Source organism: Sceloporus occidentalis, unplaced genomic scaffold (assembly GCF_023333645.1).
Source record: "Sceloporus occidentalis isolate IW3139 unplaced genomic scaffold, rSceOcc1.0.p SCAF_2, whole genome shotgun sequence".
NCBI lineage: Eukaryota > Metazoa > Chordata > Lepidosauria > Squamata > Phrynosomatidae > Sceloporus > Sceloporus occidentalis.
In genome coordinates, this window is record NW_028316982.1 from 59,397,328 (window position 1) to 59,614,486 (window position 217,159).

At 43.2% G+C, this 217,159-nt stretch overlaps 10 protein-coding genes across 19 annotated transcripts; 5 read left to right on the forward strand and 5 right to left on the reverse strand.

Moving 5' to 3' along the window:
* Window positions 1-8,035: 8,035 nt before the first annotated feature.
* Window positions 8,036-20,609, forward strand: MORN4 (MORN repeat containing 4). Its single transcript, XM_089509653.1, has 5 exons — window positions 8,036-8,093; window positions 16,493-16,590; window positions 17,464-17,578; window positions 17,996-18,105; window positions 18,394-20,609. Exons 2-5 carry the CDS (start codon window positions 16,524-16,526, stop codon window positions 18,540-18,542), a joined length of 441 nt encoding a protein of 146 aa, XP_089365779.1. The 5' UTR covers window positions 8,036-8,093; window positions 16,493-16,523; the 3' UTR covers window positions 18,543-20,609.
* A 786-nt stretch (window positions 20,610-21,395) lies between these two features.
* On the reverse strand, window positions 21,396-35,152 carry HOGA1 (4-hydroxy-2-oxoglutarate aldolase 1). The gene is made up of 7 exons (XM_089507796.1): window positions 34,924-35,152; window positions 30,953-31,081; window positions 29,989-30,116; window positions 28,541-28,675; window positions 25,472-25,568; window positions 24,901-25,034; window positions 21,396-21,651 (listed from the first exon to the last, which is right to left on the reverse strand). The coding sequence occupies exons 1-7, from the start codon at window positions 35,150-35,152 to the stop codon at window positions 21,502-21,504; spliced, it is 1,002 nt and encodes a 333-aa protein (XP_089363922.1). The 3' UTR covers window positions 21,396-21,501.
* Window positions 35,153-39,233: 4,081 nt separating this feature from the next.
* On the reverse strand, window positions 39,234-51,697 carry ANKRD2 (ankyrin repeat domain 2). The gene is made up of 9 exons (XM_089509654.1): window positions 51,415-51,697; window positions 49,182-49,301; window positions 45,420-45,563; window positions 44,895-45,002; window positions 43,172-43,270; window positions 42,789-42,887; window positions 42,280-42,378; window positions 40,378-40,476; window positions 39,234-39,635 (listed from the first exon to the last, which is right to left on the reverse strand). Exons 1-9 carry the CDS (start codon window positions 51,499-51,501, stop codon window positions 39,537-39,539), a joined length of 954 nt encoding a protein of 317 aa, XP_089365780.1. The 5' UTR covers window positions 51,502-51,697; the 3' UTR covers window positions 39,234-39,536.
* A 4,890-nt stretch (window positions 51,698-56,587) lies between these two features.
* Window positions 56,588-83,315, reverse strand: UBTD1 (ubiquitin domain containing 1). Of its 2 annotated transcripts, none has more exons than XM_089509655.1 (3): window positions 82,988-83,315; window positions 60,881-61,108; window positions 56,588-57,801 (listed from the first exon to the last, which is right to left on the reverse strand). In XM_089509655.1, exons 1-3 carry the CDS (start codon window positions 83,055-83,057, stop codon window positions 57,416-57,418), a joined length of 684 nt encoding a protein of 227 aa, XP_089365781.1. In that variant the 5' UTR covers window positions 83,058-83,315; the 3' UTR covers window positions 56,588-57,415. The 2 variants fall into 2 exon arrangements, with proteins under 2 accessions (XP_089365781.1, XP_089365782.1); XM_089509656.1 differs by lacking the exon at window positions 82,988-83,315 and adding an exon at window positions 78,492-78,573 and having other exon boundaries at window positions 56,597-57,801.
* Window positions 83,316-89,798: 6,483 nt separating this feature from the next.
* MMS19 (MMS19 cytosolic iron-sulfur assembly component) lies at window positions 89,799-117,554 on the forward strand. Of its 3 annotated transcripts, none has more exons than XM_089509657.1 (31): window positions 89,799-89,907; window positions 96,104-96,152; window positions 96,952-97,052; window positions 98,244-98,329; window positions 101,452-101,526; window positions 102,497-102,566; window positions 102,654-102,782; window positions 103,151-103,212; window positions 103,397-103,483; window positions 104,117-104,191; window positions 104,935-105,012; window positions 105,344-105,482; window positions 106,760-106,914; window positions 107,142-107,220; window positions 108,750-108,875; window positions 109,175-109,256; window positions 110,743-110,840; window positions 111,149-111,286; window positions 112,330-112,485; window positions 113,075-113,174; window positions 113,378-113,480; window positions 113,583-113,660; window positions 113,813-113,939; window positions 114,102-114,202; window positions 114,276-114,332; window positions 114,426-114,612; window positions 116,067-116,149; window positions 116,265-116,429; window positions 116,541-116,600; window positions 116,740-116,840; window positions 117,245-117,554. In XM_089509657.1, exons 1-31 carry the CDS (start codon window positions 89,811-89,813, stop codon window positions 117,270-117,272), a joined length of 3,072 nt encoding a protein of 1,023 aa, XP_089365783.1. In that variant the 5' UTR covers window positions 89,799-89,810; the 3' UTR covers window positions 117,273-117,554. The 3 variants fall into 3 exon arrangements, with proteins under 3 accessions (XP_089365783.1, XP_089365784.1, XP_089365785.1); XM_089509658.1 differs by having other exon boundaries at window positions 111,155-111,286; XM_089509659.1 differs by lacking the exons at window positions 116,265-116,429; window positions 116,541-116,600; window positions 116,740-116,840; window positions 117,245-117,554 and adding an exon at window positions 115,533-115,636 and having other exon boundaries at window positions 116,067-116,152.
* Window positions 117,555-119,228: 1,674 nt separating this feature from the next.
* On the reverse strand, window positions 119,229-131,812 carry ZDHHC16 (zDHHC palmitoyltransferase 16). 3 transcript variants are annotated; one of them, XM_089509660.1, is made up of 11 exons: window positions 131,711-131,812; window positions 127,499-127,751; window positions 125,912-126,106; window positions 125,547-125,638; window positions 122,471-122,499; window positions 121,826-121,959; window positions 121,603-121,650; window positions 121,014-121,099; window positions 120,648-120,768; window positions 120,013-120,083; window positions 119,229-119,752 (listed from the first exon to the last, which is right to left on the reverse strand). In XM_089509660.1, the coding sequence occupies exons 2-11, from the start codon at window positions 127,733-127,735 to the stop codon at window positions 119,638-119,640; spliced, it is 1,128 nt and encodes a 375-aa protein (XP_089365786.1). In that variant the 5' UTR covers window positions 127,736-127,751; window positions 131,711-131,812; the 3' UTR covers window positions 119,229-119,637. The 3 variants fall into 3 exon arrangements, with proteins under 3 accessions (XP_089365786.1, XP_089365787.1, XP_089365788.1); XM_089509662.1 differs by having other exon boundaries at window positions 119,718-119,752; window positions 119,983-120,083; XM_089509661.1 differs by lacking the exon at window positions 121,603-121,650.
* A 26-nt stretch (window positions 131,813-131,838) lies between these two features.
* On the forward strand, window positions 131,839-140,090 carry EXOSC1 (exosome component 1). 3 transcript variants are annotated; one of them, XM_089509667.1, is made up of 8 exons: window positions 131,930-132,038; window positions 136,239-136,354; window positions 136,615-136,689; window positions 138,074-138,162; window positions 138,435-138,468; window positions 139,001-139,051; window positions 139,148-139,232; window positions 139,737-140,090. In XM_089509667.1, exons 1-8 carry the CDS (start codon window positions 132,011-132,013, stop codon window positions 139,841-139,843), a joined length of 585 nt encoding a protein of 194 aa, XP_089365793.1. In that variant the 5' UTR covers window positions 131,930-132,010; the 3' UTR covers window positions 139,844-140,090. The 3 variants fall into 3 exon arrangements, with proteins under 3 accessions (XP_089365792.1, XP_089365793.1, XP_089365791.1); XM_089509665.1 differs by having other exon boundaries at window positions 131,981-132,075; XM_089509666.1 differs by lacking the exons at window positions 139,001-139,051; window positions 139,148-139,232; window positions 139,737-140,090 and adding an exon at window positions 138,792-138,992 and having other exon boundaries at window positions 131,839-132,075.
* Window positions 140,091-143,663: 3,573 nt separating this feature from the next.
* PGAM1 (phosphoglycerate mutase 1) lies at window positions 143,664-149,917 on the reverse strand. Its single transcript, XM_089509663.1, has 4 exons — window positions 149,672-149,917; window positions 146,216-146,490; window positions 144,795-144,975; window positions 143,664-144,651 (listed from the first exon to the last, which is right to left on the reverse strand). The coding sequence occupies exons 1-4, from the start codon at window positions 149,826-149,828 to the stop codon at window positions 144,482-144,484; spliced, it is 783 nt and encodes a 260-aa protein (XP_089365789.1). The 5' UTR covers window positions 149,829-149,917; the 3' UTR covers window positions 143,664-144,481.
* A 9,805-nt stretch (window positions 149,918-159,722) lies between these two features.
* On the forward strand, window positions 159,723-184,321 carry LOC149318425 (RRP12-like protein). The gene is made up of 34 exons (XM_089509668.1): window positions 159,723-159,931; window positions 160,485-160,726; window positions 162,740-162,823; window positions 163,404-163,480; window positions 163,921-164,026; window positions 164,498-164,614; window positions 164,981-165,119; window positions 166,773-166,900; window positions 167,149-167,247; window positions 167,335-167,426; window positions 167,515-167,626; window positions 167,837-167,937; window positions 168,057-168,171; window positions 169,067-169,209; window positions 169,955-170,076; window positions 170,530-170,594; window positions 170,718-170,880; window positions 171,299-171,453; window positions 171,534-171,601; window positions 172,018-172,111; window positions 172,844-173,002; window positions 173,162-173,242; window positions 174,829-174,934; window positions 176,942-177,049; window positions 177,432-177,589; window positions 177,945-178,036; window positions 179,140-179,298; window positions 179,466-179,635; window positions 179,748-179,864; window positions 181,043-181,092; window positions 181,351-181,429; window positions 181,851-181,918; window positions 183,286-183,368; window positions 183,703-184,321. The coding sequence occupies exons 1-34, from the start codon at window positions 159,793-159,795 to the stop codon at window positions 183,803-183,805; spliced, it is 3,894 nt and encodes a 1,297-aa protein (XP_089365794.1). The 5' UTR covers window positions 159,723-159,792; the 3' UTR covers window positions 183,806-184,321.
* Window positions 184,322-187,021: 2,700 nt separating this feature from the next.
* LOC149318426 (rho GTPase-activating protein 19-like) lies at window positions 187,022-216,832 on the forward strand. Of its 3 annotated transcripts, none has more exons than XM_089509670.1 (13): window positions 187,022-187,153; window positions 195,482-195,602; window positions 200,783-201,048; window positions 204,565-204,645; window positions 205,070-205,279; window positions 206,377-206,603; window positions 206,801-206,887; window positions 208,323-208,388; window positions 208,892-209,068; window positions 209,913-210,011; window positions 210,892-210,999; window positions 212,667-212,747; window positions 213,750-216,832. In XM_089509670.1, the coding sequence occupies exons 2-13, from the start codon at window positions 195,574-195,576 to the stop codon at window positions 213,804-213,806; spliced, it is 1,488 nt and encodes a 495-aa protein (XP_089365796.1). In that variant the 5' UTR covers window positions 187,022-187,153; window positions 195,482-195,573; the 3' UTR covers window positions 213,807-216,832. The 3 variants fall into 3 exon arrangements, with proteins under 3 accessions (XP_089365796.1, XP_089365795.1, XP_089365797.1); XM_089509671.1 differs by lacking the exon at window positions 187,022-187,153 and adding an exon at window positions 194,532-194,647; XM_089509669.1 differs by lacking the exon at window positions 195,482-195,602.
* The last annotated feature ends 327 nt before the right edge of the window (window positions 216,833-217,159 follow it).

Genomic DNA, 217,159 nt, shown 5'->3' on the forward strand with positions numbered 1-217,159 from the left:
GTTCATTTGAGATGTGGTGCTGGAGAAGAGTGCTGAGGATCCCATGGACGGCCAAAAAGACAAACAAATGGGTCCTAGAACAGATCAGGCCAGAAATCTCCTTGAAAGCCAGATGGATGGCTCAATCAGGGGGGCCACAGGCATGGATCATGCGGAGGATAGGGGTCTTTTGGAGGTGTCTCATCCACAGGGTTTCCATGAGTGGGAATCTTGAGGGCAGCCAATGGCAAACAACAGATTCCAATAATATAAAATACTAACATGCAATAAACACAATGCAGAAAACAGCAAATTAGTCCATACAGATAATAAAATATACTAAAGATAAAAAGAATTAATCAGAAATTCCAAAAGTTTCAGAAAACAACATTTTCAGTTTGGATTTATAAACCACAAGGGAAGGAATAGTCCACAAGTTTACAGGGAGGCAATTCCAGAAGTAAGGAGGAAAAGGAGGAAGAAGCTGAATCGTCTCATTAAATATCTCTTAGCAACCCATCCCTCTAAAAGAAACATCACACATCTCTACTATCTGCACCGCTTGTCAATGTGTAAAAGGATCTTGTAGCACCTTTCAAACAAAGTGGGGGAAAAAGAAGCTGGTATCCTGAGCTTTGGTAGAGTTGAGCCTGCTTCCTCAGATGTAAAGGGTGGGGTGGCGAGTCCAAAAACAGACCTATATAAACTGGTTGTGTGTGGGAATGTCATTTGAAATTCAAAGCTGTGGGTATGGAGATGAGGTGGTAAGTTCAGTTTTAACAATGGTTGCTGGGGGACAAAGAGAAGAGGAAAGACCTTGCCTAAAGCCAAGAATGAGTATTACAATGCAGTGCTGGAACCAGAGAGGATACTAACACCACTACAGTGCTACCTCGGGTTACGAATTTAATTCGTTCCGCGGCGCCGTTCGTAACCCGATAAATTTCGCAACCCGAAAAGGTGCTGGAAAGCCGCTGGAAAGCCGCTAGCCGCGCTTCCGATTTGAATTTCGCGCCGAAACGCGCCGAAATGATTTTCGTAACCCGAAAAATCTTTCGTTACCCGGAACAGTTTTTTTAAATCTAACTTTTTCGTACCCCGGAAATTTCGTAACGCGGTCAATTCATATCCCGGGGTACCACTGTATGTCTTTAGATTCCACACTGCTTGTTGCTACATTGTCTCTGATGGACAACACAACTACATTCCACTGCTAACCAAAATCCAGTAGAGTAGCTGTGTTAGCTTGTAATGACAGCATACACAATGGCTCTTGAACACACTGTGCATGTAGTCAAGAAAATCCCCCTCCCCAGAAAAGCCAAGCACAAAGTCATTTATGTTTTACAGCTCATTAAGCACTCATCACAATGCAATTTCTTTGTTGGGACCTAGTGGACTGCAGAATAAAAGGACTCTGAGCCTTGGGTTCTATCCAAGTTCTTGTTTCTGAGCATTCTCCAGGCAAACCACCCACTTTCATGGGAAATATGCATGCTGGAGAAAGGTCAAAAAGGCTGGTGATGAATGGGTAAGCCTTCCCCTTTGGCTTCTTGACCTGCTGAACCTCTAGGTCATGGGCTGCAAGCATCTGACCCGCATCATTTATTCTGAAGATGGGAGACTGGAGTGGCAGGGTGGGTCATTCTCTAAAGATCATATTCAGACATTCAGAAATTAATAGGGCTGAGTGAGGAAGCTGATGGGGAGTGAGATAAGCTCCAGCCCCATTTTCCAGTGTAAATGCTTCCCTCTTGAAGAGGTATTACTTGGATAGGTGTATAGGTTTGGGATTCTCTTTGAAGCATTAGCTTGTAACCTGTGCAGTGTCCACCTTGATACCCTCACTTTAGGTTAATAACTGTTTCCACCTGCAAAACTCTGAGGATATGAAATGCAGCATGGCTTCACAAAGACGCCAACAGTGAATATTATTTCTTAGTGAAAAGTGAAGTCAGGTTTCTCAGTAAAAATAGGACAAAGCAGGACATACAACATTCATCTAATTCTAGTCTTACATTTAAAATATAGGGAAAACAAAGACATCCACCAAGGATTCTTCAATATTCAGATGAAATCCTCTCTTAAAACAGGGTAGGAGAAATCCATCATAGAATCATGGTGTTGGAAGAGACTGCAAGGGCCATCCAGTCAAACCCCCTGCCATGCAGTAAATCTTAATCAAAGCATACCCGACAGATGGCCATCCAGCCTCTGTTTGAAGACCTCTAAGGAAGGAGACTCCACTACACTTCGAGGGAGTGTGTTCCACTGTCGAACAGCCCTTACTGTCAGAAGGTTCCTCCTAATGTTAAGGTGGAATCTCTTTTCTTGTAGTTTCCATCCATTGCTCTGGGTCCTGGTCTCTGGAGCATCAGAAAACAAGCTTGCTCCCTCCTCAATATGACATCCCTTCAAATATTTAAACAGGGCTATCATATCACCACTTAACCTTCTCTTCTCCAGGCTAAACATCCCCAGCTTCCTTAGTCGTTCCTCATAGGACATGGTTTCCAGACCCTTCACCATTTTAGTCACCCTCCTTTGGACACGCTCCAGTTTCTCAACATCCTTTTTAAATTGTGGTGCCCAGAACTGGACACAATATTCCAGGTGGGGCCTGACCAAAGCAGAATAGAGTGGCACTATTACTTCCCTTGATCTAGACACTATACTTCTATTGATGCATGCAGCCTAAAACTGCATTGGCCTTTTTAGCTGCCATGTTCAACTTGTGGTCTACTTGGACTCCCAGATCCCTTTCATATGTAGTTTCATTCAGCCAGGTGTCCCCCATCCTATTTCTGTTCATTTCATTTTTCCGCCCTAAATGCAGTACCTTACACTTCTCTGTGTTGAAATTTATTTTGTTAGCTTTGGCCCAGCTTTCTAATAAGGTCATTTTGAATTTTGATCCTGTCCTCTGGATTATTACCTATTCCTCCTAATTTGGGGTCATCTTTGATAAGTGTGCCCCCAATTCTGTCATCCAAGTCATTGATAAAGATGTTGAATAGCACTGGGCCCAGGACAGAGCCCTGTGGGACCCCACTGGTCACTTCTCTCCAGGATGAAAAGGAGCCGATGTTGAGAACCCTTTGGCTTCAGCTGGTCAACCAATTACAAATCCATGTAACAGTTACATTGTCTAGCCCACATTTTACAAGCTTGTTTGCAAGAATCTCATGGGGAACCCTGTCAAAAGCCTTACTGAAATCAAGATATACTATATCCACAGCATTCCCTTCCTCTACCAAGCTGGTAACTTTATCAAAGAAAGAGATCAGATTTGTCTGGCATGACATCTTTCTCTGAAATCCATGTTGACTTTTTGTGATTATGGCATTGCCTTCTAGATGTTCACAGACTCTCTGTTTAATGATCTGCTCTTTTTACTGTTCTTTTTATCATTGGAATGCTTTCATATTCTTAGGTACTTTTCTGACTTCAATACTGCTTGCAATAAATTGATTTTATAACAGTAGAAGGTTAGGGCATATACTGTCTTTTTTGCCTTCTTTATTTTTTGCTCTATGTGAGTAATAGAGCAATTAAGAGAAAGAATGGTGGTTTGTAGAGCTGAACTTTGGAGTAAGTTTAAGAAGAAAGATGGTATTGTACAGATATCCTCCCTCTTTTCTGCATGGAACTCAAGGCATTATGCATAGAGGTTCCAGTTATAGTTTCCTACCCAATTACTAATCAGACCACAAGAAGTTTAAATTAAAGAAAGTGACTGTATCATGTGCTGTCAAATCACATTCTGGGTTTTAGCCAAGTATGGAAATCAAATCCTTGTCTGGCTGTACAAAGAAAAATAAGAGATATAGAGTGGGAAAATATATTTTATTCTAACAAATTAGGAAGATGTAGCTGTATGTAAAGGTTAAGGTCCAGAGAGCTGCTCATAAGGCAATTATTCCAATTATTTATATCCATTTACTTATTTTATTTTATTCTTTAGGACAGCTAAAGGGCAGTAGCCGTTATGACACTAGCTACTAAGTACTGAACACATAACTCATGAGAAAATACCTTATTTTTAATGGAATATAAAGTAAAATACCCCAAAGTGATATAACATCTGCAAAAACAGTAGAATGGAGTACATGCACAGAAAGTGTTACAAATACAGTCATCCCTCCATATTTGCAGATTTGATTATTCACGGATTTCATTAATATGTTCTCTCTAGGACTGTCTAGATCCTCCAATGCAACTCTGTGGTCAACTTTAACTAAAATCCATATCTGCATAGTATGATTGATCTGGGCCCTTTTGCTCATCCTTCCATTACTGCCTATTCCACATATTATACATACAGAAGTGGTCAGTTGCCAGGCAGTTTGACATCTTATATTGCTAATGCTACGTTGATAAGAAGCAGATGAGGTCTGGATTTTGATCTCTCACTGTGGATATCTGCCTGGCATCTGTATGTAATATGATACTTCAGGTTTTCCAGTAGTAATAAGATCTCAGGCTTCTCCAGTGCCAGCAACCCTAGTAAATTTCCTTTTGTGCGGTTGGTGGGTTGTGGCCAAACGTTAGATCATATCATGACTAAAGGTGGGCAATGTCAGCATCATTTTCATTTTTGTTTTGTTTGAAGATTTTTACATGGGGAAAAAAAAGAGAAGGAAGAAATTAAACATATACAACGGTTTTGGATAGGCATATTAGTCTGTTGCAGTAAAGGCAGATACCTTTGGTAAAGTGGGCTATCGTCCATGAAAGGTTATAGCAAATAAAACTGATTAGATTTCGGAGTGTCACAACTCTTGCTTGTTTGTACTGTCCTTAGCAGGCTATTAAATACAAATTCTGCAACAGTTGAAGTGGGACCTCCTGAAAATATGAGACCTTTACTCCTTATCCTTTTAACTTGTTTTATTCCATTATTTAAAACCCCTAATTCTTTTTCCAGATTGCATCAAAACTGTATGAATTTAGAATGCAATGCTACTTTGCTTCAGTAGTAAGAGCTCTGGTTTATTGTTACTCTGCTCCTAGTAGGAGATTTAAGGTTCCATTTCAATAATTCAGTCAAGGGTATCTGATTGGTACAACCATCATCCTGTATTGGGAGATTTTCTGACACAGTCCAATTAGGATTATGTAAAATTGAGCAATGGCCAAAGATTAAAAACATATTTGTTTAATTAAAAACATAATTCTTTATTATGTCACCAAGCTCTCTTTGGGATGGCAGTCTCAGGACCCCAACAGACAGGCCAAAGAAATGAATTTTCTTGATCAGGAAGCAGCTTAATTCCAAAGCCAGATATATGATAGAGGGAACCTTTTGTTCTTGCAAATCAGATATTTTATGCAGTTAGTTTGTGGTTACAATAATGTACACATAATTCAGACCTATAATTGGTTACAAGATAACAGTTTCAACTCTTCCTGCTTCTACTTGACATGAGTAAACTTATTTGGTAGCTCTAATCCACACCTTGGACAACTGTTTGGGTCAACTTGACATCTTCTTGATGTCTCCATCCTATTTTCACAATGTCCTTGTTTTATTATTGGTCCAACACATCAACTTCTACAACTGCCACCCATCAAAGGCTTCCCTTTCTGTCTTTTAGCTTAAACCAGTCTCTTGGTCAAGCTGACCTATATTCCATCCCAAAACTAGGACATCTCATATCTTTCTACTTTGAGCTAGCAAGCTCAGCAAATTATCTCTTGTTCAGGACTTGCCTTTGAAGCTTCTGGCAACTACCTAGTTCCAAAAATTCAAGGTTGCTGTGAGCTATTTTGAACAAAGCTGTCTGCGGAGTTTATCAGACAAGGGAAATTGGAAGTATAATCCAATGGCAATGTGAACGCAATCATTGGGTTTAACGTTATTGCATGCTAGATGACCACATGCAATTTCGGGCAATGGGAAGTCAGTCGGAATGCAATCATGGGGTTTCATGTTATTGCGTAATAGACCACCACACGCAATTTCAGGCAATGGCAAGCTATTTTCGGGCAATGGGAAGTCAGTTCGAATGCAATTCAAATTCACGTAAATTCACTGAACTAGTGAATTCACGTGAATGCGTTCTGGCCCCACTTTCTTTTCATTCGAAATTAAAAGAAATTCCTCCTGTGTGATAAAGTCCTGAGAAAGAGTCACAAAGATCTAAGCTGTGTTAGGCCATAGAAAATGACTTCTTCATGCTCAATTTTAAGTATCCTCTTTCACAATTACAATGCATAAACACTGACTTGCACATTGCGCATCTGAGGAGGTAGACTTAAGTCTACGAAAGCTCATGCTGCCAACTTCTTTCTTTCAGTTAGTCTCAAAGGTGCTACAAGATCTTTCTACTATCACATTTGTTGTTGTGTGACTTCAAATTGTTTCCAATTTATAGTGGCCCTATGATGAACCTATCACAGGGTTTTCTTGGCAACATTTATTCAGAGTGAGCTTTGCTCTGAGGCCAGGTGAGAATAGTCCAAAACACACTGCAGCAATAATCCAGTTTGAGACCTCTTTTAACTGCCCTGGCTCACATGGGACCGCCATATGGGAAGCCTCAAAGAATGATATAATCTTTTCTCCTTTTCTTCTTCTAACAAGGGGAACAGAGTGTGCACAATAACTATCTCTGTGTAGTTTGTAAGAACCATCTAAAATCTTCTACCTTCTCTACGAAGTTTGTGCAGAATTAACTTTTTACATGGGGTGTGTGTGTAATGTGTGTATTTAAAAAAAAAACCCATACCTCTCCTTCTATCCTGAAGGCTCATCTAAAAGCTAACCTCTTGATTCTATTTCCACTAGCTTCATGCACACGCACATGCGCGCTGCACACACACACACACACACACACACATATATATATATACACACAGTCCTCCCTACATTGACTATCTGCGGGAGGCAAACGGAGGAGGTTAAAATGGGGTGCATGCCACAGGGGCTCACCTCCATGCAAGCCAATAGTGCTTGAATATGCACAATTTTCCATTTTTGTGCACTGGGCGGTAGTCCGGAACGGATCCCTGCGAAAACACAGGGAGGACTGTAGGACTGTATATACACTCTTCCCTCCATACTTGCGGCTTTGACATTTGCGGCTTTGATTATTCACAGATTTTATTAATATGTTCTCTCTAGGAATCTCTAGGTCCTCCAGTGCAACTTTATGGTCAACTTTAACCAAAAGTCACACTGAAGGACCTAGATTCTAGAGCTTCTTAGAGAGAACATGCCATTATGCATTTGTAGCTCCTCCAGTGCAACTCTATGGTTAATGTTGGGCAGATGTTGACCACAGAGTTGCACTGGAGGACCTAGAAATTCCTAGAGAGCTGTTCTCTCAGGTAAAAACATAGTGTTTTTGTTATTTGCGTTTTTTCCACATTCATGGGGTCCTGTGCCCCTAACCCTAGCAAATGTGAAGGGATGAGTGTGTGTGTATATACACACACACACACACACACATATACATCTATATATGTATACATATACATATATATGTGTGTGTGTGTAAATGTATAGATGTATGTGTGTGTGTATATACACACATATATACATCTATCATCTCTACATCTATATATGTGTGTGTATATAGATAGCTGTATAGATGGTGTGTGTAAATGTGTGTGTGTGTGTGTCTATATATACACATATATATGTATAAATATGTATTTGTGTGTTGAAACCAAATATCCACCATTTCTCTCAACCTTCATATTCTGAGGACTACAACAGAAATCCCTCCAAGGAAGGAAAGAAGGAAACATAACAAGGCTTCTCAATATGGCAGCCATTTGACTGTGAAGGGAAGAAGAGGGGGGGAAAGAAGTACCCTCCTTGCCCTTCAAAAACATGGCCGCTTGGTAGGGAAATAAAAGCCTCCCTGCCCTTGACAAAGATGGCGGCTGAGGCACGTGAGGAGGGGAGCGGGAAGGCCGGGCAATGGAGAGCCGCGTTACTAGCGGTTGCCGTGGCAACAGCCAATGAGGTGAGGGGATGGTTCCAGGTGGGCGGTGGCTGGGGAGGTGGGCGTGCGGGAGAAAGAGGAGGCGTCCATGGGGGCATTGCTGCTGCTGCTGAGGGACTGGGGCTGATGGTGGGAGCGGCTCAGAAGCTCGGAGCCCAGGTGAGGGGAGGATGAGGGCGCCCTGAGGGGAAACGTGGCCTCGTGGGGCGCCCAGGAGGGTGGGCCGGTGGGCGGTGAGCCATGGCTTTGGGGCGGAGGGATGTAGGGTTTGAAAGGGGCAGGAGGGCAAGGGAAGCCCGGGGGGCGGCGAGGACAGGGATGCTGGATTCCGAGGCTGTGGGCGATCAGGTGTCTCTCAACCCCAAAGGAGGACAGACGAGGAGAATGATGGAGGACGGCGGGGCGATAAAGGAGAGCTCTAGAAACACTCGTATTTAAAAAAGCCCATGCTTCCTAAGCCATGCTCAGAATGGAGGACGCTTTGGAATATTTGGTTGAAGTGGAGGACGCGTCCTGGAAAAGGAGGACGTCTGGGCAGCAGCAGCAGCAGCAGGTGACCGGGTTATGAGGTGTCATCACAACCTCAAAGGAGGACCAGGAGGGCAGTCAAGAAGAACGGAGGACATGTCAGGAAAAACACAACCAAGAGACGCTCCTGTAAAACCCATGCTCCCTAAGCCATGCTCATTTGGGCATTCCTCCTGGAGAGAAGGGCTGCAATGGAGGGTGCGTCCTGGGAAAGGAGGGCCTCAGTCTGGGAGAGGAGCCCCACTCTCAGGGTGGCCAGAAGACGTCCTCCTTTTCCTGGACACGCCCTCCATCCAAGCCTTCTCGCCGCCAGGAGGAATCCCAAAATGCCCTCCGTCTTGATCATGGTTAATAAGCATGGCTTTATATTTTAATGAGTGTTTTTAGCTTTTGTCTTGTTTTCTCTCCAGGAGAAATCCCAAAATGTCCTCCACTTTGAGCCTGACTAAGAAGCATGGGTTTATATTTTTATGAGTGCTTTTAGCTTTTGTTTGGTCGTGTCCTACATTTCTCTCGAAGGCTCTACATTTTGTGGTGCCTTGTGCTCCTTTGCGGTAGTTGTGTGCTTATGGCGACTCTAAGGTTTCTGACATTTCAGACTTAAGGTGACCCTATCATGGGTTTTCCTTGGGAAGATTTGTCCAGAGGAGGTTTGCCATTGCTTTTCCCTGAGGTTGAGAGAGTGTGACTTGCCCAAGATTTGGGTTTCTTGGCTGAGCTGGGAATCGAAGCCTGGTCTCAGAGTCAGAGTCCGGCACCCAAACCGCTGGCTCTCTAGGACATCATTCTCATCATTCGAAATTCATCTGAGGAAATACACTTAACGTATATACTCAACCATACGTTGACTTCATGTGTAAGACGAGGGCAGGTTTTGAAATCAAAATTAAGGATTTTGATATGACCTGTGGATAGGTCAAGGGTAAAATTTAGGGGCATGTAACAAATGATCTTAAGGATGAAGCAATGGAAGACAATGCCAAAGCACTTACAAAATTCCAGTAAGCGTTAACTGTTTGTGCTCATAGTAAAAGCTGGATGGGTGAGAGAATAAAGAGGGGTCAGTGCTTCCAGGAAAGAATACGCTTTTGCCTTTCACCAGGACATGGTTCCTTTTTAAATAGGAGTTAAAGTACAGTATTTACAGTTCGTGGAGAGATCTTGTAGCGACTAAGTGAAAGAAAGAAAGAAATTGGCAGCATGAGCTTTTGTAGACTCCAGTCTACTATGACCAGTGGATGCATCGACTCAGGCTTTGGGGAATTTCTAGACTTATTCATGACTATATACAGTAAGTCTACGAAAGCTCATACTGCCAACGTCTTTCTCTCAGTTAGTCTCAAAGGTGCTGCAAGATCTCTCTACATACTGATTTTACAGACTAACACGGCTATATCTTTGAATTCTATTACTGTATTATTATTATTATTATTATTATTATTTACTTATATCCTGCCTTTCTCCCAATTTAGGGACTCGAGGTGGTGCATAGCCAATTTAAAACAAAATTTAAAAGACATCTGGTCACCCTGCACACACCCTCAGTGTGGTTGGAGCACTGAGGGGGAATGGTTTACAGACAAGGGATAGCTAAGGGGTGTGCTGGGGTTGTGTGAAAGGCTATCGCTCTTCTGGCACTGAACCACAAGCACTGGCTTTTTTGCTGATGGAGCCACACCGCTATAATGTGCTTTCAACCCCACCCCACCGCCTGATAAGGGGGTCTTGGTGGCAGTGCCTCTGCTGGTGGCAGGGTGGGTGAGAAGCTGCTCTGTACGCTGCTGTGGATGCTCTGCTTCAGCGCTCTTCTTGTCATTGCTTCCAGGGAAGCAACCGTCATTGTTATTATAGGGTACTTCCTGGTGGATGAAGGCAAGGCAATTGGGTCTCCTTCTGCGGATGGATCTCTTTATCTGGCATTTTGCTTATTAATGGCAAGATTTTCATTTTTGTTCACCTATAGAAGACAAGACAGATTGGACATGTATTTTTCCTAGTGCCATTTCTTCTGTCCCCGCTTCTTCTGCTTTGCTCTTTGTGCCACACAAACTACAGTTCCCAGAATTCCATAGCATTGTGCCGTGGCAATTAAGGTGTTGTCAGACTGGATTATTTCTGTAGTGCATATGCAGCCTTGGCTGTTTGTGGTGAAACAAATGGAGACTCTTTTTTTTTTGATGGGCAACAAACTTTGTACTTCTGCGCCTTCATCTGTCTCATAGACTTGTTTTGTGTTACATATGCTACTGTTTGACTGTGAGCCTGAGATTCTGGGTTCAGGCCATGGTGTTTGGGCTGCTAATTTTCCCTTCTGTTCATCCCTTTTAACCAATCATTGCTGTTCTGTCTTTCAATGTAGACTTTAACAATGGGTCTGCCATGCTTTCTTTCCAGTACTGAGCAATTAACACACAAAGGGAAAGTTCAAACATAATATGGAAACCACGTCACCTTCATGGTTCATATCCATATGATTATTCCTCAGGAGCTCCTGTATCTCTGACCAGCACACTAATCTAAGACGCAAAATTACTATTGTTATAAACAAGCAGCCTGTGCTCGTTTTGTTGTTGTGGTGTGCCTTTGTTTTCAATTTATAGCAACCGTTAAGTAAAAAATGACTTGGAGGCACATAACAACAATAAAAGGCAAACCTGTCACAGCCTCTTTTTGGAAAGATATCTTTACAGATGGTATGTAGGCTTAGAGAATGTGACTTACCCAAGGTCACCCAGTGGGTTTCCGTGGGATTTTAACCTTGGTCTCTAAAGTTGTAGTCCCGTGCTCAAGCCAATACACCACATTGGCTCCCTTGTGCATTACAAAGTCTAGCAAAGCCTTTTATTGTGTAGATCATGAAAAACTATGGATCACGCTTAATGGATGTGCCACAACATTTGATTGTCCTGATATTTAACCTGTACTTCAAGACAAGAGACAAGTATTAGGACAGAATATGAAGAAATAGAATGGTTTCCAGTTGGCTGGGGGGTTAGACAAGGTTTATCACCCTAAGTGTTTAACTTGTATGTTATCATACATAAAGCAGAATTAGACTCAGAAGAAGGAGGCATGAAAATTGGAAGAAAGAATACTCTAATTCCACCCAAACATTATGAAGAACTTTGTTACTGTAAGTGCTGTTCAGCAGTAGAATGGATTGCTTCAGAGGATGGTAGACTCCATCTCTGGACATGATAACCTCTATGGTCCTTTCCAACCCTTAAGATTCTGTGATTTTATGATCAACAATTTAAAATATGCAGATGACACCATTCTACTAACAGAAAAAAGCAAACTTGGAATGATTACTGAAGAAAGTCAAGGAAGAAAGTGCAAAAGGAGGTTTACAGCTAAACAGTAAGAAAACAAAAATAATGACCACAGTCTACTCTCCCAAGTAAAGAGCTGAAAATCCAGAATGTTAAGCAGGGGATGAGAGCCAGTGTAACAGTGGTTTTAGTGTTGGACTGTGGTTCTGGAGACCAGGGTTTGCATCCCTGCTCAGTCATGAAATCCTCTAGGTGACCTTGGGCAAGTCACATTTGGCTTCAGAGAAAGACAGTGGCAAATATTTTCTGAACAAATGTTGCAAAGAAAACCCCATGATAGGTTCACTTTAGGGCTGGAAGAATTGAAGGCACACAACAAAAACAACAAATAGGGGATCCTACATATAGAGATGGTAATTGTTTTAGGAACTGTAAAAAAATATGTATTTCTGCATACAGAAATTTGTGTTTCTGCAGATGTCTATATGTGCATAGCACCTAAAATGTGCATAAATATATAGTACAAAGACAAGTAGACATTTTGCAGCTCTGACTCTGCATTGAAAATAGGAGGGGTGAAAGATGCACTGCCTAAATGAGCTCTATCACATGCATGCTGTGGTCCCTAACTCTGGTAACCAACAAGAAGAGGGCTCCTGGGGCTGTGGTTGGTAATTCAGTGAAAATATCAGCCTAACAAAAGTGTAAATTTCAGGGTGGTAATTGTAAAGAAAGGAAACTAAGACTGCCAATATTATAATGGTTTTGTATTAATCTCTAGTGCCAAGTTCAATTCAAACCAAAGTCTAGAGGTAGAGAAGAAGCTGTAGAAAAAGAAGTTAGATCAGTTCTCCAGCGAGGAAAGGCTGCAGTGTTTGTGTCTTGTAAGGTTACAGAAAATGATGAGAGCAAGGCCATGATACAAGTCTATGAAGTGTTGGGTATAAAGTGGTCATGATATTTTTCTCTTATAATACTAGAACTTGGGTCATGCTGTGAGAGGAAATGTTGGGAGATTCAGGAAGGATAAAGTAAAGTGTTTTACACAATTAAACGGTTGAATTTGCTGTCAAAAGAGGTACTGATGAGCACTTCATGAAATGTAAGGCTATCAAAGTCATGATATTACCTCTAGCACCAGTGCTGTCAATATTAATTGCTGGGACACATGAGTGGCAGGGTCCCAATGTACACTTGACATCCCAAAGCCATCTTGTAGTTTGTCACTGTGGGAAAATAATGCTGGACCAGAGGGGACTTTACTGTGATTCATCGTGGCTTTTATGTACCTTAGAAAAGTACCAGCAAGTTGTGTCCACAGTTAATCCAGCTGGGCTTCATGCATTAATTTTTTATGGATGTAGAGCTCTTTGTCTCAGGCTGCATTTGAGTCCAGTCTGGTGAAATAAAACCAACAAGCAATAGCAACCTGATCTGTAAGGATTTAATTTCCTGTAAAAGGAATGGATATACTTGTCTAGTGGAGGCAGGAAATTGCTCTGTGTATCACTGGCATGGGGAAATAGGACAAAAATCTGCAGTGCGAGGTCAGCCCAGAGAGGCATGGCATATTAAGGCTGCCATGACCATAGCCTTGTATGTTTGAGAGAGGATCCCATGTGGGAGAAAGCATTGCACAGCCCATGCTGGAGGGATTTGTTCCTATATATCATGCATGTAATGTAATGATTACACTGTCTTACTAGAACTGGAAGGAGACCTAGGTTCATATCTGTCTCAACTACAAACTGTATTTTGGTAGTTTTGGGCTATTCGTGCTCTCTCCATTTAACCTGATAGGATTGTTGTATGGATAAAATGAAGAAAGAATATTGTTTGTTATTCTGAGATCTTCTAAGAAAATACAGGATAAAACACCAAACACAACATTTCCTTATGTTGTGGGGAAGGGAGTTAAGAGAAAGCTCTCTGCTGATCAGAAGTCACTACCTTGCAATATTCCAACACAGTCTGTTCAAAGCAAGCATTGCCAAATCTGATGCTTTGGCCATGAGACTCAGGACATGCTGAAAAGCATTGTTACATTTTCATCACTTTCCATACTCTAGAGCTGCTACTGTTGGTGCTGGAATTCACACACTAACAGTTTTGCTATTCCTTGAATTGCTTTTGCTGCAAACATGTCAGGTGAATGATGCCCGTGCAGTATTCAGTTAGCACAAGGGTGGGAATCATATGTCCTTCCAAGTTTTGTGGAACTGCAACTCTTAGTCTTCCACAACATTGGCTGTGCTGGCTAGGGCTAGTAAGGCTTGCAGTCCAGCAGGCCTGCTTGAATCCAATCCTTGGTTTAATGCTTGGAACACTGGAGAGGACTGAAGAAGAAGACCCACAGCTTACAGACCACTATTTTTTTTAGTGTGTGTTGCAAGTGTAGATCCCTTTTTAGGTGCTCTTGGAAAAACGACTCTCACTCAATCTGAGGTTTGTTCAAATGTATCAAAGAGAAGCATTTATATCCTGCCTTCCTGTCACATGCAGTTTAGGAAATTCCAAAATGCTGCTGTGACTTCATGCTTCATGGGACGATAGCATATGATAGCAGCATAACATTGGCATTTGCTTTGGTAATTGGTGGAATAAATGGAAGTATTTTTCTGTAAGAGACCTTTCACTGATTTTTAAAATGAGAATATATGCGCTGATGAACCAAAGCACCACAGGAGTGTTTATTTTGGATCCTTTAAACATTTCAAGGATCTTTTCTCTTATTCTGAGTATTTTAAGATTTTAAAAAAATCAAAGAACAACAGAAGCATTAAACAAAAACATAAGTATAGACATCATTTGCATTTTGAAGTACTGAATTTATATGCATGTCTTTGGCACCCTCCATAAATGCAGTACAGGCCAGAATGAGAAAGCTGCAGGACAACAAAAAAGCCTGAGGTTTAGAGGAGAAGCAAACAGATTTGATGCTTCTGAGATCTACATAGTTTTCACTACCCCAAATTCCATGAAGCAGAGACTATTGCGAAATATATACATTTGGACTTATAGAATTCTGAACCTAAGAATTTCTGTTGAATCCTAGAACTTGAATGGAGCTCAAGAGGGATACGCGTATAAATATTTCAGTCCCCACCATCTTGCCTGCCTGAAATACTTAACAGTGATGCTTCATGTATATATGTGCATTCAAGTCACCGATGTGACATTTTGTTGTAGGACCCACATATATAAACCCATTCTTTGACTTATTTCTCTCTAGCCTTTTCTACTTTTACTAAAAGAAAGTAGGAAGGTGGTGTGTGGATTAGACCAAGAGTCCATCTAGTACAGTGGGCCCCAAACTATGACCTTTAAGAGATTTTTGGCTTCATCTTACATCACTGTCTTTTATCTTATTTTATTGTATTGTATTCTCTGTATTTTTATTGCTGTAACCCGCCCGGATTCCTTGTGATTGGGCGGGCTATAAATAAATCATTATTATTGTTGCTGTATTATTATCTCCCAGAAGCCTCAGCCATGTTGGCCAATAGTCTGGGATTCCGGGGGCTGAAGTCCAAAATCCTTTAAAGAGCACAGTTTTGGGGACCACTGATCTAGCATATTCTCTCATGCAAGTCACTAAAGCTTTTGGTATATTTGACATAGTGATTAATAGGATTAACAATATTAATATATACCTTCATCAGCCATTCATTAATATACGGTAGTGATTGGAATGGGAAAAACACCATTGTCCTTCCCTGATTTGGAGCTAAGCTCTGTTTGCTATCTGTATCATCTTGTGTGTTTAGGTTAGTTAGATATCCCCAGCTATTAGTATTCTAATTACTCCAGTTTTAGTAATTTTGGTTTCTGTTAGTGGAGTGTTCATTGAAGTTGCAAATGGAAAGCTGTGATGCATAACCGAGAACAGCATGATTTTACTATGTCTCTGTGCAGCCCCAGATTAGATAGATGGATGGATGGATAGATAGATAGATAGATAGATAGATAGATAGATAGATAGATAGAGCAAGCTCAGAGAGATGTGGAGGACTGTAATCATGTGCATATTGCACATGCCGCAGAAAAACACATCTAGTTTGAGCTAGCCCTACCATTAAGCAGACTGAGGAAGCCTTAAAATGGCAGCAAACTCATAGTTAGGTACAGTTGGCCACAGCTTGAAAATATTCAAAAAAAGTATAAATTTCAAGTATCAAAGCTTGATTTTTCCATTTTATATAAGGGACACCATTTTGCTATGCCATTGTATTTAATGGGACTTGAGCATACACGGCCTTGAGCATACACTGCCAAACTGCACTGGATAACAAGGGTCCACTGTACTATGGTATTATTGTGTTCTTCTTGTCAGGAAGGGGGCTTCAAGTGCCAAAATAACTTGGCTGGCTTGCACTGTTGTGCATCTTGACTTGATTGAATGGGGTAGAAGAGTTATTTGCTATTTGTCTCAGGCCACAAAATGTTTTAACCTCATTCTTTCCTGGTAAATATGATTTCTCTACCTCCAGTGGTGCATTGAGGTTAAAGATGCCAAAGACTCTGGCCCATTCATTGCACTACTCAATTAAACTGCTTTATTCATTTCAGTGTGGGTGGTGAGCCAGCTTAGTGGGGAAAGGCTTATTCTGCTGTGTGAACTGAGCTCCCCCAAAGTCCTGCTTTAAGGGCACCACAGCCTGCTATCCTCATGTGCTGCACCTCTTCCTAGCTTCTCAAGTGCTCCTGTAACCCTTTCTTGTCTTGTGCTGCTCTCATTCTCCTGCCCCTCTGTTGCAGCTGCTGTCCTGCCTTCTTGAATGCTGGTGCCATGACCCTGACCAAGGGCTCCTTCACCTACTCCAGTGGGGAGGAATATTGTGGGGAGTGGAAGGAAGGTGAGTGAGGCTGGGCAAATTGAGAGTGCTTCCCCCCCATTAGCCGTGCTAGAGGAGACCATGTCTCTTCTTGCCAGAATGCACATAACCTTTTTCCCCAATGCACCTTCTGGGGTACAAAGAGACAACAAAGCTAATGAGTGGTAATTTCCTCCCAGTCCAGCACACCTGGAGGGCACTGGATTGTGCAAGGCTGGGCTAGAAACTCCTGATTGAAGTGCATCAACCTCACCACAGTGTGCTCTTCTGCTGCTTCCCTTTTTGCTTTGTTTTTTTGTTTTGTTTTTTTGAGAAATGTGGGATGTAAATTCAATAAATAAATAATTCTATAACAACCCTGTCTTGCCTGTTGTGAAGAAGAGCAGTCCCACAAGGTTGGGTAGCCAAGGCTACATAGCAACTCTTTCTTTGTTTTATACATACAAAAGAAGGCAAGCAGGCTTTTGTTTAAAAGGTGCTGTCTGCCTTGGTTCCCATCTTCCTGGCTCCTGTATTCCCCCACCCCACCCCCTTTGTGTTTGTGTTTGGTGTTGGAAAGCAAAAGCTCTTCTCCGGGGATGTGCATTGCAGTATCTGAGGTCCTTTGCCAGCTGCACAGCCAAACTGATAATTCTGGTCTTGTTCTGTGTATGCCTGTATTGTGAGCTCCAGCATGCTTGCCAAGGAATGGTAGGTGAGAGGAACAAGCAGTGGCAAAAGGGTGTCCAGTCTTGCTCTGCACATCAGATTAGCCAGCATGGCCTGTATCACCATCCATTTCCTGCTCCTTTTGCAGTTAAACAGGTCACCATAGATCCTGTTGGTTTGTAGCTTACTGTGGCCTCCTTTCTGATATCTGACACAAGAGCAATACAGCTTGTTCTCTCTGATTAGGGCGTCGGCATGGTGTTGGGCAGTTGACATTTGCTGACGGCAGCATTTACCTGGGACACTTTGAGAATGGTCTCTTCAATGGCTGTGGGGTGCTCACATTTGCAGATGGCTCCAGGTGGGTACAGGGCTGTGGGCACAGTGGCACTGCTCTGGGGTAATATAGAGAGTGCATGTGCATGACCTTAATGACTCTAGGAAAATTAGAATACAATATACTCAATATAGGTTGCCTCTGCTGTGTCACTGAATTTGAAGAATGCCTATGCCTTGCTAGTCCCTGCATGAAGATTTTTTAATATAAGCATGCTTATGTGGCTTGGAGCAATAAGCAACCACATCTTTCTATTTCCTTCTGTGCTGTTCCTCTACTCAGGTCCTCTGTAACCACAAGGGTTAGTCCAGCTCCATTTTAAAGGATTTTCCAGTGATGTCTTTTTCTGTCCAGAACAATATACTCAACCTGTTATTCCAAAAAGTTTCTGCTTATAGGTCATAGTTCCTCATCTTGACAACAATCCTGTTATTGATGCAGGTATGAAGGAGAATTTGTGCAGGGAAAGTTTAATGGTGTTGGAGTCTTCACACGCTATGACAACATGATCTTCGAGGGAGAATTCAAGAGTGGACGTGTTGATGGCTTTGGTAAGTGCTGAAAATTTCTTCATTAGCAACAATAACATTCTTCTAAGATCAAATTTATTTTAGGAGTTGTAGTGCAATGTGGAATGAGCATAAGGGAGGACTTTGACATATTCCATCCCCCAAAGTACCTCATAGACTGATCTTTCTACCAGTGCCCAAATGCGATTTACAAATCTCCATTCCCAGCTGTGTGTATTATCTTGCTTTTTGCTACTCTGCTTGCTTACTCTTCTGCCTTCCTGGAGCCATCAGCGATGCCAAGCAATGATATTTTATTTTCTTCCACAGGGCTTCTTACTTTTCCTGATGGCTCCCATGGGATCCCTCGTAATGAAGGTTTCTTTGAGAACAATAAACTCTTGCGACGGGAGAAGTGCCAGGCGGTGGTCCAGCGTGCACAAAGTGCCTCCAAGTTGGCACATGTTCTCACAGCATGATGGTGCAATTTCAAAAGCACCCTCTGCCTCAGGACTCTTCCATATACTGCAGCCTAACCTGTAGTTTGGCAGGAATGTGGCATGCAGGTGTCACAGAGACTGATACCATCTCTAGGAGGCAGATGATCCCAATTCAACCCTACTCAGTTGGGCAGCCTGTCTAGGGCATTTCCTTCAACAGCTTGTTCTCCATGCTGTGAACAGGTCCCAGACCTCAGTGGTCAAGCTGTTGTCACTTGCTAGACCAATTCTGTCGCTCCTGAGGCATTGGCATTCCCTTTGTCAGGGACATTGTCTGTGGGACAGTCTGCTAATGCATGGGAAGCAGTGTTCCTACCTTTGGGAGAGGGAGCAATCATTTGTGTACACTGAGAATTCACAAGGATATACCTGTTCCAACCTTAACACTAATGCAGCTGGAAGACTGGGAAATTTGCTTAGTTTATCTTCAGTGGTCAAAAGAGGAGTTGCAACTTGCATTTAATACAGCTTCCTGTCCCTTTCTGTGGCCATAAGCCTCTTCTTCTCCTGGCTGCATGAGGTTCAGCTTTCCTTTCTCTGTCCAAATAAAATAAATTGATGATGATGATATTAGAGAATTGAGATAGAGATCAGAATTCTGCATCTTTTGAATGTGCCTTTCCCCAGGTTTATGAATCAGCATCAGGAAGGAGGCCTGGACTGTCAATTCTAATGCCCTTTAAACGCCAGAGTACACCTGAAATCTCTTTCCACTCTTCATTATAGCTGTCTTGTGCTCTCTCTAGTTTGGGCCACTCTCACTGTGAATTTTCGGGTTATTCCTTGGATGAAAGTTAACTATTTCCCAGCTGTCATCCCTTATTTAGGGTCTACACTACTTGACTTTGCCTCTAGAGCTGTTGCATGGCATCCATGCACCACAGTGCCACATAAGCAGGGTTGTGCATATCTTGAACTTCAGAAACCAATATTCTGCACCAAGCAAAGCTGAATCCAACAGACTGTATCAGCTGTATGAACAAAACAGGAGGCATATACTTACCTGTGTATGTTGTGTATTTTCTTTGGTTCCTAGTCATGTGAGGGTGAGAACCAAATGGTTTTGCAACACTAAAGTGCTATTGTTTATTGCTAGTGCCATAAGACCTATACAGCTCCCCAATCCTTCATTTGGCTTCTGAGATTTTAGGAGGTATTGTATAAACATTTCCTATTCTTCCTTTGCTGTCTTAATTACTAGAAATTTACATTAAAATGAATAATTCTTTTTTTTTAAGTCTCAGGATGTTGATATCTGCATCCAGTTCTGTATAATACCTTCACAGAGCAATGTCATATGCACAGCCCTATGTATACATAAAACAAGTGGTGACTTTCCCTATTTCACTCACTAGGTCCAAAGAGGTAGCTGCTCCCAGATATAATAATGCTATGTTATCTCTTTACAAGCAGTTTGATATACAATAAATGAACTGTGGAACCTATCACTACAGTATGGAGATTTTAGGGCATCCTTGATACTAGAGCTTGGGAAAGTTCCTTGTGTGGATGATAGCTCCTATAATCCTCAGCTACCATGGCCAGTAACCACATGGGCTGCAGAATTTGAAGAGTTGTTCAGAAAAGTAACTCTTCTAATCTTTGCCTAATATATTAATACAAGTTAACCTGGAGCAGTGATGTGAGTGCAAGGTGCAGCTCCAGGCTAAAAATATCTTGGAAATGGCAGGCTGGGATAGCAGGAGGAGCTGCTCATTGTTGCACGGGCATAGCAAATGAGACTGAAAGTAAGCATTGGTATGGGGGATTGAGTTGGGAATGAGTGGTTATTGAGGAGCTACTCTGTTTCTGCCCAACTACTTTGTGTTCCTGTGCATTAAAATTAAACATGGGATTGTTTTGAGACTGGGGGTGTGTGCTTAGGCAAGCATTGACCTGCATAGTATGTGTCCTCAAGTGCCATGCTGGAGCCTGTGTAACCAGCCCACCTCCACATTGAATGTTTGCATGTCAATGCCACCCTCGTGCCTTTGTGTCTCTGCCCATGTAAGGGCCTTGGCCAAATAAAGATTTGCTGAATCTCTGCTTCTGTGTCTTTTTTCACCTCATTGGAAGTACTGTATGTAGCAAAAATTGCTGTGTAGAAACTAGATGTAAGGAGTTGATAAACTATACAGCCAGAACTTCCTTCACACCCATTAAACAAATTTTAACTATAAAATAAGCATTATTTAAATATAAAATAAGCCTTAAATATAGGACTGTACCTTATAGCAATTAGTATTTGGGCATTGATGTCTCTCACTGCCTGCTACATGATCCTACACAGTCCCTTTTGGGGAACAGCAGATTTCAAATATAAAGAGGCAAAGTCTACATAGTGAAAGGAATTCTGAGTTGCCAACTCTCTATGGCCTGTTCCGCACGGGCGTAAAGTTAGGAAAGGGCATGCTTTATGCACGCCCCTAACCCTAGTACGTCCTGGAGACATACAAAATGGCGGTGCCCGTTCTACACGGGCGCCACCATCTTGACGTCGTGGACGCCTAGCGTCCGCACATCATGTGGCACTCATGACATCACGAGTGCACCAGTGGCGCCTTGCGGCATCATTAGAGCACCGCAACAAGAAGCACCATTTTGGGGCTTCTTTTTTGCGGCGTGGAGGAGCCTTGCAGTTTGGCTGCTGAGGCTCCTCCGCGCAGCAAATGAAGGCGCAGGCAGAAGACCCGTTTTGGGCGGTCTGTAACGCGCCTGTGAAGCATACCATTTACTCCTTTGATGTTCCGTTCTAGAGTTTTCTTTCTCCTGTTTGCTATTTTAATATTTAGTTTTCAAGTAAATCACGACAACGAAAGAGCTGTAGGTTGAATGACTTGTATTTCAGTAAGTGTAAAAACTTTCCTGCCCAACTAGGCAGGAAAAAGTCTACTGGCTATTTCAGGATTCAAGTTATTGCTTGAAACAGCATTGTCTTTTAGAGCCAGCCATTGGAGCTGAAATCCTGACGCAGTGCTGTCACTTGTGTCTCACTTAAAGGGAGCAAGGGGGCACGGCAGAATCCCCCATGGTAACCAAACCATTCCATGGCCTGCTTGAGGCCTGGGACTCCAAATTTTTGAGTCACCTGTGGGAATAGAAAAAAGTAGGAGTGTGAAAATGACCATTTGAGCAACATTGTAGAATACACAAGTGCTAACCTCCTTTTCCATACAAGCATTCAGTTCCAGGCTTAAAGAATCTGTAAGTAACTGAAATTTTGCATCATCTAGGAGAGTCTTTTCCAGCCTGCCACCTTCCAGATGGAATGTGCTACAACCCTCATCCCTAGTCAGCAACAACATTAGAACAGCTGATTGGGAATGATGGGAGTTGAAGTGCAGCACATCTGGAAGGCAGCAGTTGGGTAAGGATGATCAATCCCTGGAACTACCGGTATCCAGGAAACTAAATAGGAAGGTGTCAAGACAAAGGATTCCTTTTTGATCCTTGTGAAACTCAGGCAAAGAAGTCATGTTGTACATTATACTAAACTTGAATATTTTAAGTCACATTTTCAAGTTCTTGTGTAACTGACTGATCCTTGTGTAGACTACATGAATGTATAAGATCTAGAACTAATAAAGACCCCTACCAGCCCAATAGTGTAAGAAACAGACTGATTTCAGATCAAGCCAATCATCTGTGTAACTTGGCTCTGTTCTGTTTTCACTGGCTGCTGCTCTCATACATCTTGGGATTCTTTCTTATAATAATAATAATAAAATAATTTTTTTATTTCTATCCTGCTTTTTGCCACGCAATCAAAGTGGCATACAAGTAGTTAAAATACATCCATATATACCTAATGGCCCCCTTAAAACGAGATTAAACAATATAAGATTAAAAACTACATATTAAAATCTGAATAATCCACATAATAGTCATCATGGGCAGAGTTTGAAAGATGGGAGTTTTATTCGTGGCCGAGTATTCTATTCCAGGAAGGCCTGCCGGAAGAGATCCGTTTTAATGGCTTTTTAAAAGCTCTCTAGATTGGTAATTTGACGGCTCCCGTTTGGCAGGCCATTCCATAAATTGGGAGCGGCTGCAGAAAATGTCCTCTGGGACGTCGCCGTCAACCTGGTCTTTAAAGGCTGTAGTAAATTCCTTCCAGAGGACCTGAGTGTACGGGGCGGATTGTATGGAAGCAGGAGATCCCTTAGATAGGTTGGGCCCAAGCCATGTAGGGCTTTAAAGGTGATAACCAACACCTTGTACTGTGCCCGGAAAGTAATAGGCAGCCAGTGGAGTGACTTCAATATTGGTGTTATATGGTCACTCCTTGCTGTTCCTGTGATCAATCTGGCTGCCATTTTCTGTACCAATTGGAGTTTCCGGACTAGGCACAAGTGTAGCCCCATGTAGAGCGCATTGCAAAAATCAAGTCTGGAGGTTACCAGCGCATGTACTACAGTTTCGAGGTCACCCTGTTCCAGGAAAGGGCGCAGCTGGCGTATCAGCCAAAGCTGATAGCAGGCACTCTTGACCGTCGCATTCACCTGATTCCTCATCTGAAGCGACGGGTCAAGAAGCACCCTCAGACTGCGAACACAGTCCTTTGAGGAGAGTGTGAGCCTAGGACTGGAGGTTGCAGCCCAACACCTGGTTTGGGGGTCCCTACCGTAAGTACCTCTGTTTTGTCTGTATTCAACTTGAGCTTGTTTTCCCTCATCCAATTCATTACTGCCTGAAGACACTGGTTGAGGGAGAGATGCCATCTGTCGTCGCTGATGACCGGGACATGGAGAAATATATTTGGGTGTCATCAGCACACTGATGACACCCAAATATATTTCTCCATGTCCCGGTCATCAGCGACAACGACAGATGGCATCTCTTGTTGATACTTCATGGGATGTAAACTGGGGCACTGGATACATGACTCAGAAATGTGCTCTAGCACTAACCTACGGTAAAAAGGTAAAAGTAAAGGTAGTCCCTTGACATAAATATCTAATTATAGCTGACTATAGGGGTGGATGCTTATCTCCATTACTAAGCTGAAGACCCAGCATTGTTCAAGGGCTGCTCTGGTAGTCATGTGGCCAGCATGACTGCACCAAACACTATTACCTTCCCATGTAGTGGTACCTATTTATTTGAATTTGCATGTTTTCAAACTGCTAGGTTGGCAGAAGCTGGGACTAGTGACAGGATCTCATCCCATCATACAGTACTTGGGCCTTGCACTGCCAACCTTCCGACCTTAAGATCGTCCGAACTGATGTCTTAACCACTAAGTCACCCAACCTATGGTATCTCCCTGTTAATAGGAATGCAGAGAAGTGCCCACTCAGACAAGCAGTGTCTACTGTGGTCAGCATATTCTTAAGGCAAGTAGCAGAAGGAAGTCAGCACTGGAATTGCATGCCCTGGATACTTTCATGTAAATATTAAATGGCACAGAAATTAACCTACCATTTATTTATTTATTTGCATTTACCAGCTGCAAATCATGCTTTTCCCTAGATTTTGAAAACTGCAATGCAGATAAGCAAAGGAAACATGGTGTATTTTCCCAGTATGGTATTAATGGCTTAGGTACTGATATTTACAGAATGGGAACGGGAAGGGTTCAGAGCTGATTGTTGGGTCAGTGGTGTAAGTGGATAGAGGCCAGACAAACCTGCAGACAATCATTAGACACAATTGCTTGGTCATGCTGCTGACCTGATATGAAGATGTATGTAATCTCTGGTTTCATGGAGGATGGTTTTCTCAAGGGGAGAGAGAGGATAAGACTGGAAAATAAAATATCCCCAAAATATTCAGATACACCTATGGTCCAGACCAGGGGTAGGCAACCTGCGGCCCGCGGGCCAGATGCGGCCCAGCGAGGCCTTGGGACCGGCCCCAGCCTGGTCCTGCTGCCGATTGCAGCCGGGGCCTTTGGCCTCTCGCGCGCAGGGGCAAGGGGGGCAATTGTCTATAGAAGCCTAAGAAACATGCATTTATATTAACATTTTTGAAAAAAAATCATCAAATTTTTTCGCGTGTCCTCCACCTTTTTAAAAAAAGTGTCCACCATTTGAAAATTTTGTCCTACATTTGTCCCAGTTTATTTATTTATTTAATTTTTTAAAAAAATTACTTAATTATTTATTTTTTGGCTTCGGCCGCCCCAGTTGTCTGAGGGACAGCAACCCGGCCCCCAGCTCAAAAAGGTTGTCTACCCCTGGTCCAGACCCTGTACAAGAACATTTTATCTTGGGCTAGTGGATTTCCACAGAAATGTGGTCTCTTTCCTAGTCCGGTCTTTCCTCTCTGTAGCTTGGCAATAAAGCTGGTGTGCTCCCTCCCTATCCTGTACTTTCCCCCATCATGTGGCTCTTACTGCAATGTTTGGTTCAATGAGCCGATGCTGCAGTTCACGGGCCTCATCCCAACTTCCAGCATGACACAGCTGCTCCAGCTGACATACACGAGTGCCAAGTACATTGGCAAGAGCACAAATTCCTCCAGCAGCACCTGGAACAGGAAACAGAGTAAACAGAGAATAGCACCTAGACAGTGAAACAATCATCCATGCATTTCTGCTCCATCACCAGTCCCATAATTCTTTCTCACTTCACTCCTTCCAAATTCGTGGAGTTTGCTTGACATAACAGTTTGGAAAAGTTAAATTTTGGACTACAACTCTCAGAAATGCCCAGCCAGCTTGTCCAGTGCAGAGAAATACTGTAACTTCTAATCTCCAATACCAAATGTGATTCCCTATTGTTAGCATCTCATTCCCTGCTTTCTAGATATTCTACTGAAGGTATATTATAGGGAGCCATACTGGCAAATACTTCTGGTATCTCTTTTCAGACTGTTACAACAACTTCCCCACTCTTCTCTGTGCCCCAAAATATCAAGATACACTCACAGAACTGTCCCCATGTGAAGGTCCTTCCATCACCTACCTACAATATAGCTGGCCAGCAGAAAACCAGCTGATCCTGCCAGTACTTGAAAGTCCTCATTCTGGGTCTTGTGGACAAGGAGTCCCACACGGGTGATCTGCCAAGAGATGAGATGGTGAGTGAGATGGCATCTTCTTTTCTTTCTTTCTTTTATTAACACTTGTCATTCTCATGCACATATAGGGACAACATAATACATAACATACTGTACTTAATAACAATACAGAACACAATACATAATGTAAGACAATACATACTCCTGATTAACTTAGTTAACTAAAATAACCATAAAACACAAATTGACTTCCTGAACTCTAACTTGGCATGGTTTTTAACAGCCTGTCTCAATTATCAACCTATCTCAATTTTCCACTTATAAACAAAAACAAAGTCCCCACACACACACTTTATCTATCTTAAAAAGTAGAATTTCTATGGTTTTAATAATGCTTTATAGTTGCTTTAAGACAACTTTCTCCCTCCCCCCATCCTTTTTGTAAAAAAAATAATCAAGGGCTCACAGTCCCTTTTATGTTTCTCCCAGAAATTCTAGTGAGATAGCATCTTAATGGGCACCAGAAGTGGCCATTGGCAGTGGACACTAGACACTCACTAAGATGAGTACATATACCAAAAGCACTAATGGACACAAGGCTGGTCTCCTGGAAATACTGATCTGGCATTGCCCATCCATGCTTCCTTTTTAATACATAAAGCAGCCTTCTCCAAAGTAAATCCTTCCACACTTTATGTCTCCAGCTCCCATAAATCTTGACAACATGGCCTGGGGTAAGGAACAATTGAAATTGCAACTGATAACATAAGGGATTAAAGTTAGGAAAGTCTTATGTAAAAGAGGGTTTTTTCCAATTATGCAGATTTCCTTGACACTACACCAGACAGGTTGTGATATTTAAATGAAAAACATTCTTTTTTTCTTCTTCTTTTTAACAGCATATAATACCATTATCAGGGAAGAAGAAAGAGTGGGATGGGTGGCTTGCAAATCTAAATGATAATAGTTTACATGATCTGTTCACTTTGTATGTTCTTCAAGGCAACACTTATCTGGGAGTCCCCTCCCCCATGCAGTTTAGCAGCTCAGCTTCTGGGAAAATAGAATAGTATTTTGATGAGCCTGAACAGACAGGCTAAAATAAAGCTGCTTCAGGTCACTTTGGAGACATGCTGTTTAAATGAAACACGCATCTTAAGAGGCCCAAAACTCCACCAAAGCGCATTCCAGCCCTTAGGACTGGAGCATGGCTTTGGCATGGCTTCCAGCCTCTTAGGATGCATGCATCATTTAAATAGGATAGCTCCACAGTGACCCAAATAAGCAGCTTTATTTTGGCCTGTCTGTTTGGGCCCATAATTTTCCAAAAGAGCCCTGAAGACCAACTGGGCACACTAGCTAGAAAATCTGGTTTTAGATGGAAAAGTAATGTTTCCAAACTCTGGCAGAAGCCACAGCCAATTTCTGCTCACATATCTCCAGATGGATTTGTTGGATTAAAGCAAATCCAGCTCCTTTACTGAAACTCCACATTTATATAGCCCTGTTAGAAGAACTGAACCTAGTCTGACACTTGAAAGTGTCAATCTATTAAAGGTTAGAGATTAAGGTACTGCACCACAGATAGTAGAATGGTGCACAGAAAGCTAACTTTTACTTTCCAGGACATTTATATCCTGACAAGGAAAGTAAAGTGGCATACATTGAGATTATTGCATTTTATTGTAACCTGCCATGTAAATTAGACCGAGAAATGGCTCAGGATTACCCAATGAGCTTCAAGGCAACTGGGAATTTGAAGCCAGCTTGAAAATATTACTTTCTTGAATTACAACTTTGAGAATCTTCCAGTTATCACAATGATAACTGATATACCTGGGAATGAGTTATATCTACTGCATGGTCAAGTTTGCCAACTGGAAGCAAGACTATGTTAGGTAGCTCCACTGCCAACACTACACACATCCTGGTTTCATGAATGCTCTGCATTTACAACTGTAGACACTTCTGCATGGACAAAGCCCCTTTTCTACAGATGTCCATGAATCAAAGACAGATGAGTCAAAGACAGATACACACAATGCCAGGGTGGAGCTGCCCAGCTTTGCCCTGTTTCCAACCCATATATTTGACTCAGAGCTTGAAAATATCACTTTTTTTGGATTGTAATTTCCAGAATTTCTCCAGCAGGGGCAATGGCCGAGCTGATTGGAACCTGCTGAGTAACGTTTTCCAGCTCTGGTTTGACTAAATAGGAAATGTAACATCTACACAGACATCCATTGTGAGCTTTATTGCAATATCTCCTTCCCCCCCCCCCTTCTTCTTCTTCTAGTTTGCTTCATGAGCCCTAATCTAGCAGTGTGGGAAACGTACTATCTGCAATGAAAAAGAATTTTCAAGCTGCAGAAAACTGTTATGTTAAAGCAGGGGTAGGCAACCTTTTTGAACCGGGGGCCAGGTTGCTGTCCCTCAGAAAACTGGGGGGCTGAAGCCAAAAAAATAAATAATTAAATAATTTTAACCCCCCCCCCCAAAATTAAATAAATAAATAAACCGGGACAAATGTAGGACAAAATTTTCAAATGGAGGACACTTTTAAAAAAAAAGGGAGGACACGCAAAAAATTTTGCTGATTTTAAAAAAAATGTTAATATAAATGCATGTTTCTGAGGCTTCTATAGACAATTGCTCCCCTTGCCCGCTGCTTGCCCCCCCCTTGCCCGCCTCCTCCTGATAGGCCACAGGCCCCACACCCTCACGCGAGAGGCCAAAGGCTCCAGCGGCAATCGGCGGCAGGACCAGGCTGGGGCCGGTCCCAAGGCCTTGACGGGCCGCATCCGGCCCGCGTGCCACAGGTTGCCTACCCCTGTGTAAAAGCTAATATTTTAACACAAAGGAAATTTTGGCAGGCTTCCAAAACCTCACATGACATGTAGCACTTAGGAAAACATGAACAAGTCCCTCAAATTCAGATTCTCATCAGCATCCCAAGCTTCAATTACACCCTCCTCCCTCTGCAGTATCACCTTTGCTCAGCATCCAGGACTTACATTGCCACCACTGTCCTTGATTCCCACAATGTTGGGGTGCTGTGCTAGGGTGAGCACTGCATCAATGGGCAGTTCCAGGCCTGTGTTGGCTGGGACACTATAGAGTATCACAGGGATTGGAGAGGCATCAGCCACCTGGGGAACCAAAAGCAACAGCACATGTGGGCATGCAAAGAAACAACCTGCACATTTGGAATGATGTTCTCCTGCAACAAGTTACCCTTTAGCAAGCCCTATCAAAGAGGAGGAGTCCCTCTTACACACATACACACAATGAAGGAGCCAGCAAGTTTTATTCTCGACTTATCCACAGCCAGGTCAAGGAAAAATCCATAAATTTAGCCCCAAAACCTGCCCTCGACTTATACTTGAGGTCAACTTATAGTCGAGTATATAGATATGTTTAACTGACATCACGAATTCCTGAGGTTTCTGGAGAGCAAGATTTACCATGGGGAAGGAAGACAAAATAATTTGGGGTGGGGTGTCCTGGGACATTCTGGGGCTACATGTGAACCAGAAGCCACACGTTTCCCACCCCTACTGGGGTAAGACAGTGTTATAGATATGTTGCACTCTGGTTGCATCAATTTCCCCAAAATAGAGGGTACACAAGGACCTGTAGCTCTAACATGGCTGCCACTATGTGTGCCCTCTCGCATTTTGGTATCGTTTCTTCCCATCAGTGCAAGGTGTTCCATAAGGCTTTCCTCCTCCTTACTTTATCCTCACAGCAATCCTATGAGGTAGGTCAAATTACCAAGAGGGACTGACCCAAGGCCACCCAGTGGGTTCCATAGCTCAATGAGAATTTGAATTTCCATCTTGCAAGTTCCAACACAGCTCTCTAATGATTCAAGAATGACCCCCTCTAACTATAGAATTAATAATCAAAAGTTCAATTTTCTTCAGGGGAGAAATGGCTAAGCAGGAGCAGGGCCCTGAAAAAGCAAGTAAATTTTATTCATTTTGATTTAAGAGTCTGGCAGATACACTGGGGGGGGGGGGGGGGGGATATTCCATAGGGTCCTCAACCCTGCAAAGGAATCATGGTATGAATAAACAAAAAGAGAAAAAACATCGTCAGTAATATACATCTAAAATTCCAGGTAATTAAGAGGCCAAATGCATTTTTCTCCACTCCCACATTCCTGTTTCCCCAAATTCAACTTTCTGTTTAATCCCCAGTCTCAGAATAAATGAAGCTATATTTTAAGATAAGCAGGGCTTGGGACCAGTAATACTTGCTGAGTAATTGCAATTGCTTTCACAATCAGAAACCTTTATTAGCTGCACTTCTTTGTTTGAAATCTGAAGATACAGTCAACATCAATGAAACTATAACAGTTTCTCCACCACTATTTCAGGCATCATCCATCCCCACAAACTGCCTCAATCCCAGCATTTTCCCATGTTGAAGAGGAAGTTGTCCCGACCCCATTCTTCACCTGTGTGTAATGATGGATCAAGGCTGCACTGGTCATGCTTCCCCGGAAGTAGAAAGGAGTTACCACAAGGGCAGCATCAGCACCCCTGTCAGCCATTTGCGCCGTCATCTCAATGGTGTTTTGAGTTGCTAAGGGGAAAAGGGTGAGTGGGAAAAAATTACCTGAGATAAAATGACCCCAGAAAGATCAAGGTTTTCTGAGGCCTATGGAAACAAAAGATAGGCCTTAATTCAGAGCCTCTAGGACTGGGGTGAGGGACCCTTTTCAACTGGGGACTGCATCCCAATTTGGAAGAATCTCAGGAGACAGGGCTAAATGTGCTGAGACCCCAAGCTACTTCAAATTTAAGGGACTCTTGGGTCCTGCAATGTCAGAAAGGTAAGATAAGTAAAATAATAAAACAAAGTGGAAGGAGCCATATGTAGTTTCACCTATATTCTGACCAAGCATACAAAGCACGGTTCAATTCTGTGTGTGTCTATTCAGGAGAAAAGCCAGTACAAGTGTTTATGGGCTGCAAAGTACAGTTCAACTCATGTAAGAGCTTCCTCAGGCTTATATGGCCTCTTATCTTGAATCTTTAATCAAGTTCACGTAAACAGTCTTGCAAGCCAGAGGTTCCCCTGCTCTTGCTGTATCAGCTAAAGACAGAAACTGGAATTCAGAAAGGGCCCACAGAAGTATTTGCAGTAGGGTCAATTTCCAAGCATAAAACCTTCCATCAGGATGTACGTGGTAGTCAGAAGCTGATGTATTTCAGAGTTTGGAAAGTTATTATGAGAAGCATGAATGTAATGGCATGTGAAGCCATTAATAACTGAGTAATGAGAGGATGGTGCTCTGGAATCCAGAGTATCATCTTACCTTGGTTCAAATATGGGTGGCTCCAACATATCATTGTATTCTTTAACTGAAAAAGGAGCTTCTGTGAGCTCTTCACCAAGTCATTTTCCATACTACTCACATTCACATCCAGTCCCAGCAAGTAGGAGATTTTCCTTGGGCATTGTTTGACGCACCAGACTCACTACTTCCAGACGTTCCTGTTGTGTCAAGTAGGGAGCTTCTCCATTGGAACCCTGCACCACAAAACCTGACAAAAAATAGTTACTTTTTGGGTGCACATTTTGGTTTCCACCATTGCACAGAACCAGTAGATGTTATGGGTTAATTTCAGTTATTTACATGTTACTTTTAAAGTCATCAAAGTGATTTACTTGCTCAAACAGCCAAGGATAAAATCAAAGAAAAATATTAGCATAATTTAAAGGTAAAACTGATTCAGGCAAATGCAATAGATGAAAACAGCTGGAGAAACCAATTAAGTAGCAGCCAGTGGAACTAGCAGCCCAGCAGGAGCCTATGTTGACCAATCAGTCTCGATGAATAAAATGTCTTAAACCGGCATCTAAACAATGATTAAAGCAGCTCTTAAATCTGTTTCAGGAGAGTATTCCATCTACCATCAGTAGAAAGGCCCTCTTCTCCCCAGCTGCTATGCACAATACTTTGGAAGTGTGAAGGGCCTATGGAGCTGATCTTTAAAATATCATGAATACCACATAGAGAGAAGCAGTCTCTTATGTATTCTGATTCCAGGCTCGTTATGGCTTTAAAGCAGGGACTGGGAATGCATGGCCCTACAGATGTTGCTGAATTACAACTCCCATAGCCAATAGTGAGAGTGAGGGCTGGTGTGACTTCCAATCTAACAACATCTGGATAATAATAGGTTCTCTACTCTTGCTTTCAAGTACAATATCTATATGGTATATTGTGACTGGAAAAATGTTTTCTACTCTTGCTTTAAAGTACAATATATATGTGTTGTATTGTGACTGGAAATAAGTAGTATTCAGACGAGTTTGAAAAACAAACAATGGCCTGTTACAGACAGCCAAAATAAAGCTGCTTCGAGTCACAGTGGAGGTATGGTATTTCAATGATGCATGCATCCTAAAAGTCCAGAAGCCACACCAAAGCCATGCTCCAGTCTGGAGCGTGGCTTTGGTGTGACTTCTGGACTCTTAGGATGCATGCATCATTGAAATACCATACCTCCACTGTGACTCGAAGCAGCTTTATTTTGGCTGTCTGTAACAGGCCAAAGAATCATTCTCACAATAGCACAGACCAGTCTAGCTGCCATACACTGAACCTTTGCAAGTTTTTAAGTAGTCTTCAAGGACGGTTCCACATATAACACATTAAAGTGGCCTAATATATTACAAGAGTATGGATGACTGTGGCCAGGCTGATCTCACAGTGGATACAGCCACCGAAGTGGCCAAAGAGGAAATCCTACTCCACATTAATATCTCTATAATATATTGTATCTAGTTCAGATATGGAAGCATTATATCCTTGCCGGCTAGAATACAACAGAATACCTGGGGATGTGGGGGATGAGGAAAAGGATGTGTCTTGGGTCGAGTTGCCATATTTTTTCCTACAGCTGCACTCCTATGCCTTTAGCAGCTGCAAGGCAAGTAGAATTCAAAAGACAAGCCAGACTACAAAAACTGTGGCAGGGAACTGTAACTTGTTGAATTTCTTCTTTACATGCATGTATACATTTACTAACAATGTATGAACCTTGCCAAGAAAATGCAGGACTCTTTAGAGATAGTTGTGTGGTGGTGAAACTGAGAACGTTCAGAAATAATACATGAGCATGTACAATTGATGGAGTATGGCAGCCAGCTATAGGTAAAGCAGAGTATGTATCAATACGAGATCGTCTATTGGTTAAGACAGGACAAGACCTGCTTTTACATAGTCGGGCAGCAACCTGGAGAGCAGATGATATCATAAAAAGGCAGGGAATTGTTTGTTCTTAATTTATTATTATCATATTTTAACTGCCAAGGAGTGTGAGGTTTAAGAGTTTCTTACTCAGGGCCAAAACAACTTGGTTAGTTCAGGAAAACAATCTGTTGCTCATCCACAGGCAGTAAAATGTCTTGGGCTAGCCTTGGTAGGTGAATATTATTGGGAGGGGAAGGAAAAAATGCCATGTAATGCTACTTTCTCCTCTACTTCTATCTCAGGCAGGTTTTTAAAGTCCAGGCAAGCAGCCATGTGTATCCTTGAAGAGGGAGTAATAGTTACCAATTCAGCTGAACACCCCCTTCCTACATTCCTGAAACAGGTCAGCAACTGCAAGGGCCAACCAAGGGAAGCAGCTTCCTTTTGCTTACTCCTGATTTGTTATAAGTCACTTAAGTTATAGCCCCTCCATGCCATCTTAACTAAGAAGAGAAACAGCAAAATGCAGGCCTGTGACTAACATCTTCAATTTTTTTCTCCTGTTTGGTTTGTAACACTGTGCCTAATGAAGAAACCAGTGAAGCTTTGAAAGCTTGCAACATGTATGTTGTGCACTTTGGTTGGCCAACAAAGGTATCACTGTCTGGTGGATTTTTGATTGGACAAGTTATAGGTATCAGAGAAAGAAAGAAAAGTTAGCTCTGAAAAATGTTTAGCCACGACTTGTGTGTGTGCCTTCTCTTTCCAGCTGCCTAGTGATAATGTGCCTACTGCCAAAGATTTAATTTAATAGCTGAAGAGTTGTCTATTGTTCCTGCGCTTTTAATAGTTTTATGGCAAAAATTAAAAAGGCAAGTTCTGTACTAGCCAACAGCTCTTAAAGACAAAGAGCGAAACTGGAAACTGTCTTAAGACCACTCTTGTTCATATAGACTCACAGTGGCTATCTAGGGTTTTAGGGAGTTTTTCCAGGCTCCCTGAAACATGAGATCCAACACAAAGTCAGAACTATTGTTGTGGTGGGGAAGAACATAGGAGGTCGACTAAAATGGTGAAGGGTCTGGAAACCATGCCCTAAGAGGAGAAACCTACGGAGCTGCGTGTGTTTAGCCTGGAGAAGACAAGGTTAAGAGGTGATATGATAGCCCTGTTTAAGTACTTAGAGTCCTATTGAGGATGGATCCAGAGCAATGGATGCAAACTACAGGAAAAGAGATGCCACCTCAACATTAAAAGGAACTTCCTGACAGTAAATGCTGTTTGACAGGAGAATATGCTGCCTTGGATTGTGGTGGATTCTCCTTCTTTGGAGGCCTTGAAACAGAGGCTGGATGGTCATCTGTTGGGGATGCTTTGGTTGTGAGTTCCTGCATGGAGAGCCCTTGGGGTCTCTCCCAACTCAATGATTCTACGATAAAGACAACAGAGGATTACACAAAAGATTTACACCAATGGCCTATGGTCCATCAAAGAGGACCTGAAGTTGCAACTGCAGCTCCCACTTCCACTCCCTAGAAGATTACAGATCTCTACTAGAGGTGGCCAAAGAGGAAAAAATAGTAGAAAGGAGATGTTGCATTCAGTTGATTATTGATAAGCTAAAATATAATTGAATCACACTTACATCTGAAGAGGAAATTTTAACTATTTTCTTTATATTAGCTTGCCATTGGAGTTAAAAGCTGGACTGAGCACTGCGCCAGAATGAAGCTGTATTTATTCACAGACACAAACCCTTTCTCCTTGTCTTGAGTTTAGGGCCGAAGGGAATCGCTGCAGGGATGTGTGAAACCCCCATTTCTCACCCTGCCCATGCAAAGCCTTTCTCCTGCTCTCTCTCTGTCTGTCTGTCTTCCCCTTCTGCTGCCCTGTCCTGAAACCTTCCCTTTGGCTTGGCTGGCGGAGTCCCACATGGGTCCTAGCCAAAGAGTTCCGGCATTCAGTTTGGAGACTGGGGAAAAGGAAAAGAACAATCGGTGTCATTTCAGTGGAGAAGATCTGGATGCAAGAACAGACAAAGAAAAGGAGCCAGCCGCTTCCAAGATGCCATTACTACCAGATTTCTACCTGAAGTGCCCCCAGAGGAGGAGGAGGAGGAGGAGGAGGAGGAGGAGGAGGCCTCCTTTCCTCCCTCCTTTCCTTCTTATCTTCCTCCCTCTCTCCTACCTCTGAAGGGGATCCTCTCATAGAGGCGGAGGTTCTCCTCCAGGCGCCCGTAGTCGAGCCCTCCTTGGGGGGTGAAGGGGGTGGCCAGCGGCGGGTAGATGCCCCTCAGCTCCAGCCTCCGGGGTCTCTGGGGGGCAGAGCCAGGAGCCCCAGAGGCCAGACTCCTCCCCCAGAGCAAGGCCGGGCCTCTGGGGCAAAGCGGGGCCAGCACCCTGAATGCCCCGGCCATTGCCCTTCTAGGCAGCAGCAGCAGCAGCAGCCGCCGCCGCCTTTATGGAGGGGGCTGAGAGGGAGAGGCAGAGGCCAGCCCCCGGCGGGGCAAGGTCCAAGGTCCAGGGGAGGCCGGCCGGCCGGCAAGCCCCCCCCCCCAGAGCCCCACAGCTGGCCTCCAGCCAGGGCCCCTCCAGGAGGAGCAGGCACCGGGAAAAGGTGGAGGGCCGGAGGACATGGAAGCTCCAAACCCTCCGGAGCAATCTCCAGCCGGGCTTAGATGGGAAGTCACTTCCATTTACATCTACATTCACTTAAATGGGAATTCTCTTCTAGGTAAATTCACTTACATTTACATTCACCTCAGTTAAAGATGAACTCAGTTTAATTCGCCTAAATGTGAATTCACTTCAATGCAAATTGATTTAAATCCACTTAAATGTAAATTCACTTAAATTCACTTAAATGTAAATTAATGCTGCTTAGTGATGCTCAAAATGGCAGACATTTTGATGTTTTTTTCCTGGACAGAAGGTTGAAATGGAGGACATAAACAAAAGCTAAAAATCACTCTTAGAAATGTAAATTCATGCTTCTTAGTCCTTCTCAAAATGGAAGACATTGTGGAATTCCTCCTGGACAGAAGGTTGAAATGGAGGACATGTCCTGGAAAAGGAGGGCATCTGCTCACCCTGAACTCACCCAAAGGCCTCTGAGGAAGTAGCTACGGTCTAGAAAAGCTCCTGCTACCAACCTCTTCCTTTCAACTACTGTAGTCTAAAAGGTGCTGCAAGATCCCTTCACATCTCATTTTTTCTAGACTAACACCCCTATATGTCTGAATTCTTTCTGCTTGTTGCACATTTCTGGCTCTGGCATTGCTTGAGACACTTTTCACATCCATACATGCATTCATGCACACATACACTCCCAAGACCCCTTTTGCAAGCTCCTACAATTTAGTAGTTACTGCTTTTTAATTGACATTGTTAGCAAACTTCAGTGTGGGATGCAGCATCCCCTTTTAGATATATATATATATATATATATATATATATATATATATATATTGTCCTGTCTATGCCTTCCTAGATTTTTTCCCTTATGCTAATGCTGGAATATTTGTTGTTAACTGCCTTCTAATCGACTTAAATTATGGTGACCCTGTGTGAATGAGAGAACCCCAAGTCCCCCATCAGCAACTGCCCTGCTCAGGTCTTGCAGGCTCAGAACTCTGGCTTCCTTGATTGAGTCCATCCATCTGTAATCCTCTTTTCCTATTGCTTCACACATTACCAAGCATTATTGTCTTTGCTTGTGAGTCATGCCTTCTCATGCTATGACCAAAATATGACAGCCTCAGACAGCTGCTGGAATATAACAGCTCTCATATTGTTATAGCAAGTTCCCCTTTGACCCATTAGCCTCTCAGTCTTATGTAGCTATATCATGGAGTTTATTTGTAGGTTGAAAGGTGCAGAGCTCGAGACTACAGTATTTAAAGTAGGAACAGGCAACTTGTGGCTGTCCAAATGTAGGAATACTGTGTCCATGACTCCTTATTGCTGCCTAAGCTGGCTAGGATTGGTGGGACCAACACCCTCTGAAGGGACACAAGTTGTCTGGGCACCACAATTCAAAAAGGACATGGAGAAACTGGAGCATGCCCAAAGGAGGGTGACTAAAATGGTAAAGGGTCTGGAAACCATGCCCTATGAGGAACGCCTTAGGGAGCTGGGGATGTTTAGCCTGGAGAAGAGAAGGTTTAGAGGTGATATGATAGCCCTGTTTAAATATTTGAAGGGATGCCATATTGAGGAGGGAGCAAGCTTGTTTTCTGCTGCTCCAGAGACTAGGACCCGGAACAATGGATGCAAAGAGCAGAAAAAGAGATTCCACCTCAACATTAGGAGGAACTTTCTGACAGTAAGGGCTGTTCGATAGTGGAACACACTTCCTCAGAGTGTGGTGGAGTCTCCTTCCTTAGAGGTCTTCAAACAGAGGCTGGATGGACATCTGTTGGGGGTGCTTTGATTTGGATTTCCTGCATGGCAGGGGTTTGGACTGGATGGCCCTTGCGGTCTCATCCAACTCTATGATTCTATGATTCTAGATTCAATAATATACATACAGTAGTCCCTTGGTATCCACAGGGTTTGGTTCCAGGCCCCCCATTGATACTACAGTGTGGATTCTCAAGTCGCATTAAATGCCATAGTGTAGTAAAATGGTGTCCCTTATAGCAAAATCAAGGTTTCCTTCTTGGATTTTTTTTTTAGTATTTTCAAGGCATGAATGGTTGAATACGTGGATAAGGAATCCATGGATATGGAGGGCCAATTGTATATTTTTAAACAAGCCTCTCCCAGCTTTAAACAGTTTATTTTGGATCTTTTCGTCTTGTTTAAGCTCAGAAAAAAAACCCAAGCAAATGAACTAGTGTGCCATAGGTGTCCCTTGCAATATAGTGTTAGAGGAGGAAGACTAAAGAAAGTTTCAGAGGGGAAACACAGAGAGGCTTGCCTAAGAAAAACTGAGTCTCAACCTGCCACCATGTTAAACTCCATGTTGGAAATCATTAGGTCAAAAATCAAACGTAGAACTGCCACTGTCACACTGCCCTTGTACAAGTCCTTGTACAAGTGACCATACATGCAATACTGTGTACAGTTCTGGTCACTGCACTTCAAAAAGGATGTTATAGAGCTGGAAATAAACAACCAAAATCATCAAGAAGATAGAGCAATTCCTTTATGAGGAAAGGTTACAGTGTTTGGGGCTGTTTAGTTTGGTGAAAGGTGAAACATGATAGAAATATTTAACATTTATGCATAGTGTCGAGAACATGGAGACATCCTATGAAACTGAAGGATGAGCATTAATGAAGATAGATAATGTCAAGTATTTCACACAGTGCGTTATGGCTGTTACAAACTATGGAGTTTGTTGCCATAAGATGTAGGGAAGGCTGTCAGTTTGAAGAATTTTAAAAGAGGATTAGACAAATTAATGTAAGATAAACCCATCAATGGCCATTAGTCATCATGGCTATATTTAGGTCTATATTACTTTCTGTATCAGAGGCAGCATACTTCTCAGTACCAGTTGCTAGGGAACATGAGCAGTATGGCGCTATTACCCACATGTCCTGCTTGTGAGCTTCCCATAGGCATCTAGCTGACTACTGTGGGAACAAAATGGTGGATTGGATAGACTTTTGGTATGACATAGCACAACAATGATGTTCTTATGGCATGTACCAGAATGTTGTTAAGTGAATAGAATTACTGTATGTTGAATAGTCGATCAGCCTTCTATTTTGCTAAGCCAGTTGCTGAATTGTCCACCGAGATCCTCATATTGGCTGTGAATGGGAATATGCTTCATGAGCTGAAGGAGAACGCCTGTGTGCCATAGCATAATCTTCTCAAATGGATGCACTCTTTCGCCAGCATAGCCTTGTCACAAACAGCTTGAGGAGAAGGGCTAGAGGGCAGATTAATTATTGTCTTCTCTGAGCCTGGTGTGCTTCAGTTGGTTCTCTTACCCTTTGTTCCAGGAATTGCTTTTACTTTGTAGTGAAAAGTTACCAAAGTGGGTTAATCTCTGATCACTGGATTGTGGATCTCATCACTTTTGTATGGGTGGAAATCCCAGCCACTTGGAGGTCAGGAACTTTGTTGCCCCTCAACCTGTGAACCTTCACAGGGAAAGGTACTTTCCCGTTATGAAATCTCCAGCGGGTTTCTTGAGCCTTTGTCCCCGTACATAGTAGCCCAGTGTTCATCAGATAATTTGAAATCATAGCATATCTGGAGCTGTTTAGCTTCACAAACAACATTTGGAAAAATGGAACTTGGAAAAATACATTTTGGGGTTACAACTTTCACTGGCCATACTGACTGGGGGATTCTGGCAGGTGTAATGCAAAAGGTACTTTATCCAAGCTTGAATTATTGAGCTATCTGAATTATATGCAGTTGAAGCACATGGGCATTACCTATGGTTCAACTCTGTTTCATTCAGTGTATATAAGATAGATTCACTTTAGGGTCACCATAAGCCAGAAATGACTTAAAAGGCACATAGCAACAGCAATGTAAGATTAGCACTTGTTTATTGGACAAGGCTCTGGTATTTTTAACAGCTGTGTGACAGACAGAAATTTCACACGTACAACTGCAATGAAGAAAGCTCCAACTGTTGAACTTCTTAGCATTAGACAGCAGTTAAAGGCCAAGGTGCAACATTGTGGCTACACAAGGAAAACAGTGGATAGACTTCCAAGTGATATTTCATTTGCTTATTTCTTTATTGGGTTTTAATGACACAGCTTCTTTAAGTCTAGAACCATTCTTGCTTGGAGTTCTGTCTCCCTTCCCTTCCTTCTTTCCATTTGTGTCTTATTCTGGCATTTCTTTTGTATTTGGCTCTTGTTTCTCCAGCACTTCCCGTGTGTCTGTCTGCCATAGTTGTACAAGATCTGTTGGAGTCTTGCCAGCCTGTGGCAGAAGAGGCAGAAAGAAGAAAGATCAATAGCCTCATGCAATTGAATTTCAGTTTCTAACCAACAACTTAAAAGTGACATGGGGGAGCTTCCCTATCTCAGAACCTCATAGAATCATAGAGTTGGAAGAGACCTCAAGGGCCATCCAGTCCAACCAGCTGCCATGCAGGAACACAGAATCAAAGCACCCAAAACAGATGAGCATCCAACCTCTGATTATAAACCTCCAAAGAAGGAGACTCCACCACTCTCCAAGGGAGTGTGTTCCACTGTCGAACAGCTCTTACAGTCAGGACATTCTTCCTAATGTTGAGGTGGAATCTCTTTTCCTGTAAATTTGAATCCATTGCTTCAGGTCCTATTTTCTGGGGCAGCAGAAAATAAGCTTGCTCCTTTCTCAATATGACATCCCTTCAAATATTTAAACAGGGCCATCATATCTCCTCTTAACCTTCTCTTCTCCAAGTTAAACATACCCAGCCCCCTAAATCGCTTCTCATAGGGGATGGTTTCCAGACCCTTCACCATTTTGGTTGCCCTCTTCTGGACACACTCCAGCTTATTAACATCCTTTTTTAATTGTGGTGCTTCTGAAACGCCAGTGACTCAACAGAGCTCAGAAAAATTAAATTTGGGGACTGGAATTTCCAAACTACCCCAGCCAGCATGGTCTCTCTGATCGGGAAGGATATTGGATAACAGTCTGAATGCTCATGGCACAAAATGGCAACACTCACCACGTTTTTGGCCATCATGTTTGCCCCATGCAGAATCAACATCTTAATGATCTTGTAGCGATTTAGGCGGACAGCATCATGGAGGGCACTCTCTCCTTCCTGCAACAATCATGACAACACTATTGCATGTAGGGCAAAGACACACAGGCAGCAAGTATATACAGCTCATAATGTTGATCAAAGAATAGAAAATATTATAGCAATCAGCTAAGCACAAACTGGTTAAGATCTCTTTCAAGCGGGGTGTGTGTGTGTGTGTGTGTGTGTGCGCGCGCGTATACATGTGTCAAAACAGTCTGCATGTATTGAATAGAGCTTTGTGGGCAGAGACCAGCTGGAGAGCTAAAGACAATGGATGGTAGCAAACGCCACCAAATAATAAAGCAGGCCTGTTGAACTGAGTCCTTCTCCTTGTCACTGATTACTCATCTTTAAGGGTAGAATAATTAGCTCCAGGAACATATTGTCTTCTGGAAATTGTTCGACTACAGCTCCCATCATCCTTCACCATTGGCTATGCTAGCTTGAACAGATGAGAGCTGTCATTTATTATATGGAGAGACACACATACCCTAGCTACCAGATATCAAATGTAAATAGAAGCTTGTGCATCCCTGGCTAGAAACTACTAAGGAAATAGAGTTGGAAGCAGTTGGAAATGAGGACCATTTGGTCCTTCATAGAGAAAAAAGGAAAAATTATTAGGACTAGAATTCCACCAACTGAAGTCAGTTAAGCACTCACATGGCACAGCAGTTACAGTGTTGTGTGGGAGATCCATCATGTTAGAATCATTCAGACATAGGAGTGTGGGTGCTGTTTGTTATCACTCACTGCTGTAGAGAATATTAGAGGTGATCTTTCCCTGGGGCTGAAAAATGGGACTCTAAAGAATCTAGTCTAGCATTGTAACAGGGAAGGCTTCAGTAGTTCCAGTGAATGCTTCACTGATGAAGAGATTACTGCTAGTAGATTAAACTTTGAAGGGAACTACAGTTTGGAAAAACTAAAAGAAATTGCTTTTTGATGGAGGATGGCCAGTGGCTGGTCCTATAATGTGAATACTGTGGTGATGGTGGTGGGGTGTTCCTTGCTGCTCCATCATCAGCAGATCTCTGTAGCATTCACTCCTGAGATTTCAAATCACATTCTTTGTAGTTTTGTTTCCCAGGATTGTTGTCTTCTTTGGGCAGAAACATCCTGACACATCTCCCAACTAGCAATGTCATCACTGCCATTAAAGCTACTTAATAACCCACTCAGCTGGTGAGGTGCAGCTTAGCCACTCTCCAGACATGAAAGGTGTCAGCCCCACTTTCACTGATCATACTCACCATTTTGCACATTAATAAACTTTTCCTATAGAATTCATTTTGATTTAAGGACTGATTGGCAAAACTAAAGTGGTGTAGTAGTTAGAACTGGGTTGGGACATGGAAGATCCACCTTGTAGTCCTCACTGAGTTTTGCAATGCTCTGGATGATGTTGAGCTAGTCTCTGTCTCTCTCAGACTGACCTACACAAGGTTGTTGTGAGGATAAAAGTGGGATTCGGGAAAGCTGAATTTGAGCTCATTAGAAGAAAGGCAACTTATAAATACAAGTAATTAATAAGAGATAAGGCTTTTTAAATGCAACATTACTATACCATGATATCAAACTGATGTTTTCCTTCACTTTGCTTCTTTTGTATATGGGTGTCCCCTCTTTCTGGAGAGAGCCTCATCTGCTTACATATTCCATATTACACTGGTATCCTGTCCTTGCTCCAAGAAGCTCAGAGCAGCATGGTTCCTATGCAGTCCTGTGTGCTATTGTTATTACCTGGCTCACAGGACTAGAGTGAGATGATCTACCTATGGTACAGCAAACAGACATGTAAGCACAAAAGGCAGCTCTTACCCGGTCACAGGAATTGACATCCACCCCATTGTTTATCAGATACTCCACAATGTCAATCATGCCAGTCCGGGTCGCCACATGTAGAGGGGTGCTGAGAAGCTGAGTTTGAGCATGTGGCAAATAGACATGAAGAGGGGAGCAAAAAAAAGGAGACACATGATTGCACATTAGTTCCAGCAGCAGCACCCACATACCCCACTATGTGCTTTGTACCCAAGAAGGCACTGATATTACCCCAGAACTGGAGCTTGGAAAAGTTATTTTTGAGGACTAGATAAGGTAGTTAGGAGCTGTGGTCCAAAAAAGTAATTTCTCTGAACTCCGGCCAAAACAGCACATCTTCCAAGCCATCCATCACAATGCCTTCAAGTCCCAGAAAATATGTTTCTGCCCACTCCTTTTAAACAAATACCCTTCAAATATAGCTTATCAAACTTTCTTCTCCATTAACAGTCTATTTTAATTTCCCCAACTGCACCAAATCTTGAACCCTACACATCTCAACTTACCTTGTCCTTCACATTGAGATTAGCTCCTTTTTCCTGCAAAAGCTTCACCACCTCCAAATGTCCACCTCGGCAGGCCCAGTGCATAGCTGTGGAGTCCAGCTGCCAGCAAGTAGCAAACATCAATCAGGAGAAAATAACTTCTTCACTCTGTCCTTATTTTCATCCCCATCCCTCTTTGGGGTCACCCCTTTCAGTTTCATGCAACTGCCAGCCCCCATAAACCTAACAGGAAAGTCCCAAGCCAATGGTACATTTGGAACACCAGCTAAATCCATCCCTTCTGCCATCAAAAATAAATGGATGGTAGTGGAACAGGAGACAGAGATATGGGCATTATGGTGACAAGAGTAGATAATAGAATGGTGTAATGAGGGATATCTTACTCTATCTCTGAAGTCAACAGTGGCACCTTGAGCCAAGAGCTTTTCTGCAATCTCCACATGCCCCTCAAGTGAGGCACGGTGCAAAGCTGTCCGGCGGAACTAAATGTGAGAAAGAATGGCAGTCTTCAGTAAGAGAGTGGTTCAAGGCCCTACAAAAGATGGCTGCTTCTCTCTTTCCATGTCTTTGTTAAGACCAAACTTTCCCTGGCTGCCCATGACCAATTCAGTGCTTATTAACATTTGCTGATCTAAGCACAACTGTACTACTTCTTCCATTGCAGTCACAGCTGTGGGGAACTTCAAGTCCCCTAGCCTCTGGACTTCACTGGGTTATGCCCAAGAACAACTGATGAGGAATGCGGCCATATCCTATATCTGTGTCATAGGTTATGTCATTCTTTAACTGAGTATGATGAGACATATAATGATTCACAGCTTTAAGTTCTGCAGGTGTTCAAAGAGACCATCTGCCTGATCCTATTGCATTTTTATTTTGTTACAGCATCTCCTACTAAAAAAGAAATGCTGCTTTCCCCAATTCCAAACAACCCATCCCAATATTGAGTGTGTGCCCCAAAGGTCCTCCAAATGTTTTCCCATCAGCTCCAGCCAAAATGGCCCTTCCTATTTATTTGTTTGTTTGTTTAAATATTTATATCCTGCTACATCATGAGCTCTTAGAGTGTTATACAAGTAAAATCAATTTAAGTGATTACATTCCAATAAATAAAAATTAAACAAATTAAAAACATAATTAAACAATTTTGCAAGTTAAAAACAAGTCTAAAGGCATGTAAGCCATGTACTAAGACATTTTTGGAATAGGTCAATTAGGTCTCAAAAGCTTTAATAAATAGTCTTATTTTTACTTGGTGTGGAAATAAAGCAAGCATTGGGACCAATTAGGCCACCAAGAGAGAACTGGGGCACCACAATCAGAAAAGCTCTGTTTTGTGTCCTTCCACAACTATATTGCTCCCAGTGGTGGAACAGAGAGAAAAGCCCCTCAGTAGACCTCAGTCTTTGGTTAGGTGTATACAGGGAGAGGTACTCCCTTGAGTATCAAATTCTCAAGCCTTTTAGGACTTTAAAAGTCATAACCATATTGGTCAATGGTAACTAAACCAAAGCTTTATTTTTCATTGGGTTTGTCCAAATCTGGAGTGGGCAAACTGTAATCTTTCAGATGTCATTGGACTACAGTTCCCAACATCGTTTGTAATTGGCAATGATATCTAGGGCTGCTGGGCACTGCAGTCCAAGAACATGTAGAAGACTGCAGTTTGACCATTAAGTTGTCCAGTACCCAACAGCTTCATGTCATTTGCATAGTACATGATCACAGTACATGATTCATTCACAGAGTCAGAACTGACAGCTATTCAGAATTCTGCTATTTGAATATTAAAGATATCTTTTGCTTCCTGCTGCCCAAATTCTACATTCTTCTCGAACATGAACACTCCCCTAATTGTGGAGCCATCACCTGCCCAGTGAACCAGCATTCAAATTCAGACTCCTACCATCCAATGGCCTCCATGTATGTTGGGCTACAAACTCCATCATTCCTGGCTAGCATAACAGCTGTCTGTATTGGCTTGGCATGATGGGAGCTGTTACCCAGTACATCTGGAGGCTGTCAGGCTGGAGGCAACTGTTCTAATTTGTAGCTTCATGGAAAGGAGAATGTCAACCATGGAAAAGCACTACACTTTTGTGTTACCTCGTCACAGGTGTCTGGAGAGCCACCATCTGCCAGGAACTTCTCCATCACATGCAGCTTGCCCTGCACAGCAGCTTTCAAGAAGTCCTCTTCTGCCACAGGGCCAGTCTGTACAGAAGGTTTAGTGTTTCAGTAGTTATTGTAAAAGCACAGAAGGCATGGCAGAAATTTCTGAATGGTTCTACAAGCATATCACATCTTGAGGAAGAGCATAGTTAGTCCTAATTCACCATCCAAAAGCAGGCCATTTCTTGCAAGGAAGAGGATGTACATTCAGAGAGGCATTCAACCTCTGAGAAGGCACTGCATGACCCTCCAGATGCTGCACTGCAACTCACAGTCATTGTGATAAACATAGCTAATAGTGAGGAATATGGGTAGTTGCTGTTCAATAACATCTGAAGGGCCCCTCATTTCCCATCCATCTACTGGTCCTTGGTTCTGTTGCTCAAGAACCCACAGGTTATCTTGAACTCTGCCCCCTGTTTCTCTCTTTTCATTCTCCCTCTTTAGAATTTCTCTTACAATTTCCTCTGGTTCAGGCTCTGGTTTCTTTTCCTCTTTCTTCTTTCTAGGCTTTTTGCGTAATTCAAAGAGGTACTGGGTGCCACCAACTTCAATGATTTCCCGTCTTAGGTCCAAAGAACTCTTCCGCACTCTTTCATGTCCCTGTAGGAAAGCAAGGGTTTGTTTACAGAATTCTTTTGATTATGATTTCCAGAAAAGCTAGAGATTTCACACAACATCGCACAAAAGCCACGATCAAAGTGGTCACAAAGAAGCATTAACACGCATCTTTTTACTTTCGGGATTTCAGCAACAATGCATTTCTGATATCGTGAAATATTTGTGCAATTGCATGTAATAATCACTCACGCAATTACTCGCCATTTTCGCTTTATTTGCAGGATGCTTTAAATGCATTTTAATCCCTTTTTAATGCCAAAATTAGCCCTTGTGTGATACACTCCTAAAAGTGACAAACAGAGTGACACTGGTGGAGGGTCAGAGACAACAGCAGTGGCATCATAACTAAGGCTTGTTAGTGCAAATGAAGGCAGTGGTAAACCACTCCTGAAACCTTCTGCCTTGAAACCCCTATGATGAGACAAGGCTGCTGGACAAAAATATATAAAAAAATTAAACAAAGATGTCAGAAGAGAATGAGATACAAACAAACAAAAAAGCACGATGATAATGACACTGAAGCGTCAACATATGTAAAATACTAATAGTGCAGAAAGGGTGCCCTCTTTTCATTTCCCCTTAAAGATACCCACCATCATGTTCTGAAGGAGGACTTTTGAATTAAAAGGCTATTGTTGCCTTTGTTTACTCTCCTCTTTCAAATTGACACTGAGATGAGGTATGCAGAATCTTGCTGACTCAGTTTGGCATCTCCTCTTTCACTCTGAAAGAAGCAATCTCATTCTAACAGGCTACTTCTTTGAAAACTATCTCATCTCATTCGCATGCCTCTTTGGAAGATCTTAGAAGAGGAAAGAGGCGGGAAGATGGAGAGTGTTGTAGGACCCCAAACAAGATTTTCCTACAGGGCTAAGGATAAAACAGAGAGAAGCAAGAGAAGCAGGGCTCCTACACAAAAATCTCTAGACTCAGCCCTAAAACTTATTTTCAGTGCCATGGCTTAACCTTGGATCATCCTAATAAATCAAGAGGGAATATTTTTGGGCACATGCAGAGTACATTTATCTCCAAATCCAGGAAACATACTCAGCGTAGCTGTGTTGGCCATGCAACAAAACACAACAAAAGAAACTCTGCTAGAACATGGCCACATAGCCCGAAAAACCCACAAAAAACTATAAAACTCTTATTACCTAACCAAAATTCAGAAAATACATCATGTAAACTTTCAATGCTTCACTGGCTTCTCCTTCAGGTAAAGATGTTAAAGACCATAGAGAAGAAGAAAAGTGATTATGTTAGAGTGAAAGGCATATATTTTGTCTCAGATGTCACTTCTGTTGTCAGTTGAGACATCAATGAAGGAGGATATCAATGAAATCAGAGGCCACTCTTCTTCTTGGCCATGTTGGGACTGGGAACAAAAGGCCAAGGTGTCCCTGTTCTGTGTTAAGCTGATTGCCCCTTTCTATGTCAGAGAACATTGAATTTCACAAGAAGTCCCTTTACTGTTATATCTGGAAAAACTTTCACATATACAGCTCCTGACACCCAGTATGGTATAGTGGTTTTAGCTTTGGACTATAATTCTGGAGACACACACAGTTCAAATTCCCACTCAGCCATGGAACTACCTTGAGTCGGGCAAGGGGTAAACCCCCTTGACCTTGGGCAAGTCACATATTCTCAGCCTCCGAGGAAGGCAAAAGCAAACTTTCTCTGAACAAATCTTGCCAAGAAAACCCTGTGCTTGAGTTACCATAAATCAGAAATGAATTGAAGACACACAACAGCAATAATATAGCACCTATTTCCCCCCCAGATCTAACAGTACAGGGACTTCTTGAGAAAATCCCTCCAGACCATTTTATCTAACAACAGACGTAACATCTGAGGCAAAATGTAGGTTTCTGACCCTAACATCTCCAGTGTTGTTCTCCTGTATAATTTTTAACATCTTCGCCTGATGAAGCTAGTGAAGCTTTGAGAGCTTGCATGATATATTTTCTGCATTTTGGTTGGTCAACAAAGTTATCACACTTTTGTGGATTTTGGATTTTGTTTTGATTTTGCATTTATCTTGTCACTTATTAGAGACAGACTACAGCATTAGGGTTTCTAGATAGGTCTCAGCTCTAGCCCTGTAACTGTAGAATTAATTATTGCCAGCACTGGCCCTGGCATAAGGCAGAGTGAAACAGATGCCTCTAATGATGAGTAACACTGGTATATACCACTGATATAAACCAGAGCATTGTTTTTTTCCCCTGCACCAGCACTTTATCTAATAACTTTACTATTATATAGTGACCTCACTAACTTACTCTTATGTAGAGGCATCCTATATTGATTTCTTCATTTTAGTACCACATTAAAAATTATCTGTGATGTACCAAACTGCATGCAGTACAAGCCAGCATTATAAATCTGGTTTTACCTGTCTTGAAATTACAAAAATGGTGGAAGGGGAATGAGGGTGGTGGTATCAAAGCATCTGGTAGGCCACAGTATGTGGCATGTTGCCTGACTTCAGTTTGATAGGCCACTTTTTGTGCAAGGATGATATAGAGATTTTTGCTGCTTTTATTGGTGCAAATACTATGTTGGGACGTTAAGAGTTCCAGGTCCAGAATTACTGGGGGCAGTGTGAGGCATGAAAGAAACCAGGGAAGGGAGGCTGAAGTCCGCCTAGTTATTATTTTAAAGATGTCCAAATAAGCTGGTGTTAGAATGAGGGATTTAATATCTAAGTGGCATTAACTACAGTCCTAGGTGCCCCGGCTTGGGAATGGAATAGGAGGTATCCAAACAGATGGCTAAAAGTGGAATTGTACTAAGTGGCATTATTCATTTGGCAGTGAACTAATTCTTTGGAATAAGAGATCATTAACACTTATCTTTGGGTCAAATTAGAGGAAAAGATATTAAAGGAACAAACCTCAAAATGACGTGCCAATTCTGAGCAATTTTCCAGTTTTGAGGGAACTGAGGTGGTGGATTACCACAAACAAAACTGCTTTCTGTTTGCAGCAGATGGACTCAGTGTGTTTCATACCCAGGTGAGCATCAATGGAACCCTCATATATGAGGATCAGGGAGTAATAGCGCCATTCACATGCTTGGCCACTAGATGTCAGGAAAAGGTACTTGCATAACTTGAAGGCACACACACACACACAATCTAGAGTGCAGTGTGTGTGCTGGCACTCAGTTACCAGGGATTACCTGTTGCTATTTTTATTTCCTCCCAGGAGTTACAGGTCTTTCCTTCCACCTTATCCTCACAACAACCTTGTGTCAGTGGTTATACTGAGCATGTATGACTAGCACAGAGTCACCCAGTTTGCTGGATCTGTGTCAGCCCCAGTCTTCAATGTTAATCACTAAAGCATACTGGCTGTGTATTGATCTGCTCCTGTCAGTGACAGATGAGGCAGCAGAAAGGGTGTTAGTATGAAGTTACTGATAATATCATGGAAGAGAAATCAGGGTGCTTAGAACAGATGCTTGTGCCAAATAGATTCTGAATGCTACCCCAAGGGTTATAGTAATTTATAGGTCCACCGCTGCCAAGATGCCTATGTCCAACAGAATAGAAAGCAAGAGCCACAATGAGAGCCCAAGCCCAGCTGCTCTCACCTTAAGTCCTTCAATGCCTTTGTGAGTGGGTCCTTGCCGCTTCTCATCCTCCAGAAGTGGGGTGTCCATCCTTGCCACTTCTGGGGGGTTTACACTTGCAGGGGAAGAGGCATCATGTTTCTGGGTAAAACAAACAGAAAATGGTAAAATACTAAAGACCCATATGCCCAGCCTTTGTCTGTTTTCTTTCCTTGGTTATTGAAAGAGGCAGATGGCATATTTCTTTCCAAATGTATTAAGAATCTCAACCATTTTTCTCTCTTGCATGTAGCAGGTAGGTATTCGAATGGCTTTACTAGATATGGCAGCCAGATTGGTGACAGGGAGTTCCAAATTTGATTCTATTACACCTATCTTAAAATCCCTACACTGGCTGCCCATTAGCTTCTGGGCACAGTATAAGGTGTTGCTTATTACCTATAAAGCCCTGCATGGCTTGGGACCAGCTTACATGAGGGAATGCCTCCTCCCATACAATCCTTCCCGCACTCTCAGATCCTCTGGGAAGAACCTACTGCAGTTAGAGAGAACTAGACTGAAGACAACTTCCCAGAGGACATTCTCTGTTGCCGCTCCGAAAATCTGGAATGGCCTGCCGGATGAGATCCGCCATCTAACATCTTTGGAGGCCTTTAAGAAGCCAATAAGAACAGATCTCTTCCGGCAGGCCTTCCCAAACTGATCTCCTCAGAATTTCCCCTCCATTTGTTTAGCAGTACCCACCAGACTTTGATCTCGTTTTATTTTATTAACCATTTTATTGGGAATTATTTTTAATAGTATTTTAGGGTGGGAGGGAGATTGATAGTCATGTTTGATTTTATTGTTTTTGTTTGTTGTTACCCACCTTGATCCAATAGAGGGAGAGGTGGGATACAAATAATAATAATAATAATAATAATAATAATAATAATAATAATCCATTCATTATCTATTCCAATCTCTCATGGTCTCAAGAGTTTGGGGGCAAGTTTAGTTTGATTCTTTTTTCTTCTTCCTATTCTTCCAATGGTCCCTGGTGGGTGTAACCCTTAAACTGCCTACGGTACCCATGCTTTGGGATGAGTTTTTGCAGGATGACAGGTACAGCTGCATCAGCCTTATTCATATCATACATAACTTGAACATTCAAAATAGCAGAGAGATTCTCTTCTGTTTACAGTCACCCTTCCGTTTTCGCATTCCAGAACACACACACCCTGAAAATGGAAATTTGCATACATTCAAGCTCCATTGGCCATTTTAGATAATGGGGCTCACTCCTCCATGAATAATTGAGACCACAGACTTGAAGGGGCGATGGGGGGGGGGGCGACTATATTTCTTTTTTCAAAGTTACATAGTAAAGAATTTGGAGGACAGAAACTGGCTTACCCTTTAAAATCTGCAGCCTCAATATAACAGATGACTGCCCACAGGTCACCTTCCTAAACTGACCCTCTTCTTTGGCAAGAATATTGGATCACTTTTAGAAAGTTATTCTCACTTTAGGAAAGTTACTTTTTGGACTGCATCTCCCAGAACTCCATCGCAATCATATTCAGTAGCCATGCTGGCTGCAAATTCTAGGAGTTGTAACCAAAAAAGTTATTGTTCCTAGGCTCTGACATTTTTAATGGGTCAAAATTTCCTATTCCTGGAGTTCCAATAATCCTATAAGCACTATGTGGTATAGCCTGGGCTAATCCCCACCCCCCAAAATAGAGGCATCACTAGGGGATATGGGAGGTGTAGACGGCACCAGGTGACACCCTCAAGGGGGGGTGACACCACTGCTGCCCAAACATCTGCCTTTGGGGAGAAACAGACAGCGCTGTTCCTCTGCATTGCTTTAAAATGCTGAAGAGATGGTGTGAATGAGATGAGGCTCAGTGGGAGGAGCAAGAAGAGGCCCCAGGTTTTAAAAATATATATTATCCAATTTTCACTATAAGCACATGGAATAATGTACATGTAAATACATTTAGGCTGTGCATATGATATTATAATTTAAAGATATGATTTTAATTTTACTAGTAGTTTATGTTACAACAATTGCCATTACATTCAGTGATATGTGGAAATTACGATTTACAAATAACATTAGTACAAAAAACATTCCTAAGGGTTCCTGATAGTCTAGCATGGGAGGAGGTTAAGAGGGGTGACACCATGAGTTACTGCACTGGGTGACGCCAATCCTAGTGATGCCACTGTCCCCAAACCAGCCTCATTTGAGAGCCTGGAGACCTACCTTCTGTTCCTCTTCCAGCGCCAGCTTTTGGTCAATCAGTTCTGTTGCCCATTTCACTCCCTGGTCCATATCCATCTTCGTTGTCATGTCTTAGAGTTGAGAGTTCTCCTGGACACTTTCCAAATTCTGGCTCAGCAGCCTTCCCAGTTTTTATGCACTGGATCTGCTCTTTTCCTTTTGAAGCCACTGCTATATAGACCTAACATGTGTCCTGCCCCAAATGACAACAGTGCTCTGCTCCCACCCCACTAGGCGCTTTTGTCATGAGCTCAGCCTGTCACATTCCCTTCTTGTTCAACTGCCCACAGGTCACCTTCCTAAACTGACCAATTAAGATATGCCTCCTCCCAATAGGGAGTGCACACACAGTTTCCCTCTACTACTCCCCTGGGAGATGGGATGTTGGCAGAACCTCATTCATGCCATATAGGATTATGTCCCTGTCTTGGTCAGACTGGGGACAGGAATTGTGGCTCTATGCCTAGCTGCACGTCTCCAAAGTTGTCCTATGAGTCATTAGCACTCCTGGTAGGTTTTGTCAGTCATACAGACATCTTAGATACTCCAAAGTATAGCTTGAAAAAAGTGTTTCTAGTGGACTATAACTCCCAAGAATGCTCCAGCCAGGCAAACAGCCATACTAACTGGAGGATTCTGAGAATTGGTTGTTGCTGTTGTTGTTGCATGCCTTCAATCTCTTCCGACTTATGGTGATATTAGATAAACTTATCATGGGATCATGGAATTTTCTTGCAAGATTTGGTCAGAGGAGGTTTGCCATTACCTCTTCCTGAGGCTGAGAGCATGCAACTTGTCCAGTGGGTTTCATAGCTGAGCTGGGATTCAAACCCTAGTCTCCAGAATCGTAGCCCAACTACACCATACTCAAACCACTACACCATACTGGCTCTCAAAACAATTTTTCCAAGCTCTTCTCCATGAGAATATTTATACACTTCTTCCAAAGAGACTGTGCCAACACAATGTTGCCAGGATTGACGCAAGACATTTTGCTGTCTAAAGCAAGGGACAAGCTGACATCCATGCCCATTCTATGTTGAGAAGGTAAGCAGACTAGCTGCTGAATCCTGAACACTGATGAAAGAACAGTGCCTTCCACCCCACCTATGGACAGCAAGTTAGTCTAGGAAGCATGTGTGAAGTCATAAGGCATGCACAACTCAGTCCTTCCTTGCCACCACTCCCTGTCTCTTTGACACACAGCCTAAGGCAGTTACCTCAGATCTGCTTCATGATAGAGCCAGGGCCTAGAAATATGACAACACCAGTGGCGTCTACACATGATGTCACCCAGTACGCAGGAAGTTGCTGGGCAGCCATAAGGGCACATTTGGCTTTCTCCTTTGCCATGGTGGCAGTCTCCTCCTGAGAAGGCTGTGGCCACCACAGCAAAGGTGAGAGGGTCACACTTGCCCCTTTTCATCCTGCAGTGGGAGGAGGACCTGACCGGCTGTCACTCCTCTTCTGGGGTGTCATCCAATGGGGGCAACACTCCTTGCACTCCCCTTGTGACACCATTGACAATCACAGTGGGTCTGTTTAGAGCTGTAGCTTCTGAAATAAGGGGCCCAAACAGACAGGTCAAAATAAAGCTGCTTCAGGTCACTTTGGAGGTATGTTGTTTAAATGATACATGTATCCTAAGAGGCTGGAAGCTGTGCCAAAGCCATGCTCCAGTCCTAAGGACTGGAGCGCAACTTTGGCGCAGCTTCAGGCCTCTTAAGATGCATGTGTCATTTAAACAGCATACCTCTAAAGTGAGATGAAGCAGCTTTATTTTGGTCTGTCTGTTCGGGCCCAAGGACATCACTTAAAGTTCGATTCAAACATAAAAACAAAGGACACTTATTCTCTGAAAATTCTGGAATCATTAACAGCCTCTTTGCACAAGGATCACTTGGAAACCTTATTTTAAAACCCCTTTGTGGCTTGGCTTAGGTATCACAGCTAAATCCCACGGGAAAAGATGTAAAACATGAGGATACTAGAGTGACTTTTCAAAAATTTTGCTTGTCACTGTGGGTGCCACATGCTCCAGTAGGGGCTATTCAGGTGGGCACCCATCCAAGCACCTCGGTTCTGCCAGGAAACAACTTGCCAACATGCCAAGTAGCTAACTTAGGCATAGAGCCTGGAACAGTAAGCCTGGGATGGTATGAATCACACTAGGTGAAGTGGGGGCAGGTGGGAGGACACCAGGAAAGTTTGAGTTGGGAACTATTTACAGTGATGGACGCATCACTTGGGCCTGGAGCCCCCAATTTTATTGTGAGAGCAATACTACTTAAGACATTCCCAAAAGCTCTGGGATGCTGCTTTGTACAAAGGGGTAGAATTAAATCCGTTTTCCTATTTAATGATGTGGGTTTCCTTCCAAGTCTGGAAGGCAGACTCCCTAGGGATACAGGCCAGAATGAGCTACAAGAGACAAACAAAACTCTCTGTTTGGGGATGGGTTAGGGCAGAGGCCAATGTATCAAAATTTATCTTGGTCCATAGTACAATGGGCCTCAGATCCATTGTAAGTATTGGTTACTCTGGGTTTGAGTTTGGATATTTTTTGCTCATTTTTCAGTGGGGTACTTATACCCTTTTAGAAATTCTACTGGCTTCTCTACTCCAGGGTTTATTTAATCCTTTATTTCTTCACAGTAGTGTCTTTTGGTAATTGGAAGTGGGATATAATTTATTTAATGTATTTAGTTATATTTTACACATATAGATTTTCTGTGGCAGAACCCTTTAGTTTTGTTTTTTGTTCTTACACCTCAGATCCATTGATCATCTTTTTGTGACTGGAAGGTTTCATGACACATGGCAATGGACTTGATTCCAAGCCAAGCTGTATCATTACTCAGTTTCCACTTGTGCAAACAAAGCAACTTTGCATATTACATAGATCACATAAGATTTTTTAAAAGTTAGCTATGCAAATTCCATAAATTACGCCCTTTCGTAACCCTAGCATGTACCTACTACGTACTTTTTGCCCGTGCAGAACGGGCCACAGTAGTTCAGGAAGATCTGGCTACTCTAAATGAATTCAAGGGCCAGATGAACTATATCCAAGAATATTAAAAGAATTGGCAGAAGTAATCTCAGAACCACCAAGAATAATCTTTGAGAATTCTTGGAAAACAGGAGAAGTCCCAGAAGGCTGGAGAACAGCAAATGTTGTACCCATTTTCAAAATAGGAAAAAAGACAACCCAAACAATTACCACCTAGTCATCCTGACATCAATACCAGGAAAAATTCTAGAGCAGATCATGAAATGGTATATAAGCATTTAGAAAGGAATGTCATAGTCACTAATAGTCACCATGGGTTTCTCAAAAAAATAAGTAATGCCAGACTAATCTTAGGTCATTTATTGACAGAGATACAATCTTGGTAGATGAAGAGAATACTGTGGATGTAGCATATCTTGATTTGAGTAAGGCCTTTGACAAGGTCCTCCATGATATTTTTGCAAAAAGCTAATAAAATGTGCCCTAGACAATGCTACTATTAGGTGGATTTGTAATTGGTTGATCAACCGAAACCAAAGGGTTCTCATCAATAACTCTTCATCCTGAAGTGACCAGTGGGGTACCACAGGGTTCTGTTCTGGACCCAGTGCTATTCAATATCTTTATCAATGATTTAGATGATAGAATAGATGGCATGTTTATTCAATTTGCAGATGACACCAGATTAGGAGGGATAGCTAATACTCCAGAGGACAGGATCAAAATTCAAAATGACTTTAACATATTAGAAAGCTGGACCAAATGAATGTCAGCAGTGAAAAATGTAAGGTACTACACTTGGGCAGTAAAAATGAAATGCACAGATATAGGATGAGTGATACCTGACTTGACAGCAGTGCACGCAATCTTAGGAGTCTTTAGTAGACCACAAGTTGAACATGAATCAGCAGTGTGATGCGCAGCTAGAAAAGCCAATATGACCCTAGGTAGCATAAATAATATGTCTATATGGAGAGAAGTAATAGTGCCACTTTATTCTGCTTTGGTCAGAATTCACCTGGAATATTGTGTGCTATGATTGTGTACTTCTGCATGTCAAAAGCGTTGGACTGGATAGCCCTTGTGGTCTCTTCCAACTCTGTTATTCTATGAAGTGGTAAATGAATGTTAGTTAGTCACTTACATGTAGATACAGATCATACACCTTGTATGGGAAATATAAAAATTGGCTATACATGTGTATATACACTTTTTATCTGAGCTCCAAGATAGGTTAAATGGAGGCCAAGACCACACTTTCCATTCAGAAGCAGCATACATGCTATGACAGCCTGTGAACAGATGTTCATATTTGACCTTCCATCAAGTAGTTGATTTATTCTGCCAAAAGCAGACAAATTTATCTATGTGATAGGCCTACCCTTGTCCATCCCACTTTTGTGTGCTCTGCATGTGAGCAATGTACTTGCGTAATACATGAAAAATCATACCCACTTGCTGGGTGCATTCTCATGCACTTTTTTTTAATATAGAAAAAGATGTTATAGCCTCAATATTACTATAGATTATACCATTCAAAGCTTGCCAAATGTATTGTATTCCTCTTATATCAAGAATCTCTATATTGGATGTGTCCAGAAAATCTGGACTAATCCAGACATTTCAACAAAAACATGGGTTCCCAACCTATGCTTTATTATAATACTATTGTAAGGGCTAAGAAAGTGAATTATCCATAATTGCCAATTGATTCTTCCCTGCAAATGAAAGTGAGCTAGTTGAGCAGAAGTGAACTGGAAGGAGATGAGATGCAGGGGAGATTGGTGAGTGTGGAAGGAGATAGGTAAGTCCTTCTTCCCATGTTCACTTCCCACTTGCTCCTATGTGTGTCACATCAGCCTTTTCTTTCCCTATTGCTCTAGCAAATATGGGGTTATAACCACAAATTTATTCAGGTAACTTCGAGTTTTGCCTTGAAAGCTAACCTTGATCTACACTGGAGATTTATCGTCTTGACTGGTCTGCTGAATAAGAAATTGATCACTTATCATTTGAACTGCTTGGGCATTGTATTACAAATGCCATCTTGATTACTATTTTTGAGTCATATATCTAATTTAAGAGGCACCAGATTACCTATTCTTTCCTACTAAATAATTCAGAGTTTGCCAAAGCTCAAAAAGCAGAATCAGATCCCAGATGAATCAGAGGCACAAGTAGTTGGAAAAGACTTTATTGATAAATTACACTAATACCTACTCCATACAACCCATCCTCCATATTCCCCATATCACACTTTATCTGGATGTGGATCCAAGATGAGCATTCCTCTTACTGGCTCATCAAAAGTGATTGTGCAAATAGGACCAACCTCAGCATTACCTGAGGCCTACAAATGGGGGACCAGCATTGGCAGGATGTTTGACAGCATATTCTGGCCCCAGGCCTGGAGTGGTTCCTCGTATGAGGGACACTTTGGTCGCAAGCTTCCTATAAAAGCTCCTCAGTGCCAAATGTGGCAATCTTTTTATGCTCAGTCCCTGAAAGGGATAATACCCAATCCATCATACAGGCTTAAAGCCCCAGTGCAGGATTTTCCACCTGGCCTAGAGCTAAGTGGCAGAGGAAGAAGGCATGTGTTTCGGTACCAGCCGAGCCCAGAGCCTGGAAATTGTTTGGGACAGTGGAGAAGGAATGTCAGATCCTTTGGGGTCATGAGAGGTGTTTTTAAAAATGGCCCAAAGGACCATCAAAAGAAAAAAAATATGGGGAAAACCCACTTTGATAACCATCCAATCTGGGCTGGCTAAACAGCCTGCTGCCTCATGTCTGTGTCCTCCTGCAAGTGAGCCTAGGCAACCTCTCATGGGCCACCCACTATGAAATCTTCCAGCTTGGTTCAGTGGAATACCATCTGCTTCCTCCCCAAACAAGAACAGCTTCCTGTGATCACAGGCTCCAGCTCAGTCTCTGGATTGCAGACTGGGGCCCATGCCAACTGCCTCTAGCTCAGTTCCTCGGTGCAAGTGGTTGATTGATGATGACTTGAATGACAAAGTCCTTCTGGATCTTGGTCTCCTGCAAACGGGTTCGGTCTGTCAGAAGTTTGCCAGAGAAGAACCAGCGCTGCCAGGCTGGCTCCAGTCCTTCCTGGGCATAGAGCTGCTTTTTGAGCTGCCCAATTGTGTCAGTCATGCTGGCACTCAGGCGCAGGTCCTTGCCTGTGGAGAGGCGCACTTTGAGGGGGAACTCACGCCGGGTGTTGGGTGCTGGCTCTGGGGGCTCTACACCCTCCTCCTCGCTCCGCTCCATAATGAGGTTGACAGGGGGTGCCAAGCAGTAAACAGGGAGCTGGTAGCGGTTGCCTAGTTCATCGTAGCACTCAGTCAGGGAGCCTGCAATAGAATTAAGACACCAGTAGGGGGCATGAAAGGCAAAATATATATTCCCCAAATCTATTTTGGGGAATCTAAGATCGTTAAAGTGTAAACTTTCTACTCCGCCCCCCCAAACTTGGTCTTATTTCTGATGCCCCTCAGATCTGATTGTAGATTCCTAGACCCAGAACTCAGAAATGTTACTTTTTGGACTACAACTCCCAAAATCCCCAGGGCTGTAATCCAAAAAGTAGCTTTTCCAAGTGCTGCCTAGACCTCTTCCAGGTAGAGGACTCCATCCTAGGACCTCTTCAAGGTGTCTACATAGTCCTTAAAACTAGATACACATGCCAGAAGCCATGCTGCTGTGCAAGGCCTTCTTTTCCTTTTTCACTGTGATGTACCAGAAAGGAGGTTGCCTAATTCGAAATTCTATTACCATTTGGTGTTTTAGAGGAGAATGCAAAAATGGCTAGACTAGTGTGTAGCAGCAATCCCTACTTGTCCATGTGTCCCTAGGAACTCTCCAGTGTTATGCTGCTTTGCAGGAGAAGGGAAACAGAGCAAAGGTGAACAATCTTGTCCATCTATGGAAGCCATGCTTAATCTACCCTTAGGCTAAGCAATGACTATCTAACAGAGATGAGATGAAGTGGTGTTTTTGTATTTTCTGTGCAAGCTGATGTGGCACAAACAAATCTGTTTGCTCAGGTCCTTGTGAACTTGTACCTTTGTTCTAGAAACAAATGTGTACAGAGCCCCGTGAAGGGGTCAAACAACTCTAGAATCCTGGAAGTACCAGATGTAATGTACTTCGTATATTTTGGGACAGCAAACATTTTTATCATAGTGGGTACAGGGCATGTAGCACAGAGGCCAGTACTGGCTTTCTGGTGCATTTACCTCTATAAATGTAATAGTAAACACAGATTTGTTCAGTACAGTGGTACCCCGGGATACGAATTCACCGCGTTACGAAATTTCCGGGGTACGAAAAAGTTACATTGGAAAAAACTGTTCCGGGTTACGAAGGATTTTTCGGGTTACGAAATTAATTTCGGCGCGAAATTCAAATCGGAAGCCGCGGCTAGCGGCTTCCCAGCGCCTTTTCGGGTTGCGAAATGTATCGGGTTACGAACGGCGCCGCGGAACGAATTAAATTCGTAACCCGAGGTAGCACTGTATATATAATCACACTTTTATTTGTGAAGTCAAAAGCTTTCATGGCCGGCATCCATAGTTTTTTGTGGGTTTTTCGGGCTATATGGCCATATTCTAGAACATGGCCACATAGCCCAAAAAACCCACAAAAAACTATGGATGCCGACCACAAAAGCCTTCGACTTCACATTGGAAAACTCTACGGGGAGAAACTGTTCCAAGACACCCGGAGACTGGAAAAAGTCTGGACCAGGAAAGCACATCTACTCTGCTCGCTAACTTTCCTGCTACGCTGTAGAGACACAGATACCATAGCACAATTTCTCACAGCAAAAAGAACCTTCAAATCACCACAGGTCAATCACATCTACAACAGGATGGAACATTATCTGTTACAGGAGAGAATACACACCACCCGCAAAGAAAAATCTTTTCTAGAACATGGCCACATAGCTTGAAAAACCCACAAAAAACTACACTTTTATTTGGTGGTAGTGAAAGGGGCTGACTGGAGCAATCAGGAACTTCCTGATAGTAAGAGCTGTTCAACAGTGGAACAAACTCCCTCAGACTGTAGTGGAGTCTCCTTCCTTAGAGGACTTTAAACAGAGGCTGGATGGCCATCGGTCGGGATGCTTTGATGGACTGCCTGGCTCTTGTGGTCTCTTCCAACTCTGATTCTATGATTCTATATCCTAACACTCCTACCTGCTTAGAGATGCTTGTTCTACACTCACAATACAGTGGGCCCTTGGTATACATGGGGCATCCGTTCTGGAACCCCCCCCCCCCCGCGTATACCAAAATCTGCGTATGCTCATGTTCCATTGTCCACACGCCGCCATTGGGGACAAAAGTCCCTCCCCTCCCTCCCTCCCTCCCTGCCTCCCTCCCTCTTTCTTTCCCTACTTACCTTGTTGGATGCTGCTGCCTCGTCACCGTCGCCGACCCGGGAAAGGCTGGGTGGTGGTGTTGGAGGCCAAAAGGCCTCCAGCCCGCCACCCGGCCCTTCCCTGGTGGTGGCAGTGAGGAGGAAGCTTGGCCTCGTCCTCCACTGCCTTGTCCTCCTCGCCGCCACTTCACAAGGTCCAGGTAGCGGCCTGGAGGCCTCTTGGCCTCCAACTCCACCACCCGGCCTTTTTGCGACGGCGGCAAGGAGGCCAAGGTCACGTGGAGGCCGGTAGGTAGTGCTGGAGGCATTGAAGACCTCTGGAGCTACTGCTTTGCCTCCTCTCCACCCGGCCTTTCCACGACAGCTAGGAGGCAGAGCAGCAGCTCCAGAGGCCTTCAAGGCCTCCAGCAATGCCTCCCGGTCTCCTCGTGGCCTCAGCTTCTGCCGCCGCCGCGGGAAAAGCCGGGTGCTGGAGTTGGAGGCCAAGAGGCCTCCAGGCCGCCACCCGGAACTTCTGCAGCAGCAGCAGCGAGGAGGATGAGGCAGAGGAGGACGAAGCCAAGCTTCATCCTCGCCACCACCGCCGCCGCAAAAAGGCCAGGTGAGTTGGAGGCCAAGAAGCCTCCAGCCCACCATCCGGCCCTTCCACAGTGGTAGTGGCGGTGGTGTGGAAGCTGCGGCTGTGGGGAGACCATGCTGGAGGGTAAGCTTCGGCCCCCTCTCCACCACTGCCACTGCCGCCGCCAGGTGGCCGGGCTGGAAGCCTCTTGGCCTCCAACACCACCCCCCCGGCCTTTCCTGTGGTTGCGGTGGCGACCGACAAGGTAAGCAGGGAAGGAAAGAGGGAGGAAGGGAAAGAGGAGAAGGAAATTGCCTCCGCACGTGCTGCCATTGGGGACAACTTCTGGGTTTGCCATCCGCGGATGCTCAAATCCGTGGATGGCAAATCCGCATATAAGTACAGGGAAGAGTTTCTGCTATAAAGACGGGCAGAGCAGAAAATTTTAACCCTCTGATCATTCTGCTTCCACATCCCACACATACCATGGGGCAAGGTAACTCCAGCACCATCAATGATGGCTTGTGCTAGCCCATGATCATTTGATTCCACTGCATAGGCTGCAGCCTTGAGTGCATCCCAGATCTCCTTGCGGCCCTCAAAGGCAGGTGCTGTGTCCCAGAACTCATCCCGCTTGCTCCTTAGCTGTCCGTCCGTCATAGGGTAATCACTCTTCCACTTGGGGCGATCTTTTTTCAGGGGCTCATTACGACCTGTATAGGGAAAGAAACTTGAAGTAGAGCCTTAAAGATAGAAATTTTATTTTTCTGGGTCCGGCCTTTTCCATTTACAACCACTGCTTCAGCTTTTCACAACCATGCTCTGACAAAATACGCGTGTCTTCTGCAGTGAGTGATCCCTTCCCTTCCTCCCAAGGTTATCTGACATATTGCCTGATTGGATGTATGAGCTTTCTTGCACCCACACTATCCCAAGTAATATTTATAGCTCAAGAGAATTAGTTAAGGAATAAGCCACAGAGTTGTAGCCTGGTGGGCTGAAAGGCATTAGGTGAATGGACCATTGCAAGGGAGTATCTAAAGAGATATTATAAGTCAATTCAGTTGCATTCTCTACTTAGTCATGACACTGGTTCCAGGTGACTTATTCATGCCTTGCTTTTTTACCTTTAGATCCAAATGCTTACCTTCAGTGATGCACATGAGTATTTCTTAAAATACACAATGTATAAAGGATATGTTTACATTCTCTCTTCTCCTTCTATCCCCACCCCTGCATGCACACTCTTTCTGGAAAAGTGATCCTTCTACATTTCTGAAGCGTCTCTATGGTCTTTTCAATGTCCCACTCTGAATAACCCCATTTTTTCTCTTTCTCAGGTCTGTATAAATCCATCTTATCTTTGTTTTGGTACTACACAAACTTATCTGGTTTTCCTATTAAAGCAGGGAGCTACACAAATGAGTAGGAAATTCTCTTTAGGGGAAAAAAACAGCTCAGATTTAAACTAAGAAGAGGCATCAAGTGCAACATTACTCTTAAATGCCAAGATGAACTTAAGTGCCTCCATTCTGAGTATATAAAATTTGAAATTACATAAAACACAATGACAAACAAACTAAATGTTCTTTAGGCTCTTAATGTACTGGAGATCTGTGCTAAGAACATAAATCAATAAAATGTAATAGGATATTTATATAAAGTGTTAACACAGGAAAGAATGCATAAATATATAAGAAACAAATAATTTAAGACTAGCCACTACTAGCTGTTATGATCTGGCAAATGGTACCTGCTTTAAGAGCATAATTCATAGGAAAGAGACAAAGATCTGTGCTCTAAAGCATGAGATGAGCACTGTTAATCCAAACCTCTGAAACACTGCATAATAATATAACTTCTCTCATGACAGATTATTCTGCTAAGGCCCTGCAACACAAAAATGTGGTCTGGTGTGGTTTTATTTATGTTTATTTATTATTTTATTTTTAGATTTGTTTCCTGGTTTCTGGCCAGTCACCAAAGTAACTCACAATGTGCATTAAGTTCAATTTAACACCAAAGCCTTATAATGTGACAATTAAAAGAACTCAGGAGGGATTGAAGGTAGGGGTCAGGGACAGTGAAAAGAATAATACACTGAAAAACTGAATTTTAAAATGGTGATGGGAACAAAAACACAGAGGGAATGAGAAAATAGTCGCTACAAAGAGGGAAAGCAGTTTTTGTGACCTGACTTTGCCTGCCGCCTCTTTTCTGCATGGCAGTTGATGCTCATGACCAGTGTCACTGTGGCAAGAGAGAGGCTAGTCCAAGCTAATTTACACATGATATGGTGCTCTCTTCATTTGCTTCCCTCTCCTTTCTATCTTATACACAGCAGTTGTTACTACATGATTGCTACAGTGAGAAAAGGCCTCTCATAGTTGTTAAAAAAAACGCACTATCCAAGCCTAGATTCTGGATCTGAAAACAGGGACCCAGAGAAACAAAGGTGGAGTGGAGTGGGGAGGAGAGAGAAAGGAGCACCTGATTTAAAGAGCACCAGATTTGAGGTGAGGTCTGGGCAAAAGGCTTCAACAAGCATTTCCATAACATCTGCATCTATATGACTGCTTTGAAAAGTTACTTATTAAGACTACAATTCCCACTATCTCCATTGCAGGCTGGCTGGGAGATTATGTGACTTGTAATCCAAGGAGTAATTCCCAAAAATTCCAATCAATATGTACAAGGAGGACCAATCAGGACAAGAATAAAATGTTCAGCACAATGTAAGATGTAAAGGACTGGGGTTGCTTTATATATTCTTCAGTGTTGTTTGGCCATAGTCAAACAGATGTCATTCTTGTAATTGGCACAAAGGTTCTGCAGGGAATAGACCTTAGATACAATCCAAAGGCACCAGGTCCCATCTGATCTCGGATGCTTGGGAAACTGCCAAAAACCACTAGGTGCTGTTCGCTGTATTTCATAGGAAGGGCCTCGCAAAACTACCTTGGGATATTATTTGCTTAAGAAAACCCTGTGAAATTCATGGTTGATAGGCTAACTGAAGGAATATACACACATTCAAAATCCAAAGGTAAGCCTGACAGGCATTTTGAGGTTTTTGAGGCTAGTAGTTTTTGAGGCTACTAAATGCATTATTTGGAAGCACATGAGAGGAGGGACACAGCATTTTCACCCACCCCCAGCTGTGACCCCAATAAATACCACCCACATAATTTTTGGGAAAGAGCATTCCTATTGGCACCAAGAGGAGGTTTTCCTCCAAGACAAACAGTATTGTAGTTGTGATTTTAATCTGGGATTGTGCTGGAGCAGGAAGTGTTAAATCTTCGCTTCATGCTGTGGTTCCAGGGAAAACTGGTTGCTTTGTTTTTGTTGTGTGCTTTCAAGTACTTTCTTACTAATGGTGAACCTAAGACAATATTACCACGGGCTTTTCTTGGCAAGATTTGTTCAGGCAGGGGTTGCCTTTGCCTTTGTTTGAGGCTGAGAGTGTGCCTTGCCCAAGATCACCCAGTGGGTTTCCATGGCTGAGCAAGGATTCAAACCTGGTCTCCAACAATCAAAACACTACCCCACACTGGCTCTCAGAGTCTCTTTGTGCCTGCTGATAAAGAAAACATACTCTAATGTGGTTACAAGTCATGCATTTAGCATCATGTGTAGCTTGGCCCTCCAGCCTTGGAGATTAGTGTGGAAAATAGCAATAAGGACAGTGGGTTGACTTGACTATCAGACAGCATTCTATGCTTCTTAAATTCACAAGCCAACATCAGAATATTTCTGTTTGCCTAGAATTTCACTGTGATTTCCTAGAAATGCTCATTCTGTAGGAAACAACAAAGTGTAGTGCAGATGGGTAACATGAAGGAAGGAGATATTTTGATCTGGCCCAGCCATTAACATCCCCAACTAGATACAGTTAATGGAAATACTAACAGGATATAAGCAATTAGCCAACTGTAATCTCTGGAGTACATGAAATGGCAGGGAAGCACTGACTGGAGAAGTAGCTGCAGCTTAATGGGATTTACGAGACAGAACCTTGTTCCCCCACAATATGCAAGAAACACAGAGCAGCACATACAGCAAGTTTTGCTTACAAAGATCAACTTGCTTGTCTGAAACAGGGTGGAAAAGTCATATATTGCTGGGGCCAATGGCTACATCCCAGTAACAAATGACAGTCACCAACCCAAGGAGAAAAACTGTGAAACAGAAAATATACGCATTCCCTTCTTAGGACATCACGGAAGAAATCCTGTTGGTGCCTTGCAACAGTGGCTGGATTTCTTCCAGGGTTCCACATCAGTGGCAGAGGAGGATAGACAAAATCTGCCAACTCTAGCAGCCTATTTCTCCCAAGCCTTCTTTCACAGCCCCTGTGCTCATAGCCCTTTTCCTCCTGCCACTGCCTCCTAGGAAGGTGTAGTGTACCAACAGGATTTTGGTTCATAATTCCCTTGCAATATTCATAAGACCACAAAGCTGTTGGGACTCAGTAAAAGGAGACAGGTAGTCTCTCTCTTTCTCTGTCTCTCTCTCTCATATGTGTGCACATAGACACACATCCTTAGGGATAGGAAGTCCAGTCAGCAATTCGTGAAGACAGAAACTGCTTCATGGAGCCCACTGGGACAAAGGCAGATACTAACTCCCACCTCCTGTCTCATTCTCAGCTGAATCCTTCCCCCTCCCGCAACAGTATCTGTCATCATCACTCCTGGGTTACCAGGAAATACATTTTATGAAACAGCTGCTCATGGGTTGTGGGATCACCATTTTTTCCAGCAGAAGAGATCATAAACACTAATTGTTTCAGAAAATCAATGCAATACTGTTCAACTCTTCTCTAGCAACAACCTCTCCTTGGTACTTGTAGGGGTTGGAGGAGAAGTTGTACAATGACGGCAGTGTATATTCTGCACCCAGAAGGTCTCACTTTGGTGACTCAAATACATTGTGGAAATCACGCAGATGCTTACATCTTCTTATTGTTCAGATTTTTTTCTGCTTCCAAGATTCAAGCATGCTAATAAATCATTTTTTAAAAAAATTATCAGTGACAATTTTGGAGAATCAAAAGCAGGAGGAGTGGAGAAATGGGAACAGCTGGGTAGAAGCCAAGTGATAGTCCATGATAAGAAAGGATTACAAAGCCTTTACCATTTGGGTGTCTTGCACAACCCCCTCTGTCTTCTAGGAATTCACCCAGTTCTGCCAACATATTCAAGCTTTTGTTCAGCCACAAATGTGTTGTTTTTAAAATGAAAGCAGCAGACAATTTGGGGGTACCAAATTCTATGGCTGATTCCATGAGTACAAGATGGAGCCACAGAAAGAATAAACCTTCTCCAGACAGTTACTGCCCTCACATCCCCATGTTAATTGCCTTTTCATCCACTACAAAATCCCTCTATAAATTCAGTGAGGGGGGCAGGTTTGCTGGGCCTCTTCTGTGGTCCCCTGGATGTCCTGGTGCATTGCTCAGCTCTCTCTGGGAAAAAGCAGGAGAGGGCTGGCTTCCTGAGCTGACCCTGCCCAGGCTGGCTCTGCAAAAGGGATTTAGCTTCAAGTCAGCTGTATAAGGAGCTTGTGCTTCAGGTTTAAAGCTAATTAGGGTGGTAGATGGAGAGAAAAGCCAGGGGCAAGACATGTTCTCAGAAAGAGAGAGAACAAAGCTAAAAAACCAAGATATAAACAAAGGCCCAAACCCAGTTCCACCTGCCCTTCCTCAGACCTGGAAAGTGATCATTTCCTCACAGGGGGGCAAAACTTGCTAGCCCGTATGAACTGAAGAGTACTTGTGCTGGTCTGTAAGAAAAAACAAAATGCAAACCCCAAAGGCAGGCAACATCTTTATTAGAATTACCTAAAAAGGAGATAGCACATGGGATTTCTCCCACTCTTAACTTTTTGAACCATCTAGCTTGATGAAGAATTCTGGACAACTCAAAAGCTTCCACATTCTTGTGGAATTTTACTTAGCTCTAATTAAGATATTGACTGCTGGTGAGTTTTGGATTTGTGTAGCCCTTATGGGTTTTATGCCTGCCCTGACTAGAAAGGGGGAATGACCATCCTGATGTTATTACCATATATCTGTGGTCCCCAAACTGTGCTCTTTAAGGAATTCTGGACTTCAGCTCCAAGAATCCCACAGACTATTGGCCAACATGGCCGAGGCTTCTGGGAGCTGAAATCCAAAATCTCTTAAGGGCACAGTTTGGGGACCAATGCCATGCATCACTTACAGTCTTGCATTAAAGTTGAAATGTCAGCCACAGAGGATAGCAATGGCAAACCCCTTCTGAAGAAATCTGCCAAGAAAACCCATGATAGGGTCGTCACAAATTGGAAATGACTTAAAGGCACACAACAACAAATCAATCGTGAGAAAATAGACAATGCCCCCAGACCAATTTAAAATCAGTAATGTCCCATTCTTTGGTTGCCAGACTTTGGAATAAGGGGTACTGGAGCAGGCACGGCCCAATTAACTGAAACCCAGGTATAAGGAGACCCTGTCCCACCAGTTTCTTCTGATGTAGAATCAAGGGAAATAATTTCCACTCACACTATAAAATCAGAATGTATTTTGGCCACTTGCCATCCACAGAAAGCTGCTGGCATTAACAAGCCATAGGCAGACTCTCTTACCTTTTTCCTCCCTGCCCCCCCCCCCCCCCCATTACTTTAAGCTTCTCAACTAGATTAGCTCCGGAACAATTGGGTTGGTGGTGGGCAGGAGAAAGAGGCAGCAGCTACCTTGATAGACATGAAATGCCATTAATTTGACTCCAGGCAACTCAGCAGAGAGGAAATGGCCTTTGATTGAAGAGATACAAGTACGATTGTCAGATGAGGGCAAGCCCCCACTTGACAACACTGCGCCAGCTTGTGTGTATCTGCCAACGAAGTACCAATTAGGAGCAGCTCAAGTTATGCTGGGTGCCACTTTAAAAGCTTGGAAGCAGGGAGTGAATGTGCAGCAATGGTCACTGTGCCCTAGACGTATCTGTCAGCACTGCATATGCTCCTGCAAGTCTCCAGTTCTTAAAGCAGGGGAGAGGAGCTGCTATTTTGGGGGCTACTTTCCCTAGAAAGTAACTTATATGACAGAGGTGCATGCTTGTAGCCTCACAGAGGATTAGAGAGAAACTGAATATCAAAGGCAGTGGCTATTTGTCTGCTAATGGAATTCAAAGTTTATTTCCTGGATTTTTAAGAATCTCCTAGTACCCACTCAGCCAGAAGAAGGACAGGCCTGCCTGCCTAAACACCCTTCCATACCATCTAAACTGAGGAAAACAACTACAACATCTTGACAAAATGCAGGCCTATGACTAACACTATAAACTCCCCCCTTCTTTCTCCTGTATGATTTTAACACCTTTATCTGATGAAGAAGCCAGTGGATCTTTGAAAGCTTGCAACATTATGCATTTTGGTTGGCCCTATAAAGGTATAACTTTTTTGTGGATTCTGGATGATACTGTATGCTTCCAGTGGTAGGGTTAAAGCCAGAGGCGAGTGAAGCCAGACTTAAAGCAATCCAGTAGCCCCATGAAGGGTCTTCATAATAATGGTTATATTATAATTATGGCTATATAAAAAGGTATCTGCCTTTTTTGATTCAAGCAACTCACCAAGTTAGCTGCTAGGAAGCACAACAATTTACTGCCAATTCAACTTTAGCTTTTATGGAATAAATGCTTCACTCTGAGCTAAAGTCCATCACAACGCAACACAGACAGTAATAAATATCAATCACCAGTCTAGAATTTGGAAAAACCACTTTTCTGGAGAGCAACTGTGAGACTCTCCCAGGCGTGGAAAAATGACTGCTTTCAACTTTTAAATCCATGACCAAGAAAGAAGGAAGGAGTTAAGCAGTGAACAGCAGACACTACCAAGCCACCTATCCTAGGGTCACAAGTGCTAAGGATGCTGCTGCTAAAATTGGTTAGCCAGCCTGCCAGAATACAGCTTCTAGTCATCTTGTTAGGCCTCAGTGAAGTATGAGTGGATTAATTTTACTGTACTGTATATTTATTATGAGATATCTAGCCTGTTTGTATGATGGTTAGCAACTGTTACTGAATTATCTAGGAATGTTTTTGGATTTGATTTTATTATATACATTCTTTTGATTGTGCTGTATGTAAATTTGTATAGTATGTAACTTTGCCATGGAAAAACAGCAAACAAATAACAAAGGCAGGATGACAATGATAATCTTGCTCTGCTGCATTTGTTCCTTATCTGTTATACAACCCTTGTCCCTTAACAATCCCATAACAGGCCATCATGAAACTCTCATGCATGACTGTTGCAGGGAAGCAGGAATGAGAAATGCACTTTCATCACCAGACTTGAGAAGCCATGAGAGAAGGATATAGCTTCAGGTGGACTGTCCCACAAGCAGAGTGGGACAAAAGGGTACATGGCTCCTACACCCTTAAGCATCACAAATAAAAGCAAATTTCATCAGGTATTTCTTATCAGGGAACCCACATATACTGAAATTTCATCTTCTGTACATTTATTAATGGTGTAGAAGTTTCTCTTCTTTTGCCTCTGTTCACACTTAACCAATGTAAGAGTGGGGAAATACAGGCCATTCTGTTATAATCTAGATGGCTTCACTGACTGGCACTGGCTTGTCCAAGAATTCAGACAGAAGTCTTTCCCAACCACTCCCAGGGATATGCATTTTTATATGTCAAGCACTGATCCTTGAGCTATAGGTCAGTTTATTTCACTGCCCTGTGACCAGTTTTCATTTCCATAGTGAACCTGTTTATTTTTCATCAGCAAGTCTCAAAGTAAATAAACCCCATAACCAAAGCAAGATTATGTGGCACAGGCCACCTAACAACTCATGCTAGGTGGATTTTCACATTTGTGCCATGCTTGTCTGAGCCAGCACCCTACCCTACCTCTCTCTTTTGCTCTAGCTTAAGTAAGGAAGCATTCTGCAAACCAACTGTCTACCTCTCCAGGGAACAATGGGTCATACTTTCCTCCTGTTGTATCAAGATAAAGTGAAGTTTCAGATCCCTTCAATATCTCTGCTTCTTTGTTTCTCAGAAACATAATACTTTGCTCCAAAACTGGAAACAGATCCTCAGAGGCATTATTATTATTATTATTATTAACCTTTATTTATAAAGCGCTGTAAATTTACACAGGCAGCATATGTATTGTGTCTGCAACATGCTAGAACAGAAGTAAGTAACACCTCAAAGCTGTTTGTTATGTTTCAACTTCAATAGGTCCAATACCCCAGCTTACTACCTATAAACCTGATGACGTCTATTAACACTGGGTCCCGTCATCTTTGTGGCAAATAAGATCCAAATGATGGACATAATTATATATTACAGAGGAATAAGCTCGGTTCTGTGTTATTACTCTGAAATGGTACATCTTGTAGTACAAAAACAAATGATGGCATGTCTTGCACTGCTCAAATTCTGAGCAAATGGAATGAATAAAATGCAGAATTTTTATGGAAATTTTAACTGTAGGAATTTCTAGATAAACTCACAATGGTTAAATAAAGGGATTGTAACACAGATAGAGTGGCTGACTGCAGAAATAAAGGTTTCCTCTGTGGGTGAGGGGAAGCCAAGTTTCAAGTTGCTAAACTGGTTTTACCACAGCATTTAAAAACTGACTTCAGATACCTTTTGGGAACAGGAAGGAACAACTCATAAGTTGATAAGGTGACTGTACTATGTTAATCTCATGACCAATTAAAGTCTAGCATCATGTCCTATTAGAACAATCATTACAATGGATTTCTGGGATCCCAGTGTGAAAGAAGCATGCAGATTAGATGTTGTTGTGTGGCTTCTGACCTATGGCAACCCTAAGGCTATCATGGGGGCTTCTTAGTAAGATTTGTTTAGAGGAGGTTTGCCTTACTTAGTATATTGACAGTTAACACAAACAGGATTCTTTCTTGTTTACAGACAAAGCATTACTCTCAGAATGAAACCTGAAACTGAAAGATATAAAAATTCACTCCAAACTCTTGAAAAAAGAAGAAACCATAAAATCAGTCTGAATGAAAGGCCTAAGGAGACTCTGCTGATGAGATATGAGCCACTTCCAAGTCAGATGGTATCTATTTTCATTCCTTAGCTTATATGCAGGCACATGCCATTCCTAATTATTTTGGAAACATTTGTGTATTTTATTATGCTAATAAAGTATTTATTTAAATGGGATTTTCAGTACACATGGGACCAGGCCACGTACACCTAGAGCAAAGCAGCTGGGAGCAAAAGAGGGGGAACTATTAAAAGAAATGAGTGCATGGTAGATTCAGTCGAAATTTATGAATCAAAAATTGCAAGCGCCAGGAAAAGAGATTCCACCTCAACATTAGGAGGAACTTCCTAACAGTAAGGGCTGTTCGACAGTGGAACACACTTCCTCAGAGTGTAGTGGAGTCTCCTTCCTTGTAGGTCTTTAAGCAGAGGCTGATGGCCATCTGTCGGGGATGCTTTGATAGATATTTCCTGCATGGCAGGTGGTTGGACTGGATGGCCCTTGCGGTCTCTTCCAACTCTATGATTCTATGAAAAAGGCGATAATAGACACAACTGGGCCTGTAGCAGAAGATGCAGGCATACTTCTCCAGCACTGCTGTTATTATTGTTATTCTCACTTTACAGGACTCTTGTACAGGTTCAAAAGCCTGCAAGACCACCTCTCTGTGAAAAAATTACTTTGCAGTTCCTTCTTTTCACGCATCTATGGGGGCTTGGGCAAGAGGAGGCCAACTCCCTCCTGACACTGTGCCTGTCTAGTAGCAGCCCTTATACTTATGGCTACATCTATCAGGGACATAGCCAAGGGGGGTTCTTGGGGTCCGGACCCCCCCCTTCCATTAGAAAAATGAATGGTGTGTGCTGCTGCGCCACTGCCCCCAATCCCCATTATAATGGTGGCACTTAGTCTGGACCCCTCCCTTCCTAAAATCCTAGCTACGTCCCTGCATCTATAATGGGCCATGGGCAATTGAAACTCCACAACTTGTCAACTGCACTTACACATTTCCTGTTCTGGTTTTCAAAGTCAGCAGTGTGGGAGTAGGTGGATAATAGTCACAAAATAATGCAAAGCAGACTGGCTATGCCGGCACATGAATATCTCACACGCTTAATATATTTGAAGGACAGTACAGGCCTTTCTGTACAGGCTGTTTTACAGATAGCTTCGGAAGTTCTGTTCCTCCATGTCCAGCAGGTCTGTGATTTCTGAATAGTGCCATGAAACATCTCTGCTCTAGGAGACAGGTAGAACAACACCAACTTCAGCTACTGTCCAAACGAAAGAGAATTTCCATACATAAAGCTGAGAAGGAAGCTTGGGGGAAATGGGAATAGTGTTTCTAGATATAGATCATCCAGAACTGAGATGTTGATGGAATACTGTGATGATGCAAAACTTTAGGCTTCACTGCTGATATCACAACCACTCTAAGCAAACAATGGAAAACAGTACAGATGAATGGATGCTCTAGTGGATGCTATCAAGATTACAATCTTAAAAATTCTAGATATTGCAAGTTGAGAAAAAAGATGGAAGAAGCCTACGGAAAACATAGAAATAGTATCAGTATAGGATGTTGTCTACATTTCCCAAAAACTTCCATAAGTTAGATATGGCAAGATCACAATCAAAGTTTCTCCTGGAAACAATCATGATCTCTCCAGTACCTAAAGGATGATGCTGGAATATTTTGTGGGTGCCACTAGAGCAGATTAGAATTTTCTTTCTTGACACTTGTGGCAAGAGCCACCACCTTAGATACTTTAATGATGGTTAAGTTAAAGGAGGAGGATGTTATCACTGGTTATCTATGTACAATAGCTACATGCTAGGAATACCAGAAGCTGAAGAGTAACTGAGGGAGAAAGCTACTGCCTCCATGTCCTGCTTTTGAGCATCCGCTAGGTATCTGCTTGTTTGAGAAACAAGAGCCTGGTCTGATCAGAGTTTAGAAAAGGTTTTGGACTATAGCTCCCAACCACCCATCTACTGTCTATGCTGGCTGGGAGAATCTTAGAAATAATCCAAAAAATGATATTTTTTATTGTCTGGGTCTGTTTCAGTAGAGTTCTTTTGAGCTCTTATAACATTGCCTTGCTCATAATGTACAGGAAGCATTTGTTTTAAAAACTAAATAATATACTTCATAAAAATTGCCATTGTGAATATTCACTATTCAAGAATATAAAGCTGTGAAGGAGAGCAGGTGGGCTAATGCTAAAAGGAGGGGACATCAGCAATCCCAGGACCAAAAGAAAATGATAGAGAGGTCAGTGGATCTGAGGCTTGGTGAGGCATTAGCAAAAAAACAAAAAACACCAGCCCATTATGAGCAAGCAAGTCAGTTTAACTAAGAATGGTGAGGAGTGAGTAAGAAGCTTCATCAAACCACTTCTTGTATGACTAAGGGAATTAGTGGAATGTAAAGGAGCTCTTATCAGAAGAAGTTACAGAATTCAGAAGAGAAGTACTGAACTCAAAGAGTTCAGCATCTTGAAATATTTTCTCTAAAGGCTAGCTCACGTTGATGTGAATACAGTACATAAAACATCAACAACTTTTGCTTTGTCCATCATCACAATCTGGTTGCTTTCAGCACTGTGCCCTTGCAGGATAACTTCCATGACAAGAACCAAAGACATACAGCACACCCAGGCAGAGAAGTCACAGACACTGTAGCATAAATGGAGTGTCTATGGCTGCACACGATAGAGGATCCACCAATTTGCTTTTTTATGTGTAGTTAGAAACAAGGTGCTACATTCACTATATCACCACCACTTAGTAATTTTTTGCCTGTATATGTTCTTCAGATACAGCTGTGCCTACTTTGATAAATTGCCTTTGTACAAAAGGAGCATTCTGTAAGAAAACCAAAGACATCAGCATTTTCTGAAGGCAGTCACCAGCAGGACTGGAAAAAGTATGACAAGTTAGCCAAGGACAGTCCTGCCCAATGAAAAATGTTACACAGTACTGGGAAATGCCTGGGTTGGCTGTTTGACTGTCTAAGCCATGGTAAGTTGTATCAAGCAACATTTATTCCCCACCCTCAGCACTTTCTTCTCTTTTAGGCAAACTAGGCAAAGCCAGAGCAGACCAGCATAAGCCTTGCAAAACTGACACCAAGGAGAAGAAAGAACAGCAGGAGAAATAAAATAGTCTGCTAAAAAAGCCACATCAATAGAAATCTTGCTGGCACTGCTTCCACAGTAGAGCCTAGCTCTGCACTTTGGGAACAGGCCATGGGGCTCAGCACAAACAGAGACCCTACATCAGACTTTGTGGGGGCAGCTAAGGTGAATGTATACTCTTCAAAATGGTGCTCCAGAACAGATGAGTGGGAAAGAGAATGGTAATTTTCAGTTCAGCAGCCTCTACCTTTCCTAGCATTATTGTCTTTTCTAATGAGCAGTGCCTTCTTAAAGTACGGCAGCCTCGATTTGATCGTTTTGGGATTCCAGGGAGAGTTCAGGCTTGATCTGTTGAAGGATCCATTTGTTTGACTTTCTGGTTGTCCACAGTATCCTCAGCACTTTTCTCCAGCACCACATCTCTAACTGAATTTCTTCTTATCTGCTTTTTCCACAGTCCAGCTCTCACATCCATACATGGTGATGGGGAATACAATGGTTGGACAATTCTAACTTTGGTGCTCAGCTGTATATTTACTCTTTAGGATTCTGTCTAGTTCTTTCATAACTGCTCTTTCCATTCCAATTATCTTCTTATTTCTTGACTACAGTCACCATTCTGATCAAGGTTGGTCCTAGGTACAGGAATCCTTTAACTATTTTGATGTGACATGACAAGATTGAAAGTCTCTCTTTCAACACAGCTAATAAACATACAGGAAACCTGCCCTATTGTAACTAGTGTATTCATAGATGGCTCAGCAAAAGGTGCTCCTGTCTCACATTGGCACTGAGCACATGGCAGAACAGGATTGCCACATACAGGCTCTCATCCCCTAAACTTGCCCCTTTTAACTGACATTCCAAATACACCTGTTTTTCCTCACTGCCTTTGAAGACAAGTGGGGATACCACACCCACAAGCAGCACAGTCTAAACTTAGGCTCCTGGGTGTGCAATTCATCCAGGCTGCTCTGTAGGGAGACATCAGGCAATACCTCCTGAGTGAAACAAACAACCAGGACTGGGAATTGGGGACAGGGCAGTAATTAATGTTATGAGGATCAGCTGCATGCAGGTGGAAACTCCAGCCAAAAGAGAATGTCTGCATAGCGTGGAATGACATAGAGCAGAATGCTCTATGGCAAGAGAGAGGGGGACATGGATGTGATTTCTATGAAATAGCAGGTTAAAAGTGTGGCTCTTCTGTGTCTCCTCACATTTCTGAGGCATGTGGATGACCAGGCACAGGGGTCTGCATCCAGTTGGATAGATGAAGACATTTCAACAGAACCAAGTTCAAGCCAAATTCGGTGTATCGAAACACTGTGGATCAAAGTCCTGTCATAACTACCTGCTCAAGTGGCATTATGCTAGCATAAATACCACATTTCTGAAATTTGGGAAGATCTTATAGTTTATTAATCCAATATGTTATCCAGTATAGCAGCAAAGATAGTTAGAGTTTTCTTTATTATAAAATCCTTCACTATCATGGGGCATAAAAGAAATGCTTAGTATTTAGTACTTAGTATTCAAGGCAAACACACCTCGTTTCAACATCACAGCAGACAAATCAATGGCTGTTCATGGAGCCATGAATATGTTGCTTACACAAATCCACCGGTTCAATATAGCAAACCTCTCAATGGTGTCAAAAGAGGTACAATAAGCAAATGCAGAGCAGGAGAAAGTAAAAAAGGAGAGTGGGAAGACCTGAGGGGAGGCTGAGAAACACTTACTGTATTGCCCATTATACTGGTGGACATTTAGCAATATCAAATAAGATCTACTGGTAGATCTTTGGGTGAATTGCAGTAGATCATGAAGAGTTTCTACCTCTCATTTGTCTAACAAAGGCCTGATACAGACTGGCAGACTTTGTGCTTGCCTGCAGGCCGGGTTAGGGTGCAGCGTCAGCACGCTGGATACTCTAACCCCACCCCCAGGGCGTCATTTTGGCATGCGCCAGTCTATACAGTGCACACCATCATGACGCCCTCCCCAGTGCTGCATCCACATGATGCAGCACTGAAGGGGCATCATGAAGTTGCATCGCCATAGCTATGGCACCCTTGGAGGACACAAAAAGGAGTTACTTTTTGCGGCTCCTTTTTGAGCTTTCCGGTAGCTGGATCAGGGCCGCAGTGTGAAGTTGTCACGGCCCTGATCCGGCCAGTAAAGGGGCAGCTGACCCAAAGTGAGATAGTTATCCTTTTCTGTCAGAGAGCTTTGGTGCGAGAACAAACTACAAATCCCAGGATTTCACAGCACTGACCATGACAGTTAAAGCTTGTCAAACTGCATAATTTCTGCAGTGCAGATGCAGGCTTAGTTACATCCCATCTGGATTACTGTAACATGTTCCACATAGGACTGCCTTTGAAGAGCATTCAAAAATTCTGCTGGCCCAAGGAGCTGCAGCCATATTGTTAACTGGAGCTGGCTACAGGGAGCACACAGCTCCCTTTGTTACAGTAGCTCCACTGGCTGCCAGGCTGTTTCTGGGCACAGTTCAAAGTGCTGGTCATGACCTACAAAGCCCCCAGCTGAATTCTAGGTTATCTGAAGGATCATATCTTCTATATGAGCCTGCCTGTGGCCTGATATCTTTCGAGGATGCCCAGTCTATCACCCTCACAGTTACATCTGGTGGAAACATGGAGAGGGATTCAGTGGCTGCTCCTAAGCTCCAGAGCACCCTTCTAGAAAAGTTGGACCAGACCACTCCTTGCTATCCTTTTGTAGGCAGATCTTTGAGGGCTGACTGCTTGGTGGGAGGACTTCCATGGGCTGTGTTTTTATATTTGCCATTCTTTTAGTTATTTGCTTTTAACTGCTTTTAATTTTATTAATAATTAATCATATTTTTAACTTTTGTATGATTAATTTTTTAGCTGTACCTTTAAAAAAAACATTTGTAAGCTGCCTGTAAAAAGGTGGACTTTGTTGTTGTTAACCGCTCACAAGTTGACCATGACTCATAGGGACCCTGCGAATGAGGCATCTTCACAGCCCTCCACTGCTCTGCTTAGTTTCTACAAATTCAGATCCATGACCTCCCCCATGGAGTTTATTCATCCTGCATGTAGTCTTCCTCTCTATCTACTACCCTCTATCTTTACTACTACTACCCTTTACCTTTACTAGCATTATTGTCTTTTGTAATGAGCTGTGCCTTCTCATGTGGCCAAAGTACGACAGCCTCAGTTTGATCACCTTGGCTTCCAGGGTTGATCTGTTCACTTTAGGATCTTGTCTAGTTCTTTCACAGCTGCTCTTCCCATTCCTAGTCATCTTCTTATTTCTTGACTGCAGTCACCATTCTGATCAATGTTTGATCCTAGGCATGGGAATTCTTTAACTATTTTGATTTCCTCATTGAGGCACATCAATCAATCAATCAGTAATCTTCCTGACTAATGTGAGCCCAGGTATTTCAGACAATGGCACTGGGAGAGGGATTAATAGAGTTATGGTAGGAGCTGGGATAAAGGCTGAAGATGCACAAGAGAGGTGTAGGATCTGATCAGATGATGTAACAGCTCAAATGGTGTAACAGATGAGCAAGAGGAAGTGTGTGTGCATATAAGCACACATGTGGCATATGTTGCAAATGCATGCAGGGGTGATTTCTTACTGTTGTAAAGACAGTGCCACAAACGATAGTCACAGAAGACTGATTATTCCAACCAACCCCATTCAATATGTCAATTTCCTTACAAAATAAAAGCACATATTACTGTGAAACCACAATTTGGACATGAAGCCCAGAAAAAATGTTTTGAGGGATAATTCCCCACAAGGTTAGGTCACCTTACTTTTTAACCTGTGCTGGCAACAGTTAAAATCATTTCTCCTTAGATATGCATTTGACTTTGCTTTCATCAGCTTTATTTTTTGCCTCTTTTTGTTGTTCCTTATGTGTTTAGCTTGTTGTAAACATGTTTTAAAGACTGGCTGCTTCTTCTAAACTTTTAAAATATTTTCTATCTCCATTTTAAGTGATGTCCTTTTTGAGGAGAAAAGAAGGATATATATTCATTCAACAACTATGAACTCTTACTAAGCCTGGTCTTCCCAAATATTCATCTTTACCAGACCTCTTTCTCTTATGCAACCCACCTGCTTGTCCTTTATTGGCCCAGTGCAGTCAGGCTCTTCTCTAGAAAGACATAACTTCCAAATCCTGCTTTCAGCCCACTTATTCATCCCTCCCTACTTCCTGTTTCTCTTTTTTTGCCTCCTACAAAACAGTAATTATTGCTGGGATCAACACACAAGCAATTGCAATCAGTGGTTGCGTGAGCAAAGCAAATGCATGAGTCAGTCTTGGAGTCCCTTGGTGGGGCCAGTTTCTGGTTATGGTAGGGTGTATTCTGGAGTCACACTTCTTAAAGAAAAAGAAACATGTCAGTCAATCACATGGCATGGCACCAAATGAGATCCTTCAAGGGTGGATTCACACACTACATTTTGGGAATCATTCCACTATCTTAATGTACATTCACAGACAAATGTGATGTGTAAATTGGTAACATATGGATCTGAATCACTGAAGGACCTGTGAAATCCAGCAATCCAAAACAGCTAAGGAACTTCATAAGCCTATCAGTAAATCAAACCCATGTGCTAGCAATTTTGCATATTGTGTTTATCCATGCATGCAAAATGAATCCCTAAGCTACAAGAACATACTGTCCCAAACAGCCTGAGCCCCAGAGAAACAATACAAGGAGATACAAACATCACTCTAACCATAACATAAATCCAGTCATTTCTAGGAAGAAGTGCAAGCCTGAATTTAACAGCACTGGATCCATCACTTAGAACTGAAAGCTAAGATGAAGGCCCTTAAACTGACACTGGCATAATTAGATACACACACATTAGAAGTTAGGTTGGAGTGCGCTGAAAGTACCTGTGCTCAAGATTTGACCCTTCCCAGAGTTTCATGAGATGTTCAGTGCCTCCTCTGATGTTCTCCATATGTGCTGGATTATCACTAGCTAAGGTAAAACCAGAGAAAACCTTATTTTCCTATCCAGTGAGAAAAGACACCTTCTTAAGAGCATCCTTGCTAAACTCTAGACTTCAGTATAATGTACACCAATGAATATGTTTCTTAGAAGGCAATAGTTAGTTAAACCAGAATTCAACAGCCAAAGGCTTGTACTTAACTGGGCAGTTTCCAGATAACATTCTGGGATAAATTGTACCAGGGATGTATTTGTGCCGCTTCTCAGTAATATAGCCAAGCTCACATTGCCTGTGCTTTCCAAATGCCAGCAATACATCACCAGGAGTGCTGGCACAACTTTTCATAAGCGGTTAAGAGTAAAGACCACCACGAAGTTCTACAGCAGTTCCAGATTTCTAGGATAGACAGAGGCCCATATCCCCTAACACCACAATAAAGCATTTTTACTTGAAACTGTCAGTATATCGTGTTAATTAAGGCTTATTCCCAGGTAAGTGTAGAAAAGACAGAAAGCTAAAGCAGAGTTTGATATGTTTACAAAACCTATTTGGTGGGTTCTCATTCTGCAGCCCTCTCAGGTGCCTCCTCACTGCAGCTAATTTCCCATCAACATTAAAAATATCAATCCTTCTTTCACTCACCTACAGTAACAAGGTGTGTGTACATGAACATGTAGGCTCCCAACTCTGAGCCAGCAACAAACATGGGTGAAATGTTTGTGCACACCTACGTTATATCACACTCTGTGTGCATGCATGCGTGTGTGTGCATGCACGCAACTATTTAAAAAGAAAACCCATCATTTCCCAGAAGTCTCTTTCTATTGATGCCACCTCCTTACTGCACCCAGTGTTAGATTCACTATAATACTATATCCTTTCCATAACAAGTAGTAAAATATTAAACATTAAATATTTTATACAAGGTCAGTCCATTGGTCCATCTTTCTAGCAATGGCTCCCCAGAGATTTTACCAAAGAAGTGAGCTGCAGTCTTTCTCATTTCTCATAACTCAGCCGCTACTACCCTGACAACCAGCAGTTAACTATTGCTGCAGACAACAGTTTGCAAACAAGCCTTGCAGAATGTGTGACGTGTTTACTTTTCTTTTAAAGTACATGATCACGTCTTTCAAGAAGTAAATTCTGGAACAGTAGATGTAGTCGGTAGCACCAAGAAGATAAATAAAATGTGTCACAGCACTTTAAAACTAGTTTATTCTGGTGTGAGCTTCTACTAGAGCTGCTTCCTTTAAGATTCATGCAGTGATCACAACAAGCACTGTATAATATAGAGACTTAAATTTTACTTTTTGAACAATTCTAAAATATCCCTTTAGCTGAAGAATTCTAGAAACTATAGACCTCAAGTAACATTTTCAGACTATGCTGGTTGATGATGAATGTTCATGCCAAAGAAAAGTCATTCATATGGTGCCACAAAATTTTTAAAAAGAACAATTCCAGTAAGTATTCCTGTTATCCAAATCACGAATATAAATGGGTAAAGCTCTTCAAGAAACTTAACCAGAGCTCTCCTCAGTCTATCATGGGATTGCCTCTAGAGACAGAATATGCAAGATGGCATAAATCAAGAACAGGCAGTGTGTTCTGCCAGTGGCGTCTAGTATCAGTGTGTCTGCAGGCCTCAGCAAAGTTAGCACTAGGTCTCACTGCATTTTGGGAAGGGAGCACCTCAGGACAACCCTGCTTCTGAAAGAAAAGAGCAAGTTTACAGCTAAAGTCTGGATCTCTCTAAACAAGCGTAGTCCCACAGTGGCTCCCTGAAATCAAGAAGAAACAACCTTGTAAAAGCTCTCTTCTTTTTCTATGAAGAATTTGAAAAACATTGGGGGGGATGACAACTATCAAGGTGGCACTTCAAGCACATAACTAGGCAAGGACTCTTGTATCACCTGGATTATTTGCAGGTTTAAGAAATAACAATAATTAACCAGAGCAGCCTAACACAGAAACTATACTTTCAATCCTCTCATGCCTGCACAGGCTTCTCTTCTGCTGAACATCTCAGCCCTGTCTCCAAAAAATCCTGTATCAGTATGTGCACACCAGTGCGGATGCCATGCACTGCTGATGAGCTTATGGAGTTACAGCTGTTTCTGCTATTGATCCCAACTAATGCGGGTCCAGCATTGCGAGAATGAGCTGACCCATCCAAAGCAGGAACCAACTGTGCTCTCAACTGACCTGGACTAAGACAAGTCAGGGCAGGTCTTATGCACATGGGCTGAGAAAGGGTCACATGTACACAGCAAAGCCCAGAGTAACTCCCTTCTCCTCATCCTGCAAAGAAGTTACTGAGGTCCAAAACACACACTACAGAAATAATCCATTATGAGACTGATTTAACTGTCTTGGTTCAGTGCTAAGGAATCCTGGGAATTACAGTTTATTGTGGCATCAGAGCTCTTTGCCAGAGAAAACTAAATGTCTCACAAAACTACAGTTTCCAGAATTCCCAGCACTGAGCCAGGGCAATTAAAGTGGTCTCAAACTGGATTATTTCTTCAGTGTGTTTTGGACCAAGGTCTTTGAACCTGAAACCAGACAAGTGTTCTGGAGCCTAACTTTAGAGAAGGCCCTGTTCTCCTAACAGCAGCAACAGCCTTGACCAACATGGCCTCACCACATCCTGGGAGAGTATATTTCCTGAAGGCTCACACCTAATGCCTAATGAAGATGTTCATGCCTCATGATTTAACTCACCAGGTTTTGATGGAGCACCTGATGGCCTCAAGGCTGTCCCTAGCCCTGTGACTGTGGGGAGAGGAGCTACAGGAGCAGGATGACCAATCCTCCTCCTTTTCCAGGACATATCCTAGATTTCAGCCTTCTGTCCAGGAGGAATTCCAAAATGTCCTCAATTCTGAGCATCATTAAGAAGGATGCATTTATATTTAGATGAGTGCTTTTTTTTACCTTTTAGTTTTCGAAGTCCTCCATTTTCCTAGAATGCCCTACATTTTGCAATGCCTTGTGCATCTGGTCACCCTGTACATGAGTTTCCATCTCCAACCCATCTGGTGAGACGGGCTGGACTGCCTCTTACATAAGATAAGTACAGTAGGTGAGTTTCTGGGACATCCCACACTTTAGCTGGGTAAGGAGTATGAGGGACCAGGAGGAATTGGGATTTCTGGAGGACAGTGGCAGGGAGAGCCACTAACCATATTCCCATACAGACGCTTTGCCCCTCCAAGGAAGAGCAGATTGTTCCAGTCAGTTCAGATTAGTTCCCTAATGTCCAGAATGGGACCTTCCCATCTTAAGGGTTAGAGGAAGCCATATCCTCCTCTATATAACCTTTATTTGACCTGTCTTCAGAAGTGGGCCTCTGTCCACTTTGGGCAGGAAAAGACCCCCCCCCCAAGAGGTGCCTGTCCCCTGGCTTGGTACTTGATTTAGTGGGTGGAGGCCAGAGGAGAGGGGCAGGGAGAGACTTGCCATCCATTTCAACCTTCTGTCTAGGAGGAATTCCACAAATGTCCTCCATTTTGAGCATGACCACGAACCATGAATTTCTATTTCTTGGCAGTGTTTTTAGCTTTTATTTGGTCATGTCTTACATTTTCCCTGAATGTCCTACATTCTGCAGTGCACTGTCCTCCTTTCCAGCAAGGACTTCTAGTCACCCTGGGTTCACCAGACAGGATGGCCAGAGGTCCTCCTTTCCCAAGACACACCCTCCATTTCAGCCTTCTGTCCAGGAAAAATTCCACAAACATCCTCCATTTTGAGCAGGACTAAGGAAGACAAACTTCTATTTCTAGGAGTAGCTTTAAATTTTATTTGGTCATGTCTTACATTTCCCTGAATGTCCTACATTCTGTAGTGTCTTGTCCTCTTTTCCAGCAAGGACATCTAGTCACCCTGGGTTCACCAGACAGGAAGACCAGAGGCCCTCCTTTCCCAAGACACATCCTCCATTTCAACCTTCTGTCCAGGAGGAATCCCACAAAGCTTCTCCATTTTGAGCAGGACTAAGAAGCACTCATTTATATTTCTAGGAATGCTTTGAACTTTGATTTGGCAATCTACTACATCTTGACCATGATTAAGAAGCATGCATTTACATTTCTATGAGTGTTTTCATTTGGTCATGTCCTACTTCCCAACCTCCTGTCCTCCTCCCATTTCAAACTCGTCTCCAAGAAGAATCCCACAAAGGTCCTCCATTTTGAGCAGGACTAAGAATATTTCTAGGAGTCTTTTTAGCTCTTTTTGGCCATGTCCTCCATTTTGACATGACTTAAAAAGTCTGTATTTCCATTTCCATGAGTGCCTTTAACTCTTGATGTTGGCCATGTCCTACACTCCAGCCTTCTGTCCTCCTCCTCTCCAGGGAGAATCCCACGAAGGGTCCTCCATTTTGAGCAGGGCTAAGAAGCCCAGCGTGCCCCCTTGCTGCCCACTCACCTGCCCTCTTCCTGGGGTGTCCCGGGGCGGTGGGCCTCTCCCTGCGCTGCCTGCCGACGCAGCTGCCCATGGCTTCGGCCCCTCTGGAGCTCCTGAGCCCGGCCGGGGGCTCTCCCGCTCCTCATGGGGCCGGAACACCGGGCAAACTTTCTCACTTCGGCCCAGAAGGGGCTGCCAGGCGCCCAGGAAGGCAAGAAGGAAGGCCCGGCCAGGAAGGCTTCCAGGCTCAGCAGAGGACCGTACTGCCGATCCTCCTCCTTCGAGAGCTGAAGGGTCTCTGAAGCAGCAGCCCAGGAGGATCCCCGGACGCCCCAGTGGGCACTCGAAGCCCCGCCCCCAGGTGCTCACGTGACCTTCCCCCAAATGCCCCGCCCAGGAAGAGGAGGGGCGGAGCCTCAGGACCTCCTCCTCTAGCTCCTCCTTCACAGCCTTAGGGCCTTAGCAGGACTAAGGAGCAGGGGTTTATGTTTCTAGCTTCTGTTTGGTCCTTGTCCTCCATTTCAGGAGGAGGCGTTCCCCAATGTCCTCCATTTTGAGCAGGACTAAGAAGCATGGGTTTACATTTCTACTCTTGTCCTCAGTTTTTATTCAGCCATGTCCTCCCTTTCAGCCTTCTGTCCTCCCTTTGGAGCAGGCCTAGGGTTAAGCATGCATTTGTCTTCCTAGGAGGGTTTTGAGCTTTGGTTTGGCCATGTCCAGGAGGAATCCCACAACGTCCTCCATTCTGAGCATGACTAAAAAGGATGGGTTTACGTTTTCATTAGTCTTTCTAGCTTTTTTGTTTGGCCATGTCCTCCCTTTCAGCCTCAGGAGGAATCCCACAGTGTCCTCTACGATATTGTTGTGTTTCAATTTTGTATTCTGTTTTCTAGAGCAGGTCCACTTGTATTTTTATTTTATGTACAGCACTGTATAAACTTACAGCGCTTTACAAATAAAGTTTAATACTACTAATAATAATCTGAGCATGACGAAGAAGCATGGATTTACATTTACATGAGTGTTTTTAGCTTTTATTTGGTCATGCTCTCCATTTCTAAATGTGCAACTGAAAAGTTACTGCAATGCTAGGAACTTGGAGACTGAAGGAAAATTTCATTAGGAGCGGGGACAGAATTTATATTGTGGGATAATGCCCTCATTTGGAGGAGGGAGAGAGACAAGGATGCGTAAACCCTGTCCCTAAAAATGGTCTGCTTATACCAAGTTAGACTTAAGGTACAGATTTTGTTGTTGTGTGCCTTCAAGTCATTTCTGACTGACAGCAACCCTAAGGCAGCACTATCATGAGTTTTTCTTGGCAAGCTTCCTGAGAGGCTGTTGCCGTTCCCTGAGGCTGAGAGGATGTGACTTGCCCAAGGTCACCCAATGGGTTTCCATGGTTGAGTCAGGATTCGAACCCTGGTCTCCAGAGTCAGAGTCCAACACTCAAACCAATACACCACACTGGTCTCACATGGTATGTGTAGCTCAGTACTAAGTGGCAACAGGTGAATAGTTCTGGGTTCTGGGCAAGGTATTTCCGAGTTTTCCTTTCTGACTGAATTGGAGGCTTTCAGCATTCAGAGTGTCTTTTCTGTCACTGAGCTCTGACCTTCCCACAGCTGTCTGAATTGCAATACAGTGCAAAATTAATTTTGTTTCATTTTGGGAATGTTCTATGCCAGGGACTGACCACTAAGTTCTTTTTATCTGCCTATGTTTGTTACCATTGCTTTTCCTATTCCTCTACAATCTCTGTTGCCTAATGTCTTTGCTTCTCCCAGTACTCCCCATCCTTTGCCGCCTCCCCCACTGCAGAAATCATAACCTCCTCCTGTCAAAGTTGCACTGTTTATTACTGTATGTGGAGCAGTGGTTTTCAGTTTTTGGTTCTCCAGATGTTTGAGACTTCAGAGTTCCCAGAATTCCTGAGCATTGGCCATACTATTGGCTGGGACTTTGGGGATTTGAAGCCCAAAACAACTGGAAGACCAAAGTTTGAGAATCATTGCTCTAGACTGGGCTCACCTACACTGATGTAAATATTAATTAATAAATTATCTGAATAATTGTTATGGCTATAGCCTATGTAGGAAAAACATTGAAATAAAACCAGAGTCCACCAGCCATAGGCAGGTGCAAAATAGTGGCTGGGGTAGAAAATCTAGATGCAAATGCTGACGAAGGAAGTGGAGCCAAATATCAACTATAGTTTTTGAGTCATAGACTAGGATGACCTGTGTTTATGTATCTATATCTTAATTATTCTAGATTGGTGATTCTAACACAGCGCTAAAACTGGTTAACAGAACTGCACAAAGATCTGCTTATAATCAATGAATTATTAGCAGGGCTGCAAAAAGCCCTAGTCAAAGCAATCACTTTATGGGAAATAATGAAGCTAAGAATTACGTGACTGTTATAAAGCCAGCCACAAAAGAAGATTCTACCTTATGTTTACTTGCTATTATTAAACTACTGGAAACCAAAAGCCCTTTCCTTTATATTATAAATTACCTAGTATTCTGTAAGTATATTCCTATCTACCTTCTGCCTACCCAAGGTACAGATCTGAATCTCTCCCAGGTATTCCTATCTAAGTTCTTTGGCAGTTTACACAATACTGTTCTCTAATGAGAAGACTGCAGCTGGTTATATTGGGTTTCGAAGCATAATGCCGTATCTTATCTAGGAGGCTTTGTACATTTGAAATAAAGATTGTTCCACATTGGGTAAAACAGCCATACCCAATTTTCTCAAATAGAGTCTGTCTCATACACAAGTCCTGATGGCCTGGCTTTTACAAGATGTCAATACTTTCATGGGGGTTAAGTATAATATTAATACTGTCTCTTTTGGTCCAAAACACACTGCAGAAATAATCCATTCTGAGACCGCTTTAATTGCACTGGATCAATGCTAGGGAATTATGGGGACGGTAGTTTTGTGAACCATTTAGCCTATGTCAGAGAGCTCTGGTACTACAATGAACTACACTTTCCAGGATTTCCTAGCACTGAGGCAGTTAAAGCTGGATTATTTCTGCAGTGTGTTTTGGACCTTTCTTTAATCAGTTTATCCAACAGTACTTCTTCGGAAGTCATTCTTCACTGGTTAAAACTTTTGCTCCATTGGCAAGCCAGTTATTTATTTCAAGGTATGTGTCATTTTTCTACAAAGCTATCCAGAGTGATGCACAAAAATAAAGACAACGTTTGAATAAAAAGAAATTAATCACATTTGCCTTTAGTTTTTCCTTTGTGGCAACCTCATTTTGAAAAGAAGTTTGGATCTGCATCGCTATTACAATCTCACAGCAATTATTCCTCTCTCCTTTGCTCAGGAGGAAAGATTAGATGTATAGTCTTTATCTACATTAAAAATACTGCAGACACAATGTAAATGTACAGAAATAAGAACAGATGCATTACTGTATGGAGGGAGCAATTTTTCACCAGCAAAGCTAGATAAGTGGTACTTTGGAAAGAGTCCTGAATTCTATTTAGTTCATCAATAACATCATCCTAGAGAACAAAAAACAAAAACAACATTAAAGGATTTTCCTTTGTTTTACTGTTTCTTGCTACAGTGCAGAAAGTATTCTTTCCACAGGAATCTAAACCCACTGGGGATTTTGCAAGTGCCAAGAAAACACTGTAATATGTTGGACTTAAATTCACCATAAGATAGAAATGGCTGGAAAGCGCACAATAAGTTTTGAATCACAATGTGATCCTCCTCGTATACTGTTTAAATAACTTGCCTAGTCTATAGTATCTAACTTGCCTAGTCTACAGTATCTATTTTTGTTTGACATATCTGTTTTGTTAACCAAGCAATTTAAAATGTGCATACACGAGTGAACAAACGCATGGAAATTAAATTACTTGTACTTCTTACACAGTCCTCCCTCTGACCTTATTCTAAAGTCTGAATCTCCTCAGACTCCAGAAAGCTTTTATATGCAACTTTGGCACACTTGGCCACCCTTCATAATTACAAATTAAGATTTATTTTATTTCCTTATCACTAAGCCACCGTTTCTAACAACATAGGTCCAAAATTGGTTGACCGGCCGAACCCAAAGGGTGCTCAACAATGGCTCCTTCTCATCCTGGAGAGAAGTGACCAGTGGGGTCCCACAGGGCTCTGTCCTGGGCCCAGTGCTATTCAACATCTTTATCAATGACCTGGATGACAGAATTGGGAGCATGCTTATCAAATTTGCAGATGACACCAAATTAGGGGGAATAGCTAATACCCCAGAGGACAGGATCAAGATTCAAAATGACCTGAATAGACTAGAAAGCTGGGCCAAAGCTAACAAAATGAAATTCAACACAGAGAAATGTAAGGTATTGCACTTAGGGCGGAAAAATAAAATGCACAGATATAGGATGGGTGACACCTGGCTGAATGAAACTACGTGTGAAAGGGACCTAGGAGTCCAAGTAGACCACAAGTTGAACATGAGTGAACAGTGTGATGCAGCAGCTAAAAAGGCCAATGCTATTTTAGGCTGCATCAATAGAAGTATAGTGTCTAGATCAAGAGAAGTAATAGTGCCACTGTATTCTGCTTTGGTCAGGCCCCACCTAGAATATTGTGTCCAGTTCTGGGCGCCACAATTTAAAAAGGACATTGAGAAACTGGAGCGTGTCCAAAGGAGGGCGACAAAAATGGTGAAGGGTCTGGAGACCATGCCCTATGAGGAACGACTTAGGGAGCTGGGGATGTTTAGCCTGGAGAAAAGAAGGTTAAGAGGTGATATGATAGCCCTGTTTAAATATTTGAAAGGATGTCATATTGAGGAGGGAGCAAGCTTGTTTTCTGCTGCTCCAGAGAACAGGACCCGGAACAATGGATGCAAGCTACAGGAAAAGAGATTCCACCTGAACATTAGGAGGAACTTCCTGACAGTAAGGGCTGTTCGGCAGTGGAATGCACTTCCTCGGAAGGTGATAGAGTCTCCTTCCTTGGAGGTCTTTAAACAGAGGCTGGATGGCCATCTGTCAGGGATGCTTTGATCTGGATTTCCTGCATGGCAGGGGGTTGGACTGGATGGCCCTAGTGGTCTCTTCCAACTCTATGATTCTATGATTCTATGATTCTATGAAAACATACTGCAGAAATAATCCAGTTTGAGACTGTTTTAACTGTCCTGGATCAATACTAGGGAATTCTGGAAACTAGTTTTCTGAGACATTCAGCTTTCTCTGTCAGAGACCTCTGGTGCCACAACAAGCTACAAATCCCAGGATTCCCTAGCACTGAGCCAGAGCAGTTAAAGCAGTCTCAAATTGGAATATTTTTGCAGTGTTTTGGAACTACGACTTTGATGAGCAGGGTTCGAATCCCAGCTCGGCTACATAAATCCACTGGGTCACTTGGGGCAAGTCACACTCTTTCAGCCTCAGAGGATGACATTGACAAACCCCTTCTGAAACAACTTGTCTATAAAAACCCCTCTAGAGAGATCTTGTAGCATTTTGAGACTAACAAGATCTTTCTACATACTGATTCCACATACTTACATGGCTATATCTTTGAATTCTTAGAAAACACAATGCTAAGGTTGCCATAAGTCAGAAACGACTTGAAGCAGGCACACAATACACAATTGATTGATTGATTGTATTTATACCCCCGCTCTTTAGTCACAAAGGCTCTCAGAGCGGCCTACAGATAGTTAATTAGACAGTTCCCTACCTTCAGGCTTACAATCTAAAACAGTGGTTCCCAAACTGTGCCTTTTAAGAGATTTTGGGCTTCAGTTCCCAGAAGCCTCAGCCATGTTGGCCAATAGTCTGGGATTCTGGGAGCTGAAGTCCAAAATCCCTTAAAAGGCACAGTTTGGGGATCACTCATCTAAAAAGACATAACAAAAAGGAGAAGAAGGAATGGCGGTGGGGAAAGGCATCTGGTTTGAATGTTGGGACAACGATGCTGGAGACTTGGGTTCGATTCCCTGCCTGGTCATGAAACCCACTCAGGCGAGTCACACTCTCTCAGCCTCAAGGGAAGGCCATGGTAAACCCCTCTCTGAAGAAACATGCCAAAGAAAACCCCATGATAGGTTCATCTTAAGGTCGCCATAAGTCAGAAACGACTTGAAGGCACACAACACACACATATCTGGTTTGAACGTTGGACCACGACTCTTGAGGTCCAAAACACACTGCAGAAATAACCCAGTTTGAGACCGCTTTAACAGCTCTGGCTCAGTGCTAGGGAATCCTGGGAACTGTAGTTTATTGTGGCATCAGAGTTCTGTGACAGAGAAAGCTAAATGTCTCACAAAACTACAGTCCCCAGAATTCCCTAGCAATGAGCCATGTCAGCTTTAATGGCTCAATGCTAGGGGATTCTGGGAACTGTAGTTATGTGAGACATTTAGTCTTCTCTGTCACGGAGAGCTCTAGTGCCACAACAAACTACAGTCTCAAGAGGGTGCCACAATAGCCTCTGGTGGCCCAATAAACTACAGTCTCAAACTGGATTATTTCGGCAGTGTGTTTTGGACCATGAAACCCACTTGGGCCAAGTAATCACACTCTCTCAGCCTCAGGGGAAGGCCATGGCAAACCCCCCTCTGAAGAAACATGCCAAAGAAAACACCATAATAAGGTTTTAACTGCTCTGGCTGCCTCCTGTTGCATTTTGGGGTTTGTTGTTCTGTGAGGCCTAGAGCTCTCTGGCTGAGAATTCTAAATGCCCCTCTCCCTAAACTACAACTCCCACAATGCAACAGGCGTTCTCCTTGGCGGCCATTTTGCATCGCGTGACCGCGCAGGCGCAGTAAGGGTTCCCTGGCCCTGCTGCTGCCGTTTCGCAGGCCATCATGGCGGCCGGTGGGGCTGGAGAGGGGAAGGGGGCGCCTCCATCCCCGTCTCTTCTGGGCCGGGAGCCGGAGAGCGAGGCCAGGGAGGCGGCGGAAGGTACAGGGCAGGGCCAGGCAACGGTGGGAAGGGTCTGTGGGGCCCCTTGGGAGGGAGGCGAGGGAGGCTATGGGGAAAAGGAGAGGGAAGGCTAGGGGGAATCGGAGCATGTTTTGGAGGAAAGGAATCTTAAGGTCCAAAAACACACTGCAGAAATAATCCAGTTTGAGACCGCTTCAACTGCCCTGCCTCAATCCTAGGGAATCCTGGGAACTGTAGTTTTGTCAGACATTTAACTTTCTCTGTCAGAGAGCTCTGGTGCCACAATAAACTCTAATTCCCAGTCTTCCCTAGCATTGAGCCAGGGAGGTTAAAGCTCTCTCAAACGGGGTTATTTCTGCAGTGTGGGGGAGCTGGGGATGTTTAGCCTGGAGAAGAGAAGGCTAAGAGGTGATACGATAGCCCTGTTTAAATACTTGAAGGGATGTCATATTCAGGAGGGAACAAGCTTGTTTTCTGCTGCTCCAGAGACTAGGACCCAGAGCAATGGATACAAGCTCCAGGAAAAGAGATTCCACCTCAACATTAGGAGGAACTTCCTGAGAGTAAGGGCTGTCCGACAGTGGAAGACACTCCCTCAGAGTGTAGTGGAGTCTCCTTCCTTGGAGGTCTTTAAGCAGAGGCTGGATGGCCATCTGTCACAGGGAGTGCTTTGATTGAGAGTTCCTGCATGGCAGAATAAAGACTGGAGGGCCCTTGCGGTCTCTTCCAACTCTATGATTCTATGTGTTTTGGACCAGAGAAGGCTAAATGTCTCACAAAACTGCAGCTCCCAGTCTTCCCTAGCATTGAACCAGGGCAATTAAAGCGTTCTCAAACTGGATTATTTCTGCAGTGTGTTTTGGACCTTAGTTACATCTCAATAATGATCCAGAACTCACTGCAGAAATAATACATCTTGAGACCGCTTTTAACTGCCCTGGTTCAATGCTAGGGAATTCTGGGACCTGTAGTTTTGGCAGACATTTAGCCTTTTCTGTCAGAGATTTCTGGTGCCACAATAAAGTATAATCCCCACGATTCCCTAGCACTGAGCCAGGGCAGTTAAAAGTGGTGTCAAACTGGATTATTTCTGCAGCATGTTTTGGAGCAGAGAAGGCACTGAGCCAGAACTGGATTATTTCTATAGTGTGTTTTGGACCCCTGAGGCAGCCTATTTCTCTGTTGGGGGGGGGGGGGGGGAAGCTCTTCCTAATGTGTAGGTGGAGTCTCTTTTCCTGTAATTGATCATTATAGTCTTAAGGTGTGATGCATGGCATTATTGATTGGGGCAAAGTAAGAAGCCATTTCCGTCCGGCTTGTTTCAGATGGTAATAAGAAGGAATAAATATGTTGAGATGGGCATGAGGAGGCTGTTGTCGCAAGGGTGGCTAGAGAGAAAACCATGAATGCAGCAGTGTCTGAGTCTGAAGAAATGGATCAGGCCTCTGCATAACACAATACCAGGTTTGGTTTTTCTGGAGGATAGTTTCTCTTCTCTTTTGTTCACTAATCAGTTTCACTTGCCCATAAAACTCTAAAAACACAAGAAAACCTGTGGTGTACACTCCATTCATGCTGTGAATACCAAAAAGGGGTTAAAGAGCTGACTAATCCACATCTAAATGATTTTGAGATATTTTCTTCAATATGCACATGCTCCTATTCATTGTGAGAAGATCTGCAGATTTAAGTCTCAGTTCAGATGGCTTTTTGTGGTGTGGTAAGCACTCATCAAGGCATCAAGATGGACTGCTTCAGAGCTACCAAAAACCTCAAAATATTTTACTTTTGGGACCCATTTTTACATTTATGTGCAGATGTTGTGCCACCTCCTCGATGTAGTGTATGAATAAAAAATTTTTGTTTATTAAAAAAAGATGTACTGCTTTAGCATGTAATCAGTCCATTTTTGTTTTATTTTGTTTACTTTATTTATATGCCACCTTTCTCCCAGGCTGAGACCCAAGGTGGCTTCCATAACACATTAAAAACGTTTACAACAAGTTCAAGACAAATAAAAAACATCACATTAAAACACTATAAAACAGATTTAAAAACATACAAAAATTAAAAACAGATAAAACATACATCTACATTAAAAACCTTTCCTACTTAAGCATTAAAAAGCTTGCTTAAATGAGAATATGGAGGCAAGTTTTGCCTTGTATTTTTTCCCGATAGGTTGGGAAATGGGTCAAGTCTCCCATCAGTACAGGACCAGTTGTGCATGTGGTCTATTGAGAGTTCTGCTTACACAGATATTTCATAGATTTCATGTATTTCATGTATTTCACCTCATTATATCTTCTGTTCCAGCAGATGTAACTACCACATCACACTGAATTCGTATATGGCTGGCCCTTTGTAAAAAGGCATTTACAAAAGGGCCAGCTGCAACAGTGGACAGTCCTTTGAAACTGAGAGTGGGTACGTGGGCATGCTGTTTACTAGGAAAGTAGAAACAAGCACATGGCAGAAAGACTGACTGAGGTCCAAAACACACTGCAGACCACTTTAACTGCCCTGGCTCAGTGCTAGAGAATCTTGGGAATTGTAATTTATTGTGGCACCAGAGCTCTCTGACAGAGAAGACTAAATGTCTGACAAACTACAGTTCCCAGACTTCCCTAGCACTGTTCCAGGGCAGTTAAAGCGGTCCCAAACGGGATTATTTTTTTTGGGGGGGGAGGATTGTGAATAAGTATCCAAGGGCAGATGAGCCAGCCTACTGTAATAGCTCTAGTTTTGGACTACAACTCTGGAGACCAGGGTTTGATTACTTGTTCAGCCCTGGAAACACATTGGATGATCTTGGGCAAGTTGCATACTCTCAGCCCCAGAAAACTTCATAGGGTTGCCATATGTCTGAAAAAGCTTGAAGGCACACAACAAGAACATCAAAAGGCAGATGAAATTTATCTGCTTTTGGGTGTGTGTACTGTTTACTCCTGGCCCAGAGATAGCTGCTGCAACAGATCTGCTTCAACTAGAAAGCTGAAGCAGAGAGGGTGTTGCCATATTTCTGGTGGGAAAGGACCAGGCTCTTAACCCTGCAACCCTTTCATGTCTTAAGTAGCAAAGACGCAGCTTCCCTTGTAATCTAAAGAATCCTTGTGTGAGAGAAAGAAAGCAGCATGCTTGATGGTCCAACTGACCTGCTCCTCTGCTAAGTCTTAGACTGAATGGTGCTGCGTCTGTAGACCTAACTTTGACCACCAGTAGTTGCGTGGGCAGTTTTCCTCTGTGGGCTACTTTGTACTGCCAGTGGTCCAAAGAAACACGAGGACATGGATTATATTCAGCCCCTGCTTGTTTTATATGAGGGTGTGTTGGTGGGCACTATGGCAGTGTTCAAACATCCAATGTTTCCTTGCAGGTCTGTTTCTTCCAACATATAGGAACCCTCATGTGCCTTCTCCCTTGGACCAGTTTGATGCCTACTGAGTCTGCTGCACACAAAATAAGCTTTACTAGTGAGGCCAGTAATACACTGAGCAGAGTTAGCATTGTATTAGCTACCTCAAATAGAGATGAGACGAATAAAGAGAAGTGGTATTAAGGAATTCTGTGACCTCCTTCTTAAAAAGAAGCTGTCTAAATTTGCTTCAGGATCACCCTTAAAGACATGGTTTTGGGAACATGGTGCTCCTGCATTTCACAGAGACACATTAGGAAATCAGTCTCACAGCTCTTTCTTTGGTTAGAACGTACTCTATCTGCTACTTAACAGAACTGTGCTAAACCTGGGTAGTTGAAGAAATTGTGTGCTCTTTCTGCACTTTCCCTGTCATTCGCTTTTATTGTAAATTGAAAGGGAAATTGCACAGTATTTTCAAGTGACAGGTTGCCTCATGGTTTTTCTTTCATTTCTTTTACATAGCTCTCTCCATTGCTAATGAGGTAATTGGATTATTTGCTCAGCAGGGATAAGATTATTATCAAGGGCTTGTTGGTTTCAATTAATTTTTCTGGATGTGTGATTTGTTCCTTGAATTTCAAAGTAATTTAAAATGTATTTTTTCCTGAATTCTAGTTGAAACATCACATTTGCATGAAGTATGAGTGACAGTTTAAATTTCAGTGATAAAACCCCCTATTTATAGCAAAATCAAGTTTTGCTCAATTTAAAACTTATCTCACAATTCTACATATAAGGCTGAAGTACATTGTGAGGAAATTCTCCAGTTCTAAGGCCAAAATGAGCCAGTGCCATTTCACATTGCATGTAGTGCTGTTTGTGTTAAGGGTGCTGTGAGACCTGCTGTCTTTCCTACACTTGAGGAACAGAGGTCAAGGTGTTACATATGCAGTTATCCACACTGCTGCTGCAACGCAATACATTGTTAATGACAGTTGCTATCTTAGCTCTTTTGTCTTCTGGGTGCTCAGATGGAAGCTAAGTCACTTGATTCAGGTGGGCAGCCAGCACTAGAATTTCTAACTTGAAAACTGATGAAAATGGTGGCTTGCATTTCATTGGACATGTTGACAGCTGTTTCTTTTCTGAGCTAAAAAGAAAGTGTACTTTGCTGTTTGTTTGAGGTGAGAGCAGGGTAGGTAGTGCTTGCTGTGAGCTAATGTCTGTATCCTGGTCTTGTATATTAAAAAAAAAACCACGTAATTTTCTGCCAGCTCTTATGGACTTGTGTAGAAGAAAAACAACAACAATAAGTAAACCCAGATGAAAAGCTGTAAGCTTCGTGTGCTTTGCTCACTGGCAGCCATTGCTGTGGCTTTTATTTACTTTCTTGTAGGTTCTGTAATATTTAATTAGCATTAAAGAAGCAAAGTGACCATGTGGCTAATAATTTTTTTTATTGGTCTAGGGCACACATGAATGAAATGTTCTGCAAGGTATCTTAGAGACAAGGCGAAACTAGGTTACACATTGAGGTTCATATATAGCTCACTCTTGCAGGTGAGCTATATTCCTGCTGGGCATGTCTGTTTGCTTACTTCATTACTTTACATATCCTTTTCCTACTGCTAGAGCACGGCCAGGCTACAGTGCTACAGCAGACAGGCCCTTCTTAAGAGCCTAGAAATAGCATGTTTAGCAGCAATTGTTTTTTTTTCTGGCTGGAACTGCAAAAACATCCCAGCTACCTCTTCAGGCATCAGGAAATTAGACAGGACTGTCACAATGACACTGTAGTACTTGCTTTTGCTGAGGGAGAAGCAGTGAGGTTGTGAGGAGCAGATGAAGGTATGTTCCACTCTAGGATTATTCACACTGTGAAAATAATCCAGGATGAATCCAGGCTGAATCTCCATTGTTCACATGCATCCCAAATACACCTGATTAAAGGGGGGGGGGGGCTGCCACCAAGAAACTCACTTAAACCAGGATAATCAATATTGGTTTTTTTCCCAAGTTTTTAAAAAAGATCTGCATCGTCAGTAGTGTGAATAACCAATGCGAATAACTCTTGAATAAAATGCTGCATGCCTTGAACATGTTCCAAATGCATTCGCATTGTCGACTCCATCTTTATTCAAATGCTTGTGTATGTAAGCAACTGAACTTGCAGAGATGTGCATTGATGTGGTTCCATAGTGTAAATAACAAACCTTGAATGTGTGAGATTATTTGCATTGTTGCACTAAAAAAAGACATCTGAATGACCTCTCATTTGGATACAAAATGAATCTGTTTTTTTTAAAAAGACTGATAGTCAAAGGCAAGTAAGTGAGCTGACAGAAAAGAAACAGTTGTTCCTCTATAAAAAAAACAAGTAAGCTGCTAGAATCATGGGAAGCTACCACTTCTAATAATAATAATAACAATAAAATTTTATTTGTATCCCGCCCCTCTGAGAACAATTGTGGCGGCTAACACTGTACCCAGCACAGAAATACAGCCTCTATCCTAACTTTGCCAGTGTCCAGGAGACTAGGGTTTTTTTTTATCAGAGTGGCAGGTTTTGGAGGATTATTTGGAAGACTAAGAGAAATGTTTTTCAACACATGACTATATAAAGCTCCATTATATTAACAAAGTAGAACTATTGCCCCATGGAAACTTGTATAAAAATGAAGGTGCCAAAGAGTGGCATTTTCTATGTGAGATATATTCTCTGCCACTGAGCTCAGGAAAAATGCACTGTCCTTAACCTAAACGTATTCCCATGTCTAAATTTGTTTTAAGGAATGCTGCCTATCTGATATAATAAGCTACAAAATGGAATTTAACCTTTGATGCTTCTTCTCTTAGGAGTCAAAGCTGGAACCTGTACCATCTTAGATGTTGTGGAAAACCTGGGGTAAGTGGAACACCAGGCAACAACTGTCTAAGAGGAATATATGCTAGTTTCTACAATACATTTTTGCATGGCTGCAGTCACACGAAACCTCTATTCTTTTGGTGTTTGACACCTGTTCCCTAGATGCCATTTGTAGACTGTAGAGCATAAATTTCTAATAATAATAATAATAATAATAATAATAATATGTTTTATTTATAGACCGCTATTCCGCAATGATCATAGTGGTGTACAGTAAAAATTGTAATACAATACAAAATACGAGGTGACAGTTAAAGGAGGGAGAAGTCTTGTCCTTCAGGCAGTCCCTGATGTTGCTGGGTCTGCCTGATCGCTCCCTCTCTTTAAGAAGGGGGCCTGGGCAAGTTTGTTCTTATATAATGTATGTATATTGTTTTGATTGATCTTCTACAATAAAATTAGTTTATTAAAAAAAAAAAGAAGGGGACCTGGAAGATTAAGCTAGGTTTCCTGTGATTTTGGAATGGTTCTGTAGGTTTGGTAGTGATGGTGTTTAGCATGTTGTTATCTCTGTAAAGAAAAATAAATTCAGCTACATCATGTAATTGAAGACTTCCTGCTTCATAGTTTCTTGATGTTTCCATCAATTGCATAGTATTTTGGAAGAGAAGAGCTGCTTTGGGAGTTAATTTACTGGGTGTCCTTAATGAATGCTGCACTCTTGCTAGTTCTTCCTTTTAGCCACTGTGTATCCTGCTTAATATATATATTTCCTTCTCTCTTCCTTCCATATTATATTGCCCTTGAAACCTTCCTATATTTTTTGTTTCTAATACAGATCTCCTCTTGAGAATGCAGACCCTCATATACGTACACGGGGCATTCAAATGCTCTCTGAAGTCCTCATGCAGTGTTATCCTCTTCTCCGAGAGCAGGAAGGTAGGATGTGTACTAACTGTACAGTAGACAAACTGGCTTCTCACTTGTTGCAAAGAACTGGCTTATGCATTCAAAGGATTATGTTCAGTACTGTGATCGCTAGGGAGGAGCAGGGGAAGGAACATGAATATGGCTCCATGAGTCAGTGGTCTTTGACATGCAATAGGCAGTCTCATTGAGTAAGTGGGATGTAAACAGGTTAATCGAAAGTCCTTAAGACAAGGACAGGCAACTAATGCCCTCATGTGATTTTGGACTATAGGTGCCATGCTTCCTCACCCTTGACATACTGATTGGGTTTATGGTACTTGCAGTCCATAATATCTGAATCATTCTAGGTTACCTATCCTTGCCCTAGGGTGATTAAACTGAGGATTAATTTAACAGAGGACTTTGTGAGTGTTCTGGTAGTTTTGATCTTCCTGATCTTCCATCTAGATGTAATATGCTACTGTTAGTTGTTCCATGCTTGACAAGTAGTATTTTTCTTCATTTGGAAGAATATAGGAACATGATGGATATAATGGTGCAAGATACTTCCTTAATGAGGCACCTGGGGTCCTGTTTAATTTGATAGGACAGTAGGTTTTAGTGAGACAAAAAGGTGATGGTTGAACAATAGACAGTTAAAATTATGTCTGTCTTAGATTGGAGACTTCTGTTTGGTTTCCCTCAAATGCCTATAAGCTGCTTCAAACCAAGAGTTTTGCATCTGTGTTTTTCCTGACAGTGCCTGTCACTGAATGTTCTCCTAGGAGCATCTATTCATGCTGTGTCTCAGAGTTATATGAACAGCATATTCCCTGTTAATTTTCTGTAGTTTCAGTCTTAAGAACTTATGATCAGGCGTGCACTGAGCTATGCAGCTGCTTGGGGGAATGTGTTACATGATGTATGATCTTAGATGTTTCATTACTTTGTAGTTTCCCTCTTAGATGGCCTGTTCCTGATGGTTTTCTTGGTTGTAGGCATTGTATATTTGTATTTAAATCTACCTGATGTCCCCAATTAACTCTTTAACTTATAAGCGAAGAGCCAAGTGTGGGGAAGCTTGGCAGTAATGTCAAGTAATCTACAATAATATTGTGCACCATACCTTCAGATGTTGTGGTGCTAGTGTCATAGAGATCTTTATTTGTAGTGTAAAGGGTCACTTAACTACTGTAGTCTGATGATATTTGTCTGTTCCAGTAAGCCACCTTGTCTTGTTTTACGAGAACCGGCTAAAAGATCATCACATTGTCATACCATCTGTGCTGCATGGACTCAAAGCTCTGGTGAGAATTTTTTCTGATTGTCACTATTAGCAATAAGAAATCCATTTGCAGCACTATTGACAGCAGTTCCATTATCCTTCTACTTAGTAGTAGGAAAGTGAAGAGCCTTTATTTAGTTAGTTAGAGTATTTATACCCTGCTCTTCAGCCACAAAGGCTCTCAGAGCAGCTTACAGTTTTTTTTTATTTAGACCAGGGGTAGGCAACCTTTTTGAGCCGGGGGCCGGGTTGCTGTCCCTCAGGCGACTGGGGGGCCGAATCCGGGGGTGGAGCTTCAACCCTCTGGGGCGGGGCCACATGCCGGGGGTTGAGCTTCCACCCTCCGGGGCGGGGCCGTGTGCCGGGGGTGGAGCTTCCACCCTCCAGGGGCGGGGCCACATGCCGGGGGCGGAGCTTCCACCCTCGGGGGGCCAGGCCTCCCCATCTTTGCTGGCCCCTGACGGGGCCCCAGGCCCTGTCAGAGACCGGCAAAAAAGCTGGTGGGGGCCGCCAGCGCTGGAGGGCCCCAGCGACAGCACCAGGCCTCCCAGAGGCCCCCTGCCGCCGTTGGAGCCCTCATGGAGGGCCCCAGCGACGGGAAAGGGCCCCCCAGGGGCCCCCTGCCGTCGTCGTAGCCCTCCTGGAGGGCCCCAGCGACGGCAAAGGGCCCCCCGGAGGCCCCCTGCTGCCCTCGGAGCCCTCCTGCAGGGCCCCAGAGACAACAAAGGGCCCCCAGAGGCCCCCTGCCGCCCTCGGAGCCCTCCTGGAGGGCCCCAGAGATGGCAAAGGGCCCCCCAGAGGCCCCCTGCCGCCCTCGGAGCCCTCCTGGAGGGCCCCAGCGACGGCAAAGGGCCCCCCAGAGGACCCCTGCCGCCCTCGGAGCCCTCCTGGAGGGCCCCAGAGACGGCAAAGGGCCCCCCAGAGGACCCCTGCCACCCTCCTGGAGGGCCCCAGCGATGGCAAAGGGCCCCCCAGAGGCCCCCTGCCACACTCGGAGCCCTCCTGGAGGGCCCCAGAGACGGCAAAGGGCCCCCCGGAGGCCCCCTGCCGCCCTCGGAGCCCTCCTGGAGGGCCCCAGAGACGGCAAAGGGCCCCCCAGAGGCCTCCTGCCTCCCTCGGAGCCCTCCTGGCCCACCCTCGGAGCACTCCTGGAGGGCCCCAGAGATGGCAATGGGCCCCCCAGAGGCCCCCTGCTACCCTCGGAGCCCTCCTGGAGGGCCCTAGAGACGGCAAAGGGCCCCCCAGGGGCCCTCTTCCGCCCTCGGAGCTCTCCTGGAGGGCCCCAGAGACGGCAAAGGGCCTTCCAGAGGCTCCCTGCCGCCCTCGGAGCCCTCCTGGAGGGCACCAGAGACGGCAGCGGGCCTCCTAGAGGCCTGCCGCCGCCCATCACAGCTTTTCGCCACTCTGGGCGCTGCCATTTTGGGTGGCAAAATGGTGGCGCCGATAGCCCCAGAGGCCGCTATGGGTGCCGACATATTTTTGCCCAAAATGGCAGGGAAGGTCGCGTGAGACTTCGCCGCCATTTTGCCGCCCAAAATGGCGGCGCCCAGAGCGGCAAAAAGCTGGTGGGGGCCGCCAGCGCTGGAGGGCCCCAGCGACGGCACCGGGCCTCCCAGAGGCCCCCTGCCGCCGTTGGAGCCCTCATGGAGGGCCCCAGCGATGGGAAAGGGCCCCCCAGAGGCCCCCTGTTGCCCTCAGAGCCCTCCTGGAGGGCCCCAGAGACGGCAAAGGGCCCCCCAGAGGCCCCCTGTTGCCCTCGGAGCCCTCCTGGAGGGCCCCAGCGACGGCAATGGGCCCCCCAGAGGCCCCCTGCCACCCTCGGAGCCCTCCTGGAGGGCCCCAGAGACGGCAAAGGGCCCCCCAGGGGCCCTCTTCCGCCCTCGGAGCTCTCCTGGAGGGCCCCAGAGACGGCAAAGGGCCTTCCAGAGGCCCCCTGCCGCCCTCGGAGCCCTCCTGGAGGGCACCAGAGACGGCAGCGGGCCTCCTAGAGGCCTGCCGCCGCTGCCGCCCATCGCAGCTTTTCGCCGCTCTGGGCGCTGCCATTTTGGGTGGCAAAATGGTGGCGCCGATAGCCCCAGAGGCCGCTATGGGTGCCGACATTTTTTCGCCCAAAATGGCAGGGAAGGTCGCGTGAGACTTCGCCGCCATTTTGCCACCCAAAATGGCGGCGCCCAGAGCGGCAAAAAGTCGTGACGGGCGATCGCGGCAGCGGCAACAGCAGCCAGGGGCCAGTCGGCAGGCCTCCGCGGGCCGCAATCGGCCCGCGGGCCGGAGGTTGCCGACCCCTGATTTAGACAGTCCCCTGCCCTCAGGCTTACAATCTAAAAAGAAATGACACAAAAAGAGAAGGGAATGATAGTGGGGAAGGGATCAAGTTCATTGGTTCTTCTGCCCCTCTGTAGCCATGGCCATGGCAGATGGGCTGGACAGACAGCTCTTCATTTTACTTTGGGCTAGGCCCAATGGATCTGGCCTGCCTCTCTCCCTGTGAAACTGGATGATGGTGGATGGGCTGGAGGGAAGGCTCTTCATCTTATTTGGGCTAGGCCCAATGGAGCTGGCCTGCCTCTCTCCCTCTGAAGGACATTAGGACAGGAGAATAATAGCTGTGTCTCATCTAACTGAGATCAGTAAAAGCTGCTGCAAAAATGAGCTTTTAAAGTACAGGCAGCCCTCCATATCATCTGTATCCATGGATTCAACCACCCACGGCTTGATATATATATATTATTTGATATATAAAATCCCAAAAACAAATCTTGATTTTGCCATTTTATATAAGGGACACATTTTTACTACACCACTGTATTTAATGGGACTTGAGCATCCATGGATTTTGGTATCCACGGGGGATCCTGGAACCAAACCCCAGTGAATACCAAAGGCCCACTGTAATAGATAATGGAGAAACGGGAATCTTTTCCTTGCCTTTTCCAGACATATAAAGATCAGATTTCATAATACATATTTGTTTTCTTTATTTTCTCAAGGTGGAGTCACACTGCTAATTTAAATTGTTCATTGACATTGGGGGGAGAATTTAGTCCTGATATTTTACCAAATGGTGTTAGGTGAGCTTCTTGCTATAGGCTGCAATTTCTGAAGGTAGACACTTGTGGTTACCATCATTTGTCTTGTCTCCAGAGTATGTGTGAAGTATTGGCTCCAGGCCTGGCAGTTTCTGTTCTGAAAGCCATCTTCCAGGAGGTCCATGTCCAGGTGAGCATAGGAAGCCCTCAAGAGTCCCTCATGTGGACTTTGTATTTCCTTCAAGTGACCTTTACCTCTGCCTTCCTATTAACATCATTTGTAGTGAGCTGATTAATGTAGCATCTGTGCCTGCTCTGGCCTGCAGTGATGCATTGCAGGTAGTTATTTTTTAGTTTGTCCTTGCTTATTCATACGCTCTTAGTCTCAAGAGAATTGAAGTACAGGTTTAAGGTCTAAGCCGTTTAGAGGTTCCAAGTACTATCACTCCAGCCTCTGTAGTTAGCATTATAGAATCTGCTACGTATATACTTCCTTAAGTAGACTTACCCCATGCAAGCTACACTTTTGTTTTCATCCTTTACCAGTATTAGATGGGAAGCAGTACTCTTAATTATTTCAGTAACTCTGATGTATGTAATGCAGCATGGCCCGACATATCATGCTTTAGAACTGGATGTACTGGATACTTCAAAACTGGTTCAAATCTGTCTCCACCATACCCTTTGGCAAATCATTACCTTAACTTTCAACAAAAATACTGACCCTATTTGAACAGGGCAGTTGGGATAAACAAGTTGGGCCTTTGGATTAAATCTAAAATTATTAGGACTATAAAATGTATCTCCATGATATATACAAATTCTGATGTATACATTTATATCAAGCCAAAAGGCATCTTATGTTTCACATGGGACAGAAAATCATTTATAGTGTCCCTGAAACTAAAAATAAAGGGGAGGTGTTATGATTTGTTGAGTATTTCTGGCCTTCTGCAGAGTGTGAGTATGAGGGAGAGCTCTGTGTTTCCTTTAGTATTGTGTGGTTTTCTTTCTATCAAATTAGGTGCTTGGCAGCAGAGTACAAAATTATAATAGAAAAAAAGTAACAAAATTAATTAGGAAAGGTAGCAACAAAAATAAGAATCTCTAAAGTATAAATGATATTTGTATAATATTACTGTGTTTTTCTCATCTTCTAGTCTTTGCTGCAGCTGGATCGCCATACAGTCTACAGTATCATCACTAACTTCATGAGCAACCGAGAGGCAGGTAAGATGGGCAGCTATGGAAAGGGGGGATGTCAAACATCCTTTTGAAAACTCTGGAAACTTGTTTATCAATTGCTTTCTTCCACAGAGCTGAAAAGTTTGGGTGCTGATTTCACCTTTGGTTTCATCCAGGTAATGGATGGAGAGAAAGATCCGCGCAACCTATTAATAGCATTCCAGATTGTACGAGATATAATTGTAAACGGCTATGCACTAGGTAAGTCCAAGTCCTTGCCAGCCAGATCATAAAATGGGAGAGCTTATGGCGGTGAGTTAGTTGGTCTTTTTACAGCACCTGTTACATTTGAAGATGCCACTGGCAGGGCAGACCTTGAACATGGGAAGCCTATTGACATATGCTTAGCTTAGGAAGTATTGAACCTGAACTACAGGGCTTCTGGTTTCAAGCCCCAGAACTAATTTTCCTTAGCTTTGTGGCTTGTCAAAATGGTAGCATCAGACAGGCTGGCAGTGGGTCTAATCCTAAAGCTTCTGAGCCGCTGTTCTCTTGTTTTGAGTTAGCCTAAACTAGGGTCTGGCAGGATTGGCCACTTGATAGACTCCATACTGTTTTCAACTTTCCAGGGCCCTTTGCAGAAGAACTTTTTGAAGTGACTTCCTGCTACTTCCCTATCGACTTTAACCCTGTGAGTAACTTAATCTGGTGGCATGTCCTTTCTTTACTTCTAACCAGTTCTTATTGTAGGATATGTTTGCAGAGTAGGAGGGTTCATCTAATGCATGGAATTGAGTATTTATGTGGCCAGCTTTACTTAAGGAGGGAGACTTCCATGAATATACAGGAGTTTTCCATTTCTGATTCTCTTACAGCCCCCCAATGATCCTCATGGAATCCAGAGAGGAGACTTGATTGTCAGCCTGCGGGCAGTGCTGACCTCTACCCCCATTTTTGCAGAGGTAAGACAACTCAAGTGTCCAGTTGCTCTAGGTCCCATGGTCCTGTGGGCTTTCTCTTCTTCTTGATTTGAAGGTCCTGACCAGAGATCAGTCTGTTAAATAGTGGCAGTAAATTTTCATATATGCAGATATCACTGGAGCTGAAAAAATCCATTTAATCCAATTATTGTAAAGAAAATTACAGATAATTTTAAGACTTGAGCCTATTGGTGTTGTCGGATTTGATATGGTTTGAGTAGATGTGGGGAAATAGGCTTCCTTCATTTATTTATTTTTATTTTTTTATTTAGGTATTTATATCCCGCCCTTCAGCCCTAATGGCTATCAGGGCGGCTTACATTTATTATTATTTTTAACCAGACAAATTTTGTCTCATTTCTGATCCTTCTAAATTTTCTCCACACTGTTTTTTCAAACTTTTGCTTTCAGACCATAGATGCCCTTTGGCAGATTCTTCCCTTTGGTGATTGCATTTTGCCTCTTCTTGGATTACAGTCAAGTCAGAAAGTTGTGGAAATATGAATTTCTATAGGCTTAATATTACTTACAGTATATAAAATGGTACGGATTTCAAGCAAATGTTCTACTCCCAAAGTATTTTGAAGCTTTTACCATCTTTTTTTCCTCCCATAGTTCCTGCTTCCTTTGCTTATTGAGAAAATGGATTCAGATGTACAAAGTGCGAAACTGGACTCACTGCAAACCTTGGTAAGAGCACTGAATGAAAATTACCTATAGTGGATTACCCACAGTCCTCTGTGTGCCTCTAGTTTTCCCCAGTGCAGGCATCAAGCTTTGTCCTCTATCTCTAACTGGGATTTATGCAAACAAAAATCTACCAAACAGTGACACCTTTATTGTCCAACTGAAATGCACAATATATTTGTTGCAAGCTTTTGAAGTTCCACTGGCTTCTTCATCAGGCAAGATGTTACAAACCAAACAGGAGAAAAATTGGAGATGTTAGTAAGATGGCTGCATTATGTTATTTCTGTCTTTCGTTAAAACGGTATAGGGAGGGCATCTCTTGCAGGCTGGCTCCTCCGCCTTCTGGCCATATGAAATTGGGAGATCTTCAAAGTCCAGAAAATTTAAAGTCCATTTGCATTTCAACAAGGATTCCTCTCTTGCAATCCAATCTGTCTCCATTCCTGTGAGGCCACAGGCCTCTTTGTAGGCAGAGAAGTATAGATTTCTCAAGAAGCCTCCATGTTTTTGCATCAGGAATAATTTGGTAGGCGTAGAGGTAAACATGTTAATCCAATCCAAATTTAAGAAGAAAAAAATTGTTTTACCTTGGTTGAAGGTCCCAGTCCACTGGCTCATTCTTTAGAGTTCCCTATATTATTTATGCTGACTCAAGGAGTGGTGGTTATTTTTGACAGATACTGCAGCTTCTTAACTGCTAATTAATCCATCCTCCTGATGACATCTTTGTGGCTTTCCTACAGAGTGCTGCCTGCACAATCTATGGACAGAAAGAGCTGAAGGAATTCCTACCCAGCCTCTGGTCATCCTTGCGTAGGGAGGTAGGAATAAGTGTTCCAAAAGAAGGATGTTTTGTATTTCTCAGGAAAGTGCATCTAGTATTTCGTCCTTTTCTGTCTTTCTGGTGGATGGGGGGGGGGGGGGGGCATTGTAAGAGTCACATGAAAAATTATATAGTTCCTACAGTGAAGTGTTGAAGTGGTTTAATGTTTGGAGATAATATTAAGAGACAGATAGAAAGAACCAAGATTTAGTGTATGGCCTGTGGACTTTTTTTTTAAAACACTGAGTTCTGGATTGGGACTGTGCCCAGTTTGATGAGAGCAGTGTATAGTTGCAGTGTACAGTGGATTCTCTTCTACCCTGCTACAGGTGTTCCAAACAGCAAGTGAGAAGATTGAAGCAGAAGGTCTGTCAGCATTGAATGCTCTATCAACTTGTCTGTCCCGTTTAGTGCTCAGTTCTGATGATGAGGATCTTCTTGATTCCTTTCTTAGAGGCATTCTGCAAGGTAACCCCTAGAGTGACCTACCTTTTCAAGTCACTTTCCAATCCTGTGAAAAGCATTCCATTTTTACCCATAACATCCTATTTGCAGGAAACCTCCTAAAGGGCCAGTCTTGTTGTTGCAGCCATCCATTGGCTAACAGCACTGGAGGAAGGGATGGAGGTTGCTTGAAATAGATGGGGAGGAAGGCAGAGGGAATACATTTTACACTAATAAATAATAAAAAATTTATTTCTATACCGCACCTTCCAAAGATCAGGGCGGTTCACAACAGGATAAAACAATACAAGTAAACAACACACATTAATATAAAAATACATACAGTAAAATAAAAATAAACTAAAAGCCCCGTTAGCCGATCCTCTTGCTCTTAAAGAGGAAGGGAGGTCTATTAGGATTTTATTCGGGGAATGCAGACTGAAATAGAAAGGTTTTTAAGTCCTTTCTAAATTGGGCCAGGGAGGTGGCCGAGCGGAGCTCTGTGGGCAGCGTGTTCCAAAGGGCCGGGGCGGCGATGGAAAAAGTCCTCCTCATAGTGGAGGTGAGCCTAGCCCCCGGTACCCTAAGTAATTGCTGCCCAGATGTTCTGAGGGTGCGGGACGGAATATACGGGGAGAGGCGGTCCTTCAGGTATCCCGGGCCCAAGCCATTTAGGGCTTTATAGGTAATCACCAACGCCTTATATTGTGCCCGGAAGCGAATGGGCAGCCAATGGAGGTCTTTTAACACTGGTGTTATATGGCTGGCCCTGGAAGTACCAGCCAATTCCCACCTCAGCCAGGCGTTCCAGAAGGATACCATGGTCTATGGTATCGAAAGCCGCTGAGATGTCCAAGAGCACCAACAGGGACACGCTTCCCCTGTCGATGCCCAGACGGAGATCATCGACCAAGGCGACCATGGCCGTCTCAACCCCGTAACCCGCCCGAAAGCCAGTTTGAAATGGGTCCAGATAATCCGTTTCATCCAAGACCGACTGAAGCTGGATTGCAACCGCCCTCTCGATCACCTTCCCCAAAAATGGCAGCAGCGACACTGGCCGATAATTATTATGTACCAGGGGGTCGAGGGAGGGCTTTTTTAATAAAGGTTTAACAATGGCCAATTTTAAATCAGATGGAAATTGCCCTTCCCTCAAAGATGTATTAATAATCCGGCATAACAGTGAAGGTTCTGATGTTTTGTGCAGTTCCTAGTTTGGTGGAATAAAGTCTTCCTGTTTCTTGGTAGGATTTTAGCAGAACCTTGCTGTTTCTTCCAAGTTGTCTTGTTTATTTCAGATTGCAGACACCATCTGTGTGAGCCTGACATGAAACTGGTCTGGCCCAGTGCCAAGCTTTTGCAAGCAGCTGCAGGGGGCTCTTTGCGGGCGTATTACCAGATTACAAGTAGTGTACTTCCTTTGCTGGTGGAAGAGTACACCAAACATATGCAGGTGAGGATAAATGAGAATTGAACTCACATGTGTTGAAGAGTAACGACAGTAGTGGTGGGCTATCCTAGTTCTGTATTAGAAGATGATTAGTGGGAGATTCCTCTACCCCAAATATATGATTAGGCTGGAAGCCCATGTATGGCAGTGGCCTGCAGACTGTGTCTGTTCTTCTGTGTCTTTAGAATATACTCTTGATCCCTCTGGCCCATCCTCTTGATCTCTTGTAGAGTAGCCAGCACAGGACAATCTTGGAGGTGCTGCTTGGTTTCTTGGAGCTGCGGCAAAAGTGGGGTCCTGCAGAGGAAGGTGAGATGATCCCTTATTACTTCCTAAGGCAGGTGAAGCTTGTAGTATTATAATATCCTACTAGCAAGACTACTTTTCAGCAGCAACATGAGGCTAAAATATTCCTAGGTTGTCCACAATTGTCTGTGTGCAGAGAGCAGATGTCTTTATCCATGGAACCTTGACAGTAGCATGTCTTGAAATAGGATAGGAGTGAGCAACTGATAAGGGTTGAAGGGTCAAGCTGGCTCCTATTTAGGACATTGGAGGATGGCATCCTCCTGCTGTGTCCCTCCCAAAATATTTTTACATTTTGCCATTTTGACTTTCTTGTGTTCCCTAGGGGGCGTGTTGGGCAGTTTGCAGCATTTTTGCATTCCCTCCCCCAATATTTTAGCTTCAGGAGGAGCTTTTTTGTTCAACCAGAGGTTAACTTCTCATTGATTTCAAGTTGCAAAAAAGGCTTCTCTTGGACCTAAAATGGCTGAATGGAGGGGAAAAGATGGAGAAAATGTGGGTTTTTTTCAAAAAGTTTTTTAAAAAAAATTAGTGGGGTTGTTGGGGTAACAGAGGGGCTGGGGGAAAAAGCAGATCCAATGACTTTTTGGGACTGTGGTCTCTGTTCCACTGAAGCAAAAACAGTACTCATAGAATTTTGGGTGATGATGTGAATCCACTGGAGCAACCTTTGAAAACTGCTGTCCTGTGTCATGAATCCTGCCTTTTGTCATTTGTGTTGCATTACTGGTAGCTCATAACTTGTAGAGGTTTTCATTGCTCCATTATCTAATGGAAGTATCTGAAAGACTATCTGAAAGACTACCGCTTCACATAGGAGCCTGCCTGAAATCTTAGATCTTCAGCAGAGGCCCTGCGAAGTTAGGGTAATGTGTATACATGACAGGGCTCTTTGTAGAAGCACTTCAGATGCGGAACTCTCTCCCAAGGAAGTCAGGCTGGCCCCATCTCTTATGAGTTACTGTCATGCAGCAAACACTGTGCCATTTCACTTGGCCTTTGGTTATAAACATTGGGACTGGGTCTTCTGACTGTTTGCAGCTGCTTTTTAACTGGCTGTGGTTTTAGAACTACTTTTAAAGAGGAGTTTCAGTTTGTTTTAAATTGGTTTCAGTCATGCATTTCATATTTTTACCCATGTAGATTGCCTTGGGGACCCTGGTAAGTTGAGAGGCACTACAATACTATGAATAAACAAATAAGTAAATATAGTTCTTTTTGCAGTCCTGTCAGAACCTTGGAAAGAAATTCAAGCTCATCGTTATTGTAGTACAGTAGACACTTCATATCAGCAGACTAGCAATCTGTGCATTTCACTGGCTGCAGATCACCATGCTTCCACAGACATGTCACCACTATTGAATAACATGGGACGTGACTATGTTTTTTTAAATCCATGGATGGGGGGAATCAAACCAAAGTCCTGTGGATAGGAAGGGTCAACTATTCCTGCAAGTATTTTATAATCCTTGGCCACCAGTGCTTGGGACACAAGCACCTTACACTGGATGTGTATGTATATCTCTTTGCAGACAAGAGTCCGCTGCTTCTCTCCAAAGCATCTCTGTGTTCCATGGTATTCTCTGCAGTCACTGAGCCCAATGTGCAACTTCAGCTGGTTGGGATCCAGGCTCTTACCTTTTTAGGGTCACTGCAAGGTATGTCGGGCTCTGTGGTATCCCCAGGAGGCCGTGGAAGGATTGGGTACTTTCCAGAGATTTTCCCCTGGAATGGTAGGGAGGTGCCACTGTTTACCTATCCTAGTATACAAGCTGACTTGTTATGTGTGTGCAGCCAGAAAGTTGAACTCTATAGGATAGGAGCGCACTTTGTGTAAGCTTACACTGTATACACTTTACACATTCTATAGGAAATGGTATGCATTATGACAAAATTGTCAGAGTTCTGTTGCATGAGAAGAAAAAAACTGTGGCTCAGTCTCTCTTCTTTGTTTCAGGACTCCTGGCACCCCTCGATGTGGAGATGCTTGTAAACCACCTTGCACAGTTCATCCTGCATGAAACAGATTCCCAGACCAGGTAGGATATGAGGCCCTCTGTCAGGGCAAGAGATTCAGCAGCCACTTCAACTTCCCAGAAATGTTTTTTGGTTGTTTCTTACCATCAAGTTTGAGGAACCTTTTGGTAGTGGTCCCATTGTGGTCTACATGAGGTCCCCATTTTGCCCACAAGCTTCCTCCTGGCCTTATCTCTGACCAGTATTTGTAGATGAGGGATCCCCCCCCCCCCCGCACACACACACTTTACCATATTGTACTGAGACTTTGAAAAGGCCTCCTAACAAGAGCATAAATGCAGTGGAAGAGTTGACAAGGAGGACATTACTGAGAAAGGTAGGGTTAACCATCCTTTATTTGGCATTGTGACATCCCCCTAGTACCTGCTGCACTGTAGTGAGTTTTTAAACGTTTTAGGCCTAATTCCCACTATTGTTTAAACTGGATCATGAATCGAAACGATCTTGTTTAAACCACCATGGTTCGTACTTAATCCTAATCACTGAAGCGATTCAAAAAGGGGGGCATGGTTTTGACCCATTTAACCCGTGTCAAAAAGACACTAGCTATTTATTCTCAAATTGATACAGCCCAGTGGGAACTAGTGCAAATTCAAATCTGCTCTGGCAGCCCATCTCTGCCCCGGCCATGCCTCCCTCTGTCCTCCCGGGCAAAACTTCCTTCCTTCCTTCCTTCCTTCCTTCCTTCCTTCCTTCCTTCCTTTTCTCCTCCTCCTCCTTTCTCCTTCCCTCCTCTACCCCGGGAGGCGATGATCCATTGCCTGGTTGCTCCTTCTTGCTTGTCTGGCTGCTGGTTTCTTTGCGGGGGCTCAGCAGTGGTGGTGGCTGTCAGGGCTCGGTGCTCCTCCTTCGTTGTCATCCTCCCCCGCTGTCTGATCTGTGCCGGATCCTTCTCTGCCACCCGGCTTCCAGGGTGGAAGGACAGAGGCATGCTGGGAGGACAGAGGCATGCCGGGCGGAGGAGAAGGATCCGGCGCGGATTAGACAGAGGAGGAGGATGACGACGAAGGAGGAGGAAAGGGCCAACAGCACAAAGCCCTGACAGCTATCGCCACCACCGGGGCCCCACAAAGCCACCACCAGGCAGGCAGGCAGGGAAGAAGGAGCAGCCAAGCAACGGGTTGTCATCTCCCAGACGGAGAGAAGAAGGGAAGGAAGGAAGGAAGGAAGGAAGGAAGGAAGGAAGGAGGTATGGCCGGGAGGACGGAGGGAGGCATGGCCGGGGAAGATGGGTTATCAAGGAGCCATGCTGATTCCTGAACCAATTCCTGAAACAGGTGCAAACATAGTGGGAACCACTGTGTTTGCTGAACCAGTTTCAGGAATCACTTCAGGAATCGGATATAAAAGTGGGAATGAGACTTTAATTGGTATTGACTGAAGGTTTTTTTTTTTTGATGGCCTGATTGCATAATCAGAGCTGTGTGTTCTGATTATGGCAGTAAATGACTAGCAAGTTCTTATCTGCCCTCTCCTTTACCCCTGTAGTTTGGCAGCAATGGAGGCTGGTGGTACCCTGGCTCCTGTCTATCCAGAAGCTTTCAGCAGGTGTTTTGTTCAGAAGCTTTCGGAAGAATTGCAGTCAGGTATAGCATACAAGTGGGATGTGTTGTGGGGATGTAGATTTCTTCTCCCCATGTTATTTTAATAAGCATTAGTGTAGTAGAAGAGTTCAGTGTCTTTCCATGAGTTATATCTATAGTGTAGCTAGAATCTGCAATCAAGTTGACTTTAACCTTCATCTCTGCCACTTCCAGCTGTGGCTTGAACAAAGTAAGTAAATTAAAGTGAGCAGTGTTTAGTTTTAAGGGATAATCTTTCTTACATTACTGTTCTTATCTCAATGCCCTACCATTTTGGACAAACTCCCCATTTAACTGTTGTGCTCTGTCAGTTTCAGAGGTTCTGGAGGATAGCAATCCACTCCAGCAGGAATGTTATATGAAAGCCCTGGCAGCAGTGTCCACTCACCCAAGGATAGTGAGAGAGACTGTTCCAGTCCTCCTACAGCAACTCCAGCAGGTTCAGAAAGGTAATCTTAAGAATTGTACGTGATAAAATCTTGGAATGTTTGCCTGTGGGGATGGGCAGGTAGTCTAGTGCTTGCAAGGGTTCTGAATTTGTGTTAGAGTAGGGATGGGCTACTGTGGAAGGCTTGGTTCCCCCCCTCCCCCAGGAAGAGCTTGAACAGTAGGAAGTGAATGGAAGCCACTTCCTGTTTCAAAAAAAGTATCTCCTGAGCCTAAATTGACCCAGGGTGTGCAATACGTGGAGTAAATGTCCTCCATACACCCTAGAGAGCATTGGGGGGCATTATGGAACAAACAAAATGGCTCTTGGGGGTCTTCAAGTTGATTTTATAAAGGCCTGGGGCATGAGCCCATGGGCCATACTTTCCCCACCCCTTGTTAACAGAGAAAGATATTTAGACTCTTTCTTAGGGCAGCAGTTTGAACTTGGTAATCTTTTGGACCCTTACCGCCCCATAATGCTGTACTTAATACCAGGAGGTGTATAATATGTTGTTAAGAAGTTTGGGATTAGAATCGCTTTTAGATATTGCAGTGTATTGGTGCCAGACTATGATAGTTTTGTTGATTATAGCTTCAGTCATATTGTGGCTTAATAAATTGATGTATGAGCCTTAAAGTCATATACAGAGCTACTTTATTTCTCTGTTTATATGAGCTAGTAAAATGATTTTCAGACCAGGAAGTATAACTTCCTATTTTATCCATACCAGAAAATGGTTAACTGCTTTGGAAAAAACCAATATATTAAGCAAGCTTAATATATACTTGTTTCTAAAGCAGTAAGTATAGTTTCCCAGATTGAATGAAACACAAAACTATATTTAACAGGACTTTCTGGCTTGATTTTTCACTTGTGTAGAGGAGAAACAAAGTAGGCATTTGCTCAGCAAGAAGACCACCTTAGGTTATGAAGCAGAGCATAAAATAAACACCCAAACAGGCAATGTATTAGTCATTTTTCAGATATCTGGGTACTACTAACCTATCCAGGATGCTTTTTAATACTATGGGCTACTATTTTTTAATATTCTTGTTTTGACAGACACAATGCCAGCAAGTACCCAGTTTGTGGTGTCTGTGTGCCAGAGTCTGCAGCAGGTGGCACTGAAATGTCAGCAAGATCCTCAGAGTTATTGGTACTTTCACCAGGCTGTGGTGCCCTGCTTATTGGGCTTAGCAGTGAAGGCTGCTATGCAAGGTAATACATGGAGCTAGGCACGATCCTCTCTGCATTCAGGCACTGCCTGAAGCTAAACCAAAACTGTGCCTACTGTATATTATGGGAATAGTTTTGTTTGTGTACTTTGCAACCCTGAGTCAAAGGGAATGAAGCTGGGGGGCCCAGATCCATTGTTTTCAATGTTCTGGGCTTACCTCCTTATCTTGCACCAAGTTTGCCTACTTGGGTCATATGGTACCACCCTGCTCTGTTGGGTATGCTTTGATTGGGATTTCCTGCATGGCAGGGGGTTGGACTGGATGGCCCTTGTGGTCTCTTCCAACTCTGCGATTCTATGATTCTATGAACTTTTTGTCATTATACAGCGTGGTAGATTAAAAAGCACACTTTTAGGCATAGGTGGGCAGCTGTGGCCTTCCAGATGTTTTTGGACTGCAAATCTCATAATCCTTCACCATTAGTTATGCTAGGTATGGAGTTGTAGGCCAAAATATCTTGAGAGCTACCCCTGGCTTTGAAGAAAAGGTAAGATTAAAGGGGAATTCTCCATCTTCTCTCATTTATTTATTTATTGGTCTTTGTTTTGTTTTGTGTTTTTGGCTCTCAGAGAATTGTCACACAGTGCTAAGCAAGGTGCTGCTGAAGGAGGAAGCCTTGTCAGCCATGGTACCAGTCATCAGTGCTGCTTGTATACACTTAAGCCCAGAGTGAGTAACTTCCTGCCTCTCCCTGGTCTCTGCTCTTACAGTGTGTCTTACTTCTTCTGCTTTTGGATAAGTCAGCTTCTAGGCTGACTTTAGTTCTTTGATGGGGAAGAGCTAGCAGTTCCTCTTGTCACACATTCCTTGCTGCTTCGTTTTGTGCAGTAAGTCAATGTCCCTGTCTCTATTTTCTTGTGTCTTCATGGCAGGTTGGCTGCTCAGAGTGCCTCCAAAGTGGTACCCCTCTTCCTTGATGGAGAGCTGTCCTTCCTTTCTGGAAACAGCTTTCCCAGCACTTTCCAGCCTTTTGAGGTACATTGGGTGAATGGGCTGCTGCTTTTGCTGTGTTTGGGGAGGAATGGCGAGGGGGTTAAAATGGTCTCTGAACTGAATGTGATGTTATCTGCTTTACAGGATGGGCAGTGTCCAGTGGTAGCCCAGGGAAGGCTTGTTGCTCTCCTCATGGCCTTTGTTTGTTCGTTGCCAAAGAATGTGAGTTCTTTCAGAGATTGTGGGGGCAAAATGGCTGAAATAATGGATTGTCTTTATACCTAGTGCCTAGGCAAGTAGTACTGGGAAGCAGAGGATAGCTTGAAGATTTGCAGTTACCTGCATGCCTTCCCTTCCTCCTTGTTTGTTGGTAGGTTCCAATTCCTCAGCAAGACCGGTTGCTACGTGAACTGCTAACCCTGAGCTGCTCCTGTGACTGCCTCTTCACTGCTACAGCGGCTGCAAAATGTTTTGCAGGACTTGTGAACAAACACCCAGCAGGTAATAGCTGGAGCAGACTGTATTAAAGGTCAGTCACTGAGGGGCTGAGATGTAGCTCTGGTAGTTATCACATCCCTGTGCTGGAGTTGGATTAAGCTTCTTGATTGATATGAGGAGAGAGAGAGGAGCGATGGGCGGTCACTGTGCCTCTCCCCTTAACAGGGCCTCAGCTAGATGATCTCTTGGGAATAGCCATGAACAAACTGGAGCAAGGCTTGAATGACGGTTCCTATCAAAGCCAGGCCCTCACTTTGTTGTTATGGGTAAGTTTGTGTCATTTTGACCCACTTTTTCGCCTAGTGATACAGAATCTAGTTTTTCTTTCTTTCCTTGCAGGTCTGCAAGGCTTTGTTGTTGCGCTACCACCCACTATGTACTCAACTAACCAACAAGGTGAGCTTCAGGAAGGAGCTGAGATGATCAAGAAGTCCAATGCACTGCTCTCCCTTGTTGCATGTTGATGGCTCTTGTACTTTTGCCCTGCAGCTACTTATGCTTTTGGAAGATTCGGTCCTTGGCCCTAAAGTGGGTGATGGCTTTATGTTGCTTATGGCTGATTCTCCAGATGTTCTAGGCAAGAGCAGCCATGCTGAAGTGCGTCTCATGTTCCGGCAGCGCTTCTTCACAGAGTGTGTGCCACAACTGGTGCAAAGATTCCATGCAGCTGCACCTGGTCAGTATCCCATTTCTCAATACTAGCATCTGCATTAGAAAACTGACACCATGCTTACCACATACACTTGACTGCAAGATGAGGGCAGGTTTTGGGGCCAAAATTATGGATTTTGATATAAGCCTTGGATAAGTTGATAAGGGTAAAACTTCCTGACTGTTAGCTAAGCTGGTTAGGACTTCTGGGAGTAGAAGTCCAAAAAACCTTGAAGACCAAAGTTTGGGAATCACTGATATAAAGGATGAACCAAAGGAAAATGATGCCAAAGAATTTACAAACTTCTGGCAGCCATATCTGTTTGTGTTCACCCTAAAGGCTGGATGGATGAGAGTAAAGGGGACCAGGCTTCTTTTAGGTGCTCCTAGGATGGATTAAGCTCTCACATTTTGCTACTCTACTCAGAGAAGGGGATTTTTTTCTTTTTTGATGAGTTACAGTACAGTACTTAGATTGACCCATGGATAAAATACGCTCAGGTTTTTGGGTCAGTTTTGTGAACAGAATTTCTAGACCTACACATGGGTATATACAGTAAATTAGGGTGGACAAAGTGCATTCCCAGTCTCCACCCCCCCACCCCCCAAATATGTCTGGGGGACATTTCCACCATATTTTTGACCTATCATGAGTCAGTTTAGGTCCAAGTGAGGCATTTTTTGAAACAAGAAGTGACCTCCACTTGCTTTCTGTTGTTAAAAAAACAGCCTCTTCTGGGACTAAAATGGCCACAAAGTATCCCCTAGAGGGTGTGGGGGGCTTTTTCTTTTTAATTGGAGTGTGTTTGGGCATCCAAGGTCCCCTAGAGGACTAATGCAGACCCCAACCTTTCGACAGTCACCCACCCCTGAGTTAAAATGATCTAACTTGTTAAGGTTCCTCAGAATTTTAACATTTCTTACCTCCCAATTTTTTCACAACAGAAAGCAAGTGGAAGTCACTTCTTGTTTCAAAAAAATGCCTCACTGGATTATTACATGATGGTCAGAAACCTTTTGGTTAGTGCCAGCTGGAGTTAACCCACTGTGTAAGTTGTTGAGCTAATATATAAGCTAAATCCAGTTGATTCAATAGGTCTCCTCTAATCAGGACTAACAGTAGGATTTAGGTTACTGAAATTCTGGACCTGCTTTTTTTCTTCTTAGACCAATATATCTTTTGATCTTACTGCTTATAGAAGGAAGCACTTTTTTGCTTGTACCTGTCAAATATTTTGTACTGTCAGAGTGTCTGACATTAACTGAAGGCAAGAAAGGTCACAATCCTAAATTAGCTGGCTCTGCAGTAATTTTTTTATTCAGAAATGATTCAATGAAATTGGTTTTCTTCACTGGCAGTAAGAAGTTTTAACTGTAATCTCTATTGCAATCTGTTCAAGCCCCAAGTATGCAAAAAACGTTTTGGAAGAAACTCATCTGGGCTAGAGGACTGAGCACCTACCCTTCTCTTCTTCCTAGGCATGAAATCAAATTACCTGAAAGCCCTGTCTCACATATTGAACCACCTGCCCAAGACTGTGCTTGTGACAGAGTTGCCTTCGGTGAGTGTAGACTTTGTAGCCAAGGGGTCAGACACTAGGAACTCCTAGCTATAGTTATTTGTTCTGACTGGCATACAGTAGTAGAACTACGTTCCCTTATTTCTTATTTCCACAGTTGTTATCTCTGTTGTTGGAAGCTTTGTCATGTCCTGACCATGTGGTCCAGCTATCAACTTTGCACTGTCTACAGCCATTGTTACTTGATGCACCTCATATCATGAGCCTGCATATTGACACACTGGTGGGCAAGTTTCTCAACCTGACAGACAGTCCTGCTATGGTGAGTAATATGGGACCTTTTGGTAAGCAGGTGGTACTCCCTCATTTCCTTTTGGGATGGCATTTCCTTCTTGGTGTGAAAGGCTAAATGCCTGCCACTTTTCTATTGTAGGCAATCCGCATTGCTGCTCTTCAGTGCCTCCATGCACTTGCCTCCTTGCCCACCCCAGTGGTAAGTGGTGGGTCTGTCTTTGGGTGATAACTTGCCAGTCCTTTTCTCTGGCCATTATATTCTTATTGCATTTTCTCTCCTCTTGCCTCCAGCAGAAGCTGTGGGAACCACATTCATTCTGCTTTCTTCTTACTGTTAGGTAATTCCCTACAAGCCCCGGGTGATTAAGGCATTAGCCAAACCCTTGGATGACAAGAAACGGCTGGTGCGAAAAGAAGCTGTGACAGCACGAGGAGAGTGGTAAGAGTTGACAACACTGTAGAACTGGAATGAGCTACTATTGGGGAGGTATATTGGCTCCCTAGGGGACATATCCTTCTACTGCCCCCACCCGCAATTTTTAGCCCCAAAATGCCCTGAGGAAAGAGGGGGGGGGGCATGTTTTGGATCAAATATTTTTTTCAACAGAAAGTGACTGAGAAGTCTATTTCTGGGGGCATAAGGGACATTGTGGATCAAAAGTCACACTACTCCCACCTCTTCTGTGACAAAATGTTCTCTCTTGTTAAATAATTGTTTTAATCATCCAGTTCCCTTGATGCTTAAAGGCAAGTAGCTAACATGCAGTGTAGATGTCATGAAGTTGGAGAAGAGACATTTGAATGAATGTTTTAAGTGTTATTCACTGTGTTCTTGCTCTTCAGGTTTCTGCTTGGGACGCCTGGCAGGTGAAGGTACACATTGCAAATCACGATTGATAGTCTCACTTGCCCTTGCTTGAATCCATGGGTCTTCTAAATCCTTGAAAGCAGCAAGGCTGTGGGCAGAAGTGGAGGACCTTATTTATGGGCTAGCCATTCAATGGGCTGGCACAGTCCTAGTCCCAACATCTGTGTCCAATAGGATGTAACGGCCAGCTCAATTGTTGCCCCAGTAAGGTAGTGTGTGGAGATGGCGGGATCCCTGCACACTATGTGTGTGGAGCCAGAAAAATAAATAATCTGTTTCCTAATATCCTCTGGAGAAGGTGCATCTTGTGGGAAGGGAAGTAGTAGAGGAAGTGACCTCAGTGTTGCTGTTGGCCTTTGTCTCACCATGCATTTTAAGTACCATTATACTACATTCCTAACAAATGCCACAAGTGTATCCACCAAAATAGAAACCTCAGCCTTTTGTGAGCAGCTGTTCTTTGTCTATTCACAGCAGTTGTATTCAAAATCCATTTTTTCATAATTGATCTTCCCTATCAATGATAAAATTGTTGGGAAGTGAGCATTTTAAACTTTAAAAAGAAAACATTCAACAGCTTCTTAGTATTTTATCTTATGTCATGGAATTGCTCCATGCAAACTAAAGATCATTTTAATACATGGGCTCAAATATCATCAGCCAAAGCAGTTAGTAACTGCTGTTCAAATGTTAAACCTGCAGTTACATTGTCTTTTCCTGGCACTAGTCTATATAATTGCTGTTCCAGGTTCAGAAATCCACCAAGGCATCTGGGAGCGAGTCCACATCGAATCTGTTTTTTTAAAAATAGTCCTGTATCAGAATGCTGTTGTACCATCACTAGGTTTTCCTTAGAGACACATGAAGCAACATATCTGCTAGTTTATGTAATGCCCTTTATCTTTAAAGATAAGCTTCTGGTGAACACAGTTGGAGATGGCTTGGAGGTAGAGGCCTGAATGTTGGTGAGGAAAGGCCATGAATAGTGCTGAACCTATAGAAAGCAGTACTTTCACCAGGCAAATTTGTGGTTTGCACCAATAAGGTTCTTGGTCAGCACTGTCTCTCACCATATGGTTGGGAAAGATTGCTGTTGGCAAAATGAACACAACCTTTCCTGCTTTTAAATGTCCAGTCATAATATTTGTTTTGAAATTCATCAGAGACAATAAATTAACTTGTAATAAATGTGAAGGCTCCAGGGGAATCTTAATCATTACTTAAGACCTGTGGGTTGCAAATGAAGTGAGAAGTGCTTAATGGTAGTGTGCACATGTTCCTTAATCAAATTAAAAAAAAAAAGCCAATGCCTTGAAATATGTAAACATTTCCCTATAGCTAAATTTTACATGGTGGTAATGAAATAGTGCTACTTTCATGGGTTTTGTACAGTAATATCCCCCACAGTGCTACTGAACCACCACTGGTGGCATGTGAATTATAGATACTGTATCCACTATCAGTTCTTTCTCCCATCGCTAACATGAACCTCTCCTACAAAAGGAACCCGCAAGAAGTGTAATTTGAGGTCAGCCTAGATAAAGGGATTTGGCAGAAGCTGATGCCTCCTGGTTAACTTTTGTGCGATGGAGAGATCTCATTATAAACACTGCCTGGACCTATTTTTGTGAATCTGTTCTATGAATATGTACAGTGGAACCTCGCCATACGTGGGGGATCCGTTCCGGATCCCGCCGCATATGGTGATTTCCGCCTATGCTCGAGCCCCATTGTAAACAATGGAGCTCGTGTGCGGCGGCGCAGAGCACAACGGGCGCGTGCGCCCATTCAATTGAATGGGACGCTCCGCCCCGCAGCTTGAGCGCGTATGCTCAAGGCCGCGTATGGCGAGCGCGCGTATGGCGAGGTTCCACTGTACTGTCACTGAAGGAGTCCACAATTTGTCTTAGTATTATCGCCACCCACCACTTTTCTCCCCATAGAGGAACCAACAGCACATATTAAAAACAATTTTTATTTCTACATTTTTAAAAAAAAGAATCCTGCCTTCTTAGAGGGAGAGCAGTTGGGCCCTGCCATGTTAGCCAGCCTTCATGAGTGTCAGTGGGGGAGAGATGCTATCCCCCATTAGACATAACACCACCTTGTCCTAGAGAGGCTGGAATTATATGTGGAAACACAAAATAGGTGTGAGCAAGACATCCCTGTCTCACCTCAGCCGCCTGCAGCTGGGGGTTCCTTGGCTTTCCTTCAAAGGTTGTTTGAGTAAGCAGTACATTTCAGATGATCCAGCAACAGTGGATTACGTCAGCTCAGGCACTGAACTTTCTTAAGCTTCTCAATGAGAGCAGCCTGTGGCCTTCATTCTTTCATCAGTAGGTGTAGTGTAATCTGCTCCTTAGCCAACTCATATTGCCAGTAGAGGAGTTTTCTGTTCAGCTACACAGGGTGGGGTGTCCCAACTCTGGCCATTACCATAGGGTGGATGGGTAGAGGGTAGCAGGAATCGAGTGACCCAATGCCTGGAAGAAAGCAGGTCTTTCAATATGATACCTGGAATGCAGAGTGCTGTATAGAAACTTCTTTATAATCTGAAAAGTGCTAAGAAGCAATATACAAAGAACCCTGGAGGCTACACCATTACTACGGAATCCAAAACCACATATTTTTACCCGTTTAACTATATCTTTGCTGCACCAAAGGCCAATTACAGCCGCCTTGTTTTATTAGCCATACCACAGGATGTATTTACCTGTTTCCTCTCATTCTCAGAGTTTTTTACCTTTGTGTCTCCACACCCAGGAAAACCTTCCAATTTCCCAGTGGACCATAGTTGTATGGATTTCGAAACACCTATAGCAAAGAGAAAAACAGAATAAAAACTGTTTTATCATGTAATTACAGCAGTATTCTTTAGTAGTGTGTAGCAGCCCCTATTGGAAGACTCCAAAACTGTGAGGCAAAAAATAGAACTGTTGAAGTGATCAAATAAATGCAAACTCAAATTTCTTTTGAAGAGTTAGAGCCTCTCTAAACTGGAAAGAATTACAATGAGCACAGCTCATTGAAAATACAAACCAAAACAGCACAGTAGAGTCTAATTTGGGACAACTGCCTTCTAGGATGACAGCTCTTAGATTATTGGCTGTGGGATTCTGGGAGCTGCAGTCCCAAGTAACTTGAATTTATATAATTGCTCCAGTTTTCTCTTGAGATTTAATTCTGCCCTCCTTACTTTCAAAGTAATTTTTCCAAGATCTGCCCAGGGGGTGGGGGTTTACAGTGGGAAAGGCTCTTTTCCAAATCTGTATTGCACACAGTGCAACGAAGGCATCTTGATGAAACTGCTTCACTAAACAGATGGGCTTAGTTACTTTGGCTTTCCCAACCCCTGACATTCGTCCCCCCATTTCTCACCTTCCCCTTTTGGAGTCTTTTTCTTTCTTTGCGGTTGATGTGTCTTTCAATGCTCGTCTCACCGCGAGTGATGAGGACAGAATGCCAGAGCATGAGGGCACCAAGAGCCAAGGCTACTGAACTGCAGATGGAAGGAGGAAAGTTGTAAAAATGCCAAAGAGCTGAGAGAGCCTGAAGTCACTTATAAAATGCACAACAGGTATCCATTGAGAAAGGTTCTGGGCTGTTCCCTTTTGCAAAGGGCAGTGCGCAAGACAATGAAAAGTTTTTTGAGTAAGAAGGTTGACTTGGCAGCTTTCTGAAAGCAGTCTGGTCAGCCTTTCCCCTCTCTCCCCATGAGTACTGTCAACTAAACATATCAGTTACCTGCAGAGGACCCAGGCATACACTATACACTTGTGGAAAGCTCGCTGGCCAAAGGAGAAGGTGGGTGGTGGTGTCTGAGAGTAAGTCTGCAAGGAAAAGCAAATGTTATTGTGATCAGAAGTAAGAATGCAGCAGAAGTGGCTATGGTCCAAATGGGAAAGATGCAGAAGGCTTTGATGGATGGGAGGGTGGGTGGGTGGACAGCAGAGAAGACTACACCTTCTAAAAGGCAAAGACCTCAAGTGATTATGAATCAGCGATGGACAGAGCATGAATACTTGAGCTCAGTACTCACTTCCCTTACTCCTCATCTATCCTTTGTATTCCAAAGTTGGGCAAATGTTCCCTTACCTCTATGGGGCAATGCATGCCAGCTGAAATGAGACTCTGGCATTCCGTTGCAGAGAAGAAGGGAAGGAGTGTTTCTGCCCAGGAAAGGGAATCTGAGCTGTTGCAACTACTGCCAAGAAAAGAAATCTGAGCAGTTGCAATTACTGCAGTAGATTCTTTTCTGGGACAAAGCACTAAAGCTTCCATACCATGCTCTGTCCTCTCCCTGACTTGAACAGCGAAGGATCAGGTACCCCACCTGATTGGCAGTCATGTGCAGTCTCTCCTTGTCAAGTAGTTTCATTCTCTATCGGATGGAAAAGAGGCCGCTGGTTATAAATACTCAGTTCTTCTTGGCCTGTATACCCCTCTCTGACATAGGGCAGCACCTTGTGGTGTCCAGACCAGAAGTGGAGAGCCCTGTTCCTCACACAGAAAAACAGCCCAGCCCCACAAGCCCTTAGCTTAGCAAGGAACCTCACCTCAATGGCAGCATAGGCCTCCCAGAACATGTCCCAACCGCTGACACTGCTGTAGATGCAGCCCATGGTCATGAATAACATGAAGGAGAAGAAGTAGCGATGGTTGTAGTGCCCAACACAGTTGTTCAGCCATGCTATCTCATGAAGTTAAAGGTCAGTAACTGAAGACAGAAAGCCAACCTTTCTCGCATTGTAACAGAGGAAAACCAATTCTGGAATTCCTCAAGTATTCATCTATATCACCATAGGTTGCCAGCATACACCACTTCTAATTTTGGGGATCTACTTCCCCCAAACTATAGCACCTTCTTTACAATGCATACTTTAAATCCCAAACCCACCAGGCAAGAAAGATTTACCACAGAAGTGCTACAAGCCAGAGGAACAGTAGTGCTGGCCCCAGAACGGTTGCCCTTTGGGGCTGAAATGCCTCTACTTCAGCTGCTGAATCCATAATGTCAACTGAGATGTTCCTCATGGGAGATGTAAAGAAATCCTCCTCTGATGTAGTAAATTACTTCCTTTAGCCAGTTAATTTTAAAGTGATCCCATACACTCCATAGGGAAACAAGATTCCTGAGACAAGTAGTTCAGCAGGACAGTATCTGAATCCTAAATCAATTCTAATGGCCCCTGGAAGGATACGGCAGTGATGGTCCATCTTCAATATACACCTGTAGGGGGGAAATAGCATCAACTTTGAGCTTTATTGCATGCAGAAAGGAGTTGCAAACAGTATCAAGAAAATGGGTCGGCCACACAGCACAAGACAAGCAACATAAGGCAAGGAAAACAGAAGGCTAAGTTTGCCTTCCACCCCTTAGTGTAAATGTAAGCAAGAGCCCTCCTGGAGGCTCTTTGTTGGGCAGCTACATATTAGCTAGTTACTGACATGAATACAAGCTCATGTTGCTTTTTTCAGTTTCAGTATGGCTAAAGTGGGTTTTTTGTTGTTCCCTGCCTTCAAGTCATTTCCAACGTATGGTGACACTATCAGGGGGTTTTCTTGGCAATATAGGTTCAGAGGAGGGTTACTTTTGCCTTCTTCTGAGGTGAAGAGAGTGTGGATTTCCACAGCCAAGTGGAGATTCAAACCCTGGTCTCCAGAATCTTAGTCCAATACACAAACTACACAAGTGCGATGGCTGTCACACCACACTAACATAGTTCCTTCCATGCTAAGTTGCTGCTGTTCCTAAAAATAGGCCTGCGTGTAATTTGCAGATATACATATTTGTGGTATATTTCTGCAATATTGCCGTTAGTTGTAGTCTGCCAATTAAAAATGTTAGCTCTAAAACACATACGCAGTGGAAATATGTGTTTAGCCTTTATGGCAGCCATGATAAAAAGTGTTTAAAGCAGTGGGCCCCAAACCTTTTTCGGCTACTGCTCCCTTTTGTCTTGGGCAACAACCCTAGCACCGCTGCCCCCCATGCATATTTCTTGACATTAGAGCTACTGTTCTATTGCAAATTCAAACAACCAATCTTGGTTGCTGCTTCTTTTGCATCTGATCACCCTGAGAGCAGGAACGGAGCAGATGACTGAGCAATAACCAAGAAGCCTCTCACTCATGCCACCCACCAAAGGCCAGTGTGGGCAAGAGGCCTCTCTGTTGCTGCTCAGCCAGCTGCTTGGTTGTTGCTTCCAAGGCAACCAGGTGCAAAGGGAGAAGATTCTCCCTGGCAAGGAAGGACTCTCAATCCTTCTTCACTGTGGTAGAGATGGTGCAGCCAATGTGTGTATAGTGGGTTTAGAGAGGGCACATGCTCTGGACTGGAGAATGGCATGGATGGGGAAAGGGAGAGATTTTAACTACAGGAGCCGCTCCAAGGTGAAAGACTCTTTCCAAGAATCGACTGCAGATACTGCTTCCTCTGCTTCACCAAAAACATGTCTTTTCCACACAGCTTCAAGTGTTCCCCACACACAGACATACACAAGCATCATTTCTTCTGCTACCTCTTCTCTCAGTCTGCCTGACAAAAGAAAACATGAGCAGCATAGCAGCTCCAACCTGCTAGCCAAGTCCCACCAAAGCTCACAAAGTTTAAGCAGTGTCCCAAATTTGAAAGCTCCTTTTTGGTGCTGCATTCCCCCCACTGCCAGGGTCTCTAACACCTTGCTCCAGTCAGTCTGTCTCAAAATGGTGCCACCCTGAGCCATAGAAGTGATGTCTTGCATCCAAGCGTCGTAAGCGTTTCCCAACTGCCACCACCAGTAAAAGATACAGCTAATGAGTAAGCTCATGGAGAAGAGCACGACACTACACAAAATGATCAGTAAGGACCCTGAAAAGAAGTTTTGTGCAAACAGCATCCCCACAATGGTCCTAAAGGCTTCTGGTTTCCCTTATCTTTCTTGCGCATCAATACTTACATCGAAGAACCCCCGCCCCCGCCCCGTTTTCCCTCACTGCCCCCTTGGAGCTTTCCACCATCCTCGGGGTTGTACCACCTACTTTGGGAATCAACGATTTAAAGGAATAAAAGCAAAGCACTTATGAAGGGAGCACAATACAACAGAGCAGTCTTTCCAGGGTTCTGTGCTCTTGGCCCTTTGTTCCTAATCCCAAGGACAGCATAATTTTTTAGGAATATGCATATACCAACTAAAAAGACCACTTAATTTATTTAGGGCATAAAAGCTGGATCTTTTTCCTTCTATGCAACCCTGCCTATGCCTACTTTCCATTTCACTGCTGAATTTGCTCTGGGAAACAGTTGTACTGATGACTCTTTATCTGAAAAGATCAAAGGGAGGACTGGGTTCTAGGACTCAAGCATAACCGATTCAAAATTTCATTTAGGTGGCCATGTGGCTAAAGAGATTCCAATAAACCTGTGTTTAAAATATCTAAACATCTAAATTTGACATCCCAGGAAACTGAAGCCATGCATCAAATTATGAAGATCATAAAAGTGCACATTAGGTAAAGTAACTAAAATGTTCAAATGTAAGCAACTTATTATGAAACAAGTTTCAGATGTTTGGAAAAATATATAAGGGAGAAGCAGGGAAAGCAGGGAAAGGGAATATGAAAAACAAAAAACAAACTAACATTGACTGCACACACTGCTGCAGTCCATGCCACCCTACCAGCCTCTTCCAAATGTATTGGATTCACTAGCTAAAACAAGTTTTCCCGTCCCTATTTAACCAAATCCTTGGAAATCACTGCTACATTCTGCACCTAGCATCACAAGTCATTCTATGCATAATTATCAATCTGGCACTGGTTACTCCCAGAATTTGAGAAAGAAATAAGAACTGAGATCTGCAGTTTCTTCTCTATGGGGGAGAGGAGGATAACTCAGCATAGAGTTAGTGTGCTTGCGTGCAGACAGGCCCAAATGCATTCTAAGCTCTCTAGTTAAAAGGATCAAGAGCAGAGATGGAGAACACTTGGCACAAGACTGCAAACTGCTGTTGCCTGATGGAAAAAGAAGAAACGAGTCAAATATGGCTTCTTTTCCATAAATCTCTTTGGCAATGTGACTGAAAGGTAGTATAAAACTACTTCTATGTACACCATAGCATAAGATAACTACATATATTCATATCCACAGTTCAACTCTGCTTTATGCAAAATAAATATAAATGTTAGCTATACTTTAGGAAGAACTCAGGTTTTCACATATTCCTCTGAATTATTTTTTTTAATTACAGGGAAACACAATAGGTCTATGTTTGGATTTGACACAAGGGAAATGCCTACTTGTTGCAGATGCTGCAGTGGTGTGTCCGGGCAGGCTTTGGGGCAATGCATTTCTTGCAGATGGAGACAGCAACAACATCGCTCGTCGACTGCTGTGGGAAGGGAACAGCAGTAGCTGTTTAGCATTCTGTTCTGAAGATGCCATATCCAGAACAAAGCTTGAACATGCTGTATGGAGAATACAGCAACACAGGCTGCATTGAGCCCCAGCAGAACAGCAAGTCCTGGCCAATCTTTGATTCGTGGAAGTTTGCATAGGTGTTTTCAGTGGAAAAAATAAAACGTATGAAGTCATGCCAAGAAGCCTTGCTTTGAATTCAGTTTTGTTTGTTTTTTTAAAAGCAAAGCAAATATACAAAGCCTACCTGTGGGGGACAACCAGGCTGAGTAGTGATGGCCATGTAGTAGTGGAAGACAATCATGATGAGGTTCCAGTGGCCATAGATGAAATGCCAAAAGATCCAGGCAACAGGATAAGTTTGCAGGATGAGTGGTAGGAGGTAGATGTACACTATGCACACTACAGAGGTGGTGAGAGTGATCACCAGAGCCACAAATACCTGTCAGAAGGATGAGGGAAGGTTCTCAGTTAGAAGTTCACTGCTCCCCCGCCCCTGAAAAAAGAACCCTCAAATGTTTGGAGGAAGAATAGGTGTGTGGTAGGTGGCTTCGCTCATTCAGCACGGCTTGGTTCTCTTGGAATTTGTAATGTCAATTTTTTTTTACCTTGCTAAGTGATTGAAAGTATCTACTAGTAGTGGCTTGAAGCTGGGAACTATGTCTCTATAGCAGACCTGCACAACTTGGCAGTATTAAAATAGGCTAAACTTCTTCAGGAGGCAGATAGGCTTTTAGTGGCACACTTTCCAAGTAAAAGTATAATTAATGAGAAAACTATTTTGCCCATAAACCATATTTAAAAAAGGGAAATTTCAATTAATATCAATTAATTACACATTACTTTAGACTTCTATTTACCATGAAATCACATTAATGTAAAAAAAAAATCAGTATGCTAAATGGTACATGTTAAAACCTTAAGGTTTTCTTACTGTTTACTACATTTAGTTAATGGGATGTATTACACTTCTTGTCACCAATCAGTTTATCGTACAATAGAACCATGTTTGAAATGGATATTTTCAAAATATCTTCCATGTTTTCATTACTTTCCTCTCCTTTCTTTCTTTCTTTCTTGAGGGTCAAGCATTTTTCCTTCTTCCTCTGCTGCCTTGCTCTTTCCTGGGAGAAAGCCGGGCGGTGGACAAGCCTTGAGGGGTGAGCGCTTGCCCTTCCTTGTCCTCCTCCACCCAGCCCTCTCCTTGGGAGAAAGCTGGGCAGCAGAGGAGGCTTGAAGTTGTTCTACATCCTTGCAGGTCACCTGAAATCTTTTGCCAGACCACAAGCAGGCAACAGGCCATATGTTGTGCATGCCTGCTCTAGAGGATAGAGTTGAAACCACCTCCAGCACTGAGCTGACTTTACCAGTATGGTAAAGGGAAGCAGCCACTTCATGAAGCCATATGCTAGATGACAGGAAGTGGTGGCAAGGTGCTTGAAGACAGAACAGTGTGTGTGACGTAGGCTGCTATCTGCCTCCAAAGCCAGTGTAACTCAAAATGGACCATTGCCAATCTATGAGCCATCGGCTGCTGGTCCCTGGTGAGTTTGCAGGGAAGAAACAGTTGTACCAAATCAACAAAAATTGTATCCAACCATCTCACGGGTGGGGGGGAGGCTTGCTGTTCTCCCACAACAGACAGCTTGAGAGGTCATGTTAGCCGGCTGCCTTCAGGAGTGATGGAAGATGCTGTCCTGTCCACAATGTTGAAGTAAGAGTCAACTCAGCTTCTGTACATGGAATGGGAATGGGGTGCCATCTTATCATTTGCCTCAAGCAGCAAAATGGCTTGGACTAGCCCTAAGTTCCATTACCATTCCTAGATACTCACCACACCAAACCACCGGGTGACATGATCCACCAGCCAATAGATAGGTTCAAAGAGAGCATCAAGGGCAGTGTCACTATCAGCAAAGGAATTGTAGACCAGAGAGCGCACGCAGAGACGCCCGTACAGCCACAGCTCTCGAACTTGCCGGGTCAGCCAAAGCCGGCGCCGCTGATCTATCCGCAAGCACTTCAGGACGAGGTGCATGACAGCAGAGTACACGCGCCGGCGGCTCCTCATCCCTGCCACTCAGAGTCTGGGAAGAGAGGAAGTAACATCAAAATGTACTGGACCTGGCCAGGGGGTGGGGATGGGATGGTAGGAGGTCCACAGGAAAAACTTGGTAGCAATCTTCAGCAATTCAGTGATTAACTTATTGTTTCTAGCACAATGATGCCTAGGGTATGTAGTATCTTTTGTGCCTTTACTCATAATCCTGCTTTTCATTTCAGGAAGAAAGATAAGACTTCTTGTGTGTGCACCACACACAAACTGAGATTAAGAAGCAGCAGACCACCATTACCATACTGAAATGCCAAAGGGGCACACCTACAGGATCTGCATTCAGATTTTCTTTCCTATGTGTAACTCATTACATAATTTGGAGAAAACCAGAGATGAGGAGAGCAGTACAGTCTGTGTCTTTCCTGATCATTGTTAAAAAATGTCCCATCCAGAATTGTGAAGGGCACTGGAGGTACACAGAATTAAGGATGAATCCTCCCCAAAGGAAAATATCCTGTTATGCTCCCCAGTCTAGCACCCTCCTAATAGGTTTGTCTATTAGCCCCGTTATCACCCAACCAGAATAACCATATGGACTGACTAGGAAACGCTGGAGTTGTAGTCCATCTGTATGCAACTTTGGGGAAACCAGCTTTTAAGAGAAAACTACCACTAACATTTACAGGACTACCATATAGCTGCCATGTAGGGAGAGGACAAAATCTTCTCTTGCATCTTTACTTTCCTCTTTTCAGAACATTTGCAGGTTGGGAAAGAACTAATTGGAGGAGGAAGACAATCATTAATTCTTCCAAAACCCTGTCCTGAATATCAAAATTATAAAAGAAGAAGGACTGATGCCATAATAGCACTTACCTGCTTGCAGAAGTCCAGGATCAGCTGCATTTAATCTAAGAGCAAGGAGGAACCTGAGCTTGACCAGCTCTAGAGAAAGCTGATCTTGGTCAATTAATATTAACCAAGAGTGTGACCCTGGGAACCCCTCAAGGCTGTTGGCCTAAAGCAAGGAAAAGTCCAGCACGTGGTTCATGAAGAAGAAACAGAACAAAGAGATCCAAACACCACACTATGCTCTCAGGCATCAAATTATCTTTTAGATGATGCAAATTTGGGCTAACAGATTTCTCTGCAGCAACCATGACCTCCACTCTCCACTTAGTCTTGCTATGACAGGAAACCTCACCCCACCAGTACTCACAGCCACCCTGCATCCTATCAAATTCCGCTCCTTTCAAAGAGGTGTTCAATTGCTGTCAACAGAGAACATACTTCCTACTGTTAATCTTATCCAAACCTAGTGACCTTTTTTGGGGGGGAGGGGGTCTAAGGGTATGGCATTAGATAAGCAGGGATCAGACTATTTCACTGTCTCTCAGGCATGCATGTATTTTCATAGGGAGAGCCTAGATCTAGGTCTTCTTAGTTCTGTAACTACAGAAACTCCAGTTTCTATACTTCCCTCTTTTGCACATGTTCCTCAAGTAGCCAATTCCGAAACTGAGCTACCGTGCCTGCCTAGAGTATGTCTGAGAGGACAGGTAAGCTTTCTAACACGATCTATAATATATTTAATGATCTGGAACATGTAATTAGTCTTCCTTTGATGGCAGATTTAGAGGCAAAATTAAAGATATCAGTTTAATTACAGGAGACTTGCTGATAAACACCTTTTCGCCACAGCTAGCCTGCCTGTAAATTACAGCATACTGTGTATGCGTATGGGTGGCACATATGCACTCTCAGAAACAGAGAGACATTGTCCTTGCAGAGATCAACCCATTCCTTTTCTACCAGCTGAGCAGAGCTGGCATTATTCCTGGGCACAGATTAAGGGTGGCTTTTGAAACCCTTCTGCCAGATGGCAGGAGCAGCATAAACGCCACAAGGGAAGATTGAAATAACGGAGATGCTCATCAGACAGCAGAGGCTGCGTGGGTGACTTAATGGGTTCTCTGCAAGAAGACCACTGCCACCAAACATATTAACAGTCATAGAGTTAGAAGAGATCCCAAGGGCCATCCAGTCCAACCTCTGGCCATGCAGGAACTCACAATCAAAGCGCCCCCTGTGATAGATGGTCATCAGCCTCTGTTTAAAGACCTTCAAAGAAGGAGACTCCAGCACTCTCTGAGGCAGCATATTCCATTGTCAAACAGCTTTTACTGTCAGAAAGTTCTTTCTAATGTTTAGGTGGAATCTCTTTTCCTGTAACTTGCATCCATTGCTCAGTATCCTAGTCTCTAGAGAAGCAGAAAACAATCTTGCTCCGTCCTCAATATGACATCCCTTCAAATACTTAAACAGGGCTATCATATCACCTCTTAACCTTCTCTTCTCCAGATTAAACATCCACAGCCTCCTTAAGTCTTTCTTCATAAAGCATGGTGTCCAGACCCTCATATGATAATTTTTCATGGTTTTACAGACCCTCAAATTTCCAGTTCCTGCTATGATAGAGAAGCCTGAAGGAAGACCACAATTTCTCGGCCTTAAAGCACTTTGCCGGGCATCTGTATCATCCTGCTGAAGTCCTATTTTCTGGAGCAGCAGAAAACAAGCTTGCTTCAACCTCAACATGACATCCCTTCAAATATTTAAAGAGGGCTATCATATTACCCCTTAACCTTCTCTTCTCAGAACTAAAGAGACCCAGCTCCCTAAGTCTCTCCTCATAGGGCAGTGGTCCCCCAATTGTGCTTGTTTTTGGACTTGGATTCTCCAAATCCCAGAGACTATTGGCTGACATGGCGGTGGCTTCTGGGAGCTGAAGTCCAAAATCTCTTAAAGGGCACAGTTTGGGGTCACTGTCATAGGGCTTCATGGTTTCTAGAGTCAATACTCTTTCAGGGAAAACAAGTCAACTGGAGCTATCAAAACACTTCCTGTGATCTCCAATCCCCCTCCATGTTTACAGTAAACCAGTCCCTGTTTGGTTGCCGTGTGCCTTCAAGTCATTTCTTCCCAGACTGACCTCCCATTAAATGACATCCCGCCTGCCCCTGGCTGACCTACTCCATTTGCCTGGTTTTAACACTTTTACAATTATTTAACTACTTTAACTATGTAATTTGTATTTGATTGTTATTATTTTGTTGCTGTTGGTGGAGGGGTGGGGACTGTCTAATTGTTTATGAAGTCGAAGGCTTTCATGGCCGGCATCCATAGATTTTGTGGGGTTTTTGGGCTCTGTGGCCATGTCCTAGAAGAGTTTCTTCCTGACGTTTCACCAGCATCTGTGGCTGGCATCTTCAGAGAAATTGTCTCATTGCTTGTTCTATTGGATTATGTATTGATTATTACACTGTGCTATGTATTTTTTATTTCTTTTTATTGTAACCCCCCTCGATCCATAGGGAGAGGCAGGCTAATTATTATTATTATTGTTATTATTATTATTTCTGACTTATGGCCACCCTATCATGGGGTTTTCTTGGCAATGCTTGTTATTGACTTGCCATTGCCTTCCCTTTCAGGAGGCTGAGAGAGTGTGACTTGCCCAAGGTTACTCAGTGGATTTCCATTGCTGAGTGGGGATTTGAATCCAGGTCTCCAAATAACCTGGTTTGGCACTGCTTTAACTCTTTTGTGGCTCAAGGCTATGGAATTCTGGGAGCCTTTGGCCCCACAACAAACTCCAACTCCCAGAATTCCATAGCCTTGAGCCACAAAAGAGTTAAAGCGGTGCCAAACCGGGTTATTTCTCCAGTGTAGATGCAGCCCTAGTCCAAGGCTGAAACCACTACCCAACACTAGGTCTCCAAAGCAGTCCCCACAAAAACCCATTCATGAAACCTGAGCAACTGGAGGCTATGCATAACCTGAGGAGGTCCATTCAGACGTGCATTTCACGGGTACAGCCACAGGGAAAGCTAAGCCACGACTGGAGGGGGGGAAAGAAGGAGACCTTTTCCTATTACAGAACCTAAGCATGGGATGGAAAGAGTAGAGAGGGCCAAGGGAGAGCCTCACCTGCACCTGCTGCCATTCTCAGCCCAGACCTTCCCAGTTACTGCATCCACCTGAGCATCTCTTTCCCTTTACCTCCTTCCTTTGAGCCTCGGCCGCGCATGCGCAGACGCGCGCCGTGCGCAAACCCCCACAAGACTACAGTTCCCGTCGTGCACCGCGCTTCTTTCGCCGCCATTTCCTACGTCGAAAAATCAGGGCAACGCGTACCACGTGACGACGGGCGTGGCCAATGAGAGAGGGCCGGAGGTCTGATTGGAAAGAGGGGGCGAGGAGGAGAGTTGGTTCCTCGTCGTTGTCGTCATGGCGCCCGCGCGGTACTGCGTCCCAGGTGGGTTCCAAAATGGCGTCCCTAAGGCAGGCCTATGGTGGGTTTCCTTGGCGTGTTCCTTTAGAGGGATCTTTGAGACCAACTGAAAGAAGGAAGTTGGCAGCATGAGCTTTGGTAGACCTCAGTCTACTTCCTCAGATGCATTTGGTGGAGTGGAAGCCAGGGACACACACAGAGCTATATGCCATTGGAATATGTGAGGATGTCGATTCCAGTTACAAATCCTTTGTGTATGGAAAGGGAGTGTGGGTCCAGTTTCAACGATGCTCGTTAGTGCACAAAGACACAGGGAGCCCATGAGGATGGGCTCAGGTAGTGTTGAAGTGTGTGCAGTGTGGCAGGAAACCATTGCCTTTGCGCAATCCATTGCTGAGGGATGTACTTTGTGGATCTCTTTCCAGTCTACTTTTGTAGTTCTTTTGTCCAAGGACTGGAGTCTGAGATAGGCTGCCCAGGGAAGTTGAAATGTGGCTTCCGGATTCTTAGGACGTCTCATTTAAACAGTGTACCTCCATAGATAAATGAATCCCTTTATATTCATTGGATGTTCAAGTATACGTCTAACATACGTTTTTCTATCCCTCGTGGTACCCACCAATCAAACTATGATCTATATGTTGTCTTCCACTGCCTCCAAACTCTCTGCATTACTTTCTTTTATTTGGATTTCCAGCTTAATGCAGGAGCCACTTCAGGGTTGTGGCATTTCAGAGCAAAGGATTTGGCCAGACCTGATTCCATCATCCTGGCAACCCTTGCCCTCCATGCATTTCAGTACTATAATTTTCAGCTCCTAAGTATAGTAAAAACTCTAATTCTAATCTATCCTCTTCAGTATAGCATAGATCACATTGGAGGATGAGCACATGAAGGCCCCCTTAATATTTTGGGTGATACCACAGGCTAGTCCCATTGCAAAACTGGATCTGCCACCTCATCTCCATGCACAAAAACCAGTTTCCTATGTCTGTGTTTTTAACAACCATAGTTAAAATTGGACTTGCAACTTCATTTTCAACTTCATTTAAGAAAGCACTTAAGGATTTGTAATTTTGTGTTGACATCCTCACATACCAATGGCATATATATATATGTCTGTACTTGGCTTCCACTCCACCAAATGTATCTGAGGAAGTACACTGAAGTCTAGGAAAGCTCATGCTGCCAATTTCTTACTTTCAGTTAGTCTCAAAGGTGCTACAAGATCTCTCTGTATACTGATTCTACAGACTAACAGGGATATATCTTTGAATTCTTTAGAGGGGGTTTTCCTTTGCCTTCCTCTGAGGCTGAGACAGTGTGACTTGCCCAAGATCTCCCAGTGGGTTTCCTAGCTGAAATAGGAATTGAACCCTGGTTTCCAGAGTCGTAGGCCAACACTCAAGGCACTCACAAAAGCAGTAGCCTTGAGTGAGTTCTTTGACAACTGAAGTAGGCCAGCCTGTTTCCTTCCCCGTTTACCTTACGCTCCTGCCAGAAGACTACCTATAAATTAGGAGCATGAACTGAACAGACAGCCCAAGATAATTTTGCTGAGCCTAGAATAATTCAGTTAGACACCACACTTTTAAGTGCTGTAGCTCCTTCCTGTGGAATCCAGGGATTTGTAGTTTTACAAGGTCTTTAGTCTTCTCTGCCAGAGAGTGCCAGTGCCTCACAAAACTACAAATCCCTATATTCTGTAGGATGGAGTCATGGTGTTAAAGAGGTGTCAAGCTGCATTTTATTCTACAATGTAGATGGCACCCTCATAGACACCTTCTCTGCCAGAGTGCTGGTGCCTCACAAAACTACAAATCCCAATATTCTGCAAGATGGAGCTCCGGTAGTTAAAGTGCCATCAAACTGCATTATTTCTATAGTGTAGATGCACCCTCATAGCACCTTCTTTGCAAAAGAATGTGACGCCTTACAAAACTACAAATCCTAGGATTCTGTAGGATGGAGCCAGGGCAGTTAAAGTGGTGTCAAACAGTGTAGGTCCCAGACCATATCAAACAAAGATATTGGGCCTCATGGGCCCAGCCCCAAGGAGTCTTGCCTGCAGTCAGATATCCAGCCTAGGTGTCTGTCTGTTTGCTGTCAGAAATTTGGTACTGGACCAGATGGGCCCTTGTTAGTCAGCCTCGAGCCCCCTAAGCAAGCCTCCTCCCTTCAGATGTGGTCCCCAAAAGTCGACTGCCAATGTGGTTAAGATCTGGATATGGAAAGATGGTGTTGGGCAAGAATGGGGGATACTGTCTTGTTCATTTACTCTGGGTCTGATCTGTCAGGCCCTTTTTGTGTGTGGAGAGCTGGAATGAGGTGGAAGAGCCAAACTGATGAGAGAATGAGGATCAGACCAAGTAGCCATCTAGTTCAGCATCTTATTTCTCTACAGCAGCCAAACAGATTGAGGTGATATATAGACATCAATAGAGCTAGTCCTTAATTTTTTGACCTATTCCTAAAGGCTTCCAAGTTCATATTCATAACTGCAATGGTCCCTCCACATTTGCTGGGGTTAGGAATGAAAACCCCCCACAAAAGTGGAAAAACTGCAAACCAAAAAACCCCACTGTTCTGTTTACCTCTTTAGGAATCTCCAGGTCCTCCAGTGCAACTCTGTGGTCAACATTTTCCAGAGGTTGATTATAGAATCACACTGGACAACCTACAAATGCCTAGAGAATTGTTTTCTCTAGAAACATTTAGGTTCTCCAGCCCTACATGGCTCAGGCCCAAGTAACTTGAAGGAATGCGTCTCCCTACACAATCCGCCCCACACACTCATAACATCTGGAAAGATATTACTAGAGTACCCAAAAATCAGACTGAAATTGACCTATGACAGGACATTTACTGCTGCTGCCCCCAGACTTTGGAACAACCTGCCAGAGGAGATCCGTCACATCAACACCCTAAATGCTTTTAAGAAAGCACTTAAGATGGATCTCTTCTGGTGGGCTCATCCATTTGATCCACCATAATGGAACCTCGGTAATACTCTATCTTCCACTAATTTTATATAGGTATGGACTGTATTAATTTTATGAATTTGTCTTGTTCATTTGAGGATGAGCACAAACCGTTATGCATGCCAGAATTTTGTTTAAAAAAAAACCAAAACCCAGAAATCTTTGGAAAAAATTGAAATATGCAGTAATAGAACACTTTACAGATTGAAAGTCATTTTGTTAGCTTAGGAATAGAAAATGCATTATAGATAACTTGACTTGCCATAAAAGTACTGTGCATGATATATTAAAAGTACAGTTTATTCAAATATGCTTACAAATTTAATTTACTTTTTTAAATTTTATTTTTGTTGCAAATGGAGCTATAGGATCTTAAACTATAAAGAACACCTGAATTATCATGAAGCTCTTTGCTTTTGCTAATTTGTTTAGAACAGGCTGACAAACAAAGGAAGCCACCATTATTAAAGCAAAATAAAATTATTTTATCTCCTTCAGTTCTCCATAGTGCCAAGCAGACATAAATCTCTCATTCTCATTTTAAAAAGTGAGAAAAGGTAACAAAGACCAGGAACTGCAATGATGTGAGAGACATAAATGTTTGCCTGCTACATGCCTTTTAAAAACAATGTGGAGAGAAGAAATACAAACTCTCTTTCTACAACATTTTATTCATCATTCTAAAAGAAAATCCATAATCAGTTTTCAATAAGACAAGTCACACAAGGAAAAGGGGACAGCAGTGGGGGAGAGGATACTGTTTGTTCTCCTCTCCTTTCAAGGCCACAGCAGTGGGAGTTGGGATGGACTGGCTTTTAATCAGCTGCTGCAACCAAGTTGTTCTAAACCATTGTACAATAAAGAGAGAAATGTACTTTATTGTAGTGCTGGGGAGACAGAGAAATTGCAGGTAGTACACTTCTCCTTGTGCCCACCCTGTTAACAGGACAGATGTCAATAATATAACAGATATTTTGAGGTACCTCAGTTGATCCATCTTCCTCCTATGATGCTTGCTACTACTACTACTACTGGCTAGGGGAACCTTAGAGAGCTAAGGAACTTTATAAGCTAGGCAGGGAGCAGTGTGCAGAAGAGGCTTCACAATGCTTATTTCTTCCTCTCTCCCTTTTACAATTTGCCACATACTATCTGCGTAATGAGTGGGCACTTGACTGTCTCAGGCACGGGACGACCAAGGGTTCAAGCTTGAGAATTCTTTGATTTCTCTTTTGTCTTACAGGAGAGCGACTCTGTAGCTTAGAAGAAGGAATCCCTGGGAGCGGCACCTACACACGTCATGGTTCTATCTTTGCTTCTTTGGCTGGTTGTGTTATGAGAAAAAGTGAGAATGGCACGGTGAGAATCGAATAATCCCTAGATGGCAGTGCGGTGCTTGGAGCTGAGGGCTGTAGGTTGTGAATGCTTTGATATGAGCTGGATCAGTTCATCAGTGGGGACAAAGAAATGAGAGGAACCAATTCACAAATGAGGAAACAGTGCCAAACTGAATGGAAGAATATCTAGGTGATCAGCTAGAAATCCAGAAGGGACTTTGACACTCTGAAGCAATACAGTGAGTGAATGATTAAAAACCTGCCATGTTTGCTTTCCTACAGCTCCCTGTTATCTCTGTCATGAGGGATGTCGAGTCTCAGCTTCTGCCTGATGTGGGAGCCACAGTGACATGCAAGGTAATGCAAGCTGTTCTAGCTAAGTAGAAAAGAATTATCCTTCACTGCGCTACTGATGTATTTTTCAAAAGCCAAAATTATGGAAATAGACAAGGCATACAAATTCTGGCCATTGCAAGAGGTCAGAGTTGTCTCTGCATGTATTTATTGTCAGGGATGATGGGAGTTGTAGCTCTTCACCTCTGGCTCTAACTCACCACCTTGTTATGCAGCAGAGCTGACCAGCTTTGGTCAGTGGTTAGTGCTTTTCTCCAAAGCAGCAGAGTTTCAGAGAATAGGCTGAAGACCCTGACAAACTCTCTAAGCCTTCTCACTCTTCTTCCTCAGAAGTCTTCAAACTTCTCCAGGATCCTGCTGGCTCTTGTATCTTCACTCAAGACACCAGACAACTCAGTAGTCTTATATAAAAGAACTACTTTATTCTACTATATACAAATACTAATGCCCTCACAAATCACAATCTCCAAACTACCCACAAAATACATTGGCAAACATAGCAATTATTATAGCCATTGTTAATCACCACCCACTTAGTCAGTTTCTACCCAGTGGGCGTGTACACCCATTTTGATTGGCTCACATAGTTCCACCCATACTTAAGGATTTCATCATCTCACCTTGTACACTTAATGAATCTCAGGTGTTTCCAATTGATCATTCTACAATTCTGTCCTTGACATTCAGGACTGCTAAATTACATTAGCTTTTTCACCTGTGTGGCTTCTTAATTGCTTTTGCTTAGTCACTGTGACTTTCACATACATATTTTATTTCTTCTACTGTATATCCCATGTTGCATTTTCCTTAACATTTATAACCAAGCTTTGCTCTGTTTAGCTCATGATTTGCTATTAGCTCTAAGTGGACAGAATATATTTTCTCATTATATATGGGGGAGGGGATGAAAGGAAGGGAAGGCTTAAATACCTTGAAGGCATCAGACCTCTTCTGATCTTGTAAGTTAAGCAAGGTCAGGCCTTATTACTATTTGGATGGGAGAGACCCAAGGAAAAGCCAAATGCTAGTCTAGGCTATATTTAAGAGGAAGGCAATAGCAAACCACCTCAGAGCATTCTTTGCCTAAGAAAACCCGATGAGATTCATGGGTTCACCATAAATTGGTAGGCAACTTGAAGGTACATACATAGAAGGAAGGTAAGAAAGACTAACTTAATCTTAGAAGACAGAATAAATTTTCCCCTCAACAAGCTGAAAGCAATGGAGACAGGAATCTGAATATTACTTGTATTAGAGTAGGAGGAGCAGAGCAGGATGATAATGGAGACATTAGTGTTGTTGGATCCTGATATTAACTGTTTCAATTTATGGATATCAAATTCACAGCCATGATTTTATACCCTTTTCACAATCATACCCTATCCAGGTTTGCAGTATCAACTCTCGTTTTGCAAAGGTCCACATTTTATATGTTGGTTCTACACCACTCAAATCCCCATTCCGTGGAACAATCAGGTAGGTAAAATCTTGGTTGGGGCATTTTCTGAGCATTGTATATCTATGATGTTACAGATGTAAGCCAACCATTATCATTATTAGCATGTGAGGGCTGAAAATTAAAGAGTTAGTGACAAATCACTCAAAGAATCTGCAAGCATTTTCTGGTCTACTGGTTTCAAGTTAGCTAATCCTTCTTCCTGCACCAGACCAACTGTGGTACATACAGTTGTCTTGTAGGGAAGAGAGATGGCTAGGTTAAGGTCTTACCTTCTCTTCCCACATTATAGGAGGGAAGATATTCGAGCTACAGAGAAAGACAAGGTCAGTGGAATAAACACTTGATCATAACATGTGATAAGAGAAAAACAAGCTACTCCTTGTATCAGAGTATTTCTTCCTGATGTTAATACACAGATTTGGCCATATAAATCTCTTTCCGTGATTATTTCTGTTGGGTTAACTACCTATGGAGGTTCAAAATCCCATGGAGACAAGGATCTTTTCAGCAATGCCACTCTTGCTGAAAAAGAACAATTGCTCTTTATGGACAATGTGTGTCCTAGCATAGGTGTGGGAAATTGTGATTCTCCAGATGCTGGGAATTACCTTTTCAACATTTCCTCACGTTTGGTTATGCTGATTAGGACATCTGGGAATTGCAGTCCCAACATCTGGAAAGCTACAGAATTCTCCTGTCCTTGAAACAAGATCAGATGGATGTCACTGGGATCCTTTCAAGCTTTCATGTCCAAATAGACTGTTTCACTGCACCATCTCTCGAACCTGTCCCAGAGCTGAACTGACCATTACTCTCTTTCTTTTTTCACCTTGGCTACTGCTGACTTGATGGCAGGTAGAGGTTTACAAAAGTTTTCGTCCTGGAGATATTGTTCTGGCCAAAGTTGTATCCTTTTTTTGTTAGGTTCAAATCCTAGTTTTAAATTGCTAATAGGCATTGAGCTATTGAGGCAGTTTCCCTTAACTCAACCTGTTGGATTAGATCTCTTTAGGTGATGCACAATCCAACTACTTGCTGGCCACAGCAGAGAATGAGCTGGGGGTTGTGGTGGCTCATAGCGAAGCAGGTAAGAACATTCTCAATCCAAACAGATTGAAGCACAAAAATGCTATTTGTGCTGGAATTTTCAAGGACTTGCACTTCAGTTGTGACTAACTAGGAAGTGCTATGCACCATCTAACACTGTTTTTGACTTAAGGTGGATATTTAGAATAGACTGAAATGGAGGGCCTTTGGGGAATAGAGTTGCTGAATATCAGAGGGACAGGTTTGTTGTTGTTAACTGCTCACAGGTTGCTCTCGACCCATGGCAACCCTGTGGATATTGCCAAGATTCTCCGTCCTCTACTGCTCTGCTTAGGTCCTGTAAACTCATACCCATAGTCTCCTTAATAGAGTCCATCTATCTGGCATGTGGCCTTCCTCTCTTTCTATTTCCCTCCACCTTTCCTAGCATTATTATCTAAGGAGAGGTAGTGATGGGGAAAATTGCAGGTAATTTTTAACTGAATGGAGGAATCTATTTTTCAGGAAGAGTGTATTGTAAATATTGACCTGTTTTCTGTCTCAGGTGTACAGATGGTGCCAATCAGCTGGTGTGAAATGCAGTGTCCCAGTACACATAGCAAGGAGCTGCGCAAGGTAGCCCGGGTACAGCCACAATTTCTGCAAACATAGTGATACACATGCTGAGATGCAGAGCTAGTAGACAAAAGATACAGCTCTTGGCTAGGAGCCAGAGGAACTCAAAAGGAATCTTTCTCAGCTGTTGCTGGAAATAAGGGTACAGAGGCAGAGCTGGGACTCAGGAAACAACTGTTTGCTCCTGCCTCTAGATTGGCAGAAACTGTGATTACAGAGTATTCCCAGTTTTGTACACCAGTTGTATTGTTTTGTAAAGCAATAAATTTTGATAGAGTGGGTACTTTGTTGTCGTCGTGTGCTTTCAAGTAGTTTCCGACTTATGGTGGTCCTAAGGCAACTAATGTGGGGTTTTCTTGACTGATTTCTTCAGAGGGAGTTTGCCATTGCATCTGGAGAAGAGCAAATGTGTGAGTCTTAACTGTACATTAGGAATTTCTTTTCTTCCCCTCTTTTTTCATTCAATCTATCTCCCCCTCCCAAGTACACTCTGTTTTCATTTTTAAAAGGCTGATTGATCTGTAAGAAATAAACCTCTTAGCAGTTCTTTCAGAACATTTTCCTCCATTGTTGAAATTTCTGAAGACACTATGTATTTTTCATGAATTAGGATTTATTGTGCATCACTCCCTGCTGCAAGGTCAAGAGAGACAACAAAATCATAGGATGTAGTGAATGGATTAAAAGTGTGTCATAACATCTTACATTTTCCAGCTTGAAACACAGGGCTTATTCATTTTTTATGTGAGTGCCTGCTCAGTCCATTAGAAAAATAGTTACCATTCTGTATACATGCTTATTTTTTCCACTTAATATTAGGTCATGTTTTCACACATCATAGTTAGTTGGGTATACAGTATTGCTGAGGGACTGTGGCTTGCCCAAGGTCATCCAGTAGGCTTGCATGGATAAGCTGGGATTTGAACCCTGGCCTTCATAGTTATAGAATCATAGAGTTGGAAGAGACCACAAGGGCCATCCAATCCAACCCCCTGCCATGCAGCAACTCTCAATCAAAGCATACCCAACAGACGGCCATCCAGCTTCTGCTTCAAGACCTCCAAAGAAGGAGACTCTACTACACTCCAAGGAAGTGTGTTCCACTGTTGAACAGCTCTTACTGTCCGGAGGTTCCTCCTAATGTTGAGGTGGAATCCCTTTTCCTGTAGCTTGCATCCATTGTTCCGGGCAGCAGAAAACAAGCTTGCTCCCTTCTCAATATGACTTCCCTTCAAATATTTTAACAGGGCTATCATATCACTTCTTAACAGTCTCTTCTCCAGGCTAATCATTCCCAGCTCCCTAAGTCATTCCTCATAGGGCATGGTTTCCAGACCCTTTACCATTTTAGTCACCCTCCATTGGACACGCTCCAGTTTCTCAACATCCTTTTTAAATTGTGGTGCCCAGAACTGGACACAATATTCCAGATGGGGCCTGACCAAAGCAGAATATAGTGGCACTATTACTGCCCTTGATCTAGACACTAATTTTTTTTTTTTTGGATGCAACCTAAAATTGTATTGGCCTTTATAGCTGCCGCATCGCACTGTTGACTCATGTTCAACTTGTGGTCTACTGGGACTCTTAGATCCCTTTCACATGTAATCTTGTTCAGTCAGTGTCCTCCATCCTATCTGTGCATTTCATTTTTTCGCCCTAAGCGCAGTACCTTAAATTTCTCCATGTTGAATTTCATTTTGTTAGCTTTCGCCCAGCTTTATCGTCTATTCAGGTCATTTTGAATTTTGATCCTGCCCTCTGGGGTATTAGCTACTCCTCCTAATTTGGTGCCATCTGCAAATTTGATAAGTATGCCCCCAATTCTGTCATCCAAGTAATTGATAAAGATGTTGAATAGCACTGCCCCCAGGACAGACCCCTGTGGGACTCCACTGGTCACTTCTCTCCAGGATGAAAAGGAGCCATTGTTGAGCACCCTTTGGCTTTGGTCAGTCAACCAATTACAAATCCATGTAACAGTTGCCTTGTCTAGCCCACATTTTACAAGCTTGTTTGCAAGAATGTCATGGGGAACCTTGTCAAAGGCCTTACTGAAATCAAGATATACTATATCCACAGCCTTCCCTTCATCTACCAAGCTGTTAATTTTATCAAAGGGATAAGATTTGTCTGGCATGACTTGTTTCTCTGAAACCCATGTTGACTGTTTGTGATTATGGAATTGCCTTCTAGATGTTCAGACTTTCTGTTTAATGATCTGCTCTAGAATCTTTCCTGGTATTGATGTCAGACTAACTGGACGATAATTGTTGGGATCCTCTTATTTTCCCTTTTTGAAGATAGGGACAACATTTTCGCTTCTCCAGTCTGCTGGGACTTCTCATGTTCTCCAGGAGTGGTCAAAGATTATTGCCAATGGCTCTGATATTACATTTCCCACTATACCACACTTGCCCAGTGTGGGTACTACCTTGAGTCATACCTTTGAATCTAAATATAACAAAATTCGCAAAGTATATACAGTCAGCCCTCCATATCCACGGATTCAAGCATCCATGGCTTGAAAACATTAAAAAAAATAGTTCTATAGAGCATGGATTTGCATGGAGAGCCTCTACAGGTAGAAAAGGGTCTCTTGTTCAGACATATCATTTTTGCATGATCAGTGATGTCAAGAAATGGAATTAACAGATTCTTTCCTCAAAGTTATAAAGGAGACACTTCATGAGTGCCTGAATAGGACATGTTTTCTCCCTAGTGGGATTCCTTGCAAGGCCTAAAATGTAAAATTACTAGCAATTGCAAACAAAAAAGATTTTACTTTTCTTCCAGGGAATAGCAGCAGGGGTGTGCAGCCTTCCAATATTATCCAGGGGGCCAATTTAGACTCCTAACCCCAAAAATTGTCCATCCTTGTTATGTGGGAATTCTGAAGATTCCCTAATTGGGACAGTTAGTGGTTTTGAGATGAGGTGAATATAGGGGCTTTCCTGTCTTTCCTTATTTAAATTTCACAGCTGGTAATGTCAGGATGGAACAAAAGGCACCAGGATCCCTTTCACACCATTTGCAACTGAGGGTCACTAGCAGGACAGGAAGAGGTAGGAAAATCAGAGGCCAGATGTCATCTCCATTATAGGCCAGCTTCTGCAACCTATATTGCAATTATAGTGAAAGAATTCTTAGTGCTAGTTTCCTGCACTTGGCTGAACAGCTGAGTGAGAGAACTAAGGCGGAGGGATAATTAGACTGCATTGTTAAACCACTGAAAACAAAACAAACAAAAAAGAAAACAACCCCCCATCACATCAAAATAGGTGGAAAAAACCTCAGGATAACCTGTTGCCATTTGTATAGCCCACCATGAGTGTTGGTTTGCACTGACACACCTTCAGCACTCAGAAATCCAAGCTGAGCATTACTTTGAGGTTAGAATTTTGGTGTGTATGGGCCTATTTTTGCCTTGGCATGTTGCAAACTAGCTGTACTGTTACTATCATGGTTCTGTTAATACTGGAGAAGATAGTTACATAACCTAATGTGAAATAATGCCAATCTTAACTGACCAGGATGGCTGGGGCTGATGTGATCTGAAGTCCAACAACAGCTGGTCACAGGTTATTAATCTTAAAATGTCATTACTCAGGACTATCTGCTGAGCAGCATAAAGTTCTGGAAACAACTGGGAATACAAAAGCTAGGAATGTTCAGCCACAGAAATCTCACTGCCTTAACTCATTGAATCCTGAGATTTCACTTGGTGTCACAAAAGCCTGGAAGGACCTGTGGGATTTTGCTAGATTCTACCAGGTTAATACTGATTGTGCATTGGAATGGCAATAAAGGTGTATATATTCTGAGGCCCCCTCTTGTAAGTAAACAACACAGGAGCTATTGCACATAATTCCTTTATTTTACTGAGACTAGGGCAAATGCAGCCATTGTACAGTGAAGTGAGCTCCAGTGTAAACCTGCCTTGTGTGTGACAGGGATACCAGACTGTTGGGCAGAAAAGCAACACATGATGATACACAGTATCTGGGCTTACTGGCACTACAGCAATGTTATGGGGTCACGACTGGAGGTTCCAGGGTAAGCACTGTTTCCTTCTCTTCTCTTCCCTAGCCTCACCCCTTCTCCCTAACATTTTGAAGGCAATCACATAAAAGTTGGCTATTGTTACCTAACAAAATCAGTTACAGCTGCAGGGACAACTAAAATAATGGCCTTTTAGTTAAGTGACAAGCTGTTTTCTAAAACAGTGGTCCTTGTATCATTGCTGTGCTATTTCAAGAATTCCTAGCCTTAAATTGCAATCCTGAACAGCCAAGCCACATCAAGCAACACTTGATTCACTGCATCTACAGCTGCCACATGAAATGGAATGAAAGTGAGAGGAGCTGTCTGTTGGGAATGTGGGGAGTGGTTGGGCCCCCTTCCACTTTAGCAGCATCACATTCCATTGCAGTGGGCTTGCTACTCTCCCAGAGCCTCTGCTGGACTGTGGTCCACATTTTTAGGTTTCTAACCAGGTCCAGATGAGTGTGGGGAGTGAATGTGGAAGGAAATTGGTCTTGAAGGAAAGAACATGGCCCCAGGAAGCTTCACTTCCTTTGGCTCATCAGCCTAGTCCCTCAGGCTGTGGCAGGCATGTGCTGGGGAGGAGAGGGATGAGGGAGGGGATCTTCTACTGATTTCTTTCCCCAGGCCTCACTTTTTGACTTTGCCTTGGGCTGCCACAGCTTCCATGGCCTTGCGGACTGTCTCCTCATCTCCCAGGAATTGCATGGGCTTGATAGGTTTCAGGTTTTTGTCCAATTCATAGACAATAGGGATTCCAGTGGGCAGATTGAGTTCCATGATTGCTTCCTCAGACATTCCTGCAAAACAAAAGGGACATGTGGTAAACAGAACTTGGCTATTCTGCTCTGCCTAAGAACTATTTAAAAAGAACCATCTTGGAGCTTTCCTTCAGACTTGACCAGACATGTGCTGACTTTGATGTCTCACCAAACTGACTCACCTTCTAGATGTTTAACAATGCCACGGAGACTATTGCCATGGGCAGCAATGAGCACCCGTTTGCCTTCCTTGATCTGGGGAACAATTTCCTCATTCCAGAAGGGCAAGGCCCGAGCAATGGTATCTTTCAGACTTTCACATGTAGGCAATTGATCTTCAGTGAGGTCAGCATAGCGCCGATCCTAGGAAAGAATATGCAAAGGCACGTAAGACATAGTGGTGGCTCTGTTTGCTTCCAGGAGACCAAAGCAACCTTGTTCCGTGAAATAACGGAACAACTTCAACTCGAAAAAACAAAACAAAACCAGTATTCGTCATGTACTGTAGTTAAAACCTGGCACTAGTGGACACTTTAAAGGTAAACTCATTGGAGGACTTCTGTGTTTTTATTGTGATCTCTAGCCAGCAACCTTTCCTGCTTCTTAATATCAACAGTACTATTATTTAATATTTACTGTCAACAACATGCTATGCTTTTTTGTTTGGCCAAATAAGCCTTCATTAGAGGTCATGTGTAGAGGTCATAAAACTGATTATCACTTTGTCCCTTCGCCACACTTTAATCTATGGTTTCATACCCAGCTTTATTTAATGAGGATTCAGTTGGCTCTTTAATCATAGATGTTCCCTGCCAAAAGGGTGATAGTTTTAGCTTTTCAGTGCCTATTCTAAATTCATATGTTTCTGTTCTGAGTATATGCATAAGTGCTACTAACTCCTCTACAATGACATCTTGCATGTAACCTGTGCTGTGTCCATTTCCATGGTTAAGTAGTTAACAAACACACTGTACAGATTAAAGTCTCTGCCATATCCACTCCACCCCCACTCACTGCAAACAGCTTTGACTGTTGTTGCCACATAGTACAAACATTCAGCAAGGGATGCAATGTGAATGGAACAGATTACTCTTTTTCTTACCAAATTCTATCATATTTGTCAAAATATATGGCATAACAGTCAATTCCAACAAAAATCCAGCAATTATCAAAGCAACATTAGGAAGAACTTCCTGACAGTAAGAGCTGTTTGACAGTGGGAGTTGGAGCACACTCCCTCAGAGAGTGGTTGAGTCTACTTCTTTGGAGGTTTTTAAACAGAGCCTGGATTGCCATCTGTTGGGGGTGCTTTGATTGTGTGTTCCTGCATGGCAGGGGATTGGACTGGATGGCCCTTGTGCTGTCTTCCAATTCTATGGTTCTATGAAACTGTAGAGTTACCAAAATCAATAGGCTAAGAAGGTAAAATCAATGGATGAAATGGATGAATATAAATCCATTGTTGTAAAAAGGAAAGGCCATAAAAATGTTACATTCTATTCACAGGGTTTCCCTAAATGACAGTTACTTCAGATTAATAGCTCTGCACCTTCAGAACAATACCAACCTTCAAACCATTTATGAATTAGAGATCCCAGCTCACCTTGCTGATGGTACTGTAGAAGGGATGATCAGGCTCCATTGGAGGTGGTGGAATGTCATAAGAACGCCTCCAGATCTTCACTTGGGCCTCACCATGTTTAGCTGCGGTCTCAGCCTTGTTAAGGCCTGTCAGGCCACCATAATGCCTCTCGTTGAGACGCCAGGTCCTCACTACAGGTAGCCACATTTGATCAATGGCATCTAGCACAGTCCAGAGAGTGCGGATTGCCCTCTTCTGCACAGATGTGAAGCAGATGTCAAACTCATAGCCAGCATCTAGAAGGCCCCAGAAATCAAAATGCATATTAATTTAATTTGCAGCCCACTTTATCCCAAATGTTCAGTAACACATTGTCCTTATAGATGAAATACAAAGGTTATGTACGATTTTAACTGGAGGCATTAAAGCGCCTTAAACAGCTGAGGAAATCATCTAAATACAGATGCTCCATAAGCTCCCATTTCCTCACTCCAAATTTCAGCACCACACAGGATAAAAAAAAAAATCACTAAAATTTTGGGGAAAGGAAGAATAAGAAATACACTCCTCTTTCATGGACTGTAGATAAAAAAAAACCTGGTGGAACAAGTATTATCATAAATTTTATGTTATTATAACACCAACTTCCAAAGCTGAAAATTAGCAACAAATCTGCAAAATATAAAATTTTGCATTCTTCCAGTACACAATGTCCTGTTCCACAATGTAGCTGGTTCATGATGACTGGCTACACAGACATCCAGTGTAGCGGAAGATGTAATGCTTATGTAACCATTGGCCAGTGGCTGGGGGGAGGAAAATAGAGCAGCAACTGATCCACCAACAAGAGAGGAAACATACTTCCCTTTAAAAAAGGCTACCTTGTGGAGCCCACTGACAAAAGGTCCGTATAGTCACTTGCTTGTTCCCCTGTCGCTGCACTTGGTGGAAAGGGAGAAGCATTGTACAGTAAGGCAAACTAGTATCATGGGTAAAAGTAGCTGTGGTCATACAAAGGGGTGCAATAATACAAGCACTGAACATGTCGGACATGACCAGATTCTTTATGCAAGAGTACTGACCGATGTCCAGTTCTGGGCACCACAGTTCAAAAAAGATGTTGAAAAGCTGGAGTGTTTCCAGAGAAGGGCAACCAGAATGGTGAAGGGTCTGGAAACCATGTCTTATGAGGTCAGACTTAGGGAGATGGGTATGTTTAGTATGGAGAAGAGACAGGTAATAGGTGACATGAGAGCTATGTTTAAATATTTGAAGGGATGTCATATTGAGGACTCAGAGCTACAGGAAAAGAGATTCAACCTCAACGTTATGAGGAATGTCCTGATAGTAAGAGCTGTTTGACAGTGGAACACACTCCCTCAGAGTATGGTGGAGTCTCCTTCCTTGGAAGCCTTTAAACAGAGGCTGGGTGGCCATGTGTCGGGGTGCTTTGAATGTGAGTTCTTGCATGGCAGGGGGTTGGATTGATGACCTTGTGGTCTCTTCCAGCTCTATGATTCTATGATACAAACACTTTAATACAAGGGTGTCCTAATTATTAGTTATTACCAGATTCACTTTTTTTCCAAACAGCCAGGCACTATGCAAAATTCTTGGGGAGAGAATTCTGCTGCTGTCTGAAGACTGGAAGAGAGTCTGGCTTCTTCTTGAGTCTGCAGAGCTCAATTGCAGGGCTGTCTCTTGAAACCTCCCCACCACTTCCTGAAGCCAGAAATGGGCACAAGCTCTCCCCCTGTAGCAGCACCACTGAATGACTCAGCTGCAACTGCATCTCCCTAACAAAGGCCCAGCCAGACTTGCCAGAGTGCTCTGTAGGGCGGAGGAGAAAAGGCAGGGAGGAGAGGACGAGTCCCCTCTCCACTTCCTAAACCAGAGCATCTCATGCCATATTAAGATACTGCCAGGTTCCTTCCTTGGAGACAATGAGGTTCCTTGGCACAGGCAGAAATAGTAGGAAGATATGACCTATCCAAGGTCACTGCCTATTGCACAACTGGGAAACATACCTACAAAGGGAACTGCTCTCTTCACAAGGGGAGAGTGACACACAAATGACACCCATTTTAAAAAGGTCACATCTCTTTCTAATGCAGGACAGGAACCAGTCAAGCCCAATTTATCCCATTGCCAATGGGAGTGAAAACACAAAGTAATCAGTATTATGGGGGGTGCATGCAGAGCCAGCATGGCTATCCGAGTGTCCTAGAGCCAGCGTGGCATAGTAGTTTAAGTGTTGGACTGCGACTCTGGAGACCGATGAGTGACCTTGGGCAAGCCACACGTTCTCAGCCTCTGAGAATGGCAATGACAAAGCCCCTGTGAAGAAACCTGGCCAAGAAACCCTGTAATAGGTTGATCTTAGGGCCGCCATAAGTCAAAAATGACCTTAGATACACAACAACAACAATGTTGGGGGCAGTAATTTGTACCTAAGAAGATTAAATTCTGAAAGGAAGGAACCAGAGGCTCCAGACAGATCAGGATGCCTCTGTTTAGCCCTTAATGGAAGAGAGCTGCCTTTTGTTTCTCAGCGGGAGAAATGAAGTGGAGTCCCTTCTATCCTGCTTAGAGCTCCTGCTTTCTCTCTTTCTCAGAGCAATTCAGGCCAGTCGAAGCTGCTCCTTGTCCAAGGACATGTGCCTGGCCCAGAAACATCTCTCTGGAAACCCAGTGCTGCCCTCTCCAGCCTCTCTCTCTCTCTCTCTCTCTCTCTCTCGTCCTCCATAATTAAATCACAGGGAAAAGAGCATCCTTTCGCTGAAACAAGGGTTGCTTGCATTTATTAATTTATGGTATTTATACCCAGCTCTTCAGCCCTAAAGGCCCTCAGAGCGGCATTTACAGAGCAATTCGCCCATTTGCAGCCTCCATGTGCTGGAATACAACTCCCATCATCCCTGGAAAGGCGGTTCGGAGGCCACGATGCCTGGAGAGGAGAGACAGCCTGACTCAGGCAGAAAAACTGGGGACAGCTACGCAGGATGACCAGCCGTCCTCCTTTCCCCAGACATGTCCTACATTCCAGCCGTCTGTCCAGGAGGAATCCCAAAAGGTCCTCCATTTTAAGGATGACTAGGAAGGATGGCTTTACGTTTCTATGAATTTTGTTTAGGTTTTGTCAGGTCATATCCTCCATTCCAGCCTCCTGTCCGGGAAGAATCACAGGCAGAAGACAGGAGGCTGATGAAATGGAGGACATTACAAGACCCCGCTCTTAGAAATGCCAATGCATGCTTCTTTGTGAGGCACTAAATGGAGGACGTTCCTCCTGGAACAAAGGCTGAGATGGAGGACATGGTCAAATAAAAGCTAAGAAACCCGTGCTTCTTAGTGATGCTCAAAATGGAGGACATTTTGGAATTCCTCCCCAGAACAGAAGAACCCCAAAATGGAGGGCTGCGTCCGGGAAAAGTAGGACGCGTCCTCCATTCCCCGCCCGGGCCCCTCGCTGCTCACCTCTGAGGGCTTCTCCTCCTCGCTGTGCCTCCTGCTGCCCGGTGGCGCTGAGGTCCGCATCGTACCAGCCGCTGAAGCGGTTCTCCAGGTTCCAGGCGCTCTCGCCGTGCCGCACCAGGACCAGCCTATACGCCGCCGCCGCCGCCGCCGCCGCCATACTCGCACAGAAGGAAACTAAGCCGCCTCTGGACTGGGATGCTCTCGCTCTCCTCCTCCCTCGCCGCCGAAGACAAGGAGACCGCTTCGGAGGCCACTGCGCATGCGCGGGGAAAACGCCACGCCCACTCTCTTGCCACCTTGAGTTCGAAATTAGACGTACAAACGCCGCTTGAATTCCGAGTCGCTTTGGATGTTTTGTTCCTACATTCTCTGGAGCAGCAGAAAACAAGCTCGCTCCATCTTCAATATGATCTCCTTTCAAATGCTTAAACAGGGCTGGTATACCTCCTCTTCTCCAGGCTCCCTAAGTCTCTCCTCAGAGGGCAGTGGTCCCCCCCAAACTGTGCTCTTTAAGGGGATGTTGGACTTCAACTCCCAGAATGCCACACAATTGGCCGACATTGCTGAGGATTCTGGGAGCTGAAGTCCAAAATGCTCTTAAAGGGCTCAGTTTGGGGACCATCGAAGATAACTGTCAAATTAGCCATCTGTAAACCGCTCTGACAGTCTTTGTGGCTGAAGGGTGGGGCAAAAATACACTCAAAATAAAACAAGCAAATAGAGTATTAGCAAGGAATGTTTATTTCTATCTAAATCATACTTTTCACATAAAATTAGATCTGAGATTAAAAATAAATATTTTTTGTGTATTTTATACTGCTTTCTGTTTGAGGCCAGCCGAAACTGTGGTCCAAAACACACTGCAGAAATATTCCAGTTTGGGACCACTTTAACTGCCCTGGCTCAATGCTAGGGAATTCTGGGAACAGTAGTTCTGTGAGATATTTAACCCTTCTCCGTCAGAGAGCTCTAGTGCCACAATACACTACAATTCCCAGGATTCCCTAGCACTGAGCCAGGGCAGTTAAAGTGTAACAAAAGCGGACTCAAACTGGATTATTTCTTGCAGTGTGTTTTGAACAGCTTTCATTACCTGAGATGGTATTTGATGATAAGAAACCAAAATATAGTGTCAAAGGGAAATAAGTATACCCTCCACCGCTTTGTATTGAGAATCTATTTTTACTATCTCTGCGGCCATATCAGAGCCGTTATTCTAAGGCGAATTCGTGGCCGTGCGCATGCGCACACCGTGCCTTTAGGACGCGCAGCCCTAGGCCTTGGCTTAGAATGGAGACGTGCGTTCTGTGGGAGGAAGTATGAAGGCCTTCGCGCATGCGCACAGGCGGAGGAGGCTGAGGGGTCCCTCAAGCACGAAGCTCACGCAACTCACGCAGAAGGGCCACGTGACCTCCATCCCTTTGGGATGCGAGAACGTGCTGATGCTCCATTTCTGGTTCGCATTGAACAGATTTGCCTTGGCTGCATCCGCACTGCAGAAATAATCCAGTTTGACACCGCTTTAACTGCCATGGCTCAAGGCTATGGAATTCTGGGAGCTGGAGTTTGTTGTGGGGCCCAGACCACCACAACAAACTCCAACTCGCAGAATTCCATAGCCTTGAGCCAAAAAAGAGTAAAGCAGTGCCAAACTATGTTATTTCTCCAGTGTGGATGCAGCCAGAGAAGGGCTAAATGTCTCACAAAACTACAGTTCCCAACTCCCTAGCATCCGCCTAAATCAGTTACACACCACTGTGTAAACTTACTGCACTTTATAAATGAAGTTTAATAATAATAATATTCAAAGCAGTCTCGAACTGGATTATTTCCGCAGTGTGTTTTGGACCAAAGAACCCCCCCCCCCCAAAAAAAATAATGACCACAAATGACCTACATAAATTCAAATTAGGCAATGAGGAAATTGAAATAGTCAATAGGTCCAGAATGCACTGCAGAAATAATCCAGTTTTGAGAGTGCTTTAAGTGCCCTGGCTGAGTGCTAGGGAATCCTGGGAATTATAGTTTATTGTGGCACCAGAGCTCTCTGACAGAGAAGGCTCAATGTCTCTCAAAACTAGTTTCCAGAATTCCCTAGCATTGAACCAGCAGTCTCAAAACTGGATTATTTCTTCAATGTGTTCTGGACCTTATTTAAATCAATGTCTTTCAGTCAGCTGTATCCCAGTTTAAGTCTGCAATCCAATACCCATTTACCTGGGAATTAATGCAATTAGATTAAAGGATCTAAGGAGACATAGTAGTGTGCTGCTATGAGAAGTAATTAATTTTCTTACCACCCTTTGAATACTGCAGTATTGAATCACACACACATTTACTGAGAAGTAAATCCTGTTCAATACTATTGAAAATACTTCAGTACTGAAGGTAGACTTATTGTAGGGCTAAGTCAACCCAGTGTATGCCTGCATACACTGGGCTACCATATAACCTAAATCCACTTACTAGGGAGCAAACACTGAAGAATACTCAGAAGTAGTAAAGCACACTTGCTTCAATGGGACCTATTGGCAGGTGTGGAGTTTTGGGTGACGGTGCGTAGGGTTGCACTACTGATTTATTTTACTAAATCATTCTTTATATGGTACTTTTCTCTTGTGTTTGTGAAAGCTTTCTACTAGAAAGAAGCACAGGAGAGATCATAACCATTTCCTTCCCCTATATCTATGGGTTAGCTTGCTTTTTTGCCTAGCCCCTATCAAGTGTGTGCACACACTTTTCCCAAGCTGAATCACTGAGGCAGGAACGTACAGCCACCCAAATCAACACTTCTAGGCTACACATTTCTTACAAACTGATTTCCCAAAGGCAAATTGATTGTTCATAGCAATTACATTCAAATAAATGCAAGAAACTGGAAGGTTTGTTTCACTGAAAGTGCTCTGAACTATCCATCTTTTCAACCACAACAATATAGAACATAGATGAGTATGACTTTTTCCAAGCAGGGATCTTGTGCCTCATATTTCAGATGCCTCATAGGATGCAAAAATTGACAGATGGAAATGTCCTGGTGTTGATGATGTTAGTGATGATTAATTCATTTATATCTTGTCTCTCTCCAAATATTGGGATCCAGGGTAGCTTAGAAAAGTTAAAACACTACAATTAAAAAGAGCTGCAAAAGGAGAAGTACAAACAAATACAAAGTTATTATTAAAATAGAATTAAATCTTGTTTTTGTTAACTGCCCTCAAATCAGCCTTGACTCATGGTGACCCTGTGTCCTCTATGCTTGGGTCCTGCAAGTCTAACCGCCTGGCATCTGGTCTTCCTCTCTTTCTGCTTCTCTTCACCTTTTAGCATCGTCTTCTCTAATTATTCATGCCTTCTTAGGATGTAGCCAAAGTATGACAGCCCCTGTTTAGTCATCTTGGCTTCCAGGGAGATTTCCGGCTTGATCTGTTCTAGGATTTGTCTTCTTGGCTGTCCATGGTGTCTTCAGTGCTTTTCTCCAGCACTATATTTCAAATGATTTGTTTTTCTTTCTCTTGGTTTTCCTCACTGTCTAGCTCTCATGTCCATACATGCTGAGAAGGAATGCAATGGCTTGGACAGTTCTCATGCTAGTGTTCAGAATTATATCTTTGCACTTTAGGATCTTGTCTAGTTATTTCACAGCTAACATTCCCATTCCTAACCTTCTTCTAATTTCTTGACTGCAGTCTCTGTTCTGATTAATTCAAAGGCACAACTGTGTTAGTCTCTAGAATCAGTATGTAGAGAGATCTTGTAGCACCTTTGAAGCTAACTGAAAGAGGTTGGCAGCATGAGCTTTTGTAGACTAGTCTACATCTTCAGATGCTTTTGCAAAAAGTCTACAAAAAGTCTCATGCTGCCAATTTCTTTCTTTCAGTCTCAAATATGCTACATGATCTATTCTGATTAATGGCCCCATACAGACAGGCCAAAATAAAGCTGCTTTGGGTCACTTTGGAGGTATGCTGTTTAAATGACGCATGCATCCTAAGAGTCTGGAAGCCGCACCAAAGCTACGTTCCAGTCCATAGGACTGGGGCATGGTTTTGGCATAGCTTTAAGACTCTTAGGTTGCATGCATAATTGTATCTCCAACGTGACCCGAAGCAGCTTTATTTTGGCCTGTCTGTATGGGCCCAATGTTTGACCCAAGGCATGGCGTACCGCATGAGAGCCAGTGTGGTGTGGTGGCTTGAGTGTTGCAGTAGGACTCTGGAGACCAGGGTTCAAATCCCAGATTGGCCATGGGAGCCTACTGGCTGACACTGAGCAAGTCACACTCTCTCAGCCTCAGAGCAAGCAATGACAAAACCCCTCCGAAGAAACTTGCCAAGAAAACCCCATGATAGGGTTGCTTTAAATCTGAGATGAATTGAAGAAGTAGTGTACAGCACTATTAAAAGAACAATGCGACTAAAAACAACCTCTGAATATAAGAGTTAAAATACAATTATTAAATAATTGTATTTATTTAATCTCCCTTCAGCCACCATCTTGGGGGGAGAGAGGCAGGCTGGCCCAACTGCCTGCCTGAAGAAGACAAAGCCCTCCCTTCAGCCACCATCTTGCGGGGAGAGAGGCAGGCGAGCTCCAACTGCCTGCCTGCAGAAGACAAGCCCTCCCTTCAGCCACCATCTTGAGGGGAGAGAGGCAGGCGAGCTCCAACTGCCTGCCTGAAAGAAGGAAAGCCCTCCCTTCAGCCACCATCTTGGAGGGAGAGAGGCAGGCTGGCTCCAATTGCCTGCCTGAAAGAAGGAAAGCCCTCCCTTCAGCCACCATCTTGGGGGGAGAGAGGCAGGCTGGCTCCAATTGCCTGCCTGAAAGAAGGAAAGCCCTCCCTTCAGCCACCATCTTGGGGGGAGAGAGGCAGGCGAGCTCCAACTGCCTGCCTGCAGAAGACAAGCCCTCCCTTCAGCCACCATCTTGAGGGGAGAGAGGCAGGCGAGCTCCAACTGCCTGCCTGAAAGAAGGAAAGCCCTCCCTTCAGCCACCATCTTGGAGGGAGAGAGGCAGGCTGGCTCCAACTGCCTGCCTGAAAGAAGGAAAGCCCTCCCTTCAGCCACCATCTTGGGGGGAGAGAGGCAGGCTGGCTCCAACTGCCTGCCTGAAAGAAGGAAAGCCCTCCCTTCAGCCACCATCTTGGGGGGAGAGAGGCAGGCTGGCTCCAACTGCCTGCCTGAAAGAAGGAAAGCCCTCCCTTCAGCCACCATCTTGGGGGGAGAGAGGCAGGCGAGCTCCAACTGCCTGCCTGAAGAAGTCAAGCCCTCCCTTCAGCCACCATCTTGAGGGGAGAGAGGCAGGCGAGCTCCAACTGCCTGCCTGGAAGAAGGAAAGCCCTCCCTTCAGCCACCATCTTGGGGGGAGAGAGGCAGGCTGGCTCCAACTGCCTGCCTGGAAGAAGGAAAGCCCTCCCTTCAGCCACCATCTTGGGGGGGAGAGAGGCAGGCTGGCTCCAACTGCCTGCCTGGAAGAAGGAAAGCCCTCCCTTCAGCCACCATCTTGGGGGGGGAGAGAGGCAGGCTGGCTCCAACTGCCTGCCTGGAAGAAGGAAAGCCCTCCCTTCAGCCACCATCTTGGGGGGGAGAGAGGCAGGCTGGCTCCAACTGCCTGCCTGGAAGAAGGAAAGCCCTCCCTTCAGCCACCATCTTGGGGGGGAGAGAGGCAGGCTGGCTCCAACTGCCTGCCTGGAAGAAGGAAAGCCCTCCCTTCAGCCACCATCTTGGAGGGAGAGAGGCAGGCTGGCTCCAACTGCCTGCCTGTAAGAAGGAAAGCCCTCCCTTCAGCCACCATCTTGGGGGGGAGAGAGGCAGGCTGGCTCCAACTGCCTGCCTGTAAGAAGGAAAGCCCTCCCTTCAGCCACCATCTTGGGGGGAGAGAGGCAGGCTGGCTCCAACTGCCTGCCTGAAAGAAGGAAAGCCCTCCCTTCAGCCACCATCTTGAGGGGAGAGAGGCAGGCGAGCTCCAACTGCCTGCCTGAAAGAAGGAAAGCCCTCCCTTCAGCCACCATCTTGAGGGGGAGAGAGGCAGGCGGGCTCCAACTGCCTGCCTGAAAGAAGGAAAGCCCTCCCTTCAGCCACCATCTTGGGGGGGAGAGAGGCAGGCTGGCTCCAACTGCCTGCCTGTAAGAAGGAAAGCCCTCCCTTCAGCCACCATCTTGGGGGGGAGAGAGGCAGGCTGGCTCCAACTGCCTGCCTGTAAGAAGGAAAGCCCTCCCTTCAGCCACCATCTTGGGGGGGAGAGAGGCAGGCTGGCTCCAACTGCCTGCCTGTAAGAAGGAAAGCCCTCCCTTCAGCCACCATCTTGGGGGGGAGAGAGGCAGGCTGGCTCCAACTGCCTGCCTGTAAGAAGGAAAGCCCTCCCTTCAGCCACCATCTTGGGGGGGAGAGAGGCAGGCTGGCTCCAACTGCCTGCCTGTAAGAAGGAAAGCCCTCCCTTCAGCCACCATCTTGGGGGGGAGAGAGGCAGGCTGGCTCCAACTGCCTGCCTGTAAGAAGGAAAGCCCTCCCTTCAGCCACCATCTTGGGGGGGAGAGAGGCAGGCTGGCTCCAACTGCCTGCCTGTAAGAAGGAAAGCCCTCCCTTCAGCCACCATCTTGGGGGGGAGAGAGGCAGGCTGGCTCCAACTGCCTGCCTGTAAGAAGGAAAGCCCTCCCTTCAGCCACCATCTTGGGGGGGAGAGAGGCAGGCTGGCTCCAACTGCCTGCCTGTAAGAAGGAAAGCCCTCCCTTCAGCCACCATCTTGGGGGGGAGAGAGGCAGGCTGGCTCCAACTGCCTGCCTGTAAGAAGGAAAGCCCTCCCTTCAGCCACCATCTTGGGGGGGAGAGAGGCAGGCTGGCTCCAACTGCCTGCCTGTAAGAAGGAAAGCCCTCCCTTCAGCCACCATCTTGGGGGGGAGAGAGGCAGGCTGGCTCCAACTGCCTGCCTGTAAGAAGGAAAGCCCTCCCTTCAGCCACCATCTTGGGGGGGAGAGAGGCAGGCTGGCTCCAACTGCCTGCCTGTAAGAAGGAAAGCCCTCCCTTCAGCCACCATCTTGGGGGGGAGAGAGGCAGGCTGGCTCCAACTGCCTGCCTGTAAGAAGGAAAGCCCTCCCTTCAGCCACCATCTTGGGGGGGAGAGAGGCAGGCTGGCTCCAACTGCCTGCCTGTAAGAAGGAAAGCCCTCCCTTCAGCCACCATCTTGGGGGGGAGAGAGGCAGGCTGGCTCCAACTGCCTGCCTGTAAGAAGGAAAGCCCTCCCTTCAGCCACCATCTTGGGGGGGAGAGAGGCAGGCTGGCTCCAACTGCCTGCCTGTAAGAAGGAAAGCCCTCCCTTCAGCCACCATCTTGGGGGGGAGAGAGGCAGGCTGGCTCCAACTGCCTGCCTGTAAGAAGGAAAGCCCTCCCTTCAGCCACCATCTTGGGGGGGAGAGAGGCAGGCTGGCTCCAACTGCCTGCCTGTAAGAAGGAAAGCCCTCCCTTCAGCCACCATCTTGGGGGGGAGAGAGGCAGGCTGGCTCCAACTGCCTGCCTGTAAGAAGGAAAGCCCTCCCTTCAGCCACCATCTTGGGGGGGAGAGAGGCAGGCTGGCTCCAACTGCCTGCCTGTAAGAAGGAAAGCCCTCCCTTCAGCCACCATCTTGGGGGGGAGAGAGGCAGGCTGGCTCCAACTGCCTGCCTGTAAGAAGGAAAGCCCTCCCTTCAGCCACCATCTTGGGGGGGAGAGAGGCAGGCTGGCTCCAACTGCCTGCCTGTAAGAAGGAAAGCCCTCCCTTCAGCCACCATCTTGGGGGGGAGAGAGGCAGGCTGGCTCCAACTGCCTGCCTGTAAGAAGGAAAGCCCTCCCTTCAGCCACCATCTTGGGGGGGAGAGAGGCAGGCTGGCTCCAACTGCCTGCCTGTAAGAAGGAAAGCCCTCCCTTCAGCCACCATCTTGGGGGGGAGAGAGGCAGGCTGGCTCCAACTGCCTGCCTGTAAGAAGGAAAGCCCTCCCTTCAGCCACCATCTTGGGGGGGAGAGAGGCAGGCTGGCTCCAACTGCCTGCCTGTAAGAAGGAAAGCCCTCCCTTCAGCCACCATCTTGGGGGGGAGAGAGGCAGGCTGGCTCCAACTGCCTGCCTGTAAGAAGGAAAGCCCTCCCTTCAGCCACCATCTTGGGGGGGAGAGAGGCAGGCTGGCTCCAACTGCCTGCCTGTAAGAAGGAAAGCCCTCCCTTCAGCCACCATCTTGGGGGGGAGAGAGGCAGGCTGGCTCCAACTGCCTGCCTGTAAGAAGGAAAGCCCTCCCTTCAGCCACCATCTTGGGGGGGAGAGAGGCAGGCTGGCTCCAACTGCCTGCCTGTAAGAAGGAAAGCCCTCCCTTCAGCCACCATCTTGGGGGGGAGAGAGGCAGGCTGGCTCCAACTGCCTGCCTGTAAGAAGGAAAGCCCTCCCTTCAGCCACCATCTTGGGGGGGAGAGAGGCAGGCTGGCTCCAACTGCCTGCCTGTAAGAAGGAAAGCCCTCCCTTCAGCCACCATCTTGGGGGGGAGAGAGGCAGGCTGGCTCCAACTGCCTGCCTGTAAGAAGGAAAGCCCTCCCTTCAGCCACCATCTTGGGGGGGAGAGAGGCAGGCTGGCTCCAACTGCCTGCCTGTAAGAAGGAAAGCCCTCCCTTCAGCCACCATCTTGGGGGGGAGAGAGGCAGGCTGGCTCCAACTGCCTGCCTGTAAGAAGGAAAGCCCTCCCTTCAGCCACCATCTTGGGGGGGAGAGAGGCAGGCTGGCTCCAACTGCCTGCCTGTAAGAAGGAAAGCCCTCCCTTCAGCCACCATCTTGGGGGGGAGAGAGGCAGGCTGGCTCCAACTGCCTGCCTGTAAGAAGGAAAGCCCTCCCTTCAGCCACCATCTTGGGGGGGAGAGAGGCAGGCTGGCTCCAACTGCCTGCCTGTAAGAAGGAAAGCCCTCCCTTCAGCCACCATCTTGGGGGGGAGAGAGGCAGGCTGGCTCCAACTGCCTGCCTGTAAGAAGGAAAGCCCTCCCTTCAGCCACCATCTTGGGGGGGAGAGAGGCAGGCTGGCTCCAACTGCCTGCCTGTAAGAAGGAAAGCCCTCCCTTCAGCCACCATCTTGGGGGGGAGAGAGGCAGGCTGGCTCCAACTGCCTGCCTGTAAGAAGGAAAGCCCTCCCTTCAGCCACCATCTTGGGGGGGAGAGAGGCAGGCTGGCTCCAACTGCCTGCCTGTAAGAAGGAAAGCCCTCCCTTCAGCCACCATCTTGGGGGGGAGAGAGGCAGGCTGGCTCCAACTGCCTGCCTGAAAGAAGGAAAGCCCTCCCTTCAGCCACCATCTTGGGGGGGAGAGAGGCAGGCTGGCTCCAACTGCCTGCCTGAAGAAGATAAGCCCTCCCTTGTATTGTTTTTAAATTGTATGGGTGGGTTTTTTTTATTGTTGCACTATGTATTGGTTTTGATGGTGTTTTTGTAAACCGCTGTGATCTACAAGGAATAGCGGTCTAGAAATAAAATTTCATTCATTCATTCATTCATTCAAATAAACATTGCTTCTACTATTTTCCAAAATAATAATAATACCTAAATAAATAAGAGAGGCAGCATGGAGTAGTGGTCTCAGTGTTGGGACTATGATGCTGGGGACCAGGGTTCACAGCCTCAGAGGAAGGAAGGCAATGGCAAACCTCCTCTGAACACATCTTGCCAAGGAAACCCCAGGATAGGTTCACTGGCTCAGGGGCACCTTCAGCTGGAGAGGACCTGAAGGCACAGAACAACAACAACAACAACAACGAATAATAATAATAATAATAACTGAAGGCACACAAGAACAACTAATTATTATTATTGAGGGCACATAACAGCAAATAATAATAATAACAATAATTGAAGGCACACAATAATAATAATAATAGTAGTAGTAGTAGTAGTAATTGAAGGCACACAGCAGCAACAAAGCACTTCCCCCATTTCTGTTGGTAGAGTATTTACAATTCCAACCGGAAGTGGGCGGAGGTACATAAGAACCCCTCCCTTTTAAAATGGGTTTTTTCAGAGGGAGGGGCGGAAGTTGTTGCGCTTTCCGGCAGAGGTCAACCGGAAGTGACCTGAAAGGAGGGCGGCGCAGAGGGGGAGCTGCACGTGGCTCCGGCGGGGTCTGTGCGAATGGGTCGCTCGGGGAAGCTGAGGTCCGGCTCCGCCGGGAAGCTGAAGCGCTGGAAGAAGGGGCAGAGCAGCCAGAGCAACCCGGAGATCCGGCGCCACCGCCAGGCCGCCCGGGGGAGGCTGCTGGCCCCTCGCTCTGGTAGGCGCCAGGGAGGGAGGGAGGGAGGGAGGGGGCTGGCCATGGCCCTCCTCGAGGCGGAGAGAGAGTGATACATGCCTCAGATAGGGAAAGGGTGACACTCTATATAGATATATACACACGTGTGTGTTTGTGTGTGTGTGTGTTAAAACCCCCACACAGGGCTGCCCCTTCCCTGGCAGACATGAGCTTGAGTTTCAATAGACTTGAACCTACTTCCTGAGAGGCATGAGGTGGAGTGACCTAGACTGAACCTGGTCTCCAGAGTCAAGCTTGTTGTGGTTGTTCTATGCCTTCAAGTCCTTTCCAACTCAGGGCAACCCTGTCATGGGCATTTCTTGAGAGGGGGTTTGCCATGGCCATCCTCTTGAGGCTGAGAGAGTCTGACTTGCCCAAAAGTCACTCAGCTCCAAAGCACACTGCAGAAATAGTCCAGAGTGAGAGCGTTTTAACTACCCTGGCTCAATGTTAGGGAATCCTGGGAGTTGTAGTTTATTGTGGCACCAGGGCTCCCTGGCAGAGAAATGCTTACCTGTTTGTCTCTCTCTTACAGAAAACAGCAACCTGACTGTGGATGCTCTGAAACTGCACAATGAGTTACAGTCATCAGGGCCTCTGACTACTTCACGCAATGGCAGGGGAGCTCAGTCTCTTATGGAACAGGATGACAATGCCGAAACAGCTAAGACCCACAAATCTGCAGCCACCTTTCTGAGCGGCTTGACTGACTGCACTAACCTCACCTTCAGCAGAGTGCAACGTTTGTGGGAATCCAATTCTGCTGCCCACAAGGAGGTGTGTAAACACCAGGGATTGTGAAGCCGTAGTATGTATGTGGGGGGCTTGGAATACAGTAGAAGAACAAAGGGAGGGAAAGTTAGTTGATGACAGTTGAAGGAGAAGGAAGTGCAAAGAGAAGGAAGGAGAGAGGAGAGTGGATAGACAAGACATTTGAAAAAAAAAGAGACATTGGAGTTTACTGCATTAAAGTTGGAATGGCCCTTAAGTGTTCTTAAAGGGTCTGTTCCTGGAATGGGAGGTGGCGGGGAACACTGGATATTGCACAGTGGGAATGCCACTGAGCGTTCCCATTCTGTTCTGGAAGTGTTCCAGAGGGCCAACTTTCAAGAATGCTTGAGAAAGCGTTCCCGAAAATTGGCCCTGGGGAATGCTTCCAAAACAGAATGGGAACGCTTGGCAGCAGAGTTCCTGCTGTACAATATACAGTGTTCCCCGCCGCCTCCTGTTCTAGGAACGGTCCGTTTAAGAATGCTTAAGGACCGTTCCAACTTTAATGCAGTAAACTCCACTGACTGAAAAAAGTGTGACGGAAGCTTCTATTTAAATAGCTTGGGTAATCTGTGTTGTTATCTCATTCAATTAGCTGTATTTAATGTGTGATATTAAGAAATACGGTTAATATGCATTACACATGAGTGTTGTGCGGTCTGCATCTCCTGATTTTGTAGAAAAGAGCTTTCTGTCATTTGGCGTATGACAAGGATACTGTGGCCTGTGTCTATGGGCAAACTAGCAATAAACAACAAAGGACTTGAATTTGCTGGATTTTGGCACCTGGTGCAGTCTGCCAAGTGCTGGGAGTTACAATTTGACCCTAGTCCCATCAAGCCCCCCCCCCCCCGAATGTAGATAAATTATCATGTCACATGTCAGTTGGAGAGGGGATCAGACCTCCTGTTTCCAGGCAAATTTTAAAAATATATGTTTTTTTAATTTGATTTATTAAAATATTTTTATCCTGCTCTCTGTTACACGATTAGTTATGTTTTTTGAAGAATGGAACATATAAGGTCAAGTATTAAGAAGGTGGGGAGGAGAATGCAGTTCTTACTGTTATTATGTCATACAATAGGAGCCATACAAAAGGGCATAGCATGTTGAGGGGGAAAGGGGGGAAGAAAAGTTGTTTGGAGACAGCTGGTGGAAGACTTGTGAGGAAAGAATGGAGGAGTGAGGCGAGAGAAGAATGTAGAGAAGAGAGCTGATGAACAAAACTTTAGAATGAAGAGAAAACTTGGACTCCTAGCAGTGAACTGAAAGGATTGTGATGGAAGCTATTGGACCAGACTTAACTGACACAGTTGCCATTTAACTAGGTAATTTATTTGTTCTAATGGCAACTTAACTTTTAAGAAATATTATTCGTATTTATTGGCTTGCAGAGTCACTGGCAATCTGTCATTCCTCATTCCCATTTGAAAGCTGTTTGCTTTCTCAGTCCCATCACCATCACAGGCTCACTTGGAGAGGACATGAGGAAGAGCCTTCTCAGTAGCTGCTCCCACCTTCTGGAATCCCCATCCATGGGAGGCTAAACTGGCATCCTCCCTGCTTGCTTTTCATTGGCAAGCCAAGACATTTTTATTTAAGCAGGTGTTTGATACTGTATATAATCATATCAGGGTAGTGTTTATGGAGTAGGTGTGTTTTAGTCATGCTTTTAACTTTGTATATTTTAAAATGATTTTATACTACTTTTAGATTAGTTTAATTGCTTTAAATTTTATTGTAGGTTTTTTTTTACTGGTTTAATCTGTGAGCTGCCTTGGGTCCCTCCTGGGAGCAAGGCAGCATACAAAAGAAAATAAATAAAGGCACGAAATCAAGCAAGGGGAAACTAAGGGCTTTAATTTTCTTTTCTTTTTGTCTTTTTGCTATTTCCCTCTGAGCATACTATATCTTCTTTTCCCATTAATTATAAGCAGGCTAAACAGTGGGAGCTTTAGTTGGGAGAGTTGGTGGAGTGGTGGCATGAGCTTCTAACTCTCACTGTTGGATTCTTTACAGATATGCGCCGTGTTGGCTGCTGTTACCGAGGTGATCCGGGCACAGGGTGGTGCAGAGAGTGAGACAGAATATTTTGGCGCACTGGTAACTATCAAGGGAAATGGGGCAGTCAGATACACGCTACCTGTGTCTGTACTATACTAATGTATGTAATAAATGTTTGAATATACAGTATATGCATATAATTCTCAAGTTACAATAAATGATAGCAATCTCCCAACTATGAATTGGTGATATAGGTCAACTTGGCATAAAAACCTCTCAGGCTAAATCAGACTTTTACTCAAACTCCTCCTTCTCACTCCAACCCTAGTCTGACTCAGACATCTCTCAAACACTTTTCCTTGGTGTGCTCTTCTCAAGACCTCAAAGTAAATTCCTTTCCACTCAGACTGAAACTCCCCATTGTAATTCACCAACTGCCTCATACAAATCTCAAACATTCCACCAGTCAGCATCCACTTCAATACCCCATTCTCCCCCCCCCCAGCAGCTGTCTTATCTCATGTTCCCACAGTAAATCAAGGAACATTCTTATATACAGGCCCATGACATCACAGGCCTTCATTTATGACCGGGATGATGTGGAGGTAGATGATCCTTCAGACCAAAATGAAATCCCAGGCAGCCAAACTGATTTGTCCATCACACTGTGTCTCCTCAGATGACTACTCTGGAAGCTGTGGAATCGCCGGAGTCTCTGGCTGCTGTCACTTATCTTCTGAATTTGGTACTGAAACGGTAAGCTCTAAGAAAGCTAGGAGAATGTTGCTGGTCCAGGCCAATAATCCACCTAAGGAGGCTTCAGAATGTGCTGAAACCAGTAGAGCAAACAAAATTCCAAGCTACTCTTACTGTTTCCAGAAACAAGCCTGATAATGGCTTGGAAGGAGGATTTAGCCATCAGATGCACTTGGTCCTATTATCCTTTTACTTCCTTGACCTTATCAAGAAAAATATGGTTCCTTGCAGATGGGGGAGGATGTTTTTAAATATCATGTCATTGTGTACAACTGAAATACACTTCCATAGTATTTTCTCTGCCTGTGGACATCTTTGTCCCTTGAAACAGAGTACATGATCCAAGGACTGAGTGAAGTTACTGGAAGTTTAACACCTAGTAAAATACTTGCTATCACTTCTGCTCCACATTGTCTCCCATCTTCAATCTCACTCAACAGAGTACCAGGCCCTGTGCTGATAAAGAAGTTCTCTGATACCTCCAAAGCATTTATGGAGATTCTAGGATCACAGTCGTGTGGTGATTCCACTTTGGCCCTGCGCTGGGTAAGTGTTCCAGGAGTGGACTGATGAGAGCAAGGGAAGCATTTAGATCTTGGCTGGGGAAATGTGGCCATCTGGATTTTACTGAACGGTGACCCGCATTAGCCATAGCCAGTGTAGAGTATGCCATCCATATATTTCCCAGCCTTCATCTAGATATTTGGCTTGGGGAACTTTTATGATTAATGGCATCTTTCTGTAGTGTAATATGCATACTAAGGAGACAGAGGCCTGTTAAGCAGAGACCCATTACCCCAACTCTTTAGTGGTTTAGTCCATGAGCAGTGTGGGTGAAGGAAGGCTGAATTAGTTATCTTCTTAGACTTAAAAGTGGTAATATATTATTTTGGCACTCAGTGCTGTCGGGTGTATTTGATCTCCAGGCTCAAAGGTTCTCCAGTATGTGTCTTGATGTCCAGCATGCATTGGAAGACACCAGGTTCTGATAACACTTTTCTGTCTTCTTTCTATTAGGTGATCTCCTGTCTAGCCACATTACTGCGAAGACAGAATCTGGCAGCTTGGAATTACCCTGTGACAATGCAGGTTTTCCATGGCCTTCTCAGCTTTACTGTCCATGTCAAACCTAAGGTGAGTCACTAGTCATATTGGTTCATACTCAACATGCTCCTCTACCATTCTGTTTCACTGCAGCTGTCTAATGATTTGCACTGAGACTTCTTCATGATTAGAACAGACTCATTGAAATCAATGGGACTTCTTTTAATCATGACAGACAAGCTTCATTGATTTCAGTAAGTTTGCTTTAGGCCTGACTGAGTTGCTTCAACCCACAATAGATACACCCCAGTACTACTGCAAGGACTTATTTAAGTCTGTATTCTGCCTTTTCTGTGTAAAATGTTGAAGATGACTATAATGAAATGTTATCTACAGTATATAACTGCCTGGAATAGGCACTTGACCCTAATTCCAGATTGCTCATCCATGTTCCAGGTTCGCAAAGCTGCTCAACATGGTGTTTTCTCCATCCTCAGAGGTAGTGAGTTCTTGTTCGGAGATGGGGCTCCCTCACATCACCCAGCTGCATATTCTACAGCCAAATTCTGTGTGCAAGAGATTGAGAAAGCTGGAGGTACTGGGGATGGGAAATTAATTTGTGTAATTAATTAAGTTCATACATTGTGGAGGTTAGATTCTAAAATATTCTACCACTTGAGAAATTTTAGTACTGGCATACAAGGTTTGTTATCATAGAATTACAGAGTTGGAAAGGACCCCACAGACAATTGAGTCTAACCCCCTGATATGATTCTGTTTTTTAGTTGAGCTTTTTACGGAATTGTTCAAACATCTCCACTGAGATGGCACTGTAGGGGCTTCCCAGGAATTTCATTACTGATCTGGATTACAAACACTACTAGTGAAGTAAAGTATTCTGCATTGGCTTGTATTGTTTTAGAAGTCCCCAACTTTTGAGGTCCTATGAGCCCATCTGGAAATTTGAAAAACTGTCATGAAAACAAATGTTAAATGGCCTCTATAATGGCCTGACTGGTCACAAAAAGGATGGAAACATGTCCAAGAAAACTGAGCCAAAGGCAAGAAATAGGTCTGAACCTCAACTATCAAACCATGTATTCACCCCTGTGTTAAACAACAAAATGCCCATTTTACAGAAGACAAACTGGCAAAACTCAGAGGTCAGTAACTTATCTAAGAACCTGAGTACAAAATAGCCTTGATCTCCAACCCAAAATACAAATTCTTTTTTTTTTAATCTATTGAACTGAACACCAGTTTCACAGAAGGCAAGCTGGTTAATTTCCCCCAGTCATCTCTAAATCCCTCAAATAATATTCCTCCTAATTAATGAGATACCCCTACAAATATCCAGCCCCTCCAAATGAATTCTTGTTTAATATCAAGCCACTTCCTTTCAACCAACCTAGCACATCTCCCCCTCTTTCTTTGTCAGCTAACTAATAATCTAGGACTGGCCTAAGAAATTTTCTGTTTCACTCCCTCACCTGCATCTCTTGCTTTTGTCAACATCTAAACTGTTTTCATCCTTGGCTGACACACCCAAAAGCATTCTGTTGCATACATGCTTGCATACAGGCCTTCTTCCTCCTCTTCATTGTCCTTTCTGCATGTACATCTGCCCCATAACTTACTAAATTCCTTTGAAAACAGTCCTGTTTAAAATCATCTGGGTATGATGCAAAGCATAGTAGCAGATGGGGTTCCAGGTGCCTGTCAATTGTCCCTTAGCAGTGCTTCATGGGCAAAGATATTTCTGCTTTAGAAATCCAGTGTGGTGCAGTGGTTTGAGTATTGGACTATAACTCTGAAGACCAAGGTTCGATGCCCAGCTGAGCCATGAAAACGCACTGGGTGATCTTGGTTGAGTTATACGCTCTCAGCCTCACAGGAAGGCAAATGCAATGGCAATTCCCTTCTGAACAAATCTTGTCAAGAAAACTCTGTGATGGGATCGCCATAGGATCACCATAAGTCAGAAATGACTTGAAGGAACACAACAACAAAGTTCATATTTATAGTATCAGGCAAAATATAATTTTACTCCTTTTCCAACATTTTTAGTGCTGTTGTCATTTATTATATAGGGTTTTTTGTGTGTATCTTTTTGTATTTCTTATAATTGTATTTTACTATTTCTATTTCACTATTTGGGTAAGGTCTTTTTGAAGAATAGGGTGTAATTTTTATAAGGAGCAGTAACAACTTGTAAGAATATCAGCTCTGAATTTCTCTGGTTCCCCAGGTGCTAAAGAGGCCACAACCACCTTACATGTGCTAACTTTGCTGCATGATTTGCTGCCTTGTTTGCCTGCCCAGTCTGTCAAATCTTGCTGTGAGACCCTGTTACGAGTTATGACCCTCAGCCATGTGGTGAGTTCCCCTCTCTCTCATAATGGTGACTTCGTGACACTGATTTTGCTTTGGGTGTTCTGGGAACATCTTCAATTTGGAGGACTAGAGAGATGGGATATTGATGCTCTGGGGATCTGGATGGTCTACCCAAAATACGTTCTTTTTGTGGGTTCAAAACACAGTTTTTGACTACCTGGATTGGGGGGTAGGGGAAAAATATCAAAGGGCAAAAACATCTAACATTTACACATCCTTTCCCCCTACAGCTAGTAACAGCATGTGCAATGAAAGCCTTTCATAGCCTCTTTGTTGCCCAGCCAGCCTCATCCTGCCTGCCACCTGAGCTTAATGCTCAGATCATCATGGTAAGTACCTTAGGAGGCAAGTGAGGTGAGTGTGAGGCAGAGCCATCCCTTGATTTTCCAGTAATGCTCTCTGTTCTGCTCTACCAGGCCCTATATGACTACGTTCCCAATGAGAGTGACCTCCAGCCTCTGTTGGCCTGGTTGGCTGTCATGGAGCGAGCTCATGTTAACCTGGCAAAGTAAGGTTGGGGAGAAGAAGATGAAAATGAGATGGGGACAAGAGGTCTGTTCTGCAAATCTTCCATAATAATTTCTCTTTCATTGTAGGCAGCAATGGGATCTATGTTGGGCTCACCTTCCCCGCCTGTTCAATACATCCATGAACTGCTTCCTTTCCCCTCATACCCAAGTGATATCTGCTGCAGCACAAACTCTCAAGGTATTGTTTTGCCTCAATTCTTGCCTGCATAATGCAGAGCTGGCAAGAATTGTGTTTCTGTGGAGTTTGGTAGCTTTTCCTGAACTAAAGAATGATTAGGCATTTCACGGTTGGATGTGTGTGCACTGATGTTCTTTCTACCTGGTTGTAATACTCTTGTCCTGAAGAGGGAGTAGATTGGTGCTATACATTTGTGTCCTTCTCCTGCAGGTCTTGCTGAATGAGTGTCTGGCCCCACACACGGCCGAACTAGGAAAGCTTTCATCTGCCACTCCATCAGGATCTGCTGCTCATGTCAGCAAGATGTTTAGGTAGAAGAAACAGCTAACTGATTTGGGGGAAATGGAAAGTGTGGGTTATCTTGCAGCTTTCTTATTTTACTGCAAGTCAAGAGTACCTTTTCATTCATTGCTTCCTTTTCTTCTTGTAGAGCAGTAGAAGAGGGCCTGACATATCGGTTCCATGCAGCTTGGGCTTCTGTATTGCAGGTTCTGAGGACTTTCTTTGAGATCTGTGGACAGCAGTGTCATCCCATCATGTGTAAGGTAAAAAAGGAGTTGCTGTCATGATCCAAACCTACATCACAGAAGACAAGCAGGATATTGCTAACTTTCAACCCAAGAAAGGGACTATTTGGACATCAGGGTCTTGCCTTGTATGTTTCTGAGATTATTGATTGCTGACATCTGGGTCAGCTGGGACAGTCAAGGAAGCATAAAAGATGACCCAGATGTCAGCAGTCAATAATCTTAGAAATATACAAGGCAAGACTCTCATGTCCAAATAGTCCCTTTCTTGGGATGAAAGTGTTGAGATAAATTCTACAAATGAGTGTATGGGGGAGATTTCTGTTCGAAAATGTATGCATTACATTCTCCTTTCTTTCATTATATAGATAGGGACTCCTTTTGTCCCTCTCTCATTCTATCTGTCATGTGACTCCTGGCACTCCATCTTGGGAGGCAGTTTAACAGCTCTCTCTGAAGTTTCTCAACTGCTTCAAACAGTCCGTCATAGTTCCCTTCCTGCTATATATATATATATATTAAAGGATGGTGAGAGTTTCTCTCTTTACCCAAACCATCACCAGTTAGGATAAGATTTAGTTTGTTATGTATTTATTTATTAAAGTCATTATTATTTGTTTTTTAAACCACAAACTGTATGTTTGTTGTTGGTGTGTTTTTGTTTTGTTTTTTGTTTTTTGAGTAAGACTTTATTCTTTAGGAAGACAGATTTAAAGTAATAGTCTGACTCACATGTTTGCTGTTCTGCTGATGAAAGCTGAACTCTAACAAGTTTAACTTTCATGCTTGCATATTTTTGTTTCCCTTTAAAAGGGCTAACACCCTGGGAAATAAAATTGCATCCCACAATTTCACTTGAGCATACATATGATTTTTAATACTTCTTGCTGTGTGGTGTGTTTTCCTTCTGCAGTGCCTGCAGTCTCTTGCTGATCTCCGTAGCTCCCCACACTTCCCTCACACTGTGTTGCTTGACCAAGCTGTGGGGGCTGCAGTGGCCACTATGGGACCTGAAGTAGTCCTGCAGGCTGTGCCCCTGGATATTGATGGCACAGAGTAAGTATGATCGTTATCTTTATGAGTTTGGGAGCAGGAGCATCTTGTACCTTTTCCCTCTCATCATTTTTGCTGGTTTGTACCACTGAGTTTAAGTACTCAAAGAGAATTTTAATGCATGCAGGGCCAGAGGTTTTTTTAATTGGGTAAGAGCGCTTACCCTGGAGAGGGATAGGGGCTTTTCCTTCTGTTGTACTAACTTCACAAAGACATGAAAGCTTGTCGGGCTCATCTCAACAGGTATAAACCCCTGCTCCTCACTACTGAGATGGGGAATATAGGCCTTGCCTAGCAGTCAAGCTAGAGTCTCAGGGTCACTTGGAGTATCTCAAATGGTTGGTATGGTGCTGTAAAGAAGAACCTACTGCTTCCCTGAATAAAGGAGCAGAGTCTTGATGAGAAGCTTTCAGCCAAAAGAAGTAAATATTTGAGTAAAATGGGACACCCCTAAACCAGGCTGAGATATGATTCTCTGACAAGGCATCTGTGTAAGGTTTCATATGGCACTCTGATCTTTCCTAATACACTGTAAACTCAGCATACCATTCTATGTATGTGTTCCACTATTTAGGAGAGTCAGCTGGATGGAGGTGTTAATTGCTTGGGTCTTTCTTGTTTCCACTCTTAAAACACTATTATGTCAGAAAGCTCTGGAGAACACAATCAGCCCCAAAATCCAGCATATTCCAGCAGTATTTCAGGGGTCACTTAACTCTTTTCTGTTCTCTTCCATCCACCCCACTAGGGAGACACTGGATTTCCCTCGTAGTTGGCTCCTTCCTGTGCTCAGAGATCACATTCGAGATGCACCCCTTGCTTTCTTCTCCAGTTACTTTCTACCATTGGCTGCAACACTGAAGAGCAGAGGTAATGAAGAGAACAGGTAGGGCACACCCATAGCACCTATGGCTAAACCTAGGTTTGGACCTGAAAGGAGCATGACCAAGGCTCTGTCTTATTGCAGTACAACTGTGGTTGATTCTGCCCAATGAATCTTCCATAAAAATTACCATCCTGTGTTCTAACAATAAAATCCATCACTTTAAGTGAATACCTCTTCCAAACTGAGAGTACATGAGTATTTCATCTTAGAAATTAGTGTAGTTGCATGGTCCTGAGCAAGCAGAAACCTTTAATGGGCAGATGTGCATTAAACATCCAGGTCATCTGTTATAATAGTGTAACATTCCTTTAGATTGGTGAGATATTTCATGACATGTGAAATCCTAGTATCTCATACCCAGCATGTCAAGTTGTTTCCCTGGTTAACAAGTTAATGTGCAAAAGTGACAATCACAGATCTCTCTTGACTTTCTGTAGCCACAGAGCTTGCCCAGGAAAGACGAGATCTAGAAGCCAAGATCTATGATACACTGCAGTGGCAGGTGAGACTCTGCCCTGAAGTTTTGCTTGCAGTATTTTCTGCTCCTGGGGTGAATATGTTGTGCCTTAGTGGGTTTAGAACTTGCTGTGTGTTGTGGGACAGCACTAACCTTCCCTTCTTACAGATGTGGACCTTGCTGCCTGGATTCTGTAGCCGACCCACAGATGTGGTAGCTTCATTTAAAGGATTAGCCCGCACCCTAGGTATGGCCATCAGTGACCGTCCTGATCTGCGGCTAATAGTATGTCAAGCACTGCGTAGGCTGATTAACAAGGGCTGTCAAACAGGTAAGATCTGTTTGTCAAACACATGCTTGCCTTTTTACTCCAGCAAAGTTGTCATGATTGGAGCTACTTTTAGTCCAGTTCCTCTTTCTGCTGAAAATGCAAGAGTAGAGAAGGGCAAGTTGGGGTAGTCAACCCATGCTCATTCATAGAGTTTGCCCATTAGTTCTTCTGGTTTGCTCTGTTCCATGTGAAATGCCCGTCAGAGTCTCTCTGCAGTGGTCAAAGAAAATGATAGCATTTAATTAGCTAGTTCAGTGAAAACCACTACGTCAGCTACCTTCCTCCCACAGCTTTAAGGAAATAATATATATTTATATTGCGTTATACCGGATCAGATCTTGCTATAAGTATTTTTAAAAGTAGCCCACATCAGCAGTGACCCACTCCATGTCCTATATTTCTTTATCTTTCTTTGCAGAGGCAGAGCGTGCTGAAGTTGGACGTTTTGCAAAGAACTACCTTCCCATCCTGTTCAATGTATATAGCCAAGAGGGCGATGCCAATGAGAGCCCTGTACACCGGCGCTCTTTACTGGACACTATCCGGGCCTATTTAACGATCACTGAATCCCAGGTGGGCAAGGGTGTGTGAACAAGATGTAGCTGTGAGATTTTCACTGCTTGGGAGTGACTCCCTTTTTACTTCTATTACAGATGGTGCATACATTCCTGGAGAAAGCAAGTGAGAAGCTGACTAGTCCTGATAATTCAGAGTTCACTAGGTAAGACCCCACTGGTGCTGAGCATTCTTTGTAGAGTAGAAAAGACTATCCTGGGAACAGGTCTATCCTGGGAACAGGTCTATCTCCCACTCTCTTCAACACAAATCACAGTTCTCTACATCACTGTGGGAGCAAGCGCTTCTTATTCCTGGTCCTGCTTGGCACAATACACTGATCAAATTCTAACTCAGAAGCTACATTTTCATTCCTTCCCAGTCTCCATTAGATAACATTGAAAGGAGGAAACTGCATGAAACATTTACAATCTTGTTCCTAACTCAGCAGCTATGAAATTTGATAAATTTTGATACTACGTAACAGGGATTGGCTTTGTCATATTCTGAAACTGAAGGAGCTGAGTTTGAAAGAATATCAGCTTTCTGTGCACCCTTGCTAACAGTTCCTTTTCTTTGTAGGCTCTCTGTGTTGGACCTTGTTGTTGCTATGGCCCCGTATGTTGATGAGCCTTCTCTGCATAAACTCTATGGCACCATCCAGTCCTCCTTGCAGGTGAGTTACTCTTTCATTTGATGGGTGAAATGTGTTCACACTAGATTTGTTCCCGAGGAACCTCTGACTACAGGAGATACCAAAAAAAAATCCCCTTAGTTTTTTTGGGGGGAAGGGCATTAGCTGTTACATTTAAGAGGACTGGCCATTTTTATTCACCTAAGGAATACCACAGTGAAAATTTTGTTGACAAGCACAGAAAGTGATGTTAATTTCTTCGTTTTAAATAGGCTTTCCCAGCTGCCCCTTGAAGTTCTGTTGATGCAGGATGAGATGTTTGGGGTTTTTTTGCTACCTGGTCAAATAAGATCAGATAACTAGAATATTATCCACTTTATCCTCCTTCCAGCTTTATGTCATATTGCAGCCCTACTCTCGTGCATAGTCTTTGCTAGTAATGACTGTAGACTTTTCCTCATTTGTGTGGGAATTGTTTATCCATGAGCAGTTCATATGCAGCTAGAACAGTGTTGAAAATGAACGAAATGGTATTGATTCCTTAGGAGAAAAATCTGTGTGATTGGCCCATATGCTTGTCTCATTTCAGACATTAGCTCAACCATGTAAACTGGTTTTCTATAAGCTTCTCATTATAGTTTGGGAAGTGTTTAAAAGGCACTTATAGACATGGCCCCTACTTGGTTGTGACTGCTTTCAAGCTTATGGGGACTGGAGGTAGCATGTACTTCAAATTGTATTTCTTGAGTAATCTGTCTGGTTAAATCTTCCTAGAATAAGGACCACAGGATACAGAAAAAAGCCTATCGAGTTCTGGAGGAGGTGTGTGCCTCTGACAGGCCTGCATGTCAGAACTTTGTACAAAGCCACCTTGAGGATCTGCAGAATGCCCTCCTAGGATCCCTGCCCACTGCCACATCTCCTGCGAAGAGGGTAAGAAAGGGGTTTGAGGAAAAGAGAACAGTTGCTTTTCCGCCTAAGGTGGATTGGATACTGGCATTGCAAGAATCATAGTAAAAAGGTTAAAAGAATGGTTTTGGGGTGCTATTCTGCCTTTGCATTTCTAATGCTCCTCCTTCTCTTTAACCCTAGCCCCGGCTGAAATGCCTTTTCTACATTGTCAAGCAGCTCACAGTGGAGCATGAAGATTTTGTCACATCTCTGGTGCCCGAGGTGAGAAAGGGCAAGAAAAGGAAGTGGCTGTCGAGGTGCTGAAGGGATGAGCAAAGTAGTGGTTGTGTTGTGTCATCAGGAGGCAAGGATACTGTAAATACAACTCTGGGAGCACCATGTTTGTTCATGCAACTTAATTGTAAATCCCCCAACAGTACCAAGTCAGGGATAGTTCTGTTTTGCTAATTTCTGAAGCCTTATACTTCTCTGCCTCCTTTTTTCTCCTTTTTCATCTTTTACAAACCAAAGATAAGCCTGTAGCAACCGCAGTTAAAGATATCCCCCACCACCTTTGTTCTCATGTTCCTTTCCTTTTGGCAGTACTGACAGAATATTGTTTTGTCTGCCAAATAAACCAGAATCTTTCTCCAACTGTGGGAATGTCACTGTCTTTCCATCACTACTCAAAGCACTGCCCTACATGCCAGTCTCATGGCTATTGGCTGTTTGTTTCCTGGCAAGATTCCAGGAAAGGAAAATCACTATGTATTATTATTATTATTATTATTATTATTATTAACTTTTATTTATAAAGCGCTGTAAATTTATTCAGTGAGTACAAAGATAGTGCCAGTCCCTAGCATATTTGGGGGGGGGGGTTTGCTGGTTCCCCACGTAAACAAGAAACACGGATGTGTGTGTGTGTGTTTGAGCCTTCATGTAGCCTGTTGGCTTATGGCAATCCCATGAATTTCATAGAGCTTTCTTAGGCAATGAATACTCAGAGGTGGAAGTGCCTGTACCTTCATCTGAAACATAGCTCAAAGCATATGGTATTCATTGGTGGTTTCCCATCCAAGTACTTACCTGGTCTGACCCTGCTCAATTTGCAAGATCAGAGAGGATCTGAGGGAATATCTATTACATTATCCAGCGATTGAAGGTGGTAGGTTGGAATTGGTTGCCACTCCCATTTGCTTTAATAGGTAGGGATTTTGCAAATCATCTTTTGAATCTTTATCCATTACAGTTGGAAGATAAACTGCCCTGTTCACCAAAATACAAAATATTCATAAGAGCAAGATCTTTATTGGCAAACCAAAATGCACAAAAATACATCATGCAAAGCTTTCAAAGCTTCACTGGCTTCTTCATCAGACAAAAATGTTAAAAATCATACAGGAGAAGAAAAGTAACTATGTTAGAGTCACATTTCATCTCAGAGATTACTTCTGCTGTCAGTTAAGATGGTCTAGAGAGGGATATCAGTGCAGTCAGAGACCACTCCTCTGTCCTGTGCAAAGCTAAATGCCTCTTTCTTAGGCTGAGAACATTAAATTTCTCAAGATGTTCCTGTACTGCTACATCTGGGAAAACCTTTAGGTGCTGTATAGGTAAAACTTGCCAGTTGTAGTCTAAATGAAAGAATTGTATCTTTGTTGGAGGGAAAACCCTCGAAGAGCTACCCTTGAATATGTTTTCTGGATTTAAAGATACTAAATTTTGCCACAACAGGGGAAGTTTTAACAAGATGAAGCTAGTCGGCTGGGAATTAAACTTTTCCCTGTTGAGGCTGAAGCCAGTCCCCCCCAAAAAGCTAGTCATTAGGTAGCACAGGGTTGCTGACGAATATTTTTTGTGTCCAGGTAATCCTCTGTACCAAGGAAGTGTCTGTAGGAGCCCGCAAGAATGCTTATAACCTGCTTGTAGAAATTGGCCATGCTTTTCTCCGCTTTGGTCCCACTCCAAATGGTGAGTCCTAGGCTGCTATATGAAAATAACTCCCTCCCCTCACTCTATGTGCCCTATCCCTCTATTGGTAAAGCCATTTTGGTTCCTGATGTTCCCTTTCTATTTTTAATTGTATAGCATTGGTCTTCATCTACGATTTCACAGTTGTACCAGTAATCGTTGGTTACGCCCCCTCCTAGCACTCAGCCATATAATACTAATCTTGTACTTTAATGATGGTACTAATTTTGCTGACTTTTGAGGTCTAGATATATTTTGTATAAGCTAATAAAATCTGTGTGCATATGTATGTATTGCTTGAATTCAAAGACATAGCCCTGTTAGTCTGGAAAATAAGTATGCAATGAGATTATAGAATAATAGAGTTGGAAGAGACCACAAGGGCCATCCAGTCCAACCCCCTGCCATGCAGGAAATCTCAAAGTCTCGCTCTTGTAGCACCTTTGAGACTAACTGAAAGAAAGAAGTTGGTAGCATGAGCTTCGTAGACTTGAGTCTACTTTCTCAGAAGCGTGACAGACATGTATCTGAGGAAGCAGGCTCAAGTCTATGAAAACTCATGCTACCAGCTTCCTCCTTTCGGTTAGTCTCAAAGGTGCTACAAGATCCCTTTGCATGTATATATATTTGTTTTGCGTAATTGTGTTTATACATAGGAAGGAACAATTTACATAGAACATTTTACCACTTGACCCCTCTAGAAATCTCAATCTGACTTCTCCATTTTAGCTTCCAAGGTCTCAGTGAACTTTTTTTCATATTTGCTGATGATGCTTATAACCATAAGGGCCAAAATATTTGGTTCTCAGTGTACTAAATTGTGCATCTGATATTAAATTCCACACCCATGTCAAAATGCAGAATTATCTTAATCCTGCTTGTAATCAGGGCTTTGTGTACCCCTGTCATCCTCCTGTACAAAGCAGATTTTTAAAAATCTTTTTTTAAATTAATGTATCCTTCTTTGTACACTATATATGTTGTTAATTATATATACATCATTGTTTCATATATAGCTCTAATTTTAGTCTCATTCTTATACATCTTCCTTTCAATATTGCTGGTCCTTACATATGTCTAAATAGGATTCCTTACCCTTTTTAGGCTAGGTCCCAAACTGTTGATTTTCCCCCATTTCTTTTGAAATAATTGCTCCAGTTTATCATTGAGCATCATTGTTAGTTTGTCCATAATCATTAAATCATTTAATTTTGTTAACCAGTATTCTAACATGTGGGGATTTCCTCTTTTCCAATACTTTGCTAAAATTTAATGGGCTGCTGTAATCATATATAGTATAACCCCTATTTGATCTTGGTTCAGTTTCCCTTCCAGTTCATCTGTGATATTTAATAAAAAATAATTTGGGATTTTCTTTGAAGTTTAGTTGAAAGGTATCCTGGACTTTTGTGTAGATTTTTTAAAATCTTGATTCTATAGTTTTTGTTTTAGAAGAGTTTCTAGTGGTTAGATTATGAGAGCTTTCTGTCCTCCCCAGTTCAGTATCCTATGATTTGATTCTTGTCTCCTTCCCCATATTGCCTGCCAACTGTGGATATTTATGGTCTTTGCTTGGTATAGTGCATTGTAATGAGTCAGGCAGTTGGGCTGTCTGCCTCAGTACCTTCTCCACTAGCTGGCTCTCAAGGATTTTAGGAAGGAATTGTTCCTAGCTGTACCTGGAGGTGCTAGGAACTGTCCATGTGCCCCTTTGGGTCAAGTGCATGTGCTGTGCCACCAAGCTACAGTCTTTCTCTACTTTTGGCCCATAATTATTCTAGAATGCTTAGTATTTTGTCTCAGATTGCATGGATTTAAACAATGAATTGTTTTCCTTTGAAAACTCTTTCCTTCACAGGAACATTTCTATCCCATTTTGATTTTCCTTGTAGGAGAGCCTCTTCAGTCCTAGTTGTAAACTATGTGTAGTTGTAGATGCTCTACTTGTGATAATGAGGATACACTTACAACAACACCCCCCCTTTTTTTTTTTAAATTCCCCTTCAGATGGAATGCAGCGTTATCTGCTGCTGGTCTATGCAGGCTTGACTGGCTCTGTCACCATGATCAGCTGCACTGTCCTTGCTCTTGCCCGTCTGCTCTTTGAGTTTAAAGGTAAAAGAACTGGATTTTAAATTGGGGGGGGGGGCTTTAAATGATTTATATCCTTATCAGTTTTAAAAAGAATTTATCTGAAAGGCTGAAAGGTACTAAACTGGAAACTGTCTTTGGATTGAACTACTACATAGACAGGGATTAGGCATTCTCATAAGTTCTTACAGGTGATAACTTTGGCTGTGTCTCTTTATTCTGGATCGAGGCTATGTGTCCTCAGGCCCCTTTACAGGCACTGCTAGGCCTTGTTAGAAATATGTAGTGGGATTTCCCTGAGCAGAAGAATTGTTGGTGCATGGTAAGAACTTGGAAGCCTCTCTGATATGCTCAGGGAAGAGAAAAAATCTGACATATGTATCTAACATAGCTTATACTCCTGCAGAACATGTTGGACCAGATGCCCTGGAGCAACTCATGAAGCACATCTGCCTCATGATGGGCTCCCGGACACGGGATGTCGTCAAGTCATCCTTCAGCTTCCTCAAAGTGGCAGTCTTGCTCCTGGACACAGCTTTATTGGGTCGACACATGGAGACCATGGTGAGATTGGAGAAGTGCATTGGGATAGTGTTTGGGAAGAAAGGCCTTGCAATGAAGGTGCCCTTAATTTCTATAGCTAAGAGGAAAGAAAGAAGTATTTGAATGCTTGGAACATATCCCACCCTGCAGTCTCTCTGGTATTTCACACAGAGTTCATAGGTCCATATTGGAATTACTGGTGCATTATTTGTTTGGACCTATGTAGCATTATTTCATTTCTTCTACTCTTAGGAAGTAGTCATATTCCATTCCAAGGGGTGTACATGCATGAGACAGAGCATTGATGGGACTGACTTTATAAAATGAATTATCTGATCAGTAGCCAGGATTCTAAGGTTTGTGCTCTTTTTTACAGTTAGAAGCCATAGGAGGGTTGACAGATGACATGAGGCGCCATTTCCGCTTGAAGATCCGAAACCTCCTTTCCAAACTGATGCGTAAATTTGGGTTAGTGTTGGGGGTTAGCAAGCAGACAGGGAAGGGAGATGTTCTCATTCCTGAATTCTATTGGTAAAAATTACCTATTGACTTAGTGGAATCGATAAAATAAATAAAATGGAATTTAGGTGTTGACTCATCATTCAACAATTGATTCAGTGGGTCTTCTGTAGTAGGAATACCAAGTAGGACTTAGGCTCATGTTGCATTCTCAGACACTGCTTGCTCTGGAGCATTTGTTCCATAGACCATCTTGGATACATATTGCTATACATATAAGCACATGTTTCAGGCAGGACATAAGGCACTGAAGGTTGAAAGTGGCAGTAAACTCTTATAGCCAGAGGTCTGCAAATTTTGTATGGGTTGGTGGTCAGATATTATTTATAACTTCCTTCTCTATATCTTAGCATTTGACTGGGGTGGGATAAAAAAGATTAGCCTACCACTGACTGGGATGTGTTCAAAGTAGTATGGCTGGCTTTACTTATGAAGCATGTGCCAATATGATCTAAGATAAGATGACTCCTCCTCCTCATACCTTCATTTGCTAGAGAACCAACATAGAGGCTAGCTTATCCACATTTTTTAGAATTAATATCCGGTTAGGCCCCATTTTTAGAAAATTAAGAATTATGTATGCAGTGCATTGGTATTTCTTTCATTGATGTTGATTCAGATTGTTTATGATATTGAACTAGATAATGAAAAAAAAAGTGCCATCTGACTTAACTTCCCCAGTCTATTCACATTCACAGAGGAGAAGCTTCTCATTTTTTTAAATTTGTGCATAAATTCTTCTCACTATGTAGTAAATTTTCCATGCCACTGGCAAGTTTGTTTGTGGAAGCCAGTTTCTAAGTGTTACTGTGATATTTTTTTTAACACCAGGGCTCTGAACCAGTCCTCTAACTTCTTTGAATCTTTCTGACCAGTATTTGAACAGTTGAAAAATTATCTCACTTAGCTTAAAAGCAGTTTTCTTGTCTCTTAAACGTTTAGTTGAATAAACCCTGGCAGTTTTGCATACTTGTCTGACTTTCATAGCTGAGAACATAGGGCAGGAGAGAAACTGGTTTTCATGACACTGATCTCTCATTTTCACTTCATAGCTTTGAGCCTTTGCAGGCTTTGCTTCCTGAGTCATATCACAAGGTGCTGTTGAACATCCGCAAAACTGAGGCACGGAACCGCAAGCGGCAAGCTCTGAAACGAGCAGCAGCCACTTCTTCAGAAGAAGGAGGAAGAGTGGTGCAACCCAAAGGCGAAAGGTATGGCTGGAGTTCCAGATTGGATCCTTGGTGTGCTAATGCAGAGGCCAAAAGAAACTTTTATTTAAAGGCTAAAAGAGGAGTTTCTGATCTCCCAAGTGCTGTGGAAGCAGAAGTGCTTTATGGGCCTTCACTAGCTGTTTTTTTCTCTGCTTTCTTGCATTCAGCATGGAGGAGGTACTGGCTGATTCTGACTCTGACCTGGAAGATGACATCAAGCCACATAAAAGAGAGAGCAGAAACAAGCAACAGCAACGAAGTAAAGCCTGGCTCAAGGAGGGAGAAAGTGATGAGCCCCTCAATTTCTTGGACCCTAATGTGGCACAAAGGGTTCTGGGTAAGAAGCAGGATAAAGATGGCACACACTGTCCCTTTAGTGTCTTTGCCCATTCTGTTTGCCAGAGGAACTGCCTTGTCTCCTTGTAAAGCTTATGTGCTCTTTCCTTCAGCAACCAAGCCAGGTAGTGGCCAAACTGGGAAAGTCAGCCATGACTTTAAGGTGTCAGCTGATGGCCGTCTCATCATATGTGAAGAAGAGAACGAAAAGGAGGAAGAAGGAACTAAAGGTATAAGGCCCAGTAGTTGGCCTAATGTATTTAGCTGAATGATTTCACCTCTGATAATAAACCATTAGGTTTCTGCACATTGTTCCTGGACTTGCGAGCTAAGCATTTGATTCTGTTAGCCATCTTCAAAGTCCTGGCCCACCATGACAGTGGAACAATATTCTATTAATTTTATCAACTCTGATACTGTCTGCCACTGATGAAGGCATATAACATGGTTTCCTGACACTAAGCTGTGTTGAATTCTGTACTTGCTTCTGATTTAAATTTACATAACTTCAGCTTGTGAAAAATACTGAGCATTGGTTTAACAAATAATCTTCAGCCAGCTAAAATACTGTCTTTAGATTTGTTATATGTTTCTCATTAAATATTTAAAATCCTGTTACAGAAGCGAAACTCATGCCCTCTTTTGTTGCTTTTTTTAAAATTCCTGGTCTTTCATCCATTCCAGCTGAATGTGTTAGAACTGCAAGCATTTTCTCACAGTTAATGCACAGTTGGATACTAAAAAAGGAATCTAACCTCTCTCCCCCTTGCTGTTTTAAAATTGGAAATTGCTGCTCTCTTTAATTAAGATAGATTAGATAGCATGCAAATTTTGATAGTTTTAATACTGTTGGTGGTAATAGTACACAGCACTGTGAGTGTTCCAAAGCAATATACATAGACTGGATTAGTGACAGTTTTGTTTTATTAAAAGATTTATTGGTCAGCTGTTTGACACTTAGGACAGCTTATAGCATTTAAAAATAGGTAAGTGAGAACTACAAATTTAAAACAATAAAAGACTAAACAGAATCAGCAACTGGATAAATAAAAAGACATTAGAATAGAGGACTTAGAGATAGCAGCTTTCCTCAGGCCACTTAGCAAGCATAGATGATAGCATTTGAACTGAGAGTTACTACCTCATAATTATAGCTGAGTGGAAAGCTCTCACCATTAAACCGCACTTGCTCAGTAATCTCATGTGTACATTCCAGTGCTCATCAGGTTAATCTACACAAATAATAACAAAACAACAAGAAAATTTTTTTTGTTTATTAATGCAAGAAAACACTTCCCTGCTGCCCCTTATATTGGCTTATTTTGCCTGTGAACCTGATGGGCAAGGCTTTGTTAAATGTGATACATCCTTGGGTGCTGTGGCTGATGTCTTGTATTTTTTGCCATAGGAGTAGATGAGGAGATGGCAGATCTAATGCAGGAAGTTGGAATCCGGAGTGTAAGTAGTGAGCTGGGAAAATGAGAAGGGAGGGAGGAGAACTGGGATTTCAGGAATTCTCTTTAGATGTGGGCAGTCCTTATGCTGTTGCCCAGATTCACTGTTCTTTGGCATTCAAAGACAATTTGGTTTGACATTCAAAATGTGATTGGCATTGCCATGTGATTGATACTAGAAATTGGTGAGCCTTTTTGACATTCTAAGAAACCTAGTCCATTCTGTTATGGCCTGTGCTAATCTATGAAATTTCCCTTGCAGAAGAAGGCTCAGAAGCGCCGATTCCGGGAAGAGGCAGATGAAGAGGAGCTTGGTACTGATTCACAATCACAATACAAAGGTAAATTCATGTTCCTTTATTATTGTTGCAGACTTTATAGAACTTACTGCTACGGATTCCTGCCCTTGTAACAGGGCAAGAGAAATAGGAAGAAGTGATCATGTAAGGGTGACACTTAGCTCAAGGTCAGTCTCCAAGATGTGTTTATTTTACAATAACTGACAAAAATGCCTTAGTGTCATGTCTCATTCATTGCACACTTTATCCTTAGCACACTGGCCATATAGTGCTACAATGATACTTCTGTGTGATGCAGGCATTATGATGATGTAGTGGTAATCCATGCAAGGCAGAGTTAAGTATTTACATGGAAGATGGCCCCACGTTGAGGGTATTTTCTTCTAGCACAAGTGAGCAGAGTAAGCAATTTCTTCTAACTTTTTGAGCTTAAATTTATTTCTCTTGTGTTTGCCATTTTCAGCTGGAGGCACAGGAATCCATCGGCCTGTTGGCAAGAATGCAGCACCTGGGGGAGAATACAAGGCAAAGGTATGGTCATAATATGAAGAATTAGGGCTCACAGTTGCTGAATTTTCAGACCCTGAGATCATTTGTTTCCATATTATTCAAATTATTCTTTACTGGCTTGATAATTAAATACAGATAGTGGTATCTTCAGAGAATATGTTCAGAGATTACTTTCTTCTCAGGACACTTGCTTGAGACACAACATAAAGCAAGGGGAAGGAATATTTCCCCCACACATACCAAAGGTCACATTCCTTTTGATGTTAATGGTTTCCGTGATAACAGGCTGATCGTAGGCCAGAGCTGTGTCTCTCTCCGCACACCTGAAATACCTTGCTGCAGCAGCCCTTAACCTTTCTTGCCTCCTCCCCCTGACTTTTTTATGCATGGTTATACAGTGAGGAGGAAAGAACCATCACATTTCTGCGGCACGCATATCTTCTGTTCTTCTTTCAGATGAGCCAAGAAGTGAATCTGTCTAACAGAGAGGCAGAGATGTAAATTTTTTGGAAATTTTGAAACCATGGGGGGGGGGGGGAAACGGGGGAAGAGCAACAGCAACATAAAATTCATTCTATATATATATATCTAAATATCATGTGTGATATATTAAAATTACAGTTTATTCAGAATATATATCATTTTTTTTTTGTTACAAATGGAGCTACAGTGTCCTAAACTATAAGGAACCTCTTTGGTTTTGCCAGTTTGAGGACCAGGCCAAAAGTGCAACTAAAAAAAAGAAGAAACCACTAACTTTAGTAAAATTGAGGAAATTGTTCTGTTTCTATCTGTTCTGTTTCTATCAGTTCTCCATAACTTGAGGCAGACATGACACACTCATTCCCTTAAAAGAACTGAGAAAAGGAAAATCAAGGCCATAGCTTGTAATGATCTGATATTATACATAATCTTACATAAAAGCCTTCCTCTTGCTTTTTTTAGAAATGATATTAGAGTACTCAGTATATGAATATCGTATGTTAAATATTTTATTCATTATTCTTTTAAAAAATCCATTAACTATTTTTCATCATTGTTAATGGGAAAAACAAAATGTTTCTTCCCCAGTTTTTTCTAAGGGTCTTCACATCTCTACCAAGATGCCACAGCCAGGATCAAAAGACTCCCTGGACTGAGGCCAATATAGAGCCTGATACGTTTCTCCCCCCAATTTATTGACATTGATAGCACTCCATTGACACAACCCAATCCCCAGTGCAAGGGTGAGGGCCAGCTCTCTCTTACTTTCAGGTTCTACGTTTCTACAGTATTGATGAAACTTGTGGATATCTGGTGTGGGAAGCCATGCAGAAGGATAAGATCTGTGCCTGAAGTTTGATCCTGCCCACCTGACTTTAAACATTGATCCCCTTCTGTTCCCACAGAAAGGCAAAGGTGACATCAAGAAGAAAGGACATCTGGATCCTTATGCCTACATCCCACTGAACAGAGCAAAGCTTAACAGGAGGTATGATTCAGGGATGGCATGGGGAGAGTATAAGAAGCTTTCTACCTGAGAGGTGCTCTGCAGGGTTTCTAACAAGAGGTCTTTACTATCATTCATTTCCTCATACTGAAGATAACAGGTACTGCATCTGGGACTTTTACAAATCATGTACTCCACTATTTCATATGATCCATTCTCCTGGGCTAGAGGCTATGGAGAAATTTCTTACAAAGAAGTGCCTATTGTAATCACTATACTCTTATACTCACAAATGCCTCTCTGAGTGCCTTGCACCTCCTTTACTGTAGGTAGTACTTATTCTAATTTGTGTTCTCTTTCTTGTATTCTTGTGCAGGAAAAAGGCCAAACTTCAGGGACAATATAAGGGCCTGATGAAGGGAGCCCAGCGTGGTGCTCAGGCAGGCAAGAAACATCGGAAGAAGCAGCCCCATGTCTGAAAGAGAAAGACTTCTGTGGCTAATCCATGATACAGTTTGTTTGAAGGCAATTGACTGGATGGCTCTCTGTTTCTTCCTTGAAACCCAAGCTGTTGTCTGCAAGTGGAGCATGATCAGTGATCCCATGTATTGGCTGTGTATACCAAAATTTTCAGCTGAAGGAAGAAATGTGGAAGATCTGTATACCATTTTGGTTTCATTCTAGTATTTATGGATGCTTGCAGTGGGATTTTCCTCCCTCTGCTATTCTAGTTTCCTGGACAATTATATGTGCTTCAAAAGCATCAAAGTTTGTTTGAGAGTGAAAGGGACGTAATATTTAAACAATAAATCTTAGTAACTAAAGAACATTGGTTTCTGCAGGCTATGTTAAAAAGGATAATCTTGCAAAAGCTGCTTTTCTGACATCTCCAGCCACCACCTGTTATGTTGTTTTGGTAGGTAGCTTAAATAGTACCAGAAGTAATCACACTGTTTCTAGGAACTGGAAGATCTCTAAGAGTTTCTAGTATTTTATTCTGTGAGAGGGTATGAAAGAAGATGAATGATGTATATAAATTCAAACAAAGGAGTACTGTCACGAAAAATTACTGTTAGCAAGAATCAAGAATCTTTTGAGGAATAGATTGTTTGCCCTATTTTGGATAATTTCTGACTTCAATGAGACTTAGAATTGTAAAGTGCAAACTCCTAGACTTAATTTGCTGATTTCAAAGTAAAGACAGATTCAAAGCCCAAATTTATAGCTGGTAATAATCCTCTTTGCACATATTTTCAACATTTTGCACATATGTTTTATATACGAAGGCAAATATTAACAAGGGCTACCTTTAAAATACTCTATTCCCAGCTTGGCCATGAAATCCACTGGGTGACCTTGGCAAGTCACGTGATCTCAGCCTCAGGGAAGGCATTGGCAAACTTCCTCTGAACAAATCTTGCTAAGAAAACCCCATGTTAGGGTCACCATAAGTTGGAAACCTGAAGGCACACACCAACAACAAAACCTTTAAAAGAAGAAATTTATCACAAGACCCAACAGTAAAACAATATTAACTACTTCTGATTATCTTACTAGCCAAAATAGCCAATGTGATTCTAGGCTGCATCAATAGGAGTATAATGTCTTGATGGAGGGAACAGTGCTACTCTATTCTGCTTTGGTCAGACCTCACCTGGAATACTGTGTGTATTTCTGGGCCTCATAATTCAAAAATATTGACAAGCTGGAACATGTCCAGAGGAGGGTAACCAAAATGGTAAAAGTCCTGGAAACCACACTATATGAAGAGCGGCTGAGAGAGTGGGGTATGTTTAGCCTGGAGAAGAGAAGATTAAGAGGTGACATGATAGCCATGCTTAAATATTTGAAAGGATGTAAAGATGGAGCAAGGTTGTTTTCTGCTGCTCCAGAAACAAGGACACAGAACAATGGAGTCTGTTTCTTTGGGGATTTTAAAACATGGCCATCTGTTGGGAGTGCTTCCATTGCGTTTTCCTGCATGGTAGGGAGTTGACTAGATGGCTCTTGTGATCTCTTCCAACCCTGTGATTCTCTAATTCTATTATATAATTCCTAATTAAGATTTGTTACATATAACCTCATTTTTTCACAGAAGTTCATTTTGCTATTTCTGAATTCCCGTTTTGTTTTGTTTTTAAATATAAATCTTTGTTTTACAAACAGCCTTGCCCTATTAAGGCAAAAAAAGGTATTTTTAAAAGGACAGTATTCACCTACTGTGGCTTGGAGAGCTCAACTGCATTGTAAAAGTTGACAGAAAAGCTTTAAAATACCTTAACCAGACCTGTGGCTACTAGAACTTAAACAGTTGTATAAATTATTCCAATTGGGGGAAGATGAGCCCGTCTAGATTTTACTGGACTGCAGTTCCCAGTATTTTTCCCCATTGGGTGTCCTGATTAAGCGGATGGGAGTTGCAGTCCAATGTTCCCTCCAGCCATCAGAGGCTAATTCTATTTCAGTGGATAGTGGATGGAAGCCTCTCGTAACTCAGAAATAGGATTGGTCTCCAGAGTTGTAGCCCAACACTCAAACCACTACTCCAAGATGTCTTTCTTACGGTGACCCTGAGGGCTGCTAACCTCTTAGCATTGCCTCTTTATACCATACGCTAAGGGGCTTTAAGCACATTTTTTAAATATTTATTTCATCTGTATGCTGCCTTTCTCCCAGAAGGGACCCAAGGCAGCTCACAGACAAAAAACATGTCAAAAACATTCAAAAATTCTCCAGTGACACCTTTAGTTTTCTGTAGATTTTTGGGGCTATGTGGCCATGTTCTAGAAGAGTGTGTTCCTGGCGTTTTGCCAGCATCCGTGGCTGGCATCTTCAGAGAATGCAATAAAGTGATACCTTTATTGGCCAACCAAAATGCACAATATACTTGTTGCAAGCTTTCGAAACTCCACTTGTTCCTTCATCAGGCAGTCTTACCAACAATTTGCAGGCACCTGACTAACATCTCCAATATTTTGTCTCCTGTTTGGTTTGTAACATCTTGCCTGATGTGAAGGAGTCAGTGGAGCTTTGAAAGCTTGCGACAAGTGTATTGTGCATTTTGGTTGGGCAATAAGGGTATCCCTGTTTGGTGGGTTTTTGTTTGAATTTTCTAAATGGCCAACGCAGTTACACTTGCGTATTTTCTGGATTGTCAAAAACATGTTAAAAACAAAATCTAAAAACATTTTTAAAATTACATTATATTTATACACACACACTGTGTGTGTGTGTGTGTGTGTATTGTATATTTTATGTAATTTTATATATAGATGTTTGAATTGTTTGAATTTTATAACAATTTTAAAGGTTTTATCTGTAAGTCACCTCAGGTCCCTCTGGGGAGAAAGGCAGGATATAAATGAAATAAATAAAACAAATAATAAATATAAATTTACATTAGATGATGGTAGGTAGGTAGATGATAGATAGATAGATAGATAGATAGATAGATAGATAGATAGATAGATAGATAGATAGATAGATAGATAGATAGATAGATAGATAGATAGATAGATAGGGTGTATGTGTTACATTATATATATACACACACAAGTTGAAAGACAACTAAAACACTCAAAACTACACCCCCCATAATCCTTAGCGCCCATCGTCCCTTCCTCTCTTTCTTTCCTATTGTGCTCGAGCCCGCGAGGGGGGTCGTTAAACGGTTGTCATATTCGAACGGGCCAATGGCTGCGTTCTAGGCGGCAGGAGAGGGCGGGACTGCGTCGGAAGCAGCCAATGGGAGGGCCCGGCGGCAGATATGAAATGGCGGCGGAATCAACGGTGATGGGAAGAGGAGAAGGAGGCAAGCGGCTCCGCAGGTAGGACCCGACCCGAGGCAGGGAGAGGCCTTGGGGTCCCCTGTGAGGAGAGAGAGTGGAGGGTGGCTTAGTGGTCCTTGGGGTAAGGAATGGAGGGGGGCTAATGGGGACCTATGGGGCTTCCGTTATGGAGGAACCGAATCATGGACTCGTAGGGTTGGAAGAGACCGCAAGGGCCATCCAGTCCAACCCCATTTTGCCATGCAGGAACTCCCAATCAAAGCATCCCCGACAGAGGGCCATCCAGCCTCTGCTTAAAGACCTCTAAGGAAGGAGACTCCACCACACTCTGAGGGAGTGTCTTCCACTGTCAAACAGCCCTTACTCTCAGGAGGTTCCTCCTAATGTTGAGGTGGAATCTCTTTTCCTGCAGCTTGCATCCATTGCTCCGGGTCCTGTTCTCTGGAGCAGCAGAAAACAAGCTTGTTCCCTCCTCAATATGACATCCCTTCAAATATTTAAACAGGGCTATCGTATCACCTCTTAGCCTTCTCTTCTCCAGGCTAAACATCCCCATCTGCAAATTTGATACGTATGCCCCCAATTCTGTCATCCAAGTCATTGATAAAGATGTTGAATAGCACTGCCCCCAGGACAGACCCCTGTGGATGACAATTGGGGGCATACTTATCATATTTGCAGATGACACCAAATTAGGAGGAATAGCTAATACTCCAGAGGGCAGGATCAACATTCAAAATGACCTGAAAAGACTATTAAGCTGGGCCACGGCTAACAGAATGAATTTCAGCACAGAGAAATATAAGGTACTGCACTTAGGTGGAAAAATGAAATGCACAGATATAGGCTGGGTGACACCTGGCTGAATGAAACTATGTGTGAAAGGGATCTAGGAGTCCAAGTAGACCACAAATTGAACATGAGACAATAGTGTGCTGCAGCAGCTAAAAAGGCCAATGCAGTTTTAGGCTGCATCAATAGAAGTATAGTGTCTAGATCAAGGGAAGTGATAGTCCTACTGTATTCTGCTCTGGTCAGGCCCCACCTGGAATATTGTGTCCAGTTCTGGGCGCCACAATTCAAAAAGGACATTGAGAAACTGGAGCGTGTCCAAAGGAGGGCGTCTAAAATGGTGAAGGGTCTGGAAACCATGCCCTATGAGGAACGACTTAGGGAGCTGGGGATGTTTAGCCTGGAGAAGAGAAGGTTAAGAGGTGTCGGGGATGCATGGCAGGGGGTTGGACTGGATGGCCCTTGCGGTCTCTTCCAACTCTACTATTCTATGATTCTATGACTAGACAAAAACATGTATCACAGTCATGCATTTTCTCATCAGTAAATCACATTGTTCTCAATAGGATTTACTCCCAAGTAAATGTGCAAAGTGTTACAACTGTAATAAGCTTCCCCTTGCCAAGGCACAGAAACCTGCACCATCTTTTCATAGTTTTTCAACTCTGTGAAGGGCAATGCGTGGCTGGAAGGACAAGGCAAAAGCATTCTAATATGAAGGATACATTTTTGGATGGAGGCTGGTTTGAGTCCCCAGCAATACACATTGCTGTTTACAAATTCATGTGTAATATTACCAGAAGCAAAAGACTACCACAGTCTTGACACCTTCTATCAACTGTGCTCTCTCATTATAAGTTAGTAAAGGCAGGAAAAAATTAGAAGGCTGCCCATGCTACTTTTCATTCCAAGTGAAAGATTAACACGGTTGCCTCTGGCTGTTGTTCAGATTTGGTAAATCATTCTGAAATGCACTCAGAAAATGACAGTTGATAAATGTCTTCAGACCAAGGAGCTGTCTGTAGGTACAGTTGGCCCTTCTTATACACGGATTTTTTATACACGGATTCAAGCATACACGGTTTGAAAATGTTCAAAAAAAGTATACATTTCAAATATCAAAGCTTGATTTTCCATTTTTTATAAGAGACACCATTTTCCTATGTCATTATATGTAATGGGACTTGAGCATTCATGGATTTTGTTATACACGGGGGATCTGGGAACCAAACCCCAGCGTATAACAAGGATCCAGTGTATTTCTTTCATGCAGATTTGATTAAAACTGAAGGCTTGAAGTATGAAACAGATTTTGAAAGGAAGTTTTGGGACTGGTAACTGTTCAGATGAGGACAGGTGCAAACCTGCTTCCAAACTAGAGCTTCAGACATTGGGGAAGATGGCAGTAATACAGCCATATCCAGAGAATGCTTTGGCTGAGCAAGGGCTGTGGGCAAACGGACAAACTACAGGATTGTGTTGCCAGCATCCCTTTATACTCAAAGCTGTGACACAAAGAACAGCTGATATTAAGAGGATGCGAAAAACAATAGCTGTGTTGGCCAAAAGGAAAATTTAGAATCCATATTGTAGAAAAATCTTTAATAGGCTAACTAAAAGGCATAAAAATCTGCAAACATTCAAGTTTATCATAGCAGGTTGTTTCCAGATGTGGGAATGGGACTGATGTTGAAAAATCATAGCATTGGCCCTGAGCAAATAAACTGTATAGTCTCCAAGTCATACAAAAGGATATGGCAATCTTGAAGCTTGGAAATGACTAAGGCTTTTTCCTTTTTTGTAGCAAGCATGTAATGGTATCATATTTCAATAGTAACACGATGAACAGGAACTACATTACTTTACTGGAGAAACAAACCATTCCTCTTTTTCTACTGCCTTCCACCTTTCCTAACATCATTGCCTTTTCTAATTACAGTCACCCCTCCTTTCTCGCAGACTTAAGATCTGTGTTCTTGATTATACATGGAGGGGCGACCTCCATTATCCTCAATGGGGCACACCCCATTCAAGCCTATGAGGTTTGAGTAAGTGCGAGTCTCTGTTTTCGCTTGGGGGTCCGGAACAGATCCCCCATGAAAACGGAGGGCCGACTGTATTCATTTTTTGCCATAACGTGGCCGAAGCATGACAGCCTCAGTTTAGCCTCCCTGGCTTGATCTGCTCTAGAACCCATTTATTCATCTTGGTTGTCTACGATAGCCTCAGGACTCTTCTCCAGCACCACATCCCAAATGAGCTGATTTTCTTTCTACCAGCTGCTTTTTCTCCCCTCACTATCCAGCTCTCATCCATACATGATGGTGGGGAATACAGTAGCTCAAACTCTCCTCACTTTAGTGTTCAGAGTTATGTCTTTATATTTTATGATTTTGTCCATTTCTTTCATACCTGCTCTTCCCAACCCCCGCCTTCCTTTTATGACTTGACTGCAGTTGCCATTCTGATCAATATTTGATCTAAGGTATGGGAACTCTTTGACTATTTCAATGTTTTCATTATCTAATCAGCTAGCAGTGGGCACATGTGGACATCAGAACAAGCTAGTATTCTGAAGTGTTTCAGCCCCAGACAATGTGCTGGTCTCATCACTCCATCTTGCAATGAGAACAGCAAAACAAATCACAGGCCTCCATTATATTTGTTTTAACATGGCAGGAGCTTGTGCACCGGCATATTTCTTTCCTAACAAGCCAGAGAAACAACCCCCTTCCCCAAAAATACAGTGGATCCTTATTATACGCTGGGGTTTGGTTCCAAGATCCCCCGTGGATAACAAAATCCGTGTATGCTCAAGTCCCATTAAGTATAATGACATAGCAAAATGGTGTCTCTTATAAAAAATGGAAAATCAAGGTTTGATATTTGAAATTTATACTTTTTTGGAACATTTTCAAACCATGGATGCTTGAATCCGTGTATAAAAAATCTGTGTATAAGAAGGGCTGACAGTAGGTTATTCATCTAGTGTAGAGTGAAGGCATCACTAGGCGGCACCCAGTGCAACAACTCATGGTGTCACGCCCCCCATTGACCTCCTTAGTAATGTTTCGTGTACTAATTTATTTATAAATTGTAATTCTCATATATCATTGAATGTAATGGTAATAGTTGTGACATAAACAAATAGCAAAATTAAATGTATACCTTTAAATTACAGTATCATTAACATAATAAATGTGTTCACATATACATAGTCTCATGTGGTTAAAGTGAAAATTTGGTAAAATGTGAGTTTTTAAAGAAAAATTTAAAAATGTAATTAAAAAAATTAAATGGTTGCTTATAGCTAAAATTTGAATTTTTAAAAAATTTCACCTCCCACAAAGCCTCTCCCCATTCACACCATATTTTCAGCATTTTAAAGAGATACATTTTTGCTAAACAGTAGGTGTTTGAGGAGCAGTGGTGTCACCTCCCTTAGGATGCGGTCCACATCCCCTGCACCTTCCTAGTGATGCCACTGAATGAAGCCAGAACTATGAATCCCATGAAATTTGAATTTCATACTAAACAAACCAGACTGAAGGCCTATGGCTTGTTTGGCTGCTCCTACTGTAAATATGTTGAGCAGGATATCGAGCACATGGCTCACGAATCAGAAGCTAATGAAAGCAAAGTTTTAGATGTGAATCTTGAGCATGATGGATTTCAAAGTGTCAAGCAGTTGAGCACGTGGGATTTTACACAAATCTCCTCCAGAGTTGTAGTCCAATGCTCCAAGATGCCTAGATTTGCTACTTTAAATTAATCAAATACTATAATACCATTAGTCTGGTTCTCCCTTGAGCCTTCTCCTCATTACTGAACTACAGCACTGGATTGAGATTTCTGAGGATTATGTTCCAGAGGATTTGGTTCTTTTGGCAAGGGTCATTTTACTCACATACTGTGATTCTGTCCCCAGCTTCAGTCTTACAAAACAAAACCACCTTCCATCAGAGCAAGCATGATATCCCCCCCCCCCACTGCCTTTTTAACTGGAAAGAGAGAATGGAGAATAAAACAGCAACACCAAAGACTACCGTAATCTACGGAACACTGAGATACCATGGTAATAAAAGCCAAGGGAGTCTAAAATGCAAATTAAACAAGAGCTCGGCATTATCTGACAACCTCCCAAACTGCTCCTTTCTAAGGTTATACAAACTGAGGGAGTGGGCTGCTTGCATCTTTAACATGGCTGCAGTTCAGAGCTTTCCCCCCTCCTATTGTGTGTGACCAGCCTGTCTGAAAAGGGTTCTGATTATATGTGCTGTCTTGCATTTCCATTTCATTAGCACTAATAATAGGCAGGCATATTTCTGTGCGAGGGAGTGTTGCTGATAAAGTGACCTTTCTGAATTACAAAATCCAGTAAAGTGTAGCACAGATGATAGAGGTTTTGGCTATTCCCAGCTGTGAGTCTTTAATCATGAAAAGTGTGAGTGGAATGCTAGCTATATAGGCAGACAAAAATGGACCACAAGTCAAGCTTGTTTGTGTGTTACAGCATGCCCCAAGTGAATGAGCTCAAGAAAAAAGCTGTAATATGAAAATCCTACAGAGAGAAAATAAGCAAAGGCTTGAATCTTGATCTTATACATGAAATGTAGTTGAACAATGAGAGTTTTTTTAAAAAAGAAAAATCAGAAGGGAGGATGTTAAAACGCTTTCTGTCAGATATTTGTACATACCATAGTTCTGGTATAAGGTGACATAGGAGAAAGTTCTAGAAAGTGAGAATGTTAAATCTGATGGAGGGACAAAGAAAGAGTAGAAGATCTTGGATGAAGTGCTAAAGTGACATGTTTTGAATGGATTCCACTTTAAGAGATTATAGCCACTAGTAGTTGTTGTTGTGTGCCTTCAAGTCATTTCCAACATACAGCAACCCTAAGCGAACCTATCGTGGGGTTTTCTTGGCAAGATTTTTTCAGGGGAGGTTTGCCATTGCCTTTTCCTGAGGCTGAGAACATGTGACTTGCCTAACGTCACCCAGTGGGTTTTGTGACCAAGCTGGGACTCAAACCCTAGTCCTCCAGAGTTGTAGTCCAATGCTCAAACTACTGCACCACACAGGACAAAAGGGGTATATCCACACTGAAGAAATAAAGCAGTTTTACACCTCTTTAACTGTCATGGCTCCAGCCTGTGGAATACTGGGATTTGTAGTTTGGTGAAGCACCAGAGATCTGGAGACAGACCAGACTGATTTCCTCACTAAACTATAAATCCCAAGAATCCACAGGATGGAGCCATGGCAGTTAAAGTGGTGTCAAGCTGCTTCACTTCTGCAGTGTGGCAATAGCCAAAGGTCAGCTAAAGACTAGGACAAAAATTCTGCCTTGGATGTAGAAGATAAGAAAGATTTGGAACAGCATTGTGGCGTTTACATGATCTAATGATGGAATTAATGACAGAGATAATATTTATCAAGGCTAGAGAGAAATTCAATAGCAATGCCATTTGTCTATATTGTGAAGAAACTAATAAAAAGAAGAGGGAGTGGGAAATGGGGAGTTTTCAGAAAGGAAAAACTGATGATAATAGAAATCAGTGGCTTGATGACTACGTCATAGTTTATTAATTAATTAAACTATTTCCTCCTGCTCTCCGTCAAAAAATTACAGGGAAACATACCATTAAAGCAATAGAAACAATTTAAAACAATTCCAGATAAAAGCAGTAAAATAATTTAAATAGGATAAAAACATATTAAACAGCTCACCAAGTTGAAACATCAGGAAATGCTAAAACGGTTGAAGCTATAGACATATTTGTTGTTGTGTGCTTTCAAGTTTCTGACTTATGGTGACCCTAAGGTGAATCTATCATGGGATTTTCTGGGGCTAAGATGGCATGAGGACATGTTACTCACCTGTAACTGTAGTTCTTCGAGTGGTCATCTGTGAATTCACACAAATGGGTTTTATCTGTCCCTGCGCAGTGAACACAGAACCTTCTAGAGTCACTGGGCAAAGTTAAGTTTTCAACATTCTGAAACGTTTTGGCGCTAGCTCTGCCCATCCCGATATAAGCCCCTAACAGTCCTGCGCCTCTCCAATTCTCTTTGTCTGCTGTACTAGCAGCTTCAGAGAACTGTTTGTGGAATTGCTATTCTTCTCCCCTCTTGTGAGCCTTCGCCTGAAATTCTGGTGACCCAACTCGATCTGGGCTCGGAGTCTGAGGGAGAAATTCAGGAACCTGACCCTATGGTCTTGACTCCATCTTCAACCATGGTCGACCGTCCCCCGGAGCCTCTAGATCAGACTTCGGCTCATCCGGACAACTGAATTGAAGTTGGGGTCGAGACCCATCCAGAGCCTCAATAACATTTCTGGGACTGAGATGGCATGACTTGCTCAAGGTCACCCAGTGGGTTTCCATGGCCAAGCAGGGAATAGAGCCCTGGCCTCCAGAGTTGTAGTCCAACCCTCAAACCATTACACTAAGCTGGCACAAATGGACATGTACACCTAAATAAAAAAAGTATGTTCCAAAGGCCATTTTTAATTTGGCACCTACATTGCCACTCAACATTTGGTCCTCCCAAGAACAGCGTATTCCAGGATGCCATAGCAAAGAAGTCCTTCATATTCTTCATGGAGTAGGGGCCCTCCAGCAGGTCTCAGTTCTTGAACAGGTCAATAATAATAACAAGGAGAACTGTGAGGAGGATACCAGAGCATACAACAGAGCAGGGAAGCTGCCTGAAGACTGTCTTATGAATATAAAATGGTGAGACAAAAAGGCAAAAATCAAAGTCTGGTTTTGTAATACAGGTGCTTGAATAAGAGTGGAATTAATTGCAGATAGTAGATGTAGAGAATGGAATTGCTCAGATTGAATGTGGAGAATGGATAGCTGGGAAAGCAAGTGGTGATGCAGAAAGTCTATAAAGTAGCTAAATGAGACAAATATGCGATTAAGGAAATTGCTATTGCAGAAGAAAGGGGAGTTGTTTCAGCCTAACTACTTTAACCGCATGTCCCTCTGCTCTGCACTGTATCAAGTAAGCCTTTAATCAAGACCAAACATAACTGAAACAATGGCATGTTTTTTTCAATTTATTACTGTCTTCCCTTCTTCTAATGTTCCATCTGCCAAATTTTAGATTGCTGTTCATTAAGTCAAACACATAAGCTCTGCAGGCTAGGGATTGGTTTTATTGTATTCTGTCAATCACCATGCACAGTAACTGTGCCAAATAATATATGTACATGAATAAGGGAAATAAACCAGCAAGAGCCCAAGAAATGCCCTTGATACTTTAGGGGCCTAATTCTAAATGAAATTGTTGGACAGTTGTTGTTTTTCCAGAGGGGGGTTGCCTAAAATAGCAAACTCATTAAAATAGTAGTTTGCTACTAAGGGCAGAATTTATCAAGCGATATGTCACAGGAAATTTCATTCCCCTTTTCTATTCTAATTTGATGCAGGTCATGTGGCTAGCATCCCTGCCCCACAGAAAGTGGTATAAGTTAGTTGATCTGAATTGTGCCTTGGCTCTACACATGAAGGTCAATGTGTTTGTGCCAAGATGGCCAATAAATGAGTCTTTGTGTTGTTTAGTGTGCATGGAATTTGCATAGGCTGTGCTGGAGCAGGCAGATCTATTTCTGAAAACAAGGAACAATTTCTTCTTGCGGTGTCGTTGCTTACCAATGCCTCACCAGAAGCTTTCAGCACTTGTGTAAGAGATTTGACTTTCTATGTATTTAACCAATAGGTACTATCAGATTTTGTAGAAGTTAAGAATTTAAAAAGTCTCAAATGTTTGCTTCTTGTTGTGTATTGCTTGAAAGATGCTGGGTTTTTAGTTCAATGGGTTTTCCTTGAAGTTTGGAATAATGGCTGCGGCACTTGGGGAGGGAGTGATGGATAACTGGCATAGCTGTTTTATAGAATGAACAGCTTTATTGGGCTAAGAGGTTAATGACTGTTCAAATTGTCCTTAGAAGGCAATGTTAGATCCAGCTGGATCATACGAGAATGTGGAGAAAGCACATTTAGCAGCAAAGCTGGCCTGACTAGCATGTATGAAGATAGCATAATGGACAACAAGCATGAAGTCAATCAGCAATAATGCCCAGCTGCTTCAGCTGAACTGCTCCATCTTGTTCTTGGCTTGTTTAGCACAACAAACTGCAGGATGCCCAATGAAGTAACGCTAAAATCAGACTGCTCTTGGCAGCTTATTCAAAGAGGCTGGAGAAAGCTGCTCTTCTGTATGGTCTGCTGCCTTTTGAGTGATTTTGCCAGCCTCAGCTCTGGTTATTCAGATCCTCTTATCTCGATCCAGCTCATCCGCAGTTGATACTCAGGCAGTTGATACTGTCTTGCTATTTCAGCAGTTGGCAAATGTGGGCTGTCAGGTGATGGTTTTCAATAAATTTGACAAAATAAAAAACAACCCACTGTATCAAGAAAACATACCCAGGAGTAGCTGTGTTGGCCATGTAGCAAAGCACACTAACATCCAAAATCTACAAAGTACCCTTTTTTGGCCAACCAAAATGCAGGAAACACATGTTACAAACTTTTGAAGCTCCTTGGTTTCTTCATCAGGCAAATATGTTAAAAACCATATAGGATTTTTAACAGCTTTGCCTGATGAAGAAGCCAGTTCAGCTTTGAAAGCTTGTCACGTGTGTTTTATGCATTTTGGTTGGCCCAAAAAGGGTATAACTATATTGTAGATTTTGGATGTTATTAGTGTGCACTACCAGTAAAAGTGAAATATAAAGAAATTTGATATCCTTGCATAGATATGAATATATTGCAAAAGCTTTATTGTGGACTGAATGTAAATTTCATTATCAGCTCTGTTCTTGATTATTTCTACACTTTTTCATTGCTTTGAAACATCTTTTTCTGCAAATATGCAGATATCAACCTACAAAAACTTGTTAAATAATCTTTTTTGTTAAAAGGTAGAGAAATGTTAGTGTTCCTTTATGCCAGTTATCTTGTAGTAACAAACTTTGGCCTGTTATATGACCTGGTTATAACTTAGGGGAAACTGTGGTCCAAAACACACTGCAGCAATAATCCAGTTTGAGACTGGTTTAACTGTCCTGGCTCAATGCTAGATAATTCTGGGAACTTTAGTTTTGTGAGACATTTAGCCTTCTCTATCAGAGAGTTCTGGTGCCACAATAAACTACGATTCCCAGAATTTCCTAGCACTGAGCCAGGGCAGTTAAAGAGGTCTCAAACTAGATTTCAAAGCTTTCACTGGCTTCTTCATCAGGCAAAGTGTTACAAAGGAAACAGGAGAAAAAATTGAAGATGTTATTCACAAGCCTGCATTTTGCTGTTTCTCTTATTAGTCAAGATGGTATGGAGGGGCATATCTTGCAGCCTGGCCCCTCCTCCTTCTGGCAATGTGGCATCTGTCAAGGAAATTTAATATGATTGGCATGTTTTACCTCAACACCACCTAAGGTTTTCATGATGCATCTGAAGTGAGAACATAATATAATAATAAATAATACATTTTTATTTATATACCGCCCTGTGGCGAACCAATCCGGGCGGTTTACAACATTAAAATAACATACAGCATAAAAACAATATATTTCCCTCCCCCCTTAAAAAGTTATTAAACAACATATCTAATTTAAAACCACAATAACTAGTTAAAATAACAATAAATTAAACAAAATAATACCAATCAACAAACCACTGCAACTTCAGTTCTAAAGAAAAGAAAAGGGGGCTTTGGAGAGATTACTGAGGAGGAGGGGGAGATCCTGAGGCCGGGATATTTCAGTCTGGGAAGGCCTGCCTGAAGAGATCCGTCTTGACAGCCTTTTTGAAGCTGTCCAAAGATGTTAATTGACGGATCTCGTCCGGCAGGTCGTTCCAGAGCCTGGGGCGACAGCAGAAAAAGCCCTCTGGGAGGTCGCCGCAAGCCTCGATTTTTGAGGCTGCAACAAGTTCCTCCCAGAGGACTGGAGAGCGTGAGGAGGATTGTATGGGAAGAGGTGGTCTCTGAGATAGCTTGGACCCAAGCCATTTAGGGCTTTAAAGGTAATAACCAACACCTTGTACTGGGCCCGGAAACCAATAGGCAGCCAGTGGAGGGACCTCAAAACCGGAGTGATATGGTCCCTTCTAGATGTTCCTGACACAAGCCTGGCTGCCATGTTTTGAACCAGCTGTAGTTTCCGAACCAGGCACAAGGGTAGCCCCATGTAGAGCGCATTACAGAAGTCAAGGCGTGAGGTTACCAGCGCGTGCACAACAGTCTCGAGATCCCTTACTTCCAGAAAAGGGCACAGCTGGCGTATCAGCCGAAGCTGATAACAGGCGCTCCTGACGGTCGCATTCACCTGATCTGTCATCAGGAGCAACGAGTCAAGGAGCACCCCCAGACTGCGAACACAGTCACTAGAGGAGAGTGTGACCCCGTCCAGGACTGGTGGTTGCAACCCAATTCTTGGTTTCGGGGCCGCTACCGTGAGCACCTCCGTCTTGTTCGGATTCAGCTTCAATCTGTTTTTCCTCATCCAGCCCATTATCGCCCGAAGACATTCATTGAGAGAAGAGATGCCATTAGAATTTGAGGCCAACGAACGAGACATGGAGAAATAGATTTGGGTGTCATCAGCGTACCCATAGCACCCAGCACCATAACTCCGTATGATCTCACCCAGCGGCTTCATATAGATGTTAAACAACATTGGGGACAAAATAGCTCCCTGAGGGACCCCACAAAGGAGCTCCCTCTTTCTGGAGCTACTTTCCCCAGCAGCACCCTCTGGGACCTGCCCGAGAGGAAGGACCGGAACCACTGCAATGCAGTGCCTCTGATACCTAATCCCCCCAAGCGGTCCAGGAGGATGCCGTGATCTATCGTATCAAAAGCTGCTGAGAGGTCTAAGAGCACCAACTGGGTCACACTACCCCTGTCGATGCTCAGACGCAGATCGTCAGTCAAGGCAACCATGGCAGTCTCAACCCCAAAGCCTGTCCTGAAGCCGGTTTGAAATGGGTCTAGATAATCGGTTTTATCCAAGACAGCTTGGAGCTGAAGAGCAACCGCCCTCTCGATTACCTTGCCCAAAAATGGCAGCAAAGAAACAGGCCTGTAGTTGTTCATATCCAGGGGGTCCAGGGAAGGTTTTTTCAGAAGCGGTTTAACAGCCTCTTCCTTCAGACAAGATGGAACATGCCCTTCCCTAAAGGATGTATTGATGATATCCATGAGGAATCTCCTCAATGCAACCCCCCTCCCTGGACGGCCAGCCATGATGGGCAAGGGTCGAGAGGGCAGGTTGTTTTCCTCACCTTACCAAACAGCTTGTCCACGTCCTTGGTACTCACTGATTGGAGCTGATCCAGAATAACTTCGTAGACGGAGTCGCTGGACACCTCGCCTATAGATTCTGTTGCAACAGTGGTGTCTAAGTCTGCTCTTATCTGAGAGATTTTATCTGCGAAGAAGTTGTTAAACGCGTCACAGCAGGCCGTTGTCGGGTTAAGCAAGGGATTTGGCGCAGGAGGTACCTGCGTCATTTCCCTCACCACTTTAAACAGCTCTGCTGGACGGGACTCGGCAGACGCAACATGTGCAGAGGAGAAAGCTCTCTTTGCTGCACGAATTGCCTCCCGATAGGAACAAAGAAAGTTCCTATGGCGAGTTCTGTCAGATAGGAGTCGAGTCTTCCTCCACCTACGCTGTCGTTGTCCGAACCGCTTCATTCTCCTTATCTCTGGTGTATACCATGGCCTACGATTTGAAGCGGATTGGCAAGGACGCTTGGGAGTGATCGTGTTGATAGCCCTGGTAAGATTGGTGTTCCAGGTATCAACCAGAGCATCAACAGGGTCACTGGCATTCCCAACCATTAAACCCTCTAAAGCTCTCTGGAATCCTATTGGTTCCATTAGCCTTCGAGGGCGGACCATTCGAATGGGTCCACCACCCCCGGTGGGGCAGATATTGGCTCTTAGTGCCATCTTGACCAGGAAATGATCCGTCCATGACAATGCGGAGGTACTTACCACCTCTGCCCACGGATATTCCTGTTCCGTACTAAAGACCGCATCGAGTGTATGACCTGCACAATGTGTGGGCCCAATGACCAGTTGGGATAGGCCCATGTTTGTCATGGTCTCCATGAACTCCCGAGTCGCACCTGTTAAGCTGGTCTCGAGCGGAATGTTGAAGTCCCCCAAAACTAGAAGTCTGGGGGACTCCAACAGTAGCTCAGAGACCAGCTGTGTCAGCTCAATCAGGGAGTCTGCTAGACAACGGGGTGGTCGGTAGACTAGCAAAATCCCTAGATTATCCCTGGTCTTCAGGCTGAGATACATACACTCGAAGTGGACTGTGTTCCGGACAGGTATCCTGGTCAAGGTCAGGTGGTTCTTGTGAACCAGAGCCACTCCGCCCCCCGGCCGACTTCTCCTCACCTGCTCACTGACAGAATACCCAGCTGGGAAGGCCTGCACCCAGGTGACTGCGCTATCCTCTCCCAGCCAGGTCTCTGTGAAGCAGGCCAGGTCGGCATGCTCATCCAGGAGGAGGTCCTGGATGATGTGGGTCTTGCCTGATGAAGAAGCCAATGAAGTTTTGAAAGCTTGCAACATGTATGTTGTGCATTTTGGTTGGCCAATAAAGGTATCACTGTTTGGTGGACATTTGATTGGATTTGCTAAATGGCCAACACAGCTACCCCTGGATGTTTTCTAGACTTTACAGACTGTACAGACATTTTCTGAATGCAAGCTAAATTACAACCCCATCCAGCAACATCACTATGTACTTGTAGCTACAGGCAGCTCTTGCATAGCTGAGAATAATTGTTGTGCTGTGTTTAGATATGTTCCATAAAGTTGTACTACTTTGTTTGTGTTCCCTAGTGATGCCATCTGCAGTTTTGTTATCTGCAATGACTCCTCCCTTCAGCGGCATCAAATCATCTTCAATCCAGACTTTTTTGTGGAGAAGCTCAGACATGAGAAGCCTGAAGTGTTTACAGAGCTCGTGGTCAGCAACATCACCCGGCTGATTGACCTGCCCGGAGCAGAGCTAGCCCAGTTGATGGGAGAGGAGGACCCACAGCTGCCTGGTGGGACTGGCACATCCTCAGGTTTTTTCCGTTCCCTGATGTCTCTGAAACGTAAAGGTGAGCCTGTTATATTGGATGCCAATTTTATTGGCCTTTCAATGCCCTGGCATCTAGTTCTGTTAATTATGCTATCCAGTCTGTAAAATCTCTAAGGAATTTTTTCACAACTTGACATTTTACTGCTCTAGTAAAATGCAGATGAGGAATTCCTTCAAGAATAATTCACACATACCGGTACATACACACACATGCACAAAAAAAGTTTAAGCCACTAGCCTTGGTCTGAAGGGATTGTTGCATCTCCTTTTGAATGAATTCACAAAGCCCAGGTAATCACTAAGAGTAATCACTCCCCAACTTGGGAGAAAGGTGGGATAAAAATTAATTAAATAAATAAATCACTAAGAGGAAAGTTCCATTGCTATTCCTTAAAGGCACTGAGCAAGCAACTGTGGCTTAAATTGGAGGAAACTTATATTGATATGATAGCCATCCTTGGATTCTCAGTCTGCTTTTCAGTTTGCTTCCTTTTTGATAATTGTATCATGGCCCAGTTCTTCCTTCCCAATTCATTTCAAACATATATCCCTGGTGTTCAGTTTCAGTATAATATATAATATAAGGGATTCCATCCCAACCTGTCCCAGGTTGCAAGCATAATTGATGTTACTTCTATGAAATGAAATGTGAAGTTCTTAATTAACACTTTATCAACCCTAATATGGACATAAATGCTAACCCAGATAACTTTGGCCAGAATGTGTTAGTGCACTATGCTAATGGGAGCACTTTTTCAAGATCCCATAGTTGTGGCACAGGAAGACACACACACACACACACACACACACACACAAATCTGCTAGCTGTGAACAACCTATGTCTCTGATGCATTACTTCCTTCATATCCACTGTACTGGTAGCCTTTTTTCTCCTGCTGCCACAATATATGCTGCCATGCATAAGCTGGCATAGTTACACCAATATAAGGGTACCAACTGGATGTGGAATTTATTTTTCCACAGATGTTCATGAATGGTTCCAGCCAGTCTTAAAAGCCAGCAATAGACCATAAGGAAGGAAATGGTTTTTAGTTAAATATGGCCAAGTCTTCAGATATGTATAACTATTCATCCACAGAATGTCCTGGAATTGGCAAATCACTTCAGTTTGTATATATTTGTCAAATTCATTTTTGTTTAACACCAGTAACAGACTGGTTCTAGTTTTGCTTCAGATAGTTAGCCTTAAGAGATCATAGCTCTGCAGCACATACAGTATATATGGGAGAGAAATAAAGCTTTCAAACAACATGAGTAATGCAAAATGGCAAGCTAGACTTACATCTCTTTAATTCATAATAAGAGTACCTGACGTTACTACTAGAACTGGCATGGTTGAAAAGTGTTAAGTCACTTGGGATATTGAGATGAGTTGGAGGGAGATGTAAACAGAATAATAAGGAAAGGAGTGCTTAATTAAAGTAAGCTTATAACTGACAGGTTTTGTTAAATATTCATATACCTCTGTAATATTGTTGGTGGCTAATGAGATTTGAGCAGCAATGAAAGATGGTGAAAGCTAATACTATGGGGAGGCAACAGTAAAATCACTGTTGACTACAATAATGACTAGGTCAGATTTAAACTGTGCTCATTTCAGGCTCTTGAAATATCCAGCAGTAGGGGCTGAAGCCAGTTACAATTTTGCTCTTGAATATAATGCACAAAATTGTTGTGTTATGCAGTGGGGAATCACATCTGAAATCTCTTTCCCAGCTGTCTCTTGACAGCTCCAAATGACCAGACAACTACCTTTTGAAAAGCCATGGTACAATTTTTTGTTTCAGTTATTTTATTTCCTGCTGTTTCAGGAACATAACAGTATTCCCTACAGGAGACTCATCCTGCAGACTAGCAGGGTACACACCTGTTTAGCTTCAGTAACACTGCAATATAAACATTCTTTGCACATCCACTGGGCTCTATCGTTGTACCATGTTCAAATAAACAGAGTATAAGCTTTCTGTAAACATAATAACAAAACATTATGTGGCACATAAAATGTATCAGCAGAATATAGGTCCAAATTGCTAATTGTTCTGTAGTGTTAATGTTAGTACAGAGACCTGCTAGTATCATTGGTAGTCTTGTCTGATGTTGATTTAGAATTCTCTTCATGCCAAATTAGCAATTTGACTATGTATAGGAAGTCTATTTAAGCTTGTCAAATCACATCCTGGTTTCTGCATATGTCAAGGTGCTCTTTTGTTTCATCAGTTTCACAAATATTGATCACTCTGCTAATTTTGAAAACCTTGCCCCAGGTAGCAGTTTTTGTGTGGCTGTCATCTTCTATATAGACAAAAACTCTGCAGAAGAAAACTCTGTAGGTAATTCGGAAAAGGAACTATAGCATCCAGTCTTTTCTGTGGCTGTTGTCTGACAGCTGAGTAATTAGTGGCTGTCTGGCTGTCATTACCAGAGGACCAAAAGTCAAGAGTTGGTCTTCAATGTGTATGTTGCACATATCCAATTATAGTATTCCCTTGGCTAGCTAAAACTGAGAAATGTGATGAGGGCTGCATCTACACTGCACAATTAATACACTTTGACACTGCTTTAACTGCTATGGCTCGATGCTATGGAATTATGAAATTTTGTAGTTTTGTGAGATATTTAGTTTTCTCTGTCAGAAAACTCTGGTGCCACAAAAGGAGCCCTGGTGGCGCAGTGGTTAAATGCCTGTACTTCAGCCATTCACTCAAAACCACAAGGTTGTGAGTTCAAGACCAGCAAAAGGGCCCAAGCTTGACTCAGGCTTGCATCCTTCCAAGGTCACTAAAATGAGTACCCAGACTGTTGGGGGCAAATTAGCTTACTTGCTAATTAGCTTACTTGCTGTTCACCACTATGATCTTTGGAATAGCGGTATATAAATAAAACAAATTATTATTATTATTATCATGATTCCATAGAATGGAGCCAAGACAGTTCAGGTGGTATCAAACTGCATTCTACAGTGTGGCAGCAGCCTTTAAGATGAATAACAGAAACATTCTGAAAAATGCATTTTAAAATAACTTCCTTATATAGTGGCAGTGTATCTATGAATGCTAGGATGCTAGGAACAAATGGGAAAGAACATCTTTGTTATGCCCTGCCTGTGAGTATCCAATAAATAAATGAAATTAGGGGTCTTGAAAACAGAATGCTGAACTAGATGAATTGTTCCAGTTGATCTACTAGGTAGTTCTTACATCTAGTTTACCTTTCTGTTGAGTCTGTTCTTTGGGCTCAGTTTGAAATTAATCCAGATTAGGAAAACCAGATTTTCTGTTTTGTGAGTTTCTTTATAGAGCACTGTAAGAATTTTAGAAAATAGCTGCTATGATAAGTGGATAATGGGAGAGCCACTTGCAAGGAGGTAGTAAATGAACATGTAGTGTGGCCCAGGACTTTTACCTATGCCCACTGTGAACAGCAAATGCATTTTTTGCGCAGTTCTGAATCTTGCAACAGGAACAGCAGCTAATATACTTGGGTTCTTATGTCTCCATTTTCTTTCAATTTCCAGAAAAAGGAGTAATATTTGGAGCTCCATTGACTGAAGAAGGCATTGCTCAAATATCTCAACTAATTGAGTACCTCCATAAGAGTAAGTGGTGTTTGGCTACTTTTCTGTCTTTGTTAAATCAAGAGGGCTGAACTGGGGGAACAGATGTGGCATATATAATTTTCCCAGTGTCTGCTCTAGAGAAACCCTAGATTAGCACTTTTCAATGTGGTGATATCAAAATATGTTGGGCTAGAATGTCTATTGTACCCTGCCCAGTATGGCTGACATAACTGAAGGGCACCTGATTGAAGAAGCCTGTCCTAAAAGAACTGTCTTTCAACACATAAATATTCTCTTTCCACCCAGAACTTCAGACGTTTCAGCACCTCACTTGTGCTAGAACTCTATGGGAGAAGACAAAAATACCACAGAAAAATTGATAAAAGATTAGGAAGTAATAGCACTGTATCTAACACATATTTGGTGCCCTTTATGGGATCTTATTTTCCTTGTGGTGTTTCAGATCTGCGGGTGGAAGGCTTGTTTCGAGTGCCAGGAAACAGCACCAGGCAGCAGACCCTGAAAGAAGCACTGAACAGTGGAACAGAAATTGACTTGGATTCTGGGGAGTTTCACTCCAATGATGTGGCCACTCTGCTGAAGATGTTCCTGGGGGAGTTACCAGAACCTTTGTTGACCCATAAACATTTCCATGCACACCTCAAAATTTCAGGTGAACTATCAATCAGTGAGCAATGTGAACCAACCTATGATCATCTAAGCAATGACTTGGTTTTATCTGTTCATTGGAAAGGGTATTGAGTTATGATAGAAGATATATGAGAAATGATCCAGAGCGAGAAATGCTCTGGATGTGTTTACATGTTTGAGTACTGATTTGAGAGGGGACAATAAAATTGAGGACGGGGGGGGGGGGGATAGCTGGCAAGCAGAGGGAAATGAGTGGATTTATAGTTAATTTAACAGGGATTGATTTATGTAATAAAAATGGGGGAAATGTTTTAGGCTTGATCTTTCTATTTAAAGGAATAAAGTAATTCCCTTCCATGAGAGGCTAGGCTGGCCTTCTCACTTTCCTTTTGCTAGTAAGCAAATATTTTTTTATTTAAGCAAGCTTTTAATTGGTTAAGCAGGGAAGGTTCTCGTTTAGATAGCTATCTTATCTGTTTTTAACTTTTGTATGTTTTAAAAGAGATTTTATAGTGTTTTAATGGGGGGATTTTCAATTGTTTTAAAAACATTTTTGTTGTTTCTGGAAGCCGCCTTGGGTCCTACCCTAGGAGAAAGGTGGTATGTAAATAAAGTATAATGAATAAATACATTTTAGAAGAATTAATTAGAGGTGATTTAGAGAAATTAAACTGATGTATTGTTGGTATACATTACTGAGTTAGAAAGAATAGTTAGCATTTTGGGGATCAGGCCCCATCTCCACTTTATTCTTGGCCATCTTTTTTGTGTTTCGGCCTCAACAGTTTGTTTTCTTAAAATAGGTGTCTTGCGACTAACCATGCCCATTGTGGTAGCCATTTCATCACAGCGTCCATGATATTTCCTCAGAATTCTAATTGTGACTTCTGGCTTGAAAAGCTGGGGCCACCTCTAATTTCGTCATGGCCTTAGTATCTGAGCTTGAAGGTTTTGAAATTTCTAATTATGTTGCAGAGGAGAAGACTTTAGGAGTGTAAAGGGAAGTTGGAAATGGGTAGCTTGTTGAATCTGATGGATTTCCTCAACTCTTTGTTGTTGAATTTTCTGGTAGTTTGCTCTGTTTACATCACACATGGTCTTTTGACTCTGGCATTATAGACCTAACGCAGTTTGATGACAAGGGAAACAAGACCAATATTCCAGATAAAGTGCGGCAAATTGAAGCACTGCAGCTGCTCTTCTTGATCCTGCCAGCTCCCAACCGCAATCTGCTGAAGTTGCTCTTGGATTTGCTCTATCAGACAGCTAAGAAGCAGGACAAGAACAAGATGTCAGCTCATAACCTTGCTCTTATGTTTGCACCTCACATTCTATGGCCCCGAAATGTAAGTGTCCTGTTTTGTGCAGCAATGTAAAAACAAACAAATAGTCATGGTAGAATGGAAGACAGATCCTGATTATGTTTTCAGTCTTGGCTGTTGCACCTTGTCCCCTGAAAATGTCTCTGCACCTATCATTGAGTTTCCAATTGACCTACTATCTATCTTTTAATCTCCTCCCTTGGTCTTCCTGCTGTTGTTAGGTGACTACCAATGATCTGCAGGAGAACATTACCAAACTGAATAATGGCATGGCATTCATGATCAAGCACTCACAAAAGCTCTTCAAGGTAGGTGTGCCAAGAAGAGAGAGAGGTGACAGTTCCAACTCTCAGTATCTAATTTCCAAATAGCTCATGCTGTTCCTTGCTGGGGAAGCGTGCTTTCTGCACACACTCCTGAAATGTGTGCCTGGCTTATTTATTTGGTGCTTAATGATAAATGTGTAAATCAAGTAATACAGGGGCTGGCAGATCAGGGTTACAGCCCTTACCTTTATTGCCACCTTTCTGTCCTGACCATTGTTCACTGGTCACCCTTTCTGATTAAATGTCATTTTAAAACATATAAATAAAAGGAGTAAAGCAATCTTATTAAAAGCCCATTCTTTTTTTAAAAGTCAGTTTTTAAAGGCTTGCCAATGGAAGCCTCCTTAAGATATGCTGCATTTGGTAATGATATGATATGAATATAATTGTTTTTAAGGCTTTCTAATGAAACTAGCCTCTTTCTTGCCTTATAATAAAGATGCTCCTTTCCTTGTCAGTTGTTTTTGCAGCTTTTGAAGATGCCCTGTTCCTCCTGAATCCTGACAGTCTCTTTACCATTTAGCCTGCTATGTAGTCCTGTTAATTTGCCCTCTAGTTAGGCTAAAGTCACTAGAAACCAGGACAAGTATTTGTTAAATTGTTCAAGCAAAGAGCTGTTCTATCTATCTGAGGAGGGGAAAGCAATAGGTTCTCTCATTCTTTATAAATATTCTGTTTGTGGAGCAGCTGTGTGTATAACCTTTTTCACTCAATGGCTGGGCTGCATGTATATCCTGCTGGAGACTGAATGCCAGTAGTGGGCAGGGCCCAAGTCACACGAATCCATCCATCCACACCTACTTACACACCACCCTTTGATTCATGCAGTCATGTAAGATTCTCATCTCCATATTCCTCTCTTCCCTTTCTCACATGCATGGTAAATCAAGAGAATAGGGCATTTATTCTAAGACCTCTTTGTAGAGGAGGGAGATTTTCAAGAAGGTGGCAACATTAAACGATTAAACAGAAGCTGGATGGCCATCTGTCGGGGGTGCTTTGATTTAGATTTCCTGAATGGCAGGGGGTTGGACTGGATGGCCCTTGCAGTCTCTTCCAACTCTATGATTCTATGTCAGAAGGGATAACTCATTCTTTCCCAATTGCCACCCACCCTTTTAAATTGCCTTCCTCATGTATCATTTATATGTGCAAGAGGTCAAGGTTTTCCACCCTTGCTTTAAAACGAAACATATTGAACTCATCAGAATTGCTCATTGGGATCACCTCCGTCCTGCTTTTTCAAAGAGGAGGCTGACAGTCTTTTAGGCAGTGGCAGAAGTATTCCTGGAACTGAGTGTCCAATGGTTGTCTCAATGGACTGGTGCAACTGTTGTGGAAACATGTTTCCAACACAGGGTCAGGGACTCTCTGGCCTACACATGTCTGACTCCTTATCTTTCACTCACTTTCTAAGGCTCCTGCATATATCCGGGAATGTGCTAGACTGCATTACTTGGACTCCAGAGCACATGCCTCAAAGGTAAGAGTATCTGTCACAGAAGACAGCACACAGCAAGAGCACGGTCAGGTCAGCAAACTGAAAATTGAAGCAGACATGTTCATAAGAAGAGAAAATGCCTCGACATAAAATCATTTGGGGGAATTCATGCTTTGGGGCATGGAAGCCAAGGAATTAGACCCTGGGTTTGCCAGTTAGCCTGTTATATATCCCTGCTAATAAAATGCCTTCTGTTTGGGATACAGACTGAAAAAACATGTCTAAGCACAAAAAAACTAAGACTGCCCTGCAGTATTTGAATACAACCCACAGCATATTTGAGAGCTGGGGAAGGAAAAGGACTGATTCTCTGAGCTCTGCAGCCAGATCCTACCTGCCGTTGGTTATGAGACTTATATTAGATTTATTAGTGTCAGGCAAAACAAGATAGCTTTCGTTGCAATGGAATGTTAACAGTATTCTGGGACTGGACTGGCCAAAACAGAAGAGATTAATGTGATTAATATCCTTCTATATTTTTCCAGGATGACCTAGACTTGCCAATGCCTCAGGGCATCCAGAGATTCAAGAAACGAGGGCTGCTGGATCCCTCTGCCCACCAGGAAGACACACAGCAATGTACAGAGGAGGCCCTGAAAGAACTCTTCCAACATGTTCATAATATGCCAGATTCTGCCAAGAAAAAGAAGCTAATTCAACAGGTAGTAGTGGTAGCAATCTGTGGCATTTACTTAGGCTGCCTATTAACATGTTTTTCAGGACAGCTCACAGCATAAAAGAAATGCAGTATTAAAATACAACAGCATAAATCAGTAAACTGCTGCACAAAAATCCCAAAGGAGAGCAAGAATGCCTCTAAAAATGGCTAAATATACACAATACATAAACAGTGGCTCGAAACACTAAGATCCAGATTCTTAAAGGCCTAGACAAAATTTTTGGAATGTCTTCATCTGGTACCAAAATACAAACAAACAAGCTTCATTTAGACACTTTATACCGCCTAAGCAGTGTCTAAGTGGTTTACAACTGTAAGCTAATTTGACCCCAAACAATCTGGGTACTCATTTTAGCAACCTTAGAAGGATGCAAGCCTGAGTCAAGGTTGAGCCCTTTTTCTGGTCTTGAACTCGCAACCTTGTGGTTTTGAGTGAGTGGCTGCAGTACAGGCATTTAACCACTACACCACCAGGTTTAAAGTCACTTTAAACAAGGTGCGAAGGATCCTTTCTGGGGAGAGCATTCCACATTCACAATACCACTACCAGGAACTGGGTTAGGGAACCAGAGCAGGGCCTCTGAATAGGATCTTGGGGTTTGCATATATGAAGAAGAAGGTGGGCATTTGGGTACCCTGGTCTCTAGCCACAGTGGACTTTAATGGTCAAAGCAAGCACTTTGAATTGGGATCAGGAGCAGAGTGACAGCCAGTGTCAAAAGAGACCTTGGACAATTTGATTGTCATGAGTGGGAACCAGGCTTGGGCTTTCATATGTGTGGCTGCACCATAGCATTGGACTGAATATGTTAGGTATATTTTTCTAGTTTCAGAAGCATCCTGAAGCTCTCACTCCTCAGACAAGGACACCCACACCTCAGACCCAGAAACGAAGTCGCACTCACTCCTTTAGTGGCCTAATCAAGGTAAATATGCATCTATTATTAGTTAGGTCTTCTGCATAATAATACTGTTCAGGATGCTTCATTCTAGTGTAGCTCTTTGGCATATTGTATTGCTACCTAGTTGCATATACTTCTTTATTTGGTATGGTGAGTATATTGCACACAGCTGCTTGGGTTGGGCAGTAATGCTCTTTAACAGTGGCCTCTTTCCTCCTGGAAAGTGGAAAGAGTTAGGATTTGGCATGGTGCAGCCAACTGCTAGCTCACTAGGAGTGAGAAATGAAATAGACTTGCCCCAGCACTGTCTTGAGAATATTGGTTCATCATGGGCGCTTATAGAACCAAAAACTGGTAAGAGCTGAAATGGCTCACTGCCTCTCATTTTGTTGTGACTCCCCTCACCCACCCTTTTTTAACCAAATATAATAGGTTCTAATGGGAATAAGGGGCTTTCTATGGCATATATAGGTACCAAGTTAATTTCAAATTCTATGCCCATACTTCTCAGCTCTAGGTTCTATGCAATTAAGTGCTAAATGCTTATTCAGAGGGGCCATAGTATATGAGATGGAGTGTTGAGTAACCTCGATATAAGATACACACTGATTCAAATGTAAAAATATCATGTTGCCAGTTTTGCAGATAAAACATGTATAGTTGTGTGCTTGATTTCTCATTTATTGTCTGGAAGGCATATTTACACAGCCAAAACTGGGATCCAGAACTAAATATTTGTGCAAACATCCAAAATGCATTGAACTGTTTGAGAAAGATTTGCATGTCTGAGGCTTTTTCTCTTCTGTGTGCCAATTTACTGAACCTGCAAAGAGCTATTGTTCTGTTTCTTTTCTGTTCTGCACCCAGCTGCAGTCCAAATAGCATTTTCCTTTCTTTAATACAGCGTAAAGTTCTGGGAAGTCAAGTGTTTTTGGACAAAAATGGAAAGGATGTTTTGGCATCTGCAGGCACTAAGGATACAAAGTGTGACAGTAAGGAGACTGTAAGCATGGTAAGGGCTACTGTACAACGATCATTTTTTGTTATACTAATGGCTTCCCTTTGACAAATCGCTGGCAAATCTTGTCTGAGTTTCACAGCTATCTATATTATTATGGCTCCATAATGTTACCTGGCTGGGGCCAAAAGGATGTCTTTGTCCAATTGTAGCCTTTATATATCTCATTAGCATGATTAACAGGGGATTCCTATATTAAATGTATGCTTGGACCAAAGATATGGCAGTACAGCAGCTGCATATTGAGTTCAATGGGGTGGTAATGATGTGGCCCTCTAGATAATGTTAGACTGCAACTTCATCAGCTTAGTCAGCATAGATAGTGATGGGTAATGTTGGGAGCTGTAGTCCAACAACATCTGGAGGTGCACATGATTTCCATTCCTGCAATGCAAGGTCATCCCAGGAGAGGAAGGGAAAGCATGGCAGAAAAAGAGAGGAGGAAAGTAACAGAAACACCATCCACACTCATAGCAGTAACATTGTTGCTTATCAGTCACAGCACATGATGTTATTCCCCTGAACTATCAACACCTACTCACTAATCTTAGAGCATGGTCACAAAAACAGTACACCCCTTAATTCTTGTAGTACTCACAATGACATCAAATGTCCTGAACAGTTGATCCACAAACTCTTCAAATATATGTATTTGAACACACAATTCCCAAGAGTTCCTAGGCTGTCTGACACAGCAAATACATATAGAAGCAGTGTGACATGCCAAATGCCATATACTACACAGAACCACCTAAGACCAAAACACTCTTCTCTGACAACCCATCCATCCCTTTATGCAGCCTTAGAGACTTAATTAACCCAAGGCCAGGAGAGCCAGAGAAAGCAGAAAGCAGAGGTGGACAAATAGCATCATGTTCCAAGAGTTCCACTGGTCAGCCAGCTAAAGCTCATTTGCACTAAGACAGAGGAAAGGGAGGCCTGTACACTTACTCCTACCAAACACATTGTATGTGTGGCACACTAAACAACATTCAAAACAAAAGGAACCCTGCAGAGATCGTAATTCATATACAGGGTTGCCAACCAGTGGCTTCAGCAAGCCTTCAGTACTGGCTAGCAACCCAGTAGAAAAAGCAAAGGATATTTCCTGCCTCAGGTCAGGGGCTGCTAGAAAGTTGTATAGTTAATGATGTGGTTGTGGACTTGTAGGGGTGCAAAATTTGGCATAAGTATGCTCCCCTCTTCTGTAGCCCATAGCCATCTCATTTCACCCATGCTGGTATATATGAAGCATTCCAGGTGTCATTTCTGGCATTTCACAAGCAGAGTGAACTTCCACAATATCTTATACAGTGTCAATTCGTATAAATTCCATATAGGATTGTGCCCTAAACCCATCTAATCTATTATGTGATTCTGGTTTGTTGAATCCTTTGCTTCTCTAATAATACATGCCTGTTCCTTCCCTTCCAATATCTGTGAGATCAGTTGTGATGCCCACATTCCTATTTGCTAGCGAACTTGTTTGCCTGTTTCCTTCTGAATAAAGGAAAATGTATCCTTTACATTTTTTACCCTGAGGGAACTAAATGCTCAACATTATTGGCTACTGTACTTGTGTGTCTTAGGGAGCTTCCTGTTAGAAATTAATTTGAATTTGGGCGATCTGTAATTAAATTGTCAATTCACATCTTGTCTAGTTACAGAGACCTGCTTCCTCTCCAACAATCAGTGTGATTCGAGCAAGGCTGAAGTCAAAGTCACTTGAGCACAGAAAAGAGGTGAATTCAGTTTTTATACGTATACTTGAGTGCAAAGTAAGAAAACTGGCCTGAAAGGTTCTCAAGTTGCTCCTCCCCTCTCAAAGCCTTGCCCACTAAGAAGAGAGATAAGGTGAAGCAGAATATTTCTTCAATTGAGAGGCAGCTATGCCACTGTCTCATTTATCCCACATGGAAAATGTAAGGAGTGAGTTAAACATACTCAATCAGTGCTTCAGGGGCCAGCTAAGTCATGATTTTAACCACCTTTCAAAGTTCAGTTTTACTCCTCTTATATTTTCACCACATAGAAAATATAATGGGTGTCAAGCCAGATCCACAGTGAAGCAACAGTTTGCGAAGTTTCCATTGGCACACTGACCAAAGAGGAAGTGATGCAGGGGACATGTACCCAGCCCTTGGCTTTAAACAGCTGTGGGAACATCATCCTACTCACTCAAATTTGTTCTAGACCATACTTCAGTGCCTGTAATTTTATACTCTTCTCTTTGCAATGAAACCCTTACACTTACAATACACACCTAAAACCCAATTGATGACACTGTGCTTGGGGTCCCAAGTGCTTTCCCCAGGTTTCTGTCATGAATCTGCTGCATAAATTACTTATTTTCAGCTGCTGATGTGATACAATACTGTCATGAACAAAATCCAGAGTACAGGGGCTGACTTGAAACAGCCCAGAATAGGCAGATTAAATAACCTGGTGCTAGTTTCATTGAAAGTATCCATAAATGAAAGGAATTATTATAGAGAATAAAAAGCTTGGAAATTTTATTTTCTTTGGGCTGTACTTCGCAGAGTCCACCAGCCAGTATTACCAATAAGCAACCTTGTCAACCTCTGAGTAACAGCAAAACAGGAGTGGAATTAAAATATTACTTAGTCCAGAATCTTGACTCCTTGAGTTCCCTTGAGAGTTCCCTAATAGGAAGTATGGTGTGGTGTCCTTTCATTGTCCATTGCCTGCCAATTAGTTTGCTAATTATTCTGCTTCTGGCACAGGGCTCCTGTAAACATAATCGATTTCATGGGACTTCAGCAGAGGAATCTTCCATCTGATCATCCATTTGATGGAGTATATGTGCAGGAAAGATTTGCATACCTGTGGATAATGCCTGCTACCCCCAAGTTGTGAGCAATGCATCCGTGTCTGGACTTCCTGCTCCCTCTAACCTTACTTACTAGAACCTGGACTGCAGTATTGTGCCTACAAGATTAACAGACTTTCTTCCAGTTAAACATGTGGAAACTACTGTCTGATCACCTGTCTGTGGACTGAACAGAATCTGAAGTGTAACCTCTCTTTGGAGAGGTGGTTGTATTGTATTCCTTGTCTTTCCAAATTCCCTTCTCTCTGTCCACTCTTTGGAACTTTGATTACATCTGTTTCTTTTTTTAGCTGCTGGTTTGTTTTGAATTTTTATCCAGGTTGTAAGTATGTGTACCTTTCCCCCTCTAGTTTCCATTAATATCCACAATGGAGTCAGCTTTCAAACCTTTTTGGCAGCTAGTTTCAGTATTTCATGAAATGGAAGTCTCCCTGTTGTAGTTTTTGATGGACATGGAGGAGGAAGTTCACAGCTATCACAAATCCAGATATCTCTTTCTTAGATCAGGAATGTGGTTGCACCCATCCCATTGCCTGAGCTATCCTAACTTGGACATTTTCGACAAACTCTAAGAGACCTCTAAGAGAAACTGTAGTTAACAACCTCTTCAAACTTCACCCACTGTTTAAAGGCCATAATGTGCCTCCTTGGTTGAATTCTGGGATTTCAGTCTTCAAAGCTATCACATCTCTTCAAAGGTAGGTGAATCTACTACCATGTTCATTTTATCTTCAGCTTGCAGCTCTTGTTCTTTACTCAGTGCTGATTGATAGGGAAACAGTTGGGCTGAAGCTTTTGTCTGATGGAGTTTGACTTGCTGCCCCCTTCTTGTTGTGTTCCCACTGTTTGTAGTGCAAGTTGTGACGTCCATTTCTTAAACAGGACCAAGGGGCTGACAGTTTAATGACTAACAATCTGTTGGAAGTGCACTAAAAGACAGAGGAGCTTATTAATGTGGACCTTGCTCACTGAAAAGGAAGAAAGGCTGTCACATAAAAGAGAAATGTTCCCTTTTGCTTCTGTCAGAAAGAGAAAAGCACAGGTGGAAGAGTGGTGCAGTGTTGTAGCCTGGTAGGAGGGCCACTGTAGAACTGTAACAATAATCTGAAACTGCTAGACTTTCCCTTGCTCTTAAAGGAGCAAGAAAACTATTTAGGTGAACACCCTGCAACCCTACATGGCAGCAGATAGCCACTTATAACATTTGATGCAGTATGGCTAGGTGCAGTTATTTGGTTTATGCCATATTTCTTTGTCCCTAGGAACTAGTTTTCGCTTAAATTGTGATGGGAAGTAGTACAACTTTATGGACACAGCAAATATTGGAGTCTCTGAATATGTGAAGACTGAATGTGCAAGTAGAGTTTTCCCCCTAATTTGAAAAGAACAGGCTTCTAAATCCATATCAGCACCATATCAAATAAATGTGTTTCAGATGCATACAGTTATGTTCTGCTACAAGTTTGGATTGTCACACTCACATGTTTGTAAAATAACTAAAGCCAAAGAAAAGGAAAACTGCTATCACTGAGGTCATAGGCAAGATTGAGAAGATAAATAAATGTGTCAATAAATGTGGTGTTGAGGGCACAATAGTTGTGAAAGAATGCAGCTCAATACAAATCTTCTTGTGTTTATTTATTTAGCCACCCTCTGACAATTGTGAAGCCAGCAAGGATCCACCTGGAAGTTGTCCAAATGCCACCTATAGATCCATCTGTTTTGCAGCCTCAGGGAGGATCATGTGGCGCTCCAGATGTTATTTAGCTAAAACACACATAATCCCTTGCCATTGTTTGTGTTGCCCAGAGGTGATGAGAATCACAGTTTAACAATATCTAGAGAGCCACAGGTTTGCCTTTCCTGATCTAGTTTGTCCCTGGGTTGCTTTCCTGAAAGAACTGATCCATCCTAATCACCACAGAGAAGATAGATTCATTGTGTTGGTTCATAAGTAACATTGAACCATGGTTTCAATCTGCATGAACAAACTCTTGGTTCATGTATTAAAGCATAATTCTTTCTTCTCTCACACATTCTGTTTAAGAGTGTTACTGGTCTGTGGCGACCACAGTTTGCAGTTGCAGCTGAATTAGAATTAGAAAAGCATAGTTTGTACTTTCTGCAGGATTGCAAACCATTTTGTAGCTAGTTTCCTGATTTAGAAGCAAGAGCACAAACCACAGTTTGCCAGTTCAAATATAACTGCAAACTACTGTTTTCTGCAAGCCCAGCAGTGGGGTGTTGAGGAAAAGGAAGTCCACAAGTCCTTATTTCAGTCTTTATAACACCCCGTTACAGTTTGAAAATATACATGAATTGCTGCATTATAATAGGGCAAGGGAGTCTTACAATGAGAGCATTCTGATGTTCCAATTATTTCCCTCTAGGAAAATGGATAAAGGGTATATAGCTGTTATGCTTCACAAGAGGGTGAAGAGAGTACAGGGCAGGGGAACTGCAGTAAATCCCCTAATAATAATTCTAGGTGTCCTTTACTTCAATTTACATTATGTATAGTCACAGGTTGGCTGTCTAAGGTTCAAGATAACTATCTCTGTATTATCAACCTCAAGGTGAGGCTGTTGATTCAAGATGACAGTCTGGGCTTCCTGAAAAACAAACTCCTTAAGTTTCTTGTTACTTTACATCACATATTTTTCTGGTTCAGGAGAAACTACCATGTCAGTTGTTCAAGACATAGGGAAATTCATAATGTCCTGTTCAAAGAAGTTATAAATATGAAATCCATAGGTCATTCAAATATTACCCACACTGAGAATTAAAGTAACTCCAGCTCTCTTACAGGAAAGGAAATGCCTCCAAGAACTTTTCTGTTCTGTTCTTAACCTCATCCTTACTGTGGGTAACCTGTACTTATCTGTGCACTGTAATGTAAATTATGTGTTTGTTTTTTATATGTATTGTCTTACCTTCTCTGTTAATGTGAAATTCCTACATTAAATAGTCCTTGGCTTTGGTGCCTTATTAGCAGCCTCTTCTGGTACTTATTAATTAATTGTTAATTTTACTCAAATTATTCAGTGCTGGGAGATGGGAATCAGCCAACCATATGTTTCTTGAGTTTAAAGGAGTGTGCCTCTGCAATAGAATGGGATTTGGACAGGAGGCTTCTATGCAGCAGGGAATACACTGTATATGATAAATAGAATCTGGGCTTTTCTGCATGTGTGTGTGTTTTGAATTTGAGCAGCTGAAAGGAGAACTTCCCTCTTCCTGCGAAGGCTTCCTGAGCTGTTTTTTAAGAAACTGATGTCAAATTAATTCAATCTTATCTCACAT

Coding starts and splice junctions, on each gene's coding strand:
- MORN4 (XM_089509653.1), top strand. CDS start 16,524: ATGACCCTGACCAAGGGCTCCTTCACCTACTCCAGTGGGGAGGAATAT. Junction 16,591..17,463: donor TTGTGGGGAGTGGAAGGAAG/GTGAGTGAGGCT, acceptor CTCTCTGATTAG/GGCGTCGGCATGGTGTTGGG. Junction 17,579..17,995: donor ACATTTGCAGATGGCTCCAG/GTGGGTACAGGG, acceptor TTATTGATGCAG/GTATGAAGGAGAATTTGTGC.
- HOGA1 (XM_089507796.1), bottom strand. CDS start 35,152: ATGGCCGGGGCATTCAGGGTGCTGGCCCCGCTTTGCCCCAGAGGCCCG. Junction 30,117..30,952: donor TGCTGGGACTGGATGTGAAT/GTGAGTAGTATG, acceptor TTTTCCCCTTAG/CAACTCAAAACACCATTGAG. Junction 21,652..24,900: donor TCATTGAACCAAACATTGCA/GTAAGAGCCACA, acceptor CTATTCCCACAG/GTGACTCAAAAATTTGGAGT.
- ANKRD2 (XM_089509654.1), bottom strand. CDS start 51,501: ATGACAACGAAGATGGATATGGACCAGGGAGTGAAATGGGCAACAGAA. Junction 49,302..51,414: donor CGCTGGAAGAGGAACAGAAG/GTAGGTCTCCAG, acceptor TGTTTTACCCAG/AAACATGATGCCTCTTCCCC. Junction 45,564..49,181: donor AAGGCATTGAAGGACTTAAG/GTGAGAGCAGCT, acceptor GCTTTCCTACAG/GGACATGAAAGAGTGCGGAA.
- UBTD1 (XM_089509655.1), bottom strand. CDS start 83,057: ATGGGCAGCTGCGTCGGCAGGCAGCGCAGGGAGAGGCCCACCGCCCCG. Junction 61,109..82,987: donor ACACCCCAGGAAGAGGGCAG/GTGAGTGGGCAG, acceptor TTCCCTATACAG/GTCGTAATGAGCCCCTGAAA. Junction 57,802..60,880: donor TGGAGTTACCTTGCCCCATG/GTATGTGTGGGA, acceptor ATTCTATTGCAG/GCTCCCTGACTGAGTGCTAC.
- MMS19 (XM_089509657.1), top strand. CDS start 89,811: ATGGCGGCCGGTGGGGCTGGAGAGGGGAAGGGGGCGCCTCCATCCCCG. Junction 109,257..110,742: donor GAAACAGATTCCCAGACCAG/GTAGGATATGAG, acceptor TTACCCCTGTAG/TTTGGCAGCAATGGAGGCTG. Junction 114,203..114,275: donor CCCTCACTTTGTTGTTATGG/GTAAGTTTGTGT, acceptor CTTTCCTTGCAG/GTCTGCAAGGCTTTGTTGTT.
- ZDHHC16 (XM_089509660.1), bottom strand. CDS start 127,735: ATGAGGAGCCGCCGGCGCGTGTACTCTGCTGTCATGCACCTCGTCCTG. Junction 122,500..125,546: donor CACTGCAGCATCTGCAACAA/GTAGGCATTTCC, acceptor TCCCCCCTACAG/GTGTATATTGAAGATGGACC. Junction 119,753..120,012: donor CTGGGTGTGGAGACACAAAG/GTAAAAAACTCT, acceptor GCTTTCTTCCAG/GCATTGGGTCACTCGATTCC.
- EXOSC1 (XM_089509666.1), top strand. CDS start 131,940: ATGAGAGAGGGCCGGAGGTCTGATTGGAAAGAGGGGGCGAGGAGGAGA. Junction 136,355..136,614: donor GAAAAAGTGAGAATGGCACG/GTGAGAATCGAA, acceptor GCTTTCCTACAG/CTCCCTGTTATCTCTGTCAT. Junction 138,469..138,791: donor GAGCTACAGAGAAAGACAAG/GTCAGTGGAATA, acceptor TATGCTGATTAG/GACATCTGGGAATTGCAGTC.
- PGAM1 (XM_089509663.1), bottom strand. CDS start 149,828: ATGGCGGCGGCGGCGGCGGCGGCGGCGTATAGGCTGGTCCTGGTGCGG. Junction 144,976..146,215: donor TCTACAGTACCATCAGCAAG/GTGAGCTGGGAT, acceptor ATTCTTTCCTAG/GATCGGCGCTATGCTGACCT. Junction 144,652..144,794: donor CATTGTTAAACATCTAGAAG/GTGAGTCAGTTT, acceptor TTTGTTTTGCAG/GAATGTCTGAGGAAGCAATC.
- LOC149318425 (XM_089509668.1), top strand. CDS start 159,793: ATGGGTCGCTCGGGGAAGCTGAGGTCCGGCTCCGCCGGGAAGCTGAAG. Junction 163,481..163,920: donor CTGAATTTGGTACTGAAACG/GTAAGCTCTAAG, acceptor CTCACTCAACAG/AGTACCAGGCCCTGTGCTGA. Junction 181,093..181,350: donor AGGAAGTTGGAATCCGGAGT/GTAAGTAGTGAG, acceptor TTTCCCTTGCAG/AAGAAGGCTCAGAAGCGCCG.
- LOC149318426 (XM_089509669.1), top strand. CDS start 187,071: ATGGGAGGGCCCGGCGGCAGATATGAAATGGCGGCGGAATCAACGGTG. Junction 204,646..205,069: donor AATTGAGTACCTCCATAAGA/GTAAGTGGTGTT, acceptor GTGGTGTTTCAG/ATCTGCGGGTGGAAGGCTTG. Junction 209,069..209,912: donor AAAAGAAGCTAATTCAACAG/GTAGTAGTGGTA, acceptor ATATTTTTCTAG/TTTCAGAAGCATCCTGAAGC.